Source organism: Nomia melanderi, chromosome 13 (genome assembly GCF_051020985.1).
Source record: "Nomia melanderi isolate GNS246 chromosome 13, iyNomMela1, whole genome shotgun sequence".
Lineage (NCBI taxonomy): Eukaryota > Metazoa > Arthropoda > Insecta > Hymenoptera > Halictidae > Nomia > Nomia melanderi.
The window spans coordinates 2,192,604-2,430,793 of NC_135011.1; the positions used below are offsets into that span (position 1 = coordinate 2,192,604).

General features: G+C 44.6%; 2 protein-coding genes across 4 annotated transcripts; both read right to left on the reverse strand.

Annotated features, from left to right (window-relative positions):
• Nucleotides 1–79,987: 79,987 nt before the first annotated feature.
• On the reverse strand, nucleotides 79,988–187,320 carry Dip-B (Dipeptidase B). 2 transcript variants are annotated; one of them, XM_076373432.1, is made up of 9 exons: nucleotides 187,184–187,320; nucleotides 104,025–104,306; nucleotides 99,974–100,039; nucleotides 99,599–99,707; nucleotides 87,731–87,878; nucleotides 84,679–85,031; nucleotides 82,751–83,029; nucleotides 81,882–82,121; nucleotides 79,988–80,592 (listed from the first exon to the last, which is right to left on the reverse strand). In XM_076373432.1, exons 2-9 carry the CDS (start codon nucleotides 104,300–104,302, stop codon nucleotides 80,149–80,151), a joined length of 1,917 nt encoding a protein of 638 aa, XP_076229547.1. In that variant the 5' UTR covers nucleotides 104,303–104,306; nucleotides 187,184–187,320; the 3' UTR covers nucleotides 79,988–80,148. The 2 variants fall into 2 exon arrangements, with proteins under 2 accessions (XP_076229547.1, XP_031847366.1); XM_031991506.2 differs by lacking the exon at nucleotides 99,974–100,039.
• Nucleotides 113,131–187,332, reverse strand: LOC116433391 (sodium-coupled monocarboxylate transporter 1). 2 transcript variants are annotated; one of them, XM_031991436.2, is made up of 6 exons: nucleotides 187,184–187,332; nucleotides 130,555–130,960; nucleotides 128,087–128,261; nucleotides 126,436–126,587; nucleotides 125,149–125,289; nucleotides 113,131–117,978 (listed from the first exon to the last, which is right to left on the reverse strand). In XM_031991436.2, the coding sequence occupies exons 2-6, from the start codon at nucleotides 130,911–130,913 to the stop codon at nucleotides 116,829–116,831; spliced, it is 1,977 nt and encodes a 658-aa protein (XP_031847296.2). In that variant the 5' UTR covers nucleotides 130,914–130,960; nucleotides 187,184–187,332; the 3' UTR covers nucleotides 113,131–116,828. The 2 variants fall into 2 exon arrangements, with proteins under 2 accessions (XP_031847296.2, XP_076229546.1); XM_076373431.1 differs by lacking the exon at nucleotides 187,184–187,332 and having other exon boundaries at nucleotides 130,555–131,301.
• Nucleotides 187,333–238,190: the final 50,858 nt, after the last annotated feature.

The window sequence follows — 238,190 nt, forward strand, 5'->3', positions numbered from 1 at the left end:
AAAACTGCATAGGAAACCACACCCTGGCTGGGAGTTGATCGCGTATCCTCGGGAACGCGCGATTTCCACGTGGGACCGTGCATTGCCACCCCTCGACGGCCTTCAACTTCTATCCTCGAGATATCATATAATATTATTCTGCAAACCAGCCGGCCGGCGGTACCGAACAATCCTAACGTATTCACCGTTCCCGATCGTTTAATCATTCGTATGTCACGATTGCACGGGCAGAACAGCCGCGCGCTGAACGGGCAGTTAGCGCTGCGCAAAAATACCGCGTCACGCTAATCGGTGCCGGGAACTAGTTTGAAAACGAGCGGTGCTTCGAAAAACCGACCGCCCCGAGCGGCAATCGTTCCCCGAACGTATCGTAACATTAATTTCGAACAATGCGCGCTAAATCTTTTCACCTTTATCACTGCCACGGACCATTGTGCCCGGCCGTTTTCCTCGTCGAGGAATAATACGAGCTCCCTGTATGTTTCTCCGTCGCTCAGTGAAACTTTCCTTTCGTCCGCGCTGCTCCATAAATTCTCTGATAAAAAACTGACAGCGTTAACGTCAATTGTTTTTTCCTCTCTCGATGAAATTGCACGTCGGTTTCAGCGAATATATCACCGGTGCCCGTTTAGTTGATCGCTAATTGTAAGGGCTGGTTGATTTGCTATCGATTAGCCGGAGATAAGCAGCGAAATCCGAAATCCGGATAGGCGCAATGAGTCTCGTAGAATCGTATCGAACATGACACATCGACCAGTTTCGAAAGAACTCGAACGATAAAACGCGCTCGCCTGCACAGGGATGCAGAACGGACAGGCGAGTGACGCGTGGTACCGGCCGCCTGCCTACCTTCTACCTACTTCACCCACCTACCCAGCAACCTAGTTGTCTGCCACGTCCGTTCGCCTAGGTGTACCGGGGCCCGCGCTTTATCGCTAATCGATATAATATATCTTCCGGCGGCCGCCCGGTCGGGACCGAGCCGAGCCGGGGACCGTGTCGAACGGCCTTCGCGACGATTTCGCCGAGGTCGCGCGACTTGTCAACGATATCTCTCCTCTTTCCGCCCCTCCTACCCGCCCCCTACCCGTCGGCCGTCCTCCTCCATCGTTCGATCCACGAAACGGCGAAAGAGGATTCGCGGAAACCGCGATTCTCACGCGAACCGGCCACGACCGCCTCGAGCGATCGGCTGGGAATCGGGAAGAGATGTTCCGGACACTTCGAATTCCTCCGCGTTTGCGAGAGCGTTCTGCGTTATTCAGCGGGACGTGCGCTGGGAGACAACGGTTGGTAATGCGACTATTTCGGGAGGTTTTCGAAAGTGAACGCTCCTCGGAGATAATTATTCCGATGGCGAGGGTTGCGATCGCAGTTCTCCGACGTCGATGACGTTGTACTTTGATAATCGATCAGCTCGTCGAGTTCTAGAAAATTCTCGAATATCAATCTCTTCTCTAAGTAATTAACTCTGCGGATCGTCGACGTTCCGAGATCGGCTCGTATTTAGAAGTCCCGAACAACTGATTCAATTAGTGAAGAAATTAAAAGAGATCACGTTCCAATTCTATTAACCCTTTGCACTCGAGGGGTGACTCTGTCACCACTTGATTCAATACAACAAAATTACAAAGTGTTATGTGTAATATTAAGTTTCGGATAAATATACGAAATATTTATATAAAAAAACTTTCTTTCTCAACACGTTGACCCCCGACCAAATCGGATTACTATAGTTCACTCAATGAAACGACGCTTATATGAAAACATTTCTATATTATAAATAATGCTACATAATACAGTGACTTTCAGCTAGATGAACGTGGAATAGTAATGCAATTCGATAAAATGACAATATTATATTTTCCAATTCGGCATATTTTCCTCTGGGAAATCGTGCGGCGTTCAACGCGTCAATTAACGTATGTTTTCTCATTAGTTCGTTTCAAACGTCGTCTCGTAGAAAAGTGTCGACTATTTCCAGTGAAAATCTTCAGAGTGCAAAGGGTTATCTCAATAATCCTCCAGACAATTCAACAATCCCACATCAAGTCTATAAAATCAAACCTTCCCCAACGGACTCAACCAAACCTTCACGTGAACCCTCGGTTCACCAGGAAAAGAATCTCGCGGCAAGATCTCGAGAGGTCGGTTCACTTGCACTTTCCACGGGTCAGACCTATCCTCCGAAACGCGTCCCTGTTGCCCGCGGGAGAAAGCATTTCCTAGACACCGGCGAAGGGGGGAAGGGAAAATGAGAGGGATATCGCGGAGGGCGATCACTCTCTCCCTCCACGCGTGCGCCGAGTGCGTGTGCGGACGTGCGAGGGAGGGTCCAGGGAGGAACGGAACGAATGGCCAGCGCTCGGGCCGGCGCACCGGCGGAAAAATAAAACTAGGCAGACCGGAGAACTCCGTTAGACCGCCGCCGCCTTCGTTGCACTCCTCCGTCCTCTTCCCTCTCGACGGTTTTGCGAGGGAGTACGAGGAACGACGAGGAGAGACCTAACCTAAGCCACCGGGAGAGGCCGTGCTCCAGGCGCGGCGCGCGCTGCAGCTCGCCCCTGAACTTGGTTCTCCAGCCGTTGCCCACAACGACGTTGACCTACTTCCGTGGCCTACCCGATATATCTCGCGACCGCTCTAGAACCGCGGATACCGATTTTCCCGCGGCCCGCCGCGCCGCGATCGCATTTCACTGGCCCAGATCGGCCGGCGACGACGCTGACTCCAACCTGTCGCCGACGAAGGATTGTTGGGTTTGTTGATTCTTCGGGTATTTGTTGTTCTTGGGGAAGATGGATTTTTCTTGGAGATTGGTGATTGGTTTGGATCGGCTTTGATTGTTGGTTCGATGTGAGCGAGATGATTTAGAGGGTTGGCTTAGTGATTGGGATTTGATGGAATGTTTGGAAGGAATTGGGGTGGTTTGCTTTTGGGGTGAAGGTTACATTAAGGGAGGGAAGGTTTGATTAAGGGAGTGTTTGTGTGGCTGTGTGATGGATATTTGTTTGCTGAGATATTTTTGATGTGTGATGATAGTGATGTTTGTTTGCTGAGCTATTTTTAACATGTGATGATAGATATTTGTTTGTTGAGATTTTTTTGATGTGTGATTATAGTGATATTTGTTTGCTGAGATATTTTTGATGTGTGATGATAGTAATGTTTGTTTGTTGAGATATTTTTGATGCGTGATGATAGTAATGTTTGTTTGCTGAGCTATTTTTGTTGGTTTTATTGGAATTTTGGGAATAGGCGAAGTAATTAATATGATTCGAGGAATTTTGTACGTCGCGGTGGACGTTCGGTAAAGTTTCAGTGTGGTCTTCATGAAATTTCCTCGTGGTTTTATGGGCCGCTTTCGAAGCGAAGAAACATGAGTTACATTCTCAGCCACCATAGTTGGCCATGCAGCTGCGGCGACTAAATGTTACGAGTAGACCTTGGATATTTATGCAAATACAGATTTTAATGGGCCAATTTCGAGAAGTTGGTATCGAGCGGCGATTTATTTAGCCTATTAAAGAGCCAATCAACCTCTTGACAAAATGAAAGCCCAATTAGGGTTCACAGGATTTTTTCTATAATTAACGAGCCACGTCTGTAGACCCGTGAAATCCACACTCTAATTATGAGCCAAAAGTGACAGTCTCCCCGCGGATGAAAAATAACGAACCACGACTACGGCGTATAATTAAATCGAGGCGAACAGATGAATAATTCGCACGTATCGGCGTTCCATCTGCTCGGATCGATCGCTCCATCTAACGAACTTAATCTACATGGATTCCACGGTTTATCAGCTCTCCGCAAATTTTATGGATATTTATGCATAATCTGCTGCGAAAAACGCAATAAATGCGCAACTGCTGCATCGACGGTATTGCTACTTCCAACGGAGGAGCCTACCAACTCATATACAATTCATCAGTCACACTCGTCAAACCCACAAACATCCAACAACACCCAACAAACAAACTCCCTTTCAAACACCTTCAACCTCCACAACAAAACAAAACGAACATTAACGATTGGCCAGCAAATCGCAAGAAAGCGCACAGAGCGCAACCCTCATGGTCGGAATCAATCAGAGGCAAAGAATCCGCGCGAGGATTCGCTTCTCCGGATCGTCGAGCCAAAAGCCAACCGCTCTAATGGGAAGTTCTAAGATCCCGGTAGCAGTATCCGGCGCCATTAATCGAGCCGGCTTGTTGCGCGGAGCGGCGAGGAAGTGCGCGCGATCGCCACGATGAATCTCGGCGTTCCAACGTGACATCCCGATCTCCTTGGGCCCAAGCGGCGCGCGCGCGCGAGCGGTCGGGCCGCTGAATTTCCTGCTCGGCCGAAGGATCGCCGGTTGTCTCGCGCAAAGCAAACGTATTATTATTATTAGATCGTCGTACTCGGGGGCGTTCTCCGTTGTCCGCGGAGCGGGACGGGGCACGGGGACCGACATTCGGGCCGCGATCAGCGAGAGAGGGCTGCGGGCCAAACCGAGAGCCGGTCTCGATCGGTTTAGACACAGCAGCGCGCGAGCACCGGGATAATCATTAGTTTATATAACAAGTCATTTCCCGCGGCCACGTGATTTTCTCGTCAAGGCGATCCGCTCACCACCACCACCGCCGCAACCGTCGGCGACACGACGCGCACAGCTTCCACGACACCATAGGTCACCACCGCCACGCGATCATCTGGCACAACCACCGGGATATATCGAGGCGAACGATCGAAGGCGAGCGGTGCAGAACTCTTTTCTGCGAGTACTATTTCTGGAACCACCCTGGGATCGTGCGCGCTTCGCCGAGCCGCGGTGAACGGAGAATGTTTGACGGGAGGTTCAGCTAGTTTCAGGAGGTTTCTTTTGTTCGATTCTAATTTACTCCGAGCCGACCAGTAAGTTTGATGATTATATCGCATGTATCTCGCAAGAGATCAATAGCTTCCCTTTTTCGAATTTAATCGAGGAATCGAGTGATAATTCAGAATTACCCGCTTTTCCTTTATAACGATCAAAATACCTAGGTTAACACGTTGTGCCACCAAAATATTTTCAATGGATATATGGTCGGCGGTATACGTTACAAAGCAGTGAAAACATAAAGAAACGATATCAAAATATATAAAAATGCCCAGAAACTTGAATAACTTATTATTTTACTGAAAAACTCAATACAGTTCATAAGCAAAATATAACCGAAGTTTCCGTGGCAAGGAACGTGTTAGTGTTACTTCCCTAATTTGAACAATTGGAGGATTTTATACGGTTTTTTAAATTTCTAATATTCAAAGATAATGTAATCGTATTTATATTAAAATCAAATGCTAACAATTGCAATTGTTTTATACGAATCAGTGTAACAGGTCTGACAGATACATGAAATGTTCCTTGTATGCCCCGTATCTGTAAATTAAATCTTAACAAGTTAGTCATCAGAGTGTAATTTTTATAGGAAAATCCTGTGACGAGATGAACGAGTGAACGTGTATCAGTCTTCCATATACAATACAAATTGTAATATAAACATTCGATGAGGAGTATCTTGTGAACGCTCATTGGTTTCTAACAATTCTACACAGAGACTGAAGTTATAAGAAAATATTCATGAAAACTGAATTTGTCACCTGAATAAATTACGACTCTCGCCTAGAATCGTCCCGGTCCCAAAAGCAGCCAGAGACAGAACCCGGTCCCACCCCAACGAACAAGACGCGGAGCCGACGAGAGGTCGGGAGAATTCACGGAAACGAGGAACGAGAGGACCGACGGCGCGGATGAGTCACGTACAATTAGGTAGGAGGATTTTACAGCCGTCCGAGGAAATTCCTGCGGGCATCTCGTTGTTATGCGTCCGTCGGCCGTGGAGCGGGCCCGTCCCTCGAATCGGGAACAATCAGCGTACCGGTTTCCGCGGCGCGCGGCGCGCGCGTCGGCGCAGGGAAAAGAGACGGCCGCGACGGCCGAGTCCTGATCGCCGTGGATCGCGCCTATCCGGCTTCCTGAATGGTTAATTGGGACTTGTTACGCGAAGATCGCATGACGAGCCGGCCGCTTGCGCGATCGAAGTGTGCCGGCGATGGTATCCGGCTTAGACGATCGGCTGTCCGCTGCGACACTTAATCTCCAGGAATCTTGAGTCAGCCAGACGATCGATTGCCGGTGAGTGGTCTAATTATCAGATCTATGAATTTATTCTACAATAGATTAGACGCAGCTCGGAGAAAGATCGAGAAAATGAAGCTAGATTGAGCTATTTATATAATAATTCTAACCGCTGGTTTACTGAGTCATTCGCGACATGCTACGCGACAAGTTCGCCAGGGAAATGAGTGATCCGGGTGATCTCGGCTGACGTTCCTCGGTCCGCACCGCAATCCGATTCTGAAATTCCATTTCACTGTACCACAGACACACGCGAGAAGCTAGAGCAACTATACCGGTGATCGATCTTTATCCAGGCGACATCCGCGCCGAGGTAACTCCGAAACGATGCAAAAATCCGGCTGAACGGTCATCCTATTGCCAGAGATGCTCGTAGGTGTTGCGAGAGTGAGGCATTCCGTCGAGCCGGCGGTAATGGAACGCTAAAGAAGCTGCTCGGCCGAGACCCGTGCACCTCGGGGAACGATGGAAACGCCGAGGAAGAGGGAAAAAGATCGAGAGAATGACTGCCACGATGAGGTGGTACATAGGCGAACCGCGACGGGGATAGAGGCAGGTTGGCTGAAGAGGGATCGAGGGATAGACGTCTCGCCGCGTTCGACGAGGACAGGGGGGAGGAACAGAGACGGACAGACGCGCGGAAGGAGCGATAAAGAGAGAGAGAGAGCCGAGGCAAAGGTGGTATTACCGGCGTAAATGCCACTGGTTGGCATTATGCCGGTTGTCTGGCCAGACCTTCGATGCATCGAACGAACACATCCCGAGATGCCGGCCGATGATGATTGCCTGCCTGTAATCGCGATATCGTTCGTCTATGAACGGCGACAGCGTCGCGGAGGGCCGCTCCGAGGGAAATTCGTGCTGGCCGCTCGCGGAGAGAGCCTCTCGGCGAGGCCCGCGCCGCGGCACGACACCACCAGGACGGCCATGGCCCATTTACCCCTTGGCAGAGTCACCGTGCACCGGCGAGACGGCGATATTGGCCTTTTCAACCACGGTTTTCCTGCGGTGCGCGACGTTTTCGCCCCGGCGTAAAGGTCGACGCCGCGCGGGATTCTTCGGATCGGGCGGTCGTCTCGACGTTTTTTATGCTGCCTGTCGATTCTCGCCGGAGCGAACGGAATTGCTGGTCGCTTGCTGGATTTTTGCGTTTTCTGGAGGAGGGTTTCGAGGGTTGCTGAATGGCGTGATTGGAATTTAGATGTGGCGGTTTGATTGGGAGTGAAACGGTTAGGGTTCCTATGGGCCGAATTTTTGTTATAATGAATGATTGTAAGAAAATCTATGCAGTAGAGAATTAATAAATATGAATACGAGTTAAGAATGTACTCAAGTTCCAATAATTTCATCGAACGAATATGTTTTGTAACTTTCAAGTTACAGTGACAAACTTTCACGCGTGAGCGTATGAAAGTTGAAGTTAACTGGTTACTTTATTTTATTCGCCACTTCCAGTGCAAAATGAAATAAACTAACGAGTTGCCGATATACTGATATGTGACTTCAAAGTTGCATGAGCCCACAGAGGGTTAATTAATATTATCAATCTATATAGATTGGTTTCTATATGGATAGATTTCAATCTATATAGATAGATTTGGTGATTCGAGTCGATATATTACTCGAATTCTCCAAAAACTACTCTACCAGTTTGATCGAGCCAATTCACTATGAACATCGAAAATCAGATACAAAATCTATTACAAGTGCTAGTAACCAAACGAGCTTTAGCGTCTATATAGATAATCATAGAATTTAGAAAAGTTGCTATGTTTTCAATAATTCGTACTTCTGCTACATTCATCTTCATTGTGAAGACGACTTGGACGCTAATTATTACGGATTTACTTCTACATCCTTAATTACTTGAAATTATCACGCATCCCTCGAGGAACCAAATTTGCATTTCATCTGTCTCCGCGGCTCATTAAAATGTTTACCGCGCGAAGAAATCGTATGTAGACTCGAAGCTCCGTTCGATCCATCACGAAGGGAATCAGCGACCGAATCTACTCGGCAATTAATAAATCAAAGCCCGGTAGGATCGCTGGCGATCAGGCAGTCCGCAATTCCTCATTCATCCGAGCATAGCCAAGAATCCCGTCGGAAAATCCATGGAAAACCGGACGGATGAAACGCGCTCGATCGGCCGGCGATAACCTTTGCATGGCATCGATCACCGGCACACCGCGGCAGACCTCGAGCGCGATTTGACGTAATCGCCCCGCGAACGGATCATAATCGAGGCAAACGGAATCGTAGTGGTACAAGGACAGCCGGTGAGAAGTCGGCGGAGAACGCGCGCGCGCGCGCGAGCGAGCAGGCGAACGAGCGAGCAACCAAGCAAGCAAGCATGCTGTCAGGCTCGTCGGTGACCGGGGCCAGGACATTTCGAGAGAACCGGGCCCAAACTGCAAGAAGACCGGGGCCCGCCGCGCGGGAATCCGTGGAATGCTGAATTTCATTCTGTCCGGGGCCACGATCTCTAGGACTCACCGTCTCGCTTTATTCTAGACCAGGTACTCCATTTTGCTAAGAAAACAGAATAACAGAAGGAAGAGTGTCTCTTCGTGTTTTCTGTTTTTAGATTTGATTTATTGATAGTAGGGATGAATAGGATGGTAGAGTTGAAACTTAGAAATTGCAACTTCTGTGCGAAGAGTATGTTCAAGTGTTAATTAAGCTTGATTGAGGGGCCACGATCTCTAGACCAGGTACTCCATTTCGCTAAGAAAAGCTCCAGAATAACAGGACAAGAGTATCTCTTCGTGTTTTCTGGTTTTAGATTTGATTTATTGATAATATGGATGAATAGGATGTTAAAATTGAAAGACGAGGAAATTGCAACTTCTGTGCGAAGAGTATGTTCAAGTGATAATTAAGCTTGTCACGAATGTCGACGTTTCGCTGGGATCAAACCTCCATATCTCGAATACTGAGATGCGATCGAATGATTTAATAACTCAAATAGCAAGGGATCAGTGCATAGTTTCCTCTTTCTCTATTATTTAAGCATCCGACATATAATTTGGCCGAATCTGCTGAAGGTTCTGGGTTCTTCGAAGAATCTTCATCCGCAAAGTTTTAAGAAACGTATGCTATAGAGGTCTCTACTTTTAACTCCTTAATGAGTCGTTCGTAGCATTCTTCGGATACGAAAGTAACATAATTATTCAGACAATAGGATATATGAAGTATATTCGAATCGAGAAGAATTGCATTAGATCGACAGTAGCAAACTTCATCCAACTCGTCACACCCAAAACTGTCCGTTCCTCGATCGCAGCGCAGACGAGCCACGAGGTTGAACAATCACGCTCTAGGCCGTCCCCGGCGACCTACACACAGACGATGCGACGGAGTCTAAGTGGACAGGGGAAAGGTGAACGAACCTCTGAATCCCGAGAAGAATGAAGCTGGAAGAGGACGGTGCGGAGGAACCAAGGGGAGAAATAGGGGAAAAAGGAGAGGACGGGCCAAGGAGAAGGACCTATTTCGGTCCACCTAGAGACCGCGAAGGGAAGAGAAAGGACCGAGAAATGGTCCGCGCCGTACGATTTCTTTGTGCGCCGGAGGATCGCGCGCCGGCGCTCGGTGTCCCTCGGTTTTGTTCCGTGTGGCTATCGGGATTCAATAATCTCGACGAGTTATTAATTGCGCGCGGTGCCCGTTAGACTGTTATCGCGGCGACTTATGTCACAATGTAACTGAACAGGTTGCGGCGGCGATCGTTCGCGGCGTAGCGGGGAGAGGCAGCGCGCTCGGTCTCGCGAGCGCAAAAACGCCTCGGCTGGTGTCTGATTCGGTGAAAAAATCGCCGGGCAAAAAGATACGCGAGCTCGCGCGAACGTTCGAAAACCGACGACGCCGTTCAAGGACGCCGCCGGCGACGGAACGGGGCCGTTTTCCCCGTTTCACGGGGAAACGCCGTCGCCTGGATCGAACCGACGGCGGCCGGAAGTGACGGGGCGACGATCCGATTAGCCGGTTTCCGATATCTCGCGTGTGCTCGCCGCTCAGCGGCCTTGCCGGAGATACCGTCGATCGATCCGATCTCGAGACGCGATACCGACGCCGACAGACGGAAAAATCACGCGGAACGCGAGCCGTTTCCGCGAGGAGAAACGCAGTCGAAACGGAATTTACGAGCTAATTGGCTCGACGCCGGAAAGATCGCCGGAACGATACGCGCGATTCAGAATTCGAAAATGGCACTTCGCCGCATTCTTTGTTCCCCGGCGTATCGATCTCCGGCGATTCTCGCTTTTTGGGACGCTCGACGGCTCGACGATCGAGATTTCTGGGGGTTCGGTGAAATTTTCGGTTGGAACGTTTGGAGAAACTGAAAATTCTTCGCCGGCGTTTCGATCTCTGGTGATTCTCGCTTTTTGGGGCGTTCGACGGCTCGACGATCGAGATTTCTGGGGGTTCGGTGAAATTTTCGGTTGGAACGTTTGGAGAAACTGAAAATGTTCGGAATGATTGATTGTCGAAGAGTTAGTGGTTTCGATTTTTTCGTACAGCAATTATTGATATCTTCGAAGCATTGAATATTCGAAATGATCTTGCAAATAAATAGTTTCATGTCAGTCGAAATGACTGGTTGTCTTTCTCAATTATTGATATCTTCAGAGCATTATTCGAAGTGATTTTGAAAATAGTTTCACTTGAATACTATAATGCATGTCTGAAGCCGAAAATAATCTATTGCTACAATATTCATAGCGATTACATTTCAATCGTATCGAATGCTCCGTAGTTCTACTGTTAAAGAGGTTTTCTTAGCGGATCGAGTGTTTCGCATAGAAAAGTGAGGAACGAAGTGTTCGGATAACGGAAGAATGTTTGATCGTTATTTACACTATTTTTTATCCGATGCTACGCGGTTCCGTGTAGCCGGCATTTTCGGAAAATTGTTTCACGAACTACCACGGTCTAGTTATTTTATTCTCTGCCTCGGTGTTCGAAGCTTTCTATCTAGATAATACACCAGCCTGATTTCAGTCGAATCAGAAAGTACGTACAATTGCAGTCGGATTGGAAACTACGAGAGCACAGCCTTCGAGGTGGAATTTCCACGATTTCGAGTTAATTGGGGGAGGGGGGCAACTGCAATTAAGTTGTTAACCGAGTGATCTTTCAGTCGGTGTTCGTAGTAGCGCAGTTCACGCTTTGACGGCGTTGTATAAAAGTAAGCGTACTTCCTTCGCGAAAAATGTAGTAATGACTGTTAAGAAATCTAAATCGCGTTCAACGCAACAGCGGAATCACATTTTAACCGACGCCTAACGAGAATTATACGAATGCGACATTGGCCGTGAAAGTACTTAATACAGATCGAAATCGAACGGATTATTCTATAATTATTCCACGAGCCTCACGAAACCGGAGTTTAATTCACTCGGTTACCTTAATTGCATCTATTCGCTCCTAATCTCGCATCTCGAACTTCCATAATTCATTCAACAACACCTGCCTCCGGAAAAGTAACCATTCTAACAGACAATTCTACCACCCACAGCACAAACATCAAAATCACGCCAACACAGAGACAATCTCAAAACAAATCAAGTACATTAATTTCTGGCTTTCTGTATCAGTATCAGTTTAGCCCCCTGATGAGCCAACTGCAATACTGGCGAAACGTTGAGATAAAATTCCACTTTCCAAAATTCCAAAAAACCATTTTTAACCCTCTATGGGCCGAATTTTTGTTCATGATTGTAAGAAAATCTATGCGGTACAAAATTAATAAATATTCACGTATGAATACGAGTTAACACGTTAAGCGGCATGTCAGTCACTGGTGACTGACACTTCTATGACTAAAAAACAATCGTAACATATAAGACGACCGATCTGAAATGAAAATGTTTATTAAGGCTAAGTTGATAATAGTGTAACGCAAACGTTGCAACGCCAAACAATACATAATTATTCCTACTTTTTTGCTACAAAAGACAAAATCCATGGGAAAACGCCATACTACTAAATACCAAGTAATTCAATCTCAAATCGAACATTCTATTCCCATCCATCCAGCTCAAATCAACCTGAATCCATGAAATCATAATTCCCAAAGCTGCCTCGCGCGAAATACGAATAAACAGATCGAGCAAAAACCGAGACCATCGAGAGCCCAATAGTTCCTGGCCGAAAGGTATCGACGAGCGATCACCAAGAGAGCCAAAGAGAGAGAAAGAGAGAGAAAGAGAGAGAGAGAGATAGCCGCCGCGGGCTGGCAGGCCAAATAAAGTCAAGCCATAGTTTTTCGTCGCCGAGCGGAGTCAACGTACAAACGCATCCACACAGTCGCGCCCGCACGCGTGCACGCACACGCGAACACAGAGTCAACACGTAGGCCGGGACGAGTGGAATCGGCCGGTGTCCGCGCGCACGTAGCCAAAATTCAAATCCGGGGGCGCGATTGTTATGCGAGCTGCATCGCCGGGTTCAGATGCCTGACTGCCAAAATCCGCGGCGGCGGCCGGGGCCCGATAGAATCGCGGCGCCTCGAATCGGCTCGCCTCAGCTCCGGCGCGGATGCGTCACGCACGCCTCTCCGTCGCTCGGTCCGCTCGGCTCTCCGCGCGCGCGCCATTTCGGATCCGCGTTGCTCGGATGTATCGAGTGTCTCGCGCGCGCGGCTGGATTTCCTCGAGCTTAATTGCGCGCGGATATTATTAAAATTGCGCGCGCGCGAGCGCGAGCGGTTCGCCGAGTGGACGGTCGGGAGAGAAGACGGGACGGGGAGGTAAACGATAGAGAACGGGAGGAAGAGAGAAGCGGACGACGGCGGAACAAAGAGGCGAGGCAGCGGCACGCGGTGAAAAGAAAGGGAGGAAGGAATGTGCGAATATACGCGCGGGAGAGAGCGAGAGAGAGAGACGATTGGCATGCAGGTCGCGCGGGATGTTGTCCTAGGTCACGCGTAATCCTGCTCTCTCTCGATCTTTCTCTTTCTCTCTGTTCCCCGCTCCGCGGATCCTCTTATTCTATCCACCTCTCTCTCTCTCTCTCTCTATCTCTCTCTGTGTTTCCCTCTTTACCTCGCTCTCATCTCGGATGGCACGAGAGGAGAGAGAGGGACAGAGTGGGAGGAGGATTTCCTCTCCTTCTCGGCGTTGCCCGTCGTCTTTCCATCATTTTCATAATAAGATCGTGGCTCTCGCGCGGGAGCTCGCCGCGGATCTTGCGGGACCGCGGCGGTGATTTACGAGCGGACGCCGCGCGTCGCGGCCCCGCGGATTTCTATGGGTTCTGCCGTGTTCGTTGGCTTTTGCTAAACACGCCGGATGAATATCGATTAGCCCCGCGGTGCCGGGCGGCCAGTGTTCGCGGGCAGGCGCGAGGGAACGCGGCGATAAAAATAATTGTACGCTCGCGGGGACGAAAAATACGAGCCTCCGGAATCCTTTTCTTTCTTTCTGTTTTTGCAGCCTTCCCTCGGCTCGCACGCCTGTGTTTGTCGACCGTTCGAGCGCGAGGCGCACGCGGAAATCTGACCGAACGGTGACGGGATCCTGCTTACTTTGTTTTATGCCTCGCTGCGACGGATTTCGTTTTCCAGCTGGAATCGGGATGCAGTCTAGCTTTTTAGCGAGATATTCCGATGTTTAAGTGCACTTAGAGTAGAATGAGTGCATTGAGGAGAAATGAATTGCTAGAGATTGATAATGAGATTTTGGGTATTAAGAGAAATAAATTCTCAAGGATCGATAACGTGGTTGCTTCAGGTACTCGAATATTCGACGCTGAGCACTTTTTATTCGAGCTAAGGATTGAAGCGACAAATAAATTCAATTCGAAGTTGATTAATAATCTCCAGCTTCCAGCTACTGAACGGAAACTAAGGATTGTAACCTTAACGCAGGCAACAAATAAATTCAAGTTGATTAATGATCTCCAGCTGCTAGCTACTAAACAGCACAACCGCGACTAGCTCCCAAATAGTCAGCCACTGCGTTTTCGTAAATCTGGCAAGCTTACGATCCCGAATCTCGTTTCGCCCGGGTTTATGAGGGTTTCCGTGATTTTCCCGTGGGTTTCACGGTGAAAACCGAGGGACACGGGCAGAAACGCGCACGGTGGCCGAGGAAGAGGCACCGGCACGGAGTGCGCGCACGGAGGAACGAACGAACGAACGAACGAACGAACGAACGAACGGACGATCGCTTATTCCTGACGGAGAGGGCACGATCGTCGGGCGCGCGCGCGCGACCGGGACGGTGAATGCCCAAAACTCAGGCTGGTGTCAATGAACTCGGCCATGTGAGGAGTCGGACGAGGCCTCCTCCGGCCTTATACTCACTATCGGGGTCTTGTCTTTCCCATGAAACCGAGACTAATTTCGTGACTTTGCGAAAGCCCCATGGCGACCGGGAACTGCAACGGTACACCCTCTACTTAGACTTTTCGGATCGATCGCCGGCAATTAATTCGTCGGTGTCGTTAAACCTCCGGTCCCCCGGTTTTTGCGCCGGGGAGCTGCTTTGTCAGCGGTAATTCGGTTCGATGAAGGGAACCGTGCGTCGGTGTTGCGCGTTCGCTGCGAGTATTAATGTGTCGAATGATAATATCGAGAACTGGGTGCTTCCTCGCGACCCTGAGTCGCTCGGGACTCCGTATGGAAATGAGAGTTCGGTGATATTTCTGTTTCCTATGGAGGAATACGAAATGGGATGACGTTTTTTGGTAGTAGAGACTCGAAACGGAGAAACAACGCTCTAGGGCAGCATTCCAATCCGAATTTCACGGGAAGGCTATAAATCACTCGAGTGGAGTACAGATGTCGCGACAATCTCGTAGTGTAGACTCGAAGCCGTCGAATATTATTAAACCAAGCAAACATCGAGAGCTTTTATGCAGAAAAATACAAGATTACAAAAGAGTCCTCTAGTTACTTTCAAAAGCGACCTACAAACCACGAAAACCGATTCGAACGAAACATTCCGCATCCTGTTGAGAGTCAACGGTAAAACCCGAATGTTCCAAATTTCACTAGCCTCCGGAGATTCGCGGCGAAGAAAAATTCAGCGTTACCGAGGCAGATTTTCGAGTCGGGAAACGTCGCGGGGCCCGATTCGGCCGTGTGACGTAACGTCAAGGAATCAGACAGCTGTCCCCCTTCCCTCCCGCGAGAGTTCATTTTTAACCGGCTCCCTCTCCTCTTTTTGAGTCGTCGGTCACGCGCGGGTCAGCGAATCTTCGAAGAGGAATCCTCCCTTCTTTTGCAACCTGGACGCCACGGAGCGAGCGAGAGAGATAAAGAGAAAGAGAGAGAGAGAGTACGGTTGCTACCAACCGAAGATGGTAGAGGTGGAGGTGACTCGCCGCGAGGAGAGAGAGAGAGAGAGAGAGAGAGAGAGAGAGAAAGAGAAAGAGGAAGAGATACAAGGGAAGAGGGAAGTGGGAGGGTTGACCGCCGAAAGAGAAGTTCAAGTAGTCGCGAGCGGATCGCGGGACACGCGGAGATGCGTGTCCGCTCTCTGACAACCCGGCAGGATCACGTGCGAGCGCCGATCGGCCATGGATCGCGTCGAGTAGCCCTTATCTCGCCGATGAAGACGTACCTCGGTCGAGTAATTTAATATGTACGCCTAAATGTTAATACTACGAGATTTCGGGGCGAACTCCCCGATTTCATCAGCGGTGACCGTAAAAACGTTAAGCGGCGACGCGAGGCAATTTTCTGAGAGTTTCGCGGGAACAGCAGAAAATTATGGTCGACGGAGGGTAATAATGAGGGTTAATGCATCGCATTATGACAGCGCGCGAGAAAACGACGAATAAAGCGCGCCGATCGTGAAGTAATAAACGTAAGGCGGGGGGTTCGATTCGAGATTCCGCGCGACCGCGTCGAGAGTCAACCGGGGAGGGTTCACGGGAATGAAACGCGTATCCGAAGAAGAGGGAACGATTTCGATCTCGTTCTGCGGAGAGTCTCGAGGAGTAAATGACAGAATGCGGGCGTGCAGGGTTCTATACAAGTTTGTATTTTATAGCATATTGACAATGTTTGTACACCATGGACGTAATACTACGAAATAAATACGGAGCAGAGTGCGGAATGTACATTGAGGGGGTGTGCGCGCGCGCGCGCGCGCGGCTCGTCGGCCGCGTCGAGTGATTACCAACTAAACGACGATCCTCTCGGCGAGCATCACATTCTCACAGACGGGTTCACAGGTATCGTTCCCAGCGAATGATAAATACTCCCGAGCCGCATCGAACCTCGGCGAGCCTTACACTCTACGAAATCACAAACATCCGGTGGAAATCCGCGAGCAACCCCGGAGAGCTTCCTCGTCCGCTGGCACCTCGGATTTCCCGTCGGATTTCCCGTCATCCGGCGATCCCTCGATCGACGGATCCCGAAACCGCCGAATCGCCTCGGCGAACGATCGTTAGGGCTGGGGGGGTGGGGGGGTTGCAGAGTGGGAGGGCGGATTCGCACGAGAATTCGAGCGGCGCACGCGATCGAGCACGAGGAAGGGAAAAAGGTGGAGGGGCGGGAGGAGAGCGAGAGGAGAGCCGAGCGAGAGGGCGCGTACACAGGTGGTTCCGCGGCGACGGGTGAACCTGTTCCTATCGACGCGACGCATCTACGGTTGACAAGAAAAATCGCGCGGCGACAAACTTGTCGGTGGAATTAACGCAGCGCGCGGATAAGCGGGAGAACGTCGCGCGCGAGAGAGAGTCTCTAGAGCGGTGTGCGAGCCCGGGGTGGAACGGAGCCCGGATCCAGGCAGGCCGCGATCGATAAGCCCGCTCCGCGGATAGAGAAAGACGGAGAGGCGTACGGACAGGCTGCTGCTCTATAAATACGACGCCGGTGAGACGTAATTAACGGACTCACCTCTTAGGTGCGGGGCAGTGACAGTAGTCGCGCGGTTCATTGATGAGTTTCATCCAACGAGAACGGCCGATTATGTCTTCCCTTCCGTATGTGGATGCTCCATTCCGATCTCCTCAAATTGGAGGACGAGGTCTCCTCTCTTCCCCTCACTCGTCCCATCCTGCTCCTCGGCGACGTCGTTCTCCTCCTCCACCTCCTCCTCCTCCCCTCCGCCGCGTCTTCTCTTCTTCTTCCTCCTCCTCTTCTGCTGCTGCTGCTGCCTCTTCTTCTTCGTCTGGTTGTTCGTTTGCTGTGTCCCTCTCGGATAAACCAGAGGCTCGACGGAGCTTCAATACTGCCCGGTGGGATCGAGGCCCGTGGTGGCAGCCATGTCGCGACCTTGACGTATCTCGACTCTATTACTTCCTCGTTTTCTTCCGGAATCCGCTCCCTCGACCTACCTCTCCGCTTCGCCCCTTCAGTACTGCCCGGTCGGGTCGAGTCCAGCCATTGTTGCGTGAACGACTGAAATCGAACGGACGATTAAACGCTCGACGCGCGGCCCCTCCGCGGACAGGCTGCTGTCTCTCAATAGAGTCCGGTGGGGTCTAATCCAGCTGCCATGATGAATACGGATATACGTGAGCTGCCGGTCGGAATGGACGGAGAACTGGAGACTCTTCCGGTCGGCGTTCCGCCGAAGGATACACGCTCTCTGCTCAGTAAAGCCCGGTCGGGTCCAACTGCCGAGCCATATCTTTGCCCCTGTCTGTCGACGAATCCTCTCCTCCTGTTGCCTTGCGACGGGTGCTCTCCTCCTCCTCCGGTGCCACCGGGATCCTATCCAGGATCGACGGCCTCTCGACACTCCGGGATTCCACGAGTGTCCGAATTATTAAACACCGGTGAGTACGCGCGAACTTCGAAACGTGCGCGCCGGTCGGTGTGCGGATCCGTGATGTGGCGGGTAAACAGAGTGCGAGCGACACTGCGAGAAAGGGGGTGGGAGAGAGTGGAAGAGAGAAAGACGGAAAAAGAGAGAGATGACAGATAAACAGAGAGAGAAAGAGAGAGAGAGAGAGAGAGAAAAGAGAGAGAAAGGGATAGAAAGAGAGGAGAAACGGGAGAAACTCGTGTACGAGGCGGAACGCAACTTTGATATACGGTGAACCCGAAAAAAGACCGGCTGCTGTGTGCGTGACCGTGCCCCACAGAGCTCTGACAGCTCCACGGCGAGTGGCCTCGCTTAAGTCTCGGCTGGCCCCCACTTGCTCGACCGGGGGCGACGCTGATTGGTCGCCGCCGACGGCTACACCGGCAATCGGCACTACGATCAAGCTTTCGGAAAATTTCCCCCGATATATCGTCCGGACGGGGCCCAACCCCCACGAGCCCGCTGTCCCGGGGGCCCACTACGTGGGGAGGAAAGTGGGATTCGTTGGTCACTCACGGGGCAACGGGGAAACCGAGAGAGAAAGACCGCGAGAGGCGCAGCGGGGGCAGGAGAGGAAGAGACGGTGTTCCGTACGGCGGACGCTCCTCCCGGGGTTCCAGCAGAACATTTCGGGCCTCGATTGGACGACGACGGGGGAGACGAGATTATTTAATCGAGCCGAGGGGGATTACCGATCGGCAGACGAAAACGAAGAAACGAACCGTCCGTGCAGCTAAGAGAGAGAGAGAGAGAGAGAAGGACGCGTTCGTATACATAACGGAGAGAGGAAAAAGGAATATTCGCGGTTCGGCCGGTTTTCTAAGGGGAACAGCCGGAACTGTGCCAAGCTGGGACAAGTAAACTGTTGCGCCGTCGTGTTCCGTGATTCATGGGTACCGTGTCGAAACTCCCGCCAGGATTTTGTCGAGCTCGGGGATAGGGGATCCTGTTTGTACGTCGGTCCGACGGGAATGCGACCAGCAAGATTTTTGTTTGAGGATTTTAACGAGGGAGATTATCTAGGTAATTAAGAGAGGCTCCTCGAGCGGAGGAAGGATCTAGAAGCTCGATCGAGAGAGGCTCGGGCGACAGGAGATTTTGCATTGTTAAGCGTCGTCGGTAACGGAACGGCCTCTCGGGCACCGTCTAAACGGAGCGGCTTCTGCCGCGAGGAGCGGAACAGCGAATTCATTGACCTCGTGTAAAATCGATTCCGTCGTTATCGTCTTGCGACCGGCGTGCGCAGCCCCGCGGAACGCTGCGTTATCGACGAACTTGACAATTTCTTTGTTTCCTGTCCGCTCGTGCCCCCGCTCGCCGCTTCCATAAGCGACGCTTCGCCTTTTTATCGCGTCCGTAACACGTTGGGGCGATTGGGACTGCGAGGGACGCAGGGAACATCGCTTTTGTATTCGTTGGTTCGTTTGTTTTTTGAGTTTGACGAGTGGAGAGATTCCATGGGAGATCGGCAGCGCGGGTCGGAGTGATTTTATTAGAGTGACGCGAGCCTCGGAGACACGCGCGATGCTAATGCCGCGAGAATAAACCGCGGCCGGCATTAAATCATCGGCGCGGTTAGCGCGTATGTGCCCGGCCGCATCCTACGTTCGTCCTACGAACTGGAATTCTGCGACTTCCCTTCGTTCCAGCCCTAATCCTCCCGATAAGGAAGCTCGTTAGCTAATAGGCTCTATATCTCGGATCGACGGGACGGCCGGACGCTTACGCAATCGGTCAGAAATGCCGGAAAAGCGGCGGAGTTAGCGTCGATTTCCGTCCGCGAGCCGGCCACCCCATCGCCCGACGATTTTCGACGATAAATCAGTCTGCTGACAGGAAAATGCTTTCCCAACCTGTTTGATACGCGATTCTTATCATTCTTTGAATATTCCTGCTAAACGAACGGCTTAGATGATACGCTATTAAATCCATCACGGAATCTTTCGAAACGAAATAAAAAATCCTTCTATATTCGATCTTCAACAAAATATATAAAACAGAAATCTCTGTGACAAGCGACAGTTATCCCAAATACAGCAATCAACGAAAGCAAACAATACATCGCTAATAACACTCGAAAAGACCCTTAATCCTCTTACCATCAGAGAGCCTACACCAATAAAGACACCGTAAAGTCCATTGCTCCGATTCCCGATCCGCAACAATACTTTCCCCGACTGGTCGGTCATAAACGGTCCCGATCCCGAAGGGAAACAAGGATTACGCGGCCCTTCGCCAAACTCAGGCGTACCTCGCGTCGGGGTTAGCGCGTAGACGCGCTAGTCACGCGACGGAACCACCTACAAGGATTAAACACGAGTCCCTTCCGCCGGCCACCGTCGCCCTCCGACACCGATGAAATACGAGCCTTCCGTGGAGTAACCCTTTTCTCTTAATCCGTCCGGGACGGCGTATTGACGCGTAACGTTCGAGTTATAAACGCGCCGGTACGTTTTTCGTGCGGAACCCCGAAACCCGTTCCCTCGACGGTTCTCCACCTCCTTATTCCTCGCCGGCCGGGCCCGGCGTTCCTCTCTCGCTCCGTCCCGCTGCACGCGTACGCGCCGGCCAGCGTCGGGCTCTCTCTCTCGGCCGGGCCTCAGGTACGACAGCCACGTTCCCGGCGCGCTATTCGAATACGTGGAAGGATCGTGCGGCTCTCGGTTCCCGGCCCCGAAGCGTTTATTGCGCATCGCAACTATTCTTAAGTGCCGCCGCGGATTAAGGGTGTGGCCCACCGCAGTTACCGTTCTGGCCCCATTAAGACAACAGGCCATGCCGTGGCTCCTCGTTTGCAACGGGAGACAATGACCGGTGGCCCCAGACGGCCTACCTTCCTTCCCATCGTCCCACCTCCAGCGCCCCCATATCGGACCACGGGGATTACCGTGGCCTGGGTGTCCTGCCTCTCTCGTCGCGCTCGACTTCCGTTTCGTCTCCCTTGTCCGCGACCGGGCCGGAGGGAGACGCGGTTCCTGGATACGTCGCGACCGATCCAAGCCGCTCGCTTGGTCTACTTTCCGATCGTTAACACTAAACGAAACGGCGTTTTATGTGTGCCTGTTTGAACTCGGCGATCGCCTGCGCGATAGACGGGAGGGGATGCTTCGAGTCGCAGCGTCGATGGAATGCTCGAGGGTGCTTGGGATTTTCGGGTCGAATTTTCGGGGGTCGTCTGCGAATTATTCGGTGTTGCGATGGAAATGAGTTTTGGATCGTTGTCAGCGAAAGGGAATTTGCTATCTTCTTGGAAGTAATTACCAGTGAATCTTTATTAGTTTAGATCACTGCTGCTTAGTGGTAGGACCAATCCTCTGAAACGAAAATTGAAGTTAATCAACTCAGTTTCACTGAGTAATTAATGTTTAACCCCTTGTACTATTTACTTTCGTTACTGAGCTCGTGATATTTTACTATCGACAATTTGTAAGAGATACAAAATTTTCCATTCTACTTGAGGTGGAAATTTCATTTGAAGATAATACGTTGATAGCAAAATAGTTTGCTTTGATCCGTGAGTAATGAACAACATTGATTCTTGTTATAGTTTAGAAATCATCACGAGTCTCACTCGTCATTGTACAACAAGGGGTTAATAAAGCAAATCCATTAACTCGTAATGGCTCCACTGAGTCACCAACTGATTTGACACAGCAAAACTGTAAACTTTGATATTTAACATTAAACTTTGTATAATGCATCAATGTACGAAATACTGAAAGAAAGTAGTTCTTAATTCAATCTGAGAAAATGTCGTCTGTATCTCATTAGAAAAACTTCTGGAGTGCAAAGGGTTATCTTCCTACCAGAGACACTCAGAAAAGCAGAAGGAAAGAATATTCGAACGAGAACAAACGACGATCACGAGGCGTGCGCGCATACTAAAATCAGCATTCGCGGACACGAAGCCGAATACTTTCTCCCATGCGGCGTGTCGGCCGCGCGGCGTTACCGGAAGTGTAAACAAAGAGCGGCGCAGCTTCCGAGACCTCCGCCGCGAGAGCGGCACGACGGTTCCGCCCAAAGGTGGCCGGCGATCATTCCGCGTTATCAATCAAACCGCGCTCGACCGGCGCGCATCGACGCCCGGCGGAGTCGGAGGCATCAATTTGACCCGGTAGACCGGCCCGGCCGATTCGTCGAGCGATTTTTACGAGCGGCTCTCCCGGAACGGCCGTCGGTGGGAACGAGACGAGCCTAACGGAGAAGATGGAGCGGCAGAACGAGAAAACAGAGGGAGAGAGAGAGAGCGACGTGGAATGGGAAAAAAGAAGAAAAGGAGAAAAGGATAAACAGCGAGAGAGAGGGAGGGAGGAAAGGAGAGGAGACAAAGGGTGAGGGAGAGATAAAGGATTGTGAAAGAAAAAGTTGAAAAAGTGGGAGGAAATTAGAAAGGGAATGAAGGAAAGAGGAACGAGAAAATCTGAGATAAAGAGATAGAATGAAAACAATGAGAAAAAAATGGATAGAGAGTGAGTAAAAGAAAGACGAAAGCGAGATGAGAAAAAATAGTGCGAGAGTAATAGAGAGAGAACTAGCGCGAGAGAGAAGGAAGAAGAATACCGCGAGGCGAAGAGGAACGAAGGAGACGAGGAGAGGAGGTGGTGTCGGTGTTGGTGGTGGTGGAATGAAAAAGAAAAGGAAGGAGAGGAACGGGGAGGAACGGTGAAACACGCCGGCATCTGATCGGCCGATACAAATAAAGCACAGTACTGGTTGGCATCGGTCGTGTAGATATACCGCGAGAACGTGCAGTTTGTAGTTTGTCGCCCGTCGTCGCTCGCGGCTACGACTTCGTGTTACTGGGATAAAAGGTGAACGACTCGGGGCCCTCTCCGCTCCGTCCCACCAGCAGCCGGCAGCATCCCGCTCTCGACGTTTGGAGGGGTAGCGTCCTTCTACGAAGTCTAACCGAGAGATACACAACCGGGACTGAAGAAGAAGAAGAAGAGGAGCTCGACGAAGGGGAACAGAGAACGAGAGAGAACGAAGAATCGAGGGGAACAGAGAGAGAGGGAAAGAGAAAGAATGAGAGGGAGAGAGAGGTAGAAGAGATGACAGAGTAGAGGTGGGGGCAGAAGGTGGACCAAAAGGGGGGGACGAGGGGAACCATAAATTACTTGATCATCCTCAAGGTTCGATTCGCCGACTGCGTGTGCACCTTCTCGCCGCGCCGGTGTCATTAAGGCGATTTTTCCGCGGAAATGTAAATCCCCCGTGTCGGCCGACCCACGCGTGGGAGTAATCGATCCGCCGGCCGACAATAATAACGATAAACGCGAGTGTCCAGCACCTACACGCGATTAATTGGATGGAAACCGGCCGCGGGTGTTCCGTGGGCACTCCGCCGAATAGCTGACGGATGACTTTGGTTCTCGGGATATTGTTATCTCGGAAATATGATACTGAATCGTTGGAATTGGAGGAATTTGATTTTTCTCGTTGATTTTTGTGTGACATCTGGTTGTCGAGGTTTACGCTTTGGGAATGAGAATATTTGAATTATTTCGGTTGTTTCGAGTCGATGGATGCGAGTCATTGGGAGTTTAGGTTAGTTGGTAAAAGGGATTGAATGGAAAGGATCGGTCGTTCGGATTGAGAAGTCATTCGACGAAGGCCTTGGAAAGTCAAGACGAAATCAACCCCAGCGGGGCAGCGCGTCGATGACTGTTTCCGTGGCATTTGCGAAACGCATCGAGTCATTCCTGTATGTCTTCATAACTGGATACCGATCGGACCCGGACGAAGGTTGGAAAGATCAACCTTATCCGGTATGAATCAGTGTCGCTCAGGAATTTTGCACGGCTCCGCAGTTTTTCATGGCTCGGTTTTTTCCGGGTTGACGACAATTTGCTGGTATGCTCAGACGTTCTTGCGGCATTTTTCCCGCCTCAATCAGACACGTCAAAAGGAACGAAGAAATTAAGCAATTATTTTCATTACCGTTCTTCGTCCTCTAACTACGATGATCCCTGTCACGATTTAGAAAGGAGATCAGATCCCGAAGAACAAATAAACTGCAGGATATCCTGAAAAAGGTCTCAACGAACGTGACATGAACGTATCCTTCCCAAGACTCCCTCAAAAATACAATCCAATAAAACAAACAATCTGTGAAACCGACAAATTTATTACTCCACATTACTACTCCAAATTTATAAACCCGATCCACATAGTTTACTTCTTAAGAATCGCTACAAACACGAGAAACTCCCTCTAAACAATCCCAATAGAACCGCGGCGAGCAAACAATAAATACTCCTACCCAAATTTGCCACTCCATTGTCCCCGGTTCCCGAATCAATCAAAAATTACCCGTCCCATCGATCCGCGCTCGTCCCCCGATCCCTCAATCGTCGTCAAGCATCGGCCGATTGTTTCCTCGGGGGCCGAACGGCGGGCCGTGGGCGTGCGGGCCAGGAAGCGGTATAATTTAGGCCCACTGACAGGTTACCAATTTCCATTTTACAGCCGGCTGCACCGAGCGTCGAAACTTCATTCGGCCGGTGCCGCATAGTTCAGAGGTGAGCGACGCTCTAACCGATCGCTTCACGATCAAGGCGACCGTGGGCCCGCTGCAGTCATTCAACGCTTCCTCCTTTTTTCTCCGTCCCCCCTCCCCCCGCCACCAAACGTCCCGCTCTTGTACCGCCGAGAAATCTCCTCTCCATGCGTCAATGCCGTAACACCGTACGACGGAAGGATTGTGCAAGAAGCCGAGCGCACGCAGGCCTCCGCCTGCTTAGCCGTTGTTTGCGCAACAGGCCGTTTCGAAAAACGAACGGAAAAAACGTCCCGGGCCCGGGCCGAGAATGCAGCGTCCCGGGGCCGTGTGCACGCCGGCTTCTCCCAATTGGTCTACGAGTAATTAAGCCGCTCGATCACGAGGGACTCCTCGAGACAGTGGCTCGTACGCCGGCTCGCTCCTCGGCGAGCGCCCCCTCGGCTTTTAATAGGGGTCGGATCCACGTCACCGATGAAACGCCTTTAATTGCACCTGGCTTCCTACCGCCTCGACCCCGCCGTCCGCGCGCGGTTCGCCCCTCGGCTCGTTCCATTTCCACGCTTTCAGCTCCTATGTTGACGCACGCTGCACGGACTCATTAACCGCGTAATGGCGGGATTAAGGGGCGAGGTCGCCGGGGTCACGCCTCGCGCTGACGATCGCTGACGCCGTTGTTGCACGCTGCACGCGGAACGCGCGAGGTGATTAATGAAGGGAGATGGCGATAGCTCGAGGTGCTTTAAGGGAACCTGGAAAGCATTCCCCGTGCACCGTCACTTTGTTGTTTCTGGATTTATGGCGGTAATGGCGGACTGTGTCTCTCGAACTATGAATCTATTTATTAAAGTAGTTCACAGGAGCTTCCAATCAAAGCGGAAACTAAAACTCACATGCTCAGCATTTCACCGAAACTTCTAAAGTACCCAACCGAAGGAATCTCGATTGAAAAACCGAAGTTCCCTGGAGAACAATGTACACGGATAACCTTCGCTCCGTTACACCTCGCCGAAAGCTGCGCGACGATCTCCGCATCGAACTCCTTCCGTTCGTCGGATTACCCTGACCCAGCAGCGGGACTCGCCCTAAACCAGGAGTAGACGGGAAACGATCGCGTGTCAGTGTATCGCGGTACCAGAGGAAGAGCACGGTGGCATGGCCGCGGTGGCGATTTACAAGGTGTCCCGCGCGGTCGAAAAAAAGAGAGGAGGAGGAGGAAGAAGAAGAAGAAGAAGAAGAAGAAGAAGAAGAGGAGGAAGCTGAAGAAGAAGAAGAAGCGACAGCGATCTTAATCGCGCGGCGCGGACGTGATCCTAGGTCGTCGAAGGACTCGGAAGTCGAGGCGCGCGGTAACACCGTGACGAGCGAGCGAGCGAGCGAGTCGCGTTCAGGCTCTGGCTTGCTCCACTAGCGGCTGGGAAAAAGTGAAAGACACTGCGAGAGGAGGATGCGAGGGAAAGAGACCGAGGGTGGGGGCGGCACAGCGGCGGAGACGGAGAGGCACAGAGAGCCGCGCGCGAGAGGGAGAGGAGCATCGTGATCCAACAGACAGAGCAGGAATGAGGAAGAGGAGACGACGCGGAGAGGGTGACGTCGGTGGAAAGGTGCGAAGGCGAGGGAGGACAGGAGGAAACGAGGCGAACGTCGGAGGAGGACGGACCTATCCGTTGAGCGGAAGAGGGACGGCGAGGCGCGGGCCGTCGGCGAGAGCGCGATGGTAGCACCAGGAACGAGAGATAGATGGTTAGCTGGAAGAGAAGGAGAGTCACTCGCTCGAGTTGTCGAGGCGATTGTCCCGATGTGCGTGGCGAAGTTTTGCGCCGGGCTCTCCCTGACCTAACCACTCCGCCTTTCTCGACTCGGCTCGACTCGGCTCGTCTCGAGCTGGTCACCCGTTTCCTGGACACCGTCCGCTGGCCACCGAAATCCGGCCGGGACCCGCCGACCCGCGGGAGGAGGCCGCGCGGAGGTCACCGAGGGATTTCTGATCGCTCGAGACGGGAATCTTTCCGAGACTTTTTTCGTCGACTGCAAACGATTTTGGAGGCACTTCGAGGATTGTGAATTGGGGTGTATGTGACGGAGGAGTTTTTGAAATGATTGGTTTTCTTAGTTCGTTAGGTTCCGAGGGAGTATAGATGCGAGGTATGTGTGACAATTCATTGTCGACTGCTACCGTCTCGTGGAGAAGAGCTTAGGGATATAAAAATTCCGCGTGACGCGAAAGTACGTCATCGGCAGTGACCGTGTTAACTCCGTCCTGTTTGCGTTTGAGTGATATCATCTGTCGGCTTGAATATCTTGGTACCTTTCCTTGAGGACTTCAGCGTCTTCGGATCAAAGTCCAGCGTTGCATCATTCTTCGTTCGGGTTATAATCGAATTACCTTGATTTAGTAACGATTTATATCGCGATTACATCAAAGGCGTAACTTTGGTACTCAAGCATGAACATTGCATCCAAAGTCTGAATCTCTTCGAAATATTCTAAATAAGTTACCAGACTGAAAAGTGAGGATGCAATCGAGTAATTTCAGCGGTAATTTCGAGCCGCAGAGGATCGAAGGTTCGATTGGCAGCATTTTTTCCAAGGAGTCGTATTGGTCCGGATGGCCGTCTCGCTCGAATCTCCCGCGAGAGCTCGCAGCCGTTCTCAGCGCGACGCAACGCGCAGCCTCTAGGTCGGCCGTTCACCCTGTCCCGACGATCCGCCGCGACTCGCGCCCGGGAACGCCGGAGCACGATCGAATTTCGCCGCCGCCTCGCCGGGAAACACGCTTCCGGGAAAACGCGCCGCGGAAAAAGGCGTTCGAACGACTCCGGCTCGCGGGATCGATCGGATTCCGTTCGGACCTCGCGTCGATTATCGTGTGCCACTGCTTTTTTCGTTCTGCCGTCGTTAACACGTTAAACGCTGGTCACTGATGACCGACGCTGCTGAATTGCTAGAAAACAGTTGTAATACGTCAGGTAACCGATGTCGAGTAAAAACGCTTAATACGTACATCGACGGTAGTGTGATGCAAGAATTAAGACGCGAAATAATGAATGATTAGCTGTATGTATCCTATGAAAGAATAAGAACTCTGCACTAATTAACATGTTCATAGACGATTTTGTGAGGGCTGAATAAATTCAAAGTTTCATCTGGTAGAAAAGGAAATGAAAATATCTAAGATACCTAAGTAGAACTTTGCACTAATTAACTCTTTGCTAATAAACCCTGTCACCACTTGATTGGTGCATCAGAATTGTAAAATTTCGTATTTAACATTAAGTCTTGACTAATCTGTCCATACCATTGTTCCCCTTATTTTGTGAATAGATTCCTCGTTAAGTTAGTTTAAGAAAATGACATCTACATCTCATAAAAATAAATTGAATATTTCTAGTGACAAATTTTTCGAGCACAAAGGGTTAACATGTTTGCAGACGATTTAGTGAGGAGTGACATCGAATAAATTCAAAGTATCACCTGGTAGAAAAGGAGAACGAAAATACCTAAGACTCTATTGTATTTTATACTCCGCAAGTTTCTTGTCTTACGAATGCAAGAATTTTTGCCGCGGCCACGGTAATAGCCTCCGGATCGCAGGCAATCGTCGCGATCGTTAATGAACGTCGGTTCTAGGGAACCGCCTGGGAAGCGGAGAGACTTTCGCGGGCCGGTCGCTTAAACGAAAGCCTGAATCATCGCCGGGCGAGGAACGCTCGTCATGGAACACCGCCGTTGCGGTCGCTACTTCCTAATTAGAGCTTCGTTTCAGCTCGATCCCGATCGTGCGCGCGTGGATCACTCGAACGATCGGAATCTCGCGTTCAGCAAGGAAATCTGATTTTCGAGTGTCGCGGGCACACTCGATTCTCGTTCGATAGAACTCGACCTCGTTCTCTGGCCGTGACTCACGTTTATTTTTGCGTTCCATTAACACCTTTGGCGGATCGAGGATCATTTTATTTACAAATAATGATGAATGTATCAAGCCTGGCCTTGACGAGGGAACTCGTCGGAGTGATTCACTGTGCGGATTACTCGTGTAGCAGGGTTTTGATAGTCGTCCCGAAAGCCGGGGACAAAGTCCAATGGGATTGATAATTTATCGAGCCCCGGAATTGATTGCTTAAAGACTCGTTGAACGCGTTACGAGCGGGATTCACGATTGGCCACGGCGTCCACTTCCTACTCGATCCCTTGCGTCGATACGCGTAACCGCGAACATTAAACTTATCTTTTATCACTAATATCCTTATACCTCGGAGAGCGAGGCCTGCCTGGCCGTACGGGCATCTTGCCTTGTTCACCGGTGTCTATATTAACCCTTGGCACTCCAGACGGTTTTGTAATCTGTCAGCAACTTCAGCTAATTTTTATAGTATCCCTAGAGAAAATGAAAAATGCTTATTTTCCTTAGTACAAAATTTGGATCTGTGGAAAATCTAAGAATTTTAGGGTAGTTTCCTTGATTCATTAAAATATTCAATATTACAGCTGGTGCAATATTGGAGCCTACAGAGTTCAAAGGGCTAAGAGAAAACAGTGCATAAAAGTTGAACGAAATAGTTTAATGGAACAAATCATATCATAGAAAATAGAAACATTCCTCTAAAGACCAGCATCTGACAAATCTAATCCTATATTCTCTAAAACACGGAAAACTAGACTATCTTAGATTCTTCATTATCATCAACTAATAGCACATCAAGCTATCCATTCAAGTATCCAAACTCCCTGTCCCCAGATACCCTAATTCCAGTCAATAAAGCGACGTTCATCTCCAAGCTCTCAATTGATCCGAAACTAGCAATTGACTCGACAATACCGATCAAAACCCTTTTACAACTAATTCCCGAAGCCTCGCCCACGAAACAGCTCGAAGAACAAAGGTCCGTCCCCAACAAAGGACCTCCAGGCCCCGAAACTCCAGTCCGTGGAGCCAATTAAACCCATCCATAGGCCAGGCCTAGAGTCTAGGCCCCCGGAATCGGCGAATCGAACAATAGCCGAGGAACGGAACCAGATTCCCGACGGTCTGACCCGGCCGCCGTTAATCGGGGCCCGGCAGTCCGATACTCTTTCTCAAAGTAAAAACTCCACCGACCGTGTGATACCTTTCCCCCACCCTCCCGAGGACCACCGCGCGTCCCCGCCCCCCTTCGTCCCGCCTTTGGGCCGCTGTCCCCGGAGCGGAGCCCGTTTCTTGCGAATCGATTCAAGCTGGATCAGTGACCTGACGAGGGGCGCCATGCCGCGTGTTCCATCGATACGGGCTCACGAATTATCACTGTCCTCCCCCCTCCGTCCTCCATCTTACTCTCGGAAGAAACTACGCTACAGAAACGATCGGTTTCACCTAGCTGCACGCGCTGCGAAGAATGCAGGAGGAATGCAATTGGTCAGAATGTTAGAATATTCTTCGATTAAGTATTAATCCTTCACAATGATTGATTTAGATGCATCAAGATCGCAGAAGTTTCAAGTAACTAGTCGATACTTGAATCTCGAACTTATAAACTGTTATCTACTCGACAGTTGCGCATTAACCCTTTGCACTCGGAAGTTTCTAACTTGAAATGTTCAATACTAACTAGATGTAGACGAGATTCTTTCAAATGTTTCAAGAAATCACACGTGAATTAGGGAAAAAGCTGTTTTCTTCCAATATTTCACCTAACGATTCAGCATACCAAGAGACTCTTGTTCTGGCATTCTAGATGCTAGATGTAGAAATGTTTCAAGAAATCACACGTGAATTAGGGAACTAAGGATGTTTTCTTTCAATATTTCACGTAACAACGCAGCATACAAAGCTTAATAGTAAGTAGCAATATAATTCTGCTGTATCAAATCGACTGGGAGCCGCCTCTCGATTGCGAAGGGTTAATCCCGATGAAAGCACAGCGAGAGAGTCTTGTCCTGGCATTCTAGATGCTAAGATTCCACGAAACAACGGCACACTCGTCTATTCGGTCTAGGTGGCGAAGTAGACTCCGGTCGAGCGATTCACCAATTGGACCGGGTGGGAAGCGGGCCGCACGGGGTCCGTGGGCCCCGAAGGTCTGCTGAATAAGTGACGATAAGTAGGTAGATGGGTAGGTAGGTAGGCAGAATGGATAGGTTGGCTGGCTGGTCGCTCGTTAGGCTAGGTGCGTTGACCCGCCTGGCGTGTTCACTGTTCAGCTAGAAGAGACAGATAGGCGAGGACCGTGGCTACGAGCGGCAGAGCGAGAGAGCGATATCTCCCAGCAGCCTTTGGCCAGACGAGGACGCGGCGAGTCGTCGGATAGCGATAGGAAGAAGAACGAGACGCAGGGGGGGAGGAGGATGGTGGAGGAGGTGGAGGAGGTGGGAGGTAGGTTGCCAACACGTCAAGTCCGCGATCCTCCCTCCGCGGAGCGGATCGCTCGAGCCGAAAACCGAACAAAGAACGTTGAACCCCGCGGTTTCGGTTTCGGGCCGGAGCGGAGCGGAGCGCCGCTACGCTCGCACGTACGACCCGGCTCCGCGGGGGATACGGTCATCGTGTCACGATCGAGGCCACCGGTCTCCCCGGCACGCGTCCCGCCGATCGCCTCCTCGATACGATTTATCGCCGATCCGCTGCCGAGACGCTTATCAGCTGCCGGAGGAAAGGTCAGCAGAAAAGGATCGCCGATGGCAGAGGTGGCAGTCTTCGCGAGAGTCAATGTTTCGAATTAGGTTCTCGTGTTTGGAGAAGCGACTCGTGTTTGATATGAACAATGGAATTCGATGGAATATTGAATTTGACGTTTCTAAATTCGAAGGAGCTTCCGAGTGTAGGGTTTGTTAGGGTTTGTTACGGACGAAGATTCTTTGAAATGTAGAAAACCTTCAACAGATGAAGCTAAATTATATATTGATTGCTTAGATAATAGCAAAAACAGAAACTACATGCTAATCTCTTGCTGCCCAAGTAATTAGATCATTCGCCTGAGACTCAGAATTCGATGGAATATTGAATTTGACGTTTCTAAATTCGAAGGAGCTTCCGAGTGTAGGGTTTGTTAGGGTGATTGTTTAACCCTTTGACGAAGATTCTTTGAAATGTAGAAAACCTTGAACAGATGAAGTTGAATTATATATTGATTGCTTAGATAATAGCAAAAACAGAAACTACATGCTAATCTCTTGCTGTAAGCAATTAGATCATTCTGCGACTCAGTCTTCCAAATATGAACGTTCCATCTCGAAACGTCGACATTCGTCTGCGAATAATTATTAGTTGCTTGTGTGAGTATTGTAGATACTAATCATTGTTAGGATTGAGTAATATTTTTAATAATTCCCCCGTGAATCTATCAGGTGATACCTACGTTCTGATCATTACCTCGAAATGTATTCGGACAGAATCACCGGCGACAGCGCAACGCCTCGAAAGCCAGTGACAAAATAAATCAAGCGACAAGAACATAATCCCTAGAATCTATCCGTTCCACGGTCCGAGAGTCCAGCCGACCAGAAACTCCCGTGAGTCACAGTCGAATCTATCCGAGGTGATTAAGCGACTGCGATCCCGCGGCATCGGCGAGGATCGGAGCGATTTCGCTCTCCCCGGCGTCCGGTGTCGGTCTGTCCGACTTTCTTCCATAAATCCCGGGCGAACGGGATCGAGGGAAGTTCGCGCGGAACCATTACCTACCGCAGAAAATGAGAATCACGGTTGAGCCGCTTGATACAGATTGATAAGAGGAGCGCGACACGTTGCGCAACCGGGCCAGCTTTCTACGAGGAATTATCTAGCAGCCTTATTGAGGCGATCGCGACTTCCTCCGCGAGAAAGGAAATCTCCCACGGAAACTCCTCGTTGGTTTTCGTTCTAACCAGCGAGAGGAACGGAGAGAAATGGGGAGAAACTCTCCCGTATCCGGCGATCGACATTTCACACCTTCTCTTTCTCCTGTCCGGCGTCTTTGTTGCTCGTTTGCGTGTGCGCCGACGTCGACGCCAGTGCCGGGCTCTCTTTTACTTTCCCCGCGCGGGAAAAAAAGCCGAAAGAAAGAGACGGAATAGAGGGAGAGCCACCGCGGTCTTCCTCGTCGGGGAAAGTGAAATCGGTCGGCTGCACGGGCTGCACGCGTGTGCTTCACCTTGTTCGCCGGTGCTCTTACCTGTCGCGTAAATCAGACTCACGGCCCCGGCCAATACTGCCATTAATAATGGAACGCGCTAATTTACCTACCGGGAACAAAAAGGCCGGAGAAAGCGCGGCCCGATACGCGGGACGGTCGCGTGCCTGATACCGCGACGGACGCGGCTTTTGTTAATTAAAGTACCGGCGTACGGGGAAAGCGGCGGAAACGCCGCGGGAAAGTTCGGACCGTTCGACTGGTTCCCCGTTTCAGAGACACCGCTGGGAATTCACGACGACGCGGACAGGGGAAATCATTCTCACTTGATAACGTACCTTCCTTCGGAGGAAATTGGATATTCTGTAGAAATGTCGCTGTTCTATGTGGGCTGCTAAGTGGAAATCGTACGAGTGAAACTTGCCTCGGGCTTGTAAGAATAGGTTACTGTAGTCGCGCTTTTACCTGCTGATGCATCGATCGCTGGAGCTCCTCGGTTCTGTGGCTCTCGGAGTTTCTAATTATAGAGAGGTCGAACGATTTTTTGTTGTTTACGATATTCGATGCTAGAAGAGAAGGATGATAGGGAACTATTGGAAAAGAGATCGTAACGAAGGATCGATGATCAATTGGACACTACTAGTAACTCACTTTCACACCGAACCCATAAGAACTTCGATTCATATTGCCAATTCACAACCATCAAACTTAAACTCCTTGTCTTACAATATCGTGTAGACTCATAAATTTCAAATAGAATTGAATAAACACAAAGTTACATATTATTCCTCTGTTATTAACCCTTTGCACTCGAGAGGTGACTCTCAGTCACCACTTGATTAGACACAGTAAAACTATAGAATGTGATATTTAATATTAAACTTCGTATAATGCCTGGATACGTGAAACATTGGAATAAAACAGCTTTGTTCCTCAATATCATCATCATCTTCGCCTTGTAAAGAAATGTCAAATATTTCTAGTAAGAAACATCCGAGTGCAAAGGTTAATCATCATACCATAGAGCTTTTAACCTAGAATAACGCTGGAATATCCCTCATTTCCAATAAATTATTAATAAGATCACAAGAATTATTAATCGATCACAGTCCAGAAAGAAATCAGTTTACTCATCAGCTCCTCCCCAAGAACCTCTCGAACGCAGAGCTCCAAAGGCAAGCTCGAAACAGAAATTGCAAGTCCTACGGCTCGCGGCCCGCGAACCTTCGATCGAAAGGAGGGAAGCGATGCGAGATCGATAGAGGGTAGACCCGCAGGATGTGGTGCGTCAGCCCTCGTTGCGAGCGCGCGAGGCTCGTCACGCGTTCGCGAGGAGAGCTCTGTTGCTGTTGAAAGTCAGCGAGTGAGCATTTGCATTTCGCCGGGCGTGTGTGGACGCGGCCCGTGCACGTGTGCAGACGTGGCCGGTCGCGTGCAACGACGCGCGAATCGCCTGTGCAGTGTGTGCGTGCACTCGGTCGATCGGCTCGAACGCGTGATCGGCACGCGAGTCGAATCTCGATCGGACGGTGCGCGTGCGCTTCGGTACGCGACCGGACAGCCGCCGGCCGCGAAACAGGGTCGAGCGGGCAGCCCGTGCTGCTAACAATCAATTAATAACCCCTCGATTGTCGCGAGAATTTCGAGCGTTTCCGATCTACTATGATCGATACAGCTGTGTTCTCGTTAGCGCGTTAAACCTTTCGATACGGCTGTCTTCGCTGTGGTTGTATAACGGCCAGAAACGCGACTACATTTTATCGAGGATGGGATATAAGAATGTAATTTGAAATATTTTGATTAACAACTTGCGCTGGAAAGACGTGCCTGAGGAAGTTTCTGTTGCAAAATTCTCAATTATGCTTTTCATACGTTGACAGTCTTAGTACGCTTATTGGATTGTTTCGAACACTCTATAGGAAATTGATGCACATATCAGAGTAAAATTAGTAGAAGCAATTGCCAAATCTCATTAAAATCGTTTAATCTTTTGCGGATAAAAGTCGACATTTCGCGACATGAAATTCTTGTATTCGGAAGAGAAAGCGGCCGAATGATTTAATTAATCGAACAGCGAGAGATCAGCACGTTTCCTTCTTTTTGTATTAATTAAGCAATTGATCAGCAACTAATTTTTATAGCATCCCTAGTGAAAATGAAGAATGCTATAATATTCCTTCGATCTTTTATTTTCCTCAGTAGAAAATTTTGATGTGTGGAAAATCTAAGAATTTTAGGGTAGTTTCTTTGATTCGTTGAAATATTCAATATTTTAATTAGTGTAATATTGGAGCTTACAGAGTTAATATGACAGAAATTAATCGGAAACGTCATAAATTGTCAATATTTGAAATTAAAGATTAAATTGATTGATTGAATCCATGAAAAGATTGAATTTGAATGTAAAGATTGTCAGTGAACGATTTTAGGGGTTGTCATCTAACGAATGCATAATAATTAATGGAAACATTGAAATTTTCAAGTTCGGAGGACGAATCGAAAAGAGTTGAATGTAAAAATTGTCAGCGAACGATTTTAGGGGTTTTCATCATCTAACAAATGCATAATAATTAATGGAAACATTGAAATTTCCGTGTTCAGAAGACGGATCGAAAAGAGTTGAATGTAAAGATTGTCAGTGAACGATTTTAGGGGTTGTTGTGGTCTAACGAATGCATAATAATTAATGGAAACATTGAAATTTCCGTGTTCGGAGGACGGATCGAGAAGAGTTGAACGGCCGAATATCGATGAACGATTTTAGGGGTTTCCGTCGCCGGAGATAAACGGGTCCAGACACGCGAGACGCCGAGGGCATCAGATCGATGTGACCGCTGTCACGTAACACTCGGCCGATGAGTGGATCCCGCGGACGACTCGGAGAGGCAGTAAACCGGCAGGGATGAGTAACCCTAAAACGGGAAGTCGTAACGCCTAAATAGTGCTGTAAAAAAACCGCAGGGCGCCGGGCTCGTTTTATACAGTTTAGTGCTCCTCAACTTCCATGTCAAACAAGATATTGTATTCCACGGCCGTTTAAGCGACACACGAGCGGCGCGGCCGATTTCGTGCCCGGCCACGGCGATGCGCGTCACTGTCCGGGAAGAACTTTTGATTATTACAAGGCGTCACGAGAGACATAAATTATATTAATCCCCCGGGATGGAACGACGCTCTTCGAAACGCTACGGCATTCCCGAAGTTTATGGAAGTACGAGGATCGGAGCTTCTTTTATGTCGACGTTGTTAAGGGGTCGTCGGAAGATTATGTAATTACATTGGAGAGGCGCCGACTGGTTTAAATTTGCATTCCGACTGCTGACGAAAATTGTGTGAAATGTTTTAGGTAATGGTACTTCGACGTTTCGTCAGCGGTTCTTACTTTGGAAGCGAAATTCGGGAATGTTTGGAATTTTTTATATTTAAATTGGAGACTACAAACAGTTAAGTATATTGAATATCCTCAGTGATTATTTTCGGTTTCTTCAGACATTCATTATAGTGTTTAAGTGACACTATTTATTTTCAAAATCGTTTCGAATATTCAATGCTTCGAAGATATCAATAATTGCGGAACAAAAACTGAAACCAGTCATTTTGACTGGTAACGGTTCTAGTGTTAATAGGCCCACTAAAACTACGAATTAAATTGAACACGCTATTAATTTATATTCACCCCATAACAACCCTTCCTCCAATGAGTCCCAGAGAAGCAAAAGTTTAGACACCCCCGTTCTAGAAGTAGATCCTATCCCAAAATTGAGTTTCCATATGTATATTGACATAACTTGACCGCAGTGAAAATTGCCATACAATTCAGTTTTCTAAAAATCAGTCGATACGAGATAATTCTTTGCACTCGAAAGTTTCTCAATAGAAATATTCAACATTTCCCTACGAGATATAGGTGATATTGTTTGAAACTACGATAATTCACAGATGAATTAAGCACCAAACGTGCTTTATTTAAATATTTCACGTAGCAATGCAAACTTTCATTTGAAACATTAAACATTCAACTTCATAGTTTCGTCGTATCAAATCAAGTGATGACTCAGTCACCTCTCGAGTGCAAAGTGTTATTAACACTAGGTTTACGGAACGCGTTTTAATCGGTTCTCGTTGATCCAGTTACACGAACACGAATCCTAATCATCTATTTCTACTTTCAAAATCTAAATTCACGAAATCTAATGAAATGAATTTCTAATTTCCAAAATCTAAATGAACGAGTATCAACTTCCCCAGGAACAACAGAATAAACTCTCCAATAAACATCCGTAAACCCAGTGTTAACAGACCCAATCATCGGAGGCAAAGAGTAGCAGGTCGAAAGCTCGGGTCGCGTCCCCCGAGAAGGAAAGGAAAGCCGATTTCTCGGCACGCGTGGCGAGAAAGAAAAATGAACGGGCCGCGGATAGGAGTTGCAGAAAGAGATCGCCGTCCAGTCTAGCGAAACTGGCACAGTGTCAAGGTGCCCGGCGAGCACATTTGCTGGGCCCCGGGTAGAGGGGCGTCATCTACGCCGGCGGGTGGCGGCGGTGGTGGTGGCAGCGGGGCCCGGTCCCTCGTCACCCTGCCTCCTTCCTCGTTTCACCACCAGCCGGCCAGCCGGAGCGAAGCGGTTCGGTTCGCTCGGCTTCTCGCCGTCGACTTTCACGGAGGCTTTCTTCTTTCACGGCCGACTTGCGAGCGTCCGCTATTTTCGCGTAAACAAGCCCGCGAGCTATCCGAGCGATCGGCTCGGGCCCACGTCCGGGGTGAAAGGCAAAAGGAACAAACGAGGCTCGCCGCGAAGAGGCCGCGCGCCGATGGATTTTCCATGGAAATGAAAACCTCGTGACGCGGCCGACAGCTCGTTCGAGCGCGCCCGCGAATGTACCGGTGACGCCTTTCTCCGCCTAGCTGATATTCGCTTTGCGTTTCTTGCCCGGGCTCCCACTGCACTTTCTTACTTTCGTTTTGCAATACCCGAGGAGCGGACGACGCCGCTTCTCGCCGATTGGAATGCTGACGGGGAACTGTCCTGAAAATCCGTCTGAATCCGCTCGGCTGAGTTTATTGTGGAAGCTTGCGATTTTGAGGATTAGAGATTGATTTCGATTAGGTGTTGACCTCTTGCCGTGACGAGTGAGACTGGAAGATTTCGGGATTAGTTTAACACTAGATTTAAATCCGTCAATTTGACGGATATCGAAATTTTTAAACGTTATTTGGTAATAGTCTCAGTCGATTTTCATTCGTGCAATTAGAATACGCATTGCAATGCTCTAGTTTTGAAGCTACAATCTTCTCGATTTATATAGACGAACGCGTAGTTTTCTAACAATAGAATAAAGTGTAGAATAAACGTCTGTAAATCTAGTGTTAATGAGTATTGTTCGATGGATCAAAGCAGAAAGCTATTTTATTATCAATATATTATCTTTTAAGAAAATTTCTACAAGTGGACAATTTCTTTGCGTTTCTTAAACTGCTGAAGCATTTTGCACGAGCTCAATAGCAAAAGTGAATAGCAAGGGGTTAATGAGAAGTATATTATTGATGACTTGGTATATATATGATGTATATTATTGGTGAATTAGGGCAGATGTTTTCTAGAGTTTATATATTTATCTACTTATTTAGAGGAAATTGCTGAGGGATCTTGGTGTTGATATTTTGCAGAAGAGGAATCCAAGTTTTTAAGTTCGGTAGAGTTTAATTAAGTCTGCTTCGGAAACTCCATTAAGGAGGTCACTTAACGAGTGAGATGCTTCATCGAAGTTACTTCTAATCTAATTTCCATGAACAACCGTTAGGGACCGGGTTCACCGAAGGGAACGGCGTCGGAAGCGTACATCCACGGTGTCGGTCGACGTTTCAAAGCCAGGCCACGTTAAAGAAGCCAATTATCGGGACGCGGCGCGACGCGGCGGGGCTGTTAAAAAATTCATATCCAAACACCGGTGGATGCGGCCGAGTTCCGCAACGCAGTCACGTAACGTCCTCGAAAATCGAATTCTTCCGTGTACCGCGTCGCTAAAGCATTCCGGTCGGCGTCGCCGGTATGTCATTCATAAAGAAATTACGCCGGCCCATTACTCAATGATTATTTATAGCGAAACGGGCTGCGTAGGCAACGCGGGGCCCGACTTCCTCGTCCCTTCGCGGCCCAAACACGAAAATCCGATGGGCCGCCGGTGCCTCGAGCGGCCGCACGCGCACGCGGGACCCCGCGCGACACGGAACCGCGAGTTTGGAATGTCGAGAAAATTTGGGGCGAATTGATGATATCGATATTACTTGAATCTTCCTATGGTGAAATCGCGACGAAGGTTTTCTGGGTAAGAAGAGTATCAGTTTTCTATTACAACGTCTGGATTGGAAGCATTTCTGAATGATGATTCATCGAAGTTCACGTCGAGGATTTCAATGATCCATTGGAGGACTTAGCAGGAAGCAGACAACCTAAACTTCATTAATTCAGTGTTCATTAAACTTCAGTAATTCTCCTATTATCAATTACACTCTGAAGCGAAGATTAATATACAATATGCCTCCAAATATGTTCTTTTTCTTAATAAATTATTAACACATTGCGTACCGGCTAATTTTCAGAAAATTGTGATGGAAACATTCACCAAATAATGTTCATAAAATCCAATCCGCGTCAAACTGACGCGTTCCGTAACCCTAGTGTCAAGCATCGTTACAAAACACCATACAACACATCCCTACAATATTCCAAACCCAAACCACAGGTCCCAGGTAAAACCGATCACAACGAATCGCTCCACTCGAAGTGCCACGAAACGATCGCGCCCATTCCCCCGAGCGCGCTCGATTCCAAAGCTCGCGCAAACATTTACCAAGCAGAGTCAACACCGGGAAGGCCCACGGCGCGCTCAATCCCGAAAGCCGTGTAACGATAACGCGCAGCCATGGATCACGGCGTACGGCCCCGTGTACGCAGTGGTCCTCCATTAAATCACGGGTCGCGTAAGAGGTGCCCGTTCGCCTTTATCTACCGACAAATTTGCCTACATTATTTATCAGGTGCAGAGGCGCGCGGAGGGTCCGCCAAGGCGCTGGGCCCCGGCCGAGGCTCTCGTCCGCCGGGAGAAGAAGAAGCGTACGGTCAACGAAGGGGGCGAGGGGGAGGGGAGAGAGTGGGTCCCAGTTAAACGCCCGGTGCCCGCGGTGCCCACGAAATGATATTCAGCCGAGTGTTTCGACAGGCCGGGTGTCGTTAACCTCCCGCGCCGTTCGTTCCCCGCGCGACTCGGCCGTGAAACAATTGTCCGCTCTAGGACTAGCCGGGTCGGGCCGGGACGCCCACTCCTCGGGGACTATATCAATCCCGGATGGGCCCTCCGGCCGCGTGTCCCGTAGGTTGCGAATTGGGCGTTGGCCTCGCGGCGCACCGGCTTCCTCTCCGCCGGCCGGGCCGGGCCGGGCCGGGTCGGCCGACGAGCACGCGTGGAATGCCACGTGGGGCCCACGGACACGCCGCCGCCGGCCGCTGAGAAAACCTTTTTCCTCCCACCTTTCCGGACGGATTTCGACGGGGCCGCGGCTGGGACCGTGGAACGCCGCGCGGGACGCGGAGCTCGGGGCCTGGTGGCATGCACGCACGATGGGACCGAGGCGGGGAGGGGCCGCGAGGCTTCACTCGGTCGCGGCGACCGCGTGCGCGCACCGACGCACTCTGGAAATTCGGAGATCCACGTGGATGGCCCGGAGTGTTGCAATCTTGCAGCGGCTCTATGCTCCCCCCTTGCTCGGGCCCGACGAACTGGCCCTTCGATCGCCGTGAGAAATCACGTGAATAGGGAAGCGTTTGGTGTTTCTCGGGACGGTTTTGCTTTTGTTCCTTGGGAGTTCCTTTGTTGCGGTTTGTTGATGTTGCTTCTCCTCTTGTTCTTTTTTCGTGGCGTGTGGAGGCCTTCTGGCGAGCGGCGAACGCTCGTTCGTGGCTTGGTTACGTGGCCGGGTGACGTAAATCGCTCGCGGGTTACCGGAGGCGTGTCAATACGCGGATGCCCGTTCCGTGGCCCGTATTTGGAACGATGACTGCGCGCTTCGGGATTGGCTTTTGGAGCGGAGGCTTTCGATGCGGGGTGCATCGATTCGAAATGTTTATGCGTTTGTGGGTTACGCGGAGTTTTGGGAATTGGGAGGATTGGAAGAAGAAAGTGCTGAGAGTGAATAGGACAGGAATTGCGGAAGGAATGTGTTAACCCTTTGCACTCGAGAGGTGACTCTCAGTCATTTGATTGAACGCAACAAAATTGTAAACTGAGAAATTCAGTATAAAATGTCGATCAGGTATTAACAAATGAAACAGAAATAAAAGAACTCTGCCCCATAGTTTATGCAATATGTTTCTCTATGTAAGTTGCAAATAGCGAATGCTTGTAATGAAAAATATTATCGAGTGCAAAGGGTTGAGTTTTATGTAATACTGAATTTTAGAGAATTCGGCTGCACTTTGTAAACTTGTTTCCGTGAACGAAGAATTAACGTTTAAGAAACTGAGATTGAATAACTAGTCAATGCTCATTCAATGCAACATTTATCTGGACTCAACCTTCAAACTTATCAATCATCAAGCAGATTGCGTCGAATCTTCCAGAGTCAAGCCTTAGGATTCCTAGAACAGGTGCGAGGTCGTTGAACCCATAAATCGAAGAACTTCAAATAAAACCTAATCTCCCATACCCTAAACCTACGGGCGTCACCTCAACAATACCAAACCGTCGCTCCTCCAATAGGAAAGAAATGCGAAGTGTTCAGACGGTATGTGAAAAATTGTCGAAGGCAATCGGCTAGCCGGAAATTACCATTTTCCACTGAATCACCTCGTTCCGTAATTTATTCGAAATAATATATCGAGAATTCATAATCGCGTCGAGATCAGGGAGAGATCGATGGCCAATTTCTATACAACCCCTTCACCATCCCCAAAACAAATTCCACATCAAACAACAGGAGCGTACAATAAAATTCGTGCAGAAACACTGTCAACGTTCAACGATTACGCGCGGAAATAAAATTCCGAGCGTTTCGCGGTGGATCTAGGGGCTGAGATTCGATGGTACCGGTGTGCGAGAGTTCCGCGATTCCATTCACGGCGGACGGGTCCGAAAACAGTTTGAAACGTGAAATTTACTGCCGTGTTTCCCAGACGGAACGGCAGTGCAGCAGCGTGTTTAAAAGCGGCGGCGTACGGTACGCCGCAGTGGAAACGTCACGCGAGACGAGCCTCGGCCTGTCCGCGGTAACGTGCACTAACTCGCGGCCCTGATCTATGGTGTCAGGGTCCGCGGCCGGCCGCACGCTGATCGCTCTATTAGAGGTTGCGGGCCCCGACCGTTGAACTTCCTGTCCCACTTTCTTGAAAATTCACTTCTACGGGCTGTGTGCCCGACGCCGTTGACGTATCGTGTTTCGTGCGATCGGTTCTCGCCTCGCCATCTTGCGCGATCCGGTGGGGATTCGGCTGACCCGGCAGCCTCTAATTTTACGGTGACTCATATTCTGCCAACTCGATGGCCAGCCAAGTTTCGGGCACATTCTTTCGTCGTAGCCTACTTTCCGATCGGATAATCATTTGGTATTCTCTTACGTGATGAGTTGCGTTGGGTTTTGTTTGTTGGTTGTCTATGGGAACTGGAATCTTTCTTTTGGATACCGATGAGAGTATATCTGGAAGACTTAGGTTTTTATGTGTGATTCGTTGGATTGATGGAATTATGTTACAGTTTGCGAGACTTACGTGTTCTATGGTTCATAATTATCAAGGAGTAGCTTTCAAAATCTCTGACAATAAGTCAAACAACAGAAGCGAGCGAAGGTTCCAATGAACAGCAATTCAGCGACCAAAGCCAAACATGCACCTACACGACGAAATTCCAAAAGTCCGCAAGCATCACGCGGAAACGAACAAAGCCTCCGATACCTTGCCAGCAACCGTCGAAAACTCGATCAAGTCGGGCCGACAAGCGTCGAAGCGCGATGCCCGCGATAACGGTGATCGCCGGAACGATGTTCCCCAGATACACATGCAAATCGTGCCGCGAAGTGAGCTCCCCGCGCCGGCGGTCCCGCGTGGCCGGCGAAAGAAGAAACGGCGGGGCAGAAAGAGAAAAGGGAAGAAAGAAGGGAGCAATGAAAAGAGAGCTGCACGAAAATCTCCGCGCAGGATCTGGAGGAGTCGAGCAACGGTAACCCATTGTATCGAACAGCCGGTTCCTTTACGACGGGTTTCTCACGATCGGTCAGTCGGCGGATAACCCAGAGGCGAGCGAGCGAGCGAGCGAGCAAGCGAGCGGCCGAGCAAGCGAGCAGGCGAACGAACGAACGGACCCGCGGTGCCTGGCCTGGCTCGCGGAGGATGTACCCCCGATGCCGGTGCGTGCAACTGGGTTTACAGCCGGATGCGAGAGCGGGCAGGCGGTGGCGGTGGTAGCGAGGTCGCGGGGCACGAAGAAGCAGCAGCAGCAGCAGCAGCAGAAGAAGAAGACGAAGAAGAGGAAGAAGATAAACGTACACACGGTGAAGACACGGAGCGGCCGAGGGACCGAGCAGCGGGCCCCCGTGAGTCGGAAGGGAGCAGCGCGGCGTAGTATCGAGCCGGATTTCTTTTTTGGTGCGGCCGGCCGGCGGCCGCTCGCACGCGGCCACGGCTAACTGTATTTTGACTTTGTGGCCTGAATTGCGGTAACACGGTAACTGGCTCCACCGCGCGCGACACCCTGAAGTAACGGGGCCCCATATCTCGATGCCGCGCTGTTCGAGCCGTTTACGCGTGTAAGCTACCTACATAAAAGGCGCTCGAGGAACGAGGCGGGAGACCGCGGGAACGCTCCCTCCGCCCGCCCCGTTCCGCGCGGGGCCCTATTCCGGGAGGAACGTCGTCCCGGGGTCGGCCGGGACCAGCGTGTCGCGTTTTACCGCTGTAACAGCCTGGCCCCGGCGCGACCACGCTGTCCCCGTGTAGCTGTGTGCTCGCTGCGATCGCGGCACTCGCGAGGATGGAGACGAGGTCGGCCGTGTTCGCAGCTGGGAGCGACGGGACACGGATGCTTTCGCGGAAGGAGGACGGCAGAGAGAGAGAGAGAGGATCGCCGTGGACCGGTGGCGGTTTTCAGCGTGTGTGCGTTCGGGGCCCGAGCGGCCTACCTCTCCGCTGCCGCGCCTGTGATCGCGTTGCGACGCGAGTGTAGGTACAGTTAGGTAGGATGCTGGCCACCGGCTCTCCTCCACTCTGTAGGTCGCAGCCGCGGGACGCGCGGACGGATCAACGGCGTCCTGGCTATCCGGGGATCGCCTCCCAGACGACAGGACCTTGGGCCTTAACCCACTGTTGCTGCGAAAGGGACTAGCTCCTGATTCTTCTTCTTCTTCTTCTTCTTCTTCTTCTTCTGCTTCTGCTTCTTCGTGTTGTTGGGCTTCTTTCTTGTCCGCCTCTTCCGTGTTCGCTGTCTTCCGGAGACTCGAAGCGTACTTGGAGCGTTGTTGAGGAGCAGGTGGTTGTTTTCGGGAGGATTGGGGAATTGGATTCGCGGTGTGGGTTTGTTTTGGTACTGGAGATGTTGCTTCGAGGTTTTGGATTGTTTCCGAGTATGCTTAACCCCTTGGACTAATTGGTGCAATCCTGATAAGTAATTTGATTGACGTTTCAATTGATTGCGATAGTTTTAAGGAAGAAGTTTGAAGATTTAGCTTCAAATTCTGGAGGTTTTTAATGATCTTATGGAGTATCTAGGATTGTCAAGTTTCTATGTAATAGTTTCTATATATATGGAAACGTGATTCGATGGGATGCATTGATTCTCTAAATACTGGGTAACCAATTACCAACGAAAGTTGTAAGAGATCATAAATTAACTTGATCTATCATTTCTTTCTCGACTCTGATCGACACGGCTACTTTCTCATTAAGAATTTATTGGAAAAAGAGAGAATTCTAAGCATATGTTATGCCTATATTTCCTTTTGAGTATAATAGGTTACAGAGGAATAATATTTACTTTATGAGAATCTTAACACTTCCAAAGTTATATTCAATAATCTCCAATATTCAACCATTATATCAAACATAGACGACAAACCTTAACCCTTAGCAGTCTTATGTCGAGACTCGAAATTCCATGTTATTCCAACCTCTACCTGTTTTAACAATTTTTTCTATATTTGTATCACAATTGTACCACTTAAAGGTAACATTCCAACGACCCCCAAATATTCTTGAATAAATAAAGCGTCGTATTAAGCTGTAATCGAACGAACCAACGTCGACATGAACCTCAAAGTGAGAAATCAAGACTTCGGACCGCAAAGGGTTAAACATACAAGAATCACTAGAAACCAACGCGACGATCAAAAACAAGCAAAACAAGGATTCTCCGAATCACCGAGAACACCATCAAACGAAAAAGAAAAGAAGCAACCATAGCATTGAAAGCGAACGAGCCATAATCCTCGATTCCCCGTGCATTGTCGATCGGTCCTCGATAAGCGACGATACTCAAAAACAAGCAAAACAAGGATTCTCCGAATCAACAAGAACGTCATCAAACGAAAAAGAGAAGAAGCAACAGTAGCATTGAAAGGTAACGAGCCATAATCCTCTCCGATTCCCCGTGCATTGTCGATCGGTCCACGATACGCGACGATCGACGTCGACGTAGCTTCGGAGCGTGCCGCGGTAAGGATCACGTGCCACGGCACGCGACACGTGACTCTCCCTTTGCCAGCGGAGACCCGCAGGAGGATCAGGAAGCGCCGAGGACGGAGGAGAAAGGTATCCTGTCCGGATCGTCTCCCCGCCCCGTCGTTCACCCCTTTCTTCCGCGGCGTCTTCCTGCCCGGCGTGGAAAAAGGGGCGCAGCTGTCTCGCCGGCTTTCTCGCAGGAACCCTTTCACGGTCCGTCGAAAGTAGGCCTTCTTCCGGGATCCCGCGGTATCTCGTATTGCATCGACCGGACCGTTTCGTTCCCTTTGATCGAGGGAACGCGTGGAGGGGCGATGAAAGTGCAGACGTAGAGGGTAAAAAAGGGAGAGAGAGAGAAAAAAGGAGCAGATCTTTGTTGTCCATATGGCGGGCAGAATCTCGACGGACTGCACGGTGCCGCGGCTAGATTGGATCGATTTCTTCCTGGAAACGCTCGAATTTGATCCACGCGATCGACAACCGTGTCGGAGTCCCGGAAGCCCGGCCGCGGATCGCGCGACGGGGATGAATGCGCTCTGCGAGGCACACGATGCCGGAATAATTACCGGTGATATTCGATCGGCCGCGTCTTGCTTCGGTGACCGCGGTTCGGATCCGATTTTCGATCGATCGATGGACATTATGATGATCGGGGTTGAAGGGCGGAATTTTCGGGATTTTTTCTAGGGCGATCGATGATCTTTGAAGGTAGGATGTTGGGGAAACTTATGTTGATAATAGTGATTGGTATTGTTAAGGTGGATCGAAGGTTTTGTGAGAAATAATACTTAACACTTAGCCAAACCAATTCATCAAATACGGTTCTTGTTTTTATAATACATAGTTTTTAACTGAATTAATTGAATGAGTATAATTGAAGATAATGGAGAAGGTTGTAATAATAGTTGTTTCTAGGCAGTTGGCTAAGTGTTAACAAACCTCCCATCACATTCACTAAATCAAACAGCATTCCTCCCTTATCCAAACTAATTCCAAGCACCATCATTCTAAGCATCCTTATAAAATAAGTCACAGGAAAAAGGGTTAACAAACCTCCCGTCACATTCACTGTATCAAACATCATTCCTCCATTATCCAAACTAATTCCAAGCATCATCACTCTCATAAAAGAATTCACAGAGAAAGGGGTCAACGAGACTCCACCTCAAACTCTCACGATTCCGCGAGGAAGCGTCCAGCGGTTGTGAAAGCGGACTGAAAATGGAGCAGCGCTGTAAGACGCGTCCGTCGACAAGCTGAATGCTCCAGCCGACATTGTCCGTCCCGTCGTGCGACCGCGATGAGAAAAGCGCGGCGGCCGCACGGCCGTCCGTCAAATTAAGGGATGAGAAACGGGCGGTGGCACTTCACGCCGGCCACTCTCATTCTTCTTTTTTCGCCTCGCGTGGCCGCACGCCGCGCCGTGGAAATATCGGCCGCGTGTCGCACGGGATTAACGGTAGAATGCACGGACAGTCCGCTTCGGCCGGGCCGTTCGGGGCTTTTTAGTTAACCGGCCCATTCACAGGTCGAAGGGGCACTCGAGGCCGGTGAAAGATCACCCGCGGCCGGATGACAGATGCGAAAGGGTCCGCCACGCGGCTAATTGCCAATTAAAAAGACATTTTTCCTCCATAGACCGGCTGCCCACGATTTTTCTCAGCGCCGCTTCGACATCTGCATCGATTTTCCGGAGCGGCTGGACGCCGTATTCTTTCGTTGACCAGTGTTCCTTGGTCAATGGGGGACAGATGATTTTTTAAATGGACTCGGTGGGCCTTGCTCGACCCACTGGGTCAATCCTTTCGTCGCTAACAAGGCGTGAGAGGAATTGTCACGTTTGAAATTTCGGGGGAGTTTGCGAGGGTTTGGGAATGTTTGAGGTAATTATCTTGAGGGAAACTTCTATCGTTATTCTAAGATACTGTGTACTATTATTTCTAGGTTATTATAAAATGGAAATAGTACACAGTATCAGAATATTGAATATTCCTAGTGAAAAACTTTCGAGTGCGAAGGGTTAATCTCGCAATTGTCAGAACCTCCACAGATCCTAACACTAGATTCACTGACATATATTATAGTTTATATCTAAACCAAACATGTATCAAATGAATCAAACTCAACTCAAACATTCACCAAATAATGTGTACAAGATTCAATAGCGAAACCAGCTCCGTAAATCCATTGTCAGACTGGTGCACGCGTCCAGTCTCGATTTTCATCGCAACAAAATATCAATTTCCTTCTAAGTCCCAAGCGAAGCTCGACAAGCTGAAATATCCGCGGTATAAAGGCAGAATCCCCCGAAACGGCTTAGCAGAAGCTTTAAGAGCGAGCGGAAAGAATGGAATATAAAGCGGAGGGGAACATCAAGTGTTCGAGACGGACGTCCCACGCGATCGCGCGGGGACCGCGTCGCCGGGAGAAATGACGCGCGAACGAACGAACGGCTCGGTCCCGGAAAAGCGATATCTCGCCGCGCGTGTATTGCGGCGAGCGTCGGTCACCGGTTCGAGAAATATCGTCGGACGAACAATGGGAAGGAGCGCGTTGCTTAGGAAGCGATAACAGAATCGAGGCAGCATATCACGGACCTTGAATTGCGCCGGGCACACCTTCGTTCTGCCATTACGCGGCCACTTGGCACCAGCGTGCGTCTACCGGCCGCATACGTCGCGATTTTTCCGACCCCGGTGATCTATGCGCTCTACGATTACCCGGCGTTCCTCTCATTCTCGAAAGGCGAGCGCGCGCGCTGCGCCGTTCCGGATGAAAGAGAAGCAACATAGATCGTTGCCACTGGCCCCGCGGGACCTGCGAACGTGTTCCTATGGGTTTTTATGGATAATTTTCAAATAATAGAGGAATTGTGTGTCTGAGGATTGAGATTAGCCCTTTGCACTCGGAAGATTGTCGCTAGGAATATTCGATACTTTCTTGTGAGACGTAGGAGACGCTATTTGAAACTAAGGAGAAAATGTATGTAAATTAAGGAAGAAAGGTATTTTATGTAAATATTTTATATATTGATGCATTATATGAAACTTTGTATTGTATACAACACTTTGTAATTTTGTTGTGTCAAATCGAACGGTGACTGAGTCACCACTTGATTTGACACAGCAAACCTATGAAGTTGAATATTAAGTACTTTAAATTAAACTTTGTATTGCCATGTGAAATATTTAAAGAAAATAGCTCTGTTGCTTAATTCATCTGTGAATTATCTAAAATTAATTTCAAACGATGTCGTCTGTATCTCGTCGAAAAATATTGAAAACTTCCAGTGAAAAGTTTTCGAGTGCAAAGGGTTAAGTCTTCCGCTCCATTGGCCACCCTCAGTATCCACCCTCATTGACACAAACAAAACTCTAAAACCTAATACCGAACTCACGTATAATATCGACAACTAACATACAACAATAAAATAAACTCCAATCTATACAATCCTCGTAAAACTCCTTCCTCAAATCCTCAAAAAACATCAGCGACACCCCATCGAAAACTGCAGACCATTCCAAACAAAGCTACTCTCTCGAAGTGCGAAGGGTTAATCAAATCACTCATCAAAGAAACCTAAATCGTGGGGACTATCATCAAACTTCCTCGAAACGGCTCCTAAAGCCGAGCGCGTCGAGCTCGTCCGGCACTGCGACGTCTATGGCGAAGTCTAATTCCAAACACCAGCGCGACTCGTCCGCCGAGGCGTCGCGGGAATCGATAAATACGCGGCCGACGAGCGTGTCTTCTTCTCCGTCCTTCTGTCCGGCGTTGCCGGCGTCCGTCTCGTTCCCGTCCGCGTCGTCTCTCCCTCTCGCCGCGGGGCCCGGCTACTTTCTTTCCTCGTCGATTCATTCGGACTGCCGATGATGTTTCGAGAACAGTTATGTGGGAGTCTGGGTCACGAGGCGTGGCTTCTATGGGGACACCGTCCACTGTCCCATAGAACCACAATCCCATTGGCCAAGAAACGCTCGCGAGGCACGACCGGAATAATTATGTAACCTGCGACTCTCGCGGTACGCGCGAGCCGACGCGTCCCCGTATCGAGGGGGGTTGCAAACACCACCTGGACGCTGGATCTCTGGTGGGGAGGGATGGGACGTCTCGGATGAGGCGAGCGAAAGGGGAGGGCGCACCGTGACCCCTGCGAGACCGTTCGAGTTATTCGATATAAAAATCGAATGGAGTTAACCGGTCGACGCGGTGAACGCCGTAAGATTTCATAGAGGAAAATACGGAAAATGGAAGAAATAGAATATCAACCCTTTGAACTCGGAAGTTTTTATATAGAAATATTGTAACATTTCCAGATGAGATAAATTCGATATTTTGTGAAACTAACTCGAAGAGAAATCGCACGTATATTGAGGAACAAAGCTATTTTATTTCAATATTTCTCAAATCGTTGCGTTGTACAAGGTATAATATTAAATATCAAATTTTATAGTTTTACTGTGTCAAACTAAATGGCGACTGAGAGTCGCCTCCTGAGTGCAAAGGGTTAACGATTGCAGACGAATGTCGACATTTCGGCGATCGAGGAAAATACAGAAAATGGGAAAAATAGAATATTAGCTTGCTGAAAATTAATTGGTACGCAATACGTCAACATTTAGAAAGATTGAATTGTATTGGAACTGATTGCTTGTTTAATATTTATGTGATAAGGTGTTTGGATATGTTAGTGGAGGAACTTATGATCTTATAGAAAGATAGTTTTTTAGGAATTGCTGTTAATAATTAAAAATTAATTTATTTAGAATTATTTTGATGTGTAGGATACGAGGAATGTAAGTGGGACGCAAGAAACGATGAATAGTAAATGAGTCTATGCGAACAGCGAGTAATAATAATTGTTCAACTGATTATTATATAATATTTATATATTATATAAATCCTTTGATGTCTCTAAATGTTGTTAAGTAAACGATTATATATTGAATCATAACCGAATGGAATGACGTCGATACGAAGTTCGAATTGAAAAGCCGGGAATACTGCGAACAGCGGGGGGTTAAAGGTTATAAGTATTCGACGAGCGAATGGTGCATGTTTTGATTAAGAAGATGTTCATTTGAATTGAAAAACCAATCGTTCTTTCACGTTGAATAATCCGACGTTTCATATTGCAGGAACTAATACGTCGTTATCGTTCGGCCGAGCTGTTCCTCGATCTTTCCGCGAGCTATTATCGACAGCTGGATCTTTTTCTCTCCGTTCGTCATTCACCGGGAGTCGCGGAGAAGTGGAAAACGATCGACGTGACCTCGGCGAGGATGCCTGGCCGAGGTATTTATTGTCTCCGTGGGCACTTTTATCGGCGATGGATTCGTGTCAGGGAAAAGGTTAATTATACCCAGTCACGAGCGGGATCACGCCGCCGCGGGAGCCTCGCGGAGACCGCGGCCTCTCGAGAAGGGAATTAACCTTTCGAACGATGGTGGGCCTCGATCGACTCACCCTATGGAATTTTATTTTGCCTCGGATTTGCCGGAGATCCGTTGGAGTTTCATTTTCCTCGGACGTTTACGAAAGGGGTGAAATTAATCTTGTAAAATATTCAGACGGTTTGTTTGTAAAATATCACTGGTAAATTACCCGGCTTCTCTCAATTCGTTTCAATTGGAATTCCGACGAAAGGTCGACTCGAAATTCAAAATTTCAGCGATCGATAAATTCAAAGCAAACTTCAGTAATTGATTATTCTGATCGAAAAATTCACGAGAAAATAAATCTAGTATTTATCGAATAAATTCAATCAGAATTTCTAATTTCTACAGTTCGTCGAAATAAATTCAAATCAAACTTCCAAGGTAGTTGATTAGTCTGATCGAAAACTTCACTAGAAAATAAATCTAGTATTTATCGAATAAATTCAATCAGAATTATTTCTAATTTCTACAGTTCGTCGAAATAAATTCAAATCAAGCTTCCAAGGTAATTGATTAATCTACCCTCAAATGAACCCGAGCAAAGTATTTACCGAACAAATTAAATCAGAATTATTTCTAATTCTAATTTCTACAGTTCGTCGAAATAAATTCAAATGAAACTTCCAAGGTAACTGATTAATCTACTCTCGAACGAACCCGAGCAAAGTACTCATCGAACAAATTGAATCAAGATTACTTCCAAGTATCAGGTGACATTTGAAAAAACCCGGAAGCGTTGAAAAAAGTAGGGGAGTTGCAGCTCGTCGAAAGGAGCAGTCGTTGCCGGCGTGTGTAAGGCATCTGTGTACGTATTTCAAAATCGACGCCCACTCGACGGAGGTTGCATTCCATTGATAAACTTCCGCGGTGAGGATACAATGAATCGCATACGCGCGCTCGCAGGATATTATATCCTCCTCTTACGTCAGACCGGCAAATTGATTCCACCTTTTCACGGCGAAAGACTCGCCGCGGCGCGAAGGTTCTTCCGTAACGTAGAAACGAGGGAAAGAAGAAGAAGAAGACGAAGAAGCAGAAGAAGAAGAAGAAGGAGAAGGGGAAGAACAAGAAGAAGAAGAATAAGAAGTTTCGTTCGCGCGATCCTTGTCCCTGATTATACCCACGCGATAGTTCTTGTATTAGGCGCAGATGTTACGTGGCCAGAAGAATTCTAATTACCGTCGGTTTTCACGTGCCTGCCCGGCCGTTTCCGTGTTCCATTATTTTCGCGTTACGGCCGGCTATTCCTTTCTTTTCGTTATCGACGAACATTGTCGTCCTCACCGCGAGGATTATCCTTGGGGACCTCGTGCCTCTTCCGCGGTAATCTTCGCTCTTGTATGAGAACTAACAAGGAGACGCAACGATTCCTCTGATGACGGAATCTCCGAACGGTAATCTATTTTCCCGATCATTCGCGATCTGAGAAAAGATTCCTGATGGGGATAATTGAGCTCGATATCTCCGATTTTTTCTAATTATTAATTGCGAAAGTTTGTGATTTACAGTAAATGTTATCGAATCAATGGGAACTTTGAAACAACGCTTTTAACAGTAGATTTACGGATGTTTATTGTACACTTTATTCTATCGTAGATAGAAAGCTACGCGTTCGTTTGTATAAATCATTAGAATTGCAGCTTCGAAACCAGAGTATTGCGAAACCAGAGTAACTGTTACGAAATAACGTTTGGAAAATTCGATATCCGTCGAATTGACGGGTTTCGTAAATCTAGTGTTAATTAGAATCTTCGATTTTTGTACTAACGCGGTAAGCGACATCACCGATGACGTTTCGAAAAATGTTTAAAGTTGATAATACCGTCACGCAAGGATTCTAACATCAAATAATGAATAATTGTTCTTACTTCTCGTTACTACAATAGAATTCTCGGAGAAACGGTGAAGATTTCCTTCGCTTGACTCGAACTTCAAGCTTTCCAGCGACGAAAACTCCAATTACCCAGTTAACTGTGACGAGTATACGCGTCATCTTAAAACTCTTAATGGTGCTAACTTTTTCAACGATGAATTCTTCATTTTTCAAAATAAACAAGTAATTCATCTTCGTTTCGCTTTGATCTTTCATTAAAATATACTCTATTGCATTCGTCCTGCGTTCGATGAGTACACGCTCCATTTTATTTCATTGCGCGCAATGAGAGATTTTTCCAAATAATCCCACAGTTAACTGGTTAACAACAACTATCCCTCAAAGGTCAAGCTGGCACAGTCATTTTCGAGGACCCGCTCCCGCAAGCCCAGCGCAACACAAATTCGCGCATGATTCAGCCGGAAGATCGGCGAACGCCGAGGGCCGGGCGGGTTAAAAAAAGAAGCGGTCCGCGGGCGAGCCGTTTTATTATTCAATATCATTCCCCGGAACTCTCGATAGTGTACCGTTGGGTCCATTCGTACACGCAACGCGGCTCGCCTCTCGAAAACACTTTACTAACCCATTAAAAACAAGTTCGGGGACGAAGGGAGCGAGAAAATCCTTCTCCCATCTCGCGGGGAAGCGAGGCGCACCGTTTCTGGGAATTAGCACGCGACGGAATGGTTTTGTCCTGGCCCGGGCAGCCTCCTAATTATCATAGCAGCGCGAAACGGCGGAGCGGGGCCTTTTTTTCGGAGAGTCGCTCGCGTCGCTGCGCCTAATGCCCCAGTAACGGTACGTCCCCGGTTCCTTCTTTTCACGGTCCCGCGAATTTACAATTCAAATAATTGGCGAACCCGGCGAAAAACGAAGGGGGGCCTTCGTCGCCGGCGAGCCGCTTCTCTCGATCTCGCCGACGAGACGAAACGTGACGAGAGGAGACGAGACGAGACGAGACGCGGCGGATACGTCCCGTTCCCCGGTAAAATCGGACACGGGTCGTTTGCCCGGCAAGTTCCGCGATGAATGGCGAACACACAACAGTGACTTTTTGACCTAAATTCTTTAACGACCGGCGAGGCTGACGTCAGTGAGTCCTTGACCGTAACCGCCGATCGCCCATACTCCACCACCACCACCACCACCACCACCGCCGGCACCACCGCCACCACCATCGCCGACGGCTCCGCCATCGCCATGGGTTCGCCGGTGACCCTACCGGGAATTTGATTCGCGCCGGCACTTCCTGTTTCTCCGTTCGCCTGCTCCTTCTCGCCTCTTTCGCCGACCTTTCACTCCGTTTTGTTTACGCCTGCGTTCACGGGCTTCTCGAAAGTTTCTCGAGTTATCTCGCGCGGCTTTCGGTTAATTTTCGATCAAATTAGTTCTTAGATTTGCCATCTTTTACAGCGAATCATGTGCACTCGTCTTCCTAGCGAAAGAACTTTCAACTCGATTTCGAATAGGATCTTCACAGGAATCGCAGTATCTAATTACAAATGAGCAAACTCCTCGCGATCGATTATTAGGAACAATGTACGTTCACCAACATTCACGATAAACGATAGAATTAACAGGTTGCTACGGTCAACGATGACCGGAGCTTCCAAATTACTGAAGAACAATTACAGTAAACAGCTTGATTTCAAATAAGAATATTTAGTAACATAAGTAGCTAGATCATAGCATAATATTACTGTTTCTCCGTTCGCCTGCTCTTTCTCGTCTCTTTCGCCGACCTTTCACTCCGTTTTGTTTACTGCGTTCACGGGCTTCTCGAAAGTTTCTCGAGTTATCTCGCGCGGCTTTTGGCTTTCTTCGTATATTTCCTTTGGTCGTTTCGCCGATCGCTGTTCGCTTTCCACGGGATTTCGAAAGTTTCGACTGCGTTTCGGCTGTGCTTGGGTTCGCAGATTTTTTGAAAGTTTCTAGACTGGTCTCGCGATTTTCACTTTCTTCGGAAGTTTCGTTGGCTTGTTGATCGATGTTTATGGAGATTTGCGAAAGTTCCGGTTTATATTTATTATAGCGTTTCGACTGAACTCCTTTCGATCCTTCGCGACTGTAGTTCGATTGTGTCATTAACTATTCTACTAATTTCAAATATTAACCCTTTGCACTCGAAAGTATTTCAATGGAAATATTCAACGTTTAAGCTAATTTAACGATAATTCATAGATAAATTAAGCAACAGAGTATTTAACTACTTCACGTAGCAATGCAAAATTTCATCTAAAATATTAAATATTCAACTTTACAGTTTCGTTATATAAAATCGTGATTACAATAATACCAACGAAACAACTGATTTCAGTAAGTTCACAACAGTATTACACACATCACACATTATTGACTCTCCTTTGTTCAGCACCGGAAAAGGAATTTACTCTCATTATCGTTGCGTTAACCGTGAAAATTGGGAATACCCGGTACTCGAATACCGAGGTGCGATAATTCGAACATTCGTCTCACGTGTACCTCGATTTTGTTCACCTCGCGAAAAGCCAAGTTGAACGCGAAGAAAGTGTTTCCGCGCGACACTTTGTTCCCGAAACGGCGAGTACGCTTTCGAAATGTCTACCCCAGAATCTCGTCGAATTTCGTGAAACGAACGCCGCGGGGCGGTCGTAATTGTGTCGTGGACGGAGCGTTCGCGGCAGGAATGTTTACTTATTGAAATTGTAGGCCTACACGAAAATCGGCGAGGATTACACCGAAACCGGTTCCGATTGTGCAGCTATTTTCGGAGGTTCGCAAACTCATAAAAGTCCTTTACGGGGACCGATGGCCTGCCGCGTCCGCAGAAACGCCCGTCGCGCAGGCGTCCATTCAGGAATCGTTTGTTTCAACGGTCCCCGCAGCAGCTGTCGGTGGCCTCGGATTCGTTTGCAACCCGGAATTCGTTCGGTGCGTAACGAGCCTTACTCTAGGCAATAAACGGTCAGTCCTCTTAAACGATGCACCTTTCACGGGAATGTTGCCACCTGTGTTGCCTGCGATTCTACAATCCCATTGGAAACATTGTTATCAGGTGGACATTCTGCAGTCGTTACCGACTGGCGAGTCTCGCCGAGAAAGAAAAGGAATATAAATCACGGCAATAGACAATCACAACGAAAACGATAAGTTCTGTCATTGATACGCTTCCTTCGGAATTACGCGTTTGTCGAATGGGAAATTTAATGGCGTGACTCTTTATTGTTTTACGTGAAACGAGCCTAATTAAAATATACAATTATAAAGGATCAAAATTAACCACTTGTGGTGGTCAGCGACGTGTACACGTCGACAGGCAATTGTCACAGAAATGTCAATTTTCTAAATTGTTTTGAGAAATATTCTCGAAACTTATAACCTTATATTCTCTTCTAGAACACGTCGAACTCAGTGTGACGCCTCGCAGCGAGTTACAGTTGACTGTTCTGTCACGCGCAACTGTGAATTTCTTTACACCGCAAGTGGTTAAACAACCATAACATGTATTACTAGTGCTTTACTTAAAACAAAGATCTCTTATATTCAATTTCTCTCAAAACTCCTCAACTCTCGAAAATCTTCTAAACTACCAAGCGATCGACAGTCGAAAATTCTCGGTTTCATCAACTCAGAATCATTCCTCTTCCCGTATAAGAAATATCAATCTATCCACTCAACTCTTAAAAATCCTGCGAACTACCAAGCGATCGACTGTTGAATCCTGCAAACTACCAAGCGATCGACTGTTGAATCCTGCGAACTACCAAGCGATCGACAGTCGAAAATTCTCAGTTTCATCGACTCGGAATCATTCCTCTTCCCGTACAACAAATATCAATCCATCCAACTCTCGAAAATCTAAACTACCAAGCGACCGACAGTCGAAAATTCTCGGTTTCATCGACTCGGAATCGAAATTGCGATCCACGTAGCGTCCCGACGGGCCCGTTGCACGCGCCGGCCGCGTAACACGAGATTCTCGTAATCGAATACGCGGGAGAGCGCGCGCACAAAGGGGACCACGGGACACACGGGCCCGAACGTCGGGAGCTGGAGCGAGAGGGAAAATCGGGGAAAAAAACGAAACAAGGGTCCGAGAAAGGGGGGCGGATAGGATGTACGTATAGGAGAGAGTATTTCGGACTGGCCGGTCGATCGGACCGGTATCCGCGTTACCCGAATGCTGCTCGCCGAGAGGTCAGGGCACAGGATGCAACGATTTTTTGCCGGCCGGCATTTTTTCGCCGCGCCGCCGCCGCTTCGCCCGATTTTTTTCCCCTGCGATGGACGTCCGCCTTTCTCCGCGCCCCTTTCTCCGGGGAAACGCATAACGGGATGACCCAGCCTCCCCCGCAGAAAAAAACGCACCGGCCGAACGTGCGCGGCATCGTCGAGCCAGCCGATGTTCGATCGATGTCCTGCATCGGCGAGGATTAGGGTGGCTGCAGGGACTGTCGATCTCGAGGCCGAGTTTCCGGGGAGGCTGGCGTTCATTGGATGATTTTTTCTAGTTTGACGTAACCGGCGGTTTTTGTAATTCATCCTTTCGGGGTTTGGGGATCGTTGATTGCTTTTGGGGATTGATGCGTTCGTTGGACAGTCTTTAACCCATTTCGTGTTTCTTTACTATATAATTTTTATAATACTATATAGTAATATTCTGACGTCTTTTCTAAGATTCTTCTGTTTTTACTAAAAAATATTTAGTAACATACGTAGTTATTCATAGCATATAATAATAATAATATTACCACAGTAATACTATATCATTACTAATTATTTTCAATATCATTCGCCTTTGTCATTAAAGAACAGATATTACTATTTAGAACGCTAGAAATTCTCCTGGCAGTCAACGTGTCAACAACAATCGCGGAACGTTTAGAACAAGTAATCCAAAAAACATAATTTCAAATAAAAATATTTAGTAACATAAATAGCTAGCTATTTTAATATCATTTACCTTTGTTATTAAAGAAACAGATATTACTATTCAAAACGCTAGAAATTCTCCTGACACTCAACGCATTAACTAAAACCGTCCGAGGTAAAACGCCTTCCCGAAGCTCCATCGCATCTCACCATCTTCCATCACTCATCCACCCTCGCCCCGCAAGAGGAAGAATACCCAAGTATCCACCAATGGTAGAAACAACGAAAAAAAAAACGCGTCACGCACAGCGCCACATTTCCTTCCATCAATCAAGAGGGGTGACGCGTCACGCTTAGGGGAGGTTGCGTGTAAACGGCTCGTCCGTGCTCGCACCCTCCCCGAGGAGAATCGGGGGTATACCCGTGGAGGACGGACGAACGGACATCGACGGCGTGAATCCAGAATTCACTAACTTCGGGGGAACTTGGGGGACTGCGGACGGTTTCGGTGTTATATGCACGGAAGGAGGCCGGCCCGTTGTTGTGCACGAGGAAACGTGACGCGAAAGCCGAGTCCTTTCCCGCGCATCTCATTAGGACACCGGGTAGAGCCAGGACCTCTGTCGCTTATCAGGATGGATATATTTTACGATCGGGAAGTAGGGGAGGCTTCCGCTGCTCGCTACCTAATTGGACGCCGCTCTTCCTGGTACCGATTCAACGAAGAAAATCTATTCTCCTCGTGGTCCCCTCGCACGCTTGGAATTCAGTTTTCCTCTTCGCTCCTCTTGCTCCTGTTTTCCTGTTTTCCCGTTTTCCTTCGGCTTCTCTGTCTGTATTTGTTATTGGATATTCGTCCCTTTTCATGGTACGATTAACTGAGTGTCAAGTATACACTCATTGAAACTCCTACGCAATCAAAGCAATTTTCTTAATAACGCTGTAACAAAGAAGACAATATTCTTCATAACGATTGCTCTATCTTTCTGGTATCTCAAGTCTAACAGAATTCAGTTCGTTTCATCGTCGAGAAAAGTGATGTTTAAATTTATGTAAATCATGGTGTCCGTGTCAGCCAGTGTTAACGTGTCGATACTGGAAAATTAAGATGAGAAATTAGACACCCATCGTTCAAAGATAATTGCAGAAGATTCTACACTTACAACAATCTTCTTGGTTAAAATGTTTCCATATCAGTTTCTCCCTTTCTTCTCTAATTTTTCCATTGTAACCCTTTGCACTCGGAAGCCTTTCACTAGAACCATTCGACAATTTCTCGATGAAACATGGACATTATTTGAAACGAACTGAGAAAATATACATAAATTAAGGAACAAGGATATTTTAAATATTTCACATAGTGATGCATTATACAGAACTTAATATTATATATAACACTGTAATTTTATATCAAATGAAATACTGACAGAGTCACTCTCGAGTGCAAAGGGTTAAATCGAACGATATTCGATTTTTTCCAATTCACGTATTTTGCTGAAATACGGCTCGTGTTAACCATGTACATACTCTTTCAACGTAGAAGATATTTATGGAAAGGTTTTCAGCTGATTTAGGAGGCGAACCCCATAGAGCGACTGGGACCGTACCGATCGATCGATCTCTCGTCCGCGAGACAATACGCTCGCGGTGCGCGACCCGGCCCATCTCTATCGGCGTCGTCCAGGAGTCTTCGTCCTCTGTTCGTCCGAAGGCTCGTCTTCGAAACCTGATTTTCTCCGTTTCACTTTCATGGATGCGCACGGTGAACGCAGGCGGTGTGCCACGCCGCGGCGTTAAACTTCCTCGCGCGCGCCGCGCCGGACGAAGGCGAGAACGAAGGCCGAGAGAGGAGCGAGGAGGACGAGCAAGGGGGCGGGAGGGGGACGGTGCAGTTGAGAAACAGAGTACCGGCAACAGGGGAGAATAAAGAATGATGGACGAACGGGCGACGAAGATCGAGGGAAACGGGGTGAAAGGTCTTTACTTCTGGTTCATCTCTCGAAGAAGGATATTAACCCTTTTCACTCGATTTATGTTTGATGAACCATATTAGAAATCTGTACGATTCAATTTTGTTCACAATGAATCTCTTCATTGAGTTTCTTAAATATTTTCATTCCTTTTGCACTCGAGAGGCGACTCCCAGTCGAATGATTTAATACAGCGACATTATAAACCTTGGTATTTACCATTAACCATTGTACACTGCGGCAATACGTGAAATATTCGAAGAAAATAACCTTTGTTCCCTGATTCATGTGTGTTTTCTTGATTCATTTTAATTCATTTTAAAGAATCTTCACTACGTCTAATTAGAAACTATTGAATATTTCAAGTGAAAAGCTTTCGAGTGCAAAGGGTTAATTGCATTATTATTGTTGCACGTTCGCCTGGCTGAACACCGTCACGTGGTAGCATTGTTTAGGATGTAGAGATGTTCCCAAATGATCATTGTTTAATTGAGTGCACGAGGTCACCGGTGACCCCGTGACATTCAACTTAAACATTCTGATTACAATGTAATAATTTTCTTTCATACTTGTTATGTAATTTAGCTTCATGAGAGTTTTCTATATTTCAGAGAATCTTCGTCCGCAAAGGGTTGATTATTAACCTGTAGCTATTATCTACAACTGTTGTTACAATTTTTATTCATACCAAATAAATATTCCAACTACCACAAGCTGATAACAGTTTTCATTCTATATTAGAGTAAGCTTTCCTCTCTCCAATACTAGAAACAATTGAATTCTACCGACTAACAGTTAAAATGAATAACATCGAATGAAAGATACTGTCGTAAGGATTAACAGCAATTGTAACACGTCTAACTGTAAAATCGAGTTCGAGCTCCGAGTTACCGAAAGTTGAAGAATCGCACTCGCTCGTTCATCTTGAAAATTTCAGCCAGCGTTGAAGCGACGGATCGGTTCGAGGTGTTAGAATCTCTTCGTTTTTTTTATCTGGCGATCGGTTCAGTGAACAATGGTTAGCAACGCCGGCGGTAAGTTTTTCTCCCTTTGTTGTCACGAAGAACAATCGTCAGGCGTTAGGGGTTTTTTCCTCTTTCTTCGCGGAAACAATCGATTCCGGTGAACAGAGACACGTGTCTCCTGGCCCGGGCCGAGTGGGTGAACCTGGTGGCTGACATTGAACGCTCCACCTTGTTTCAAGGTGGCCGGCCCGACCTCAACCATGAAAACTGTTTAACGAAACGTGAACGCTTGGCCAATACGATCCCGATCTCTTGCGAGTCTATTTTTAGGAGCGGAGGAATTCTAATTACTAAATTGCTATCACGATCTTCCGTGACTGGATTGTCAGCACCTGGGGAATAGTAATTATTTCATCATGATCCTGGTCTCTTGTTAATATACTTCCAGCGTTAAGAAGATTCTAATTGTTCAATTATTATTACGATCGTCTGTAAATGGGGTTTCAAGACTGAGCAGATTTTAATGATTGAAAGATTTTAATTGAAAGATTTATACAGTGATTATGAGTATGATCTGTAGATTTATAAAACTGAGGGAGTTTAAATAAATGTGTCTCGGTTTTTGCAACTTGAGAAATTTTAGTTATTCAGTCGTTATATGTATTCGTTTAACCCTTTGAACTCTGTAGGCTCCATAGCACCAGTTATAATATTAAATATTTTAATGAATCTTAAAGAAACCACCCTAAAATTCTTAGATTCTCCACACATCCAAATTTTGCATTCAGAAGGAAAATAAAAGAAGAAATGTTATAGCATTTCTCATTTTCACTAGGAATATTATATAAAAATTAGTTGCAGTTGCTGATAGATTACAAAACAACCTGGAGTGCCAAGGGTTAATAAAATGAATTCTCTCGGAGGTGATTCGTTTGTAACGAACCGAACGGTGTACGTTTTGATTTATATCTCTGGCCTACAATCGCCTAAAATACCCTTGTAAGCGGACTCAGCTGAGAGGCGGAGAAGTCAGCTGACTTCGAGTATTGCCCGGTGCGGGTCAAGTCTCCCTCCCACTTTCCTCGCTCTTTGTCCCTCCTCGAGCATCGACTTCTGGATTATTCAGACACGGTCGCGAACGTCTTAAGAAAATTTCGAACGCCCTGTCGAACTGGTCGGAATATTTTCTATAAATCCTCCGAACGGAGTACTCAGTTTACAAAAGATATTTGCGCAACAACTTCTCTAAAGAGATTTTATTGCATTAATGAACTATGAAACGTTGAAACTCAAATTCTCATGAGAGTAAGTTACACGAAACTACATGACAATATTAAATCAATGTACGTGTGATTTCTCTTCGAGTTAGTTTCACAAGATATCGTTTTTATCTCATTAGAAACTGTTAAGATATTTCTAGTAAAAACTTCCGAGTGCAAAGGGCTAACCCTTTGACGAGTGTCGACATTTCGAGATGAAATTTCCATATTTGGAAGAGTAGCTCGCTAAAACGATTCAATTGCTCAAACATCAAGAGATCAGTGTATAATTTCTTCTCATTATTTAAGCAATCAATTGAAAATTCATTGTTAAATCAATTGAAAATTCGCAGAAATTCGAATACCAGAAACGAATAAGTTCTACATTACACAGCTCGCACTCCACGCATCTAAATAATTGCACCGACCGTCGAAAACGACTCCGCTGCGGAGTAATTACCACGAAGCTCCCATTTTACGCATACCTCGGTGCAACAGATGAAACAAGATTAACCTACAATCAAAGTTTAATAAACTTCCCGTCGTAATTTTTTCGCCGGAGCCTCGCTTGGGCAATAAACGCATACAAAATCTGCGATCTATCGACGTCATCCTCCCGGTGGAAGCGTATCGAATAACCATTACGAATATCGTCGGATCTCCCGTCTCCCATCTAAAAACCAGATTGTAAGAGATCGCCGAAGAACTCTGCCCTACTCCGGTCCCCCTGTCGCGGTGCCAACGAAACGGAAACAAAGTATAAAAGAAGCAGAGGCCGAGCGTCCTTCGTCTCCACAGATGAGCGTTCATCTCCGAGCGATCGTTCCTGACCCACCGGATCGGGGCAAAAAGTGGCCGCTAATCAGTGAAACATCAAGCGGCCGGGGACCGTCGTCGATTAATCCCGAGGCGGGCTAAAGTATTCAGAGAGAAACCGATCGTTACCACGGCCTCGGTTCATAAACCAAGAAACCACAACGCGCCACTTCCCGCGAGGAACGCGCGCGCGCGCTCGCGTTCGCTCGCTCGCTCGCTCGCTGGCCGCGCGGCCATGCGATCGTTCCTCCCAACCTCTTCCGTAAACAGACCCCAATTTATGCAACAGTTTCCCCGGGTGGCTCGTCCCCGGCCACTTTCGACATCTTAACCCCTTGTCCTACAACGAGCGAGTTATATTTTCAATCGTCTATAATGCTTGAATATCGGAGATTATTGAATTTAACTTTGGAAGTGTTAAGATTCTCATACTTTAACCCTTTGCACTCGGGGTGACTCAGTCACCACTTGGTTCGATACAAATTATAAAGTTTGATGGTTTCTAGTAATTTCAAAGTTTCTCACTTTGAGGTTCACGTCGACGTTGGTTCGTTCGATTACAGCTTAATACGACGCTTTATTTATTCAAGAATATTTGGGGGTCGTTGAAATGTTACCTTTAAGTGGTACAATTGTGATACTACAAATATAGAAAAAATTGTTGAAACAGGCAGAGGTTGCAATGGAATAGAATGTCGAGCCTGACTCGACATAGGACTGCTAAGGGTTGACCCTTCGCCGGTCGAATAAAGCGAAGTTCTGCTACTGAAACGTGTATTCTGTGACGCTCGTATAGAAGTGGAGAAACGACTTGTTAATCTACCAATTCGATAATTCAGTAATTCATCAACACGTGGAATGCCGCACGATTTTAAGGTGCAGGATATGTGAAAAGAAAAAAATACAATATTAAACTATTCAACTTGACTGCGCCGTTATTATCGCAGGCTTGTTTCGCTGAATGTCACCGTATTAGGTAGCGTTATTTACAATATAGGAATGTTTTCAGATAATCATTTAATTAATGAAATTGCAGTGATCGAATTTGAGCGGGGGTCAACGATCACCCCCATGGCATTCAACATGTTAATAAATCCAACAGCCTCAAAGGGTTAGCACCCCATCCGCTTTCGACTGATCCCAAACCCCATCAATTCTCCCACACACCTCCGAAATCATTCCTCATCCCCATCTAAAAAGAAAAGTGAAGGAAAAACGAAGACCGATGGCTTCCTCCTCGCTCGAAAAAGAGCAAGCCGGTAAACCAAACGGATGAAGCATCGTCGTCGTCGCCGTCGTCGTCGTCGGCGGTGGCGGTAGAAGAAGAAGAGCCAGAAGAAGAAGAAGAAACAGCAGAAGAAGAAGAAGAGGATCACGAAGCGAGGAGAAACGAAGACGTTAAAAGGCGTCGGGGCCCGGGGCAGCGGAGGAGGAGAGGCAAACGCGGCGCGACTCGCGCCGCGCCGGTGCAAACCGAGCGACGAGCGGCATAGAGGAATCGGTAGGCGATACGGGAGCGGGGGAGGTCGGTCCCGCGTGCGCGGGAGAGAGGGGGCGGAGGTCCGGGTGTGGGGACCGAGAGATGGGTAGGAGACGCGCGCTCGCCGCTCCGCCGCGGAGGGGGCAGAGGTGTCCGGGGGGGCCCCGGGGTATAGAGTAGGTGGTGGTGGTGGGGCGGGACGCGGGGGGCGGCGAGCGGCGGGGCCAGGGACGCAGGGAAGTTGGTATCGCGGATGGCGATGGCGATGGCAGAGTCAATGTCCTAGCGCTCGCACTGGGTCACGGCGAGTTACGGCCAACGACCCAAGCCCCGGAGAGCTCCTCTTTACTTTGCACAGAGCGAGCGAGCGAGCGTGCGAGCAAGACGCGGCCCCGGCGGATCGGCGGGGGGCGGGGGACCGTTGGAACGAGGGAGAGCGACGGACGAAACCGGGGGAACGGGAAGAGGCCAGCGGCGGACGACGGGGAGAGAGACAGCGAGAAGATTCAGGGAAGGGTATACAAGGGGTGTGAGAAGGTGAGGGACAGAGATAAAGAGCGTGTTCCCCGGTTCCTCGTCTCGCGGTGTGTATACTGGGTGCTCGAAGCAAGAGAACTCGGTGGATCCTTCGTTTTCCGCTTCTCCACTGCGCGAGGGACCTCTCTCGGCCCTCCCCTTTGTCCCTTTGTCCAGGCTAACCCGGTCGGCCGGCTCGGGTTTTTCGAGTTCGCCGCGGACGAGCGACGCGGAAACGGGAATTCTCTTTACCCCGGGGAATCGCGTTCACCGGGACGGGTTCGACGCTGGAAGTTGCTTCTCTTTCTTTCAGTTTTTTGGGTTTTCGCGTTCGGTGTCGATTTTTTCATAGTTTTTCGTCTGTTCCGCGCGATAGAAGCGCGAGGAGGAATTCGGCGAGAGATGTCCCGATGGGAACTGTTTCCGGCCGCACGAACCTTCTCCCTTCCCTCTCGTTAATCTTCGGCGGCCGGGACCGGTTCCGCGATGTTCCACGATCGGTATGACTCCTCTTTGTGCCAGCCAGCCTTAGACCGAGACTAATAGATTACATTCTATCCGTCTGTCTTTCCCGTTCAGCGGCCCTATCCTCCCGTGGACCGATCCTCTATCTCTCTTTCGCCTGCGCTTTTGATCCGTCTGTCTCCGTTCGTCTTGCTCGTCCTCTGCTACTTCTTCCTCTTCTTGTTCTTTGCTTTCTTGTTCTTCTGCTTCTTCTTCCTCTTCTTCTTCCTCTTCTTCTTCTTCTGGAGGAGACCCGGAGAGCTTCTTATATAATTCCTCGTGTCCTTCCTTGAGGAATCGACGAGACGCGCCGAACAAGAGACACAAGAGATAGAATCTACCCGCCTTGGATCGCCGCTAGGAGTCGAGTGCCGGCGATAGAATTCGAGGAAAGTCGATAATGAACGCCTCCGGTCGCCGGTTACGCGGATCCAACCCGGGAATAGATAAATTGTCGACGCGTACCGCGAACCACCGTGGTCTGCATCTCGTTTGAACGCGAGGGGCACTCGATCGCGGGAATCCTGCCGGCGGACGGGACAGATTTTACGCTCGAGGAAGACGGTAATTAGCCGCGGATGCACTATCGCGGAACGATTAATGAGATTTTCAAGTGTTTCTCGGATTTCTGCCCTGTACTCGATTATTCACCTTCCACCGAACGATCTTTCGAGGATCGTTGACGAAGCTTTCGAGGATTCATCGGATCTCGGAATTGTTTTTGGTGATTAATAATTAATTGTTTCATGTTGCAATCCTTAGAATGTTATCAGCTCAGTCGATTTAACTTTGAAGTATTTGGGGATTTGACACGAGTTAAATAGTGCGTGACAAATAGAGAGGCTCTAGATAATCAGGAATCTTCGTTTTATATTTCATGTTTTGTAGCTTTGATTAAGAATTACACTTGAAAACCTTCTCGAACCTCTCATGTTCTAACGGAATGTGGTTCACCGATTACACCGTCGTTAGGCTGAATATCTAAGTGTCCACAGGGAATTGCGTAACTCAGCCGTATCGGTCAGCGAGATAAGGGCAGAGGATCGTCAGACGTTAACGTCCCAGGAACAGTCGAATCATCCGCGGAAATTGATTAGAAAGCTTCGCTGAATTCATTAGAGGAACCTCCACGAATTTGTTTTAACTCCGAACTTCCACTTCCCCCTTATTCGATTCAAATTTATTCCATCCTATATTGTCCACTTTATTTTACACCGTGTCGCCGGCACTCGGCCCGCTAATTTATTCGTAACACAGTGAATTACAAATCGGTGAGTTACTCGCTCGTAAGTATGGCCGGCGGAGGAACGCCGCGTTAGAAAAGGACTCTCCTATCGCCCTAATACAAACGGCCGAGCCCACGGTCCAGCCACCTGTCACTTTTAATCATTCTACGCGGTGTCCGGAGAAACCCTAGCGGCGCCTCATCGACATTCATGAAAGATTCAATGATCGTCGCGAGTCGCGAGCGGGCTGCCCACAATTCCCAGATATCCTCGTCTCAAATTCCAATCGTTGTATTAGCATAATGAGATAATATTTGTCTCCGTGTCACCGTTGACGAGACGTTGAACCCCTTCGTACCCCCGTTGCCACGGAAAGAGGCACAGCTCGATTCGGAAAAAAAGAAATATCGACGAAGAAGAGAATAGAGACGAAGGTAACGATCGAGTCAGTTGCAATGGATATTAGATCGACGTGTTATCCGAACGATCTTAGTCAACGTCCGCCGGAATCGATCACGGGGGATCGCCGGGAATTTCGTGGTCGATCGAGCAGGTGACCTCTTATGATCGATGGCGGCGGATATGCTCGACGGAGGACGCGGTGATCTAGATTGTCGGATTAGGAGCGAACTCGAAAATGATTTTTCAATCGATCTTGGTACTGTATATATTCGCATATTTGAAATCGAAGGAGAGCGAGGGAGGAGTGGAATTGGAAGTCTCGTTAGCATAATTTAGCGTTGCTCAACCTTATCGCATAATTAGAATTCTAATAAGTATAAGACAATACAAGAAATTACAGAATTCTAATGAATATAACTTTGCACTCGAAAGGTGACTCTCACCACTTGGTTCGATACAAATTATAAAGTCTGATGTTTAACACCAAACTTTGTACAACGCGTCACTACGTGAGATATCAAAGTAAAATAGTTTTGTCCAATTTATCGATTAAATTGTTCACATTGGTCGCAACAAGCATCGTCTATATTTTATCAAAGAGCGTTGAATGTTTCTAGTGAAGAACTTTCGAGTGCAGAGTTAATTTGACATTGTTGCTTCAAATACACAAAATACCAAGCGCAACAATTAACCCCTTGTCTTGAGAATTAGTCTCAAACATCGTCTTCTCGTAAAGAAGTGTTAAATATTTCTAGTAAACATCCGAGTTCAAAAGGTTAATACGAGAACTCAACTAAGTTACTTACTCAGTGAACGAAGTAAAAAACGATGGTCGATCGCGCGGCGATGTCCCGAGCGTCGAGTTCTCACGCGGAATCGGCGGGGGCCCGTCGGTCCCGGGCGAGCCGGACCCGAATAATCGGGCAGGGGACACCGTCGGCGAATTTGCCGGTGATCAGCGGTTAATTAACCGCGCAGCCGGCGCGAAGAGACACCGAGGGGGCGGGGGAGGCGGCCGCCGATCTCGCGTGATACGGCCGGTGTGTACCGCGGCACTCGCAATAAATTTATTCGGCCAATTACTTCAGAACTGACGCGAGCCTATGGCGAATCATTGAGCGTAAAGGTCAATAGCACGCAGCTCTAACTCCGCGCCGGGGAACAAGTCATCTAAGCGCGCGTACCTCGCAGGCTACGCCGACGGAGATTCAGCTTTTCGAGCGATTCCATTTTATTTCTCGCGTCTGACCGTGCCGGTTACCAAACGGAAAACTATATACAGGGTGTCCCGCGTTCCTCAGCGGATTCTGCGGAAAAAATCGATCCGCGAGACGAACCGGAGATTCTTCGGACTCCGGAGGTTCCGGGGAATCTCAGATTCGTGGATTCTCTGATATTTTACAATGGAGTGGTTGATATTATTGCTCGGAAATATGTAGACAGTGTGAAAATTTTGGAAATGGAAGTATGCTCGAATTTCTAGAAATAGAGTTCAAGTGAAAGATGTTCTGTACAAATTAATTCTATATAGTAGAATCTATGAAATTGTATAAATGAATATTCATTGTTTCCGGGTTAACTTTGTGAGCATTTGTCTCGTTCGAATGGATTCGACGAACAGTTGCCCCGCAACGAGATTAACTGAACTCGGATGAGAAATCGAAAACCCGCAACTCGCATTCCGAAGTATCGCGGTGCTCGGTGATTTTCAAATGCAAAAAGAACGGTTGAAAGAAACAGTGGCCACTTTCTTTGCCCGTCACTGCGTATATGAGCGCGCGGCGCGTTCGTATACGCGTTAACGTAGCCGAGGATTTATTCCCTTTGGGTAACCTAATGGCGGTTTCCGAGTTAAATATCGTTGAATTACCTTACCCTGTTATTATCTGTACCACGGGCCCTGTATACGCGTAGGGATTAATTAATCGCGCGATTAATAAGCGCACTGCGAATTTCAAATATTTATGAGAATGGAATTCAACGGCGCGCGGCTCCCGGGGGAAAGCCAAGTGGGAGAGATCGCCGATAAGCAGACGGAAAATACAGGAACGAGAGACTCTCGCGGTCTCGGTGGCTTTAACCGGGTGAGAAGCGAGCGCCTGAGAGTCCCTGAATCATTCCCGAACCACGAATCTCCGCGGCCGTCACGAGAAACACCGGGATCGTCCATCATCTTACTAATGGAACCGAACGACATGACTTTTTACTTCCTGCGAAATTTCGATGAATTAATGAGCAAGTACGATACTTACGTCGAAAGTTTAGGAACAATGGAATAGAATGATCGATGGCAAGGAATTATATAGAATAACAGCAAAGTCTTGATTCCTTCATTTTATTATTAAAGAAACAATAGATTCCGAGGAGTTGAAAAATTGATTTGGAATTTCAGATCAATTGAATCTCGATGGATCTCACGGAGTTTCTACAGAGAAATTCCGAAAAGTCAATTTTCTAAGTAGTTTCAGCGTAAAATTGATGTGTTTCGCGTTACGTCGTTTCCGAATGGTAGACCGAGGAAGAAGTTATGTATCGACCTGATAATTGCCGTCTCGCGTGGACCGAATTAACGATTCGGCGTTACGCAATCGATCTCTCCCAAGGTTCGAGAGATCTCGATCCGCCGGACCTCTGCAGGTTGTGATATCGATACCCTGGAAATTATGCCACAGGAATAATGGGCCTTACTTTTCCGGCAATCTCGTTTCTCCTGGGCTGAATTGAGTGAAACGCTGTTTAAACGTTGCCCGTTTACACTATCATTTATTCCCATTGCCCCGCACAATGGTTAATAATAGCGAATATTGCTTCCTTTATTTTGTTCTTTTAGCGTCTTAATGGCCGTGCGTGCAATGAAGACGGATCATTGTGATTATTATTAATTATTATTATCTTCTTCTTTCTCTGCCGGAGTAAGCCACGCTATTACCGTGTTCATTGTTTCCTCGCCGATCGAGCGGGGCCGCAGAATTTCCGAGGCGTTCGCCGATTTCTTGCGCGTTACCTGCTCTACACTGTTTTACATAGCTTCGATGTTGAATTCTCGAAATGAACTGCTATGCGATATTCAATACAATTGTTTAACCAGTTAACTGTGGCGATCTCTTTGCAAAGCGCCAGTGTGTGTTACGATAATCAAGCGATGACGAGTATAGTCGTCAAACAGTGGCGCTGTTGAAATATTGGGTCAAAACGACTTTATTTTAGAAAATGAACTATTTTTGTAACAGAAAATTTTTTTTAATTAGTTATCTGTGGCGATCTCTTTGCGAAGCGCCAGTGTGTGTCGCGATAATCAAGCGATGACGGATATAGTCGTCAAACAGAGTCTCGACCTCTAAACATTCTAAACACATTAAAATTTACGAATATAATTCAGTTCTCGCCAGAATTACAATTTAAATATCAAATTGCAACAAAATTTTACGCACGACGGATACAATCGTCACGACACAAAATTCCGCCGCATCTCCATGACGGATACAGTCGTCGAACACACTTAACTGGTTAAATAAAATTATAGTCACTCAGCGATGGACGTTCGAGTTGAAATGAAAATGGAAACGGTAACTGCCGTCCATTATCTTAATTTTCTGGCAGTCTAATTTTATTAAAAATAACCCGTGATAAATCCGTTTAATGGCCGAATAAAGAACCAAGGAATTTTCAATTAAGACGATCGGAATGCGTCTCGCTGAAGAATTAAGCGTACGGTGGGATTTATCGGGCCCAACTGGTCCCCCGACCGGGTCGTAAAAGTTAGCCAACACTTCCACCGGTGGCTGCGTCGCGTCGTTGGATCTTTCATTTGAAATCGATCTAGGTTACGCAGGCTCGTTAACGTAAGTTTAATTATCAAATGAACGGTGAGCATCACTCGAGCGACGTCTTCAACCTCGGCCGGGACTCTTATATAATCTTCGGCGCGAGTCGAATGTAACCTTGATTAACCCCTTAACGCACAGTTCTTTTGAAAAAATCCGGCCAAACAATCAATTTCGATATAGTTCGCTTTAGTTCCATGGAAAAGGCTATATTTTATTCTTGAATAAATAAGTGTTATAGCTTACAATCCCATGTAAATGATAAATATCGATAAAACAATTTTTCTCTTTGCTTTCACATTGTTATTTTCATAGTTTGGCCTGTTTAGCGCGCTCGAATTAACTCGAGCGTACAAGTTAAGGGGTTGAAGGATTCAATGATCGTCCATCCCGAGATAATCCGAAGAAAATATAAATGAACGTTCGCGGCCGATCGCCTCTGTCGGCGCGAAGATCCCGCATTCCCCGATGACAAACTCGATGTAGGAAGCAAAGTGTGCAGGGGTGTGAAATGTATAAAAGTGTGAATCAAGCACTGGAAGAATGAACGTAAGGTAAATGTCCCCATTCACGACTGTGTTTCTATTATCCGGCGGTTCTTTCTTTCCTGTTCCTCGTTTATTACTGTTACTTACTGTATATCCCTGTACACCATTTTTGCCTTTATTACGGTTTGTTCATTAGGGAACGGTAATTATAGAACAAGCCTCCAACGCGCTCAATGGAATCGTCCCCTTACCTAATTGATGAATCGATACGATTCTGTAGTCTCGATACGAGGGAACAGTAATTTACAACTTACTCTATGGGCCGAATTTTTATTCGCGATTATAACAAAATCTATGTACAGAATTAATAGATATCCACATTTGAATACGAATTAACAATGTATTCAGTAGTTTCTATAATTTCATCGAACGAACATATTTCGTAACTTTCAAGTTACAATGATTACATTTTATTCACCACTTTGAGTGCAAAATGAAATAACTCAACAAGATGCCAATATACTGATTTGTGAATTCTAAGTTACATGGGCCCACAGAAAGTTAATTAATATCATCAATCTGTACATTACAGCCTTCATCTCGCTTCAAATCGACTCAAGTTCTCCAAAAACTACTCTACGTTCCATCAATCCAACTTCACTAACATCGAAAACCAAATAAAAAATCAATACAAGCGCAGGTATCTGAAAAAATCATCAAGAACCAGAAAGTAGTCTTTCCCCGAATATATAGTAACCAACATCGACCCCCATGGAATTGTTTAACAAATCCTCAGGACGAGTGACCCGTCATTGTACGCCAATGCGCGAATCCCGCGACGAGGTAGTGGTCACCATTTTCTGGCCGTGTGACGTAGCCGGCCGGCGTCATCCTCATTGGCCGTGGCCGTCGACTACGCGGCGGTCAGCGGCAGCAATTATTGGCACGATAGAGGACCGCGGGCCCCGTCGGGCCCCGGTGCGCGTCGGAATTCGCGTCACGTACCGGCCGGCCACGAGAATTTTCGACGTGGTCTCGTGACTTTCCTGGGAAGAAGGTTGATCCGCGGCGGGGCCCGCGGGCCCAGAGGCTAGAGAGGGCACGTGACGGGCCCGGGGGAGCCGCGCGCGGATTCGACAAGCCGGGGACGCCGAATAAATTCGAACACAGCGGCCGAGCCGCGGATCCAGCGGGAGATTGTACCGTTACGGGACGGTTGCTCACGAATAGTTCGCCGTGATCGAGATCCATTTCTCTCTCTCTCTCTGCCCTTCCGCGCCGATCTTCGGCCTCTGTTCGTACGGCCGGCTCCTCACCTACTTCGCGGACCGGGTCTGCTATTTAAAGTATCCGAGCGACGGTCCAATCGCGGACGGTTCCTCCTTTTGCATCGCGCGGCTGGTACCTTGTCGCTAACTCGTGTCTGAGTTATTTCGGACACGATCGACTGCTACCGGGTTTTTATGCTTGGTATTCTCGTTCTTTTTGCTTTTTAGTCTGGATCGTAGACTGGTCCGGAGCAAGGTTTGAGAGAGAGAGAGAGAGAGAGAGGGATGTTAACGGAGCTGGTCTGAAATTTTGATGACGAGACTTTTGTATGTTCCGACTGTTTATGGGTTTCGTGGAGTTTGGACGTTTTATTGCGTTTTGTTTTTTTGTTTCGCGTGTTTCGTGGTTTAGATGTCTGAGGAGTGCTTGAGTAATATTGCTGTGAGAGAGGTTTTTACAATTATGAAATTAAGCTACATTAAACGAAGAAAAATCGGGGGGTATTTGATTCATGGTAGTATTTTAATGGAGGTGGTAGTTTAAAGTATCTTCAGAACGTAAAGGATTAAGCAGGAACGTATTTCCCTCGTTAAGGGTTTTATTAGGCTTAAGATTAACTAAAAACTTCTTTAAATTTTATGAAAGGATATGCTTCATTATGTTTTGCATATTAATACTTGCTATAAATGCATGAACATCCGCAGTTTAGTGCATCCTCGGTGCCCGCGGTTCCAGCACTTTTCAGTGATATTTCTTAATTCTAATAATTTTTTTTACAACCTTTATCACATCTAGGAGGTCATTTATTGCTACTTTTATTGCATATAGAATAAAGAATTATTGGCTTTTAATTGCTTAGAATGATTTCTACGACCTGTCAATTTTTATCCCCAACTATTTCGAGTTCATGCGCTCCCTCGATTCGTGCGCATTCGTATTTCATGAAATTGATTATCAGGAATCTTCATTTTTCATTCACCGTTTCGATTAGAATTCACCTGTTCTCACCTGTGTACTTCATAATTACTTATACAGCGTGTCTCAGTACTATCAGCAATTTATAACTTCAGCTCGAATATCAAAATACCCTCGAAAGTTCAACATCCTGCAACCCTAAAAAATACCGTGTCTACAACTTTTATTTCATGCTTCCAATATTTATTGTATATCTATTATCCAAGTACTTATCTATATATCTATTTATCTATCTATCTATGTATTTATTTGTCTTTCTATTTATCTATATATCTATTTGTCTATCTACCTATGTATCTATTTGTCTTTCTATTTATCTATCTATTTCTCTATCTATCTATCTTTCTATTTATCTATCTATTCCTCTATCTATCTATCTATCTATTTCTCCATCTATCTATCTATCTATCTATCTATCTATCTATCTATCTATCTCTCTATCTATTTATCAACCTATCTATCTTTCTATCTTTCTATCTTTCCATCTTTCCATCTTCCCATTCATCTACCCACTACCACCCCAATAATCAAAATCCAACCCTCCCCTCAACCAATTCCACCCTCACCCCGCGAAACAATCCCCGCGCACGCGGCCGAGCATCCGAACGAGGATTCCCGGCGCTCAGGAATTCTATTTAAATCGAATTACGACGACCGGGAAAGAATGCCGCGGAAAAATCCCTCGCCTCGGCGGCCGCGGCGCGTTTCCATTGACCTGAAACCGGCGCGCGTATTAGCAAGTACAAACGCCGGTTCACCCCAACGCCGCTGCCCGCCGACTCGCGGCCGTTCGCTCGCCCGTTCGCCCTGCAAGGCGTTCTTAGGAAACACCTACGTAATAGCGAGGCATTGAGTCTCCATCGCCGGGCCACGTAATAAACGTGGAACCGATCGAAACCGATGAATACGCGATAATTCAGCCGGCCGCTCGGCCTCGCCGGCATCAGGGTCACGCCCGTTGCAACGAGGAAGCGGCCAGAGGACAACCGACCATCAAGGGGAGATTGCGTAATCCGGATATTTCAATGATGCTCGTTGTCTCTCGGGGTCAGCGTGCTTCGAAGAAAATCACTTTCCTCCGGACACCGCGAAGAACAGGGGGCACGAAGGGAACGGTAACCGAGCATCTTCTCCCCTCGTCCCGCTCCTCTATCCACCGAGTTTCTCGGCTCGTTACGAACGCACCGACAAATTATCGGGCGCTGGTGCGCGAACGCTCGCGCGCCTGGCGGGGGAGAGCGGGACGCGATGAGGAACGACGGCACAAAATCTCGGATGCGCCAGTAACGCAGGCCTCGTACTTTCACTTCCTTTCCCCCTTCTCCCTCTCTCTCTCTCTCTCTCTGTTCCTCTTCCTATCTTTTCTTTTTCTCCGTTCTCACCTCTTCCTCCTCCGACACGGCGTTTACCTCTTTGTCTCCCTCGGACATAGAACTACTTTTCCTTTCAAGCCCTTGACTGTCGAGGGTAACCATCACGAATCCCGAAGATCCCTCACACGCCCGTGCGCGCGTGTCCGTGCACACGCGCACGCGCGCGCTCGGCCGATCCGCGGCGGGATCGTCGAGCGCAATCGTACATATGTATCGGCCTTCCTGTCGCGGCGTGGTGCCAGCCAGGCCGCGACGCGTGGGATAAATAGCCGCGTCCAGCCGCGGCTATTGCCGCTCGATCACTGAACGAGCCCCGAGGTGAGGCGGCGGAGAAGGACGGGCCGCGGGGAAGAATGGGAAGAGGGAACACACCACGCGGCCTGACCGGCGGACTCGACCGGCGAACGATGCGCGACCTCTCCGCCGCCAGCCTGCGTGGAGCGTGTGCCGCGGCCAGGGGGAGAGGGTGGGAACGCCGGGGTCGTGATAGAGGGACGGAGACGGCCGGATCGATAGAGGCGGCGAGCGAGCGAGCGAGCGAGCGGCCGGTGTCTCCGATAGGAAGCCGGCGAGAAAGCGACGGGAGGAAAAAAAGGGACGCACCGGCGTGAAAAACGAAGGGAAAGAACCGCCGGCGGGACGCTACGGGGGGGAAGCTGTCGGTTGACGCTTTCGCGTGATCGACAGAGAGCCGGCGAGCGAGGAGGACGTTGACGTCAGGAACAACAACAACCAGAACACACCGGCGCTGATAAAGACGAAGAGGAGGTCGGGCGACGCCGGGGGCGGAGGAGGGGGGGGGGGCGGACGACGAGAGAAAACGTAGTGGGGCGGCGAGCGGGAGAGGAGTGTAACCCCGATGATAGAGACAGCGCTGCGGCGAACGAACGAGCGCGAAGGAACATGCTGAGGAAGAGACTGAAGGAAGGCTGCAGAACCCGCGAGTCCCGGTGGGCGAGGGGCCGAGCGGCGGCCGGGGGGGCAGGAGCGGCGAGGAGGACAGAGGCGAGCCGAGATGATGCAGTTGTGCGTTTGCAAGGAAGGCGGAAGGAGGAACCGCGGAGGGAACCGGTCCCGGTCACTGGGCCACCAGCCGGCCGTCGAACCCGCCACACTGCCCCCTACCACCCCCTGCCCCTCCTTTTCCACGGCGTTCCGTCTTTCTCTTTCTATCCCTTTCTCTCTGTTCGACCATCGCAGGCTCTCCTTTTCCTACTCTCCGCCGCTCTGTGTGCGCGGCGTCTCTCTCCCGCCGGCTGCGAGCGGTTTGTGTGTTTCGCCTCGCCTCTCTGTCCAGCTTCTTTCGCCTCTTCTTCTTCGTCTTCTTCTTCTGCTTCGTCTTCTTCTTCGTGTGATCCTCCGCTACCGTCTTCCTCGCTCTTCGCCGCCTCCTCGCCAACCCCTGCTCGGACCCATCCAGTCGGTTCCCTACTCGCGAACCTTTTCTCGCTACTTCGGCTCTCTCCGCGACGACTCCGCTTCGCCTTCGAGTTCCTCAAACAATGTCAACTCTCGCGTGTTACACCGGCGAGGCCCGCGACGATAATGCTACCGACTGCCACCATGCTCGCCGCCGCGATCCCGCGGACGCGCGATGCTGATTTAGGGGGACAGGGTTGATGGGGTGGCTCGGCTCGTATTTGAGGTTTGAGGTTTATGGATTTGGCGATGGGAATTGGAGGGGGGCATAACCCTTTGCGGACGAACGTCGATTTTTGATCGAGATTTCCATAGGTGGAAAGTAAGTCGCAAACGAGTGATTCGATTACTCGAATAGCAAGAGTGTGTAATTTCCTTTCCTTTCATTATTTCAGCAATAATTTAACTTCGTCTGCTGGAGGTTTCGTATTTCGAAGAATCTTCGTCAAAGGGTTAAGAGATTTGGAGCTCGGAATATATTATCGCTTCGAAAGGAATTGGCAATGATCTCTAGGAAGCTACAAAATTGAATTCATGAATAATTGAAAAGCTTGAAGTTACTGGTACTTCACTATCAGCCAGGTTACTTCGAGATTAGAAGCAGGTATCAGCGTTTCGTAATTCAACTTCGTCTGCTGGAGGTTCCGTATTTCGAAGAATCTTCGTCAAAGGGTTAATCATAAAGATCTGGAGCTTGGAATGTATTACCGCTTCGAGAGGAATTATCGCCAATGATCTCTAGCGAGCCATAAAATTGAGTTCATGAATAATTGAAAAGCTTGAAGTCACTGGTACTTCAATATCAGCCAGGTTACTTCGAGATTAGATGTAGCTATCTCGCGAAGTTCCAAGTCAAAATTCACTAATATCCAGCGAGATCGATCATCCGAGCAACCGGTATCCGCAGCCCATTAAACTGTCAATAGAACCGGAGGAACGAGAAACCAATACCATCAGCGAGCGGCGTTCGCCTAACCAACCTAAATCCGAGATGCACCTGAAAAAGCTGTTAACCGAAATCGCCGGGCTGCTCCATTTCCCACGGTACCCGAGGCGACTCCGTTCCCGCGTGGAATCGCGGAAAAGCATCCCGGATGGGGAACACCCACGCTCGCACGAACGCCAGTCGATACACGATAATTGCGATAATCTGTTGCTCCCTTTGGGAGTCAACGATCGAAGCCGGCGCTCTCTCGCGCTCACGCGGAACAGGCGCTCGCGCTCGCACGCGCGTGCGAGTGTTCACCACTTATATATATATACATATATATATATATATATCCAGCGGGCCCGATAGATAGAGAGGCCGGTGAAAAGGAACGGAGACACGGGGACGAACGGCGGCCACGCTCGTTCGCGTGGAAAGAATGGAAGAATTAGTTTTGGATCGGGCTTTCGATCGTGAGAGAGCAGACGGCGCAGTCGGCGCGAAACGGAAGCCTGACTCGTACACGGTAATCTCGGCGAGATACGCCAAACATTTTCTCTTAATTAAGAAAGGACGTGGCCGTAATTAAGTTTCCCTTCCACGTTGCCCCCTCGACGCTGCGCCTGCGAGGCTACGCGCGAGCCGGGATCCACGCTTCTTCCTCACGGCTCCCGTCAAAACACTGAATTCCGTTCGATAGGTCGCTCCTCTCGGCCCCTCGAAGGGGTCCGACGTGTCGGACACCGACGTGATCGCGTCTCCTGGGAAATTCATGCGAATCGGTTGACTCCCGAATTCTGCTTCTTTGTTTCCTCGTCGTTCCTGGAGGAATATAAATCGGTTATGGATCTAATTTGAAGTTCCATTGAGAATCGAGTAGGATGGATCGGCTGTAGCGTTGAATTAATTGTATACGCGACGTTAGGGGGGGAACAGGAACAGAAGTCGATCAGTTTCGTTCCTAGAAAGCAGGAACGCGAGCCGACATCCTCCAGCGACGCGCGGCTTTATCACCGTTTCTCGGAATCTATCGCGCAGCCCGGACACGCGATAACGCTTATCGTACGTAGCCACGTTAATTTAGCAATCAGACAGATAATATTACAATTCTGCCCGACGCGGCCTGGCTTGTAGACCTTGTACGCCTTATCAGGACCGGCCGATCGGCTTTCCGATACGGGAGGCTCTCACCTCGCGACACCGGCGACGATATACCGTGCGCCGTTTATCGTAGCCACGGCGACGCGTCCTGATGCTTTCTATCCGCGAGCACGCCGCGTTGATAGGAAGAAGGCGCCGCGGAGGAATGCGGGTCTAATTGGTCGGATCCGAGAGGAGCATGCTTCGCGTTCATTTTTGACAGTGATCCGATGTTCTTCTGTAGGATTACGTCGTAATTGAATCGCTATTCGTATCAACGTAATTAATGTAACTCTTATTTAATTACTACTCGGATACTTATCTGAAGTCGATAAACTTAACCCTTCAAGGACGAATGCTGAAATTTCTGTATTCGCGAGAGTGACTTGAATGATTTAATTACTCGAGTAGCAAGAGGTCGATAGGTAGATTCCTATTTTATATTTAATTAAATAATCAAGTGATAATTCAGCTTTTGTTTATTTCTAAGAATCTTCGTCCGCAAAGCGTTAAAAAATTCCAGACGAATGATTTAATTACTAGAATATTAAGAGATCAGTATGTAGCTTCCCTTTTTCAAATTTAATGAAGCAGTCAGTTGATAATTCAAGTTGATAAAAAATATGGTCACGGTTGATATACGTTACAAAGCAGTGAAAACATAAAGAAACAATATCAAAATATATAAAAATGACCAAAAACTTGAATATTACTTATTATTTTACTGAAAAACTCAGTATAGTTCATAAGCAAACTGAAGTTTCCATAGCACGGAATGTTTTGACCGAATACTCATACAAAATCCGACGTTGAACGCTGAATGTAACGATTCCGTTGCACCAAACGGAACGGTAGCGAGTCGACTCGCTACGAAGGGCTGAGTTACTGGCAATACGAAGATCCGGATATCCGGACAGGATCAAGACAGCAACAGCCCTGCAAAACGGCCGGCGATACGCATCTCTTTTCCCAGGTGCCAACTTTCCATCAGACGCAGAGGAGCGAGCGTGCTTGCGTGCCGGGCTGACACGCGGTGATCGACAGTCTGGAAAGTTCGATGATTCCTTGTCGGCCTGCGCGGATTGCATTCCGCGGATAGGACGGGCCAGGAGCGTTCGAGCCGGCACGCTCGCCGGCGTATGTCGCGCGGTTCCCCCGAGCCCCGAGCGGAACGCGCGCGCGATCCGCCGATTTTTCGAGCCGCGTGTTTTCCGCGCGCGGTTCGGGGCCCCGTGGGAACCGCGGCTACGTGAGAAAACCGATGCGCGACTGAGCCGGTCGGTCGGCTATGCTCATCGCCTGCGGAAGTGTGCGGGAAAAAAGGATGGAAAGCCGGCCGAACGCTTCCGGCTTTAATGAGTCCGCCGCGGAGACTTCCTGGATCGAAGGCACTTTGTTTTTGGTGTATCAGCTTCGATTTGAGAATTTATTCCTTCGATTTTCCACAAAGTGGAGAGTGTTCTGTTCGAATTGGATGATTGATTTGAGATTGCTGGTTGAGGAATTAATGAATTTGAGTTTTTGGAGTATCGACTGTGGTTTGGGAGGGATTTGTGTTACTTGGAAGGGGTAACTTTGTGGTTATGGGCTGATGGTGATGGTGCGGTTGCTGGTAACGCAGGTTGTACCTTCCGTTGGACAGTAAGGCAGTGCTGTGTCAGCTGATGGTTAGTCGCAGGTTTCTTCTTTATCTTGTAGAGGTATTGGTGAGATACTAGAGGTTTTATGGGATTCGATGAAATACTGATAGTGTAGAGATACTTAGGGGTTCTCTGCTATTAACCCTTTGCACTCGAGTGACTCTCAGGCGATTTGATGAAGTAAATTATAAAATTTGATATTTAACTCTTTGTACCCTATAGTACTCTTATATTATAAATAATGCTATCCAACTTCGTGCCATTCAGCTAGACGAACCTGCAATAATAGAATCTAAATCAATCATTTCGCTCTATGAAACCATGCGGCATTCGTTTTAAAGAATTGTAGTGTAATAGAAGTTTCTTTAGGAGTACAAGGTACAAGTAGCGAATTTTTATAGAGTTAAATAGTCAAATAGTACAGTAGTAGAGTGAAACGTTTCGTTTCGATTTTCTGGAATTCACTGAAACTTCATCTCGCTTGATCTTGAAAACAATCCGACAAAGATCTACCGAATCTTCACTCATCATTCCCCACATAGCTTTATTACTAATCCATCGACAAATCCTCAATCGCAGAGGTTCATCACATTAGGCCTGCAGATCGGTTCAACCACGGTGACAGGTTCAGCGCACGGCGCGCAGTTTCCGTCGATGGCCGCGCAGGGTGGACCAGGCGGCGGTTGGTAGCAATTGGGCAGGCAGCAGGGGTCGCAGGGAGGATCGCAGGAGCAGGTTCCAGGCGCGCAGGGGACCTTGACCTCGCAGGGGACCGGACAGGGCGGACAGGGCGGTCGGAGTTGCAGGCAGACAGGCTTGCAGTCGGTCTCGCAGACGTACTGCATCTCGAACGGCAGGTCGTTCCTGACGGTCAGACATTTCCCCTGGATCAGGTAGCAGTAGGACAGCGCCAGCACCGGGTTGCCGCTGTAGGGCAGGTGGTGCGGCCTCGGCAGGTGCCCGAAGATGTCGACGTGCGTGTACTTGAGGGGCGAGCAGCTACAGGCGCCGTGCTGCAATCGATACGCGCCGGAGTGAGAAGCCAAGGGGACGCCAGGGGCAGGACGGCGAGGATAAACGAGGCTTTAAACGTCATTGTAATGGAAAAGCTTTTTAATCCGCCATTAACGCCTCCTCGCGGTGCTCGCGCTAAGCTCGTCGCTCGTAAAAAATTCATCGACCAGGAAAATGCGTGAACAGATGGAACCGGGGCCTGGCCACTTAGATCGCGAGCGGAGATCGCGTGACCGGATGGAATTGAAGGGTATATTTGAACCGGGAGATGGGAACCTGGTCGTTGGAATAATTGGGGCTGCTTGTATTCAATTTTGCCAGAGGCGGATTATTGTAATGTCGGATTAGCAGCGGGAGATCGGGGATTCGTTTGGATCTGGTTCGCTATCTGGGGGAAAGGGTTGTCCTCGCGTCATTTGGAAGTTAGATCGGCGGTCTTTAGGGCGGAGGATCGAGAGTTCTATTCGGATAAGGATTTCGCTGTTTTAAGAGTACCTGATTGTGTAGTAACCTGTTAGTTGATTTATTTGATTAATAGAAATGATTTCTCGAATACCTAGAGACACGTTCAGAAATGAATAATTCCCTATGCTCAATCAATTAATCTAATGAACCTTATATATATGATAAATAATTAATATAATAACTCTTTCCAGACCTCCACTAAGATTGAAATGATTTCTCAAACACCTAACACATTTAGAAATCAATAATTCCCTATGCTCAATCTACTAATCTAATAAATCTTATATATATGAAATGATTTCTCAAATACCTAAAGACACATTCAGAAATGAATAATTCCCTATGCTCAATCAATTAATCTAATAAATCTTATATATATGAAATGATTTCTCGAATAGCTAAAGACTAATAGATTAATAAATATCTAATAAACCTTATATATATGAAATGATTTCTCAAATACCTAAAGACACATTCAGAATAATTCCCTATGCTCAATCTCGGAGATCTGGAAAGAGTTAGAAGAGGCCGCAGGTCTTCCTAGGGCTAATCATGAAAGACAATGGCCATTGTAGGTACAGGAGAACCAGATCTTGGTTCCAGGATGCTCCAGCTTTATAAAGGAATCGTTCAGTCGGTGCCAGGACCCGAGCACCTGTTGGTAGAATGGGAAAACGGCCAAAATTCCCTGCCGCGTCTAAGACGCGGCGTTTCAATGAAGATCCTCGGTCTCGCCAGAGGCTAGCCACGGGTGCACGTGAACCGAGACGCGATTCTTTCGACGAAATTAATAATTAAGCCGGTCGGTTGAACCTGTGCTTACCTTGTCGAGACCGGACGCCATGATGAGAAAAGCGGACGGCCCTTGGTGTCCCCTCGCGGTGATCGCGGTGTCTTTGTTGGCCGATTGCAGAACGTCGTCACCTTCTGTTAGACCCTCGTGGAAATTGAAGTCCTCCCTGCGTATCCTCGATATCTCGAACGGGTCGCCCATCGTCTCGCCGGACGCCTGAAGCTTCTCCGCGTTACTGACGAGACGCGCCACTGCGTTGTCCATGGCGATCTGCAAGAAAAGAGGAAGCACGCTTGACAATAGCGACGTGGATTAATTTGGGTAGTCTTCCGATTGCTTAGAGAAAATTCATTACGCTGGAATTAGTTACTAGCAACGTCTTTCGTTGTTTCTCGACGTCATTTTATCTGGAACGCCTTAGACATTATTACTAGAACTACCAGATGCGTCGAAACTCATTCCTGATTTCTGTGATAATTACTGAGAAGGTGCTTCTACGAATAATTGGCAAACTAATTCAGTAACAGCAAAACTGAAGTACCAATTGAAGTCTTAATGAACGCACGCTTATGGTTTCTATAGAGAAATTGGTAAAAGTTCGATCGGTAGTTCTAGTGTTAATCTCAGTTAGCAAAGTTTCTTTAAATGTTGAATTAAGATGCGAAATTAGATACTCATCATTCAAAGATAATAGGAAATTGGGAATTATAATGGTGGATTATTAGAAGAATTGAGATGAAAGATATCGATTATGGTTTCTACAGAGAAATTGGTAAAAGTTTGATCGGTAGTTCTAGTGTTAATCTCAGAAAAGTTTCATATCGATCTATGTTAATTAAGATGAAAATTAAGATACGTGACACGGAACGTGTTAATCAGTAGGGAGATTAATTACTCACCGAGTATCCTCGGCCGACGGTCAACATCGCGTGGTCGGTGAGCGTCGCGACGGTGAAGATGTGGGGATTAACAGAGCAAAGGGCCATTTCTTTGATGTGACAGAGGGCATCGGCCATTGCCATCCGACCCTCGGCGTCCGTATTCCCGACACGTACCCTAACCCCGGATTTCGCGGTGATCACCTCGTCGGAAACGTAAGAATTCTCGCCGATGCTGTTCCTCACCACACATAAAGCCGCCACGGCTTTCACCGTGGGCGGCTGCAGTAAATTCACCACCTGCGGACATGTGATCGTTTTCACTAATTATTGTGTAATATATGTGGCACTAATGGTATTTAAAATATGTTTTATTTTTAAGAAAACAGGAATAGATTATTGAATAAAATACGAATAGATAGAGACGATATAGCAGTGTACAGGCCTTTTCTCTTCTCGGGTCAACGCAACTCTCTAAAAACTCTCGCCATCATTTAAAAATCATTTTTTCCTCCACAAGCATTCTTCTTACTCACAAAATATAATAATATATACACACTGTTATCTAGTAATTTATGCTATGATATATTTCCATTCGACATTAGTTATCTGACAAATTATGTGATGTGGCAGTTAACGTGTTAACTGAATACTCAGTTGTGAATGATTTAACTGATCGGACAACAGGAAATCAGTACTCAGTTCCCTTATTCTCTGTGATTTAAGCATTCAGTGTTCAACCCTTAGCTCTCCAGGTTGTTTTGTAATCTATCAGCAACTGAAATTAATTTTTATAGTATTCCTACCGAAAATTATAAATACTATAACATTTCTTCAATCATTTATTTTCCTTAGTACAAAATTTGGATGTGTAGAAAATCGAATAATTTTAGGGTAGTTTCAAGATTCATTAGAATATTTAATATTATAACTAGTAATATTGGAGTCTACAGAGTTCAAAGGGTTAAGACGTTTCTAGAGGTTAGATTATTACTTTGGAAAATTCACTTTAGTGACTACAGGTAGAAAATCTGTGAAGAAAGTCAGATACATGAGGAGAAATGCCTTGATAAACTGAAACACTAACAGAATAAAGTGCACGAAACGGGAATCACTGTATAAATTTTAGTTAAGTTACCGTGACTGTTGATTATGCATCGCGCTGCAGCGAACTCCGCACTGAAGCGAAAGGATAGGAGTGGATGCTACGAACGCGCGTTGCGGAATTTCTCGGTCATAGAAACGCGCGTGTAATCGCGTCGATTAAATCGCCGACTTAATTGTCGTGAAATGAAATGCGCGATCTCCATTTAATCTGTTACACGTAACGTACCAGTAAATTTTGCTGCGTTGTCCTCGCTAACAGAGCTAAAACAGTTCATGATAGAAACCGTCGGATTATGCTATGCGCAACCTTGACGCGACAATCATTGCCGATGCGACGAAATTAACATTCATGTCAGTATCTAATCTAAATTCTGAACAGTCTATCAGAAAATTTCCTAAAAAATCCTAAATCCACAGAAATCAATCCTCGCAAAACTTGTAATTCTTAGATTTGGAATTAATGAGACATTTAAAGACATTAAAGAGACATTTAAATTAATAGCATATTTAACTTATAGTATTGTTAATTGATCACTTTGCCGCACTCTTTATAAAGTTTGCAAGCTTATTTATTGCTAGGAGACATTTACATTAATAGTTTGTTTAACTTGTACTTATAGTGTTGTTAATTGATCACTTAGCCGCACTTTTTATAAAGTTTGCAAGCTTATTTATTACTAGGAGACATTTAAATTAATAGTATGTTTAACTTGTATTTATAGTATCGTTAATAGATCATCTACTCGCATTTTTAATCAAGTTTGCAAGCTGATTTATTGTTAACAATAGTTGTATCGGTGATAGTTGAGAAACGAATGGTAAGGTAAGGGGTTGAATAGCACCTGCATGAATCCGGCACACGCGGCCGCCCCACATTTGTCCCTCGACATGCCGAACATTGCGCCCTGGATCCTGAGGTCGGCGCCGCCGGTGTCGTAAGTGACACCCTTTCCCACGAGCATCACCGTTTCCAGGACGCAGGACGGATTAGGAGGCTCGTAGGTCAGGAAGATAATCCTGCCGGCGTGCCGCGGGATCATCGACGCCGCTCGGTTCACGCAGGCGAACAGAGGGTACTCCTGCAGCAGCGTGTCCTGCTCGGACACCACCTGCATCGTCACGTTCGAGCCGCAGAACAACTCCGCCAGGTACTCTTCTACTCGCGGCGGCGCCATTCTTTCTGGATCAGCTCCACCTGCGCGTGCAGCACGAGGAAAATCATCGGTAAGTAGATCGTCGATCTCTAGATTCATCGAACCTCCTATTGAGTTTAAATATTTCTAGCTAAACTTCTCTAACGAGACTCTATTGCATTAATGAACTGTGAAACGTTGAAACTCAAATTCTCATGAGAGTAAGTTACACGAATATTCAGTATTTTAAATTAAAATTATATTTTGCAATGTGAAACATTTGAATAAAATAGCCTATTGATTTGAAATTGACGCATATTGGATTTTACGCTGATTTTGATTGATACGATCACACTGACACGTACCCCAATTACCTACAATCAAATCTCCAGTTTCCACAATCTGAATAAACGAGCATCGATTCTTTTGGGAATAATATGAAGTGTACAATAAATGCCCGTAAACCTATTGTTAACAATGTATTCAATAGTTTGAATAATTTTATTAAATTACTATATTTTATTCACCATATTTGAATTGATTACTTAATTTTATTCACCACTTTGCCGTGAAAAATGAAGTAAATTAACAGGATGCCAATATATTCATATGCGACTTCAAAGTTACATGGGCCTGCAAAGGGTTAATACGACGCTCTATTTATTTATTCAAGAATATTTGGTAGTCATCGAAACGTTACCTTGAACGAAGAATGAAGTGTACAATAAATGCCCGTAAACCTAGTGTTAAGAACAGCCCGCCGGAATTCCCGCGGAATATTACACCCCAGTATTTTGCTAATGGCGGAGGGAAAGTGGATCGACGTCTCGGCGCCGAAACGCGTGTACACAAGTTTCCCCCGTTTAATTAAACGCCCGAGATTCTCGAGGAGCCGCGGAACCGGGGCGACCTGAAATTTACATTCCGCGGCCGACGCGAAGAAATGCCCGACGCGGAAAAAACCGCGCGAATTCGGCCGAGCTCAGGATCGTCCGAATTATGCGAAACACGGAATACCGCGACCGAGCCGGAGCTATGCGGACAATCTGTTTAAACTGTACGTTTGAAAAGTGGAGCGGTCACGCCGAATCCTCGCGACAAGTTCCCTGGATTCCTAATTACCTGTTCGTTAGCCGAGAATCGAATACGTACAGGGGACGATCGGCTGCCGCAGAATCGCGCGCGGAATCTGAATCGAGAAATTTGCGAGAATTGTTGCTCCTGGTTCGATTTGTAAGAAAATATGCAACGTGCGTATTATAAGGATGTTTGAGTGTGTGTGGGTTTGTGTGTTCTGCGTTGTTTTTGAACGAACGACGAAAAAAGGTGCAAGTTGATGAGCGTTTGTACCGAACTTCGTGCTGACGACGAAATAAATTATTATTGACGAAATAAATCCTTAGAGATTTATGATAATAATGAACGATAATTATTAGATATTCTGGAAACTAGGGATTTTTAAGTATTCATAGGAAATTTGAATGTAATTTGAGATGTACGAATGCGAAGATTTTTTAGAGTATTCTGAAAAGTTAATACGTTGTTAATACGTTGCATCGTGATCGAAACACGGACATCGATTAAACGAAAGCATTGTTGCACTCCGAATATTATTTAACGATTCCGGGCGAGAAAATTCGCGTGCGCGCGACGTGAGCGTATAAACATCCGCGGACTAATTATAACTAATTCCAATGGCATCGGGCCGCCGCAGGACAGCAATTTAGTGACAGAGAGATTTATAACCGATAATTACTGGGTTATTCTCGGCGAGTGTTGGATTTAGTTTGGCTCTCGCGACCATCCCGCCTTCCCTGGGACGGAATGGTTTTGCGGTTGTTTAATTCTATTACCATTATAGAGAATCCGCCCCGTCTCCAACGGTGAATATGCTGATTGCGCGGCGCACTGTAATTTCGCGTCTGTGTTCCCGAAAAGTCATGCAGCTTCGTTATCCTTTAATCCAATTCCGAATAACCGTCACGAGCAGTTTAGCAGCGCGAACATCCGTGCGTTTTAAATCCCGAAGATCGCGGAAATTTGATTTTTAATTAATACTCTCCATCGCTGGCAGCTTCGATCTTGCAAAAACCCTCCTCGCGAATGGAACGATAAATGGGAACCTATCAGTTTCAGGATTCAGTACTATAGCGATTACTATACTATAGATAATGAGAAGGTGGATCTTGGGTAATCGAGGACTAGGAATAAATATATGTATTTAATAAAATGAAGAAGTCTCTTCTTAAAAATGCCTTAACCTACGTTAAAAATTCCAGATACTGCACTAGTTTCTACAGAGAAATTTCAGAAAGACAATTCGACTGCTCGGTAGTTCTAATGTTAATGTAATCTTGAAGATTTATTTCCTTGGTAACGTATCGAACGAAGTTTCATTAGATGTATGAGATATAAGGAAGATAGCAGTGGAAACGAAGACTGAAGGGATTACACTAGACTTCATCTGTAAATAAAGTTTAATTCCTCTTTTACGGAACAGTGAACGAGAATTAAAATTAGCGTCGAGGGAAGTGTCAAGGGAAAAAGAATCGCAGGAAGAAAGCTTCTCGAAACTGTATATACACTTACATTAGCAGCCATTCAGTCGTTCTTGTGCCATTAAACGTATGAAAGTCCTGTCCTTCGCTCACACTCATTCTTACATTCACTCTTCCTAAAAATACCTTAACTTACGCTAAAAATTCTAGATACTACATTATTATTTGGCAAGAAGAATTTCGGAACCGGAGTAAGGACTTACCGATGTCCCTCGCGACGTATCTTCCGCTTTCGAGTGCCGAGGCCAGCTTCACGATGCCCTGAAGCTTCTTGCTGCAAATCGGACTCCAGACGGCCAGCTGGCACGCCTTGTAGCACCGGTCCGGGCATATTTCTCGCACCTCCAGGGGCTGGACACATCGTACAGACAGATTGAAGCCCGCGGAAACACTGAATGACACTTAAGGGAACTCGGGAATTCTGGGATAGGATCTACTTGTGTAGAGAACGGGGGTGTCTAACCTTTTAGCTTCTCTGGGACTCATTGGAGGAAGGGTTGTTATGGGGTGAATATAAATTAATGGCGTGTTTAATTTGTATTCGTAGTTTTAGTGGGCCTATTAACCCTTTGCACTCGAAAGTCACCACTTGATTTCCTACAGTGAAGCTATAATGTTTGATATTTAATATTATACTTCGTATAATGCATCAATCTAAGAAATATTGACGTAAAATTGCTTTGTCCGTCGATTCACGTGAATTTCTCGTCGAGTTGTTGAATATTGAATATAAAATGTTGAAATATTTCTAGTGAAAAACTTCGGAGTGCAAAGGGTTAACACTAGAACTACGTACCAGTCGAAATGACTGGTTTCAGTTTTTCTGTTTCGCAATTATTGATATCTTCGAAGCATTGAATGTTCGAAATGATTTTGAAAATAGTTTCACTTGAATACTATAATGGATGTCTCAAGAAACCGAAAATAATCTATTACTACAATATTCATAGCGATTACATTTCAATCGTATCAAATGCTTGGTAGTTCTAGTGTTAAAGGGATTATTAACTCTTCGTGTTAAGATATTTTTCAAATAGATTAGATTATTCTGTTGTTTTCAATATTATTAGTAAGAAACCTTTACATTGCTCTATATAAGCTAACTATCGTTTAAAATTCATTTCAAATAAGACATCGTAATAATACAGAGTTATCGAGGATAAATTCCAAAGAAATTCGGAGTGCAAAGGGTTAAGGGGTCATGAAGTTTTCAAGCTGATTTACTGTTAGGAGGCATTTAAATTAATAGTACGTTTAACTCGTACTTATAGTATCGTTGATTGATCATCTACTCGCATTTTAATCAAACTTGTAAGCTCATGATTTTATTAGGTCACATTCACAGCTGTCTTGTCGTAGGTCGCACTTGTGTTAGAAGGGTTGAAGTAGTGTATGAAACAGAAGACGTCGATTGGAACACGATCGTTTCGATCGAGGATGAACGGGAAATTCATTAGTCGGTTTTGGATCAACTGATTACACTCGCGTGATGGGACACGGGACTTTAATATATTGATTAAATGGATTAATATAATATTAATAGCGTGTCGTATTAATACGATATCAGTGGAACTGTCTTCCCGTTCTTGTAGCATATAAATTTAATTAATCGAGAGTTCGCAGGTGTTTTTCAGAGGATCGACGAGACTTGATCTTTCACTTGGAAATATTGCAACACTTCTGTGCTTGTAATTTGAAAGTCGGTGGTATTAAAATTGAAAATGTTGATGTATAAGGAACACGGGTTAGAGTTGAGAGGTTAATGTAACTGATTTGAAAAATTGTGCCTGTCATTCCTGAAACAGCCTGTACACGCTATTAAATAATTAGAGCACCGATCGATGCAGATTTCCTCCGCCTCTATGGGCTGGCTAGATAAAAGAGAGAGATTGTAGACTACATTGCTTATTAATAACGAAAATAGTTGCTGCTAATTACGGGGCAGTGCATAATGTTTATCCCAAACTACGGAATACAATTTCGCAGCGTTGATAGAATATCTCTCGTCGGGATAAAATCGTCATCCAATGAAGGATCAGTTAAGAATTCATTGGAAGGCGCCTCGTACAACTGGAAACTGGAATAGAAAAATCGATTCAGCGAAAGCTGCGACAGGTTAAAAGTGAACAAGCGTCGCGGGGCTCAGCCGCACAGCGCGCCTGTACAAAGCCCCAAAAATCGACTGTTCGCAAAATCAAAATTGAATTGAGGCTACCAAAGCGTTGCTGCATAGTTCCCGCTACGCAAAATGATTTTCATCTGGAAAATAAATATTCTGTCATTCGAGAAATCGACTGACATTTGCAATTCATTTCAAAAATAACAATTTGTCTAAGTTGTACATTTAGAAGAGCCCAGAATGCATTTTTCCTTAATAATTTTGTAAGTAATTCTTTGTAATTTTTCATATTTTATGTATCTTCTCTTTTTTCACCGTCAAGCATTATGGATGATTTTTCTATTCTAAAAATATTACCGTTAGTTTGTTTTTACATTTAACTGGTTAAAATTCATTAAAATATTTGATATTATAACTCGTGCAATATTCGAGCCTACAGAGTTCAAAGGGTCATCTATTTATTACGATTTCAATTGGCTTATATTACAATATAAGTATTACTAAATTCATTTCTTTAACGATTTCCCATAGAAACATCTGTGCATTTTCCATAATTGTAACAGGAAATCAGGGTGAATATTAGAAAATTGAAGTCTCTACGTAGCTACAGGTTGTTTCATTCATCCTTCGTTAATACTGCTTTGTAGTGGTGTCTGGCAGTTCAGTGAATTGGGGTGAAGTAGAATAGGCAAGTCATGGTCAGACGAAGCTGTTCACGCGAAGACCTTGTTTCCTCGCTGCCTTAAAGTTTAACTTCCATTAGTACTGCATGATCATTTATATAGCTCCGCAGTAGTATTCTCCTATAAGTAGTATAGGTCAGTGCACGATCAGACCATCGATCACTAATATTTCGTTTCTACAGTACTCATTACTAATCCCTTAACAGCAACTTGAAAGAGACATCGTAAAGACTAGCATAACATAAAACTGCAAATACATAGAAATGCAATGCCCATAATTTATGCAAGATGTTCCTTTACGCAAGTTGCAAATAATATTAACATTTCGTCAGAAAGTAACGAACAGGTGCCTCAATTCAGTTATAATCACGAACATTCGCATTCGAATATATTAACCGCTGAAATAACTAACATCAATGACCAAACTCAAGAATGATTAACAACCGCGAGTCCATAGTGAAGTAACGAATGAAACCGAGAATTCTCTCATTCGGATAAATCAGATGAAATTTCGCTCGGCTCCATTTCGCGTCTCGCGCGTCTTTTCATCGGATCGCTCGAATAAAATATCCGAGCGTATCGGTGAGTAAGTTCCACGGCCGGCCGGATGAAAGCGTCGGCGAGAGGGGCGAGCGGCGTCGAGTCGGAGGGAAACGGGGTGAAATATTAAGGGAATTAATTCGAGCGCCGGATTTCGAATGAAACATACATCATCCGCGGAAGTCCGACCGGTCTCTTATGAGCCGGTGATCCAGTAAGAGGATTATCCGCTTTAATATTTTCTGTACGGCGGAACAAAGCCGCTAAGAAGCTGCGTCGGAAACTCGACCAGCCCCGGGACAGCGGCCTGGTCGAGCGATACGTACGAAAACCGGCGCGGAAACTCGGGTCACCGAGGCTTGTGAAATATTCCTGCGGGAAGTGTCTTCTTCTTCGGCCGGCGTGTCATCGGTGCGACTAGTTTTCTGGACGAAACTCAATCACTTAACCCTTTGCACTCGATAGGTGACTCTCAGTCAGTACTTGATTTAATACAAAACTATGAAATTGAATATTTAGTATTTTGAATGAAATTTTGTATTGCTATGTGAAATATTTAAATAGAATAGCTTCGCTGCTTAATTTATCTGTGAACCATCGTCGAATTAGTTTCAAATATCGTCTATATCTCGTTGGAAAATGTTGGAAATTTCTAATGAAAAACTCTGGAGTGCAATGGGTTAATAATTATCTTCAATATCATTTGCCTTTGTTATTAAAGAGCAAATATTACTATTCAAACCGTTAGAAATTCTTATGGCAGTGAACGTGTCACCAACAATAATAGTGGAACGTTTAGAACAGTCACAACAAAAAACATGATTTTAAATAAAAATATTTAGTAACACAACTAGCAATTCATAGCGTAATATTACTACTGCAATACTACATAATTAATAATTATTTATAACATCATTTGTCGTTGTTATTAAAGAACAAATATTACTATTCAAAACGCCAGAAATTCTCGTGGCAGTGAACGTGTTAACAACAACAATGGCGGAACGTTTACCGTGGACAACCGGAAACAACCGAGGAGTATCGAGCTCCTCGTGAAAGCAATATCTCCGTGGATATATTGCCGACGTAGTCGAAAAGTCCGTCCCATTGGACGAGCATTTAACGAAACCGCGGTGAATCCGCGTCTTGCTCAATAATAACGCAACCGGGGAGGATCTCATTCAGCGGAGGCTCGTTCCTCGGACAGAAACGGAGACGGAACAGAAAGGAGGAAGAATGGAACGGGGGGGAGAGGGGAAAGCGTCGCGGTAATCTCCGCAAGAATCACTCGCAGCAGCTTCCTCCGCCTTCTATTGTCAGCGGCGGTTAGTAGATTCTTGTCGATTTGCTCCGAACAACGATTTTCCGAAATTTCACCGGGATCTTGCAAGTTTTTCCGTGTCCGGACGTCGGGCCGTTTTCGATAGAAATGTAATCGCGGCTGCGACGTCCGTTCGCGATAAAACAATAGCTGTGATTTGCTGCTGGGATAGAAGTTTCTAACGGTTTATCTGTATTTTGGGAGAATATCATTTTATGTAGAATGGAATTTTAGCTTTGATGTGTTTGAAAGTATTTGAGTATGTTTTAAATAGGAGAGGTGTTAATTTTATTGGGACTGCGCGAGTAATTGTGTTACGTGAATTTTGAAGATTATGGTTGATCCTTTGCACGCGGAAGCATTTCGTTGGAAATACTTAACGTTTTCTAAGTAGATAACTAGAGAACTAGAGCCCTAGGCAACTAGAGAACTAAAGAACTAGACAACTAGACAGCTAGAGAACTGGAGCCCTAGGCAACTAGAGAACTAAAGAACTAGACAACTAGACAGCTAGAGAACTAGACAGCTAGAGAACTAGAGAATTAGGCAACTAGACAACTAGACAACTAGACAACTAGACAACTAGACAACCAGACAACTAGACAACCAGAGAAATCAAAAGCAAATTGAGAAACAAAGCTTTTTCATCCCAATATTTCACACACCGACGCATTATACACGTGTCAATATTAAATATCAAATTTTATAATTTTCTTGCCGTTTGTATGAAGAATTTTCTGCCTACTTCGAGAAGGAACTTCCAGGTTTCCCAGCGAGCTCTGTAGACCACCAAGGCTCTTAAAAGACTGCCTTGCACGGCGATGACGAGACGACGGTGGAACGCGTACAGCCAGGATCCTAGAGTGGCCCTTGTAGGACTACCCACAACTCTAGAATGAGTCTTAATGGACCACTTAGGGTGCTAAATTTCAACTGCGAGAATTAGGACTCGACGAGGACCACGGTAACCCTTCGAGGACCACCTGAGATACTAAGAACGCGCCTTAAAGATCATTTCGTACCCCAAGGAAACATCCGGAGCACCAATCAATTTCTCCAGGTGGCCCTCCAAGCATTTCAAGAAACACGAGCCCTTTAACAAATCTGTAGACCCTCGCGAGCGATGCTCTCGAGAGACTCTGAAGAGCTTATGATAATTTCACAGAGAGACGAGGAACTGACTAAAGTAGAATAATAAAATACTAGTAAAAAACCTGCCAAATGTATGTATAAAGCAGTAAAAATTCAAGACGACTGCGTCTTTTAAATCATTTCAAATCTTTCTGTTAGATATTCTACTATAAATTTCGAAGTTGTCTTAATCCTAGATTCATGGATTCAACGCAAGAGAGAGGCTCCAAGAAAAACTGAAGAGAACCGAAGTAAACTTAGACTGTAACGAACAGGACAAGGGAAACGAAGGAAACGAAACTAAGAACTAGAGGTTGCCAAACTTCTTCGACCTACCGTCCTCTTTTCAGAAGAACCGAGACTCATTGGAAACCAGCCTTGTACATCAGAAACTTCTTTTCCCAACGTGGATACGCCAGGAATTTGAATAACCTATATCTTTTTGTTGCTTCGAGAAGTCTTCCATTCCAACGCTTTGCTAACCGGAAGTCTATCAGCCAATGGCTTGCGAAACAATAAACTTTGAAATTTAATATCAATCAGTACATAAAATATCGAAACTAGCTTTGTTCCTCGATACTGCAGAATCTTAGATATACACGAAGACATTGTCAGGGTTTCCTAATAATCGTCTAATTAACACGTCACTTTTCTCCATTTCCCTGCAAGTTTGACCTTGAATGACCTTGAGTCATAGTTCGTTGAATTCGTTTTGAAACGCACTATTTGATGATGGATAAAAGATCTTCGAAGCTTCAATTCTCAATGTTAAAGCCTAGATCTTCAAAGCCTCAATTCTCAATCTTAAAGCATTATTTAATACATCATTATATCACCCAAAAAACCAAAAGCGTTTCCGCGTCGCAATCGCGCGTGCTCTAGGAACATTGCCATCTAACAATCGTCATCCCAATGCACAATTTCTCGTTCCCATGAGAATTCCCCATCTCGTAAAAGGATCTCCCAAAATGCTCGCAACGAAAAGCTTCCGCGGTGCGGAGGTTCGCGAGGCGTCGAGCGAGATTACGTGAAAAGGGAGAAAGTGAAGAGCGCGAGTGGTCGCAGGGAAACGAAGAAGGCGTTCCGATTACGCGGCGGCGGAATTCCGGGGGCGTCTTCCGGCATTCGGGAAACGATGCGCCGCATTCGCGAGGCCCGAGCGTCGCCGGAAGACGCGGCGGCCCGGCGAAAGAAGGAACGAGGGCTCGCGGCGTCGATGGCTGAAACACAGGGCGGCCCGGCAGCCGAGTATTTCGCTAATTAGGTCGCCCCGCCGGCCGTCAGGATTTCGGAACGCGAGGCATCCGCTACTCTTGGCAAGACGCGCCCCCCGTCGCAATGCTGTTCATCGTGGAAAAGGCACGCGCGCCTTCCATCCCTCGGCTCCTCCGAGCAGCCGGGGTGGGGAGGTTAAAGTTACAGCCCCGAAGCACGCTGGGACGAGCCTCGCGTCGAAGATAAGGGATGAAAGTCCCGTGGAATGTTCCTCGGACCGGCTCCTCGCGCCGGAACGTTACTCCCGGCTAACGGATTATCGAGGAATCGCTGATCGCCTCGAGTGAGCTCGATGCCTCCTATTGCCGGCGGCGTCGTTATTGGAATAGGAATTGGCATAGGTTATCGGTTTGTTTAACGTTACTGCATTTTTGTGGGTGGTTGTGGGGTTGGAGATAGATTCGAGTTATTGGTGAAGCTGGTTTTAAGTTGGAGGCGCGGACTGTTGCTAGGGGAGGCGTTAGAATTCTTTTTTGAGCTTGGGAAGCCTAGATTATCAAAGCTTCAATTCTCAATCTTAAAGCCTAGATCCTCAAAACATCAATTCTCAACCTTAAAGCCTAGATCTTGAACGCTTCGATTCTCAATCTGAAACACTAGACCTTCAAAGCTTCAATTCTCAATCTTAAAGCCTAGATTTTCAAAGTTTTAACTCTCAATCTGAAAGCATACAAGTTCTAGGCTTTAAGGTTGAGAATTGAAGCTTTGAAGACTTAAGCTTGAAGGTTGAGAATTGAAGCTTTGAAGACTTAAGCTTGAAGGTTGAGAATTGAAGCTTTGAAGACTTAAGCTTGAAGGTTGAGAATTGAAGCTTTGAAGATTTAAGCTTTAAGGTTGAGAATTGAAGCTTCGAAATCTGGGCTTTAAGCTTGAGAATTGAAACTTCGAAGATATAGACCTTAAGATTGAGAATTGAAGCATTGAAGATCTAGGCTTTAAGGTTGAGAATTGATGCTTTGAAGATTTAAGCTTTAAAATTGAGAATTGAAGCCTCGAAATCTAGGTTTTTAGATTGAGAGTTGAAGCTTTGAAGACCTAATCTTTAATATTGAGAATTGAAGCTTCGAAAAGCTCTAAGTCTTCAAGACTCAGCACTTCCAGTTGGCTACACCAAGGTGACTAAAAACGATCCAAGTGATTCCTAACAATAATGGTTCCCTGCAGCGTCTTAACGACAATCTCCTTAGTTTTCAATCTTAATTACCGTACGTCGTCGACCCGATTTTCGCAGCGTTCCCTAATTATTAAACAGTGAAACTTTCGCGAGGATAAAAGCCCCGACAAACTTCCTCATCGAACGTTACAGTCACTCTTTCGTAACTCGGAACTTTGTCGGACATTTTTCATTAACTCCTGTATCAATCTTCGAATACCCCAATTCCTATTTCCCAGGGAATATACAACAATCTTCTTTGATAAGTTTTGCATACACAGCGACAGAATGCTTTCAAAATATGATCGATCCCCGCGCGCCGTACTGTATTAAACAAGACTGTTCCATTAAACCTGGCCGCGTCCCGTTGTTTTTCGTTATACTTTTTCAATCCGACGGGATGGATTGTCGACGCGCATGTCAACCGTTCATCACGTCCGCCCGACGAATCAACTGTGTCCGGGCGCAGCTGCGAAGACGTCGATGAACAATGGATCCTAGTAGCCGGCGCAGGTCTAACGCTTGTAAGACACACTTATCCATCAAGCGCAGGTCGCGTGCCCGCTGCCGGTGACAGCTTTTGTTTAATAGCTCTGTTGACCGCGCGTTTCGCTGCTGATGCCTGTCACGCGCCGCTGTTTACTCGGAGTGTCGTCGAACCGAATTATTCCGGACTTTTATCCGGCCACGGATTAAGATCTCGAATGATCCGTGGGATCACGCGTGAATTCGTTATGAAAAAAATGGAAAACAGCACGAATCGAATATTTTCTTGTTGAGAGAAGTCGAACAGATTAACCCTTTGGGGACGAAGATTCTTAAATATACAAGACTTTCAGTAGATAAAGTTGAAATATATATAATGCTTAATTAATAGAAAAAAGGAAACTTCGCGATGATCTCTGGCTGTTCGAGTAAATCATTTGCAACTTAGTCTTCCAAATATGAAAATTCCATCTCTCGGAAATGTCGACAGTAGCAAAGGGTTAAGGAGCAAAGCTTTATTTTAACCCTTTGCACTAGAGTTTTTCATTTGAAATATTCTATACTTTCTAATTAGATGTAGAGAAGATTCTTTAAAATGAATGTAAGGAGAAATCACACATAAATTATGGAATAAAGCTTTCTTCCAATATTTCACTTATTGATGCAGTATACAAAGGTTAATGGTAAATGCCAAAGTTTCTAATTTTCAATTTTAGAATTGAGTTATTTTTTGAAAGGTGTTCAGACACAAGTAGATCAGCATCCAGCTAATATTCGATTTTTCAAAGATCGATTGGTATTAACGTATTCGATTCATCTGAAAACAATTCATTCCCAGAATTACGTTTCTTCACTCTCGGCCAGGGAAACCGTGGGTTTTTTTCGTAACAAGCGCACCGGGCCGTAGAGATTATGAACTTTTATGCGTCATCGTAAACTTCCTTCTTAAGATGTCGGGACTGTTCGGAACCTCCCGGTGTAGCCGGGAAACCTCTTTCCACTGCATATATTCTATCCCGAATGCCAGTTTAAGATCCAAAGAGAATCGCCAAAATTTTTACAGTGCAGTTCCCGAAAAGTGCTCGTGAACTTTCAGAACTAAGCGGGTGCGCCCACTTAGGGACATCAGAATCTCACGATTGCCCGGCGCACCCGTCTTTTTAAAGTTAATTTCCCAAAAGCGAGTTTATACTAAGAATTCCCGAGCATTCATTGGAATAACTGAAAACCCACTGGACCGATTTGTTTGGAAACTTCACTGGACTAGTTCAGATACAAAAATCTAGTGTCCCTCGGTGACCTTTTTTTCTTTACCTACCAACGTTCGTGTCTAGTTTTAACCCTTTGCGGACGAAGATTGTTGAAAGTATACAAAACCTTTTGCAGATTCTGCTAAATTAAATGAATGCTTAAATGAGAACGTGTTGATACATTATAGAAAATTTAATATTGAATCTGAAATTTTATCATTTCCATGGGTCAAATCTGACCTAACCAAGACCTTGTCTAAATTAAGTGACAGAACTATTTCATTTTGATGTTCCATGTGTTGATACATTATAGAAAATTTAATATTGAATCTGAAATTTCATCATTTCGTTGACTGAAAGGTGCCTCTCGAGTGCAAAGGTTAATACGAGTAAATAATATCAACTTATATTATTCCACTCGTCTCACAATAGAAGAGATTAACTTCGAATCAACACTAAATCCCGATCCGTTTGACGGAAGGGAATTCTACAGACTCCAATTTCCATCCCCCAATTATCCTCTTTCACTTGTATCGCTTCAGCCCACCCTCGATTCATCCCCAATTTCATCCCCCAAAAAAAGATCCTTATATTAGATCTCCTAGGGACGGTCCCTAACGTAACAAGAGAGCGGATCGCGCGAGAACAACCCCAAAATCGAGCTTTTCAGCCGGATTGGCTTCCACACCGGCAATTAACCAGCATATAGGGGATCGAAGAGTTTGCGAAGTATCGGTGTTCCATGTACTGCTACGTTTCGACTAAATGTTCCTTTATCTTGATTATATTTTTCAACTATTTCCAACCTTTCTGTGTTACGAGTCTTAAGAACAATTGAAAAAGAATTATTTCTAATTTATTTCTTACAGAGAATCACCATGTATCTTCACGAAACACCGCAGACATCACAGTTGAAGCATCAAATTACCGTAACAAGCCGAAAATTCAACTATTCCTATAACGAAAACTGAAGATTACAAATGTTGCTAAGTAGTATTTGCTATAGAAAATGATTTTCATTCGAAAAATTACAATTCTATGCAAATAAATCCTATGTATTTATCTATATGACGTTGCCATTTAAACGCAGAATATCCATTGTCACTGAAAAAGCTTCACAATACCCCCATAACGTATCCACAATGTCACCACCATATTGTCAGCTCTATATCCTACAACCTTTTGTCCGAAATATTTGTTTGTATCACTCGTACTTTCCAAGTTACCGAGTTTCGCGCAGAAGTCGGTCGTTCAACGAGGAAAATAAAAGATGGAAGAAATGTTATATTTCTCACTTTCGCTAGGAATACTATAAAAATTAGTTGCAGTTGCTAGGTTACGAAACAACCTGGAGTGCTAAGGGTTAGTAATTATCAAATTTTATATCAAATCGAACAGTGACCGAGAGTCACCTCTCGAGTGCGAAGGGTTAAGAAGCAAACCGGCGATTCCCGGCGCGCGCAGGTCGGATTTAGGTTGCGAGGCTCGAGAGCGAAATGAAACCCGGCGAGAAATTCCTTTCGGACAACGGGCACCGGGGCTTCCTGTCCAACAGACACGGCCTGGTTCGTTTGGGCCGCGCCGTCCGCGTTTGTCTCCGTTTGATTGGTTTAAATGGCGCGTGAACCGCCACAATTCGACCGACTATCTGGGAAACGCTTTAACCAGCCGTGTTGCATAGGACCGAGCTGCCGCGCATTTATCAGCCACGCTGACGTTCACTAATCTTCCTCTGGCCCGCTTACATGCGTCTGAGAACGATCCAGCTGCCTCTGAATTCCCCATTCGTTCCGAATGCGTTCCCAACGCTAATTGACGCCAATTTTTGGGTTATCAATGACGGTGTCGGGCTCTCGCGGTCGCGCGATGGATTCTTTGGGCCTTCAAATGCAAGACTTGTACCATGGACATTATATAATATAATGGAATTAGGGGATTTTTATCTTTATGGTCACGCTTGTCTGATTTTTGTAGAGTGAATTGTGAAATGTGGATGATAATAGATGCGATAGAATCTTGAGAGAAGTCAAATGCATGCAGGGTAAATTTGTAGATTAAAACCTTTAAATTTGATTAGTTAGCATGGCAATTTTCAAAGTTATAATCTACTCACCACGTAAAGGCCTTCCAGTGCTCCAAGAAGTGTGACCAGCTCGACATTCTCGAACCGAACGTCCGGCAGAAGCGCCAGAAGAGGACACCTGACTCCTGCCTTCAGTGCCCTATTAGAAAATCGTGTCGCTGTCAATGAAATAGAAAACTGGAATCTTCAATTAAAACTTAAGCATAACGGAAGATAGTAAAAAGGATCGACAGATTATGGTCAATAATGCCGCACCAAACGTTCAGAGTCCATGAATTTCGAAACGTCGTTGTTCTCATCCAATGCGGATTTTGTGCTGATAATGATTTTGATGTTGTAACGCACTATTTGATGGTGGATAAAAAAACGTATCATTCCATTTAAAAAAAGAAAGTTGACCTTCACCTTGTAGTGTAACAGGAAAAATGAAAGTTCCACCACATGATGTCCTCGGTATTGAATAACTTTCGCCTGAAACATTTGCGTATAATCAATATTTTCCGAGATATTCGACTGCAACCCTTTACAATTTCCACCCTGTATAATCTCCGATGGATCTCCGAGGAATCTCCGAAGAACTCCCGAATAACGTCGACCCGTCCCGAGGCGCAGAAAAAAATCAGACGCGAGATTCCACGTGTCGTTCGCGTGTCAGACGAGCAAACCGGGGAGCGGTACAGGATTTCATCCCTCCGCGTCCCTCGCGACGGGACAGGGAATCAAAAGATCGCAGCCAATATCGGGAAGGGAGCGCGACGTAGGGAAAGTTATTCTTTTCTCTTCATTTCGCCGCGGTATTGCGGCTGTCATGTCCGCGAGTGTCGGCGACGTATGCGCGGAATCCGACTGGTAACATCGGCGCGGCCTCCCCTTTAAGGCTTGGCTCGGGGGCGAAAGGAGAGGGGAGGGAGATAGAGGATTCGCGTCGCTGGAATTTCATTTTTCAAGGAAATTTCGTGGGAGTCAGACAAACCGGGACTCGCTTGGAATTTCGTTGACTGTGATATCAGCCTCCGCAAAGTGGCCGGAACTCTCTATAATTACAACCCTTTCACCTTTTTCTACCGCGCGGACGCTGGGGACTCGGGTCAAAAGAGTACGTCTTTAACGCTTAACCCTTCCCTCCCTGTGTCTCCCCATGTATGTGATTTCTTTGTGAATCCTTGGAGAGATTCGGGATTTAGGGGAATTACGTGGTATTAGAATGTGGAGTTTTAATTGTTTAGATTGGTAGAATGCCTTTGTCTCTTTGAATTGGTTATTAGGAATTTAGTTCCATTTTATGATACAATAGCTTGATTATAATTGTTGTATTGAATATTTTTGCTTTACCGTGTGATATCGTGAATGTGGAATTTTCATCACTCATACTGATAGTTTTAGTCTCTTTGGATTAATCACTGGAACTTCTATTTTATAATACAATAACACACAATCGTAGTACTGAAAAGATTCAGATGACAATACTCTCCAAATGTCTCCGTTTCGTTCCTCAGTGTACGTGTGATTTTTCGTCGAGTTAGTTTCACAGAATATCGTGTTTACCTCATCAGAAAATATTCAAATATTTTCAGTGGAAAAACTTCCGAGTGCAAAGGGTTGAAATACTATTAATACCACATATATAAAGTCGGATGATTTTATTGAGAAGCTCTAAACTCCCAGAGGCAACAGCAAACGGAATCTGGTTGACGTTAATTTTCCAATCCCTTTGTGTCAAAATCGCGCCGCGCTGGGAACGCGAGTAGCGGCGTTCTAACGATAAAAGGAAAATTAAGACTGCGCCGCGGCCGAAAAGGAGCCGATCATTTTCTGCCGGCTCGGTCAAAGTAGGCGTTAAGGGGTTGAAACTCGATCATGAATAAATATTCATCCATCGGTTTTGCGGGCCGAGCCCGTTACGAATTTATTACCGGGATCGACCGGCGCCCCTTCCGCGATTCTTCGGCCGATTATAAATAGACGTGTCCCGGTCCGCGGTAAAAACCGATATCACCTGTGAATCATTCAGCCGGCGGCGCACGGTCAACCCTTCCACCGGTTCGGGGGCTAACTGTTCCGTGTACGGTCTTGTTAATATTCAACAGCTCGATTTATCTGTTCGAACGCGGGACATTGATCATCGCCGCGCGCGCGTGCCGAGGGGGCGGCGGCGGACGACGGGGCTGAGGACGCGAGATCGGAAGGCGTCGAGGGTGGCTGACCGGTTCAGAATCCCGAACATCGATTTTCCTTTTTATATTTCCATCGCGCGACGCTTTAAAAATAATTTATGCCTCGTTTTAAACCGATAATGCGGTTCTTTTAGACGCGAGGGTTGTTGTGGGTATTTTTAGGGTCGCCATTGAGGAAGAGGGAGGGTGTTGCGTGATTATGAGCTTTAGGATTGTGGATTTGATGGGATAGTAGGAATATAGGTACGTGTTGGAGCGAGTAGAAACAGACAGCGATGGTCAGACGCGTCACTTGGGAACTGAATTCTTTTTCAATGAAATTTTTCTCGTGAAATGATTACTTTATTGTTTAAACGTCGCGAGTATTCTATAGTTTGAGAAGTTTGAGGCTCTGATTTTGTTTGTGCAATATTAATTACAGCTATCAACGTTCTGTAATTATCAAACATTAGTATAGGAACAATCAAACTTGATTGAATCGAAAATTCTCGAGACATAATCAATTTTTGCGACGAACTCATCAAACTTACAGGTGAATTACTATTTTCATTTCAGCGAAATTTCTATATTAGGAAGACTGAGTCGCGGACGAATGATTCAATTACTCGAACATCAATAGTACGTAGTTTCCTCTTATACATTAATTAAGCAACCGATGGTAATTCAGCTTCATCTGTTGAAGGTTTCGTATATTTTTAAGAATCTCCATCCGCAAAGGGTTAAAAAGTTCCAGACGAACGATTTAATTACTAGAATAGCAAGAGATCAACATGTAGCTTCCCTTTCTCGAATTTAATCAAGCAATCAATTGATAATTCAGCTTCATCTGTTGAACCTTTTGTATATTTCAAAGAATCTCCACCCGCAAAGAATGAAAAAATTTCGAACGAATGATTCAATTACTCGAACAGCAACAGTACGTAGTTTCCTTTTATTAATTAAGCAACCGATAGGTAATTCAGCTTCATCTGCCGAAGGTTTCGTATATTTCAAAGAATCTCCATCCGGAAAGGGTTAAAACATGCCGAACCTCTTTCGATCGGCGTCACCCTCTCCCGAGAAAGCTCCGCCGTGATCCGAGAGGAACAAGTAATCCCGCGTTTCGTCTAATGATCCCGATCCGCGTCCGCCAATTAAGCCGGGCAATTAATAAGCAATTACGCGCGAATTACGCTCGCCGCGTCCCCGCGGCGCCGCTTTTGTTGGGACTCGCGGGGACAGCGGTGCGCGCGTCGGCCGCGCTGATCATTGATTAATCGCGATGGGATAATGAATCGAGTGTTGTTAAATAGATTCGATTATAATAGGGACGCGGCACCGGTATTTTTGAATCGGTTGATGGGACCCGGGAATAATATAACGGCGGATGCGTCGTGTTTCCCGTACTTTAAGCGGCAAATTGCGTTTCATTCTGCCGGGACACGCGCGCCGCGACCAGTAAATCTGCACTTGTTCCGGGCAGGTTTAATTTCGGTGTAATATTTGCTTGGACAGTTCGACCGAATGCTTTCGGAAGTTTCGATCGTCGATTCTTTATTTATTAGAGCAGCTTCGGTAATGGAGGTAGTTAATCGATGAACTTTCTCTTTCGCTATTTATGTTACTTGAAATTTCTGCTTCGATTAACAGTAGAACTGAAAGTGAAGCTTTTAAGATCTAGGCTTTAAGATTGAGAATTGAAGCTTTGAAGATTTTGGCGTTTAGGTTGAGAATTGAAGCTTTGAAATCTGGGCTTTTAGATTGAGAGTTGAAGCTTTGAAAATGTAGGTTTTAAGATTGAGAATTGAAACTTTGAAGATCTAGGCTTTAAGGTTGAGAACTGAAGCTTTGAAGATTTAGGCTTTTAGGTTGAGAATTGAAGCTTTGAAAATGTAGGCTTTGAGATTGAGAATTGAAGCTCTGAAGGTCTAGTGTTTCAGATTGGGAGTTGAAGCTTTGAAGATTTAGGCTTTAAGGTTGAGAATTGAAGTTTTGAAGGTCTAGTCTTTAAGATTGATTTTTCTATTCATATTACTTGAAATTTCTGCTTCGATTAACCCTAGAACTACCGAGCATTTAATACGATTAGTACGTAATCCCTATAAAAATTGTAACAATAGATTATTTTCAGTTTCCTCGGATATTCGTTGTAGTATTCAAGTGAAGCTATTTATTTTCGATACATTTACTTCTTAGAGAAATGATGCACTTATCAAGTACTATATGTTACACACGAATGATCCAGAAAAGAATAAGCAAGAGGAACATCCAAGAAGAAGACGAAAGCGACAATTGATCCATACCTTTGGATCCCCTTGGTAGCCGCCTCGGCGAAACTCCGCACGTCGTGGTAGTCCATATTGAGCGGCCCAGTCGGACTGTAAACGAGCCTTTTCGCGGGCAGATTGATAGGCAGCACCGCGCCGATCACACCCAGGGCGGAATCGATCTGTGCCGCCGCGTACAGGACTGTCCTGAAGGGCTCGGGCTCGTCGAAGCCGGGCGCGCAGCCCGAGACCAGGATTATCCCGTCGTAGTCGCAGCTGCAGATGTTCATCTCGATCTTCAGCTGACACGGCATCCATCTGTAAACGAATCGCCGCATAGTCAGGCCAAACAGCACTTTTCTGGACGAAACTCGATCTCTGGACTTTGCGAAGCTCCTTTATGAAAACCTCGAGAGTTCATCGATTGAGACTTGAATCGATTCACGGCTCAGTTTGCGCGTTGATGAATCAATTTCTTTAATAATCTTGCATAGAGATGTGTGTCTTTTTGATTATTGCAAGGAGATATCAGGAATCAGCCATTTTGGTTTTAATGTTAACACGTTGAACACGATTTCATACAGTAAAATACACAAAATACCTTAACCTACGCTAAGAATTCTAGATACTACAATAGCAAAACAATTTCTTCGCACAGAGTAGAAACTATTTAGCGACACACTGGCAACCCCCAATTTTCGTTACGCGGGTCGTCGAATTTTAGGGTTTCGTCCGCAGGCGGCACCGCGCGGCCGGCGTTAACGCGGGACCGACGATCGAGAGTCGACACCTGTTGGGGACAGGCTCGCCCCCTTATAAATAATACAAGCGCGCGCTGTATCGTTCGTCTGGCAATCTGCAACCGGCTCCTACGAGCCGAGATCCTAGGCACCGACGAGTGGAAGCAGACACGGGTGTATGGATCGCAGCTTCAAGCCGGGACGCGAGATTAACCCTTCACGGGACCCGATTCATCACGCGCGCTGAATTTCATTTGCGAGGCCGCGCCGTTGGGGCTGCCGATGTATCTTTCCGGTGGTTTGCTAGGGCAACGGAAGTGGCATTGTAATTAGAGGTTTGAATATTTTTCCATGGTTCCTGGGACTTCTTTGGGGTGTGTATTGGGGGGGTGAACGAGTCTTTTGGCTGGGAGATGTTGTGTTATACATGGGGTTGTATTTGGGGTAGTTTCCTGGGTACTGGAAGATTGTGATTAGAGGTTTGAGTATTTTTGGGAATTTTGTGAGTTTTCGGGCGCTGAGTGTTAAGTGGGTGGTTGAACTTTGGGGAGATGTGGATTTATGGATTTATAGATTTATGGGTTTATGGATTTGTAGATTTGTAGGTTTGTTGATTTGTAGATTTGTAGATTTGTAGATTTGTAGATTTGTAGATTTGTGGATTTGTAGGTTTGCAGATTTGTAGATTTGCGGATTTGTAGATTTATAGCTTTATAGATTTATAGATTTATGGATTTATGGATTTATGGATTTATAGATTTATAGATTTATGGATTTATGGATTTATAGATTTATAGAGATTTATAGAGATTTGTTTAATACTTGAAAGCTAATTGTAAAAACTCGAATATTCCCGAGATTCCCATGAATCCTTGATTCCCAAGACCAAAGTCCACAAAGCACAATACAAGTTCTGTACGTTTTCAATAACTCGCTGCAACTCTCCAAACATTATCGCGTAACCAGCCGAAATCGAAAGACAACCAACACAGTGAATTTCTACTCCGGCGACAATGTAGTCTACAGGATATAATAATTCTATTAGAACGTATCCGAGGTTCGCGTACGTGAGACAACGTTGTCCCCAGTTAATTAAAGTAATCAAACACTGATTATAATTCGACATTCAATATCCCCGGCTCTTAATACCCGGGGATCAAGATTTAATCCCGCCGGGATCAGATTTACGATGCGAATTTAATTTGTAGCAGCGTAAAGTTCGGCCGCGAATTCAATCTCTTACGTAGCACTGAATCGCGATCCGAATGGACCCGAAATATTCCAGTCTTTGATCTCTTACGTAATGTATTCCCGGCGCCGACAGCTGCACTCGTTAAAGCAGATAAAACGTTCGACGGTTATCGTCCAATAAACAGCTACGAATGGGGGATGAAAACCGGCGACGGGGGTTGGGGATGACTGTATCGATTCACCATCGAGTGGTCGTAAGAATACCTCGTAGCCAGCAGCTACGGGGACATTGACACAGCGAACGACTCGAGCAGTTAGGTAAGAAAGTCGACGCAGTGGCCGATTTCGCCGTTTTAGACGGGCAAAATGAAAGACACCTGTGTATCGAATGTTTCTCGACAGAATATGATTATATATACAATAATATGTAAATGAATAAATATTAAGTATTATAAATCTATAAATCTACAAATCTACAAATCTACAAATCTACAAATCTACAAATCTACAAATCTACAAATCTACAAATCTACAAATCTACAAATCTACAAATCTACAAATCTACAAATCTACAAATCTACAAATTTACGAACTACCACACCATTTAAAGAAACATTAAATTTTATTAGAACTGATTACTTGTTCAATACTTCTTAAATAATAAGATATTTGAATATTTTTCATACAACGATATATCACAAACTTATAAGTGAATCCCATCGAGAAATCGGCCAGTTTCCTAATTAACCGGTGCGCAATGCGTTAACAAGTGCACGAACGAGAAAGGAACAATTGACACCTCATTCCTCGCACATTCGACTATCTCTACCCGCAAAAGTTGCACAATTCAGGCGACATTTTCGAAATTGACTTTCGTTCGGCCGCAACGTCGAAATCGGTCACCGCGCGACGTTCAAACGATATCTTTTCGACTGAACTTCCGACGATTCGACGCGAATCCCGCGGAACATAAATCCCACGTATTTCCTGAGTGGCCGTGGCCCCGGCCGCTAAGTGAGCGATCGCTCGAAAGGATCGAGCAAAGATTTACCGCGATATACGCTTCCTGTTACGAGGCTCTTTCACCTTTGTGCGGTACCGACCATCATTTCTTTCCGCGTTGATTCGCTATCTAAGAAAGTTCTTCCTTCCGCGCGTTGACTTTTCATTTCCTTCCTCGCTCCGCTATTAACTCTTTCACTTTACCGTATTTTTTCGTGGTCTCCCGAGGGAAGGGAATTTCGTTCGTTGACTCGGAGATCGCGGTTGGATCATTTGGCGAGCCAGTTAAGGGAATTGTATTAATTTTTGGAAGACTCGTCTGCGCGAGTCGAGATAATTGTATCACTGAAATCTAAAAGTATCAAGAATACTGAAACTAATTGGATTTCTAATATTAAGTACACCGTGTTATACTCTAAATTGCGTTTAATTAACTCCAACGCAAACACTCGAACTCTTTTTCTAGAGAACTTCAAGGTGTCTAATTTAAATTTAATAGAAAAGTGGCAAAATCTATCATAATGAGCTCCTTCGGAAAATAGAATACGTCCATTTAAAATTCCAAATTTACTAATTAGACATTTATATAATGTTCCTCTAAATTGACACCCTTATTCCAATTGACCCCTTGCCTTACTGAATTTCGTAGGTGCATTTATTACTATTCATCGTTAATACTAGTAAAAGAAAACATTCCAAGCACTTTCTGTCTAGATTTAGTATAAAAATAAATATAATATTTCTAAAATCCAATATGCGTCAACTTGACGCGTTCCGTAAACCTAGTGTTAATTCGTCTTCATACGTGCATATTCATTAATTTCCTATGCCAGATATTTTGTTATCACGAAACATAATTTAGTCCATAGATGGTTAAGCTCTAATCGAATGAACTAACATCGACGCGAACCTCGCACTGAGAAGCCAAGAACACTTCGGACCGCAAAGGGTTAAAGACCAAGCGAAACAAACCGATTCCCGGAACTCCCCAAAAAGCCGCCGCCGCGGCGTTCCCGTCGCCGCCGCCCCAATTTCTCCGACTAATCGAATTCCCGGAAAGCCGAAATTCCGAGGATCCCGTTCAAATTCATAATTTCGCCCGACGTCTCGGCAGAGACATCAATTTCCCGAACGCTACACGGGAAGTTACGTCAATAATACGCGCGAGCGTGTCGCGCGCGTCACGTCGGCCGAAAGTTTCGAGTGCTCGGCGTCGCGTCTCGACGCGGGAACTTCGGCATTCCTCGGAAGACAACACGGCCGCGCGAGGGGTGGAACGGGGCGGGGCAGGAATTCATCGGGAAACTTCCGCGGGGCGAAATTCGAGATTTCGTTTTCGCGCGAATTACTTCGGAATTCCGCGGGCTTTTTAAGGGAATCCCCCCGGTTCGTTTCGTTTCCCGCGGAACGAATCCCCGCGCGGGCCGGATTCGAGACGCGTCCTCCGCGACGCTGAAAGAAAAGTTTCCCACGGATATTCACGGAAGCTGCCCTTCGACCCCGAGGGGCGCGCCGGCGTCTTTTTACGGGGCGCAAGTGTCGCGGGCCGGATCGGACCCGCGGGTCGGCGCGTTAAAATACGCCTCGAGCTCGGCTGCACTCGTTATTACACTTATGTTTATTTATGGAGGATTAATTTATTATACATCCCACGCGTTACCGTGGTGGGGAATTAAAAGAAAAGATACTAAAGTAACTTCTCCATGAATTTTCTATGCATCGCGTGTTCGCACGACGAAATTTGCCGCCGATGAACGTTGAGTTCGGTGTGTTTTGTTGGTGCTTGTTGGGAGAAGTTGGAATCGATTGAGGTTTGTGTGAAATTAAAAGTGTTAAGGGATTGTATCAGTAGATGACGATGATTACATCTTTTCATATAGTTTTATATAGTTTTATACAGTTTTATACAGTTTTATACAGTTTTATACAGTTTTATATAGTTTTATACAGTTTTATATATTATTACACCTTTTTATGTAGTTTTGTATAGTTTTATGTAGTTTTATATAGTATTGGAAGGTTTGATTAAATATTTTTAGTTGTTTCGATGATGAAGTATTGTTTCTTCTGAATTATTGTGTGTTTGAGAGGTTGGTATAAATAGAATAGATAAGTAACAATTCATTTAACAATAGAAATAATTAATCTAATGAGATTGTTTCTCTTCCAGGATTTCACGTGGTAAAGCTTAAGTGTGATACATTTAATTATTTTTGTTACGGCAGTGTTCGAAAGATTTTGATGCGCTTATAGAATCTTCGAGGGTGTGCAATTTAATTAGAAGTTTCCGGGGATAAATGAAGCATAAACGAAATAGAAATTCCCTTGAACTGCCGTAGCAAGTGGAACGAAGTCTTGTCGAAAGTTCGGTTTAATTGTTAATCCGATGGAACCCATAATCGGGGGAACTTGCGAATAAAATCGTTAATTGAGAAACTTGGCCCGTACTTGTTTCTATACTGATACGTATTTGCATAAACATCCCCCATAACGGAAGGGAACACGAAAACTTTCGGTGTATAGAGGTCGATGTAACAGGGCGGAAACTAGCTGTGCAATTTCGGAAAATTGGACGAGAGTACATATATTACGCGACGCGGCGATATTTATCATCCGTTAACAAGGCAGCGGTGATTCCTCACGCGAATTAGTCGAAATTGGAGAATAAATCTCCTTGCGCCGTGGAATTTCGTTTCCGCGGGAAATCGACCGTTAAAGTCACTTGAATCTGGCCGACGTGAAACAGCAACGATTTAATTCGACGGTTACACGTGGGAATTTACTCAACCCTGTATGTTTCCCTTCAAAATGTCCATATTTGTGTGCTTTAGTGTCTCTCAACTATTTAACTTTAACCCTTTGCGCTTGAGAGGTGACTCACTTGATTTCATACAGTAAGAGTATAAAATTTGATATTTAATATTATATTTCCTATAATGCATCATTTTGAGAAATATTCAAATAAAATAACTTTGTTCCTCAATGTACGCGTGATTTCTCGACTTAGTTTCACAAAATATCGATTTTATCTCATCAGAAAATGTTCAAATATTTCTAGTGAAAAACTTTCGAGTGCAGAGGGTTAACACGTTGACTGCCACGAAACCCTTCAGATTTTATCTATCGCTTATTCTTTTGTAGCAAAGATAAATATGAATAATTATTTATTATTTATATCTTAATGCTTGCGTTACAGTTCTAGTAATTTACGCTACGGAACATTTCTATGAAATCCTATAATTTAGTAAGTAATGAAGTTCCAGTAATTTACGCTATGAATCTATAACTATTGCCAAATAAATATGAACAATTATTTATTATTTGTATTGCAATGCTTGCATTACAGTTCTAGTAATTTACGCTATGGAACTATTATCACCAAATAATTTTCAAGCTCCGTGGCATTAAATAATCATTCACCTTCAATTCCCATACCTCGCATCAACTCCCAAACAAGCAAAAGAATCCCTAACCAATAAAACCCTCGTTCACGGAGAATCCTCAAAAATCCGCACTTACCTCGACTCGACCGCCATGATGTCTGCGACATCGGCTGTGACATCAGCCTTATCGTTCCTCGGGAGTGGCGTCGGGAGGAATCAAAGACGAGCCTCCGTGGATCGCGATCGTGGAATCACGGAGAGCGGGCCGTCGCGAAGGTTCGCCGATAGCTCAAAGGAAAAACGAGCAGCGACCTATCGACGATCAGCCCTCGCTGCGAGCTTCACTCCGGATCGATCCTCTCGCGGATCCAACGGTTCCTTCGATTTTATCGCGACGCTCCGGAGGATCGAGCGGTTTTCAAGGCTGACGGCGCGGAAGTTGCGGTTTCGCCGATCGGCGGGCCTTTAAATGGCCGCCGCGGCGCGCGGCGTTCCTTTCGGTCCCCGGAGACTGTGTCAACAGGTGACCGTTTCCCGCAGCTATCTGTCACCCGGTGATAATACTCGATGTTTGCGCGATATTTTTCTCCGCGCTCGTATCGACGGTCATTTCGGTGGACCGGATTAATGGGCACGCGTCCCTGGCTGTTTGGACGATTTCGGACCGTTTAGATTTATTTATTTATTCGTTTATCCGGACGGAAGCGGCGGGGTTAGGTTTAATGGCGGCGCCGCCGGCCCTGCTGTTTGCGCCTATTGTTTGTTTATTGTTGCTCCCGTGCACGCTTTCAGGGAAATATGAATATTTCGGGCTTAGCGTTTAAACACTGCATGCGGAGCGCGTGGAAACATAAATGTGGAATTGCTTTTACGGTTTCCCTTGCACCGTATTGCTGATTAACCCCTTAACTTGCACGCTCGAGTTAAGTCGAGCGAGCTGAACAGGCCGAACTGTGGAAATAACAATGTGAAGGCAAAGAAAAAATATCGTTTTATTGATATTTATCATTTGATTTTTTTTGGTTGGTTTCTTTAAAAAAAAATGTGCGTTAAGGGGTTAATATGTTAACTCTCTATGGGCCGAATTTTTGTTCATGATTGTAACAAAAACTATGCAGTACAAAATTAATAAATACTCACATATGAATACGAATTAACAATGTATTCAATAGTTTCAATAATTTCATCGAACGAATATATTTTGTAACTTTCAAGTTATGACGTTAAACTTTTATGCCTAAGCGTGAAAAAGTTGAAGTTAACTAATTATTTTATTCACTTCCAGTGCAAAGTGAAATAAACCAACAAGATGCCAATATACTGACAGGTGACAAAGTTACATGAGCCTACAGAGGGTGAAATTTCTAACGAATTTCAAAGTAATTTCTTGACATAGTTTATGGAAATGTTTCGCTGTTCATCTTTATGTACTAAGGATTTATCATCCGAAGTTTATACATCCTCGTGCACTTTGCATCGAGTTTTATTGTCTCCATGCTGTTAGGTTACTCGAATGTACCGTTATCTAGATGGTAACTCGTGAAATACGAATAAACAAGATCGCTATCGTCGTTCGGAGGACTTTAACACGCGGGATTTGAAGCTCGTAGTTAGGTCGGATCGCGAAAGCCGCAAAGAAGTTGCCCGTGATTTTGACGAATCGCCGATTTCAAACGGTTCGGCGAGCGAGTTCGACGCCTGGATCGCGACAGCGAATTTGCAAGTTGAAATTTATCGAGCCGCCGAGAGCGATAGATTTGCGGCGGCGAACTTTCCGCGAAGTTCCCCGATAGTTGTCCGATTTAAAGGGCGGGCCAGATTGATGGGAATTCGCGGTCTGCTTATCCGATCGGCGGACGTCCGTCCCCGCTCTTAATCGATGTTTAATAAAATTCAACGGCCCCCCGTGCGGAACGCGCCGGAGGGAGCCGTCGATCCGCGACGCGCGGACGGATTATTAGGGAACCGCTTGAACGGCGCCGTCAGGCGATAACGTTATCTAATCCATGAATGGATCCGACTGATAACGCACCCGTAATTACTCATCCAGGAATTTGAATGCCTTATCGGGGATCGATTGACGTGCGTGCCGAAGATAAGGGGACGTTTTTCTCTGATTTAAATGTCTTTGCAAACGCGTATCGCGACACGCGATCCGCTGTAATCGGGACTCCAGTGATTGCGGAGGAGAGCCTGCGAGTTTGTTTCTTTGGGCTTTCTGCTTATTAATTTTATGGTACTTCGGGATCTTTGAATTCTCGAATTCTTTAATACTCGAATTCTTAATATTTCGAGTTCTCAACTCCTGAACTTCTTAACTTCTCAACTTTGAATTCTTGAACTCCTGAATTTCTGAATTTCTGAATTTCTGAACTTCTGAACTTCTGAACTCCTGAACTTCTTAACTTCTCAACTTTGAACTCTTGAACTCCTGAACTTCTTAACTTCTCAACTTTGAATTCTTGAACTCCTGAATTTCTGAACTTCTGAACTTCTGAACTTCTCAGCTCTGAATTCCTGAATTATTGAACTTCTGAAACTCTCAACTTTGAATTCCTGAACTTCTGAACTTCTCAACTTTAGAACTTCTCAAATTCTCAACTTTTGAACTTCTGAACGTCTCAAATTCTCAACTTCTGAACTTCTGATCTTTCGAACTTCTCAACTTCTCAACGTCTCAACCTCTCAAATCTTCAAATTCCGAAAATTCCAAAGTCTCGATTCCGTAAACGTAACATCCAATAAACCCATGATACTCGAAACACTGGCGGCTCGCTTCGCCAGGATGAAAGTGGCCAGCAAGGAGCACGAAACAGAAGCCGACGGTTTTCAACACAACACTTATAAAACATGATATATTTGTATGCAAAAAAAAAGTAGGATAAGGGGAACAAAATAAATATTCACAGATCATTCGTAATCTACATCGTAAACGTCGCTATCCGCTAGTTCGTTATAAAAATAATATGTCCTATCATCTACGAAGTATAAAACATATTGATGTCGTGAGAACGGAGGCCCCGCGAATGCTCGGGGACACGTGAGAGGCACACACGCATACAGTGCACGCATACTACGCCCGTTCCTCGAGAACCGTTCGTCGCGAGGAACTCTGACCTTAAGGAACCGAACCCTCGCGCAACCTACGCATCCAACATCCGCTTGCTTCCTCGCAATCCTATCACGATTCAATACTTTCATTACACGCTAACGCAGGGCCGGGATCCCGGCTCGGGCTCGGGAGGCTGCTGGCTTCGAATCAACGGTTTCCCTTTCGAAATGTCAACCCACTTAACGCCCCTTGTACGCGCCAGGCGAATCAAGAATATTTCTTCTTCTTTAAACACAATCTGCAGACACGCGAGACACTCGATTGCCTCGAATACCCTCCGACTCAACGCTCGGAAGATATTAACCCTTTGCACTCGAGAGGTGACTCTCACTCGCCATTTGATTTCACACGGTGGACTATAAAATTCAATATTGAATATTACATTCAGAAGTAGCTTTTTTCTTCGAATTAATTCCACAAAATATTCTTTTTATCCCATCGCCAAATATTAATTTCTAGGGAAAAACTGCCGAGTGCAAAGGGTTGAACCTCGGACGCCAAGATTTCAGCTCATTTCGAAAGAAACCGATTCTTGACACCGACGACGTTAACCCCTTGGCGTATTCACTTTCGTTACTCGTGTAATATTTTACTATCGACAGTTCGTGAGAAATACAATTTTCCATTCTACTTCAGGAAACTTCATTTGAATATAATACATTGATAATAGCAGAATGCTTTGATCCGTGGGTAATGAACATTGATTCTTGTTAACTCTCTGTAGGCCCATGTAACTTTGAAGTCACATGTCAGTATATTGGAATCTTGTCGAATTATGTCATTTCGCACCCAAAGTGGTGAGTAAAATTAAGTAATCAGTTAGCTTAAACTTTTATACGTTCAGGCGTGAAAGTTTCACGTCATTGTAGCTTGAAAGTTACAAAATATTAATTATTAATTTTGCACTGCATAGATTTCGTTATAATCACGAACAAAAGGTCGGCCCATAGAGGATTAAATTAATCTAGAAATCTTCATCGCGTCTCACTCGTCATTGTACGGCAAAGGGTTAATCATCATCCGCCAATGAAATTTCCCAGACACACCATCCACAACAGTACCTTAATTACGAACAACGCTTAAACACGCATTCAACCATTCAAATTCCAAGCGAACAATCCGAAACCCAGCGACTCCCTGCGGACAAGCCGAAGAACCGTCCCCGGCTTTTAAACAATGAGTATTTCACGCGCGCGTACGTATAACGTACAGTGTCCGTATGGCAAAAATTTGCGAGAGAAACGAGACATCAACGGGAGAGAGGAGGGGTGTGGCGAGGAGGAGGAGAGGCTCGCAAATGTCGAAGTTCCGCGAACTCGAAACTACGTTTTCTTAAGTGCTCCGCGTACGAAGTTCGAAGTGGAGGGCCGTCAGTCTCTTGGCCCGGGATAAAAACAAGAGGAACAACGAGGGTCGGGGGTGAACGGGGTGAGCGCGACGGCAGGAAAGGGGGATCGAGTCGACGGCAGTCGCAATCGCATCGCGACGCGCTTTTCGAGCGCCAATAAATGCCACCGTTTTCCACTCTGCGCGGCTACCGTGACCCCGGGGTCGGTCACGGGGGGGAGGGGATCTCGGGAAACTTGACTGAGCCGAGGGCGAGCGTTCACCGGCGCGGAAGACACGAATTCTCCCGGCTGGAAGCTGCTCGGCGCGATTGCTCCGATTAAGTATACCGTCTACGTCGTGTGCACGTGCATGTGTCGCGATCTTCGAGCCTCGTTCGAGCCTATCTTTGTACTACCGTCTACCCTGTGTCCTGCTCGAACGCCGCTACACTGAAATATCCTCTAGAAGTACGGCGTGCGACTGGTCGCAGCGCGATCGACCGAGATCGAGACGCGGTCGAAATCTGCTCGTCTCTTGCGACGCGATGAGACAGGGTGTAGAGTGAGGAGACCGAGTATATGACCTGCGCCTGCGCGGTGGGGTCTCCGACTCGGTCGGTCGGACTGTAGGAAAGATTCCTACGGTGAGAGTGGTTCGGATGAATCTACAACCCTTAACATTGAGCGCCCCGTGAGAACGTGGGATTTTGAGTCTGTCGCTTGAGAGATGCGATAATTTCTGGATTTCCATTTTTGGATGTGACGAATGTGCAATTAACACTATCGGCGGGTATTAGTACCTTTTATGCAGAACGTACGTGTTAGTAAAACACTTACCAATGCTTGTTTCTTTTCATTGTCACTAATGTTTGGGCAGGAATGATGTTTTTGGTTTTTCGTAAAGCCTGACCAGTGTTTAGTCCTAAATGTATTAATTTTTAAGAAAAAAAAATACGTGTGAGTCAAGCTCATGATGTTACCCGTCGATAGTGTGTTAAAATGTACTATTTTACGAAAACTATGTTTTGAATATTTTTTTTGAATATTGATCAGATACGAGCGAATGAAGCCGTTTAGGCTTTAATTGGCTCTTAAGTCGTCGGCGCTCAATGTGTTAAGGTTCTTTGTATTTACATTGTGAAACAATGAGCGAAGTGTAATACTAAAAGGACTTCTACCGAAGTTCGGGGTAAGTTTATTCCGCGAGTCGCGTTCGACCCTTTGCAGACGAACGTCGACGTTTCGAGATGAAACGTTCGTATTTGGAAGACTGAGTCGCAGAATGATCGAATTACTCGGACAGCAAGAGATTAGCATGTAGCTTTTGTTTTTGCTATTGTTTGAGCAGTTAACACTGGAACTACCGAGGATTTAATACAACTGATATGTGATCCCTATAAAAATTCTGACAATAGATCATTTTCAGTTTCTTTGGATATTCATTATAGTATTCAAGTGAAAGCTATTTATCTTTATTTCGAATATTCAATGCTTTTAACCCTTTGCACTCGAGAGGTGACAGTCATTTGATTCGATAAAACAAAATTACAGAGTGTTATATATCATATTAAGTTTCGTATAATGCATCAATATGCGAAATATTCCTATGAACTATCTTTGTTTCTTAATTTACGTGTGTCTTCTCATTAGTTCGTTTCAAATAACGTCATCTACGTCTCATAGGAAAATGTCAAATATTTATTGAAAAGCTTCCGAGTGCAAAGGGTTAAGACATCAATAGTCGTGAAACAAAACAACGGTAGTTCTAGTGTTAATTAATTTAGCTTCTGTCGAAGATTTTCTACACTTCAAAGAATCGTCCGCAAAGGGTCAAGGGGTGCATCCAGTGACTTGGAGCTTGTAAATCTTCCGAATTAGAACCAACTATGAAGAACCTGTTCAGCTGGTGCGCAATTCTTGAGTATGAGAAGATCTAGAGTGATCGCAGGATTCTAAAAGTACAGAGAATCTAACCGCACTGATCAGTCCGCTCGAGTGGCAACGGCGGTCCGTTGACAGTCAGTTTCCATCCACTCGGATTAATTGTCACTTTCACGAACCACCGAGCTTCGTCTCCGCTGACCCTACAGCCTGGTGCCTTTGCTGACCTCATTAGTCACGTCCAAGGAGACCGTCTTCAACGCGTTCAGCTTCTCGATGTAGCCGATATCGATCCGCAGCTTCCCGTTCTCGTCAATGGTCCCCTGCAGGGTGGCGGATTTCTCTGCCCCGTTGACGATGGAGTTCACGGAGGAAGCGGAAGTCGCGTTCGCCGCGTTGTGCTCGCTCTGGAGCCGCGTGCTGCTCGCATACAGCCTCATCCTGCCCGGGAAGTATCTGGACATCTTGACCGCCAGCGGATGCAGCAAGTGCTCCTCGTACATGTCCGCCTCCGGGTCAGCGGTGAGCAGGCTGACGATGATCCCTATGGACACCGTGGTCATGCTGCCGATCAGCGCGTAGTACATGTACGTGATGCTGTAGAGGTACTCGAGAGGGCCCAGACTACTCTGGCCGGTCGGCTCGGTGAGCAGAATGTCGGACTGGTTGTGAGCGAAGCTCTGGCTGGAGTAGAACACGTTGCCGGGCTGCGTGATCCACGGCGAGAACGTGTCGTTGTGGCAGTTCTCGGTGGACAGCGGCAGAGTCTCGACGGTGTTGCTCATGTTGGCCACGGAGAGGTGGCCGAAGGTGATCCACAGCGTGGTGATGTGGCTGAAGATCATCCCGGCTGCTGCGCCCTTCCAGTTCGCGCAGGGAACCAACATGGCCAACAGGAACACGCCGAGCAGCGGACCCGAGGTGGCCGACGTCATCAGCATAGAGGACTCTATCACGCCGGACAGCATCGCCACCAAGAAGCTGATCCCGATAACGACCAGCCCGTAGATAACGCTGATCGCTTTGATGAAGTGCAGCTGCTGCTTATCTTTCAGGTTCCGCAGAGAGGGTATCTGGCTCAGGAAGTCCTCGAACGTGACCGTGGCCAGGGAGTTCAGGTTCGACACCGCCAAAGTGAGCGCGCTGTTGAACAGCGTCGCCATCACCAGGCCCAGCAGCCCTGGGAAGTTCAGGAACTTGTCCTCCACGTAGAACGGCACGATCTCGTCGAACTTCGAGATGTAGCCCAGCGTCAGGGGATCGCAGTCCGCGTAGTTCGCGAAGATCACCATCCCCACCACCCAGGACAGGGAGAAGAGCACGAGGATTATGGGGATGTTCGCCATCATCGTCCTGGAAAGAATGTTTCGATTAAGATTTGTTGCGCTGAGATTTCGTTTGGGAAGTATGTTGGATAATTCGATTGTCGTAATTTGCGTTTTTGTAGAGGTAACGCGAGGCTTTTAAATGGATTTAGTGCTTGGTTATCGTGGAGGAAATAAAAACTGAAAATGGTTTTTAGGACTTGCTATCTGAAGTCGTGAAATTTGGGTTTGTTCGAAATGGGAAATATTAGTACTAGGTTTACGGAAATTTAGTGTAGTTTGTTTTGTTATTTTCAGGGAGATTGATGTTCGTATAGAGGTTTGAAAGTAGATGATTAGGGCATATTTATATGATTACATCGATCAAAATCGATCCAAATATTTAGCAAATAATGTTTACAAAATTCAATATGTGTCAAACTTCCTTAAATCTAGTGTTAACACTATTTCTACTAGGAATTTCCTAGTTGTGTTCTTTAATTGAATATTCTGCTGTTCCAAGAACGATTAGAACATTAAACGACTGAACTGAGAACACAGCTTTAAGTTGAAATTTCATGTGTTCTTTGACACCTTCAGTAATAGTTCATTCTGTCCGTTGCTAATGACAACATTAACTTCAGTTCGTGTATTAGGGAGATTTATCTGGAAATATTTGGTTCGTCGATTAACCCTTTGCACTCGAAACTTTCCCAATGGAAATATTCAACATTTTCTGACGAAATATAGATCATATAGTTCGAAACTAATTTAACGATAATTTATAGATGAATTAAGCAACAAAGCTATTTCATTTAAATACTTCACAATGCAAACTTTAATTCGAAATATTAAATATTCAACTTCACAGTTTTGCTATCGAATCATGCGGTGACTCTAGTCACCTCTAGAGTGCAAAGGGTTAAACCCAAGCGACGTATGCAGTTAAACAAATCGCGTCCAGTCTCCAAGGGAACAAACGGGTCTCGCTTGTAACAACGGGGACCGTATGTCCTTTTTACATACGCCACTTGATACTGTTGACCTTACGCTGCGCCGACTGTCTGCCACCGAAAGTTTGGCACTCCGCCATTTAACCCCGTCCACTCCCGCGGGGGCAGCCATTGATTACGCGGTAACGGGAAGTGCGGCCGGAATTTCCCGAATCAGAAAGCGTTCGAGCATTAACTTCTTGTATAAACATTGACTGTATACTCATTACACGTTCGAACGGGCAATTTACCTTTTTTATTAATCCCTTGATGAACGATTTTCCCGGCGGCTGCGCTTGTCACAGTTGCATTCCGGTTAATCGTCCGCCGGAAGGGGACCGCCGTTGTGTTTATGTTTCCATTAAACATTAATAATATCGAAATACGATTCCGCGTCGACTTGAATTTACGAATAATTTCAACGGGACCCGTTACGCGTTCGGCGTTTATAAATTAACCGTGGACGTTCATAGGAATCCATGATTTTATGGGCAACGCCGATGGAATTGCAATTTAGTGGAATTATTCAATGAAATATTATATACAATGAAATATATCGGATTCTATTATGTTTAATCGTGTGTTATAGTTTCTTTTATATTCTCGAAACGAATCGGTTAACCGAGTGCTGAGGAGCGCTATAGCGCTCTTGCGTTGCGACAAAATGGCGGAGAGCGCAGAGGCGATTCTGTTGATCAGTATCAATTATAATTTTCTTACTATATTCATCAAGAAATAAAACAAAGTAAATTTATTTGAATAAATGTTATTTGATATTTTTTTGTAATAACACAATATTTGTTCTCATTAGATGAGTACCCTTAAGAATTTTTTGCATACAAATCCAATCACTTAATTTTTGCTAAACATCCGCAAAAGTAGTTTAGCATCCAAACGTTTAAGTCAGAAGTTAAGCGAGACGTCCAATAATGTTCGAAAAGTTGGAAGTTCCGGCGAAAGAAATGTATATCCTTCCGAGACGCGCGAAAAACAATGTCGGCCGCAAAATTCCGCCGGCGTGACGAGCGTTTTTCCCCGGCAGTGAACGTTTTATCTGAAATCGTCGCGACACGCGTCCTTTTTTCCTCGAAACAATAAAACTACGGAACGCGTAATGAAACGTGCGCCCGCGTGACACCGTGTCCGCGATTATTGTCCAATAAAACTACATCCGCGGGGACGTTTTTATCGCAACGTGCCGCGATTATATTCTAATAAAAATCCATTCGTCGGAAAGTTTCCGCGATGACGGTTTTCACGTTCGCACTTTAACGCGTCGATTGCCACGCGGATTTCACGCGTTTTCAAATGCACCTGCCCCATTCGCTGCCGCGGAATTCTTCGATAATGATCGTTAATTAGTCAACTCCGCGAAACGAGGAATAAACAAATTTCGGTATAAACCGCGGGCAGAATACAATGGGGAAATCAATTGTACTAACGGTAACATTTGGGAACATTGCGTATATTCAGTCTGTAATTTCCGAATAATACAATTATCCGATTTCAACCATCGATTATCACTTTCTCGTTTCATCCGGGAAACTTTGAGGAAACTGTTCCCGATCTATCGGGTGTCGGTCTCTCGTTTTCCCCCTTTCATCGAGCGGATCGGCCGCTCTAAGCGACAATGGTAACAAACGCGTCCGTTATTTCTTTCCTCGGCACGTGCCGGCAGTTTTTCGAGCTATCGGAAGCCTGCTAATCGGAGCGTGGACGTGCATGCTCTTCCTTCGCCGCTGATCTCTCAGTTTTGACCACTATTGTGCGCGGAGCACTCGGCGAATTATCTTCGACGCCTCCGCGGGAACGTCTCGCTTTTCAACGTGGGTGTTCCTCGGTGGAACACGTGGCCACTCGTCGCACGCGACGTCATATTTCTTACCAACACGAAAAGCGTTCTATTTTGATCATCTTTAATCCTTTGCGGACGAATGTCTACATTTCGAGATGAAAGTTTCGTATTTGGAAGACTGAGTCGCGGACGAATGATTTGATTACTCGAACAGCAAGAGATCAGTACGTAGTTTCCTCTTTTTATATTAATCAAGCAATTGATAGGCAATTCGGCTTCGTCCGAAGGTTTCGTATACTTTATGGAATCTCCGTCCGCAAAGGGTTAATTGAGTCTTAAAGCTTCCAATGGCTTCAGCTCCTTATATCTTCGATTATGTCAATTATTCTTACTTCTACGATTATCTCACTTATACCACGCAGCCGGAACAATTAACTAATAAAACAGCTGACAAACAAGCTAGAAAGTAGCAATGACTCTTCGACGTGTACACAAACCGGCAAATCTGATTACCAAAGCAAATTAAGCGTATCCGCATTTAACCAAACAAGTGTCCCAATAATTCCAAACAAACATTTATACCAAACAAACTTCGAAGTACAGTATACACCGCGAGCAAACGAGCAATCTAAAACAGGTCACCGTCGCAGATACTAATTATCAAATGCAACCGATGCTCCCGTAAACGCTCATCCGCGGGCCGCGATTCTCGCGAAGTGAATTTTCATAGTTAATACCCGGTCCCATAAAAACCAACGACCAGGGGCAGCATCCCGGTTCGAAAAACCGGTAAACACCTCGAACCGATCGATCGAGGAGCGATCCCCGTTGTTTGTCCCATCGTTTCGACGGAGCCGCGAGGGGAAGCCGATTACCGGGCCAATCAGAAATGAAAATAACGGCCAGATAAGTGTTACGATTTGCATAATGCGGAGAGCGGTTCCCGGTTATCATGCGGCGTCACGCGACGCATGCCGGCGGATCATAATAATGACCGATAAGACAGCGCCGCGAGCGAGAAAAATTGCGCGTCACCGCGGCGTGACGATGACTCACTTCGCCTGCTCGTCGGTGTCTGCCCGCGCGATTGACCCTTTAATTGGAAACGTAACCTCGTCAACACGTCTGGGAGCCGCGCGGCAAGATCGCCGGCCGAACGGGAGGAGAGAATCGGAATCGGCCGGCGAGAGAAAGGCGGGGGCGAACGTCAGCCGGACTTTCTTCAGATCGCCTCCGGCCGGATCCTCCGTTGCCGAAGGGAAACCGTCGATTCGCACACGGCGACTAAGTGACCCGCGAACTTTCGAGAGTTCATTTGAGAGGCGGAACGATCGGGATTGATCGAGGCACTTTTAACCCCTTGTCCTACAATGAGCGAGACTCGTGAAGATTTTCAATATGATTCGACAAATATATATTGTATACAATAATGCATATGTTTGAAACATGGATAAATAAAGGTAGAGAACAATTTAATCCTTTTTGTGATGGATACTCTATCTTCAACATGAGAAAATTTTGGAAGGCAGTTTCATTTACTTCTCTAGATTTTTAACCCCTTGTTCTACAACGTGATTCAATAAATAAATATATTACTCGGTTCATTCGAATTCGAAGTAAATATTATTCCTCTGTGATCGACTATTACGCTTGAAAGGAAATACAGGCATATGCTTAGAATTTTTCTCTTTCTCCAATAAATTATTAATGACGAAGTAGCCGTATCGATCGGAAAGATATCATAGGCCAAGGGGTTAACACTGTTTCTAAGGTGTCAAATGGCACCTCCTGAAATTTTATCTTAACCCTTTGCACTCGAGAGTATATTATGTGTGACACTATGCTTCGTACAATGTATCGAAATGCAACATATTGAAATAAAACAGCTATGATTCTTAATTTACGTACGTTTCTTCGTTTGTTAGTGTTGAACGTCGTTTACATCTCATTGCGAAATATTACAGATTTCTAGTGGAAAACTGTCCGGTGCAAAGGGTTAATAATCATTGATAACGGAGGAATAACATGTAACTCGCATTCAAACAAATTGAATATTTATGTAGATTCTTGTACGATGTATGTACATTTCCATTTAGACCTCTAATAGTTCTAATGAAAGATAAATTCACGTTGACTTCAACTGTTAGCGTCTGCCTAATGATTACTACAAATCTTTGGTTTGCCGATACAGTGTACCATGTTTAGCAGTCATCCGTATTTACTTTGGAAAATTCTCACCGACAGTTCGCCTTTTTCTTTACGCTGTCATTACCACATTACCACCGCAGTGTTTCCCCGACGTAACTGATTGCTGTTAATCTGCCGCGCTAATCGCTGTATTACTGTGCCCCGCGCGCGACACAATGCACTTTTATCTTCATTATTATTAAAATAAGAGGCACGGTTGTGCAACCGTTGCTCCGCAAAGCAGCGAACGACTTCCGTTTCTGGTGTCCTTTAGCCGGAGACAATCGCGAGGCAACGATCCAAGCTCAAACATATTATTAACTTAATTCGTCGTCGTTAAACTCCACAATGTACAAGTCTCCTCATATTCGAACTTCCTCCTCCGAAGACACGTTGCGGCGCACGTGCGCGAGTCGCAAAAAATAAGGAACAAGCGAAAAAATATTAATTCTACCCCGAGCGTTCGAAATCCTTTAAAACCGATATCGGTAATTTTCGTGTAACATCTGGCTCGCAGCGTTTATGAATATTTCCGGCGCCCCGTACGGGGAAGCTACGCCTTTCCGCGCAATTTATTAAACATTTTATTAACATTCATTGGCCCGAACGGAACTCGCGAGCGGATCGTTCTAAATTCAGCCCAGTGAATAAATATCCGCGATAACCATGGGAAACAGGGGCGAATAAAAGGGGAGCCTCGTAAAATCCGCTGCAATCGTCCGGCGGAACGCGCAAAAAACCCTCGGAACGACCTGACGTACAGGGTGTATTTAAGTTTTACGTGTCTAGCATTGTTAGAGCGGAAGAAAGTTCGAAGGATCCGGGCGCGCGGCTCCGCGGGAGCCAATTCTCCTCGCCGGGAGCGGCGGTTATGGCCAAAAAACGGCGCGATGGCCGCCGTAAGTGCCGCCATTGAGGTTGTCCGGCGTTCTGGTTGCCTAATCCGCGGTTTTTCCGTTCGGCGCAGCGATTTTCTTGGTCCGGGCCGAGGCGCTCCCGCTTGTAACGGCGCGGCTTTATCTGCAAGCCGCTTGTTTACATATCTGACGCGTAAAATGGTAATCCCGTGCGTGCCTCGGAGCCGTACGAAGCGAAACCTGGCTCCCGGAAATTTCTCTGCTCACCGGCGGACACTTCCCCTCTCGAAAGCAGCGCAATTCCGACGCAAATTGCGGATCGGACGGCGCAGATTTTAAGCGGACGCCGCCGTCGAATCTTCCGCCTCGAGTTTCGGCGTGTCGTTAACCGCGTACCCGATTCGACGAATCAAAACGCGATCGCGGATAATGACACCTTGCCGGGGACTAATTACAGATTTCTCGTTTTTCGTTTCTGGTATCTGCTGCGGGTATACTGGGAATTTTTTGGAATCGTTGGAGTTTCTCTGTGGATGTTTTCTTATAGAATAATTTAACTTTTGTATGCTTGAATGTTTGGTAATATGAATTTGTAACTTACTGTAACAATGCAACTGGAATGTTTCTTTTAAGAACTAGGGATTCTTTGGAATCGTTGGAGTTTCTCTGTAGATATTTTCTTATAGAATCATTTAACTTTAAATGTTTGAATGTTTGGTAATATGAATTTGTAACTTACTGTAACAATGCAACTGGAATGTTTCTTTTACGAAGAATATCAGTAGGAATATCCGAGACTTGCAGGTAAGTCATGTGATTTCTTTTCATTTGCGACGAGGAGAGAGTGGTTTGTCTTACTGCGAGATACAACGGAACAGTCCCTTGTTACGTTGTAAGATGACTTCGTAATAATGTATGCAAAGTACGAGGCGACGACAAACATCGGTGCCGGTGATTGTGAATTCAGCGTGACGCAAAGAGAGACGTTATCGACAGTAAACAAGTTGAACTTCTGTATCGCTCGCGAATTATGTAAAATCACCGTCGCAGTGCATTCTTAACGGGACGTAGATCGAAGATATGTAAACAAACGCGATACAGCCCGACCCTCTGAATCCGGAGATTTCATTTAAATATCTGCCTCGCGTATCGTCGCGCGAAGGAGAAGCTGCTTATCGGTAGGCTCGAACAAAGCCAAGGACAGCAATTTCTGTCGTTCGCGATACGAAGATGAAGGACTCCATTCATCAGCTTCTATCAACACCGGCGACGGTGCTCCGAGGTAATTTTTTACAATTTGTAAGCGGCGAACACGAGACCTCGGCTCCAATTATGACAAACCTATTACACGGCGACGAGGTTGATATAAAAATTGAGGTAACACTCACTTGACGACCTTCCGCTCGCTAGTCATGCTGCAGTACCTCTGCACGAAGTTCTGTTGGCAGCCGAAGATCGACAGGCTCATGAACAGCTGGCCCAAGGTGGCTGATAACGTTGTCACGCGAACCGTTGGGTCCAAGTTCATGCTGCAAGCAAAAGTTCTTACGTTAACATTTCACCAAAACATTCTAGTGTCTAGCTTCGTTTAGTTTGAGCAAGTTGGTAGACGAGCTTGTGACCTTTGGAACCATTTTTATTGAGTTCAAGTTGTTACATTGACATTTCACCAAAATATTCTAGTGTCGAAGACTGTCTAGCTTAGATTAGTTTGAGCAAGTTGATAGACGAGCTTGTGGCCTTTCAAATCATTTTTATTGAGTTCAAAGAGTCGTTCATGCTGGAAGCAACAGTTGTTACATTAACATTTCACCAAAATATTCTAGTGTCAAAGAATGTCTAGCTCCGTTTAGATTGAGCAAGTTGGTAGACTAGCTCGTGACCTTTTGAACCATTTTTATCTAGTTCAAAGAGTCGTTCATGCTGGGAGCAACAGTTGTTACATTAAAATTTCACCAAAATATTCTAGTGTCGAAGACTGTCTAGCTTCGTCTAGTTTGAGCAAGTTGGTAGACGAGCTAATGAGATTTTGAACCATCCTTATTAAGTTCTAAGAGTCAAAGGTTCTATGATTATGGAGATCTAGATCTCGAGTTTCTCGAAGAGAATGATAGCTTCTGCAATGGTGTTGCATTCGAAGTAATCTATTCACCGTTCTAAGTTAGAGTTGTCAACCTTCGTTGAGTATGATGTTAAGCATCGAAGTGGAGAGCGACTCGGGAATAAGTAGTGAAACTGACGAAGTTTGTGGTAAGAAATTTGCATCTGCAAATGTACATTTCGGTTCACCGATCCACGTGACCATTAGCGAATTATTTTCTTTGACGTAATCCCCGCAAAGAGCAGCAGATGTTTATGCAAATCGGGCGTTACATCAACGAACTATGCGCGTGGAAGGAGAATTACAGGGAAGTATCATTTTACGATTAAGTGGTGTATCAAGTTAACTACAAAAATGGAGAAGCTTGTTTCTGCAACGTCACCAATTTTCAAGGGATTTGATTCAATTCACTTCATTTTCTCGAGAGTTTCAGGGCACTCGACATGTTAATGATTGGACAAATACAGAGTGCAACAGGGCTGAGTCTCTATCAGAATAAATCTCTATTGTTGAATCGATTGATAGCTCTATCTTGATTTCTTCGAACCTTTGTGATCCGAATGTTTACACTTACTTGAAGAAATCCAGTCGACCACGCTCGTATGTCACATTAAAGACCTTATCTGGCCCGATATCAGCTGAGCCACGGACGATTATCACTAGGGAGACACCGATCATCGTCAAACCTTGTATCACGTCCGACAGGATGGCTGCTTTCAGTCCTCCCTGCACACGAAACATCCGATCGCCTGGTTACACTTCCGATCAATAGAATTCATTAAATTATATCTGTAGCTATAAAATATCAATATTCCTCTTTCTCGTTAAAGCAATTTCAACCTCAACTTCCAATGTAATACATGATTGCTTTCGTTAATAATTACATTGCGATACACGAACTTTCACCTTACAGATCGCGAAATTTCAAGTTTGAGGAAGCCAATGATTTCATTTCTATCGGAATACTAGCATTATCTTCGTTTAGTTTCGAATTCAATTGTTTTTGAAACAGTCCTGACGTTAGATTTTTCGTATTTTATAAAATTTCGTTGCTCGAACACGTTCGTTTTTCTGGTAATTCAATTATTGGCGGCACCGCCGTATTTGAAAATGTACGGATCGCAAAGCGTGAGCAGATCGCGACGCTTTCAGGTGTTGTCTCTCGTTTCTCTGTTTACCGGAACTCGTATCGTATTTACGATCCTTTCGCCCGGAAATGTGACTCGAACGGGCAAACAGCCCGTGCTCTTTCGATTTCTGAATAATTGATGCCGCGTGAATGTGGCCCTGTGAACGCGACCTAACAATTCCGCGCGCGGACGGGGACTTTCTTCTCGTTGGCACGGGAATTTCGACGACCTCGACTGCGGAGCTAATTATTAAAAAAGAATGAACTCGATCCTCTTCGAATAGAACGGTAATTTAACGCGTTAAATGCCACGGGGTCACCGGTGACCCACAACCAAATGGAATAGCTCACTCAATTAAACGATGATTATTTTAAAACATTTCTATATTATAAATAATGCTAGTTAATCTGATGGCATTTATTAAAATGATTTAATGTTATATTCTTTCCATTTCGAATATTCTGCTTTATGAAATTATTTTAATATTGTTTTATATTATTTTCATATTGAAAAGCAAAAATTGATGTCAATTGAAAATGAAATTATTTTAATGAAATTATGAAATTATTTTAATATTGTTTTATATTATTTTCATATTGAAAAGCAAAAATTGATATCAATTGAAAAAGTTTACTTCATATGACTTCGTTCCTTAACCTTTGCCCTCCTATCAGTCACCGCTAACTTTGATTCACCAATATAGTAGAACTTGAAATTTAATATCAATCGACATAAGATATACTTCATAATACATAAGTAACTAATTAATTTAGTTTCTAAAAATATCACGTATACCTCACCAGGAAACACCGATAATTTCCAAATATTTGAAACTAAGGAAAGAAAGCTCCTTCAACACGCGAAGCGCCACGAGAATCATTCTCCCGCAAAGTTATTCCTTCGTAGCAAAGAGAAGAAGGAACAAAGATCATTATCTGGCGTTACACTCGTCGCATTGCATAATTATCAACATAGTTGCTAAATGTTTCCATTCGACATCGGTGATTACGCTCGTCACGATTGTTTTCGAGCCGTTCAGAGGCGTCAGTCATCGGTGACTGACATGGTATTTAACGAGTTAATCACTTTACGTACCATGACGCTGAAGACAACGGATATGCTGGTGATGCCGATGATGCTGGCCCAGTACGGCAGCCCGATCACAGCTTTCAGCGCGACGCACGGCGTGAATATCGTGACGGCCAAGTTCAGCAGGCTCCGTATCACGTAGGAGAAGCTCGCGATGCATCTGACTAGCTTCGACTTGAACCTGCCGGATTAGCATAATTAGGTGAGGCCTGTCCGCCGGCTCGGCCGGACACAATCGTTAAGCGTAAAGACGGTCTCAAGGACCGCTGGCGCGAAATCGAAGTCCGAACGCGAGCGATCTTCCGCGCGTTCTCTTTGATTTTCCGTCCCCGTTTCGCGCGGAACACGCGGCGAGCTTTCTCCGCGCGAAATACTTCGACTCGATTTACGCCGCGAGGTCCCGGGGTAAACAGAAAATGTAAAGCAGCTTCGATTTCGGCGAACCGAGCGCCGCGAGCGCGGTGAATTTAAATTTTCCCCGTGATCCGTCACGCCTCGTCATTTTGATAGAATAACAGCGTAGCTAAAGGGGCTGGGGGGAGTTCGGGGAGGTTTCTTATGAAAGCGAGGTTTCGCTCGGTATTCCGCCGACGGAGAATATTAAATCCCTTCTGGAACTAATTTTTTGACGTCTCCTCGCGCGGCGAACGGGGAAAGAGAATACCCGGGAAAGTCTTTCGCCCGGCCGCCGCAATAAATCTTCGCTCGCGCGACGAGACGCCGTTCCCCCGAGTAATTATTTTCTCCCGGGACCGCGGCGCGCTCGAGATCGAGAATCGGCCGGCGATTTGCACGAATCGGATGGATTATTCATAGTCTTTGTAAGCGTCGGGATTAATTGCCGCGGTTCGAGTCACCGGCGAGAGCTCGACGAAATAGTGAATGACTCACTCCGACAGACGTCTTTGTCGCGCGATGATTTATTCGCGAACACGAGCCGCTGCCTCGACAGTTATTTTTTCTTGGTTAGTCGCTAATTGTATCGCTACGCTCGAATTTTGGAATCGTTTATTCTTGGCGATTTGGGAATTTTTTTTTTACGTAGATTAATTTCTTGGAATCGGTCGTTAATTGGCAAAGTAGTTTTCTTGAGGAATTGTTTTTGTGTTGATCGCTCGGCGTGACTCGGGCTAATGATACAGGAGTGTTAACCTGCGTAACGATTTGCATACAAGAGCAGAGCGCCGAGTCGTGACGTATTGGCAACGTTGTTGTAGCGTTCGGATGATTCTTGAAATATGCAAATGAAGTCTGCACACTGAAATTGATTCGAACCGTTTCGAGAAGATAGAAATGTAACGGACAGTTGTTCGTGTTTGACGAGTCTCGGTTGTTTCGATTAAAAGTGTAACGTTACGAAGAAATGATTACGTAAGAGACTTCAAGCGCAGATTTGCAATATCAACGAGTGAGAAGCTGCACTAATTTTTAATCTTACAAGCTCCTCCTGCATCGATTCCCTTCTAATATTAATTCGTAACATGGAACTTTTAATTAAACTTCAGAACGTCACTGGTATTTACACTCTTCTTGCGACATGAATGTGCAATATCAAATTCTTAATTAGTCCGCGAGTCTTGGCAAATTTACATCTCCAAGAGAAAAATACCAGGGAGACTGCTAATTACAATCTGGTTTATCTCGAGCTTCTGCTTTGTTACTCAAGAATCATCTGATACATCTCCTCTTGGTTCCAATGAAACCAAGAAGCTTCCTCAAAAAAGCCACCCAAAAGATCCAATTAACCACGTCACATAATTCCCTCATAATCATCATTAACGATTCAAATCATTCTAAACCAACTCGATATATTCCACGTCCAACCCCAAACCTTAACCCTTAGCAGTCCAATTCTATTTTATTGCAACCTTTACCTGTTTTAACCATTTTTTCTATATTCATTTGTAGCATCACAATTGTACCATTTAACACTAGATTTACGGACATTCTATACTTTATTTTATTGTTCCTAGAGAACTACGTGTTCGTTTATATAAATCGCGAAAATTGTAGCTTAAAAATCAGAGTATTGCAACGCGTATTCGCGTAATTTCACGAATCCAGATCGACTTAAACTATTACTAAATAACGTTTAAAAAATTCGATATCCGTCAAATTGACGGATTCCGTGAACCTAGTGTTAAAGGTAACATTTCAATGACTGCCAAATATTCTTGAATAAATAGAGCGTCATATTAAGCTGTAATTGAATGAAGAGCACTTCGGACTGCAAAGGGTTAATCGACGACAAAGAACCGTTTGCGTACATTCGCAAACTAGACATCTACATATCAAACCGAACTTCAAACTACATGACTCCCTCATTACAGAACAATGAGTCAAAAACGTAATTACCCCAACAATATCCCAATGCCAATTCTCGCAAAAATCCGCTCAAACAATCCTCCCGCATCAACGCCCCAATCTCAAAACCCAGTCCCTCGACAAAACCGAAATGATTTCGAGATGATTACCTCATGTCCAGGTACTGGTACACAGACGTGATGCCCAGGTGGTAGTAAACGGGAACGAAGATGAAGCAGACGATGGGGTACGCGAGCATCATGCCGTAGATGGTCTCCCACATGGCGCTGCCCCTGTAGTATAGCTCGGAGGGGTAGCCGAGAAAGGACCTGACTCCCAGCGTGCCCCTCGCTATGGACAGCATCATGGCGCCCATGGACACGGAGCCGGTGGCGAAGACATAGTCCGCCTTGGTGGCCTCCTTGCGCCGTCCTCTGAGCTTCTCCCACAGGGGGATGACGAAGGAGGCGACGATGCAACCGACGAAGACCAGGTAGTCGGTCACCATGGACGACGGGCTGATCGTCATCCTGGAGAGTCCTGCTGGCCTGTGTCCTCGAACTTCGCCCTGGTGTCCTTCGTGGTACCGAGAAAACGGATCGCACCGAAGTTAGCTGTGACAGCGCTGGCCCGGCGCCCGATAGGCTTCGTGTTTGAATCTACGGAGAGTCTAGACCCTGGGGGTCGGACGTAGATCGTTGAACGATCCGTTGGGTCGATCCTCTGAGAGATCTCGCGTCGGCTTGTTACGCAATTTTCGCGGGCTCGACGTTTGTTTCTCTCTCTCTCTCTCTCTCTCTCTTTCTCTTTCTCTTTTTGTAGACCGATACGATCAATGCGACGCGATCGGTGCGACGCCGCGTACTGACTAACGCCGACCGTTAACCACTTCACGTTATTATGCTCAAGACCCCGAGCGAGACGGACTCGGCAGCGACGGTGGTGGGACGGAGAACGCCGCCGACTATCTTCCGGAAAACGGCGCTGGTGGGGGCAGAGGGGGCAGGGGTTGGTCGGCCACGGTGGTAGGGACCAGCGCCGGGAAAACAGCCGGTGCCTCTCGCGAGCTTTTTCTTATCTTTCCTATCCGCGCGCCGGTGTATTGTTTATCGGCACGTTCGCACCGGCCGCGTGTCCCGCGGAGGCGGCTCTCTCTATTTGCATGCATGATCCCGCCGGCCGGGGATGCGCCGTAATTTCATTTCCGGCGGGGGAGGACGGCCCGTCTTCGGCTGACGCGTCGCTTTCGACGGTACCGCCGCGGGTCTGGCGAAATGTAGCCTGATTACGTATTGGTAACGGTGACTTCGATTCAACGGCTGATTGGATCTTGTACTTCGCGAGTATCGGTCGTTGCGAAATGATGGAGACTGGATGACTGGTTGAATGTTAATTGGCGGCTTTGGATTCCGGGATGTTGATGGCTTTTTGCGAAAGGGAGTTGTATGGGGAATTCTTGAGTAATGAGGATGTCTGTGATGATTGGATTTTGTAGGGTTTGAGGAAGTGAATTTATGATTGAGAATGAGATGGTTGTTGTGAATGTTGATGAAATTTTTGGAATAGTACTCTTCGTATTATCGTCAATTCGTTGCGGAGCTGATGGAGGCTGGACAATCGGTTGAATGTTAATTGGGAACTTCGGATTGTAGGATGTTGATAGCCGTCTGTGATGTTGATTGGATTTTGTAGGATTTGAGGAAGTTGAATGTGAATTTGTGAGTGAGAATGAGATGGTTGTGACTGTTGATGAAGTTTTTGGAATAGTACGAGGCTGGATGACTGGTTGAATGTTAATTGGAGCTTTGGATTCTGGGATGTTGATAGCTTTTTGCACGGAAGAGAATTGTATGTTGAATTCTCGAGTAATGAAGCTGAATTTAGAAATTATTTTCGTATTATTGTTGATTCTGCATTGAATTCTTGGATACTAGAGAAAAAGAACGCTGTGTACTGATTTTCTATTGATTAATTCATTGCTTACTGTTTTAAATTGTTACTATGAAAGTTTGATGTCAATGAAGCGACGATATCCGTTCGAAAAGTTGCATTTTCATGATTAACGCGTGATCAGATTACGCTCCGCACATCTGCGCTACGATGAACGCACGCTCACGTGATCAGTCGATGATAGTTTCGGGGTAATAGGAGGTCTGGCAATCGAGGATGACGCGTGTTGCTTTTCGTCGCGCAATGTTTTTAAGAGTTTGACGACTTCTTTTTTCTCGTTTTGGGGATATATTAGCGGTTTCTTTTTTTAGCGACGTTGAGTCGTCTTCGGTGACTTTATCGTGACGTTTGTGTAGCGAATTTATGATTGTCCAAATATTTGGAGAGATTCGAATACTTCTGGGTTTCAAATATTGTTACGATATCGTTAGTTACTCGTCAATATACTTTTCGAATATATTTCTTCAATTGTATAATCGATTTCTTCCGAATTTGTGTAGTTTGTTTTAAGATCGGCAATACTTTCTGTCAAGTAAAGTCAAGTATAAAATCCGTTCCTAAGTTAATTAAATCAAATAGACGAAACAGCGAATTAATCCTTCCCCGAGGGAGCGCGATCGTCAGAAAGTCATTCCGAGTTGAAGTCATCATTATTTTCAATCCTTAAAGGGATTCTCGAGCTTTTGGGGAAACGAAGTTTCCGTCGAGGAGAAAATTGATATTTTCTAGGTCGGGCCGGGCCAAAACAAGGCGTCTCGAAGAGAAAAGCTTCTTTAAAAGAGAACTTCTGTTGGCCCGGCTAAACGATGCTCGATAAAACTTCCGAGATACACCCGATTTGCCTCGAATTTTTCGCGTCGAATATACTGACCCCGTGATCTCGCCATTGTTTCGTTCGGGTCATTTCTAAAATTGACGGAACACGGCCGATTATCTGACTGCTCGAAAATTTTCCATTTCGATCGCTGACGACATACCTTCACGTGCACGTGAACGCCATTGTTCGAAAGTGTGGGATCGTAACCTACGTGTGCACTCATTTTTATGACTCTTATCAACCACTGTCAAATCATAGATTATCCTTCATTTAATAATTAATGTATAAAATAATTGATTATCAAAGGAAGCTATCATTTATTTCTTTTTACTTCTGTGAATTCACTTCTATTTTCCTTAATTTAATAATTAATGTATAATAATTGATTATCAAAAGAAGCTATCATTTACTTTGTTTCATTTCTGTGAATTCACTTCTGTTTTCTTTAGTTTAATAATTAATGTATAACAATTGATTATCAAAAGAAGCTATCATTTATTTCTGTTCATTTCTGTGAATTCACCTCTATTTTCCTTAATTTAATAATTAATGTATAATAATTGATTATCAAAAGAAGCTATCATTTACTTTGTTTCACTTCTGTGAATTCACTTCTATTTTTATTTCCACGCTTCTCGCACGATTTTTTCGCGTGTCTGTGTTTGATTGAATAAAAAGGAGTTATTCGTTGTTATTAGTATCTCCGGAGTGCAGGGAGTAATTCGTTACATCATAACAGGCGTTTGTTAACACGGCAACGAAACAGAGACATCGCTAATGCTCGTACAGTGACAAAAGTCTTATTGCACTCCAAATATTTGCGCACGACAGGAACGCATCAAACATGCAATCCATTTATTACTGTTTGTAGTGCATCTATTAAGTGCATGATCACGGGCATGTTTGTCACTGTCTATTTGTTAATTCAGTTTCCAGTTTCTAATCCTCGGAAAGCAATCATTGGTGTTATAATGTTTCGCGATCAGCAATGAATCAACGTTAAAGCAATTTCCATCGTGTAATTGGTTTCTAAAGCATTTCTAAGCGTTTTTCATTTAACAGAGTTCTTCCAATTAATTCCCTATTATTTTAAGTACATTGTTTCAACACGCGACAAGTGTACAATCACGAAAGCTTCTTTTACACGCTAATTAATTCAGTTTATCGTTTCTAATCCCTAGTAGGCGATCGATCAAGCGTTGCGATTTTATTCATCAGATTAATTATCGTCGACCATTCGCGATTAAATCGTTTTCACACTTCGAATTATTCACTAGAGCAACGAGAAAATAATAAATTAATTTTTCAATAAGTCACTATAACTTTCTCCAGAATTTCCTTCATTTTACATCATTTCTCATGATTAATTACAAGACTGGAGGTAATTCCGAATGACCTCGAATCGAAAGTATTAGATCAAAATGGTACTTTTTTAACACTTTGACATTGTAAACACATCAAAACTTTTTTCTTCATTAACCAGAAACTGAGTCAAGATTCTCAACAATTGCTCCACTTTCTTACATCTCATATATCCAACGAAATTCGGTTTGTTCGATGTATTAAGAAAAAGAATGTCCAAGTTTCTCCGAAGAATGTCACGCAAATTCGTTCCACGTCAAAGTGTCAAATAGAAAATTTCAAATTAAGTTGCCAACGGAACGGCGAACGTTTAAATTTGATAAAATTCTAAATAACACCCAGAATGAGTCGCGAGTATTTTCATAGACGCGTCAGCCGAATCACCGGCTGACATTCCTCAGGAATCTGGCAAAGAAATCCGCGCATAGAATCTGCGGGCTCCCCGAACTCCGATAACGCGCCGCAGACGCGTTTTCCATTTTTGCGCGGCAACCGGCTCCCGCGGTTCGAGATAAGTTCTGGTACGGTTATCGGAGGGGACAAACTTTTTCGTGCACGAGAACTCCGTGGAACTCGCGTCCCCCGAACGAACCGCCGAAAATTGATTTCCGCGGGATTGGGATTAAACTTTTCAATATTGAGCGTGATTCCTAAAAACGGAATTGCTCGCTTGCGTTTTCTTCGAGACATAAATAATCGAGAAACGCCGGAGCGTTCACTGTCAATTGTAAAATTCGATTATTACGGAATAAATGGAGAATAATATAAAGACAAAGAATGCATCTGTCGATCATAAATTCGAGAGAAGTCAAAATTTTGGGATAGAAAGTTTCTATCTAATTCTCAATGATGTCTTTCATACGTTGATAATACAGAATGATTAGCGTAAAATAGGTGAAAACAAAATTCAGCAGACTGCCAAATTTCTGAATTTCCACGAGCGGTTAATGATCAAAAATGCGACAAGATCGTGGCAATTTATCTAGAAAAAGATGAATAAGAGAAAGCTTTAATCTCCCCGCGTGTCCGAAATTTATTTCGCCGAATATGTTTGCATAAAAACGCATTGCCGAGTTTGCATAATAAATTCCGTCATGCATATGCGACCGACATTACGGTGAACGTGAAGCGAACGTCGATCTCGCGTAGATGTTTCGATTAATTACCATTTCTACCGGATAATGTATCTTGTATCCAGATCTACGGTAATATTTATTGTCGTCATTAATCTGATCTCGGAGCGTGTTTACAATAGCAACGATAAAAACCTCTTAGCAAGATCCCATCGAGTGCCGAAATACTTGTGGTATTGACGTAACGCGTACGTCATATCATTATTTTTTTACGATAAATCTAACAAGAGCGATGTGCCTTATACTCTATTATCACGTGTCGCTCACGTATGGTGGAGTCTATCGGGTGTGATCGTTCACGTTTCCGCACTATCGACGCGTCATTCGACCCTTCGATAAAGCGGCGAGCGACGCCGGGCAACGTTGCCCCAAAAAAGCGGCGCGGCTTACTATTGAAAGTTTAAACAGCGGCCCATGTAAATTGCGCCAAATGTAAAAGCCTCGCGACTCTAAAATGTACTCTGGCCCTCGGTGCTTTCCAAATTCGTCGCGTTTTTTGCAATATTTCCTCCTGGCCCACTTCAACGTGCGCGCCGTTTGAAATAATAATTCGCGGACCAGCCGCTGCAGTTAATCCATCGCGAGAGAATGCATGGAACGTAAAATATTTCGCGATGCGATTGTCCGGGGATCTTCTGTAAACTAATATCGTATTCACCGGAGTTTGGGAATCACTGTTATCGCTCCGGTCACGCGTTGCTCGCGAATCGAAGGCGATCGGACGCGATTCTCGCGAGAATGTTTGCTGTCTAATAATTAATGAGCAACCTTGATCGCCTTGAGGACTCAATATTCGAATACGTGAAAAGAGTGTCGGCTTTGACACTAGAACTATCAGTCAAAATGACTGGTTTCGATTTTTTTTTTAGCAATTATTGATATCTTCGAAGCATTGAATATTCGAAATGATCTTGAAAATAAATAGCTTTGTTTGAGTACTATAACGAATGTCCGAAGAAACTGAATATAATCTACTGTTACAATTTTTATAGAAATTGCATATAATCGTATTGAATGCTCGGTTAATAAGAATTTCTAGCGTTAATAAGAAAAATTGTGGGACATCAGCGAATGCGACGAGAACAAACGGAAGAAACGAACTTTCACCGCTTTTCGCGCGCTCCTCCGCCCCCAGCGGCGTAAGCAGCGAAAATCTCAGCGTGTACGTGACGAATTATGTAAACACCGATAGCCGTGCATACCAGAACCGGATTCATCTGCTCCAGTTCAGCCGATACGCCTCGGCCTCATAAATAAGCCCGGCAGAACGCGTACCGTCATCGGCGCGTGACACGCGAGCCACTTGTTTTCTGCGTGCGTATCGAGAACTCATTCACCCCGGCCAATTAATTCTCTTTAATAATCATCTGCCCCTGTCAAATCAGCGAGAAAGCTTCTCGAAGCGATCTCCAAGTGAAGCGAAACTAAGCCGAATCTAATTTCGAGCTTAGAAGCAAACGGGGGATGAACATTCGTAGGCTGTTCTGCAGTCTTCTGCCTGGGAATTTGTCTGGGAAATGTCTTCTAGTATCTATTAGCAGTTGTTAATTAAATATTCGTGAAACTACTCTTTTGAGCTGCTAAATTCTAGTATATCAATAGAGTAAGAGAGACGACCTAGTTTTTATAGAACTATCATAGACATCATTGAGTCTAATGAAGATGTAGACGTGTAGGTTAATATTGATGTAAACTTCATGGATGTGCGTGCATATGTATGGGTGTAGGGAAAAAAAAAGATGTTAAAAAAAACGAAGTTTGCGTTGACAACGAAAAATATATAAAAATTGTCATCGTTTAAATAAAAGTTTATAAAGAGGAATATGTTTATACAAATAAATAGATACGAGGAATAGTTAGTGAAAACCAGTAAGAATCATAATAATTGCACACTCAACAACCTAAACAACAGCCATTTCGCGTCTCAACCCTTGTTCCATCGAACTCTCTACAACCATCACCTTCGAAATCATCGAAACCGACCGTCCCAAAGGAACTTCGAAGCCAATCGAAAGCAATTAACTCAGAATCATCCTAAACCATCGACGAACTTCCACAAGGCCCTACAATTTTCTCCCCGGAAACTCGCGATCCTCCCTCAACTACCTCCTCGAACTGGCGGAACACTCGACCTTGAAACTCCAACGGTCCGCTTTAATCGCACCGTTCGCGGAATCATCCCCGTGAGCTGGCATCCTCAGCCAGCGTCGTTCTTCCATCGGGAAATCACAGGGAGGGAACGAGGCACTTGCGAAACGTAACGCGGACACGGCGTAGCACAGGGTGAAGAAAACTGGATGACTTAACCCTTTGACGAAGATTCTTCGAAGAACAAAACCTTCAGATTTCGCAAAAATATACATCGGATGCTTAAATAATGGAGGAAATTTTCAGTTTATCCTACTAAGAAGGAAAACAAAAGATCTAAGAAATATTATACCATTTCTCATTTTCGCTAAGAATGCTATAAAAATTAGTTGCAGTGATAGATTACAAAACCATCTGCTAAGGGTTAAATAATTCGTTCGCAACTCAGTATTCGAAATATGAAAGTTTCATCGAAAAACGTCGACATTCCTCCGCAAAGGGTTAGAAAATAGTGATAAACAAAGGCTTCAGATGACAGTTGTGGCACTTCTATACTAACAATAGATATTTCTCGCTGCGATGCCATTATATAAATAAACGGAATTTATTTAAATTCTGATTACTCAATAAGAATAATCTTAGCAACTTGTAACCTCAGGTTTTCGTTAGCCTTTCAGCCACCGATTTACCGCGACACTATCCCTGTACGGCAAGCTTCAAAAAAACATTAATCCGACGACGTCTGCCGCCTCTACGCCCCGCTCCGTGCCACCTGACGCGCGGCCCCCGCGTAGAATTCACGAGACACCGGCGGAGGGAGCAGACGGGGGCGCAATTTGTCGGCGAACCAGCTTTCGGTGATTGGGATGGGATCTTCCTCTATTTTTTCGCTGGAAGATTGTTGCCGGGGATTTCGCGTCTCCATCGACGACCGGATGCTACCCGGATTTTGTCTTTGAAACTGAGGAACCACGGTCTGCGCGCTTTTTTCGCGGATGGGAGATGACGTCGCTCGGAGATTGTGGGCTGGGGATATTGAAAACGGTGGACATTGTTAGAGGCGCCGGGAAAAGAATGAGCGAAGTTGCGAATTGAAATGGTCCTTTCTCTTGAGCCGGCTAAGAATGGAACATTGAGTTTCACTGCGACCTTGGATTGGTACTTTGAGCTTCGTTCGGTAAATAGTATGGAGATTGTAGAATATGATAATGTTTAAATCATTTAGATTATAGAATGTATTAATCAGATTTTTTCAATTCTTAAGCGGAGCTTCGTTGTTCTATTGTTGTGAGAAAAATTGTTATTCGTTTAGTTAGATCTTGGAGATTAGAGGTTTAAGAGTAGACGATTAGGATATTTGTGTAACTAATAAAAATCGACTCAAACGTTTAGCAAATAATGATTATGAAATTAGATGTGAGGCAAATTGAGTCATTCCGTGAATCTAGTGTTAAAATCGATCGATTCAACTTAGCAAAAGAGAATTCAGTGCACATTGAGATAATTAAGAGATAATTACAGTCAAATTCACTCGTTCCATAAATCTAGTGTTAAAATCGATCGATTCTACTAAGCAAAAGAAAATTCAATGCACACCGGAGGTAATTAAAGAATAATAAGAACAATAAACACCATCTAATTTCAGCGGCAGCCGTTTTCTAATCACTTACGAGCGCGTTTTAGCCCGGCGCGCGCGGAAATGCGACGCAAAAAGGTGAACGAGGAGACAATGCGTCCCGCACAATGCGCCGAAAATGCGAAACGTCGACAAATGCGACACGGGGTGCGTTTTAAGGGTTGCAGGCAATGAGACGCCGGCCGCCGCGGTAAACGCGGTCGGGGAAGATCATTGTGAAGCGGCACTTTCGAACAATGGCCAGGATGGCCGTCCTCCTTTGCGGACATTTGTCGCTTCCGGCGCTCCCTTTCCCGCCCTTCGACGCCTCCGCGCGAGATTTTTCTTGCGCCTCCTTTTGTCCGACGCCACTTACATCTCGCGGGAGGAACAAGGGAGACCTCGTGCCCCGATAGCCGCGTTCCTTCGTGCTCGCCGCGGCGGAGATAAAAGCGACTTCCTGGGAAAACGTGCGAAACTCGCGCGACCATTCCGCTAGATAATTCGGAATCCGCTTGGTTCGGTATCATTCGATTGACACGTCGACGGTAGACAACGATTAACGGGGATTCGGAATTGGAAACAATTGTGATTAGGATAACCCATTCATTAAGGAAATTAAGAGCGTAGAAAGGAAACTGATTTTAGAGAAAACCGAATTGTTTCCTTATTTGTTATGGATGATTATGATTTATTTGTTTGAATAACTAGATAACAGTACTAGCAAGATAATCATTGATTGACGGAGCTTCTGAATTATTTGGAAATAATTGTGATTAGGATAACCCTTTCATTAAGGAAATTAAGTACCTAGACAGCAAAAACTGATTTAGAAAAAGTCAAATTATTTCGTTATTTATCATAGATACCTATCATTCACTTATCTAAATATCTAGACAACAGTATAACAATGGTAACCAAATAATTAAATTAAATCAAAATTAAATAAATAACAACCAATCATTATTTCCGTTTACCTTCGCGTGCACAGGAATAAACGATAAACACGGGAAACACTGAAGTTTTCCGCAGTTAGCTGATTGATTTCGCGAAATTCGCCGGTTTTCACGGATTCGATGACGATAACCGAGGATGTGACGAACCGTGGAATCCGCGGCGTTCGCGGGGAGACCCCCGCGCGCCGATTAATTCGGTTAACTGTACGCGTTTCTGTATGTATGCTCATGCAAATATTGTACAAATACGCGAAGGGCGGCCCTGGATCCCGGCCAGCGTCATGTTCATAATTTAATGTAGTCAAATCGTATTCGTCGAAGTGCGATCGCTCGACGGGAAAGTAATTTCGCGGGCGCATAATTTACTTTCACGTTATTGCCCCGGTTAATCGGGCGTACCGTGTACACGGTAACGTACATTGTTTTCCGCGATTTCGATCTACCGTTCCGTGTGCTTCTCGTTTCTTTCTTTTTTTTTCCTCGATGAATTTTAATGAACCCGCGGATCTTATCCCGGCCCTTTCGGAAAGCGACATTACTTCTCCAATATAGTATTTGCGTGAGCGCGCGGGAGAAATGCGAATCGATACTTCTTTTGCATAGTATCTTGAACGCCCGTGCATTATTATGTCTGAATTATTCATTGAATTAAGAATATCAGGCTGACATTATGCTTGTTAGCTAATCAGCCCCGTGCCCTTTAAGCCAATTGATTTTTCATTCGCCATACTTGTGGCTACCCTTAACTTATACTATGAAATTTCTTAGATTTTCTACGTATAATATACTTTCTACGATCGACATTCAATTTAATATTTAAACAAAAAATCCCATAGAATCCACAGAGAACAAAATATTATAATTACTATACTTTAATGTTCCTTAGTAAAATCCATTTCATATAATCTAGTGTTAAACGCTTGTCTATCACTCTCTGCGAAATATCATCGAAACAGAGGGAAGTCCGATTCTCCTCCAAGTTCCCGCCGCGAAGGCTTACCAAGGAGAGCCCCCATGGGCGTGGGATTGAGATCAAGCTCGATCAGCTGAGGCCGTAGCCTTACCAGCGTTGCTTCGCGGGGATGACGAGTCCCATGGAAGTAGACTGTTGGTAGCGCCGAGTTACCTTTCCAAAAACTCTACCAGATTTCCTGTCTGGTCCAGGAGCAGGTGGGACGCTGCTCGCGCGCCGAGGCCCTCGAAAGGTCTCTGCCCAGCATGTAGGCTTCAACCACTGCCACTACGAATCCAACACCAATTGCACCGGCCGAGAGGACCCGGGGACAAGCACCCATGGTGCGCTCTCTGCGAGGGGACAAGGGGACTCGGCACCCTTCGTGCGCCCTCGTGGGCAACCAGAGCGCCCGTAGTACCAATCCAATCGCAGGTCTATCGGTAGGACCTGTCCGGCTTCTTACATACACGAATAAGCTGCGCCTGCCATATCAAGGTCTCTCGTCCACACCAAGGGTTGGTTAGACCCTAGCTAAGGACCCCGGGATGTTATATCATCGAAACAAACTTCTCGACGCTTCTCGCAGCGAAAGGGCCGGCCGACGTTCGTCGTATATTGGAACGGCGCCGAGCGTTCCGATTTCGGCTCGCCGATACAAAGTTCTCGCCGATTGATACAAGAATCTCGACAGTCTCGCGAGCGGCGCGATGCATTTCCGGCATTCCGGCTCCCGTTGCGCCGCGATCAAAGATCGCAGGAATGCGACGGGAACGGCGTTACACGGGGAATCATCGCTACGCTCAAGTTGGCCGCCGGTGAAGTCCGCGCCGGTCGAGTTCCTAGGTTCGAGAGCATTTCGCGATTTCCACGCCCGACCGAGCCACTTTTGATCCGGCGCCGGTGATACTGCTCGATCCCTCGTATCTTCGGAAATTGTCTTCGCCGGAAATTGAACACCGCGTTCGGGGAACCCGGCGAATCTTCGCAATACGTCCGAGGACGAAGCCGGAAATCGAAGATCGCTCTCGGTAAAACTTGCAAATCTTCAAGACGGTCCCCGGAATCGAGCATTCTCTTGTTTCCCTTCGGGGAGGATGTAACAGGAATTTTTTCAATATTCCTCCATGGAAGCGTATCGATTCTGTGTTATGACTTTTTTGGAAATTCAAAGGAAAGACGGGTTGCAGGAAATGTTTGACACATGTTTCCCTTCGATCGTACATCAGTTGTATCGGAGAGACGAACTTCGACGTTGAAGGTTGAAGATTTATTTTCTGGGATATGGGAAGTTTAAAACAGTTAAAACTTCTCGTTAAACAACAAAGAATTACATGTTTGTCTCAAGAAATAAATAATCCATTGAAAAAGTTAGCACCATTAAGAGTTTTAAGATGACGTGTATACTCGTCGAACACAGTTTGGTGAAATTGTACGATTTTAAATAGAATTTCAATCGCGTGGAACACGCGGAGACGGCTACCGGTTGAAGGAATTCATGAAAAAACTGCATGAAAAACAAGTTCCATATATGGAGAAGAATTTCTGTACGTAAAGCGAGGCTTGTTTATTTGTGGTGTGCTCGTATCTGCGACAAACATGATTTCAACTATACGCATCGGTCATTAATATTTCATTAATTCGATACAGCCTGCCGACCGACATTGCCGGGTCGCGTAATCGGTCTTGCAGTTAGATAAACTTGTTCCTAATCGATACACGCTTGAAAACGCTTGAAAACAAGTCGGAATTCAGCTCGAACCATTTGCACTCAAGGGCTCAACATTTGTCATAAATTATAGATTCTTAAATATTTTATAATATAAGCATCAATACGTTAAATATCGAATAAAACATCATCAATTTATCCATAATTTCTCAAGAAATTTCAAAAATGTCTGTCTCAGAAAACTTTGATATCTAGAGCGCAAGGGGTTAAAATTCGGGTGAAATCCCGAACATCAAGAGACTCCGACACTTTCCAAAAACATTACGTCCCAAGAAAACCAAAAATCGACTGACGCCGGAGGAATCATCACCGTCACTCTTCCTTCCCGACGAACTTCGTCGTTCGTCATTGTCTACGATCGAAGGCCGTCAGATGTTGGCTCGCCGTCTTTTTCTCCCGTTTTCGTGGACAGATGTTCCAGACGAAATGAGACAACGATCGCGTACACGTGACCAGCCGTCTCTTTCGTAACGCACGTGCGATTAGCCGGGGACTCGGCGAGCAACCGTTTATCATCCGGCGATAAAGCGGCGCGGTACAAATTTGTTAACCGGCTTTCCGTCGCCGTTAAACGGTCCCGGCCTAATAGGATTATTCAAATGGAATTTTTCATAGTAAATTTTCCACTATTCTTATCGGCGAGTGTCAGGGGCCAAGGACCGGAAGATTACGCGGCCGCCGCGTTTCCTAGGCAAATATTAATTCCGTCCGGCGATTAGGATCCATTAAGAACGCCCGGGGAACGGAAAAAGTTCCGGGCGCGCTGTGCGTTACTCATTCGGGCGTTGAGTAACGCGGATCTGATTCTGGATGTCCGGAGCGGGTTAAGCTGCGTCCCCACGGAAGTGATATTATCGAGAGGAATCCTCTCATTGATATTCGAAGGGACGATTGTCAATTTTATTGACAGTAACTTTACGATGCTTAACACTTCGATCTAAAGAACTATTCAACCAATTGAAATTTCTAATGTTCAATTATCGAAACACGAGTTAGTTATTCAGTGCAAAGGGTTAATTAGATACGAGTTGATGATTGAATATTTGTAACGTTTTCTAGGTATTCTTTGAATGGATATAATTCTTGAATATATTATTATTGATGTCTCTGGTAGAAAATTAATCGTATCCTTGGAACATTCTCGAACTGTCCGACTGTCCATCGCAGTTGATCCAATTCCACACTGCACTACAGGCTTCCTCAGCGAACGCATTCCGGGGAATCTCCGAAATTCGTCAATAAAAAATCAATACCCGGATACCCCGCCGCAATTTATTCACGACCGAGCCGCACAATAAAATCAAACGCTCCATCAACGCGCGTCCCCGCGTACCGCAGAACGAAATGCGTTCGATTCGCGAAACGAAGAGCAGAGGAGAAGAGAGAGAGAGAGAGAGAGAGATCTGCTCGGCGAGCCTGCCGGAAAAGCGAGCACCGAAACAAAAAAAAAAAGAGGTTGGGAAACGTCACGCGGTTTCAAATATAAATTCGCATAAAAATGTCGCGGGACGTTCGGACGGGCCGCTTGGATGCGTCAACGTGGAAATCCGCAGGCGAACGGGTGGCCCGAATAACAGCTTAAGGTGCGTTTACGCTGTAAGGGACACACGTTGCTTCGAGTGGAGCAAAGATCCTAACTAATAAGAGGATTAATTGCTCGATTAACATAATACTCCTCGGCAACGAAGGAGCGTTGAAAATTTAGAAACAATATTTACTCGTCTTCCTAACCTAAAACCAATGGAAACTTCAATTTATTTAGATATACTCATTTTAATTGAGCACCGCATTACACCAGCGTGTAATTCGCTCAGAATGCCTGAAGTTTACAAGCTTAATTTAGTAAAATTCAATCGAATTCCACGTCGCTAGTGATAGACTCGAGCCTCCTCGGGTTTTATGATCCACATTGAACCATGAAAAAGTGAAAACTGCTGAAACAAAACATTGAAATACTTCCGTTCGTTTGAACCGAAACGTTTTTAACGATATACGCGAGATTTCAGTGCAAAATTGGACCGTGGACTGAAAGGATAGTACGGACGCGCCCTAAAAGTTTCATTGGCCGGCCCAGTTCGACTGGAGGGGGGATATCACGCGCCGCGAATAAATTTGCACGCGTTCGCCGGTCCCGCCGGCAATGAATCGCAATAAATGATCCGGCGCGTGACCGTCGGCCCGCAGCCGCCGCCCGGGCCGTACGCGGCCGGGGGCGGGACGGGTCGAACCGGGTCGCCGATTAAATTTGCGGCCCGCCAATTGTTTGTCTCGTGACCGCCGCTCCTCGTGATCGACCCGGCTTCCTTGAACCCGGAGCACGTGCTCGCCGGGCCGCTCGTTCGCGCGGATCGCGGGCGATTCGGGCTAATCAATTCGCCGCGGACGTGTACTCTGTCCAGTGTACGAAAGTATTTCGACGCTTGATGCGTTCTTATTGGAGCGTTGATTTTTTCGTTGCGACACGATGGCGTCACCTATGACTAATACGATGCGAAATAAGACATTTACTGTTGCTTCTTTGAGTTGCGAGGAGCGCGAAGAATTTTATGAGGAATCGTTTGGTGGAGTAAAATAAATGAAGAGAATTTTGAGTTTAGTAGTTATTCTATTGAATAATCGATAGAATAAACGGGATGCAAATATTTCCAGTTGCTTCTTTGATTAGTGAGGAATTGGATTTTCTGAGGGATTTGGTAGAGTCAAATATATTCAATAAAATTCTATTGAATTTAATATAGTTATTGAATATTGAATAGAATAGAATGATTTAGTAATGTGAAAGTTAATATCTAAGTGAAGAGTAAGGAGATAATTTGATTACTTGGCAAGGTTGATGTCATTGCTTGAAAGTATATTAGAGCGTTACTCGAAGAGTTCGATTTAATGTAGGTTTTTAAGTAATTAATATTTGTTTTCGTGGAAATGATGATTTTACGCTCGTCGCGGGAGTCGGTAGCTTGGTTTTTCCTTAGATGAGAATTATTTAGATTCCGCACCGATTATTCCTCGTGACGGTGTAATTATGAGCGTTGCGTGGCCGCGTGACTTCTTGCTTTTGAATAGCTTCGTTAGCCGGCGAGATGTACGGCTGTTCCCTTTTGTTGTTCGGACGAGAGAGGATACTTCGTGTTAAATACTTTTGTAACCTGTTAATGGGATGCACCGCGAGCTGGTGTTCCGTTGCGCGCAGTACCTGCGCAGCTACTGTTTGAATCACAATTACGAAGTAATATTAAAATACAGCCGAAGATTTGTTTTCCTTTTCAAGACCAGCTTAATGGACTTTGATCGTCGATTAGTATCATATTCGACATTTACATTTTTCCCAACGCGTATGGATAAGAGTAATCGGATACGGCTTTAATTGCATTCTGGGAGAACGATCCTCATTATTGTTACTCGCTCTTATTACGCAGGTGACTATTATTATAACAGATAAACAGCAATGTTTACGAAATATTCTTGCATTATGATACCTGCTGATTAATGACGTGAAATCTTACTCTAGATCCTGGAACATTAATTACTATATATATCAAATTTCTACAGATCGTGGAAGTATTTACAGAACAACATTTTACTTCAATTCCTTTGAGCTCTTCAAAGTTTCGCAGAAAATGAAGATGTACAGAAAACCTAGCTGATCGATAGAATTTATCAAAAATCCAATGGATGAACAGTAACGACACATCCATCTCCTAGATCATTCTTAAGGATCATTTAATTCCCGCCGAAGCGTATTCCCCGATCACAAGCGCGGCTTCCGTTTTCCTTGCGCAGCGAGAAACGTGTTGCGCCGTTTCGAACGCGGCAAAATGAAATCCATCCGGGCCGGACCATCGCGTGTTTCATCCGCAGAGGGAACGGTACGAATCCAATTAGACCGGACTCGGTAAAAATGTGCAGTCGTTCGAACAGAAATTTCCCGCGTTCCTTCGCGTCCCCGTTGCCGTTCGAAATTGTTCACCGCGCCGGCGACAAACCAACGTCAATCTCTTTTTCCATTCAATTTTCTGTTTCCCTGCGAACCGCGCTGAATCATCGAAAAAAAGAAGAAGAAGTTTCCTTAAAGGGAAAAACGGTCCCGTGCTTCGCCGGCGAAGAGTTCTCCCTTTCGCTGCGCGGTCGATGCTTCCGAAATTATGGCGGACGCGTGCCCTGTGGTTACCGATAAGCCCCTCGACTTCCTCTTCCTGTTCGCGCACACTTCGTCGACCTCTAACGAGGTTTCTACTTCGACGAGGCTCCGCGAGATCCGACGTTGATACCCAGCGAACCGAACGCGCCGCGAAGTCGAGCGGGAAACGAAGAGGCGCGCAAATATATTTGTAAATACCTCACGCGAAACAAGGAAGTTTATCTGAAACATTGACGCAGCGTTACTTAACAGTACGCCAGAAATTGTAACTTGAAGCTTCCGTTTGGAGCGATCAGTTCAATGATAATTTAGAGGCAGGAAATCATAAAATTCTACAGAAATTCACTTAAAGATTCTGTTTATATCGATGATGTTATTTTTTATTTTTGATGAATTACTCGGACTCGGCAACCCCGAAAGCATAAGTGTACGAATTTCTATAAAGATCCTATGGAGTTTTCTCCGTTGGCCAGCTTTTCGACAAAAGGCGTCGCTGCGCGCCGTCCGGCCGTAACAATGGCGGCCGCGTAAGATGGCGAACGCCGCGTCTAGCCGGCCGGCGAATCGAGCCCCGTCCGGCAGCGTTTCGCTTTTAGACAATTCCGCTTTTTCGCTGCCACGGTTGGCCAAACGTTGCGGTTGCCCCCGCAGATGGCGATCGCGTGCAAATTTAATTTAAGCTTTCCGCACCGGGCGTTGGTTTTCAAAGCGCGGCGAGGAGAGGGAATACCGGAGCGCATTTCGTTTCGATAACCGGAACGGCTTTCGCAATAACACCGAATTTGTCGAATTTTATCCGGGGAAAAAATGCGATTCGGGGACACGGTGTCGTGTTACACAGCGTTATTTCCCGGCAGCGCGGAAATGGGAATTTTATTACGGAATCGTGCCGCGTTCGATGCTTATCTTCTTCATTAATTTCCCGACGTGTATGTTCAGCTCGTCCGATGGACGCGAAGGTGGATTTTCGAATGGAAATTTCGTATTTACGGCGCACTGGAACTTTTTCGGGTCTGCGGCGCAATTAAATAGCCATTAGCGGTCAACCGTGAGTCTGTTCGTTGATCGTTATTAACCGCGAAGCATTAACCATTGAATTAATAAGAAACAATCGGTAAATTGACGCCGTTCCTATCTTCTTTTCTTTTCTTCCATTCTGGTAAACATTTACGAGAATGGTTTTCTTTCTTCGATTCTTTCTCTGGATATATTGAATAATAGTTTTCAGTTGCTGATCCGTTCCGAATAAAGTACAAGTTTCCACAATGGCGGTTCCGTCGCGGACGACGCGAATATTCGCGATCGACGGAGACGAAATGCGAAGCCGGTGCGCGACAGCGAGACCGCTCTCCGCGATTCCGGAGAAAAATCTTTTCGCATGACGCGGTCCCGCGATAACGGTGTTTGTAATTGGCTCGCGGAGATTAACGATAAAGCATGCCGAGCACTCGAGGCTTTGCCGGCTGATTGTATGCATATTGCATGAGCTTCGGCCTTTTTTTAATCAGCGCCGACTACGGTCCCGCGAGTTCCGCCGGTGCGCGCATAATCAAAGCCCTTTCGAAGACAGAATCGACACGTGACAGGGATTGTCTTCGGCGTCCGCTGGTGGGGGACACTTTAACCCAATTTTTCGCCGATCGTTACGGCGCTGAAAAAAAGAACGAAAGGAGAAGTCCACCTGATTGCAATTAAGAAGCAGTTTGTTCTTCTGTCGCTGAGGATGTTTGTACAAAACCTTCAGTTTGGTAAAGGAAATTCATAGAAATTGAAAGTGCAATAATAATTCTATTATTCTTGATTAATTTCCATTGATTTCTACATTCGATTGATTTCTGAACATTTGCTTGCAGCATGAATAAGTTTCAATTCCGTTTAATTACACGAGTTATTTACTTTGCCGGCGGAGTACGTTCTTTTAAAACAGCTGAGAAGTTAAATTAAATAGAAGAGTTATTTATACAGTGATTTTTGTGCAGCCTACATATAATTCCCGTCTCCGTTTAATGAAGCAACTTTTCCCCCGCGCGTAATCTGCAAAAAGGAGTTTCCTCCCGAGGCCATTGTGGCGGCACGCAGCTCTGGAAAGTTGTCAAAACAGCTTTAGGCAGTCTCCGGGTTGCATTAGAATGATAAACACCGGACTAGACTCGGCCGTGTAAATGCAAGTTACTGTCTAACGTTTAATCGCGCAGTCGTAAACGTTGTACGCAACGCTCTACGGCCGGCTGTCATTGCCGTAATAAATCTATCACTGGAGAGCGATTATCCCATCAACGTTCCTAAGAAAATTATTTTACAAGGCAGAAGTCTCGAGGAAAAAGCCGCAAACACCGAGCTACCAGGTAATGAGTCTTCCAGACGATTCTAGATTGTCATCTAGACAATTTCATGTTTTCGGAATTCGGTAAATGATTCTCACGTGTACCTCCTCCGTCTGACGAACATTTTCCGCCGGGACAGTTCCACTTGCACGTGTTCTCCTCGTCTCATATTTTCTTTGTATTTTATCTGTCATTTCGTATCTAATACTTTCACCAAATATTCTAACGAAAAAATCATATCGCACATTACTTTAAACAATTTCCGATACTCCTGTAACTTTCATCCGAAAAAGTTCGACTAACATAGGAAATTAATTAAATCCTTATTACCATATTACTACCATTATTATTAACACTAGGTTTACGAAACGCGTCAAATTGACGCATATTGGATTTTAATATTATTTCGTAAACGTTTACGCCGATTTTGATTGATGCGATCGCACTGACAGGTACCCCAATTACCTACTATCAAATCTCCAGTTTGCACAATCTAAATAAACGAGCATCAATTCTATTAAACCTAGTGTTAACCATTATTACTACCATAATTATCACCATTCCACATCCCGATGAAAAACAACCATTCAGCTAACTCCCGTTCCCCGAAACGTGTTTACCTGTCGACGTACCAGGGGAATCGGCGGTATTCTTAATTAGACGCTTAAACGTCGGAAAATTACCGTGACGGACACGCTGATCAACGGAATCGCGACGTCATGATCGTAAAGTGGCGGTGTTTCGTCGAAAAACAGAGGATCGAGGGACCACGTCGGCGAGCAGCTTCGAGCAGCGACTCGGATCGTCAATTAAAATCTGCGGCCCGTTTAATTAGCGACTTCATTACGGCCTGTAAGAATATCTAGCCGTCCGGCGCAACATCCAGATCGGGGATCGCGGCAGCTGCTATCAGTCATGGGACTCCGCGCTAATCGGGAACGCGAAGCGTCTTCTCGCCGATAAACAGCGAATCGCCCAATTAACGATGCTCTTGACGCTGATAGGCCGGCTGGGGGCCGTCCGCGTGAATTCTCTCGATCACGAGTTCACGGAGATCGGTAAACAGCCGATGATCTCCGCGACCGATGCGAGCCGGTTCATCTAATCGAGGATTTTGTTCGCACTCCCGCTGATACCGCGACCTGCGACCTCTCGACGCCCCGCATGGCCAACACCCGCGGATAACACATCGGAACGATCGCGCTCCCGACCGCGCAAACAATCTAATTAACGATTTTCCTCGGATGCAGACCGACAACCGAGCTTCTAACGTCGGTTACGCAATCCCGCGGACGGCGTGTCGAGATTTACCGACCCGGTCGCGAGTTCATCGAGATCTAAAGATAGAGATTCAAAATTCGCTGGTCATTGCGTAATTAATCGTTCGGGGTCCGTCGGCGCAGTTATCGGAACGGTCGTAAAACTCGCTAAAAATGGCACGGATTCCTCTCTTTAAACCCAGAGCTGTCGATTCTCTAGCTGAAAGCGCCGATGAAGTAATCCCGCGAGTGGCGATTAACGGAGATTAATTAAAAAGACGCGTTAAAGGGATCTTAATCCCGAAATGCGGTGGCTCTTCGGGAGTTTGAAGTAGTTCAATGGGAAATGATAAATTTCACAGCGGGCTGCATTAATAACGCAATTTTCTGCACTTTGCCAAATGGCCGCGCGATCTCGAAGAATGCGACGGAGAGTTTATAACTCCGCCGATGAAAGGACGCTAATTTCGTCGCGCGTAATGGGAATGTCTCCGAAACGGCGGCGCTCGGAATCGGGCTAACCGAGGATCGGGAAAATTGAAAACTCGGAGACGTCCCGCGAAACAGAATGGCGACGTTCGATGGGCTGTCGATGGGTTCGGCTGAAACGATGGAATACCGGAGCGGAACGGTTGCCTCTCGAATCGGCTCGCGGAGTCGGGAACCGTCGCGGCTGTGTTTTAACGTATCGATGTCGCTGCCAGCGGCCGCGGTTTATTTTCGCCGGTTGACGCAATCGAAATGTAGTAACAGACATTCTTCGCGGCGTATACCGTTTTCAATAATGCGCGCGCGGACGCCGCGGCTTCGACACGTCCGCGCGCCCGGTTTGCCGATTCCTCGCTCGAACTGCGCGTTACATTCCGCTCGCTGGGATAGAAACAATGAAGGCGGTGTGACCATCAATTGTGGCGATTTGCGTAGTTTTTTTTTCATTATCACGCGCGAACGAAGAGATTCATGTAGTCGCACTTGTTACGCTGTGGATGGTAAATTGTACTAATAGATTCTAATCCTTTTGTTCCTCGGGAAACACTTCACTAATGGATCAGTGATAATTCAAGAAGTAAAATTGCGAATTGTCATTACTGTGACTCTTTTCGATCTAATAACCAAGTAATCGATTTCTCGAGCTGAACGAATATTACTCGAAGCATTGTTCGAAGCATAGAAGCACATTATCGAAGATAAACTCAAACCTCATCTTTCATACAAAGTTTCACATTAACCCTTTGCAATCGAAAGTTTTTCATTTGAAATATTCTATACTTTCTAATCAGTTGTAGACAAGATTCTTTAAAATGAATGTAACCAGAAATCACACATAAATTAGGGAACAAAGCTATTTCCTTTCAATTCAGTTGCAAAAGATATCATTGACATTTCATTAGAAAATAATGAATATTTATCGAGAAAAATATTCTCGAGCGCAAAGGGTTAACACTCGCGTTAAATGCGACAGCAGCTTCGTTCCTCGTGAGTTTTCTACTAGAAAATTGCATCCCGCAATGGTCCGAGGCACGAGCGGCGAGCCGCGGCGGTTCATTCCCCAGAACCGGCCATTCCGCCCGCAGTAAATCGCGGCTAGATCGAGCGGCCGGTTGTTTTCGCGTTCGAGCGGACGTTACACGACACGATGGCACTCGCTCGGTCTCCTCTATGGGTTTAATCCTTACGATGCGCCGCGGCACGTCATTGCGCACCGTTGCGTCACGTTGCACTTGGCTTCCCTCCAGATGCACCGGGGACCGATGGCGGTCAGATCGGGCCAGGAAAGTTCGAAGCTCGCTTTTCGTGCGAGCGTCGGGACGTGATTAAAATTTTTCCGAAACTCGCGACAGCTGAATACAGCTTCTCCCATTCTGCTTTTTGTCACCCGAGCTGATAATCCGCTACTTTTTCACAATCCTTCCCGCGATTTCATTAGCTTTCGAACGTTCGCGTTAAATAAGTGAACGAATCCATCGTGTGCAATTGGACTGCGCATCTTCGCGCGTCTTCGGTTCGTATAGAGTTCAGAGGATTTCGAATTACAGTGGAATTTCATGCTAACCCTTTGAACTCTGTAGGCTCGAATATTGCGCCAGTTGTAATATTAAATATGTTAATGAATCTTAACACATTGAGCGCCGGCCCCGCGGTAACGCGGGATTTTTAGTCTATCGTTTAATTGCTAATACGTTCATGTAACAGTTTAGATATGTGTAACGCAAATCCAAAGTAAAATTTAGAAAATCGAATTCCTTATTCTATTCGGTAACAGAAATTTTGGTTTAATCGATGTTTAAAAATATATCGATATAATCACCGACGCTCCCGTTTCTAGTAGCTGAAATTTAGCCGGCGTTCAGTGTTAATGAAGTTACTCTAAAGTTATTAGATTTTCCATATATCCAAATTTTGCACTAATAGCAATTAAACCATGATTACTTGAAAACGTTTCTATATTATAAATAATGCTAACTAATGTGGTCACATTTAGCTAGTTAATCGAATATATTACTTCTCTCTTAGTCTTATGTCTTATCGCGATACCGATTGTTCCTCGCGCCTCACGCGTGTTGTGCGATCCCGTAGAATTTTTCAGGAAAAAAGAACTGGTCCGAAGCGGTTCCCGGCCGATGACGGTGTTAATTGCACGGGACGGTTTTCTTGCCGGCAACTAACGCGCCCGTATTCCGCATCGACAATTAATTTGTCAGCGAGGAGCGCGCGCTGGTTATTTACGAGAGGATTTATCGACGATCGTATTTCCCCGCGACCATTTCCTCGCGGGGAAAGTAATGTCGCCGCCGTGGACGCATAAGTGAATTCTCTATGGTGTTACCGTTCCATTTCATCGATAAACTGATTCGTTAGTCTCGTCCCGTTGCCCCGACGCTGTTTCGATTAAAACCCACTTCTCTTATCCGACGTCACGTCTTGGTCGTTGAACTCGTCCTCGTCGTTCAATGTTGCATTGTTTCAGACAAACGTTAGTGTACACGAAAAAATATGGAGCAATGTTACTTTACAATAATGTAATTAATTTAGAATTATGTTGATATATTATTGATTAGTAGAAAGAATTTCAATTTTGGTAATCGAGTATCTATGAATAGCAAAATGCACAATGAATTTTAGCCCTTTGCACTCGGAAGTTTTTCACTGGAAATATTCAACATTCTCCGACGAGATGTAGACGACATTGTTTGGAACTAAGTAACGATAATTCACAGGTAAATTAAGCAAAGCTATTTTATTTAAATATTTCACATAGCAGTATAAAGTTTCATTTAGAATACTAAATATTCAACTTCATAGTTTTGCTGCATCGAACCAAGTGGTGACTGAGAATCACCACTTGGTTCTATAAAATTTGATATTTAATATTATATTTCCTATAATGCATCATTTTGAGAAATATTCAAACAAACCAGCTTTGTTCCTCGATGTACGCGTAATTTCTCGTCGACGTAGTTTCACAAAATATCGATTTTACCTCGTCAGAAAATGTTAAAATATTTCTAGTGAAAAACTTCCGAGTGTAAAGGGTTAACAATTCGTAGATCAATTTAGTTACCAGAATGTGAAAGGTAAGTCTCCGAAGATCTAGGTCAGAATTGAATCAATTCTTGTTCCAACGTAATTTTTCTCCGCTGATCGAATTCATCGAGCGACACAACTTCCTCGGCTAATAGATCGATGGATCGTTCGCAGCGGGACCGGCAGCTTTCTATAATTAACGTCACGTGTTTCGTTGCTCCTTACGTAACGCAATGGGGCACATTTAACCGCGATTATCCGCAGCTGTTTCCGTCGCAGCGTTATCCGGGCCGTGGCACCTCAGCATTTCTCGCGGCTGATATGTTCCTTGACGCGCGGGGAAATTAAATTGCCCGCCAGTGTCCGACGGGCGAAATGAAGTATACTCCCGGCCGGAAATGAGAATGAAATATTGAGCAACAGGAGTGGATGAAACGGCCGGCGGAGAATGCGTATTCCGTTTCTTTCTCGTCGCCGCGATCGCGAAAGGAAATAATTCATCGGCGTCTTAAGGATGCACTTCGGACGGAACGAATGAAATTCTCGCTCGCCGTCGTCCTGTTAATTCGCCAGCGAATATCACTTTAATCGAGGCAAACAGAATTTCTTCCTGGTGTCCCTGTGTTTTGTGCCCGGCCGGAATTGCATCTATGCAATTTTTCCTTTCGCAGCGACGACTGCGGCTTTAATAATTCAGCGGAATTAGCATCTCTGAGACTCGGACGCTCTCGTGAATCTGTTTCATAGTTTTTGGGAAACAGTGGAGGATACTGTTAACCCTTTGCACTCGAGAGGTGACTCACCACTTGATTTCATAGAGTGAAACTAAAATTTGATATTTAATATTATATTTCCTATGATGTATCATTTTGAGAAATATTCAAATAAAATAGCTTTAGACTTAGTTTCACAAAATATCGAATTTATCTCGTCAGAAAATTTTAAAATATTTCTAATGAAAAACTTCCGAGTGCAAAGGGTTAATTAATCATATAATATGATAGCAACAGCTTTAACGAATTATAGATAGTATCCACATCTCATCAGAAAGTGTTAAAATATTTCTAGTAAAAAACTTCCGAGTGCAAAGGGTTAATTAATCATATAATATGATAGCAACAGCTTCAATGAATTATAGATAGTATCGATAGCTTCGATCGATGAGACAAAGATCAAGTTTTTAATGTACGAGAAGTCACATCAGAAGATGCATAAGAACAATTTAAAGGTCGCACTGATTGCATGAAAATAATGTTTCCTCCTTTATTGTTGATAGAGTAACGTTTTCAGGTTTGAAAAAGAGGAAAGTTATGAGACTAGAGGTTAAGAGTTAATCGAATCCGTCGAGTCATCGATTCGCAAGCATGTGATCGCCGGAGAGCGCGGCTGATCGTCGACCGCAGTTAAATGCATTCGAATGCATCGTTATGTCACGGGATAGTCGATGTTTTTCACCCGGTGACTCAGACCGGCCGCAGCAGCCGGCGAACTGTCACCGGATCGAGATAATCGCCGCCGCGATCGTCATTCAGGCTCGTTACTCACGTGTGCTTCATTAAAAATTACCAATAATCATTGCCTATGAATACCGGACATACTATTTTACGTAGAAATAATACGTCAATGGCGCTTCAATGATTTCCGCGATCCCGTGACTGGGAAAACCATTCCTAGTTCTGTTTTTTCGATCATTACACGTGGATTCAGTGGTAGCGAGAAGGTGGACGTCACGGGATGATCGCTTTGGGATTGTTTTTACCTTGAATAATGGAAATATTTTAATGTAGGCTGTTTGTAATGGAGAACACTGTGCGTATAGTTTTAAACTAGAAAAGCGTGGTAAGAAGAGTAGAGTATTATTAAGTAGATAATTTAATATCGACATAAGAAAATTGGAATACTATTAACTAGATCTTTAATTTATTACCGATTCAAGAAACTAAGAGTAGTATGAACTATATCATTAATTTATTAGAGAGAGAGGAAAATTAGAATACTCTGAGCTACATCTTTAACTTATTATTGACACAAGAAACTGAGAATACTATTAACTACATCTTTAACTTATTACTAACACAAGAAACAGAATACTATTAACTAGATCATTAACTTATTACCGATACAAGAAACTCAGAGTGTCATGAACTATATCATTAAGTTATTAGAGAGAGAAGAAGATTAGAATACTCTGAATTACATCTTTAACTTATTACTGACACAAGAAACTCAGAGTATTACGAACAACACCCTAAATTCATTACATACATAAGAAGATTAGAATACCATGACCCAGAATCTCACTTTACTACTAACCCAACAAACACGGAACATTATAAATCACGCTCCCAATTCATTACAATCGCTCCTCATCCAAACAAAAACTTTCATCTCCGACAACACGAAAATTCAACAGTCCCTTATCGCGCAAGAAAAATGATTTCCATCGAAGTTACAGAGCACGGTTACGAGGCAGAGACTATTATTCGTCCGTAAATACAGAATACCTGCTCGCGCGCTTTTACGAGCGAGTTTTGACACTGTTTGCGAAAGCCCGACATTCCCAAAGCCTGCGTCGGTGTACGTTGCACGTGTACATACACGTGCGTGCGTCTCACACAGAGAGAGAGAGAGAGAGAATATTCTGTCATACGGTGCGGTGTTTTATTTGACTTACTTACACTTCGCTGTTTGCGCGAGCGGAATTTATTGCCGGCTGCAAGAGCCGATTGTTGACGGTATAATGAATCAACGCGCGTGTTTGCCCGCGGATAAATCGGTTAAACACCGGTGATCAGCACTCCACCATAATACGTCAAACTTGCACAATATTAAACCGCTAATGCTTCCGGTCTGAGCACGGGACGGGGAACTTTCCACCGGCGGCCATTTCTCCGGCGCCGCCTCGCGAAAATTAAACCCGAAGTTTCGCCGAATTTACACCGCACACGCTGACACCCCGCTCCGCCGCCGCCGCCGCCCCCGCTTTGTTTTCATTTCCTTTTATCGCCCGTTTCGCTGAAATTATTTGTCCGTCGGTCGCAATTTTAATTCGACACTCGGCCCCGCAAGACGTACAAGGAATTTTAAATGAAATCCGCGACGACGCTGCGAACCGCGTCGCGGTCACGTACCCGCTCGCGTGAACTATTGTTTTCTCGAAATCGGCTGGGATCGTGGGAAATGTTCATTCGCTCGAATTGTTGGGAATTTTGGGGGAATTTTTAGGTGAAACCGGTGAAATCAGTAATACGATTGCAATCACAGCTTCGACGAAATGCATTGTATATTACTGAAATAATTTTCAGATGTCTGAACGTCTGAATAAGGCGATGAACCAGTTCTAAGAAGAACAATATAAACACCACACTTATAATTGAATTTTGCTTGTGTAACATTCCGCTTCGAGCTAGCACATTCGTCATTTTCTTCGACAACTTATTTTTACTAATCCTTTCAACGTCCGCGTGATGTACTGTCTCTTCATCATGTAATTAGTTCAATTTATTTCTAATACATGCATTTCCAGTGTTAACCAGTGAATCCAATCAGCCCGTAAACCGCGAGAAACAAACGAAAAGCAAAGCGGCGTTCTAAGAAGCATTTCAATTGCAAATCGAACGCCGAGAATTCCAAGCGTCCCGCTGGAACACGCACGGCGCAACGTGACGCACGCGGAACAAACAACGGAATCCGCGCCGCGAAAGCGGATCCGGCCGCGTCCCTAGTCGTAAATCTGCATCGCGATTTTTATCTATTTATTAATTCTTTCCCCCCGGGGAGACATAAGCGGCGGCCTGCTGGAAACGGATAACGAACAGAGGCGGCCCCGGCGAGCAGCGACACGCGGCCCCGATAAAAACGGCCCGTTCCGCGTCGATCGTCGGCTAGAAGGGAACGGAAAAACTATGATGAACGAGACGATCACGAGGGTCACGTGACCGCGGCCTCGCCCCGAGAATTACGCGGAGAAGCATCGTCGCCACGTGAAGAAAGATCCGCGCGGAACGGCGGGCGCAAATATTTGCACGGCTGAAGAATATGGTACTTTCCCCGGAAAAAGAAGCGGTGAAATATGGTCCGCGAGTCTGTGACGCACGCCGCGATCCTAGCTAACCGGGCTCGCGAAAAAATCGAATCACTGCGTCATGTTTATTTCATCGTTACGGTGCAGGCCCGTTGCGACGATGCGGGAACACGTGATTCCTCGGAACTGCGATTTCGATCGGTAGTATTCTTTTCTGAATATAATAGTTTCTTGCTAGTGAAACTCTTGGATCAAGTTATTAACCGGTTAACTGTGTTTGACGAGTATACACGTCATAAAGCTTTATACTAATTCTTTCAGCGATGAATTCTTCATTTTTTCACATAAACATGTGATTCTTCTTTGTTTCGCTTTGATCTTTCATTAAAATATACTCTACTTTAGTTTCTCCAACTGAATTCCACAGTTAACTGCTTCATTTACAAAATTGACACTGGAAATGTGAATTAATGATTTATATTCCTATACAGAGAGACTTGACACTCAGTTTCATTCTAGTAATGGATTTTACGAATCTTCGCTTGAGTTACTTGGAAAGATTGCAAGGTTGTATCTACAGGTATCTAAATTGTTTCTGTTATTGTTGAGTAAGAAAACATTACTGACACCAAGGGGTTAATTAGTAAACTGCCACGTTCCACACTGGAATTGTATGTTTCAACGACGTTCCAGAAAGAAGGGCAGACCGCTTCGCGAGCGAGGAATTAAAATTGCCTTCGACTTCCTTCGTCTCGTCGCGGCCCTAATGAGAAACCGGAAGCGGAATCGTTCTCCCATCGGTCCATTTCCCAAGGATCCGGTTCTGCGAGAAGAATCGGATTTTCCGGCAACTTCGCGCGGAGGGAGGCGCGCTCCGCGGCCCGGCGACGACGCGAATGTTTTCCTTTTTTCGTCGGCGCCTCCCTCTGAGTCGCGGTAATCGGATTTGCCTGGTGGGGGTAGGCTTCGTTTGAGATTCTTATTTAACGAGACACTCGCTCCGCTGGAACGGTTATCGTTTCGGGGCGCATCCGAGCCGCGAGCTTCCCTCTCGCGACGTTTGAGGAAACGGAGACAGACGCCGGCCGCCCTTATTCCCCGATCTGCATCGGGACCTCGCTTTCCCCATGGGTATCGTAGCTTTTAAAAGGTTTGTACGAGTTTGCACGAAGATACGGGAAGGGGGATTTTAGTTTCGGTATAATATTCCGATGGAGAACGGTTTCTAATGGGTTTGCGACGAATTGTCAGGAGTGTTAGGTAAGAGGTTGACGAGTCATTTTTGTTGATTGCTGAAATCGCAGCTGTTTGTGTGGAATATTCTTATAGGGTTAACATTTGATCAAGGTTTTAAACAGGTAACTGTGGAATTTAGTTGGAAAAACATCTCGTTCTGCGCGCAATAAAATAAAAATGGAGCGTGTACTCGTCGAACGCAGGAGGAATGCACGTAGTTCGCTCAATTTAACGATGTTTATGCGAAAATATTTCTATATTATAAATAATATTTCTAGTGAAAATGAAAAATACTATAACATTCCTTCGATCTTTTATTTTCCTTCTCAGTAGAAAATTTGGATGTGCGGAAAATCGAGTAACTTTAGGGTAGTTTCTTCGATTCGTTAAAATATTTGATATCATAACTGGTGCAATATTGTAGCCTACTGAGTTCAAAGGGTTAGATTGTATAGAGCTCGGTTTTCTTTCGCGTCGAGCTCTGAAATTATTGCGTTAAACTCGATTAAATTCTTCGGCGAGTTTCGTAGGTCACGAAACGGCATAAGCGCGCGAACTTCCCCACCCCCTAAATGTACTTTATAAATCGATTCCCCGGAGTCTGTAAAGGAGGAACGCGAACTTATCGAATTTTTCAAATTCTCGCTCCCTATCAACTTAATATCTCAAACTTTCAATAGTTCCGACGCCGGCGAACGGCCCTCCGCCGGGCTTCGAAATCCCCATCTATCACGATTCAAGGAACTAATATCGACAAAAAGTTCCGTCGAACTTTCACACATGGTACACGATCTCGTAATCTTCTACATATTGACAGAGGAACACCTGCCATTCGGGGACCGTCTTTTCGATCCATGTGCCACGACCGCGTTACGCGTCGCCCCGTAATCGATCGGAAAGCGACGTGTCGAGGCCACCGTACACGCTGAAACTTCCGTCGACGCCGTTATACTATATATTCATTAATTCTTATAGATTTAACTATATAGATAAATTTTTATAAATTTGCATGTGTGGAAAATCTAAGAATTTTAGGGTAGTTTCCTTGATTCGTTAAAATATTCAATATTACAACTGGTGCAATATTGGAGCCCACATAGTTCAAAGGGTTAAAGGGGTGGAAGTATTAACCCTTAGCACTGCAGATGGTTCAGTAATATATCAGCAACTGCAACTAATTTTCATAGTATCCCTAGCGAAAATTACAAATGCTGTAACGTTTCTTCGATCTTTTATTTTCCTTAGCACAAAATTTGGATGTGCGGAAAATCGAACAATTTTAGGGTGATTTCTTTAAGATTCATTCAAATATTTAATATCATAACTAGTGCAGTATTGGAGCCTACAGAGTTCAAAGGGTTAAATTCAACTTTGTATTGATATGTGAAATATTTAACTCAAATAGCTTTGTCGCGTAATTTATCTGTGAATGATCGGTAAATTAGTTTCGAACAATGTCGACTAGATCTCGTCGGAAAATCTTGAATATTTCTATTGAAAAACTTTTGAGTGCAAAGGTTTAAAACATCAGGGAAACAAGGTAAAAGGATTTCACGATAAAAATATTTCCAGTCAACTTTTCAGTGCAAAGGGTTAAGTGGGTTCGATGAATCCTACTGTCATATTTAGTCATCTCTTCCTTTCAGCAACAGTAATCATTCAGGTGCTCCAGTTAAAATTAACACCCTTTTTTTCGATCCAAGTGCGACGACCGCGTTACGCGTCGCCTCGTGATCGATCGACAAGCGACAAACGCTAAACCGATCGCCTGTTTCAGCGCGTATGGTGGCCATCGCGATGATTTTTCGCCAACTAACACGAGAGACACCCGGAACTATTCGCTAATTAGAGCGCTAAACGAATTGGCAATCGGCAAATTGCCGGTGGATCGAAACATTATTTGCATTAATGTGGATTATCATTAACTAATTATCGAATTATCAGCTTCTCGAAATGAATTTCCCATTCGAAGATGCACTTTTGCGCCGCGCGCCGTGCATCCGTTCCCGTGAACGGTGAATAAATTATTCTAAATGCGATTTGATGCACGCAACGTGTTGCTGTGTTCCCTGTCGACATAAATTAATTGTTAATTCCGTAATGCGTAGAAAACAAGTTGAACCGCGTAACACGCGAACACTCGTCATTGGCAGTGAACGCGGAGATTCGATGATTCCTTGGACCGAACGGTGAGCGCTGTCGGATCTCGTTGATAGCGTATCGGGTGTCCTAATCTTGGCTCGAGCGATCTACTTTACGATTAAAGTGAGTCACGTGTATACCTAGATTCCGACTGCTGTTACAATGTTTGGTGACCTTCGACACGGTCGGATTGCGTCAGGCATTCCTCACGGAGACCGGCATTGATAAGGCACGGAATAGAGGATGTCATCGCTTTTAATCATTCACGAAATCTTGCTGAATAATTGGAGGATCACTGATGAGAGTTCTTGTATTTATTCAGTTACGTCAGCTTCAATTCAGCTCTCCGACATTCTTCCGGAGAACTACGAAAATTTCATCGTTCGAATTGTTAGTTTAACTGCAGTTTCAGTTACTTCGTAGTATTATAGTCCAATAGTTTAAATTTTCCATTCATTATACACATTTCTAGATAACTAACAACACTAGTATTTTACTATTCAATCTTTTAACTCAAATTAAATCTAAAAATTTGAAATTTCAATATACAGATATATCAGATATATCAGAATCAAGATATCAATCTTTGCGGACGACTGTCGACATATCGGAGAGATGAAATGTTCATATTTGTAAAACTAAGTTGCAAATGATTCACTCGAACAGCCAGAGATCACGCGTAGTTTCCTTTTTCCATAATAATTAGGCATTCGACATATAATTCAGCTTTATCCACTGAAGGTCTTGTATATTCCAAAGAATCTCCGTCCGCGAAGGGTTAAAGATATCGTCGCGATTCATTGGAGGACGCTTTCCCCATATTTCCCGTTATCTCCGGCAGCACTTAAAATACACTAACTCCGGCACTAATCCAGGCCGCATCGATTATTCCCCGCGAGGGTAGTACACGTTTCTTATCAACGTACATCACCGCAAGAATTTCCCGCCCGGCGAATCGAATATTCAACTCGGAATGCATGGAAACACGTCCAGGACCGCGGGGGAACTATTTGCTCGGACAAATTTCTCCCGAAATTCGCGTCGGGCGTTGCAGGACGCTTCTTACTTTGAGAGAAAGGCGTAGCCGTCGCTCCGACGGGAAGGGGGGAGGGCGAGCGGAGCATTTTTCTGCATTACGGTGATTTCGAGGGTAAATCGTCCGGATTGATAAAAATGGGCCGCGACGTGTAACGGCGGGACCGGCAACGGAGGGGAATACGGAAGAGCTGCGACGAAAATTCGACGATATACGTTGCGCGATCCCATAACCCTTAGTATCGTGAGCTTTTCTTGCGCCGATAGAAATTTTTATTAACCCTTTGCACTCGAGAGGTGACTCTCAGTCACCATTTGATATAACAAAATTATAAAGTGTTATATATGTAGTATCTAGAATTATTTAGCGTAGGTTAAAGTATTGTAGGATGAATGCTTTGTTGTGCGTGCGTAAGATTTTGCCGAGATAGATATAGGAAACGAAAATAATGCAACATCAACTTATGCCATTGAATTACGTTGTTATTATTACAGGCTTGGATTGTTGAATGTCAGTGCATCAAGTTGTGTGATTTATAATATATAAAAGTTTTCAAATCTAAAGTCTATTTAAATGTTTCGAAGAAAATCTCTGTACTCGAAACAGATTTCTTCGTTAACTGAAAAAAGATTCTTAATAATTGCTTCGCTATCTTTCTTATACCTATATCCAACAAAATTCAGTTTGTCCGATCAAGAAAATGAACGTCCCAGTTTCTGTGATAAATAGTGTCACGTGGCGTGTTAATTATCTGTTTCATTTAACCACTTGCGCTGGAAATGAATTCAGAAATTCGGCAAAGTCTCCTGCGATGAATTTTCTTTTCACCCATTTTTCGCTGATATGTACACTAATTTTGTTTGTCAATCGTTCTGTATAGAGTGATACATTTCGAGGTGATCCAACAGGCGTAACGCAACAAGATTATCAACGCGTGAAAGACGTCATCGAGAATTTTCGGATAGAAACGTCTCGAAGCGCGTGGCACGTGTTCCCAGCGCAAGTGGTTGACAATCAATCGATGTTGACTTTCTCCGTTTACGTTGCACAGATGTTGAACGATGATACCGATGATAAAAGCCAACCGGTATCCCCGTTGATTCAACGTCCGTTCCACTCCGCTGACTTGACGAGAGTTTCCGTCATTCCAACAGCTTCCGTCTGTCTCCCCCCGATTCTTCGCGTGCCGGCGAAATTGGGTCATTGTCGGCCGAACCGGCTCCGGCTTGATCCACTTTTAATCCTTGCAAAGAGACTTCTTCGAAAAATCGGGGGCTCGGGAAAGAAGTTGATAATGGGATCATTAGACCGAGATTTTCGCCGCTCGCGGCGCGCATTGTTCGAAACTCGGCGTACTGCAATTCGGGAAATTTTCTTGTGAACTCGGTTGAACTGGTCCTTGAAACTTAGCCCCGCGGAATTTACCTTACTGTTTAAGACTTTCGCGAGTTGATTGGAACAGTGTGTGAGTATATTTTTCATGGAACGTCTTTACACTTCGATGCGTTTGTTTAAATATAATAGGTGTGTATATTGAAGTACAATTAATAATCAGTATTCATTTAAAATTGCTATATTTTCCTTGATCGTCACATTGCTGAAGACATGTAACTACTGAGTGAAAAATATTACAAATGCTACGAAACGTTACGAATTAGAAGAAACTTTATCAAAATTTTAGTGCTTGTTAACACATTGACCGGCAGTTTTAGTTATCCCACGTCAGTTATAATTCCGTAATTAAATATGAAAGCGAGATAATTTAAATAAACCTCAATATACTTTATTTATACACAATGAATTGAAATGAAGCTTAGAATATCTTTTAAATCTTAGAATATTCTGCTTTTCAAGTATTCTATATTTTCCTTCGAAAATTGAAATAGTTGATGCAAGTGTAAACACGAGTTAACTCGTGACCGGCCAGCAGTGTAAGATTAAAGTCAGCTAATTGAAGTCAGGGAATAAAAGAAATCTAATAAACCTAACAAAGATGAAGCTGATTGAACCACATTATTCACTTCCATTCTGTTCCATAAATTCCGTCCATTAGAAACGACCCTAAAATCCGGCAGCAGTCTATATTTGCATGAAAACGCGCACCGTAATCGCCAGAAGTGAAGAGTTCCGAAGACTTCCGACGAAGTAATTAAAGAAGAACTCCCGGGGGCCGAAATTATTTGCATCCTCTTGTTTAATCGCCTCTAATAGGTCCGGCGCCAACGGAACCGATTCGTTCTCGAAGCTCCACGTCCCCGAAGACATGTGGCGCCTCGGAACGCAGAGGAATCCTTCCGCGCGTTCTTCCGCCTCGTCGCGAGAGACGAACGAAGGTGTTTGAAGAGGTGAAAGGGACGGCTCGAGAAAATCAAATATTTAATATTAAATATTGGACACCTCGGAGTCGCGACGGCTCGTCGGTAAATACGATTCAGACGGACTTCCGACGCGTTCTTCCCCTTCGAGCTACCGGAGAAACAAACGCTCCGTTGTCGCGGCGCTGAGGTAGAAGATTCCGCGCGATTCGATTCCCACGCGCATTTCGCTACCAAACATTCAAATTTCCTTGTTCTCACTTCTCTAGGAACTACGAGACTTCGTTTAGTAACATTTAGAATAACATCTCATTTTCCATATTAACCCTTTGCACTCGAGAGGCACCTTCCAGTCGCCATTCGATTTGATCCAACATTGCAAAATTGAAAACTCAATATTAAATTTTATGTAAGGTACGAACACATGGAACTTCGAAATAAAATAGTTCTACTTAATTTAAGGTATTTCTTTATATTAATTGCAAAAAATATTGACACTTCGTCAGAAAATAATGAATATTCATTGAGAAAAATATTCTCTAGTGCAAAGGGTTAATGTTTCCAATTTCTCCTAAAAAATTATAGAAGACATCGAAAATATATTTGGTAATTCTCATATTCCTCGATATATTCTAATTCTCTAATTTATTTATCGCACTGAAATCCAGTGGCGAGTCACCTCTCGAGTGCAAAGGGTTAATTTTGATAAAACATTGGAAATAAGTCACTAATTGTAGTTTCAGCGTTGATTCTCACAGAATTTTCATCCAGATCGATTAGCAAGGAAAAATATAAAATATAAAATGGATACAAGGGAAGTGAGTGCAAAAAATATTTCTCCCCTGACAGCGCAACGGTGGAAAGTTCGTGGTGTTCGTGATATTCTGGCGATCGAACACGACTCGATCAGCTCCCGCGGACAACTTAATCGAACCATGAGCCCGAAATCCGGGATTCCACGGGTCGAAAGTTCCCGACGTTTCGTTTAACGTGCTAATTCCGCGCCCGGGTTTGTTTGGACGGCGGGCCGCGCGCTCGTCTTCCGGCGCGTCCATCTGAAATTCAGATCCCGCGGGCACACCTGGCTGAATATTAAGCGGCGACGTTTTATTTCGAGGGTAACGGTCGATTCCGACGGACCGCTCGGGATCGGAACTGTGCGTTAATTAATATTCTCGAATGCGATCGGTCGCCGCTTCCTATGATCGGTTTCAGCGGACCATTGTTCCTCGTTACTGTTTGCGATACTCGGTTAATGACGAGGACGACGGGGGTGGAATAGGGAGGTTTTCCCTTGGAGATCGGTAAACGTGGTATATCGGTCGATTTCCCGAGATCTCGGATATTGTAAGTATTAATTGATCAATTCATTCTGTAATTTAGCACCTAATATAATTGAGTTATTGCTTAGGATATGAAACGTTGAATAATTTCAGTGAATCTAGCGTTGATTTCGGAAAAATCTAATAGCAGTAATAACAATTAAATTAATAACGAAGGGAACAGTGATCTGATTTCCCGGAGATTTCAGTACTATAAGTATTGATTGATTAATTCATTCTGTAATTTATATCGACTTTCCTTTGGAAGTAATACGATCACTGAACACAACTCAGTTAATTCTTAGAATATAAAACATTAAATAATTTCAGCGAATCTAGCATCGATTTCGAGAAAAATCTAATCGCAGTAATAACAAAAAGAATAGCGACGCCTGGTAAATTCGATACCTCACTGTTCTTAGAAAGTACGCAAGCGAACTAGTGATTCACAGTAATAATGCCTGATCGTTCGCTACAAGTTTTTTCTACGAACAGCAGCTGCTTAACCACAAGCGTTTAATCATTCGCATCAAAAGTCCGATTACTCGTGAAATATAATATTCGAGGAGCGGAGTCGTTTAAAAATAAATTCCGAAGGCTTCGGAATACGCCAAAAACAAATCACGCAGAAATCCCTTATCGACCGAGCCATTATCTCCGAACGAGATCCATTATGGTCCAGGGGATCGATAAGTGGCCGCGGGCGATTATCAGTAGAACAGAGCGTAGATAGGATCGTCACGTCAGCGGGGCTCGGATGATAATCAGCCGTGGATAAAAATAAAGCAAGATGATTCATCGCCGGGTCGCGAATGACGTCCGCGAGACGGTTTAAAAGCTGCGGGAGATAATGGGGCAGGAATGGTATAGTCCGTCTACTACTTGACTGCTGGATTCAGGAACGAGGGTTTAATTGATCAGTTTTCATCTTTTGTCGTCGTACTTTCGATACTGATTTGCTACTCGTTAGTACCGTTATGGGAATGGTAAACTACGTGGTATCGAGAACAGATAAAAATGAACCAATTAGATCTACACAGAAGATATCTTTTCTCTTCATCGAACTGATGGGACAAGTGCAAGGGACGGAGTATAGTCGGAGAATCAGTAGAATGAGAAGAACTGAGACAGGCAGTCTTCTAAGCACGGAGTCGAAATTTCAAAGCGACAAATATAGACACGTGATAAAGGAAACATCAATTTTATTCATTTTAACCCCTTGTCCTACAACGAGTTAGACTCGCGGTGAAGGTTTGCAACACGATTCAACAAATATACGTATTACGCAGTTCATTCGAAGTTAAAATTTCGAAACCTTCGATAGAAATAGTAGAACTAAAGTTTTCTTCTCTTCTAGTTCCAGACGAGTCTACTGACAGACTCTCCAACTGACCCAACTGAGATTCCTAGTGGATCTGATTAGACTTGGAATGGATCTATCGTTGAGTTATGGGTTATTCTGAATTCTATGTGAAGGAGAAATGCAGGGGTGTAGGAATGTAGAGGTTTAGACGTCTGGAAGTTTGAAAATTTGGAAAGCTGAAAATCTAGACGTCTGGAAGATTAATAGATGTTTTGGTGCTTAGGGAGCTAGAAATCTAGAATTTTAAGGATATGGGAATCGAAGTATTTAATGTAGATGATAATTAATGGATGTCCAGATATTTAGGGACCTAGAAATCTAGAAGTTTAAGGATCTAGGAATCTAGGAATCTAGAAGTTTGAGGATGTAGGAATCTAAGAATCTAGAAATTCAAGGATGTGGGAATCGAAATATTTAATGTAGATGATAATTAATGGATGTCCAGATATTTAGGGACCTAGAAATCTAGAAATTTGAGGATGTGGGAATCTAGGAATCTAAAAATTTTAGCCGAATAGCTAAAAAGTCCTAAATAGTCCTAAAAAGGCTACCATAAATCTCTAACTCTTACACAGAAAATTCTTCTTTCGGCGGTATGTTAGCCGCTAGAGACTGATCTCCGACTACCGCAGGTTCCCTATAGTCAGTCAGCAGTGCAGAGGCAGCCGAGGATGAGGCCTGTCTTAAAATGAACGTTTAATGGAGGGTCACGTACGCGGGAACCGTGCCACTCGGCTCACGAACTCCATCGTTGCGGATCGAACCGGTTGCCGCATGCGGTATTAACTCCGAAATTAGCGAGTTCCTCGTGGAATAGCCACTCCCGGACGCCGCCCCGCGCCTAGATCTAATCAGCCCCGGGCCGAGAAGCCGCGAGCCACGTTGTAATTTGCGGAGAAGCGTGAGATAAGTCCCGGCCCGTCGTTATCGCCGCGGATCGGCGAATCGGTACCGTCGGCTGTTCGACTCGCAACCGCCGCCGAATTCCCGTGCAACGTTCCCATACTTTCGCCCGACGTCCTTACCTTTGCGGAATCCGCCATGTTTTTTGTAGTCTTCAGAGCTCAGGGGAGCTCAGTTTCTTGCGAGTTGGTTCGTTCTCGCTTTGGATGTCTCCTTCGAAGGATGATTTCGATTTTTATAGATTACTGTCGCAAAAGATTAAGTCGCGAACGAATGATTGAATTACTCGAACAGCAAGAGATCAATCTCAGCTGCCTCTTTTCTCTATTATCTAAGCAATCGATATATAATTTAGCTTCATCTGCTGGAGGTCATTTGTATTTCAAGGAATCTTCGTCAAAGGGTTAACCCTTTGCACTCGGAAGTTTCTCAGTAGAAATATTTGGACATTTCCTGATGAAATATAGACGACATTGTTTGAAACTTAACGATAATTCACAGATAAATTAAGCAACGAAGCTATTTTATTTAAATATTCCACATTGCAAAATGTAATTTTAATTTAAAGTACGAAATATTCAACTTCGTAGTTTTGCTGTATCAAATCAAGTGGTGGAGTCACCTTTCGAGTGCAAAGGGTTAATATTACAAAACTATAGTGTACTACAGTAAAACTATAGTAAAACTAAAGTATACTACAGTAAAACTATAGTAAAACTAAAGTATACTACAAGTATATTTTCCAATAAATCGTGGACAACTAGACACATAATTAAATTATACAGCCAGTTCCCAGTGAAATAGTTCCCGGGTCTTCGCCATATTTGTTGAACAAAAGAAATAGGAAGTGAAATAACGATAGGTACATAGATAGGAAATAGTGAACAAAATAAGTAAATAAATAAATAGATAATAAATAAATGAATAGAACAAGTAGCTAAATAAAATCTACACTTCCCACGAATCTAGTTCTCATTCAACTATTGCAACTATCCCAGCGACCATAGTTCCAAGTGAACGATCAGTCAGCGTACCGGTCCCAGAACGACCCGCGTCGCGTCAGCTCGCACCTGTTCCGGCTCGATCAGAGGTTCCCGTTCGCGCGTGGTTCGGGCGATTTATTTCTGTAGCGAAAGCAATCGAACCGACGCGTATAAATAGCAGGAACGAAAGGCCTCGCAAAGTTTAATCGACTCGCGATAAGATAAAGGTCGGCTTGGCTGCGGCGCAGCCGACGGAGCGCCGCGGAGGTTTTCGTTTCGCGGGGATCCCCCGTTGGAAATTCTGATATACGAGGAGGCGGGCGTGACCCGGGGTGAAAAAAACGCGGCGCTCCGCTTGAATAGCCGCTTGACGAGCGACGGTAACAAGGTTTAACTTTTAAAGAGCGTGTATTTTACAGCCGCGACCGCGCGGAAGACACGCGGCGGCGTTTCGGGCCCCGGCCGACGAAACTTACCAGCTCGTCGCGAGCTGTTTCGGCGGCGGCGGGCTTTTTCACCCGTGTGTAACTTTCAACTTCGATGGAAAGAACCCCCAGCTTGTTTGACTTCCGAAAGAACTTCGCAGACGAGTTTTAATTTGTTGTAGCAGATTTTTATTCGGGGTCGCCCCGTGTACCCGCTGGTTTCGTTGCTGTGGAGGACGTTTCTTTTGGCTGGCGGTTGTCCGGAGACCTTCGGGGATGATAGCGAATAGAATGGGAGTTTCGAGGCAATTATTCTTTGGTAATCGACGTTTGAATGATTTCCACTGTTCTGGATTTACTGGAACTACCGAGCATTTAACCCTTTGCACTCCGAAGTTTTTCGCTGGATATATTTCAACGTTTTCTGATGAGATGAAGATAATGTTTTGTAAATTCGACGAGAAATTGTGAATTGGCGGACAAAGCTATTTTACGTTAATATTTCTCAGATTAATGCAATATATGGAGTATAATATTAAATATTAAACTTCATAGCTTCACTGTAGGAAATCAAGTGGTGACTGAGAGTAACAATAGATTATTGTCAGTTTTTTTAGACACTCGTTATAGTGTTCAAATGAAACTATTTATTTTCAAGATCGTTTCAGTTATTGAATGCTTTTAAGATATTAACAATTGCGAGACAAAAAATCAAAACCAGTCATTTCGACTGGTACGGTAGTTCTAGTGTTAATACTGTTTGTTAGTTTGCTTTTCGGTCATATCACTAGTTTCACTAGGTTTCGAATTTTTCGAGAATAATGGAAACCATGTTCGAACTATTATTAAGCTTTTATGTTTGAAACGTGACTCTCATATCAGAAAGGAATTAACCGATAACACGCTGTGACGTACATTCGATTACCAATCATCCCGAAGTTCGATGAAGTCGGATGCGTGTTATCGATGGATCATCATCGACCAGGATTATACAACTTCTCCCTCGATCAATTGTTACGTGCGTATCTTCAACGCGTAAACAACGTTCACCTGTGCACGTGATTTACAGCGTTATCGCGCAGCGAATCAGGCGTCGTTATCAATTTCTCCCAGTATCGCCGCTGTCCATTGCTCGTGCGGAATTGCCGCGATAAGAGGGGGCGGGCAGGACTCTCGAAGACGCATGTATTTTCCTGGCGCGGTTAATTAATGAAAATTAACAAGCGCGACCGCCCTGTTATCGAAATTTAGCAAGTTCCCGAGCTCCGGGCGGCAATCGAAGAAACATACGAGCGCCCGATAAACGAAAGGGTCACCGGAACCGCACGAACTTTCCCGAGGACGCCACAGATTTCGAAGTTTATTCCGCTTCGCTGGAGTCTTATTTATCACGGGACAAGATAGCGTCCCCATTCAACCGACTGCTGGACGGTGAACTTTTCTGGCGCTGCCGCCCGAGTATCATCTCTAAAGGCTCTCTCTCCATTTCCAGTTTCCCTCTAATTTTACGAGTACCGTTGCACCTAGAGAATACTCTCAAAAATTTAGAAACCGTACGATTCCTCAGGATCTTTATAGAATCTTATAGACGTAGGCAGTGGACACGTGTTAATGTGTAATATAGGTCAATGGACCAAAGATGTTTTATCTATCTGGTTTGTAAGACATTTTTTGTAAACTTGGTTACACTCGAAGAATTTTCTTGGCGTATCGAACGAACCGAATTTCGGATGTACGAGATGCAAGAAAGATTATTAGGAATCTTGACTTCAGTTTCTGCCTAACGAACTTGTGTTAATCAGAATAAACCAGTCGCAAACAACAGTTCCGAAGCACAGCTATCAACCGACGACCCGTCCGTCTTACCTAAATATCCGTCTACCGATTCAATTACGCGGTGATCCATCAATTTCCTGCCGATCCGAGGCACAGTGTTTTCCTCCCGAATACCGTGCGCCGATTAAAACCACTGTGTTTTCCAGGCTGGAGCGAGACAACGGGCACTCCGAGATAAAGAACGCGGCGAGGAGCGGCGGCGAACAATCGTTTGATTACGGCGAAAATTGCAGCGGAGCGAATGTTAATCTTTCCTCGCCGATTGTAACGACATGTGTTTAACAAATGGGTACGAAACGTAATTGCCCGGTAATGGCTTTATTCCGGCCCGGCCGCCGAACAGGGAGATTAAAAAAAATGATACCGGCGACCGACTGGGAAGAGGAGTTGCGCAACGAACGCGCGTATGAAATCCGCCCGAGGAACGTCGCGCCGCGCCGCGTCGCGTGCCGCGCTAAGCGTGTAATTGGAGTTCTCCCAGGCGCAAGGTTATATCCGCCTCTTTGTTTCCTTTCCCAGTAGATCGACGTCCGCGATCCCGCGAAAGTCCATCGATCTCGGCCCGCCGGTCGAACGATTTCACGGTTTACATTTCGCCGGGCGAAATCAATTCTTGTCCGTGAACTCGCCCCGGAAAAAGGAGAATCGGCCCGTCGCCATCAATTCCGCTGGTTTTCGACCCATTGATGGATCGGGCGGAGAGCTCCGCCGCGGAAAAACGGAGCCTGCGCTGTACGTTGACGAATTATCGCGGGCGCGATTAATTACAGATGAAACGATTTCGATTGAGTTTCATGCGAATCGTATGAGTACCGATATTCTGTGTTAATCAGTTAACTGTGGAATTTAGTGGGAAGAATCTCTCGTTCTGCGCGTGTACTCGTTGAACGCAGGGCGAATGCACGTAGAGTAAATTTTAAAGATCAAAGCGAAACAAAGAATTACATGTTTATGTGAGAAAATAAAGAATTCATCATTCCTCGTCAAAAACAGTTAACTGGTTAATGATAGTTTCGATGGGTTTCTAGATTTCTTATCTGATTCGTAGGAATTTTAGAGGCTTCTGGATCAATGGATCAATCGACGATAAAGTAATCCATGTTGCTTATGGATGTAATGAAAGAGCATTTTCTTATCAATGCGTCGATAATAGAAATTTCTTTGCGCTAGATTCGTGGGAAAGTATAGATTTACATTGAATTACTTAGAGATTTACAATATTTATTATAGATTTAACCCTTTTCGGCTGAAGATTCTTTGAAATTCACAAGACCTTCAGCAGATAAAGCTGAATTACATATCAAACGCTTAATTAATATAAGAAAAGGAAACTACAATCTAAAAAGTAAACTACAAAGAAACTAAATCATTTGCAACTTCTTCCAAATATGAAAATTCCATCCCTCCGAAGTGTCGTCGAAGGGTTAAAGTAACACAGTAAATCTCTAAATAACACAAATCTATAATCAAGTAATACAGTAGATCTCTAAATAATTCAGTGTTTCCATAGAGCTCGTCAAGCGTATCGGAAAATGGTCTCCCCGGGGTCCACACGCACGGAGTCCGCGCGTTGCGACGCTTAGACGCCGAGAACGTTCGAGACTGCGATGCCGCTTGGTAACGGCGAAGTCTCGCGTTTAATGCCAGTTTAATTCGCGTATTAGAATGTGCGCGACTCTCCCCGGGAATCAAGTTTAAAAGATAACGGCGGAAGTTGGCTCGATTCGGTGACAGCGTGGCGCCTCGTCCTCGGGCCGGATCCTCGCGACGAGAACTCAAAACCGGCCGGCAGATATGAAAACGAAAACGGAGGGTCCGTTCCGTAGAATAGACACAACGTTTCCGCCCGGGGGACTTTGTTTCGAGGGCTGGAACTTAATTAAACTTCTTAATGATATTCCGAGCCCGTTCACGTCGGAAACTTTCATTTAATTCACCGTCCGTTCCTGTTTGCGCAATTAAATTTCTTTATCCGCGGCCACGGCCGAGGCTCGTCCCCTCGAATCCCCGGTTCCCGATTCAACTTCCGCCCCACCGGGGAATCGGAAACGTTCGCCATTCCGCGTACTCGCCGCTGTGACGGCCATCGGTGACCGTCACCGAGCCCCTACTTTGCGCTTCGTCGATCGCTAATGACCGACACGGTGAACGTTTATTGTTTACAGGCGAATCATTTATAGACGATCCATTAACTACACTTTCCGAATGTTACACATTTGGTTGGGAAACATTATCTCTGATCTCATCAAATTGTAGTGCTTTCATCCTACAGAAATGAATTAACCATTGAAACTATAGTTATCTGTGCCAATCATTGAATTTCTAATATATCAAAGCTCAAAATTGATAAACACAGAAAGAACAATAGAAACTTCGAAACTTTGATCACAGTAAATACACATCACACCGAATCAAACTGAAGAAACCGATGTCCTGATCGAACACGAACATTCAATAGATCGAACGCAATTTCCGACTTCTAATACATCAAAGCTCAAAATTGCTGAAAGACCAATAAAAACTTCGAAAGTTCCATTACAGTAAATACACCTCACACCGAATCAAACTGAAGAAACCGATGTCCTGATCGACACGAACATTCAACAGATCAAACGCAATTTCTACTGTCCTATAGGATAACAGGAGACAGTCAGAGTAAGGAGCTTCGAGTCCACAGTGTGACTATTCGAAAAAGCGATCGCACACTTCCGGTGCGGTCCGATGGAGCACAAATCGGGCGTGACCGCGTTACAGATAGAAAGTCGAGGCGAAGGGGAGCCGGTCCTTCGTCCTCGTGACGGCGCATATCCCCGGGCCCGAATTAGCCGACCGGTCGGTGGATTAATTAAAAAGTTTCGAGCCGGCGCAAAGTTAGCCCCGTACCCCCGAAAAACACCGGGCAAAGTGGCTCGTCGCGCTTCACCGGTTTAATCGTTGACTCGCATACATTTCCCTTCGTTCTGGAACTCCGTGGGGCTGACGGCTCGAGCTGTGCCGCGAGTTTTCCTCGGGAACACCCGTGGCCGGGTCAGTCGCGATCGTATCGGTGATATGTGTTGCGTTGTAACATGTGTAGGATTTTCGATGTGTGCACTGTGTATACGAAACTGTACACTATAAATAATATAGGCAGCAATAAAACTGAGGCAGATCCTATCGAATTGCATTGAATACTTAAATAATAGGCAAACAGGAAATTTACTGATCTTTCGCTGTTTTAGTAATTAAATCATTTGTCTGGAACTTATCACAAACATGAAATTTCCTGCGCAAAGGGTTAACAGTGCTGGATTTTGATTCGGCTGAAGTGGATCCTCGTTTGTCAGTATCGTATGTTTTCGACGAGTGACGGTTGCATTTTGAAAATTAGAGCAGGCTCACATTTAATACGACTGTTAGCACGTAAAAGCTTCAATATTTTTCTTGCGTTATTCGTTTCGCGACGCAGTGATACAGCAGCGACAGATTTGAACTGAAGAGCGGTGGGTTTTCGTTCATCAGGGATAATGCACGGTTTTAAATAAGTCACGGTTACATTCTCAGAATTAGAGCACGTTCGTGCCTGGAAGCTACGATATTTATGTTATTACCTAATATTTTCCGGGCCGGAAAATTGGACTCGACAAGGATGAAGCGTCATTTTCTGGATTAATGCATTCTTTCGGAAGGAGGGACACGGAAATCCAATACTGCATCGATTGTTCGGTAAATGGGGGTAATATGTTTTATGCGATTCCGATCGGACGAAATAAACAACCGTAATTAATGAATATAATATTATTATGCAAATGCGCTGCGGTTTCGGGGCTGGGTCGGATCGAACGGTGCTGTTCGATGATGGACGCAGCATTCCTTTATATTTCTGAGCATATTTTTCGTAGATTTTGTTTTAGGATTTTGTCGTTATTCTATTTTAGCTCGTTAACTGATTTATTGGAGATATTAGGAAGATATGGAAATAAATGTTAGGACGAAATGAAATGTTCCGTTGATATTTATGTTCAACGCGCGGCGAACCGACAACAATGGATGCCAACGATTGGAGTTGCGAGAAAAATCTCGAGGCAAGAGGTTAAAGAAAGTTTCGAAGGTCCTTGGAAGTTCGAAAATTCTTCAAGGGACTCTCAACAACCTTCACATATTTTTCAAATTTCAACCCCCTCCGCGCAGATCCGCCTCATTAATTTCTTCCGCGAAACGGAACGGAACTTCACGCAGCTCTTCGCCCATTCACCGACAAACAGTGAAATAATTCAAGTTTTACACGCGAAGTTTTGTAATTGCTTCAAAGTGGACGTAGAAGGCAGAACGTGGTAGAAGCAAGTGGTGTCCTTCGAAATGAAATCGGTAATATCGTGTTCTCTTGGGAGATATTTATTAAAGAACGAATTACTACCGTCGGATTTCTGATTCATTCAATAATTCAGTACTTAGACCTGTATATATTTAAAATTGGACATTCAGAATGGTCTGTGTACTCGGGAATTTTAAAATTGTAATATTTAACTCTTTGCACTCGAAAGTTGACTGGAAATATTCATTTTTCGACGAGATCTAGTCGACGTTGTTTGAACCTAATCTAAAGGGTTAACCTTTGAACTCCGTAGGCTCCACTATTGCACCAGTTATGATATTAAATATTGTAATGAATCAAATAAATTACCCTAATATTATTAGATTTTCTATTATCAATTATTAGATTTTTATTAAAAGATCGAAGGTATGTTATAGCATTCTTCATTTTCACTAGAGATACCATAAAAAGGGTTAAGGGTTAAAAGAATGAAACCTCTGAAGATCGTAAGATAATAAAATTCTCGAGACAAATGCAACTTAATTGAGAAACAATCGCGTCGGAAAATGTAGCGTTAACGGAATATTGATCTCCAACGGGTTAATCAATGTTGGAATGATTAGGGGCGGTAACCAGCCCCGAAAAACGATCGGCAGACGTGAATAATCCCTTCCGCCTTAGGAAGAAGTTAACAGTCCCCGTAATTACCCTCGTATCCATCGCGGGACGTCCTGGAATTGCGAGTCCCGGCACGTTCGGTCGACTTGCGATTTCGATATCCCGTTACAGCCAGCAAATATTTGCCTGCGAGTGACGTGCGCGCGCCTATGGGGCGGTCGTTGTGCCTGTTTCACGGGGGTAGCGCTCGCAGCTCCGCAACACCGAGATTTTTCGACCTGTTTACCTTTTAACCTCTTATCAAATACCAATGTTTCGCATAATAAACATCCTATTTTTAGGATGAAGAATGTTTACAACTTTGCACTCGAAAAATTTGTCACTAGAAATATTCAATTTATTTTTATGAGATATAGATGACATTTTTTTAAACTTAACGAGGAATCTATTCACAAAATAAGAACAATGGTATTTTATTTACACATTTAACGTATCGACAGATTACTCAGGACTTAATGTTATAAATTTTACAATTTTGATGCAATCGAGTGACTGAGAGGCACCTTTTGAGTGCAGAGGGTTAAACTATACAAAACCTTTTGTAAATGCTGCTAGATTAGACACTGAATGATTAAATCATAGAGAATAAGGAAATGTACCGATTTCTATTTCGAAAGTAAAAGATTTATACAACAATGTCATAACACGCTCATTCCAAACGAAGAGAAAGATTTTAATAGTTATCGCGTACGTTCTCGACTTCGCATTCAATATCACAACGTCCAATTAATCGTCTCACGCTAGCTTCCACTGAAAAGCTTCCCTAATTCAACGAAATCTCAGAAGAATGGCAAAACGCGCGAGAAGACGAAGGCTGGAAGCTCGAAGCGTGAAGTGGCGACCGAGCGAAGTCGGTGAAAAGTTAATGCCAGGCTATTGTCGCGCGAGCTGTGTTTTTATCGCGCCCTTTCATCCTCGCGGAGCCTGCGAATGCGTGTACGTGTCCCTCGGCGAGCGAGCGAGCGAGCGAGCGAAATAAAAAAAGAGCAGCAGCAGCAGCAACAGGGAAAAAGAGAGATCGCTGCCGTTGTTGCGCCGAACTCGCCGGAACTCGGCGGGCGAAGTGCGGCGCAACGGAAAGTGCGCTTCCTTGTTTTAATAAACAAGCCGGCGCTGTCGAAGCGCTTTTGTGTCCGGGTTGACACACAGCTTTCTCACCCGTCGACAAGAAACAAGCGTTCTAATTAAAGGACTAAGCAACGCTTCCCGCGATGAAAAACTGGGCCGACGGAGAGTGCAGTTGACCCGTCCGCTGACGGAGGACCCGTCATCGATCGGTTAATCCTTTTAGCCCCGTGCCAGCGATTCATCACTCGCGAAAATGTTACGATATTCCGAACAGAAACACCGAGATTTCACGGGCTTCCTGGATAATCGATCTACCGTGATTCCTCGGGCGATTGAAATTGAAAGCGAGTCAACGAGACACGGAATAATTCGTACTTATATTCGAGAGAATAAGAATCGTATACAGATCACTTGAAAGATTCAGTATAATATGACTGAAACTGTTACTAAATAATGTTTAAAAAATTCAATATCCGTCAAATTGACGGGTTCCCTAAATCTACCGCTAAAGAAATGATTTGTTCGTGTCGAGAGATCTATAAGGCACACTTGCAACGCAAATAGTCAGTCTCCTCGTGATCCAATGTCGATCAGGAGCAAGATTTCAGCGATCACAAAGATCGCTATTAATTATTCCTACGAATCGGCTTCTGGAATCCAGTCGGTTTTTGGCTCGAACAGGGCGCCTATCGATCGTCCCTCGATGGGCGTAGCTGTGCGGAAGGCGAACTACGGACGCGTGTACATACACTGGTCGGACGAAAAAGAAAGTAGGAAAATCGCGGGCCACGGAGGTGAAATTCGCCGGAAATCCCAGCAAACGGAAAAGGGCGCGAGCTAATTGAGTAGAGTTCTCTCGTTACGCGCGAAGGGCGCGCGGAAAAAAAGCGACGCGATACAGCCGGCGCGGAGGGATTTTACGCGTTTAAACGGAGGGAAACCGTGGGGTAAAACTCTCCCCCGGGATCGTTATATACGGTGTCAATCAAACGTATCGTATCTCACGGCGCGTAACGGAGAGTTGCTTAGCGATTGTTAGAGAAGTTAAATGGGAAACGCGAAGCTTAAGGATGCTCGGGTAATTGTTGTCAAACGCGCGCTGCGAATCAGACGAATACCTCGCGAGAAATGCGCGGTGAATCCGATAAAGTAATTCAACGAACCGGTCGCGTTTAACGAACCAATTATTTCAGACACGTTTTATCCTCGATTTCAGCTTCATTTCCCTACTGCTCGAAAAATACGGTTAAAGTACCGCGGATATTAACATCATTGATTTGCCAGTCACTCGCAGAATTTCTAAAATGTATCGTTGATGCATCGTTGCGCGTCCAATAGCGCCTTGCTATTCGCATTGCGGAGAACTCCGTCTCAAAATAAATCTATGAAACGTTATAAATGGTTTAATTTCATTGCAAGAATTTTCTTTGAATTATGTGAATATCATTTAGTTTGGTTTTTATGAGCTCTTTCCCAAAGCTTAGTAAATTTCGGTGATCTTCGCACAGGCACCCATTTTTCGAGTTAAAATTAAACTAAAAGGGTTGAATACCATTTCACATCATTGGAATGCATTCAGTCGCAAATGTTGCAAACGAAAAGAAAGAAAATAGTGTCTCGACGGAGAGATATTTGATTTCTAATCATTTGCTTTGTGAAGTTTTTAACGTGGATTCAATGGATGTGTTTCGTTTCCTTAAGACGGAATGTGTCTTTGTTTGTTATATAATGTTTATGGAATTGTGAAGGATGTAGTGAATTGAAGTTTAACACTAGATTTACGGACATTTATTCTATTGTTCCTAGTATTGTTTACATCAATATTAACCTACACGTCTACACTACCAATTTTGAAAAAGCAGCGAAAGCAACGTCTGCGATGTTCGGAAACATGTACCTTTCTCACCGAAATTTGACCAATAAATACGAAAGAAGGGTTGCTAGCCCGAGGTTAATATTTTTTACACGACGCTGCTGTTCCGGCCAGCATGTTAAGCGGTTTTCGATGCCGTCAGATGTGCTCGGCCTTTTTACGGCCGACTATTGCGGAAAGTTCGCGGCGTCTCCTGCGGGACGACGACGGCTGCGGACCGCCGGCGAAAAAAAGTTGCCGTCGAAAGTATGGATATTAAGGGGGCCTCTGTCTCGGGGACGAAATCTGGCCGCAACGGCCAGAAGAATTCCTTTCTTTTCTTCATTAGTGTTCGCAAGTTTCTGGCCGGCCGGCCCCGCTCGTGATAGAAATAAATGCGGCTCGGCCTTTTTCTTCCACCACCGACGGGTCTGCGTGGATCGTCAAGTCCGCTAAAGGCCGGCCAGTTTCGGAGGTAGATAATTGAACAGCTTGAGAAGATTGACCCACGAAAGGGGGAACTCGGGCGTCGTTCCTCGCTCCCACGTCGGTTGCCCAATTTATTTGGAAACGTGCGCATTCTATCGAGCGGTTTTCTTTTCGTTTCTGAACTAGTGGTTTTCGTTGGCCGCGTGTCGGGAGGTGGTTTCTAATTTCTGGTTGTATTTGGGATTTTTTGGATATTATGATCTTTTGAGATGATGAAGGTTGTGTTTAGCATGTTGAGCGCCATGTCAGTTGTGACTGACGCTTCTGAATGATTAGAGAACAATCGTCAGTTAGAAGGTAACCGATGTGAAACGAAAATGTTTAATGACGTAAATAAGTTGAAAATTGCGTAATGCGAATATTGTGACGCTAAATGATTAATAATTGTTCCTGCTTTTCTTTGCTACGAAATAAAAACTACGGGAGAACGCTTAAGACTTTCGTGGCGCTTAACGTGTTAATTAGGATTTCACTTGATGCTGGTTAAGTGAGAATTGAAATATTCTAATAAATTGTTTGCAGTAGAATATAGATTCTTGGTTGAGAGAAAAATTAGCTGAACTACTTTTGATCCAATTAGGAAACGTTTTTCAATTTCTCTTTGTATGTGGGAATGTTTACATATATTGGAATTCCTTGGAAATTATGATCCTTTCAGATGATGAAGGTTATGTTTAATTAGGATTTCATTTGATGCTGGTTAAGCGAGAATTGAAATATTCTAATAAATTGTTTGCAATACAATATAGATTCTCAGTTAAAACAAAAATTGGCAAAAGTTGGGTCCACATCAAACTATCAGACTGCAAAGCACCTTTTCGTAAATTCAATCGAGTTTCGTTGAACCCAGACACGTGTCTTACCAACAACTGTTTGTCCAGTTACTATAACTTCCCGCATAAAGGCTGGGGTTACTGAAAAATCGATTAAAAGCTCTTCAGCAGCAAGTCGTCGAGTTGCTGGAAGAGAATTAAACAGCCGCGGGTGGGTAAATAGTTAAACACCGGGAAAATCGAGGATATCGTTGGTCAACGGGAACAATCCGTCCCGAGGGGCCGTCGCGGGAAGTTCGTTTCCTCGCGAACCTGTTTCCCGACAGGCGGAACGCGCCTCCGCGGACCGGTAAACATGTGACGCGCGGAGGACAGGAGGAGAGTTTCAGCGTCGACCGTCTATTTCTCGAGCGACGCTATATCGATAACTATTTTTACATGAGGAACGCGCACCGGCCGGCCAGTTTGGCGACGATCTTCGACAAGAGTTATTCGAACTTGCGAATCTGCGCGTTGTTTTGCGCTGACTCGAACGCTTTCTTCTCGGGATTTCTTCCTTTGGCTGTTAGAAAATTTTCGATGGAACTTCGACTGACTTTGGCAAATTTCTTTATAGAGATTGTTATCGTGCGTTTATCATTTCAATTAGAGTATACTTCAGTTTTATTGACACTAGGTTTACGGACGTTTATTGTAGTTTATTCTACTGTTCCTAGGAAAATGAATATTCATTTAGATCTTGGAAATTATTTTAAAATAGACATTTGCGATACGTATTCTTGAAATTGCATCGATCGAAATCGACGTAAACGTTTAGTAAATAATTTTTATCAAATTCTATGTGTTAACGAATCAGATTATTTAGAAGTTTCTCTGTTCTGAATGATATATTTATTTCTGACTACTCTGATAGAACTGGTTTAAAATTCTTCACGCTTAATGATATGAATATTTATTGCGATTAGGTTACGACTACGGGGAATAATGACTATTTCAATCATTGTGTTAATGATATGTTTGTAAAATAGATGACAGAGCTAAATGAATCTGTCATTCATGATGGTTTTCTGTGAAAAAGTGGCAAGCAACATCTCATTTCTTCATTCAGGATAACGAGCGGTTGCAGGTGCAATTATCCTCGCAGCCATTTTGCATCTAGAATGACGTGTTCGAAGAGGACTGTTATTAATGTGTTTACAGAATTTTTTGTCTCCTAGCGAGTGCGTCGAAGATGAATTCATCGAGTACAGGTATATAGGAGAACAAAGGAAATACGTGTACCAGAAATAAATTGAACTAATTACATAATGAAGAGACAGTGCGTCACGTGGACGTTGAAAGGATTAGTAAAAATAAGTTGCCGAAGAAAATGACGAATGTGCTAGCTCGAAGCGGAATGTTACACAAGCGAAATTCAATTATAAGTGTGGCGCTTATATTGTTCTTCTTAGAACCGGTTCATCGCCTTATTTAGACGTTCGAACATCTGAAAATTGTTTCAGTAATATACAATGCGTTTCCTCGAAGCTGTGATTGCAATCGTATTACTGATGGAGCTGTTTATTGCTCTACAGTTAATTAGAAAAAATGTTACTTTTATGTAACCTCCTCGTGCATCTTCTGAATTGAATAATTCATCTTAATGGACCGTTTAGTTTGTAACTGTACGGTTTGATTAACACTGGAACTACCGTACCAGTTAACCCTTTGCACTCGGAAGTATTTTGTTAGCAATAGTTAACATTTTCTAACTAGACAAAGACGATGGTTTTTTTTAAATGAATTCAAAGAGGAATTACAGGTAAATTGAGGAACAAAGCTTTTTTATCCCAATATTTCGCGCACCGATGCATTATACATAGTTCAATATTATAATATAGTTCAGTATTAAATATTACATATCATAATATAGTTCAATATTAAATATTACATATTATAATATAGTTCAATATTAAATATTACATATCATAATGTAGTTCAATATTAAATATTACATATTATAATATAGTTCAATATTAAATATCACATATTATAATACAGTTCAATATTAAATATTACATATTATAATACAGTTCAATATTAAATATCACATATTATAATATAGTTCAATATTAAATATTACATTTTCAAGCATTGAATATTCGAAATGATTTTGAAAATGAATACTTTCGTTCGAGTACTATAACTAATATCCGAGGAAACTGAGAATAATCTATTGTTAAAATTTTTATAGGAATCGCATATTAATCGTATTAAATGCTCGGCAGTTCTAGCGTTAAACGAAAGAGAAGGAAACGAATGAAGTCACCGTTCAATCTAATCACGTTAGCCTTAAGGTCTGATGAATTGACTCTTATAGGCTCCGATGACGCGCGACTCGAAATTAACGTTAACATCTACTTCTACCCAGGAATTGTTTCTTGAACGCTTTATCGCGCCGCGGTGCTCCTTAATTTCACTTCGGTTCAGTTTAAGCGTGTTCAATGTAGTTCACTTTACGTTACATTAGTTCCACTTCGGTTTAATCCCATTTCCTCTTGTTTCTAACTTCATCTTAAAATTAATTAATTAATATCCCCAACAATTCCCGCGGAGATATTCAAACTATGCTTCGAGATCTTTCCTTACGTAACCGTTACGTTCAACGGCGGTATAGCGAGAAAAATCTGTTGACGACAACTCGCCAACGGAACGATGAAATTAACAAGTTTCACAGCGATCGAATTACCAACAGGACAATTTCATCCTGCGTTTATTTCTCTTTGTTCTTTCTATAATTTCATTCTATCGCTGCGAGCGAGCTCTGTTTATTTTCATTACTGTCATCGATCCCTCCTTAACGCGTTCAGCGTATAAAATAAATAGAACACAATCAAATAAACAAGTAATAAAAAAAAAATAATCATGAAAGAAGGAAGAAAATAATTTTATATCTATAATCATAAATCTATGATAATAACAAAGTATTTGCAATCATCCTTCAGTTTCTAATTCCCAATGTCACTGATTAACACTAAATCTACTATACCAGTCAAAATGACTTCAATTCTTTTATCTCGCAATTATTGATATAAAAGCATTGAATATTCGAAATGACCTTGGAAATAAATAACTTCAACTTTCACTAAAATGAATTTATCAACACTAGAACTACCGTACCAGTCGAAATGACTGGTTTCGATTTGTTTGTGGAATTATTGATATCTTCGATTTTGAAAATAAATAGTTTCATTTCACTACTATACCGAATGTGCGAAGAAACCGAAAATAATCTATTACAATTTTCATAGATTACATATCAATCGTGTGAAATCCCGGTAGTTCTGTTAATTTACCAAATAAATCGAGCATCAATCTCAACTGGTTCAAATATTCTAAATTAATCGTGCACCAGCGTTGCACGCGAAACGTATTACAGTATACGTAATATACCGGCGGGACTATAACCGAAGAAAGTGTTGGCAGTAAACGCGTTAATCCGACTGTTACATATACAAAGGTGTCCCGAGCGTGGCCAAGATGAGGAGTAATATGGCGGGCACGCGCGTAAAACCGACGGGAAAGGGAGCGTACGGCGACCTACGCGACGCCGCGTCGTGTCATGCATTTCTAGGGAGGATTTCGCCGTTCACAATAGAAAATCACGCGACACGAATAATCATGGCCGCCTGAAATCCGGCCGGCTGATCGCGTTCCTCGATGCTAATGGCTAATATCCGAGCGTTTCCTGCCCGGAATCCGTATCTACCAATCGAACGAATTTGCGAGTATAATGAGACTCGTAGGTACGCTCGTTTCATCCCGAGAACGCCTGTGCACGCGTGCACGCGCGTAATGCGAGCGCCGCGCAAATGGCCGGCGACGCGGGGCCAAGAATCTCGCGTCGGGACGCTCGCCGTTTTCATCGTTGGCCGATCGTTTTATAAACAATAATCATACACTTTTGGTAGCAGTATGAACCCTCCTTAACACTAGGTTTACGGAACGCGTCAATTTGACGTAGATTGAATTTTATAAACTTTATTTGGTAAATGTTTCAATCGGTTTTCGTCGATCCAATTATACGAATGTGAATTCTGATTGTCTATTTCTACATCTAGAATTTCCAAAATCTAAATGAACGAATATCAACTTATCAAACTACCAGCCTGATGTCTTTTTGCGATTATTAGAAAGGTAATGTTTCTCTGAGAAATTATTAAAGAAATTTATTCAGCGCGACCTGAATTGATAATTCTTCCTGGGAACGTTATATACGGTGTCAATCAAACGTATCGTACCTCGCGGCGCGTAACGGAGAGTTGCTTAGCGATTGTTGGAGAAGTTAAATGGGAAACGCAAAGCTTAAGGATGCTCGGGTAATTGTTGTCAAACGCGCGCTGCGAATCAGACGAATACCTCGCGAGAAACACGCGGTGAATCCGATAAAGTAATTCAACGAACCGGTCGCGTTTAACGAACCAATTATTTCAGACACGTTTTATCCTCGATTTCAGCTTCATTTCCCTACTGCTCGAAAAATACGGTTAAAGTACTGCGGATATTAACATCATTGATTTGCCAGTCACTCGCAGAATTTCTAAAATGTATCGTTGATGTATCGTTGCGCGTCCAATAGCGCCTTACTATTCGCATTGCGGGAGAAGTATCGCGATTTTGAGTGATTCCTATGAACGTCGCTTCGCCGTTCGCGCTGATAACAATAAATATTCTCGGGACAGGAAACCGAGGGAAAATTGACCTAGCAATTTCCATTTTCCAAGTCCACCACTCCGACTGCAATGCAATCACGCCTACATTTCTTCGAGAGTTCCCTTGCGTCGCGGGGAAGTACAAGGAAATTGTTAATAATTCGCGTGTTTCGTCTTTCTTATCATTATTTCCATTGCATCGTTGTCCCGGGGCTCGTAGTAACGTAAATTGACAAAGGGACGGCTTATTAGGTTTCAAATTTTCTTGCAGAATGGAGGAAAAGATCCTGGAGAAGAAATGCATCGTTGTTTTCCGAGAAAGAGAGAGAGAAATTCCTCGACTGCGACGATAGAATATTTTCTTAATCCGGTTATAATATTTAATGGTTATTAGTATTTTTTCGTGCAACTGTATTAGGACACGTTAGTTTGAGTAAATTCGTCCTTAAAGCGAATGGGTTAACGCATTGCGTACTGGCAACGAGATCGTTTTTATGTAAAGACACTTAGCTATGCAATTCTGCTAATTACTACAGTACTCAGAAAAATATGAAGTTTGATTCGAATTGATTATCTGTTTAAAATATATTGCGTAACAATATTGATATCTATAGCAATATAAGTAGATCTCACTGAGAATTTCCACCCGAACAATTCAGTTTTCCGAAAAGTAGAATGGCAGCGAATGGTTCAACCATTCAATTACGCCCAGTGTTATTCCTCATTACTAAAAACATCATCGGGTTAATGTAACCTACAAAGCAGGACTTATCCGGCATGCAGCAGCTGTCATAAGTTTCGACTAAGGAAGCGAAATTTAGCGTGCCCGTTGAATCGATAATTCATCAATACACCGTGAATAATTACGCAACACAAAATTTGATAGGTCGATCTGCATAAACCGTTGCGCAACAGACTCTCCGTTTACCATAATAAATATTCTATCGGGTTCCGAATAAAACGAGAGCGTACCCCGCATTTTTCAACGTGCTCGGACATTATGCAATCCGTTATATCGAGCACGCATAAAATCGATACGACGGTTATGGTAAAACAAAGATCCCCGCGTTTCCGTCGTATAAAACTAATAACGCACCGTTCGGCGTCTCGCGATCTGAAATTTCTGACTCCCGGACCAGCCGGAATTTACTCGACATAATGCGGAACACAATCAACGAATTATTCCACGCGGAGTCAGCGAAAAGAATGAAACGAAATTTTTTTCGTTCCGCCCTCGTTCCCGGGGAAATCCAGTTTCCAAATTTGCCGAGCGCGCTCGCACGTCCGCGCGGTCAAACTGGATTCCGCCGAAAACGAGGCTTCAAACGGAAAAAACTTCATCGCGTGTTTTCAATTTAATTCCTCGCGTAAAATCATTTTCCGTCTAGTCGAATCAGTCGCTGCGCCCGGCGCAGCTCGATCGAGTCTGATAAATCGATCGATTAATTTGCATCTCAAACGCTGCGGGCATAGTTTCGGCAAACACGTTGCGTCGGAATGGAGAGACAAAGAAGCAGTTACCTGTTCGGTCCTCTTAATCCGAGTTCAACGACGCCTCCGCGCGCTGGGTCCTTTCATTCCCGAGCGGGTCGCGTGTCCAGCATCCGTTCCGAGCGGCTCCCCGTCAAACGCACTCGATGTCTCGAAGATTCGCGAGCCGACTATCCTTCGAGGACCTTCGTGTCCCTGCACAGAGGAAGAAAATGGCTTTACGAACGATTTCGAGCCTTCGAAAACCTTCACGATGTACAAATATAGATTCAATCTTTAAATTGTCTATTTTCCAAACGTCAGCATTTATAAGAATACAATTCTAGATGAATTCAAAATGTACACACTATAATAATGTACTCCAATATTGAATAATTAAATAATTACATAAGTGAACTCGTCAGTTACAAGGTCCTCAAAGCCTCAAATGCAACCCCTGTCAGACTAAAACTAACAATTCCATTTGAGAACATCAACTATTTCCAAAACTTCGATCAAACCTCTCGAAATTCAGCTGCAGCACGAACCATTGAAACTTCTCGTGGTATAAAGCAATGATTCATTACATAAACGACTGAACTCGTCAGTTAGGAGGTCAAAGCCTCAAATGCAACCCAACTCAGACTAAAACCAACAATTCCAAAACTTCGTTCAAACCTCGCAAAATTCAGCTGCAGCACATCAAAACTCGTCACTTATCGTCCAACGAACCTTCCATTCCAAAGCCACACCTCCAGTTGCTCCTCGACAAACCTGACTCGAAACGATACAAATCCGAATTCTCCATTCACAGGAAGAACCCGATTCAGACGCCCGAATCACAATACCACATGCCTAACGAACAATCCTCGGAAACGAGCCTATCCAGTCGAATGCCAGTTCTCGAGCTCGAGTGCGTGCACCTTTCGAAAAAATCTCGGGGCGATTAGGAGCGTCGCGTAACCTTGCCGGGATCCTGATTTCGGAGGACGAAAGCGAGCTAGCTAGAGGGGAGCAGCAGCAGCGGCGAGGGAAAGGGGCAGAAACGAGTCGCGCGAGGAGAAAAACGTGGAAGATCGTTCGGCGATCCGTGGAACTGGGAGAGAAGCCGCTCGCCGGATAGAAACGGAGAGTGGTGAGAATCAGCCGGCGCAGAGGCAGGCGGGGGAGGGGCGCGACTGGACTCGTCCTCGTTAATTCACTCAAACAGACGTGCTCGACTGGTTCGTTAGCTCGATCGAGTTGCATCGCAATAAGCAGTCGCGCGTACGTGGCTGCGAGGAGTCCACGGGACACGTACCGCCGCGACGCCGGAAGCCCGCGTTTTGTTTCCATAGGCAAGAGGAAAAGCCTTTCCAATCGGACGGGCGGAAAAAGCTCCGCGAGGAATTTCCATGCGACACGAGCGGACAGATGTCGTGGAGGCTCGATGAATCTTTGATTGCGCGAGGGAGATTCGATTGGGAATGTGGGATGTGTTGGTTGGAGGAGGTTTGGGGTGTAATTGGGGAGATTGGTTTGAAAGGATGGTGTGATGAGGTTTGAGAACATAATTCTGGAGATTGGTAGTTTGGTAGGATGATAGTGTGATGAGGTTTGAGGATGTAACTGAGGAGATTGATGGTTTAAAAGGATGGTATGATGAGGTTAGAGGATGTAATTCAGGAGATTGGTGGTTTGGAAGGATGATGGTGTGATGAGGTTTAAAGACCTAATTCTGGAGATTGGTTTGAAAGGATGATGGTGTAACGAGGTTTGAGGATGAAGGGATTGAGACTAGTAGGAGTTTTGTATGGAATGAGTATGGTTATGTGTGTCTGTGATTATGAATGTAAGTGAATATTTGGGAAATGATTACCCTTTGTTTTATGTTACATTCTTCTGAACTGAATGAAAGTAAATAAATGTATGACGTGGATGATTTTCTTAATCATGAGCGTATGTTTAAGACGAGTGGCTGGTTTTTTTGGTTTTGTCTTGCTTGGAAATTGTAGAAAGTGGCAGAAGTGTTTCTGATTTGTCTTCAGAAAATTTGTGGGTATTGGGAATGTTTAGCAAGAAAATTGCATGAAGAATTTAGGGAAATTTTTCAAGTATATACTATTTATTTATGTATCTGTCGGAGATTAAAATTTGCAAGGGGATCGGGATGTCCATTGTCAGACAATCGCAGGTGACAACCACGATTGTCACACATTTTACGTTCGTACATTTGAAAAAGTAAAATCAGAGCATTAATTATTCTCAAACATTTGTTTCCACAATCTGCACACTATTAATCTCGAATGCTACGCGACTGCTTCGAAAAGAATGATCCGAAAATTCTAGAAAACGTAATTTTCGCTGCGAGAGCAACGCCAGCGAGAATTGGATTACATTTCTGTCAGTTGATACCTCGTCGGGTCGTTCGTCACTCAAAAATAAATATTCTTCGCTTGTAGTATGCTGGAATATTTTCCTTTTGTTCTGATTGTTACCTATCACTCACGTGTTTTTGAAAGGGAGCAGTGAAACGGAGAACAAAAGGAATTAATGGAATCAGAACGGCGTGCAACGTCGATGATTAATAACAACTAATTCATCCGTACATAATAATCTAAACACCACAAACTAATCGATCAATACATTTCCCAAAGAACTGTTATTTTATTATTATTTTATATTATTATAAAATACCAAGTTCTGCTTAGAAAATTCTAAACAGAAAATTCTAGTAACTAGTCAAACAAACTACAAAAGAGATAAACAAATTAGATAATAAATTTCTTTTAGTAGAAACAGAAGCAAAAGAAACGATGAAAATTGAGAAATCAATTAATTGGACAATATAGGACATCAAATTAAATAAACAATAGAAAGAATTTTCAATCCGGTCATTTGACGATTAACATTTTGACCGAAGCTTTCAAATGACAAGAAAATAATTATAATATATAAGGTAACTGATTTCGAACACAAATTTCTAAAGTAAATAAATAGATAATAGGGCAATATAAGAATTTTCATATCAGAAAGAATAAATAATTCATGCTTCGCATCTTAGCTACAGAAATGATAAGTGACACATAAAACGCTGACGTTTTCCGTGGCAGTCGATACGTTAATGACGATAAATGTTTCTGTAAAACCGAACGACTCGGTCATAACCAGATTGCTTGGCACGAGAGGGACGGCGGAGTCATCGAAGCGCCGCGCGCATTCTCGAATGTGTTCACAGCTGACTTTAAACGGCCCCGTAAATCGATAGAGAAACACGGAAATACTGTGCCGGCCTTCGGTCTGCTTACATGAATTTCCTGGCATTAGCGGACCCCCTTTTGTTCATGTTAGCCTTCTTTGTTAACGCTTTCATGACTGATGGGAACAATACAAGCCGAGGAAACTTTTTCGAAAATTATTATACCCGGCCGTTAACGTCTCTGTTTATACGCAGTTACATTTACATCGCCTTCGCTCCGTGTACTGTTCGAAAAATAATCATCGCTTCGTTAAATAATGAACACTGTTTCGAAAGGATTAACCCTTTGCACTCGACAGGTGATTCTCAATCACCACTTGATTTCATACAGCAAAACTATGAAGTTGAATATTTAGTATTCTAAATGAAACTTTATACTGTTATGTGAAATATTTAAATAAAGTAGCTTTGTTGCTTAATTCATCTGTGAAGTATCGTTAAACTCGTTTCAAACGATGACGTCTATCGTCGGAAAATGTTGAATATTTCCAGTGAAAAACTTTCGAGTGCAAAGGGTTAACATCTTAGAAGCATTCAATAATTGAATCGATCTTGAAAATAAATAGTTTCATTTGAATACTATAATGAGTGTCTAAAAGACTGACAATAATCGATTGAATTAAATTATTATTACTGCACGTTCATCTAACTGAATGTCATCGCATTAGGTAGCATTATGTACAATATAGAAATGTTTCCAAATAATCATCGTTTAATTGAGTGAACTATAGTAATTCGAGTTGGTTGGGGGTCAGCGGTGACCCACACGGCATTCAACGTGTTAAATTTCTCATCGGCTCGCACGCTGGCGTTCCAAACATTTCGATGAATCAACGTTCGCGAGCATTTTATCCAACAGCGTCGGCGACGTTGGCTCGAATGCAGTTTTCACGGTGACTAAACGATCCTTTGAGTGCCAATAATTATACAGTACAAGTTGAATAATTTATTAAACAATTCCCCCGCGGTGAAAACTTGAAACCGAGGCATTTGCATGTTATCTTAACAGCGGGCGTTTCGACACGGAATTACACGAAAGAAAATTAACCGGAGCTCTACTTCCTGCTCCAGGACGTTAACTCTTTTGATAGCGAGTATAAACTCGAACTTTACTCAAATCCCTCTTACGCAGTAAGTGCTACAGATAAAAAGGCTGCTATAAACCCGAAACTTCCGCAATACAACGGTTAACGTTATTACACGAAAGTCCGATGGAAATTCCGAAGAAATCTCAGTCCGAGTCCAGAATCCCACTTAATTTCACAAAACTCAGCTCGGACTCTCGTACACTAATTACTCCGAAGGAATCGATTAATTATGTACACTGATCACGTTTCCTATAGTCCGCAGTCCGTGAAACCCTACGATAACGCATCGGTTTCGTTTATCGCATCGGTGACGTCGCGATTGACAGTGCGCGCGTCGGAGCCGGGTTTCGTCAGCCGAGAAGTCAGCTGGCGAAAACGAGGATTACGTACCGGCTGGATCGAAGAGCGAGGCTCTGAGAGGAGCGAAGAGAGATCTCGGATCGATAAACAGACGCACGGTCGGACCGTGACGCGGCGCGCGGGACCCGTGGCTCGATCCCCAGACGGATCAAGAAGACGTGCGCCGTGGTCAGTCGACGACGTAACACTGGGAGGCCGAGAGAGTTCGGCTGAGTATATTTAAAAAGGCAGAAACGTAGCCGCGTCCGTGTCCGCCTGACAGGCTGGCACCGTGGCAATACTACTGGCACCGTCCGTCCGTCCGCTCGGCCGCCGGCGAGCACATGCACGGCCGGCGTGCGTTCTCGCCGTTACGAATTCGGTATAAATAGACCGCGGATTATTATGCATTTTTGGGAAATTTCGAGTCACCGCTGCACTCGATGCGCCGAGCGAGAGGGAATATCGAAGGTATTGTGGGTTTTTGAAGGGAAACATTGTGTATTGTGGGGTTTTTTGATTATGGAGACGATTGGAGAGACAATGTTACATTGCATGTGTAGAATATTGTACGGGTTATTGCGTATTTTTGGGAAATTTGGAGTTATGGCGCTGCAATCGATGTGCTGAATAAGAGGAAATATTGAAGGTATTGTGGGCTTTGTGGTTTTTGCTGGGAAACAACGTTTATTATTGGATTTTTTTATTATGGAGATGGTTGAAGAGGTAGTGTTAAATTAGATGTATATAATATTACAGGGGTTATCGTGAATTTTTGGGGAAATTTGGAGTTATGGCGTTGCAATCGATGTGATGAGTGAGAGGCAATATTGAAGGTATTGTAGGCTTTGCGGTTTTTGCTGGGAAACACCGTTTATTATTGGATTTTTTGATTATAGAGATGGTTGAAGAGATAATGTTACATTGGATGTGTAGAATATTACGCGGGTTGTTATATTTTTGGGAAATTTTGGACAAAGAAATCAGACAATTTTGAGGTTGGATAAAGATTCGTGGTTTAGTTATAAATATAATGGAGCGAGGGAGGACGTCAGCAGGGGGATCGGAAGTGTCAGCGATACGTAAATCACGGTCGGACGTCGCGGATTTTCGAGAACTTCCATGAATCAACGTTAGGGGCGAGATACAGTTGACGATCGTGAGTCAACGGTTCTGTCAAACTGCCTCCTCTTGGAAGTTAACGAGGAGGAATGGGTCGTGTGGTTTGGAGATATGTGATATGAATATTAGATTGACTGGAACTTTAGTCATTCATTTTTTACCTTCAGTCATTTACGTCCAAATTAATAGGCACTGATTGTCCGAGGAACATTTTTTGGATTATTCTGTATGCAGTGTATTTTATTCTGTGTTCTACATTTTTATTTAATTAGATTTAATTAATTCTATCGAATCAAGTTTTTAATTAAAGTTTCCTTCTGATGTTTGTAGAATTTATAATTAGCATCATAAACTTCTAGTCACTTTAATAACCAAGAGAAATATTCCGAGACTCATCAGCATCGACATTAAAAATGTCTTAATTAAAGCTGTTAAAGTCTTGACGATCCTAAAGACAGTGCACTGGAATTTTATCGATCGTTACGGAATGATTTCGAATATTTTTATGAAAGTAATAGAACCGTTGAAAATTAAACATTTTCAGAGGACATAGGGATCTCTCGAAATATTTCAGCAAGTTCTTACAATGTATGGAACTTCGAAAATTCTCAGGGAAATACGAAATTTATTCCGAAAATTCCAAAGGTCCATCCATTCTAACTCACTGGAATCCTTCGCGTCGATTCCAACGCTCAAAAATTGTATTCCTTTAAAAAGTAGTTATCGATTCATTACATTATCATTTCATTCCCAGGAGGTGAACGGAAAAATTAAAATTAAACTCTCCAAGTGCTTATAGACGAGCTTCCGATTAATATCGCTTCCAAAAGTTTTAAAGAACAGTTTCCAGTCTAAGTGCATTATAAAATTAAAAACGCAATCAGCCTGAATTCAATTTCAAGAGCAAACAGTTCAGGTCTCGGGTAAAATGATCGTGCTCCGTCCAATAAATTTTTAAGAAGCTTAGAAATCATGCCGGCAGATTAATTTTCACAATTTTAATGGAACTCTCCATGAATTTTGGTAGTAATCTCCCAGATACTCGAAGAACCTTTCATTTTTCGAAAAGATCCCCGGAAACTGCAGGACGGTGATGATGCGACGGAGAGATCATGGGACACACTCCGTTCACGGTGAATCGCGGTCCGCCTGAAACCGAACACCGGTAACTGAGCCACCGTGTCTCCGCTATCAGCGATGTTTAGCGTGACAAGCGATTTTTGCGTAACGATCTCGTGACTCCGCGCGTAAAACGTAAAACAATACTGACAAACGTTGCGCGACTTCGGTAGAGCATTCTAATTATCTCAAATCTTCCTCCATTCGACGAAATAATCATTAAACAAATTTCTCAACGACGCAGTATGTTCACAAACAAACTTTACGAGAACATTCCTCACAGCAATATAAATAAAAAATCAAGAACAAAAAAATTACAAATTCTTCTTGATTTCCGAGTTATCAACGCTTAAACGTTCACACTGACCTACCTCAAGCGCGCCGCTATTGCGGAGGGTCACGCGGAGTAACCTCTAACCCTCAATAACTCGACAACCAAGCGAAAATCGCAAATTTGTTACTCTTGACTTCCGATTTGTATCGCGATAAATAATCACTCTACAAATTTTCTCCAACTTTCACACACTTCGTTGCTCCATTAAAATTCCATGCTTCAACGATTCCTATTAATTAATCTCATATCACCTATTGAATTTTGTAAGCATTACTTGGTACACGTTTGGGATTTTTATTATTTATTAAGTCCACTCTCGAATTTCGAAGATCTACATGAACGGACAACAGTTTTCCCAAGAACAATAGAAGAAACTGTACAGTAAACGTCGGTAAATCTATCGTTAATTACTTCTGCGCCAGGATCTCCGAATTCCCCGAATTCCTGATGGGAAATCGCGGTAGCTCTTTTACTCGAGAAAGTGGTAATCAGGTTTTCGAAGTTCGGCGCCCCGAAAGCGATCAATCCACGAACTTCACTCTTCGACGTCGGTTTCCAGCGGCCAAAAACCGTCTCCGGAAGCCGTCCGAACGAAAAGCCAGACCCCGCTCCCCTCCGCCGCCCGCCGAGACCGCGCCGAGTGCGACACAAAAGTCGGCTTCGATTAATTGATGGGCGGGCGCCGGTAATTCGATTCCGCGGATCGATCTTCGGTGTCTCGCATCGATCACCGTGCAACCGAAGACGCTTGATCTTTCGATGGCCGTTGTTTGCCCGACGCGAGTCGCGTGTTCTCGCGGGTACGATCCGTCAGGATCGCGTCCCGATCGACACCTTGATCGAGATCGCTCGGTCGCGCTCCGGTAACGAACAGCCGGCGGCGCCGGTGATCGCCGAGATCTTCGGTTCAGGGTATTGATTCCTCGCTTCGTATGAATGCGCTATCCTTGGAGCTCCTTTGGTAAGAATTTTTATTGAAAAATTTATGAAATTGCGTACACATACCGCGAGGAACGTTTATAACTGATCGAGGAAACGCGTTTGTACGGTGTTCATTGGGTTTTCGGTGGTAACCCTTTCGAAGATTCTTCGAAATATACGAAACCTTCGACGTATGCAGCTGAATTATCAACTGCTCGATTAACCCTTTGCACTCGAGAGGTTATATATCAATCGTATTAAATCCTCGGTAGTTCTAGCGTTAAGAAAACTACCTCAAGATTAACAATGTTATAACATTCCTTAGACCTTTAATTCCCTTCTTAGTACAAACTTCGTATATTCGGAAGATTTAATGATCTCAGCAACTTCTAGCAATTTTGATAGTAGTTCTATTGAAAATTAACAATGTTATAACATTCCTTAGACCTTTAATTCCCTTCTTAGTGCAAACTTCGTATATTTGGAAGATTTAATGATTTTCAGTGGAACTACTATCAAAATTGCTAGGAGCTGCTGACACATCACAAGACCATCCGAAGTGCTAATAGACAATTTTTCTACACCCTGTAGTTCCCGTTCCGAGGATAATTTAACGGGAGGGCGAATTAGAAGCCGATCCCCTTGGTTAATCGCGTCTCGTCTGCTCCGTATCGTGACGACGCCCGCGGCGTCACGTACACACGCGTCTTCGCGCCGGCTGATTCCGCGTCTCCTCGCTTACATAATCGCGTGTACTCCCCGGCTGAGCCTCGAGGTCTTGGCTCCCGATAGAGCTGCACGCGGAGTGATTCACCTCGGGCAACCGATAAAGGCCTCCGCCTCGTAAACAAACGCGCCGCCGCCGCCGCCCGTCTCATCAGCCTCGCGACGACTTTTCCAGAGCGCATCTGTTCGTGCGGAGATGCACATCGCAGCGTCCTCGGGTCGTTTCAGGCTGCGTTTACGCCGCAACTTCGTCGTTAGCTAACACAGCGTCGATTATAGTGTCGGTGAAAGTTATTTAACCCTTTTCACTAGAAACATTCCATATTCTCCGATGAGATACAGACGATGTCCTTTGAAACTAATTAACAAGGAAACATGTATAAATTGAGAAGGAAAGTTATTCTATTCCAATATTCCATATATCGATGCACCATACAAAGCTTCATATTATATATAAGGCTTTATAATTTTCCAAATCAAATCAAGCGGTGACTGAGAAGCATCTCTCGAGTGCAAAGGGTTAACCCTTAGCACTCCACATAGTTTTCTGATGTGTCGGCAACTCCTAGCTATTTTGATAGTAGTCCTAGTGAAAATTAACAATGTTGTAACATTCCTTAGACCTTCAATTCCCTTTTCAATATAAACTTTGTATATTTGGAAGATCTAATAATCTTGAAGTAGTTTTCTTAACACTAGAACTACCGAGCGTTTAATACGATTGATATGTAATCTCTATAAAAATTGTAACAGATTATTTTCAGTTTCTTTGGATACTCATCATAGTACTCAAGTGAAACTATTTATTTTCAAAATCATTTGAAATATTCAATACTTTTAAGATATCGATAATTGCGAAGTTATTATAGCTATATATTATAATTATTGTAGTTATAATTATTACACTTAGGTAGTTCTAGTGTTAAATTTGACGATGAAATTTCATTCTTGCAATATGTTTTACTACGAGGGAAAGAGTTGTTAGAGGAATCGTGGGAACGTATCCGTTTTCTGAAAGAACAAACTTGGAGTTTGATCAATTTTGTAGACGGTTGTATGCATAACGTGCTTATACTTTGAAGTCAAGTGCGGTGAGAATTGCTTTCGCTTTACACACATACTGTATATCCTCGCGGGGAATAATTGAATAGTGCATTAAACGCTTTTGAATTTTATATACCATCAATCTCCTTTCAGCGACATTTAATGCACGGATATCAGTGGATTTCTCGTGGAAGCTCATTATTCCTGCGTTATATTTCAAGCCACTAGACGTGTCAAACACGAGGTCGCACATATCGCTGAGCACGTTAAACTTCTAAAAGTTTATTACCGCATACCGAGCGTTTTAATAATCGATTCTTACAGGGAAACCCTCGAACGCGTTATACCGCCAGCTTCCTTTAACGAGCCTGACCTTTATCTTCTCAAAGCATTCGCCATGAAAGTCACATTAACTCGCTACATAAATCCACGTGTATTTCATAGTAATTTATTATCATTTCACCCGCTTCGAGCAAACAATCGTTAGGACTTTATAATACATTAAACTTCCATACTGTGTTACCGGAAGTTTCAAAAATATTCCAAACAGATCTCCCGAATGTGAAGGCTCTACGACTTACACTCTCGCGACAAACACGAAACATTAACGAAACGCTAAAGCGTCCCTTAGAAACAGTTTCAAGTTTAATCCTTTGCGATCTATCAGCAACTGTAACTAATTTTTAGTATTCCTAGCGAAAATTAGAAATGCTGTAACAATTCGTCGATCTATTTTCCTTGTTAGTGGAAAATTTGGATGTGGGGAAAATCGAATAATTTTAGGGTAGTTTCTTTAAGATTCATTAACAGGAATTTTCCTGTTTCAACAGAAGTTTCTCGCAGTACAAGCAGGAAAGCTTACAACATAAGTCCACGACCAGAGGAAATAAAACGTTAGCTATTTCGAAGGTCCATAAATTATCGTTCGAAGCGTCGAATTTGCATGGAAGCACGTGTTGTAATCGTCAGAAGAACGGGTTCCTTACGCGCGAAGTAGAATGTAGAATACGGTAGCCCGGTATCTACTGAAAAACAGGTTTCACCGTCTGTGATCCGAAAATTCGACTTTCGCACTGGAAAGTTTTTCACTAGAAATACTCAACGTTTTCCAGTAAGATATAGACGACGTTGTTTGAAACTAACCAATGAGAAAACATACATAAATCAAGAAAAAGCCATTTTATTCGAATATTTCACATATCGATGCATTCTACAAAGCTTAATATTATATATGACCTTACAATTTTACTATATCAAATTAAGTGATCGCTAAGAGTCACCTCTCGAGTGCAAAGGGTTAACTGCTCGGTAGTTTGCGTTAAGTCATCGAGCTTCGTCCAGAAAACTAACCGTATTTATCAAGATTTCAATGATACTTCAGTACAAGTAACACTAAATCAACTTCTCTCCGATTTCTCGCAGCAGCATCTCTTCAATAATTGCAACAAAACAAATCATGAGTCATCTCGACCCATTCGATAATTCTACTGTTAACTGCTGGGTAGTTCGTGTTAAGTCATCGAGCTTCGTCCAGAAAACTAACCGAATTTATCAAGATTTCAATGATACTTCAGTACAAGTAACACTAAATCAACTTCTCTCCGATTTCTCGCAGCAGCATCTCTTCAATAATTGTAACAAAACAAATCATGAGTCATCTCGACCCATTCGATAATTCTACTGTTAACTGCTGGGTAGTTTGTATTAAGTCATCGAGCTTCGCCGAGAAAACGGCCGCCAGACCGCACAGTGCGGCCGCGCGACTGGCCGGCGGAGACACCGGCGACATAAAAGTTGACAAGGCTCTCCGTCTCGTCGGCTTAGGAATCCTTCAGGATTCCCGGGAAATATTTAGAGCGATCAATTCCCCCGGCGCCACGTCGGGGGCGTTAAAGGCTTGATTTACAATGGCCGGGCGCAGTCACCGGCCGATCGTAGTCCGTTACTCACCGCCGCGGAACGTGACCGGCACGTGAATCGGCGAGCCGCTAAATAATATTTGATCAAACCGGCGAGTAAATCCTCCGTCCCCCTTCCTCCCCGCACCCCTATTGCCTTCTCGCTCGGTCTTCTTACTCGAGAGTCGATTGTAAATCAGCGCGCGTCTCGAGTTTGCCATTTTCCTTACTTTCTGCTCTCCCGAACGGTTTCCGGAAATTCGGCCGGCAAACAAACGGCCGATAACGCGCTCGTTTGACGTCAAGGCTTGTCACGCGGCGGATTATGTTGGGCGAGACGCGCCGCTCTCGCGTAATCGAACGGCGGCGTCTGGGCGTAACGGAGCGGGTGAGCGTCGATTAATGATGAACCGTGGAAATTGATTGCGGGGATTCCGGGTCTTCGGATATTTCGAATATAACGCCTCTGATTTAACCCTTCGCGGACGAGGATACTTTGAAGCGTGCAAAACCTTTAGCAGATGGAGCTGAATTATGTATCGAACGCTTACATAATACGAGAAACAGAAACTACGTGCTAGTCTCTTACTGTTTGAGTAATTGAATCATCCGTTTGCGATTTAGTCTTCGAAATATTAACTTTTCGTCAGTGAAGGATCAACCTTTTGCGGACGAATGTCTGCATTTCGAGATGAAAGTTTCGTATTTGAAAAACTAGGTCGCGGACGAATTTTGATTACTTGAACAGCAAGGTATCAGTACGTACTTTCCTCTTTCTATGTTAATTAAGCAATTGACAAGTACTTCAGCTTCCTCTGCTGAAGGTTTCGTAGGGTTAAAGGAATGTGTAACGTAATTTTGAAATATACTTTAGAGGGGTTTGAATCTTGAAATATTTCTAGTGAAAAACTTCCGAGTGCAAAGGGTTAATTCTTTGCATTCGAGAGACTTAATTCGATATAGTAAAATTGTAAGATCTGATGGTAACCCTTTGTAGGCTCCAATATCGCACCAGGAATAACATTAGCATTTGTTATGGCATTTTTCATTTTTCATTTTTCATTTGATTACAAAACCACCTGGTGCTAAGGGTTAAGTGCGGATAGCGAGACTTTTTGAGAGTCGCGTCGACTTTGGAAGAGATCTGTACACTGCGAACTATATCGTTTCTGTTTATTTGTATCCTATTCGACTGTTCCTATGTTTTTATAAAATATAACTATTTCTATTAATACAACGATATTTTAGTCATTTAAGATGCAGTAAATACGTCTATTATTTTATAGAATATTTCAATGGTGTGAATTATACCCCTTTGATCTGTTACACTTCTATAACACGTGTCTCTCAGTATCTTTGAGTAATCAGCTTCCAATCGATCGTTGTATCGACGTAATAAAGAATATTTAGAAGCGAAAGCTGAGTTATAAAATACCACGTCTTCATACAATTGGCCGCAAACATTGTAAACACAGCTTGCAACACATTACGTAACACCGAGCGGCAGCCAGAAGTTTCAAAACCATCGTCTACGAACGCAGTCGGCTCGTTGTATGCACAGAATCCCCTCAAAACGTTACCATCCACCTGACCCAGACCTAACCCAGATCATCCCCAAGAAATAAATCAACGGGGACGTGAGAATCCCAGAAATTTCAATCAGGGGCGCGCGGTAACGCCCGTGGAACCGCGGTAGATCCCGAAACAATTAAAAAGACGATGAAAAGGGGGCATTCCTCGCGGAAGTTCGCGTACGAGCAATCCGCGCCATCGCTCGCCGCGAGCAGCGACGTAACGCCGTACACGGGCTCGACGTGCATTTACATTTGCATTTAATTCAAACATATGCACTCGTGCGTGCCGTTGAACTTCAGTGTTCCGAGCCGCCTCCCTGCAATTGTCGCCATTTTCGATTCGCTCGCCGCCGCGCCGCGTCGCCGCCCCGGTGTTTCCGCAGCCAGAGCAAAGATTAGTTCCTGGCACACATTCCGCGCGCATATCGGGGCAAGGTTTAAGCGGAATTGCATCCACCGACCCCGAATCTTGGCGCCGGCACGTGTTACTCTCGCGTGCCAGCGACAACCACCCGCCGGGGGCATCGCGCGGTCGCGAGTTATACTTCCGGTCGCGTTTTTCGACTGTCGCCATGGGAAAATGGGAGATGATTTAATGCTACGCGGTCGGATCATTGAAGAAATAGTTTTGATAGCTGCTAGGTGTGATTGGAAGTCATCTTTTACTTGTAGAGTGGTAATTGATGATTATAGAAGGTGTTACCGAATGTTTCAGTGTTTAGAGTAGTCGCGTTTTTCGACTGTCGCTAGGGGAAATTTGAGAGATGATTTAATGCTACGCGTTCGGATCATTGAAGCATAGTTTTTGATAGTTGCTACGCGTGATTGGAAGTCATTTTTCACTTGTAGAATGGTAATTGATGATTGTAGAAGGTGTTACCGAATGTTTCAGTGTTTATTCATACATATTATTGACTTTCAACGATGATCGCAGTGAAATTTCGAAGATATTCTAGTCGAAACTATTCAGAAGTGTTTACGGATTATAACCGATTCTTCCTTTAATTACAACTACTCCTAGTTCCTTCAACAATAACAGTTTATATAACGTAAAACACATAACAAACGAGACAAGGAAAGTGTTCTCAACCGGAATCGTTGCAATTTCATCTGTCGACGGTACCTGTATATCATCATTGTTGACAAGAGACGTTGCGCTAAGGTAGCGCCGTCGATTGCGTAATCCGACCACCCGCACTGTCACGAGACGCCGTTATCGCGCGGTAATCTCTCGCGTTGCGGACGGTATCGCTGGAATTTCGTTTCATTCGATTCCCGGGCCGCTCTGCCGCGATAATTGGCGGTTCGAGGGGCTGGCCGCATTTCGAAATTTTCACGTTAACCCTTCTCATTACCGCGCGGAACCGACGGTTTTACGCGGCCCCGGAAATTTCAATTATCGGCCTCATTATATCGTCGTCGGCCGTCACTGACCCGCGCAATTACTTCATTCGGCGATTTACTGTCTTATATTTCGCGGCCGGAATGCAACCACGCTCTAGCGCTGTTTCCAATTTCGAGGGAAACACAGCGGAGGCGCCGGGTTGTTCAACATATTTAGGGGACGCGACTAAAATATCGCGGCTGGGAACAATGGGTATAAATTTGTACCATTTTGTTTTTTTTTCAGCGAACGAGGAAGCAGATGTTCTTCGAGGAGAATATTTCCCGTTTAACGGCCGTTTTATCAGGTTCGAAACGGCGAATTTATTTATAACAGCATTATCTCCGGACGTTCCATTCGTCATTCTATCGGTCATTCCGTGTGCGAGTCTGTAGCTTTCAATTACCGATGAAAATATTTGCTCGGCGAGCATCGTTATTCACTGGCTCGAACGTTAATTTATATTTTAATAGATTGAATTCCATCTGAATCGAATCATTGGATAGAATTTATTACTTGAATACAGATACTGTATCGAACCGGTTCCAAGAATTTATTTCATAACTCATCGACACTTCGATTCACGATCCAATTCACTCGGTTGATCCATGTTTCATCGAATCCTCCAATTACTCTGAACTCTATTAACTACGAAAGTGCCATAAAATGTACCTAAACCTAACACTTACCTCATTCCCAAACTTCCCGACTACGTGTTGAGTATTAGCACTAGAAATACCGAGCATTCAATACAATTAATATGCAATTCCTATGCAAATTATAACAATAGATTATTTTCAGTGTCTTCAGACATTCATTATAGTACTGAAATGAAACTATTTACTTTCAAAATCATTTGGAATATTCAATGCTTTGAAGATATCAATAATTGCTGAACAAACAAATCGAAACCAGTCATTTTTACTGTTACGTAGTTCTAGCGTTAATAAATTCATTTTGAAGAATCTCGTCTACATCTAGTTAGAAAGTATTGAACATTTCAAAAATTTGTCGCTAGAAATATTCAATTTATTTTTACGAGATGACACTTTCTCCAACTAACTTAACGAGGGATCTCTCCACAAAACAAGGGGAACAATATTTGATTTCCACATTTCACGTATCGACAGATTACTCAAGACTTAACGTTAAACGTGAAATTTTACAATTTTGATGCACCAATCGAGTGATGACTGTGCGGCACCTTCGGAGTGCAAAGGGTTAAATCACATGATTGTCCGCTGATTTTCAGCAGTGTCGCGCCAATAAGAGCACCGCGGAATGACACGTAAAGCCATGGAGAAACGTGCAGCCAGTTTCCGCGTTATCGTGAAACACGGTCACATCTGTTCCCTTTTTTTTCAAGCAGCTGATAAATCTCGCCGGGCGTGGGCGTTCCCTATAGCCGATATTATATCGTAATTGGTAACACGGAGACTTAAGGGACCACCTTATAGCGTCCCGGTAAATGTATCGGGTGGGGTCTGTTACGGACATAATTTACAACCCCCTCGAATCCCTTCTGGCCACGTTCTACGGGAGGACGACACCCTTGTCTCCACATGTTCCGCCCCACATCCCCGATTCTCCCGTTTTCGCTTACTCGATCACGCTTACCCTCGATCATGCTTCTAATTTCTTGCCCGGATTACACCCTCCTTTCTTCTTCGTCCCCTGTTTGAATATTTAACGGCGATCCCGTGGAATTCCCCCGCGTTACAGAACTGTATTCATTTGGTTTTCGTTGATGTATGTTGTTGTTAACCCTTAGTACTCCAGGTTGTTTTGTAATCTAGCAACTGCAACTAATTTTTATAGTATTCCTAGGGAAAATTAGAAATGCTATAACATTTCCTAGATCTTTTATTTTCCTTCTTAGTAATCGAAATTTGGATGTGTGCAAAATCTAATAACTTTAGGGTAGTTTCTAAAGTGTCACCCTTTGAACTCTATAGGCTCCAATATTGCACCAGTTACAATATTAAATATTTTAATGAATCTTAAAGAAACTACCGTAAAATTATTAGATTTTCCACACATTCGAGTTTTGTGCTAAGAAGGAAAATAAAAGATCGAAGGAATGTTACAGCATTTATACATTTCTAATTTAGCATTTAGATTACAAAACCATCTGTAGTGCTAAGGGTTAAGTTTCATGTAATATATCGATCGTGAAATATTAAGTAGCTTCGCTTGATTCATGTATGTCTTCTTAGCAGTTCGTTTAAAGGAATGTCGTTTATTAATATTGAATATTTTTAGTGAAATCTCGAGTACAAAGGGTTAACCGTAGAGTTATTACTGTTATCAGCTGAATTGTTATTATCGTTAGTTGTCTCCATTCGACAAACTCTCTTCTCCCGAACCTTTCGTTGAACTTTACTTCGACGAATGAATAATAGACAAGTTACACGGTTTTCCCGGAAAACTGTAACAGAATATTCTACGTGCACACATATAGAAGCACGTCATGTAGAAATGGACTTCTGAATATTTCATTGAAAAATGGTAACGAAGATATGGCATAACAATGGTCCGCGGCGTGCGGTTCATAAAGTATTCACCAAACCGACAATGTCCTCTGGCTTTATTTGTTCGATTATCTTATCTGGAAGTGCGATGGAATTATTCATCACTTATTTAACCTCTGCCCTTTCTTTTGTACAACAGAAATATCTGAATAAATTCCCTGTAATCGTTTCACCGATACTTCACTACAAACACACACAACACGATCGAATTTTCTCACGATCTATCTTTAATCCCGAACATTCCATACTTCGGCGACACACGAGCAAAAGGTCAACTCGAAAGAATAACATCAATAACATCAATTTAACACGTTGAATGCCACGGAAATTTCGGTCATATTTTGCTTATAAACTATATTGATTTTCTAAATAAAATATTAAGTCATATTCAAATTTTCCTTAAATTTTATATATTTTCATATCGTTTCTTGATGTTTTCGGTGCTTTGTAACGTATACTATTCTCAACCATGTGTTCCTTAACCAGTTAAGTGTGTTTGACGACTATATCCGTCATCGCTTTGCAAAGAGATCGCCATGGTTAACTAATTAAAAAAAATCTTCTGTTACAAAAATTAGCGTGCACAACATGTACACGTGGCACTGGACGCGTTGAAAACAATTCTCCCTTATACGGAAGACGAAGCGCTTCGGCTTCGAATATTTTATCAGACGGCCAGCTGCAAATCTGTTAACCGTTCTTCAGTTCTTGTGTACCGGCGTTCATTACAGGTTCAATTCTTTTCTTCGCTTTGTGTCTCGTCCGCCGGTCTTATATTTAGTTCCTCAAGATTATCTCGCTGCCCCAGTTTCGTTCGTTCGCTCGAGGTTCTTTATATTTCTTGCCACGGCTTTTCTTACCATTATTCTTGCCCCTCCCCCGCGCCCCCGTCCCGCTGCCGCGCTCCATCGAGTCGAATTCTCATTTCGAATTTCATCGCGTCCTCGAGGCGACCGCTTTATCCGAGCGCCGGGGTCCTTGACCCAATCAGTCGTGAATTAATTCGCGACACCTACGGTTCGGAAAGCCGGTCGCATTATGAATCGATGACTTTATAAACTCCGTAGCGGAAGGTTACGGACCCTTTGAATAGTTCGTTAACCTCTCGCCTTGCGATCCCGCCGCCGGGAGTAAAGGGAATTCCGTGTTCATTGAGGAACGCGTTAAGTATTCATGGAAAAAAGTATTTAAATCTGAATAATATTTACGTACATTAAATTCGGCTCGGAATACCCGCCGCGAGTTTGCCCCGATATTGTAAGGGAACGGCTTAAACTGGATCCCCCATTGTGGAGCGCACGCTAATCCCTGGTTCTTTGTGATATAATTAGACCGCGGATCTTTATGCATTCATGCTTTCACGGTATAATTGATTTCGTATCTCGTTCGCGTCCGGATGGAACCTTTGGTGAATGAGCGAATGCCTGAAGGATTAATTACCTTCGATACATGAGTGGATACTATGACTTATCAACGTGCTTCGATTGTTAAAACGGAAACTTGGGGAATTTTGGTTTTTGTAAAAATTCTAGTCTATCGATTATTTCCAAATTTGAGAGTCTGTTAATTGAGAAATTAACCCTTTGCATTCGGGAGGTGACTCTCACCACTTGATTTGAGTGAAACTATAAAAAATATTTAATATTGAACTTTGTATAATGCCTCAATACGTGAAATATTGGAATAATTAATTTAATAGTTAATTTCAAAGATATCGTCTTCGCCTCACCAAAGAATGTTAAATATTTCTAGTGAGAAGTTTCCGAGTGCAAAGGGTTAATTTTGTTGAAAGAAGATCAATATATATTATTCGTCGAGTAATTAATATATAAATTCAGGACATTAAGAATTACTAGATGAGAGACTCAGAATCAGTAGATGAGCTACTAGAGACACTGTAGAAGGTGAAAGTGGAACGTTCACAAGAGCTTCGGTACAAAAAAGCTACAGAACTCGTCATCGCGGTCATCTGAATGGTTCACACGGTACAGACTCAAAAGCTGTACGGACGATTTGCCCAAAGGGCTCGTTAATCCGTGGTCTACAGTAGAACAGAGGTGCACGACAGAAGACGACAGTGGCAAACGCGAGCGCACAGAGTAATAGTAACAAGTCCATTGTAACAGAGGCGAAGTCTATTTCCTCGGAAACCCTGGGATCGGCTGCTTCAAAGAAGCTCCAGGAACTGTGCCGATAATAGCTGCCATTTTCTAGAACCCCGTCAAATATCATAAACAAGTTACAATAATTTTCTTTGAGTTAATTTCAAAAAATATCGTCTGTGTCTAGTTAGAAAATGTTAAATATTTCTGACTTTCTGCAAAGGGTTCATAGTATCTGTAAAGTATAGAAAAATAAACATGCTCACGAACAATAAGAAAATCGAGTTTTCATGACTATCGTCTACAGATTTCAAGAAACTTAACTGGAAAACCCCGTGACAGAATTTCGCTCGCGGGCACCGTGTCCGAAAAAAATCGCCGTCTCGACTGAGTTAACGCGGCCGTGTATGACTAACCGTTTCCACTTCCCCGCGCTCTCCACGCACGACGAACCTTCGAAGTCAATTATCTCGGAAACGAAGTCTCCCGCAAAAAGGCTCCGCTCTATATTTCCGATCCGTTTTTTCCTGCAGATCCACCGGGCGCCCCTGTTCCCCAGACTGGGTCGCATCCTCGGCCATTCGTTCAGCATTCAGCGTAGGACTCGTCGGAGTGGCCGTTCTTCGAGAGGCGTGCACGTGATCGTCCGCAGCCATACATAACGCTCGCAGAGAAAAAAAGCACCGCCGCGGGGGCGGGCAAGGGTAAAAAATCGAAATATTGTCGCAGGGGGAGCCCTTGTTGGCCCGGTTCCGAAGGTCAATTTTCGTCAGTTGACCGGCCTTCAATCATCGCGCGGCGTTGCCGCTGGGGAAAGTGGGAAAGGAGAAAAACGGCGACAGAGAGAGAGAGAGGGGGAGAGAGAGGGAAACACGCAACTTTTTCAAAGCAAACGACGAATGGCTGGGCGCGGGCAAACGAGCAATCCAGAGTGTCCGCGGGGTTGATTTACGACGCGCGCGGAATACGAGTGAGAATTCCAATAGGAACGGGGATACTTTATTGCAGCGGGTCCCCCGTGCCTGGTAAAGATTAACACGTAACGCGCGCAAAAATAGGATTACACTGTAATTTCCGGCTCGTAACGTATGCACGCGCGGAAAGAGGATTACGGCCGCGCCTGCGAGCGCGGAGCCACTCTCTATCGCGGCGCGGGCTACGCTTCGTTGCTGGCCACGCGAGCGACGGTTCAGCGAACGAGATTCGGTGGGTACGAGGATGTTCGGTGAGTTTTTGGAAGATTCAATTGATCTTTGGAGAGGAAATTAAAACTTTGCATTCAAATGTTAGATTCAATTCTTGGTGATCAACGTTGCGATGGTTGGTTGTCTTTGTATTTATTCGAAGATACCTTCCAGAGGTTAACCCCTTGTCCTACGAGTGGGACTGGTGAAGATTTTCATGATTCAACGAATTTATGTATTATTCAGTCCATTCGAATTCACAGCAAATATTGTTCCTCTGCAATCAACTATTACACTTCAAAGAAATTATAGGCATAACATAAGCTCAGAATTTTCCTCTTTTTCCAAAAAATTATCAATGACAAAGTATCGATCAGAGTTGAGAAAGAAATCATAGGTCAAGGGGTTAAGATCGTCTCGTTTCTTATAGAAAAGTAGACTTAGAGGAAAGCAGAAAAAATAGATGATTTTCCACAGAACGTCTTCCAGAATATCCCCATGAATTTTATATTCTCGAATAAATTTGAATTCGGACCTATCCAACAAATTTATATATTACTCAGTCCATTCGAATTCAAAGCAAATATTCCTCTGTAATCAACTATTATATTCAAAAGGAAATATAGGCGTAACATTGGAATCTTTCTATTTTTCCAAATTATTAATGACAAAGTAGCCGTATCGATCAGAGTTGACAAAGTCATAGGTCAAGACGTTAATTGCATTTAATTTCACTGCTTCGTTCATTTAATTCTTGATACTGGCACAAGGGAGAATTCGCACGGGTCGGAATGGACCCAGTCGTTTGCTGTTACGTTCAGTTACACGGAAGCTGGCTGCGAACGTAAAATGAACGTGTCCTGGTCCCGCCGGACGCGGACGATCCGCGGGGGCCACTTATATCCTACACATCGCAGCGTAATAATTCGTTGCTGTAACTATGATCCGCGCGACCGTTTCGTCCCGTTTCCGCGTCGCGCTGACTCGCGTTTCGGGAACGATCCCATACGGAGATCCCCGGAAATTTACAGTGGGAGGAATTTAAATTCGAATCGCAGGTTTGCGCATTTGGGAAAGTGGCGCGACTGAGCGGGGAATGATTCCGGGATTCGAGGACTGCGATGGCTTCCGTCGCGCCTGAGGCAGGCTTCAGTGGTCCTCGGAGGCTATTCGGTAATCCTGCCGGGACGTAGTGGAGGAACAATGTTTCCCGTCAGTCTAAGAAACCCGGGAAACACTAATCGTCTCATCAATTACGAGGTAGTCGAATTTTATTACTTCTCTCGAGGAAGGAAGATTGAAAGGATTGGAGTGTTTGAGGATATTGTTATTCTTTCTCGAGGAACGGTCAGTTGGAAATGATTATTCACTGAGTATTCTATGATTATTGGACTAATATCAGATGATAATGATTCTCATGAAAATCGATAGTTATCCGAGTGATATTCTATTAACCAGAATCGTAAAAAGTACTTTCCCCGTTGAATGAGAATCTCGGAATCGTAATACTGGGGATTCTAAGCGTCCGCGTTTACGGGCTTATAAAGCACAAACAGAGGTTTTGATAGAAGTTTAATGAGCGGAGTAAAAGTCTTATTAAGTTTTCGTTGAAACATTTCTTTCGTTACACCGTGCAAACTCGTAAATATTATGTGCTCGTAAAATCCGGTCCAACGGTGACTTAACGCAAATAAATATCTTAGGTATCGAGGCTCGGTGTTTCAAGGCGTAAATATTGCTTTGACGAAGATATACGTCTGCCGGGAGATTTATTGTGTCTTACGGTGTATCCGTGATCGGTGAACGATCGCCGAAAGCGGTCCCGACGGCGGTAACGATGACGGAACGCGAGCCGTCCCGGTTTCATCCTTCCGCGAGCACACTCGGACGAAAAGCTGATTTATCACAGAAGCTTCACCCCTTCCCGCCGCCAGGTAATGCTACATTAAACTCCCACTCGAATTTATGGCGCATTATTTCGAACGAATATATATCTCCTTCGCGGCAACTGGCATCGGCGCCGGGCTACGCCTACTCGCGTCGGACAGCGAGAGGGGACAGCGGACCAACGGAAAAAGAAAGAATCGCCCTGTGTCAGACTCTTCAACACTGATCGAAATCTGGTGAAGCTTGACACTTCACTTTTTCAAATTCGAACGTCCACTTTCCTTAACAGTTACAAATTAAACATTCCGCGGTCCAAGAATACCATAAAGGTTCCAAAACTCCGAAAATCTGTGCTTTCGACGAAAGAAGCGAAAGGTAAAGACGCTCAAAGGATGGGGAAGTAAACGAGGGAAAAATGGGAAGGGCAGAAGTTATGAGAAAGAGAGAAATTCGTTTCTCCGATTTATAGATAGCGATCTCTCATAGGTGCTCGAAATATCAGGCGCAGAGTCAGCGTTACCTCCCCAGCCCGGCGGCGTCGCTGGGACAAGGTCCTCCGATTCGCAGCCGTACAGAAAATTGGCATCCATTCGGCCGGCCCGTTCGCGCGTATAATAAACGTCTGTGTCGGACAGACGCCGGTGATGCTCGCCGGATACCGGCGGATATCCGGAACTGGCGGCGAGTCCCGGCGGAAAAGGGACGGAAAATCCGCGGGACCGGTCGCCGGGCGAGATTCGCGGGCGATTTTTCCTGTTTCCGTCCGCGGATTCGCCGCGGTGAATTATTAACGGGCAATTAAGAAGCACTCCCGTGTATATAGAGCACGAGCAACGCTGAATTATTTCGCGGTGAGCGCAGGCAAAAGTTCTGCGCGGGGCTAATACCTGGGCGCGTGCGCGGGCGGCCGGTCTTACAGGGCCGGGGAAAATTGTTAATAATGCAACCGGAGATTTACATTTTCCATCGTCCGCCATTCTTCCCCGTTCTCGCGGAGCTACTCGAAAATTATTCTTTTCGTTCCTTCCTGCTATCCCGCGGGATTCATTTCAAATCCCGAGCCATTATGATAACGCGAACCGCGCAGGAGGAATCTCTTCTGTTTCCCGGGGATCGCCCTCCTCGTTGCTCGCGTGCGACTTTTCGAATTGTCCTCGTTCTCTTTCCGCTGTCGGTGAATATCCAACTGGGATCGTTGAAACTGATACTTTCTTCGGCGAGTCACCGGTGGCGTTGAATGGGAAGAGAGGATCGATTTCAGCCATGTTTATAGGAGAACTCGAGACGCGGGAGACGATTGAGACTTGATTGCGGTAATCGCGAGCATTCGTTCGACGCGTTAAATGGTACCAACGGAGGAGAATTTAATTTGATTATAGTTGTTCGTCCCTGGAGGATTGTAGTTGTGGTGTTTACCTCAGACGCAATGCATCGGTATACACGCGGCGTACCAGGATTTATGACGTACGTGCGGATCGGGTCGATAGGCGGCGTGCGTCATTAGACGCCGAAAGGACTCTCTGTATCGTATGATATTTAAACCCCATTTGCATTTGCTTACTCTGTCCCCATTGTATTCCTCGGTATTCCTCTGGATTTCTCTATTAACGTTGGTCTTTGCTGTCCCTTCAATTCGTTTGTTTGTCGCGCGGGATTGTCCATTTTGTTGTTTGGCTATCCTCAAAACGTTTCACACGCGCGTTCCGTACACTGAAACGTTTCACGCCCGTTTACACACTTTCGTGTCGTGTTGAACAGTCTCTCACACACGTCGCCTGTCATCCTACATTTTGGTTCACTGAACAACATTGGTGGGATTTTAGAGGATGGATGAATTAGAATATCTCTTTTCTCTATTTCTGTTGGTTTTTGACCGTCATTCTTCTTTTGTCATTCATAGAACAGTAGTAGCTTTATGGATAACCGAAAAGTTCCATGGTAGGATTTTTTTTCTATTTTAATTTGGTGGATCCATACTTCGCTATCTTTTTATATCAAATCTGCGAATTGTGTTTTTTGGATTCATGGATGGATTATTTTATATATTAGATTTTTGGATAATTGTTTTTTATTGTTTGAAAAACTATATGGATACTTTTTTCCTTATCCACAATACTGATTAATTTTTTCTCTGATCCACCATTGGCATTGATTCGAGTCATCCATAATCTTTTATCCAAAGAAATTTCTATTTTGAGCTTTATAGTAAAATTGAACGTGGATGATATAGTTTTCCAGGCAGATTATAGCGCGATTAAAATTTTATTCTCATAAAAAACTCCACGGCCCAACGGAGACTCGAACCCGGGCCAGGGGATTGCAAACCAAGAACCTCGTACACTCGGCCGTTTAATGTACACCTGCTACTAATGTTCCACATGTATATAAAGCAGTTACAACACGCGTTACATTACAATTTTAATCTTATAATTCTATTTTCAGCACTAAAATCCACCCATAAATTAATTGCACAATTTAATGCAAATTATATGACACGTAAGTCGTCGAATGATTATTAAAACACAATTTTTCTTAATACCAGCAACACTTTAAACTCGCTAAAATGATTTTCACGAGAAGCGAAATTTTTCCTCCCCTTTAGATCCCTCTGGAAAAATGTATGCAGTACGTTTAGTGGCCGGTATTTTTATAAATTCTTTCTGCACCGTTCGCCCATTTTCTGCGAAAGTACTTAGCATTTTCGACTTAATGAAAATGAAGATGGAGGCTACGCATTTTTGTCTGTTGCCTCCACTTTCGCAAATTACTCTTCAAACGAGGGAACCTACAATAACATCTCCGGTTTATCTACAATGATTTCTCTCGCGTTACACGAACACGCTTCCTCCGGGAGTTATTTATTCATCCGTCAAGGGTATTGCTCCTGTACTCCATTCGGGTAATTTGTACCCCGCGGAACAGCCATTTCTACGCGACACCATTAAATATACGCCGGCACTCGATTTATCCGAGCCCGTCCCACGGAAAGACGACTCGGCTAACTGGATTCCTCGAAAAATAACAACCCACTAATTCTTTCACCTCTAACCCTTTGCACTCGAAAAATTTGTCACTGGAAATATTCAATTTATGAGATACAGATGACATTTTTTTCAACTAACTTAACGAGGAATCTATTCACAACATAAGAACAATAGTATTTTATTTCCACATTTTAAATAGGAAATTTTACAATTTTGTAAAACCAATAAAATCCGACACTTATAATTCAATTTCTAGAAACACTTCCACATTAAAAATCCAGTAATTTCAATGTTCATTGTGACATTCCACAATCCCTTCAGACGACACTGTATCACGATTCATTATAATTACAATTACACCAGGCGTATTATACTACATAAACACTATTTCCCTTTTCACAGCGAGATAACACTTCAAACATTTGTACACTAAAGCAACTCTGCTCGTTTAGGAATCCACTCGAATTTCGCTCAATGAAATTTGATCGCGCACGTGTTACTTCCAAACAAACTGTCCTTTGTTGCCACACTTGAATACAGGATCAGGATACATGAAAAATTCACTAATACCAGCGAACGGTCCGTTGTTCCTCATTTCGCGTGTACGATTGAATCAATCGAATTCAGTTGTTAATTTCGTACAGCTGTCAACGCGCGGGTACGTCGTTCCCAGCAGAATTGCCGGATTATAATTCTGAACGTATAATAATGAAATAATAATCCCTGTCCGGGAAGCGATCCCCGAAAATTGCTTCCCCGGAAGTCATCGCGCGGCCGCGGATGCATGTACTCGCTGGGACAAGATATCTGGTTTTCACAAGTGTTTACGAACAATTCGCGGGCTGCCTTCCGGTGAGTACACACCCTAAGGTTACAGGGCGCCGAGCGTCGAGCAACATGTTGGGCAAACCGGCCACCGTGACAAAATTAGCTCGGACAAATGGAGTTTTACTGTACCGGCGCATCGGTCGCGCGGCAAGTGACGATATACGAGCATAACTAAACTACCCGGGGAACTTTAGCGACAGCGAGCCTGTTTCCGCTCGATTTTAATTTTCCCGCAAAGTTCGCGGAGCTTCCGCGAGCAAACGATGAATTTCGAAAATGGGAGGAGGGATCCTGCGAAGTGGGAACACGGGAACTTCCATATTAACCCTTTGCACTCCAGTTTTTCACTAGAAATATTTAATATTGTTTGACGGGACGAAGACGATGTTTTTTGAAAACTTGAAGGGAAATTAGATGTATATTGAGAGAAAGAATTCCAATGTTTCACGTATCGAGGCGTTATGCAAAGTTCAACATTAAATATATTTTATAGTTTCACTGCGTCGAATCAAGTGACTGAGTGACCTCCCGAGTGCAAAGGGTTAACCACAGGAAACTGAAGGGAAAAAAGGTTCTATTTTCCAGGAAAAAAATTTTCTTATTATAGAAATTTTGGAAAGCGCTGCTCGAGCAATGCGTCTGACGTGCGAGCATGATCGATGAGGAAACTTCACGGTTAATTAGGTAACAGTGTTCTCTGTTACTTGCGAGTATTTATTCTCGTCTACACGCACAGTTTTTGAATGTATTAAATGTCCTCTCTTTTATTATAGCAAGAAGTATTGGAACAAGGTTAGAGAGTATTTGACATGAATTTTTCTAAGTTAAAATTAGAACACAATTTAACTACTATTAACCCTTAGCACTCCATGTTGTTTTACAATCTATCAGCAGCTGCAACTAATTTTTAGTATTCTTAGCGAAAATTATAAATGTTATATCATTTCGTCGATCTATTTTCCTTGTTAGTACAAAATTTGGATGTGGAGAACATCGAATAATTTAAGGGTAGTTTCTTTAAGATTCATGAAAATATTTAATATTATGGTGCAATATTCGATCCTAGCGTTCAAAGGGTTGATATTATATCTATTTCCAGTAGACGAAACAATAGCAGAAGTCAACCTTGGTTCTCCATATGAACCGTTTTAACTACTTGCAGCTGAATTAAACGTCGCAATTCAATTATCAGCGACACAACAATTCCATCAAGCGCTACCGCGAAAAGAAACGCCGAGGAGTCGTGCGAGGCCGTAGTCGTCGTCCAGGGCGGTCTGCTCGTACAAACATTCTTTCATTCCGTGTGCGAGCGACACGAGGCGTCGGTTGCCGGCCACGTGAAAAACCACCCCGTAAAAATCTCGTAAAACGTCCGATGATGTGAAAAAATCCGCGCCGCTAACGGCGCGTCGCGCAGTAAACCTTTTATGGGGGCTTAGCTGGAAATTCGCAGCGAGTCCGTTTGTTTTATTCGTTTCACCTTTTTCCACTTTCTTCTCTCTCTCGATTCTGTTGACTTATTGATTCCCCCTTTATTTATTCATTTATTTATTTACCTTTCTCCTTTCATGTCGACGCGTTCGGGTTCAATTCGATTCGATTTCAATCCGGACAGAGGAGCTGCGCGGGCAAATTCGCCGAGCGTGTGGACTGTTTCAATTTTACATGACCAACAACCGGGGAGAATAATTGTCCGAATTAGCAATTCAATCTCTTGGCGGAGGATATCGACGCGCGTCCGACGATCCGTTTCCCCGGTCGAACGTCAACGATTCGATCGCCGATTTAATCCGCGGCGCCTCGCTGCCCACCGTTAGGGTTTGGTTACAGCAGAGCTGCGACGCAGGCTGAGGGAGCTTCGAAAAGAGTGATGAAATATTTTTCTTTGATGGATTGTTCGGTGAATTCTTTGGTGTATTTTCTAGTCAATTCTTTGGTGTATTCTTTGATCGATTGTTTGGTGTATTGCTTGGTGAACTCTTTGGTGTATTTTTTAGTCAACTCTTTGGTGTATTGTTTGGTGAATTTTTTAGTGTATTTTGTAGTCAATTCTTTGGTGTCTTCTAGGGTTCATTCTTTGATGTATTTTTTGGTGTATTTCCTAGTCAATTCATTGGTGTATTTTTTGGTCGGTTGTTTGGTGCCTTGCTTTGTGAACTCTTTGGTGTATTTTTTAGTCTACTCTTTGGTGTATTGTTTGGTCAATTCTTTGGTGTGTTCCATTCACGAGCAATTTTCCGACTTGCCACGCAAATCGGCGATCGTTTCGCTGTTAGGCAATAGAGTTAATTATAAGCGTATCAGGACAATACCGACTTTAATTAAATTCCAGCTAATTTATATCATAGCTCAACTAAATTCAATAACGACTATTTACCGTCGATACCTTAAATAACTAACAATTAATTAATATCGTTTCGACGTGATTCCGGGAAGTTAAATCTTTACCGAGGATTCCGTACAACACTGAATGATAAACTGAACGTTCGCGGCTTAATCCTATCAGAAATATTTACTCGTGAATCACAATGGAAGCCGCGGAGCCGAACAAAAAAGAACGGCGAAGACTGTTCATCCAACTTGATACAATTGATGCGCGCGTAACACAGCTGATCTTTGCCTACAGAAGTCGCTCGAAATAACTCACAGAGTCTCTTGGCGGTGCTAATTCCGCCCACAGCCCAGAATACGCGGGCAGCATGTGCACGTCACGTGTCGCTCGAAGATTCTCGACGAGGAAATTTTCCCGCGCGTAACCACCTACGACGCGGCGGCTGTCTCAGCGCATTATCAGACAACGGAGACCACCCATTTCTCTTCGTTGTCTTCTTCCTTAGTCTCTCATCGTTCAACCAGAGTTATTTACAATAAACTACATGAAATAAAGTACCAGAAATTCCAATTAACCTTTTGCACTCAAAAAGTCGCCACACGATTTGACATAACGAAAGTAAGTTAAATATTTGTAAAGTTCTATCTAAAATTCTTCTAAAGTTGAATATTTAATACTTTAGATTAAATTTTGCATCGCTACGCGAAGTAGTTAAATACACCTCTGTTGCTTAATTTATCTATGAATTATCGTTGAATTAGCTTCAAACAATATCACCGATATCTCGTTAGAAAATGTTGAATATTTCCATTGAAATACCGAGTGCAAAGAGTTAATCATTCAAGAAACTGTCAGTTCAATTATCGCAGAAAACAACAATGTTTTCCTTTGTAATTCGCTGACTTCTCGAATTGAAACTCCACTGTCATAGAAGACTCGACTGTTGCTCGACTCACTGATGATTTAACTAACGATCCGATCAGATAAACAGAATTTCGTTGAAATTTATCAGAATTCTCAATTTCTGGTTTAATAAGATTTCGTTGCCAAATCATCGACCGTTCGCCTAGTTGATTATCAATTTCGAAAGAGTCGCGGCCGTTCGCTGGCTCGACAGAATAATTCATTGCGCAACGGTCATTCGGCCGAACGCGATGGCCGCAGGCGTTCGGCTAATTAAAAGAACGTTTGCTTGCGTCCAGCCGAAACGGAAGTTGCACGCTAATTACAGCCCACTACGACGAGCAACGTCGAACACGGAGGGGAGAGCGTTATTTCTCTTCTTCTTCGTCAGTTTCAGCGAATAGCTCGAAACGTGTTTACACCGGAGAGCGACAGGGGCCGCGTTGTTCCTCGAGAAGTAAAGACAAGAAAAACGGGAAAAATGATTCGACGCTTTAACGAATGAATAAAAATGAACCTAGCCCAACCAGACATTCGAAACTGAAGTCAACCGAACAGTGTCATTCTTTCGAACCTGTTCAAGAAACAATCCTTACACCTAACTCTCGCGCAATGGAAACTACCCTAAACTTAACTAGAAACCATCCCCTAAATCCCAATCACCCCGAGACCGTCGTCCTTCTTTCCCGAATCATTCAAGAATCGCTCGAGGCAGTTCAGTCGAGCCCAACGCCACTTCCAACACCTACCCTCTAATCATCCCTCGATCACTCGTCATCACCAGTCGTCAGACGTTAGCCAACCCGGCGTCTGCAGATTCGCTGAAAATCGTCGGTGTTTCAATCATCAAAAAGCAATCAGAAGATCTCGGAGTTCGCGCCGACGTCCCTTAGATAAAGGTCGCGAGGGGTGGTCGATCGTGAATCGATTCGATCGAGGGAACCCGCGTCATCGGATACCAGACAGAGAGAACGCGAGAGTGTGTGTGTGTGAGAGAGAGGTACATCGACGTAGCTGGTACGCGTGTGTGCGTCGGCCTAGTCTGCGAACTTCAACCCCCTCCCCTCCGTGGCCCCTTTCTCCCTTTCTTTCGCGCATCCATGACGTCACTGCGCCCCTACCATCGGTTCACCATCATGCCTGCAACCGTCTCCCGCCGTTCCCTCCGCTCGTTCTCCGTCTCTCTCGAACCTTCGGGAAAGAATCTGCTCTAGGTCGATACACCCCCCACCCCTCTCGTGTTCCATGGAAGTAGCCTCGCGCTTCTCCTGGATCCTGGCTTCGTCCTCAGACTTCTCTTACAGGTCCCTGTGCCCTCTCGTTTTCTTCTCCATTTATCTTCGCCGACAGCCACCCCCGCCTATTTTCATCCCCTCGATGCACCGTATCATTCCTCTTTCGTTCTCGTTGTTCCTCTCTTCTCCTGTCTGTCTCTCGTCTCTTCGTATTCATCTCTCGCTGTTTCTCTCTTTACATTTCGCTTCTGTTCCCTTTTATACTTTCCACTCGTTGTTTCCCTTCTCTACGTTCCTCGTTTCGCTTTCTATTACTATTTCCCTTTTCTCTGTATTTCTCTCTTCTTTTCTATCTTCTCTGTTTCCCTTGTCACCATATTTCTCTCTTCTTTTCTATCTTCTCTATTTCCCTTCTCTTCAATTTCTCTCTTCTCTATTTCCCTTCTCTCCATATTTCTCTCTTCTTCTTTTCTCTCTTCTCTATTTCCCTTCGCTCCATATTTCTCTCTTCTTTCTCTGTTTATTTCCCTTCTCTCCATATTTCTCTCTTCTTTCTCTGTTCGTTTCTCTTTCGCTTACATTTCTTCCTCCTCAATGTTGAAGGCCGGTGAGACAAAAAGGGGTTGGTTGGAGCGCCCAACGGATTCGCCCAGGAATCGGTTAGGTAATAAGGGCCACCGTCCTGACACAGTTAGGAATCCTCCCGACGGGTCGACGACACGGATGAAGGAATGATAAGTAGAGAGCCGGCGTTATGTTAAAGCGATCATTCATAAGGGTTGACGTTGCGGAATCGTTGCACCGCCGCGCGCTTTATACAGTGCGCCGCTCGCGCCGCTAATCCGGCCCGGGCACCGTATTATCCCGACCCTTCGCCTATATTTATATCGACCAACCCCCCTACCGCGCGGAATTCGGAAGGGTTAACGCGGACAACCCCCTCCCGGCCGCCGGCCGACCGTGTAACGGCGTAGGGACGTCATCTCGCAATTACTTCGGGACTAATCTTTATGTTTTAATTTATAATTCGCGGGCCGCGGGAGTTATCCCGTCGCTGACCTAACCTAGATACCAGCCGGGATTTACGCGAACCGAAATTCCGTGTCCGGGGTGAGTTGTGATATCTGATATTTCGATAAATGGAATTAATTACCGATCGTCAATTTTGTATCGTGCCCGTGTGCATTGTTTTCCTGGTTTACGCTTCGTTTATTGCAATTCGGATACCACTGAGGGATCGGTTTCTTCTGTCGAGCGTGTTAAACGAGGGGAAATCGATTTTTTTAACCCCTTGCCCTACGAGGGAGAATCGTGAAGATTTTCAACGTGATTCAACAAATGTATATATTAGTTCATTCGAGTTCAAAGCAAATATTATTCCCCTGTAATCGACTATTATACTTGAAAGGAAAAATAGGCATAACGTATGCTTAGAATTTTCCTCTTTTTCCAATAAATTATTAACCCTTTGCACTCGAGAGGTGACTCTCAGTCACTTAATTTCCTACAGTGAAGCTATAAAGTTTGATATTTAATATTATACTTCATGCAATGCATCAATCTGAGAAATATTGACGTAAAATAGCTTTGTCCGTCAATTCACGTGAATTTCTCGTCGAGTTGGTTTTACAAAATATCGTCTTCATCTCAACAGAAAATGTTAAAATATTTCTAGTGAAAAACTTCGAAGTTGAGAAAGAAATCATAGACCAAGGGTTAATTGACAATAGTAATAGTATTAGTGTTATTAGTAATTAGTTTTAATCGCGTAATTAGCGTGGATTCTATACGATCGTAAGGTAAACCGTGAATGAGGGTCACAATTGACCCGCTCCCTACCGGATACCAGGGAACAGGTCTCGACAAATTGAAATAAAGTTCATATATCTCTCCATACCGTAACAAAGACAAAAGACTGTTGGCACTCGTCCCCCTCTCAACTTCTTCATCCCTTCGGAACATTCTCCACCCTCGGTCGATTCTACGGCCACCCGTTTTTCACGAAGAATAAACTAAACAACGCAGGAGCAGAATCCTCACGTGAAAGTAGCAAATGTTAGGTTAAGGGGTTGGCGAAAGGGAGGAGATACAACTGTGGAAAAGTCAATGCAAGGAGTCAAGGGTGCCGAGTATTTTTGTTTCATTGCCGTTTAAAACATTGCTACGAAAGCTTGTTAATGGATTTTTTAATAAGTGTGTAATAAACACGCAGTTCCATAATTATCTTTCAAATAACGCCGCGAGAACTGGAACTACACTTTTTAACACTAGAACTACCTAATACGATTAATATGCAGTTCCTATAAAAACTGTAACAATAAATTATGATATAGATTCATTATAGTACTCAAATGAAGCTATTTATTTTCAAAATCATTTCTAATATTCAACGCTTCAAAGATATCAATAATTGATAAACAAAAGAATCCAAACCAGGTACGGTAGGTCTAATGTTAAGACGACTCGTTATGATTTCGATTGCTACCCTTATCTTGATTAACCACTATCCGAATTACACACTCGCGACACATCAGATTCCGAACACAGTGAAATGATTAAAATCATAACCGATCGTCCATAAACTTCTCGCGTAAATACAAATCTGATTTCATCCTCGTTGCTCCCGGTTGCTCTTGAAAAATGTAAATCCGCGTAAACTTGCGCGGTCCGACAATAGCCGGTATTTATACCATAAGCATCGTTTAATATTATAACAGAAACATCGCCGTCAATATTAACCCGCCCAGCAAATTACAGTTTAATTCGCGGTCGAAACCGACGCGGCGAATAATCCCGTCTCGCTCCTAGTGACCCGGGAAGAGTGAAAGCAACGTTAAAATTCAATGAAACAAAAAAAAATGGGGGTGGATTGGAGGGGTGAAAAAGGGTCTCGGGGACACAATCCTCGCGTGAAAAGAGTGGATGGCAGGTTTAGGGGATGAAAGAGGCCGGGCGACCGAGGAAGAGCGAGAGAACGGGGCGGAAAGAAGGGAGGACGCCGTGGAAAAAGTCAGCGCAAGAAATCAAGCGTGTGTCGTTGGGGTGGGGGTTGTGACGCGGACGAGGACGAACGGGGGTTGCGTGTGCGTGTGTCGTGCGTGTACGGGTCCACGCACACGCAAGCGCGGCGCCGGGTGACGTCACAAGGGCGGGGTCCTCGTTAGCGGCACTCTGCCAGTGCACTGGGACAACGAAAGGGGCGAGCAACACGTGGAAAAAGGGGTCGTGTCGGATCACCGCCGCGCCACCCCTGCGACCCTCCGCCGTGGATCGGTCTGCCGCCGTTCAAAAACTTGTAAACTTCTCGTCTGTACCGAAGGGGTGGCTTTTCAGAAATTTGTCACGATCATTTCGAGTTTCTGGAGTAGTTTTCTTTTGTACAGGTTTTGGATAGGTTATGGTTCATTCATTTTGTGATGGTTGTGATTATTGTGGATCGGTCTGCCATCGTTTAAAAACTTGGAAGCTAGTCTACCGAAAGGGTGGATTTTCAGAAATTTGTCACGATTATATTAGAGTTTCTGGAGTATTTTTCTTTTGTACTGGTTTTGGATAGATTTATAGCTTTTGAATAGGTCATCGCTAGTTCATTTTATGATAGTTATTGTGAAAATCTGGGGATAGTTGTGTTTAGTATCATTAACTTCTTGCACTCAAGAGTTTGCTAGGAATATTTTACGAAGAAAAATTTTTAGATCTCTGAAAGCTAAATTATCAAGAAATTATAAAGAAATTACAGCTATGATATTTCAATATTTTATACAGTGATTAATCATACAAAGCTTAATGTTAACATCAAACTTCGTGATTTTTAATCATACTCTGAGTCAACTCCTGCGAAGGATTAAAACTATGTTACACAGCAATATGCGTAATTAATCCAAGTTCCTGACAAACGTTACCAGAATTATACATTGTTCCAACTCTCTTCCATCCAGACCTCTTTTACCTCCATACCAACTATCATACTACATGATTTTCCCTTGTTTCACCATTATTACCGCTAGAAACCATTTCGAATTTCCTTCAACCAATGTTTAGCGACTCCGCGACTGTTCGAAACCCCTGCAACCCTTGTACGGCACAGGGAAATTGGGTAAACGCGTTCGATTCCCGAGGGGAGCCTCGTCGCACGGAGATCCTCTCCCGGAAGTCTCCTCGAGGAACGATTTTTCCGAGGGATCTCGCCCGCCAACCCGCTCGCCGGCTGATTCGGCGGTCATACGTTCTCCCCGGGGATCGTTATGGGTCCCCGTGACGCAGGAAGTTAACGATACTATCGGTTTAAAGTATTATTTCCGGTGACCCGGATCGCGCGTCGCGGAGCCAAGGGTGCTCGCGGAGCCGTGCTCTGATCTTGAGGCGGGTCGGGGCGGCAGGACGGACTAAATCATCACCATTGTTGCTGACTATTCGATCGCGGGTTACCGTATTTATGGGACGCCACTGGTTAAACGCGCTGCGCCACTGGGAGCGTTTTATATTTCATTTCTGGAACATTCGGGGAGATAGATCGAACCGATGCATTATTAATTTCTTCTTTTTGCAATTTTTAAAAGGATAACAGATGTTTCCGTGAGAAAACTGAATTGCAAATTAACACTAGGTTTATGGCGTAAAATTGACGCATATTGGATTTTAGAAATACTATTTTGTTAAATATCAAATTTTATAGTTTTACTGTATGAATCACGTGGTGAGAGTTACGGGTCAAAGTCTCAATACACGTTCTCTCCAAGTTTATACAGAGGAATTTCGAGAAGTCAATTTAACTTGGTAGTCTTAGTATCGAAGATTTTGGAAATACTGAGATTTAGTGTAGTATAAGATTCTATACTCCGATGAGTTAATAGAAAGTATTATTCAGTAATGATTAATTACATAGCGTTTACTTCAAGTACCAAAGTATTTCCTCCCGTAAAAAATCATTCGATCGAGCACGCCGAACGTTCGTCCCAATAAATACTCGCAAATTGCGCGTGGAAAATGTTCTCATTAACGGTAAAAGCAAACGGCGCAACTGCAGCGTAAATAAAATGTCCATGTAATAACGAACGCGTTTGTCTCCGCGAGAAGTGAGAAATATGAAAATCATTTCCCATCGACGAAAAAACCGCGCAAACTCGTTCGCGGCGGTAACAGGCGTGCCGACAGGCTTTTTTTCGCTTATCGCCGAAAAAAAAGAACTGTATTAAAATCTGCACGCGCAGCCGAACGGGTCGCCTCGCGTTTCCCGGAAACAAAATGCATTATGACACGACGCAACTGTCACAGTAATCACCGATGAAACTCGCAGCGCCGAAAACTTCTTTGAAATCCATTAAAAGGTAAATACCATTAAGCGAAAACATTTCACTGTCACTTTTAATCTCCCAGCGCCGCGCTCGCGCGCGTTACTCCCTCGCGTTTACAATTTCCACCGCGCCGCGCGCGAACGGGCGACAAGAGGGGAGGCATCGAATGAAATAAACAATTCCAAAAACCTCCCTCGAGCGTAAACCACGGCGAATCCGGACGAAATTCCGGAGCGAAATTTCGAAATTCGCCCCGTAAACCAAAGAGGGAATTCGAAGTTCGTGCAACCGGCTCGAGGAATCCGGCGCGTCGAGGCTCCACGGAAATTCCGGCGAGCGGCAACCGCGTTGCATAAGAGGCAGGAAAATGGCGGGCGGCGCCGCATCGGAGAAGTTAGTTCGCCGCCGGAGAATTTCTTGAACCGATACCGACGGTCCGCCGGACGAGCCGCTCGTGGATCGCGCCGCGATCCGGAACGATTCGGATCGACGGTGTATCGGTTCCTCCAGGAATCGAGTTGCACCGTGCAAAATGGAGTCCGCGAACTGAGTTGCCGGCCGCAAGCGTCTGCGGTTCGACGGCGGCCGACGGAAATCCCTTTTCACCCTAGATCGATTCGTATCGCATTGTTGACCGGCGATTTTATGCAGTTGCTATTTTGTGTCAGTGGTTAGTATTCCGTAATTGAATAGGAAGGTGACAATCTGAATAAATTTTGATATACTTTGTTTATAGAGAATCAATTGATAGAAACTTTGAAGATATCTTCTATGGAATTTTGAATATTTTGCTTTTAGAATATTATATTGCTCTGCGTTTCGAAAATTTGAATAGCTAATGCACGGGAAAATACGAGATATGTTGGAAAATTTGAAGGGATGTAAATTTGGAGGTTTGAATATTTAAAAATTTGATGGATTGCAAATTTGAAGATTTGAATGTTTAAAAATTTGAAGTGTTGTAAATTGGAACGTTTAGAAATTTGAAGGTTTGAACGTCGAAAAATTTGAAGGATTGAACATTTAAAAATTTGAGAGGTTGTAACTTTTAACGTTTAGAAATTTGAAGGGTTGTAACTTTGAATGTTTAGAAATTTGAAGGGTTGTAAATTTGAAGGATTGCAAATTTGAAGGTTTGTAAATTTGAACGTTGGAACGTTTAATTAAATAGGAAACTGAAACAATCTGAATAAACTTCGATACACTTTATTTACACACAATAAATTAAACTGAAACTTTGAACATATCTTTTATGTAACATATCTATTATACCAACCTTAATTGAACGTTCCAAAATATATGAAATACCTAAATCCTTCAAACCTAAAAAATACTTTCAACTTTCTTTCTCTGCACTCGATACACTGCCAACATAGTTAACCTCTTATCAGAACGGAAGGTTGTCGCATCCGAATCGTCAATACAAATCGACCTCCGCGAATCGCTGGCAACGCAGGAATCGTTCGCGATCGGTTCGAAAAATTGGTCAGCGCGTTTCGGTCGCGTCTTTCGAAACTCATTCTTCCGAGCGTTCGTTCGGTCGAAGCTCGGAGTAATTTCGCTCGGCCATAGTCCCGCAGGAGCTTCTCGTGGACCGGAAATTAACGGACGGCTCCACTGTACGCGTTTTTCCCCCATTATGCAGTTTATTTACCGGTCTCCGGAATCCCTCGGCGAATATCGCGGCAGATTGGAAAGTTTCGCGATCGATCGGCCGCCCGGAAAATCTCGGTACGCTTGGACGTCTCTTATTAGCTTTTCCAGAGGCATTATTGCGATTTCCTTGAACAATCATCATTAAGCCATGTTTTTCTTCTCTAATCAGTAATTAGACCAGTAAAGACAAGAAAAATGGGAGAAATGGTTCGACGCTTCGACGAACGAATAAAAATGAACCTAGCCGTCATTCGTCAAAGGGTTACCGAAATGTTCAAATCCCGAATTTGTTTTCAAATTGAAACCCAGCAAGATTAAATGCATCTAATTGTTATATCGTCACTGTCATTAATGTTTCTCTTCTCTAATCAGTAATCGTATCGACGTTTCATCAGGAATAAGTCGCGACTGTTCCTTTATTAGAAGATTCAACCTTCGACGCCAACTGTGACACAGTTTCCTGAAATTTATCGGCGAGATCGAATGAAAATTTGGAAGGATACGCATGTGGAAAGATTTCAACCGGGTATATTCAGTGTCTGTGGTTTAATAGCGATTCAGGGACGCATAGAAATAGAGCAGCGTGACGACAGCGGAGCAGACGTTCGCCGGAAGTTCCAAGACAGCGAATGGAAAGAGGATCGACAGACAATGGAGAATTTACGGAGACAGCGGCCGGCTAATCGGAGACGCGTCGGGGATTACGCCTTCGTCCGTTTATCGCCGGCGAGACCGCTGTTATCGTAATAACACGTAACGACGCGATCGACGTCATTCTTACGCGACACGCTTCCTATTGTCGCTTCGAGCGCATTAGACGGTTCCGGTTGACGGCTAACCTAATCAAACTACTTAAGACGACGTCGTGAGGTCAGGTTTTCTAATCTTCGTGGATCGTGTTCTTTTTAATCGCAGTGAGTGCCGGGAATCGCTTTTATAGAGGAGAATATAGATACTATATCGAACCCGTTCGAAGAATTTATTCCATAAATCATCGACACTTCGATTCACGATCCAGTTCACTCGGTTGATACGTGTTTCATCGAATCCTACAATTACTCTGAACTCTATTAACTCCGACGGTGCCATAAGATGTACCTGAACTTAACACTTACCTCGTTCCCAAGCTTCCCGGCTACGTGTTGAGTGTTAACACTTAGCCAACCGAATGGGAAGATCTCCATTTTTCACTTAGCAACGTATTGCCTTTTATTCTGTTTATCTTTCCTTTTGTTATTTGGTAAGTCTTGAAGTGGGATTATTTGAAATTCATCAAATACAGTTCTTTTTACAAAACGCAGTTTCTAACTGAATTAATTGAATGAGTTCAATTGAAGATAACGAAGAGAGAAGAAAACTAAGTGTTAACTATTTACTTCGTTACGTAATATTAATTGTTTCAACGAATATGAGAAACAAGAGGTGTATTGGGTTCAGTATTTCATACCGAGTAAATTTCAGTAATTAATAATAGTGAAATATGATTGTTTTTTTCAAGAGATATTGTATTTATTGAGGCAGAAGTTTAGTTATTGTAGCGTATAAAAACGATTATAGCGGGGAAACAACCGAAACGGAATAATTTAAACAATTTTTTATCGCGCGTATGAAATTTGTAATCCACGTTTTCACGAGTGTAGACGGTTCCAACGAGTTGTTTAATGGAAATTTAATATCGATTGTATTTCAGTGAGCGCGAATAATTCCTTCGCCATCATTAATTCATGTTCCAACGCGGCAGCGGAATATTCACGCACACTGCTGCGCGCTTAGAACCAACGCGAGAAATCAGATTTGACGGTAACCGAGAAATGGCCGTCTATCATTTCGCGTTGCTTTGCTTTGAGACCGGTGATTGTCTGGTTTGAAGATTGAACGTCGACGAAGGCGGTGGCGACTGTGGAGCCTTATTGAGTTAATTGGTAATTGGCGTTAATAATATTTCTATAAAATAAGGCTGGCGAGTTCCTCTTAATATTGTGTATCGACATTTCCAGGTGTATCGTGTCCGATGTGACAGTGACGGTTAATTGTTTCGTTGAGAATATTGAATATCGAAGTTTGAGAGTTTGAATGTTTGAGAATTTGTGTGTTTGAACGTTTGAAAATCTGAAGGGCTGTAAATTTGGACGGTGGAAAATTTAAAGGGTTGTAAATATGGAGGTTTGAACGTTTAAAAATTTGAGGGTTGTAAATTTGAAATTTGAACGTTGAAAAATTTGGAGGATTGCAAGTTTGAAGGTTTGAACATTTAAAATTTTGAAGGATTGTAACTTTGAACGTTTAGAAATTTGAAGGGTTGTAATTTAACCGTTAAAAATTTGAACGTTTGTAATTCGAACGTCGGAAAATTAGAAAATCTTCCCAATTAATAAACAAGATTCATTCAGCAACGGTTAGAAAATCCTCAAATAAACTCACGTGCTCCTTTCGCATTCCCCAAAGCGTCGAAAAGAATTGTCAAAAGGGAAATCGGGGCGTGGAAACACAGGGCGCCAGAGGGATAATCAGTGAGAAATTGAATGTGTAATTTTCTTTCGGTCCAGGATGGCTTGCGGTCGACGCGAGATGCCCGGGGCGAAACTAGCTCGCGAGGGACGCAGAAGAGCGGGCGTGTACGAGTTCCTCGTGAAATCTAAATCGAATTCATTCGTCGCCGGGTCAGAAGCATTTGCTTCCGCCCGGTTTCGACAACACCTGCGACTAATACAATCGGCCCGGGCGCGTTCGAAAATGTCAGAGACACCGCCGCTAATGGAATTATAGCGAGAGCGGCGACGGACTTCGGACAGTTCGATCAATTTGTCGGACGAATAAAGTTCACTCAATCTCGGTTACCACGAATTATTCAGCTTGCGATACCCTCTGCGCTGATAACGGTACGCAAAGTGTGGCTACCGACAGGAGAAAATTTACCGCTTTCAATGATATTTCCATTTATCCTTTGACCTCTGCTTCCTTTAACGGCGATTCATTCGACAATTAAATATCGTTTACCGTATACTGAACATTATTATTCAATTTAAAAGTCTTTGTTACTAATTATGATGAATTCTGATTCATTTCGTAGGTGAAATATTTTATTCATACTGATCTTTCAGTTATAAAAGAAATTATAGATATTTCTATGAGTCTATTTTTGTAGAATATACAAGTTCTGCTTGTACCAAGATATTAAGGCAAAATAATAAAAGTTGCAATGATTAGAAATAGGATGTTTTAACACTAGAACTACCGCACCAGTCAAAACTGGTTTCGATTTGTTTGTTTCGTAGTTATGAATACCTTAAAATCTAATTAGAAAGTATAGAATATTTCAAGCGAAAAACTTTCGAATGCAAAGGGTTAACCCTTTGGAATATTCATATTTCGAAGACTAAATCACAGACGAATCATCTAATTACTCGAACAGCAAGAGATCATTACGTAATATCTCTTTTTTCTGTTAATTAAGCAATCGACATATAATTCACCTTCATCTCTTAAAGGTTTCGTTCATTTCAAAGAATCTTAAAGGGTTAAATGTTTCATACACGACGATACTCGAAGAAAATACTCTGTTCTCCGACTATTCCTCATGTCGCTAAGATCGAGGCATTTTCGTCTCCATTCTCAGTCGAGCGTTATAAAAACGTTTATTCGAATAACCGCGAAGGCAGCTCGCCCATTAATAACTCCGCCCAGCGAGAATTTTAAACAAGAGCGGCTCGTATCAGTCCAGCCGCCGTAAACCTCGCAACTTTTATCCGGCGCGTTATATTCCGGCGGCGCGGTAATAATATCAATGTAAATCGGGCATAGTAAATTTGAAACGGGTCGGCGTGTTTACCGTGAGCATTCGTAACGCGGACTATCCGCGCAAAAATTCACCGCGTCCCGGCGGATCCGCGATTCGTTTGAACTGCATCTTCCCGTTTCGGGGAGCGGGAATATATGTCTCACAATAGCGGGATAATGCTACAACGTATCACGATAGTTGATATTTCCTATAATCGATTCGCCGGGGGGCATGAATACCGAGATTCCGAATATCCCACATTTTATTATCGTTAGAATCGAATCGCTACTTTTACTCCGCGATAAACCTGAGTAATGGCGGCTCGGCTTACAGTGCTCCAACCGTTTACTTTATGAAACGTATCGATGCAATACAAAGGATGTGTATTAAAAAGTTAACACTTTAAACCAAGTGTCATACTGAGACTTAGATTTCGTTCGTATATGCGTAATCCGAATCGATCTGTTGAATACTTATTTGCAGAAATACAAAGGATGTGTATTAAAGTTAACACTTTAAACCGAGTGTCGTACTGACACTTAGATTTTGTTCGTATATGCGTAATCCGAATCGATCTGTTGAATATTTATTTGAGTATGGAAACTGAGTGTATATTAGCCCATTCGCTGCCAAGCCTATATTATACGAAGATATTCCAATTGCCATATTTTGAGAGGTATTGTTTACCAAAGTTCTCTTATTTCTTGGTGAGAGCACATATATTATCATACGTAGTCATTCACACGCATAAAATCAAAGACAGCGTTTGAGAATTCGTTGGAACTGCGAGTAAGAAGAATGCTTGTGGGAGAGAATGATTTTTAACCGATGGCGAGAGTTTTAGAGTTGCGTTGACCTGAGAAGAGAACAATAATCTATTCCTATATTGCTTTCAAATAAAACATATTTAAATCCCATTAATATATAAAATATCCAGAGTACACTCTCCCACACAATATTCTTTCAAAAAACCATTCCCCATACTTTAACAATTTACTTTAATAATTAGTATTACAATTGGGTGTGATCTATGATAAATTAGTAGCAACGGAGCCACCATAGTGGCGGGTCGTGCCTAAGAGGTTAATCGAGGGTGCGCTGCCGATCGTGTTCCCGGATTTCGGTATCGCGCCGGATGCAAATGTTTCGCGTCGACCGACGAAGCCGCCGCGCGGACCCCGTCGGCCGTATCGCCGGAACTTCCCGGCGAAGCGGAGGGAACGAGCCGATAAACCCGGCCTCGTTTACGAGGAGAATGATTTCTAAGAAGGCGCAAGGCTCGCCGTTATTTATTGGACCGGCGTAGAGAGAGAGAGAGAGGAGAGAGAGGCGGTCGCGCCGCGTAACGATAAATTTCCCGGTTTTTACGGTCCCGAGTTTACGACACCGGCCACCGTAAAATTACCTATTAAAATTAGCTCCGAAGTTCGCCGGGAATTAGTTGCGCCTCGATATCGGCCATCCTCGAGACACTTTCAGCTCGAAAACGACTCGTCGATTTTTTCCCCTCGTTCGTCAGCGTTCCGGGCTGCTTAACACTAGATTTACGAAACCCGTCAATTTGACGGGTATCGAGTTTTCCGAACGTTATTTCGTAATAGTTGAAGTCAACCTTGATTCGTGCAATTATGATAATACGCATTGCAATGCGGTTTCGAAGCTGGAATTTTAATGATTCGTACAAACGAACGCGTAGTTTTCTGGAGACCATAGAATAAAGTGTATAATTAACATTCGTAAACCTAGTGTTATCCTCCGCGATCGATGATCGGTTCGTTAGAGAGCGCTACGGGGGATTTTACGGTGCCACGTGAATGTTGAACGAAATTTAGTTCTTCGAGCTTGATTTCACGTGGCTGACTATTGCGGGGGGATTCTACTTGCGTCTGTGTTTTGGAATATTGAGGGTGGATTGAAAGTTGAAAAGGGAGAGTTAAGGTTGAATCGTAAAAATAGGAACTTTTGGATATAATAGAAATGTTTGCAACGTTTTTTGATACTGGTAGAATGAAATAGTGATGTACATGTTATTTTCAATAAAATAGTGAAGAAAAATGAGTGTATAATGAAGGGAAAGAGGAACTGTTATATATATCGGTCAAGTAGAAAAGGATGCCAATGGTCAGACATCGCATGACGAGAGGAATGATTTCGCGACGCGCAGAGTAACATCTAAATCTCGGTGGGCCTCGCATGCTTAATTCTGACCGCAACACCGCCGTGGCAACCTCAACGCGACTCAGCACTCGTCTCAGCCCCGGACCGCAAGAAATCCCCGAAACCCGCAATCCTCGTGGTCGATTCGCCGCGGCAGTCTAACTTAAATACAGTCCTCTCGTGTGAAGTATCCAGCGGAACGTCACTGCGATCGACCGTGCAACGATCCAGGTTTGTTTGATCAGATATCACAGACAAACGACTTGCAGTATGGAAGCCGGAGCTTGTAATCCTAAAGTAATATCCCCTCGCGTTGAGTCACCTGATACTCCAGCTGTACGTTCGAGGGAATCATCCAACGATCCTGTATTCATTGACAAATGTCATCGCGAGGACGAAGAGTATGTATCGTTTGACGTTCCGTGTGTCTGACAGGAATGGACCGATTCTACTTAACGAGACGGTCTGTGTTTGCATAGGCTATTTCGTTGGGAAAGTAACTCAATCATTCTTTTTTAATATTAGAATAATATTATATGTATTAATAATGATATTATAGATATTATAGATAGTATAGTTATTATAGATATTATTATATTATAGATATTATATGTATCATTATCATAATATCATTATAATCACTATATGTTAATAATACTATATTATATTATAATATTTTAATCTTTAATTATAGACTCTGTATTATTATTTATCATTCCCAATTCACTAATCTTCATTTTCTATTCCCTATTCTAACTTCTATACTGTCCACTTCCTTACATCTACTCTACTCTAACATTCTACTTAACCAGAATATGTGTTTGAATAACCTACGCAATTTCCTTGGGGAAATTGAATCATTCCTCAATCTCATTATAGACTACATTATTATCTATCCTTCCAATTATTTCTATTCCCTATTCCAACTTCTACATTCCCCACTCCCTACCATCTACTCTATTTCACTCATTCTCCATTCACCGCTCCGACTCTCCACTCTTTTACTTTGCATTCTCCGTTCCCCTCGTCCACTGTTCCCTCCGCAACCTATTCTCCGCGGCACTCCCTGCCTCCCGCTCCGCGCATTCTATTCTCTACAGTCCACATTCAATATCCCCCGCAAACATCCGTAAACCAGAATGTTCCACTCCTTTTCATTTCTTCCTCAACCGCTATTCACCTAATTTACGACACCCTCGAGTGTCTGCTACGTCCCCGGTCCCTCCGTCGACGGAAGTTGAACAACCGTCCGTAAGGTCCGCGAGCCCTCGTTCCCTTCGTGCTGCGTCCGTCCTCCGGCGCGAGCCCAGATTACGCCTCCGCCGAATCTTCGGCCGCCACATCGGTAATAATCACGCCCTTGTGTCCCTGTTGACAGATAACGGCGCGCAGGGCCCGTATCTCGGCGCGGGTACCCGGCTCGCGCGGAGAGGGAGAGAGGGCTCAGAAACGAAGGAGTTCGTAACTAGTTTCCCCGCGGTGCGCGTCGCATGTCCCACGGACCGGGAACAATGCCGATACACGTACACGCGCGCACCAATACGCCGAGGCCCGACGACGACGACGAGGCTGTGAGAGGCCTGTATGTCGGAGTTACGACAATATCCCGCGAACTTACCAACGGCAAACTTTCGGCAAAGAGACAGACGGAGAGAATGAGAGCAGCTCGTTGGTGTGGACGGAGGCGGAGTACGGCTGGGAGCGGTTGCGTTGATGCGTCGCCGGCGAGAGGGAGAAAGTGAGAGAGAAGGAGGGAAGAGAGGCTTGAAGGGAAAGTGAGGAGAGAGATGAGAAGAGAGATGAGAAGGAAAGAGGTTTGAAGCGAAGAACAATCGGAGGGAAGAGGACTAATGGGAAAGAACAGCAGAGACGGAGAAAGGGGAAAGTGAGAGAAGGAGGAAAGAGAAGGTCAAAGGGAAAGAGAGAGTGGCAGAAAAGAAAGTGAGAAGGAAGAGAGAGCTAGACGAGAAAGAAGAGAGAGGGAAAGGAAAGAGATCCAAAGTGAAAAACAATTAGAGGGAAGAGAACTAATGGGAAAGAAAAGCAGAGACGGAGAAAGGGGAAAGTGAGAGAGTCGGAGGAAAGAGAAGGTCAAAGGGAAAGTGAGAAGGGAAGAGAAAGAGAGAGAGTTAAAGGGAAAGTGAGGGAGCAGTAGAGAACAGAAAGTGAGAAGGAGAGAGAGAGTTAGACGAGAAAGAGGTCCGAAATGAAAAGCAATCGGAAAGAGAGCTAATGGGAAAGAAAAGCAGAGGCAAAGAAAGTCAAAGAGAGGGCCAGAGGAAAAGGAAAGCCGAAAAAAGGTAGACAAAGATGGAACTGTGGCGTTCAAAAGGCGTCTAATGGCTAATACCGGACACTTTCCAGTTTCTGTTTAGTAGAATATGTTTCAGTCAAATCTAGCTTAACCCTTTGCACTCTAGAGGCGCCTCCAAGTCACCAAATGATTCGACACAGCAAAACTGTAAACTTTGATATTTACATTAAACTTTGTACAATGCATCAATATACGAAACATTGAAAGAAAATACTTCTCTTCCTCAAAGCATGTGAGATTTCTAAATTAAATTTAAGAAAATGTCTGTATCTCATTGAAAAATATTGAATATTTCCGGTGAAAAACTGGAGTGCAAAGGATTAAAACGAGAATCGAATCACGAGACGTCACTCGGTGATCCGTACGTTCTCCAGGATTGTCGTTAACCGTGATACAGCTGTCGAAACGCAGTTTGTACGCGTTGACAAGCGACGACACTGGCAAATATTTTCACAGTTTACAACGCGCGCGTCGCAACGGTGCGCGCGATCGAATTAAAAACGCGCGCCGCTGCAAATTAAGATGGACAGCGGGGTTGTTCTCGCGCGGACGTATTAGTTCGGTGATGGAGGAGGGGGGGAAACAGCCGGCCGCCGTCCACGCGGAATCACCTCCGCATGGGGTTTTAACGGCCGCGCGGTGTCCCCATTCCTCGCTGATGAAACCGCGCGAACACGCGGGTCACTGGACTCAATGGCGACTAGATTCTACTCACCCGCGTTGCTCTCCGGCGAGCGGCGAAAATTCAGCTGAGATTTATGTAAATAGATAGCCTCCGATTACCAGGAATGTTCATGCAAATATAAACTCTCCCGGGCTGCTCCGTGGGAACTGGAATCAAACGAAAGTTTATTCAATTCGCTGGACGTTCTATTGGTTGGTAAATGCGAGTAACGGAAGAAATAATGAATGGGAAGATCCTTAAATGAACAGTACAAAATGTTGACTCGTCGGTATTCAACAATTGTTAGTTTCCCTTGAAGCACATCTTTTCAGTCAACTTTGTAAATAGGCTGATGGATGTTAACAGTAGAACTACCGGAGTAATATTGACCTATTTTAGAATTTATAGTTAAAAAGGATTTAAATGATGAGGCTGTTGCGGAGAATTGTGAAATGAATTTGTTTGTAGAGATGTAATAATAAAAATTGGCAAATCTTGAAGCATATGTTGTACTTTGTATGGAGAGTTAGGAATAGTCTCTTCATTGTTTGGTAGTTTGTGTTAATAAATATTACCTGGTGAATATTAACGCAAATTTAGAAGGGTTGGCTGGAAAGTTTGTTTAATTCTTAAAATTCTGAGTGGGGTCCTATAGGGAGCCCAGAAAGTATTTTTCCCTAATAATTTTGTGAGTAATTTTTTGTAATATTTCATGTATTTTCTCTTTTTTCAAGTATCGTGGATGATTTGTCTATTCTAAAGACATTACCGTTATTTTGTTCTTAGAATAGACAAATCATCCAGAATACTTGACGAAAAAATAGAAAACACATAAAATATGAAAAATTACAAAAAATCACTTACAAAATTATTCAGGAAAAATACTTTGTAGCCTCCCTATAGGACCCCACTCAGCATTAACTAGTTAAGTGTGGAATTTAGTTCGAAAAATCTCTCCTCGTGCAATAAAATCAAATAATGTGGAAAATATATCCTAACGAAAAACTAAAGCGAAACGAAGAATTACATGTTTGTCTCAAAAAATAAATAATCCATCGTTGAAAAAGTCAGCACCATTAAGAGTTTTAAAACGACGCGTACACTCGTCAAACACAGTTAACTGATTAAGGGTTAAACAAACTATCCATCCACCCCTTCTAAATCTCAACTGAGAAAATACAAACTATTCAGCGATTTCGAAGGAAAAAAATTAAAGTTCCGCCGAGAGCGCCTGGCTCCGTCGGTCCCTTCCCCTTTAAAGCATCCGATCGACCGGCGGGGAAAACGAGAACGAATGGAAGGCGGACCGATTGTTGACGTCGTCCATCGACGACCCCAATCAACCGATTAACGCTGCCACGCCGATGTCGGCCGTTATCATCGTCGTCATCTGTGATCGTCGGGCGCGCGTCATCGTCGCACCCCCGCCCCCTTGCAGGTCGTCGTACATGGATATAGACGCGAGCCGATCGCCGAAGGGGTTGGCCTTCTGAATTGTAGTGGCCGGCGTCCGTGAATGGCGGCCCTGGGCCGCTAACAACGGGGACTGCTGGCAACATAATATATTCCCGATCCGGTGGCGCGGCGTTCTAAAGGCGACTATCAAGTTGTGGTCGCCTAATTTACGATCCCTGCAAATGGACGTCGGGTTTAGCGGACGGCGGCTTCGATCCGGGCCCTCCCGCGCCGCTTCCGCTTCTCGTTTTCTCCGCTGACGTAGAATCCTCGCGGGAGTTTGTTATCGTTGAGAGAGGTTGATCGTCTATCAACAATCGACTCGCGGGATCATTCGCTGGGTAATCGTGTTTAACACTAGATGGACGGAACGCGTCGAATTGACGCATGTTGGATGTTAGAAATATTATTTTGTAAATGTTTACGCCGATTTTGAGTGATGCGATCACACTGACGTTTACCTCGATTACCTACTATCGAATCTACAGTTTCAATAGCAGGGAATAAATGCCTGTAAACCTAGTGTTAAGCTTTGTATGATGCATCAATATATGGAATATTCAAATGAAATAACTTTCCTTCTTAATTCATATGTCTTCTTATTAATTAGTTTCAAAGAATGTCTCCATAAAATATCTCTATAAAAATTGTAACAATAGATTATTTTCAGTTTCTTCAGATATTCATTATAGTACTCAAATGAAACTATTTTCAAAATCATTTCGAATATTCAATGCTTCGAAGGTATCGATAATTGCTAAACAAGAAAATCGAAACCAGTCATTTCGAGAATTGTGGAAGAATTCTTCTGGTTCGTCGATTGTTTAAAGATGGGATTTTAGAATTAGATTTTTGTTGCTCAATTTCATTATAACTGGGAAGCATTCGTGGGAATCATTTATGTACTTGACTTTATGATTTCAGTAAGTACATTTCGGAAGCTGGAACTAGTCAATTCAGCAGGTGCAGCGGTTCTAGTATGAAACTTCTCGGTGTAGCGAAGTTTGGAATTGCTGTTTGCGGTTGCTGGACGATGGTTCAACAATAATAGAGTCGGAGTCCATCGGCATAACGAATTCTTCGTTAAAGATGTTTTATTATCATTATTTCATGCGGACGGCGATGCAGGCGCGAGTGGACGGATAATACAATGGGAACAAAACGTTGTCAGCTAGAAATGCGTAATTGCTTTACATACAATGAGCTAGAAACGAGGTATAGCGTGCTCGTCACGCCTGCCGGGTAAACTCGACCATGTCGAACATCTGGCTGTCGAGTATAGTCGACAATAGTACGCAAAGGGTCACAATTCATCCCTTCTGGCTATCAGGTTTAGATTAGTAGTATTCTCGTCTCTCTTCGTGTACAGTCATTTATACTTCATTCACAGGAACGCGAATTTACATCAGTCCTATCGTCGTTCTCAAAATGCTATTCGAAAAATACCATCGAACCTGAATTAACCCTTTGCACTCCAAAGGTGCATCTTAGTCACCACTCGACTGGTGCATCAAAATTGTAAAATTTCGTATTAAGTCCTGAGTAATCTGTCGATACGTGAAACGTGGAAATAGAATACCATTGTTCTTATTTTGTGAATAGACTCCTCGTTAAGTTAGTTTAAAGAAATATCATCTATATCTCATAAATTGAATATTTCTGGTGACAAATGTTTGGAGTGCAAAGGGTTAATATCTAAATTGAAAACAGCATTTACACTTCTCAAACTCGAAAATACCCTAAAAACCAGTGCATAAATCGAAAGTACTAAATAAATCCATGAAACAGCTAGAAAAATACAATAGTAATTCTTTCAAAAGAAACACAGAGAACAAGATTAACCCTTTGCACTCGAGAGGTGACTCACTCACCACCTGATTTCACACTGTAAAACTATAAAACTTGATATTTAATATTATACCTTACATAACGCATCAATTTAAGAAATACTGAAATAAAATAGCTTTCTTCAATGTACGTTATTTCTCCGCGAGTTAGTTTTACAAAATATCGTTTCTATCTCATCAGAAAATGTTAAAATATTTCTAGTGAAAAACTTCCGAGTGCAAAGGTTAACAGGCGTTCAAATGAATTGTTTCATTGAACAGAGATCGAACTATATTCTCCATGGAACCGTCTGATTACAGGAGACAGTTTGACGAAACAAGAGAATAATCATACGTTGGGACAGGTTTCACAGTGTCGTAATAAAGATTGTCCGAATACGAGTTCCACGTTAAATTTCACGCGGCGAGCACACCGAAAAGGCTCGCGTAACCTGTTTCGTAATTGATTAGTCAAATGCAGTCGGAGATCGGGCCGGATCGAATGTCCCCATTAACCAAGGATGAAGCGAACACCTAGGCAACGATCTATCCGACCCAGAAATCTCAATCGCTCGTTCGCTCTGATCCCTCGGAATGAAAGGACCGCTTTGAAACGGCCGTCCATCAAACCGATCCCCCTTTCTCCGGGAGCCGGCTGAAAAATTTCGCGGCGAGCTTTCATCGCGAGCGTAACGGGTACGCGGTGCACGGCTGACGCCGAAGAAGGGCAAGGCCGACGGAACTGAAACAGCAAAGCGGAAAGAGGCGGAGCGAGGGAGGCGGAGAACCGTGAGATCGAAACGCGGACGAGGAGAGGCTGATCGAGGAAGAACGAGAGAGTCGGCGGGGTTGATCAAGAGAAAAGACACCGAGGGAGAGGAGAACGGAGAGATTGACCTAGAGCTAAAGGTCAAGGGAAAGGGAGACAGTAATTTGGCAGAAGCGCGCGGTAGATTAAGAGAAACGGACGAGCAGAACGAGAGTTGAAAGTAGAAAGGAGCGAGACAAAATAGAGATGAAGATGCATTAAGGATGAAGATAGATGGCAGATTGAGGAATAGATGTATCCACAGGAAAACAAGAAAGGGCGAATGATAGACGAAGGCAGGGATAAATGATAGAACGCGTCTATCTGTTCCGC

What these genes read in the sequence shown, in the direction of transcription:
- Dip-B (XM_076373432.1), bottom strand. Translation starts at nt 104,302, where the DNA reads ATGCCGTGTCAGCTGAAGATCGAGATGAACATCTGCAGCTGCGACTAC. An exon ending in TTTTCCTGTTACACTACAAG is followed by an intron (nt 99,708 to 99,973) that starts GTGAAGGTCAAC and finishes ATTTTCTAATAG; the next exon opens with GGCACTGAAGGCAGGAGTCA. An exon ending in CCGTCGGCCGAGGATACTCG is followed by an intron (nt 82,122 to 82,750) that starts GTGAGTAATTAA and finishes CTTTTCTTGCAG; the next exon opens with ATCGCCATGGACAACGCAGT.
- LOC116433391 (XM_031991436.2), bottom strand. Translation starts at nt 130,913, where the DNA reads ATGACGATCAGCCCGTCGTCCATGGTGACCGACTACCTGGTCTTCGTC. An exon ending in CCGTTGTCTTCAGCGTCATG is followed by an intron (nt 126,588 to 128,086) that starts GTACGTAAAGTG and finishes TTTCGTGTGCAG; the next exon opens with GGAGGACTGAAAGCAGCCAT. An exon ending in GGTCGACTGGATTTCTTCAA is followed by an intron (nt 125,290 to 126,435) that starts GTAAGTGTAAAC and finishes TTTTGCTTGCAG; the next exon opens with CATGAACTTGGACCCAACGG.